The sequence below is a fragment of the Drosophila suzukii genome, chromosome 3 (assembly GCF_043229965.1).
Source record: "Drosophila suzukii chromosome 3, CBGP_Dsuzu_IsoJpt1.0, whole genome shotgun sequence".
NCBI classification, from domain to species: domain Eukaryota; kingdom Metazoa; phylum Arthropoda; class Insecta; order Diptera; family Drosophilidae; genus Drosophila; species Drosophila suzukii.
Genome location: NC_092082.1, coordinates 6,083,303 through 6,319,568, shown reverse-complemented (window position 1 = coordinate 6,319,568; position 236,266 = coordinate 6,083,303). Strand labels below are relative to the sequence as shown.

Sequence of the window (236,266 nt, the reverse complement as noted above, 5' to 3'; positions counted from 1 at the left end):
AGAATATCCATCTCTTGGGTATAATATCGTTTTGGATTATAAAAAAAATTTAGACCTCTTAAAATACTAAAAATATCTTTACTAAATTTAACAATATATTATAATATATCTCAATTTATTTAAACAAAGGCCGTTCAACTACATCTTAAGAATTGTTTTAGTTATGGATTTATATTTCGCAGTTCCGCTAGGTAATTACGGTTAATAATACCAACAAATTTTTTTTTATAAATACTCTCTTCAAAATGTTAAAAATTTTATCAACAATCACTTGAATCTTTAAACTGTTTACTTAAGAGCGCTACACAGATTTGGACACCTAGTTTTTCACCTTATCAACTCCGGACGAATTCCAAATATTTGTATTACTTTGCAAAAGAAATCCAGTTTACACCAAAAACGGTTAGCATGGAGAAGACCAATCACCAATTAATATCCTAAATAAACATGGAAGCGAATAAAATGCTAGCGAAGAAATTGAAATTTCCTGGCTGGATTACCTGGAACATTGGCAAACGAAAACAAACGTTGTCGATCGAACAGATGAGCTCATTATTGAATCTCAACCGAGTGCAACGAATCAATTCGAAACAAGAAAGATGCAGGCAGGACATAAATCCTATTAGAAACCCAATCAACCGTTTCAAATGGGATACATGTTCCTGCTTGATCCTGTCCTCGTTTCAGGATCCTTTCAATTTCGGGTCAGAGAATTTGAGAAGCGTTGCAAATTGAAAATCGGTACCCACATGTGCGAAGGATGAGACGAAGGATGAGGAGATAGTTTAACATACTAAAGTTAGTCTGGCCCTAGTTGGATTTTTTTAAATATTTAAAAATCACGATCTGCAATCGATGTTGGTGGCCCTCGGCCAAGCCCAATTTGTCGGCAATTTAAAAGCAAATTGAAAGTGTCTATGTAACAATTTTCGTAGCCCATCGAGAGAAAGGACCCCGGGAAACACGTAGGACTACCCACATAGATCACAAAAGGCGGGCCAAAGCGAGAAGCGGAGAAGAGGAAACTGCTACTTTTCGCACAATGCTCGGGCGCATGAAAAGAGACACCTCCGAACTATTCCCTTGTCACTACTATATATCCCCGATTTTTGGTACCCGACAAGCCGACGCATCCGTCACCTGGTGCGATTAGCAGTTACAATGGTGAGCGGCCACGGCAGGATCAAAGCGGAAAATTCATTTGGCTTGGTGGTCTTCGTCTCGGTTTCGCTTTTGATCTCCGCACAAGCGATCCTTTATATCGCTCAACACGAATTTACTAAAACACCCTCAATCGCCCAGTTCATTAGACACATAATTGTATCGAATAGCACGCCGAAGGCCGGTCAGGGCTCTTCAACAGATCCTTTAATTGGGTTAACAAGAGCTTGTTCCAGCAAGAGGTGTTGAGCGCCTCTTTATAAGTTCCAATATGCTTTAAGTCAAGCTTTGTGCAAATGTCTTGTACAATCTTAGTCTTAGAAGGAGCAGCAAACTAAATTAATAAGACCAACCAGTTTTCATTTGAGAAACTCGGAATCCTTTTATTAAGCCCCGAATCGCTGCATCTTTTATAAATAAAATATTTTAAGATTAATAATGTAAATTTAAATTTTCTTATATTGTTTTTTTTTTTAAGTAAGAAAAAAGAGAACTGACCAGTCGAACAATTAATGTCTTCTCTTTTCTCTTGAACTAAAACAGAAAACTCGTACTATAACTTGTTTTATTGTAAGCAATGTACTAAAGATCGCATGATAAATTGTAAACCCTATTTATTGTACCCTTAATCTCCTGAGAAATTGTAGTCTTTCCTAACTTGATCATCTTTTCTTAGATAGAGTGTAATTTAACTGGAAAAAACCTTTTTGCAGATCCTTACGAACAAATAAAAGATAGCTTTTAAGCCACTAAACTAAGCCATTAAAATATTTTTTTTGTAGATTACGGCTCTTCTTTTATGAAATGATATTGAAACTGAACATGAAAAATCAAAGAAATCATAAGAACCATTTTAAAATATTTTCGGCTTCGAATCAAACTAAAGAATTAATTTATCCAATTTTCAAAGACAGAACAATTTAAACTTTTAAGTACAAAAGAAGCATTGACAAAGGACAGACCCAAACGTATTTTACTTTTGTCCGCAGCATTACTTTCCCATTTTGTTGTTATTAGAATCCATTCTGGGTATTCTTAAAAAACAAAGTACTTCAATTGCCACCAAATTGACAAGCACATTATTTCCAAAAACGCGGAGTACATCTGGATTGATCCCAAGGATTGCTTTAGGGTACAGTCACTGCCACAATAGGACATTTTTTGGGTGGATATGGATATGTCCTTTAGAAATTGACTCGAAATTTATGGGCGTCCATTATACGATTATTAACAATAATTTGCCTTTTACCAAGAATCCGCAGCTGACTGGGTGCCTCAAAAGAGCAGCTCTTGAAAAAGAGTGTGTTAGACGATTGATAATTGCCAAACTATTGTTTGCTACTTAGCGACCAAAATTGCTTTCAAAGGACTGCTCTTTGTCCCCATTAATGGCAGCAGCACCTATGAGTAATTGAAGGTGGGAAGCAGAGAAATGAACAACAAAAAACCAACTTAACAATTAATTGCCTGGAAAATGCAGTGGATATGGCAACAAAATGGTGGAACAATCTTTTAGAAGGCAATGACGAAGGCGAAACTTCGGAAAGCCTGTGGAGCTATTGTCCATCTCAACACAGAAAAACATGTTTTCAAATCGAAAAAGAAACGATTAAGCATCAGAAATGAATAGTGTTTTCCTACACTGAAAGAAAAAAATTTATTGAAATTGTATCCTTAGGATACAAAATACAAAAGAGGAAATATTATACATGAAATGCATTTTGTAAGTTTTTGTATTGTTTAACTAATTTTCAGATTCGATTGAAAAACAATAATTGAAATAATAATGTTATTTAAAATATACTTGTAATTGTAATTGTAAAAAATATCAACGCACAACACATGTATATATGTAAATTGCGTTGGCGGATCCACAATTTGGTTTTGTGTTGAGAAGAAATAAATATTTGGAATAAAGTACGCATTACATATGTTTTTTAATCCAAGTGGGGAGTTCTATCCCCTATATCCCCCCGTGGATCCGCGCATGATACATTGTATATATTGTATATTTAACTCAAATATTTCTTCATAATTTGTAAAAAAATAAATCTATAAGTATTGTAACCTCTTTTTTTTGACTGCAGACACATCGATGCTGAGATCTGACGATGGGACTTATGGCCAACAGCAAGCAGGGACATGTTCGAGGCATGTTAGCCAGATCCATAGACCCTTTGGAAAAAAAACAATATAAGTAGACAATAAATGTATGTATAATTGGGAATGGATTTCGTTCAATGGACCAGCGGAGCATTCGTTGCGCATGTGCAGATAAATGTTGCATTGTCTGCGGGGAAACGAGTGCTGAATGAGTGTTGGCCTCTCAAAGGACAATGCTTTCTCACTCGACCGTCGAGTGTGAATGCTGGCGAGAGGTCCTGCCGGCGAAGAATGTCCGCATTGTCCTCTCCATTGAGAGGCACTCGTGCGTAGCTCCGCAGGACATCGCTGGCCCATTCAGACCATTAGAATTTGGAACCACACTACAAAATCGTCGCACTAAAATTGGTCACAATTGCACGCAAACACGGCGAGTGCATTTTACATGCCAATTCATTTCAGAAGAATGCAATTCAATGAATCCCCTCAAAGAACAGCCAGGATGTTCCTGCATAGCCTTGAGCAATTTCTGAGTCCTTTATAGCCTTTTAGCATTGAAATTGCCGGACAAGGCCAATAAAAAGAAGATGCGTTGCTAATACAATTTACATGCAATTGTTATGTATCGGGGCGACCGGAAGCCGATATTCAGTCACAACTTGGAATTCAAAACAAAAACTGTGTATTTCAAGGGAGTGCTAATGGCTCACAAAAGAAGCGGATCGAAACTTACTTCGATATGCTCAACTTGCTATATCATGGTGGTCCTTTATCTATTTCTCTTGAGCTGACTGTACTTTGTTCACTTTACTAACTATAGTTCATTCATTATTTATTGCTGCTTTAAGCTAATATAAGATTTCGAAAAGTTTTTGTAGTAGAACAAAATTATTCATAGGATCGATTCAATCCAGCCCTTTTCATTTTATGTGCTCATGAAAAAGAAAAAAGATTTTAAATTAATTAATTTTATTCAAAATTAAGATTTTATGTAACTTCGTCCCGATTATTCCAATGCGACTACCATAAAAAACGGTCTGATTTCAATATAAAATGGACCCTGCAGTATTTATAGAACTTGCCCCGACTAATTTAAAATGTTCATCGGACTAGCTAGGTTGGAAAGAATTAATTTATATTAAAGCGAACAAGAAACAAACTATAAGAAAGGAATGCTCCCATAGACTCGCCTATGAATTCTGATCGAAATAGGGATGTATGGAACTAAGTTAGGGTTTCAAAAAATCTGAAACTCTCTGTAAAATTAAACTAAAGATTATTACACGATGTTCTATGTTCTGTAAAAAATAATGGAAATAAGCAGGCACATATGCGTACAGTCATTATCGCTTTTTTCAATGATGCTGATATCAAGACTACAAGCACTATACGGTCAAAAGTCTGTGTTCTCCCTCCATTACACACATCGTGACTTTGAAAAATTCCCCCAGACCATCAAGTGTTTAAGAAGGTATCTAATGAGCTCTATGTCAATATAGCTGCCATCGTCGATTAACACAAGAGTTTCTCGCTGGGCAAATAGAAGTTTTCTTTGCACTTGTACGGCAAATATTGACAAAGGACTAAGCAAACGTAGAAGGAGACAAACAGAAAGCATTATTTTCGGGACGATAGCAAGTGTCTGAAGGTCCGCCAAGTCGATTGGAACAATATTTGACGTTCCTACTTAGTTGTATATATATTTTCTTAATTTTTGGCGGCACTGTCCGGAGACATTCTAAATCATTGGCAATGACGCGTCGGCAGACAGGGAAATATTTATTGAAAAAATACCTATGCATGAAATTTGAGGACCCGACGCATCGGGAGGGTTCCATTGTTGATCTTATCGCTGGCAATGGATCTTGAAGTGCAGTGAAAACAGAAGAAAATATTTTGTAAACCAAGTACCCAAACAAAATAGAGCCCAGCTAGTTTAGTGCCTTATCTACATCTCGTCTGGAGCTGGGATCACTGCTCAGCATAATCTCGGATGGAAGTGCAGTACTTCTAGATTGCACATCACAGATAAACACAAATCCCTAGCATGCATGTACTTATAGAACAATGAATAGAGCATAACGAATGTGAATGATTGAGATACTTTTGGGTGCCCTCACACTTCACTTTCGGGATATCTTGGCTAGAGATAGCCACTCTGATTAGTATCTGCTGTCAAGTAGAAGTGGCTATCTCTACCAGATCCCAGCCAGCCTGCTAATTGAGACTCTAAGATAGAAATTGTAACCTGGAATTGGTTAACCAGATTCCACTATCCAAGATCATGTGTGAACTTTGGTCTTAGTAGATGCCATCGAGGATTGCCATAATCAGTTCGTGGCGATTGGTTTCTTGAGGAATAGCTATATCTGCGGCTATCCCATTTCCACATGTGATTAATGATCTCAGTTTAACAAGGAGATCCTTTCGAAGCAGTAATTGAAACCCTACGATTGGAGCTCATTCATATGTGATTACTGCAGTGAATTTGTTTGAGCATGAGCTCGTCGTGTGCTATGCAAATCCATTAATTGTTTGAAATACAAGCATCTCAAAAATAATGAATAGATTATAGAATAATTCAACAAATTAATTTATAAGGTCATTCAAAGATTTATTTTTGGAAATTATTTAGCAATATTATTGACATTTTCAATGACGCTGGTATTCTTAATAGACTATAATAAATTGATAATTGTATTTTGCCAACCTTTGGCGATTTGCTTAATATTAATAAAAAAAATTTTGTGTTAGCTAAAGGGCAAATTACATTTAATGAATAATTTTAAATGACTTAAGTCGATTTGTGTCTAAAATCCATTTTATTATTTGAAATAATTAAAATATCAGTTGTTACGTATATTTGTAATTCAAATAAAATAGCTTTAGAGTTAAAACAAATACAATATCTCGACCAATGACATTAAAAAGTTACAAATAAAAGAAAAGGAAGATGGCATTATTTTGTAAATAAAATTTAAGAATGCTGACCAAAAATCGTATCTTTATTTAATTATAATTTCTTTGTTTAGCAACTCGAGGTAAATGTGTGTTACATATAATTACACAAAGAAGATTTAGCTTATTACACGTTTCAAAACAGTTCCTAACCAATAAAAATGTTTGTCTATCAAAATCAATACTTTGTCTTTTAATTTTTTTTAGCTAAATCATTATTTAAGCATTTTTATTTATTCCCAGAAAATAAATACATATCAAGCAAACAAATGGTTTTAGCATTTGCCAAGGAAAGCAATCAACTTCCCATTCTCTGCAGTAGCATTAAATACTTAGAATTGTTACATATATCCGTAAAGGTAGAGCATAGGGGACAATTCAGCAAGAAGATTGAAAGATAGAAGTTCTTGTTCGGATTGAAATGCTACTAGAGAAGGCAAGTATCTCGTACGGACATTGTCCACTTTTGTACCTCCATGTAGACATCAACAAAGCGGCGGAGGCAGAAGAGGTAGGATCGAGGGCGAGGAGGAAGACGATCCCAACAAAAGAGCTAATCACCGATGGCAAGAAGCCTTCAAGAAGATATCATCCCTGCACATATATATATGTCCTTGTTTACCTTCATGTCGCCTACCGAACGCCCAGAGGCCAAAAGGGAGACAAAGTGAAAAGAAGAAGTCGCTCCCTCGCACACCCTCACATCGAATCCGAAACGATCCTTGTAGATCCCATACACTTCGATCCGACTACCGTGGCGAGCCATCATAGCGGTTGACCATGGAAACCCAAGACCCACACCATATTTGTGGTCCAATGTATGGCCTCACATGCACTTCCATTTCCATTTCTTTTCCTATTGATCCCTCCCATTGTCATATATGTGTTTTTGTTCCGAGCGATTTTTCAGAGAAACAGGAAACATAATCCTACAATAACATTTTTACGCACTGAGCTCCTTTTAAGTAATCTTTACGTATGAATTTTGTTATCAATGGCTCTCAATCTCCATGTCGATGTTTTTTTAGGCAAAATTGAAATAACACAGCCGATAGGCGAGTATTCAACAAATTCCCGATAATATCCCCAGATAAGGTACATGGAAAGAGTAATTTGCCGAGGATCAAGATGAAATCTATTATTCTATGCATATATGGGATATGTAGATGCTTATGTGGATTTTAAGGGGAATATTCTGTCCTGAAAAGGAAAATGGACAAGAAAATTATGCACCAGACCGTTTCTCAAAGGTAAAATGGTCATCAATGCTCTTACTTAAATACCTTTGATTGGATGAATTATTCGAGCGTGAACTATATAATTATTTCACTCATCAAATTTTAATATTTTCATTAAAAAATATAGTTTAAAAACAAAAACCGAAAAATTAAATATATAAACATGCTGCATTCTTAGATTGTATTCTAATGTGAAACCAACATGCAATTCAAAGTTACCTATTAGTAAAAACCGAAATTAATCGGGTTTTTAAAAAGGTAATTTTGTTGTTAAGTTTTAAACTATTCACTTAGTTAATGCTTTGGAATTACTAACAATTTATATAAATTTTAAATTACATAAAATAGAAATTGTATATACTCTGTAAGACAATTTTCCGGAAAATAAATTGTTGGCTTATATCATTTTAAAAAGGCAAAAGACAATTCAACGAAAGTCAATTATTTGCTTACAATTTTATATAGTTTCAGTACCAAATTAAATTTGTATTGGGATGGGAGGTTTACTTATAGTAATTTATATTTCAATAATAATCATAACAGTTTGTTGTTATGTTCAGAATGTTTAAATTTTCTTAATAATCTTACATACAGTATATATGTATATTGTATGCGTATGCATTACTTATCATATTCTACGGGATCTGATCTTCAATTGATATCTTTTTCTTGTGATACCTTTCAGTTCACGTAAATATTTTCATGACATTTTCGCAAACAATAATATTTATATCCCAACAAAAGGCAACAAATCTCGGTTTATTTGCCAACCGACATTTGTTTGGAGCTCCAAGAACCCACATGTGAGACCGTCAATAGAGAAATCTATAAGAACATACCAATTTATAGATATTGCAACTACTCAATCATGGAGAATAATGAGCGTCGAAAAAAGTGAAACGAGAAAACCGAAGCAGCAAATAGACGCTTTGATGAGGATATATGGTACAGCAATAGCAACAGATATCTGAAAGGAAGCAACAATTTAAAAAAGAACAACAGCCAGCGAGGAGGGAATAGATAGATATTCATGGGATGGTTAAAGGAAAAGTCATGCAAAATGCACACAATAGGGCCACAGAGTCCCCCCGAGGCTGTCGCTTTGTTTGGGCCGCTTTTGAAAATATTTGTAAACACGTTTTTGGGAAATTTGCCGTGTTTGCCAAGGCTAACCATTGTCCCGGCGGAGGAGGGTTGGAGGTAGGTTGGCCCAACATCACAGTGAGACGTCATGGAGTTTCACGTGTTGTCACCAGCCACCAACCGCCAGGCTTATTAATAGGCCCCGACAACGGACCCGGGATGCTCCGCCCCTGCAGTAGAATCTGTTGAAACGTGATCTCTGCCCGACTCGCTCTCAGGCGGGGGTAATCCCCTGTCTCGACTCCGGGTCCTGAATCCGTCTCCTCTGATCCCGGCCCATACAAAAGTGTGCCTTTTAACGAGCTCTAATTTGGTGCTGGACCATTTCGAATAGACGACAACGGGGATCGGAGGGATTGAGCAGCAAAAAAGGTTTCCTTTCTTCGCAACTTATTTGCAGAGAATGGCAGAAATAATGATCGGTTGTCTACTCGACCGAATCCGAATCCCAATTGAAATGCGAATTCAGGACTAAACATGTAGCCAATCACACTGAAAAAAATGTTAGGCAGAATGCAATCTTATAAAGACATAAAAGGAAATCAATGGCATAAGAAACAGAAAGTATGAATTTATTAATAAATTAATTTAAACATTTTGTGTATTTGGTTCAAAATATTAATAACACTACAAAAACTAAAAAATGGTATATAAAATGTTCAAATACTTTCTTAAAATGTAGCATTTTTTTTCAATTGAGTATTATAAAAAAGAATACATTACATTCTATGCTTTATTGGTATTACTTAGAGTAAAGTGACCATGTATTTTTTCTCAGTGTATGTTTACACAATACCAGTCAAATAGCGTTCTGTTTTTGTTCTATTTTCGAGACAGATCCCTAACGTGATAATCTTTTAAATTGCTCAAATTTTTACCTATGACTCGACCTATTGCTCTCTCTTGTTGCTCACAGCCCTATTAGTTCGCTTCCCTTTTGGGAAATTGGAAAATGAGATCTTGTCGCTTATGTTATTTGGTATTTTGACAAAACAATGAGCAAATTTGAAGCGTTTTCTTTTTGATGTGTGTTCTGTGTCTTACCTCTAGTTTTTGGCCAGAAATGCGTGGCTTGCCAGGCAAAGTCTCTTCTTTTGTCCTCATATGTGTACAGTTTTTTGTTTGAAAAAGATTTTCTTTACTAGCATCTTAAGTAAAAGATGCTCTGCTGTAATCTTGAGCTGATTTGATGTTCATATGATGTTTACAGGGGCTTTTGTCTAAGAATTTAGGCGTTTAGGTGGGTTCTCCACAAGGCCTAATTCCTTCGTGGGTTCTTAACAAGATGGAGTTCGGAATGAGGTCTTAAGTATGTGGATCGATAAATATTTATTTTTGTCGTAGCAGCACCGAACAAGTCATTACAAGAATTTTTTTACTTATTACTACTACTTTAAAATTTATTATAAATTTAAAATCAAATGTGAAGTTTATGAACAAACTATTAACAACATTTATAAGAAAAAAGAAAATTTTTAATCCGTTACATTTTTTTATAATGTTTTGTATTATTAAGTAAAAAAATATAAAAAAATTATAAGCCTTTCAGGTTTTTAACATTATTTATTAGTTTTGTTGAGTCATTTATTCAAATCGATCTGATTTACTTCTAACCCCAAGCTGAACTCATTAATAACTCATTCGGATAAGGTTGACTCCTACAAATAATCTTGAAAGAGAGCCTAATTAATGATGTCCAAACCCGATTTCATATCTCATAGGTAGGTCCTTTAATCAGCTCAAACTACAGAAACTCCTTTTTATTTCAAAAGTCCCGACTCACTTCCTATCTGCCATCGTCGGGTTCATTAGTAAATTGCTGGGCTAAAAAGGCTGCTTAGGCATGATCATCTTAAGTATACATACTCAGGCAATCAAATAATGTTTTAGAACTCACTAGAAAACATTTTTTCAGGGAAACACAGAAAGGGGCGGAAGAGGGCGAGGTCCCCGCCCAGACCTCCCTAGGCTGCCATGCAAAGACCTCCAAAGTCAAAGGGAAAACAGTGTTAACAATTTACACCAGAAAGTCCCCCATTAATCTTCTAACAATATCGTTTGTAGCTGATTGTTGGGCAGCACTCCCATAACGCCGCCCCCCAAAAAAAAAACGTTAAAAATTTTCTAATCTTCATACATATATGGACTTCCTATGTACAGCTTCTACATGGACAATGCCCGAAAAACGCCCCTAAAAAGCGAAGAAACCAGAGGAGAAAAGATTGGAAACCCAAAATCAATAAAATTCAACGCCACAGGGGACACAGGCAAGTCATGTTAAGGGGCAGGGGCAGTGCCAAGGGCACTAAAGTAAAAAAGAAAATAAAATTAAACAAAAGAGACCCTTGCACACGTGTTCACAAAGGAAAACTGACCGCCACAACGACCGATCGACATTAGCCCGAAAACGTTCCACTAAAATTCGGTTTAAATTTGTATCTTTTTCTATCCCCTTTTTAACGACGCTAGACCGCATTTTGGCCTTAGATTGGATATCCATTTTAACAAATAGGTGTGTAAAATATTTCTTAACGTAGCAAAGCGTTTACCTCAAGGGATGCACCGAAAGCAAACAAATACTGTGAAATTGGTAATCGTTGGAGGCCTTTCCGCAACATTTAGTTTAATTTTCTAAATGAATAAGCTATCTTACTGTATAGGAAAATATCTACGAGTATGGGAAATATAAAAGAACAATAGATAAGACTCTTATGACTTTAACTTTATAAAAAACATATATGATAATTTGATTTTCGTACAAAATTTTATAAATTTATTAGATTTCCATATTATTGATTATATTTATTGACCTTATTATTGTTTTTTATCAAACCTATTCTCATCCCAAACCAAAGTCAAGACGGCATATGTCATACCCCCAAAATAAAATCGTATTTAATATAGATTTGGTTTTTAATGATTTATTCGAGTTCAAAAATTCTGAAAAATATTATTTAGGAAGATTTTTGTTTTATATAACGTACTTATATTGCTTAAATTTATTTTAAAAATCAAAATGAGAATAGAACGGCAAAAACCAAACTAAAAGAAATTTGTATAAATTGTAAACGGCGTTAAAAACAATAAATAAAAAATGAATCCTTTGCTCGGCACCATGTGGCTTTAGATTGGTTTTCGATATTAACAAATAGGTGTCTGAAATATTTCACAAATTGTCGGCTGCATATGGAAATCCATTAGTCCCAATGGAGCATGAATTGTAAATAATGATCCTCAACCCCGAAAAAACTCGAGACTCCACAGAGCGACTTTAGGGCGACGAGGGATCGAGTTTCAACGAGGGTCCTGGCACCAAATCCATGTCCTGATCCCTGTTATATTTGACGACACGGATTTCATCTGTTTTTTCTGTGAGTTTAATTGTCAAGTGCAGTTTCTGACACGAACCCAGGCGAGCTCCTGAAATTTAATGCCCCGATGTGCAAGACGATCTCGTGTTCGAAAATGCATTTCGGGCGTCACTCCACTATCGATATGGAAAACCCGCCCAAATCAGGTCCTTTAAGATTCCCTCAACCGTTTCAAGTGCCGCTTTTTGGGCGAGTAGGCGCAAGTGTTTACCATGCCACAATAATCTTTACTAATCAGCTATGAAAACTACCCCAATGGAATGTTATCTGCTGTAAAATGATATTTGTGTCTGGCAGTGAATCAAACTCAACCATGACCAAACCAACCAAACAAATGTGTTCGAGTGCGGAAAATTTTAATTTAATTTTCTTGGGGGTTGGGCCATAGCCACTTGAGGGGTTCATCCATAAAAGTAAACGATAACTAACGATCCCTAAACTGCTGATTGAGGCAAGCCGAATTGTCGACAAGATAATGCACTCTAACCGCTTGAATTTAAATATTTTTTTGGACCACTAATGACTTTGGCCTTGTCTCCAAAGTAATTGAAACGGTGACGCCATTTAAAATTATCAAAAAAATAAATGGTTTTTCCTAGCGACAGTTCTGTCGATAAGGTTTTAGGGGTACAGGTAACACTTTGGTTTTGGCTAAGGTTCAGGTAAGTGTTGCAAGGCGTCTAGCGTCGTTAGAAGGACAATGGACGACAGGACGCCGGCGCCAGGAAAATTATCCACTGTCTGGCATTTTTGTCATTCGCCTTGACATTCCTGGAATTGGCAGAACCTTACCAGAATTTATATGGATTTTTCTTTTGTCTCAAAGAGCGCGATTTTTCACACTTGACAGGATGGGAACAACTAAGGCACACAACAGGTTGATGTCAACCATCTTAGAGATTGTGAAAGTTGCAACAATCCTATAAACTCTGCTCTATTCACAGCAGGAATTTGTCCCTAAAATGTATAGGTTTAAGAATTCGTAAGTCCTGATCTAAAAATTTTCAAAATGCCAACGGAAAATTGCACAGAAGCGTTTTATTAATAAATTGTTCGTCAAATTAAAAGAATTTAAGAACTATTACTTGTTTTTTGGTTGCGACAAGGCGTTGTATATTATACCTTATTACTAAAATGTTATAAGTTTTATGAATTTTTTATAAGTTTTATAGAAACATCGGTAAAAAAAAATATATTGAAAATTTAACTTCATCCTCAAAACAATAAATTACGTATTTACTGTACAAATGAAAACTTCATCGAAGTAAATACATTTCTGTAAGTGAATTTCAAGTATTCATTTACATAGGTCAAGATTTTAATTTTATGAGCACTTCAAAACTCTTTTCTACAATATTAAAATAAATAAAACCAAGGCCACAAACATTCAATTACCCAACCATAAAATAAAACCCCCTACCACGTAGATGAAACCATCGAAGGACAAATTGCTCATCCCCAACAGCAATCTTTTAAGGGATCGTCTCATTTGATTTTATAATTCGAACCCAACTCATCAATCAATCAACGACGTTCACAAAAACATCACGTCCAAATTCAAATTCTATTCAAAAGATTATTTTGGGGAAACTTCTTTTTGCTTCGAATGATTTCTTTAAAATTCTAAAACATTTACATTTTGGGTACATTTTTTGTTAGATTGAAGTGAAACTGAACACGAAGAACTCTTTGCATTTGATAGGACCCTTTTACCATTATGTGGAAAGGAGAGTTTCTGATTTCAGGCCAAAAAAAACTAATGTTGGACAATGGCGGCATTTAATCCCCTTTTCCGGAAGGTCACAATTACGCTGGATTGGAGTGGCATTCGTCGGTCATATATGGTACCCTTCCACCCCCACCTCCATGGATTGTATATTGTTGCATTTTCGAAAAGGGTCCATCGCTGCACACGTGCAAGGGTCAAACGCACAGCATCGGCAGGTAAAAATTCGAAATACAAAAGAAGAAACCCCAAACTCATCAGAAATGCAAGATAAAAGAGGATTAAACGAGACGAAAACGAAACGAAACGAGCCGAACCCTAAAATGACCCAAAACTAATGCACCTCACGGAGGTTGTGTGTTAACGGCCTACTAGCCGGCCATCAACAGCCAGGAAAAAGCAATCATCGTCGCGAAGATCGCTGAGATCGGCCGATGATGTTTGCAGATAAGATTCTAGAAAACTCTTGCTCTAAAAAACCCTAGAACACTGAGCTCTTTGGCAAATAAGAGACCTAATTTCTAAAGAATGGAGCAAAAATTGTACCAAGTGATCATGTCTAGACTTGTTCAATATCTTCAGGACCGAGAAATGTTGCACGTGTGTAAACACTGTGACTGTGGGTTCGCCAGTCTTTCTTTATTTCATTGTATTTCACTTTTTCTTTGCTTTTCTAACAATAAAACATTTTTGTAAATGCTCCTATTTGAAAACAGAAAAAAGAGTACAGTATAAGTAACCAAAAGAATCGATTCTTTAAAATTCGACAACATTCTTAAGCTATTCAATTCCGTCAGCAAATGAAAAGTACCTTATAAGATCAAGCATCATTAAAATATTAATAAAAATATTTTGTACACCGGAAATATTTATTGATTTTTTTTCAGAAGAGTTGTAGTAAAATTAGTAATATAAATATAGTAAGTCCATCATGTCAGTACGCTGGAACTTTCTGAGTTTATATATCCCAATTAATTGTTGTTTGAATTTGTTTTACTTTAGCAAGTTAATAGTAGTAGCCGTACAATTCCAATTTTGAAAGAAAAAGAAAATATATCCTTGATATACTGAGATTTGAAGGGGAACTATAACACTTTAAGACTTTTGAAATGAGGAATTGTTAGGAAGGGAATATAATCAACAAAAATAGATCTAATGATACGAAGCACAAAACTTACAATAAATAACTCTCAATATTTAAGAAAATCTTCAAATTCTTTTAGCCAATTTAAAAACGAAATGAATTGTAATGTTTTGTAGTTATACGTTTGTATGCATAATAGGTCCGGATTTGACAGCCATCATTTAGTAATCTGGTGAACAGTATAATTTCAATAAATAATGTACCTCATTTGAATATTTTGCCCATTATTAATTAGTGCACCTGAGCCATGTCAACTTCATTTGTTGAACCATAATAAAATTTACATCAAATCCACCTGATACGCCCCTCATTAATAAACCAAAAGCGGAGACCAAAGGGTAAACGATACGTGTAACGTGTGGAGAGGGTCAAATCAGGTCACGTATTTTCGCCACCGACAGCCATAAAAGTACCGGCCCCAGATTAACCCCTCGACTTTTCTTCACTGCAAATGAAATTGATATATAAGTATATGTACATATGTACACCACCAAATTGAGCAAAAAATAAACTGGTTTCATACAAAAAAGGGGAGAACCTTAATCCAAAGAAGCTCTGCGTAATCAGGAGCAGAATAATCAGACATGGGGCCAATTAGGTACCCTCTTAATGATCTTGAGGATATCCAAGGGACGAAACGGCCGTTACAAGAAACTCGAGTCCTCGTAGCCGTTACAAAATTATGAAAGTAACCTTCGGGGGCAAGGGAAAAGGGCAAATAACAATTAGGAGGGCGACTCATAAACGAAGTGCCGACGAAATTCCAGTAAAATGCGTAAACCGAGCCAAAAACCAAAACTCTAAAGATTGTATCTGTACGTGCTTCCCCCGCGTCGTAAATTTTTCACGCATCAACAGAGCAGGTCCCTCGAACCGGGAAAGAACAACAATGACAAACAAATGCGATCGGAAGGAGCTGAAAAGGACCTGCCAAGATTTCCCAAAATGCGGCATTAATGCATATTGACTAACCTTGAGAGTCCGATCCCATCCCATTCCATCGCAATCGTAAGTACCCGAAAAATACGTTACTTTGCTCAACTACTACCTACAGGTTGGGAAAATGGGAAAGGGACGATCGGACGGAAGGACATGAAGGCACTTTCTGGGCTGTCTCAATGAAATAACGGACAAGTCCCTTGTTCGCTCGGGTATTTCCAGCGGCGAGATTGTATCTTCCAGATATGCCAATCCATTGTTTGTCCATATCCTCCGTCTTTTTTCGGGATAGTGTGTCGAATTTTAAAATCTTTCTCCCCTCACACTCGGGTTTGGAATTTTTCCAACAAGTTTCGACTTGTCCGCTCGGTTCTCCCTAGGAATTTTACGTTTGGGATTTAGGGATTTCTGCTTTTTTTGCACCAGAGTCGAGCAGGTAGAGGGAGGTGAGGGAGGGAGAATCTCAGAAATGTCGAGAACAGAGCCAGATCCGAAAAGTCCGTTAAAAACCTGCAGTGAATGAGCAACTCGAGTGGGTAATACCCAGCATTTAAGTCATGTGAGCTACATATGTTTGACTATTATGAATAAGATATATTGTGTTATTTTTAAATTAGCTAAAAATCTAAAAGAGACAAATTATGAACATAAAAAAAATGTTTATAATGATTGATTTGCTTGCACACATTTTTCACAGCAAATTACTTTAAAAAATATATTATATTTGCACTTTAATAAATAAAAAAAATTTAATTTTTTTTTATATTATAATTTTTTTTTTTGAAACTACATATATATAAATGTTTATATATTTGTGTATGTTAAGTTACCAATATATTATTATAAAACAAAATATTTTTACATTCCTTTTATGTACAATTTTAATTGCATTTTATTACGGATTTCTTATTTACAAAGAACAAATTTTTAAACTCACTAAGTTTTAAATGTTGTTTCAATAAAATAAATAGTAGTTATTATAGATATATTCAAAACAAGGATGTTTGAATACCTCTTATTTAATAAAACCAATTTTTAATTCGTAACTTCAAAAAAACCAGCATACCTTCTCCTACCAAGGGTAAGGATATTCTCCTGATCCCAGTACAACTTTCTCTTTTCTCTCTTTTGTCTCTCGAGCTCTCAGTTTGTGGAACCACCTGCCTGCAGTCTGTCTTCCCATTGGCCGAGCCTACCGATCGAGAGAACCTCTGCTCTTTGGGAGAATTCTCCCCCGCCGAGAGAAATCGGAGAGCGGATCGTATATAAGGAGCCGTTCGGGAGCAGGGAAACCAGAACACTACCAACTCTCAACCAAGTGCAACTATCTCAAGATCCCAAGTTTTATTACAATCTCAAAAACCTCATAACAATGTCGTTCATCACACGGGAATACAAGTTTGAGAGCAGCAACGCGATGCAGCAGAAATCAGATCAGCACACGATGGCCATGCGGAGTCTGAGGAAACTGGTCAAACCCCTTCTGCGACTGGTGAAGAAGAAGCAGCTACTCCGGAAGACACTGGCCGAGATCCAGAACCAAAATGCAGTCAACGCCTCGCTGGAGGACATGCGCAAAGATCCGGCGGCCAGTTGTGATAACATGGCCAACGAGGAGCTGGAGCAGCGACTGTACAGCGATCTCCGCCAGTGCCCCACCAACGTGGCCATGATCGTGCAGCAGGGTCAGCAGCAGAACATCGTGCCCGTCCATCCGGAGCAGACCTTCATCCCGGTCCACTTCGCCCGCACCACCAGCGGCACCTTCTTCTGGACCTCGGCCGAGGGAGCTCGCCAGCACCAGGAGCAGCAGTTGCGCCAGCAGTTCGACCGTTGGGTTCAGGCCTAAAAAATCCAATCCAAGATCGTTCCAATCCTTCAGGAATCCAGCAGGAAAATCTCCAATTGGCAGCTTTAAGTGCAAGTGTCTCCGTCCATTGGTCTTCGGATGGATGAGGGTTCAACTTCGCATGTTCGTAATCTCAGGGTGATATTAGGCATAGATTGGATTCTTTGGGCTAGCCTCTCAAAGGAAACACAACTCTAATTGATATTCAATTCTCACAATCAAGCGTTACTATCGTAAACTCATTGTGATTCCTCGTGTCTTATTAGCCTTAAGTTAGTCTTAGCCGAATCATTGTCTTCCATGTTTGTTTGTTAGGGTCTTCTTATAGGTACTAGGCTAAGAATCATTGTCTTCCATGTAAAATTTTTAGCTATAACAACATATATCTTATAAGAAATAAACAAAAACTAAAAAAAAGAAAATTCAAATGTGTCTTTACTTTGAAAATTGGTAACTTCCTTTCTCAGATCACTACAAAAAATACTGCTACGTTTGGTAAAGGAAAAAAGGTTCTTATGTTGCTCATTGGATGTCACGCTGAATATCTGAAAAGATTCAGTGCCCTATTCAATTCTGATTTGGAGAAATGGTTTTTAAATTGGACATGCTATGCTGGTAACCGCATTCCAATCAGTGACTCTATTCATTCCTATTTGAGTATCAATCCATGTCTAACGACGATACTGAATGCATTAAAAAATTTTTGCAGACAAAAAAAACTTAGGATAGTATTTATATGAAGCGGGGATATTTTTGTTACTAATAAATTTTATACCTAGCAAGCAAAGGAAAATAATATTAATATCACTTTACTTTTCAATCATTTGTTTATTTTTTCTTGAATTTTATTTAGCATGATAAAAATGTTCTCGTTGCCCTTTTACTAAGTCAAGCAGGGGATGCAATTTTTATATAGTATATTTTGTTGCTGACATTTATTTTTAACATTAGTTTTAATACTTAAAGAATAAAAGACGTCGACAATTGGATGTCTGGCTCCGAACTATATTTTTGGACCATCAGAAGTAGGACTAAAAAAATGCTTAAAATGCTTGAAATTATTTCTCAATTTCTAAAATAAATTTATGTTGGTCCCGTAAAAATCAAATATTGAAACCAAAAAAATTACCATAAGCTACATAAACTTTTCATTTTCTTAGAAATATGCATTGCTGATGCTCACATGGATTCCATTATTCAACGACTTGAAGAATTGTTTCATTTTTATACACATAATCCTACATAAAAAGTGCTATATAATTCAATGTTACAAAATCCGATACAAAATATTTTTTTACCTCCTCCATAGCTAATTATGCAGGCTTCATTCAGGCGCTTGAATTTCAGGAAACCTGACACTAACAACTAAACTTGAGACGCCACCAAAATAAAATTTGTAAGTGTTTATAAGGAATTATGCCTGTGGAATAGTTAAACGAGCCACAGACATTTAAGATTCCTGGTTGTTCACCCCCCAAGTGGATAACCCAGGGACCTACCTCACTCCACCCAATAGTACTCGATCCTACCCGACTAGAATACGAATGAATCCGAAATCACAAGTGGCAAGTATTTCAATAGGGGACGAAATCTGAATTTCGACACACAACGAAATTTTAATTTTCTCGGTGAAGAAATTGGAGAGAGAACCCGAAGAAACAAGTGTGGGGATAGTGAGGCCTGCGATACAAAAAGCATATTTCTGAAGTGGTTCCAGAAACCCAAGAAATCCAGAAAAATCTGTGTAGCCTTGGGCAGATTTTAAGGGAAGAATCCTGCTCCGCAATAAACAGTGAAATCAGAGTTTCGACACGATATGAAATTTAAATTCTGCTAACGAACAAAGACAATGCAAAAAGGATCAAGTGTGAGGACAGTAAACACTGCTAAAGAATAACCAGCATCACCATCTCGACTCAGAGGCAATCGAAATATCTAGAAAAATCATGAGGACCTCAAACTGATTGTTCACTGTATTCGAAAGGACCACAGTCTACCTGTACTGATCAAAAATGAAATGTTGACGTGTAAATATTTTTCGTTTGCCGACAACATGTGTTTAACGAGGGTCTGTCACTTTTATCCTCCACTGTCAGCCTATTAACAATTAATAGCCAAAAACTAATCAAGGCATAAATTCGAGCCGAGTCCTCCGCAAACAAACCACTCAAATTACTAACCCGAACCCATGAAAAAGGGATGATGGTTTTTTCTTCTCTTTTTTGGTTATTTGTGCATGCTTGCCGCATCGTCCGATAAGTATTCGACTGAAATTATACTCTCCCACGACGAAATCGAGGGAGAGATTTATTTAGGGCCTTCAAAAACTGGCCTTACTTCGCACACGTGCAAGGGTCGCTCGCAAAAGGGACCCGAAACGATCCTATCCGATCCGAACCGAAACTACCTGCAGAGAGTTGAGGAATGCGTGACTCTCATATTTGGAGAAACCGAAAAACACCTGCGCCAGGACTCGTCCTGATTGGTCGTTGCTAGGGGTTGATTTCACCAGGATCGGGTATAAGAACAGAGCGGCATTCCGAATAGGACATCATATTCAATCCCAACGTTGAACAGTCAAGATCAGTCTACCACAAATCGAAAAACTAAACTGCAAAAATGGCCTACGAAACTCTGATGAACACCACCTACAGTCCCGTCTGCCAGAAGAAGACCTACACCCCCGCCAAGGCCATGAAGAAGATCTTCAAGGTGGCCTGCAAAATCTTCAAGACTTCGGGTCACCAGCAACTCAAAAGCCAGACCATCCCGAAGGAACTCCCACTGCCAATGTCCGATGAGGAGCTCCAGAATGCCCAGAACGAGAAACTGGAAGCCGAGCTTGTACAACTGTGATTGAGGAAAATGGGAAATCTCTAAAAACCCAACATCCTAAACAGCTTTAAAGACTCCATCGGAATCGGTCTCTAAACATCCGCATCAGCTTTAACTCCGCAATCTGCAAGTGGACATTTTAAAATGCATAAATAATCAGCTTTAATCATTGTCTTCCATCTATGTTTAAGAGTATGAATAAATACATAATATTAATATTGAAACTTGTTGGCATTTCTGATTTCTTATTCGAACTTTCCCCTTTGTCATTTTAATTTCCTTGAAGGTTTTCCAAGAATTTGTAAACCAAAAACCGTTCTTACCCCTTCCCCATTCATGGAAGACAGCAAGACCCTAAGAACCTTAACTCGATAAAAAACCTTTACCTGTTCCCTTTTCATCAAAACCTGTTGTGGATTCGAAAAACTCGAAAAATCCAGCGGAGCGAGCTGGGGAAACCTGTTACCTTGAGGGGATTTCTGATTTTCGTTTTCTGCGCTCCTTCTTAGGGTTGGGCCCTGGACAAAATAAATCTCGAATTGCATCGGAACAGGTAGAGAGGGTCCCTAAGATGATAAACAAAAACAAGGGCCCTGCAGCAGCAACAAAGCCAATCCTATCTCAATAATAAATGCGAAAAGGCCGCACGGATCAGTTCGATCTTTCAGCCTTTTCAAAAAGGGGAATGTGCGTACATAAGGTTGTGTATGCGTTATGTAAATAGTTTTTACATATAGGTTGTCAGTGCAGATTCTTTAATGAAAGCATACATTTAGGTACAGTTCGGCATAACAGAACTGGTTGAAATTTAGAATGGTAGAGGCACAAGAAGATATTTATATGAATTTATGGAATTTATAAATACAAGAACATTTATGATAAAGCCCTAAAAAATTTTAATATTATTTACTTAGTATGTTTAAAGGTATAAAAATGTATAAAATGAAGGAAAAAATGGACTTAATCTATTCATGCTACAAAATAATACAATATTTTGCAAATAATACAGTACTTTAAAATTTGTTTTTGAAAAAATAATTGTGTACATTTTGTATGTCACCGAATTTTATAATTTACATATTTATTTGCATTTTATATTTAAACAAATTCCTATTGGGTATGGTTTAAGCAGTTGTAATAACCCTAATCACAAGTTTTCGTTATTTTGAATATTTCAGAAATTAATACAAATATTGGGCAAATATCAAGGATTAGGCAATAAAGATTTGAATCATCAAGTAAATTTGATGGGCTGTTTGCCATTAAATATTTCCGACATGAATTTTTAGCTGCACGCCAAGATCATAACAAACACCTTATCAACAATCTTATATTTCATTATAATCGAGTGCCATTAGAACACGGGATACCAATTCCCACAAGCTGTAAATATAAATGTGAGACCAACAATAATTTCATCCCACAATAAATGAGTTATAATACGATACATTCACAAAAAATAAACCCCCATTCAATTAATTGAGGGTATGAACCAAAAAAAAAAAAGGTCTAGAGATGATCAAAAAATCGAACCCCCTGTCGTGACACGAAAATAGATTGCAAGTACATAATTCAAATAATCAAAATACGTCGAGCTCCCCAACCGAACGTGAGAAATCTCAAGATCGTGCCTCAAAGGACTTTTTGCGATGCCATCACTAATCAGCCAAACAATAACCATAAGAATGAAAGTGCACGATTTGTATAAATTTGGCTTAGAATGTTACTGGTTTTCAGTTACAGGATCGACATATTTCTGACGAACTGGCACAACAAACCCAACCGAAATCCCAAACAATAACTGGGTCTCCGAGAGAAGGCCCGAAATGTGCTGTTCCCACGCCAAGGATTCCTCCGGAGGATAATTGTCTTGGAAGGAGAAATGGGCCCGAGATTCCCACGCTTCGCACAAGATCTCGGATCTCAGGTCCTGCAGGACCTACCTGCTGCCACTGACTAACGTGTGAAATTTCGGATCCTTGCACCTGCCTGCCTTTCGAGCGATGCGATTGGCCGAGATGCTGTAGGATCTCTCCTGGCTGCCGAGAAGGTATAAATAGCGCCTCTGATCTTAGAAACAGCATCACACAGCATTCGAACGTCGAAGCGAGCACATCTCAGCACACATTCTCCGAGAACTCACCACCAAAACATCTAAGAAAAACTATCTAATGTCCGCCATCAGCAAGCAGAAGAACCTCAACACCATGTACAAGTCGAAAGTGTCTCCGTCTCGTCGCCTGAAGAATCTGCTCAAGCCCCTTCTCGGACAATTCTTCAGCCTGAAGAAGGAGCAGGCCAAGAGGAGCTCCTACATAGCCTCCGAGGAGAAGGAGGCCGAGTTCGAGTGGCTCAACAACGATATGGACAACATGGCCAACGAGCATCTGGAGCACCGCCTGATCGAGGAAATTCGCCAGTGCGCCAAGGAAGATGCCGTCATCGTGTATAATGAAAACGGATCCGGCGAGCTGCACACCATCGATCAGGAGGACTACTACGTTCCCGTCCATTTCGCACGCACCAATGGCGGCACTTTCTTCTGGACCTCGGTGCAACCCAAAGCCTGCGAACCCTACGCCATCGAATGGAACTTCCTGGATCGCTGGGCTCAAGCTTGAACCAATCACCTGGAGCTGCAACTTCAACCTTGATCAACAGTGGTGTTTTTCAACTTTCAATTGGGATAACTTCAACTGGCCTGGAGCTCGGCTCTCCAGCGGGATGGGTACTCCAGAGTTTGGGCACTTCGACTTTGGGTTCATCGGTCTTGGGCAGTGCTTTTCGGATTTTCTGGCTCACTGAAAATTCCCAAAAAAGCGGTGGGGTCACCACATAAATACGTGGCGGGAGGTATACCAACAATTATCCCTTTTTTTGCTGGTCAAAAAAGGGTTCCAATTGTTTGGATTTTCAAAATAAAATTGTAAGCAAAAGCAAAAAACTTAAATAAACATTGAAACGAATTTAAATTTCTTATTATTTACTATGGCATTTACAACATGTGGCATTTACAGCTTGGGTAAACATGCAAAAAATCCTGTCTGCAGATCCTTTAAAGATGTAGGACATTCCCACGATACCAAACATGTGCTGGGTTTCTCTTTATTGTTTACTTAAAGATACGGCTGCGATTTTAGAAAATGTGTGGAAAGCGGTGGGGAAATCTACCATCAGCATAACATATGAGAGTTTAGATAATAGCTCAATGGTTTCTGTTTAGGGTTTTTTCTGAGATTTTTATGTATACTCAAATAAACTGATAGCTACACAAAGCGGCACCAAGAGAAAGTCGTTTATCTTCCTACCCATTAACGTAGTTTGGTACAAAACAAAAACATCTCAAAAAGGGTATATCATGGATAAGCAGGTAGCAAGACCAGAGTAATCAAACCTCGGTTACTAATCGTACAAATCGGTGGTTCCAAGTGTTGTTTCATTGACAATAATTAAATAATCACCAAATGTTATTCGGATTTTTTACAAAGAATTAAAATTTTATCAAAGCATTTATTGGCCTATAATTTCATTCGGTAACACTTACGTTTAACTTTAAAAATGGCCAGTGACCAATCATATATAATTTTTAATCGAAGACTTGAGTTGTTTAGTTTTGATAAGCAGGATTGGAAGGTTTTTTGGTAGATATTCAAAGATATGTTGAAGACGAAGTATATATACATTCTTTATTTCTTGATTACCTTTCCCGAAGTCTGTTTATTTTTATACCATCTGTAAAAAATATGATGCTGAAAATGTAAAATAAAAATGTAAATGAAGTATGTTTCTGTGAAGCCAACAAGGCTCAGAATCCATTGTATTTTTGGCAAAGTTTCAGAATAATTCATAAATTAAAAACACCCAAGAATTGTTTTTGTTAGCTTTCCCATGAAGAGCTGTTTTATTTCAACAAAGGAAAAACTAATTTTCTTACAAGCTACATTGCACTAAACGGTAATGGAAGACGTGACGCGACGCTGTTGCTTTCTTAAACATAACGCAGTCTACAGATTTTACAATAGTAAAATCTCGGTTTTCAAACATAACAAAGGCTTAACAATAAAATCTTAACTTTAGGGATTTAACAATCACAGTTAACGTTCCAGGAACGTGAAACCAACAACAAATTAGTTAATAACAAATCAGTTAATAGAAAATCAACTAATATTGCACATGATATTGTGGGGGTGTTGACCTTGCGGGAGACGCAGTCGAAACGGAGTCTTCTGTTCGAGTTTTTGTGTCCTGCCAAGTCACCATTGCACTTTCCTCCAGCCCGGTCCTGTTGGGTCCTCCAATCGTTCCTCGATCACCGTGACCATGTCCTTGTCCTCCAATTTCGAGTGGGTGGACTGATGGTTGGTAGTGGGAGTAGTGGGGGAGCCAAGCGGTCTTTAAAGCTTCTGTACCATCCAAGATTACGTAGGATTACGTAGGGGGTTGCGCTTGGAGCGCGTTTAAAGCTGCAGCAATCCTCGCTCGCCGCCCTCTCCCATTTCTCCCTCGGGAGAGGGGAGTGGGTGGTTCTTCACGAGATGAGGAGATGTGATCGTTAACGGTTTACATTGAGCACTGACTCTCCGATCGGCGGATCGCCGGATTTTATACAACTCGCGAGGTCCGACGACGTTGACGCCGCTGCCGCGTAAATAGAGATAAACAAAGCGCACTGGCACTCACACCAGCTCAGTACCCTGCACACTTACACACACAGGTCCATTTGCCCGGCTCTCTTTGGTTGTGTCTGTGTGTGTTTGCCCTTCGTTATCAACCATTTATTGTGGGCCCTTTTCGGTTATCTACAGTCGACGGGCTACTACCCATTTTATGTTTATCACTTTTTACTTTTTACCCTCCCCTCGCTCGATCTTCTGTTTACTTCAGGTCATTCGTTTCGTCTACACTGAGAGAATGTGTCATCCATTCCATAAACGGAATTCCTTAACGAAAAACTATATTGTTCATAAGAAAAAGTATCCTGCATTCCTTCGTTAAATTCAAAAAATGTTAGTATATTTAAGCTGTTAGTTAAGTTGCCCTTAGTCTATAATTACAAAAGTATTGCCTACTTTAAGGCGTTAAACGGCCTAAAATGAAAATTTCTCACAAAAACTAAGCACAATTTGTATATTAAAAAATAAGTATTGTTTTTCAATTTACATAGTTAAACCGCCATAGTGCATTTCTTAATTCTCGAATATTATGTTTCCAATTGTTTCCAATTGTATACAGGCGAAAATGAACCCTTCGAACTTAAGAGAATAGAGATTATAAGGTTAAAACCTTGTTTTGGGGTTCCAGGTTTACCAAACTCGACAAAACCCACAGTCTCTTCTTCTTTAATCAAAATATAGTATGTTATCAAAATGATGTACTTTCTTTAGCAGCCTTAAAACACAGCAGAAGTCAAATTTATTTTATTAAATAGTTAGTTTAGATTGAATTTATAGAAAGTTTTTTTTCGAACTGTACTGTACGTTGAAAACTCTTTTGACTTTGCTTCCTTTGTGCTGTTGGTGTGATTTGTTTTCGTTTAATCTTCTTCCACACGCACGTTCGGCAGCATCTCTAGGGTTCGCCGCACCTCTCACTCCAGACCCTCCAGTCCCTTCCTTTGACTTTGACTCGTTTTTAACGATCTCGCGGACGCGGACCCCAAAAACAAGAATCGTCCCTCGCCAGTGGGGCTTATGTGCATTCCGCATATAAAACACAGGCACTCACATGTGGATGCAGATACAGATACACATAGCGCGTATATGCATGTAGATATACAGAACACTTTACGCCCCTCTGGAAATGCAGTTTAATGACCGTTCATGACCAAGTCAATCAGATGCGGGACTATTTACGCATAGCAAAATCAGGGAATACGGTTCTACGTCGAATATATGTAGTAAGCATAGACACCCTGCAATGGGGGACCCTTCAAAGCGAATATAATAAGCTTTAGAAAGAAACAAGGGTATTTTAATATTTATTATAGTATGTACAATGAAGACAACTATCAACGTTACAGATTTATGCTGGTTAATTTGATATGCTTGTGAACATAATGCATTTTGTCATTAAGGGTTTAGATTAATGTTACCTTATATAAGTTTCATATTTGTAAAAATTAATCAAGATAAAATAAAAATTATTTATCCTGTGATCTGATTAATTTTGAAGACGTAAACAGTTTTTTGATATATAGAACTAAGTCAACTGAAGTTCAAAAGATTCCAAAAATGTAATGTTAAATAACTACTACTCACTTGTATGGGATTATTATCACTTTCATCAATGAAAAATAAACATTTTGAATAAATAAAAAGAAACGATAATAGTTAAAGTCTACAGACTTAATCAAATAAAGAAAAACCGAAAGAGTATCATATCTACACCATTTGGCATAAATCTTTTTCCTGTTAATGTTTACCCTGAATCTTATCAATAAAAACCCCTACAATTAAGCAGGTAGGAGGATTGCTAGAATTGCTTCCCCTAATCATTTCCTTTTTTCCGTGACTCCTTTTAAGAACCCTCCTTATAAAATCATGGGAACGTACGTTATGCGTGCGCTCCTCACGCGCAGGACACGTACGGAAGAAACCGTGGGAATGGAAACCGAAATGCACCTAAACAAAAATAAATGCACCGGACCCTAGAAGAGGGTAACAATAGACAGGTCCCTCCGCACCCGGGCCATTTCGAATTGAATTAGAAAAGGTTGCCCAGGTGGAGTTGGGGGTAGACCGTAATGGGTCCCAAAGAATGAAAGCAATCAGATGTAAATCAAGCAGCCAAGTTAGCAGACTAGTCATGGTAAATAGCCAACCCCTGAAAAAAATCAAAAGAATTTTGAAAAGAAATCATCCCCGAGATATTCTAAAAATATAACCGATGATGTTTAACAATTATAATTGTTTAATATTTGAGTTTTACCAATACAATGCGTCATGGAAATCTTTTTGGAGATCAAAAAAACGTTGTAACCACTGAGCTATTTTAGTCGGAAAGTGATACAAATATTTTAAATTTAGATACATCCCACTAACATAGAATTTGCTACCATTTATTGATTTATCAATAGGAAATACATAAAACAGTGGGTCATTAATATTTTCATTAGAATAAAAAAATATAAGTTTATATCTCAAAGGTAAAAAATACCTTACGTTTATGATAATTCGCGAAAGCTTCTTTATCCACCCTTTTTGTAAATGTTTCCTTTAATTTCTATGAATTGTTGTTGTACTAGCATTAACTTAGTTATTTCTTATGCAGGTTCGCTTAGGACTTCTGATCATTTACCTGGTTGTGGTGGCCGCCCAGAAAAAAAGCGATATTGCCTATCAAATATTTCGTGGCGATATCGAGAAGTATGAGCTTTGTGTAAAGTTAATAAGGGTTTGCCGCAACGTCTGGGACATAGCGCCCGACTACGCCGATGTAGACGAGGCAACTCCTGAGGAAAAACAGGTTAAAGATGACGAAAAAGCTGATTACAGAAAGGGAAACTGCGTACCGACGGGTCTCTCGACCTATGGAGAAAAACTGTTTTGGGAAATGGCCGCCAAATGGCAGAAATACATTGACGACAGGTTCCTAATCCAAAATCTTTTCCTGGTGATTAAGACGACCGAAAAAGGCCGGAATACCAAGGTGGCATTTGGGAAATGGCAAGGTTGGTGCAATAGAACCGATATTTCTGACGAAACGACCGAGACACCAGATGAAGATGGATCAAATGTATCGGAATTTAATGAAAGAGAGCATAGCGGAAAACACTGCGATGAAAAAAGTCCATTTGGCGAATGGATTTTTAGCGAAATCAAAGCAAGCCTGAGGTTAGGTCAAAATATGAAGAGATTTTCTGAGGTTTTAGCAGGACTTGGAAAGGATGCCAAGAATAAATGCTGTCCCTACGATTCAGTCAGAGATCGATTGGAAATCATACACGATGGCCTAGATTTTTTACGGGAACTGCAGGGCATAGAACCCACTGCCAAACCAGAGTACACTGATATAAGTTCAGATCTTTCCAGGCTCAAAAACAGATTCGCGAACTTAAACAGGGTAATGTACTTAAGAACCGGTGCCAATTATTCAACAGGGAAATGTTGCCCCAACATTTTGAATAAGCTGAACGATTTAAAAAACAATTTTGAAGGTAATATTAAAGATTTAGACTCACAGAAACCAAGCTTTGACTACCAGCCATTGCTTGATACGGAGAAAAGCTTAGAAGAAATTATTTTCAGTCAACTTAAGGCTATTCGTCAGCTAGAAAGTTCTCTTGGCAATCAGCAAAACAAGGATAATTGTTGTAACCATGAAAAAGAACAGATTGACAACATAGAAAAAATTTTAAGAGAACTAAACCTCGAAAATACCCTTAAAGATTTATCAAAACTAATAGATCCCTTAAAAGAAAGACTAGCTAGTACCAATAAAACACTTTCAGTAACGGAAAATCAGCTTACCTTGAAAAACGAAAATCTTCAGAAGCTAAGTTCCTTATACGAAAAAGGATGCCTTCAAAAAGGCGTATTTATTAAGAACCTCCATTCAAAAGTGGACAACTTGGAATACACAATCAATAATATGAGTTCAATAAAATCCGTAAATTGGCCCAAACTTAAAAAATCTTTGGATGCAATAAACGAAATGGTTAAACAAAATTCGTCGGTATTAACTAATATCACAATTGTTAAAACGACAATTAAAGAGACAATTAAGAGAGAAGGCAAGGCAGACTTTGATTTGGAACTCAAGAATTTAAGTTCAGTAAGATTTTGTTCAAATGATTCTATAAAATTAAAAGCGCGTTTGGAAAAAATTAATAAGGGTAAAAGTGATACCATAGCTTATTACGAGAAACAAGAAAACATGGTCAAAAAGCGTTTTAAGGAAATGCAAAATCACCAAAAAGATCTGGAACCTTATGACCCAAAACAAAACAAGGGTATATCTCAACCAAATGCTCTACAACTAGAGATCAACCAACTAGAAAGGGATATTGACAATTTAACTGAAAATGGCATAAACAAATTGGACAGGCAACTACAATACACCCATTTAAAATTTGAAATTGAAAAGGAACAATTCGATAAAAAAGTTCAAGAACAACTGAAAAATATAAATCTTTTCAGAGAAGAGATGAAAAGGGAACAAGATCGGATTGATGATCGCCTTGCCAAATTAGCTGCAGGTATTGAAACTCCTGAGGAATATGACGAGAAACTAAGTAAACTGGAGGCAAGTGCCCTGGAGTTTCCGAAGCAGATTCTGAGTTATGAAAGGGAACTTTTGGAACGCATCGATGCCATGGATCAGCAATTGAAGGACCTGGACAATGAGATGGAAAATACCGAGCACAGGGCAGACATATGCGACGCTGAATGTGACTTTGGTGCTCTGGATTCCGTGGACAAACTGATTGGAAGGGTCCAGACTGTCAGGGAAAAACTAAGTGCAAGGTCTACTTTTAAACGAACTGCAAAGGGAAAGGTTGTTTATAGACCTAAAGTAAAGAAAACTGGCTGATCTTATCTGATAAATAAAATAAAACCTAAATCCAGCTGTGAAAATTCTAAATTAAACGTTCAAAATTGTTGTATTCAAGACCTAATCAGAATTTTTGATATTTTTAAAAAATTGTACCTCTGTCAAATGATTTAAAAAAAAATTTGTATAATAATAATCAAAAAGGAAAAACTTTAACGTTATAATAAACGAACTATTCTTCCAACGTTCCAATTAAATTTTGGATACGTTACGTGGCCTCTTACGTGGCATAGCGAAGACACCCTCCTATCAGCCGAGACACCCTCCCGCCAATTAAGCATGACGGTTTATGGAATATTTTTGGGCGCTATAATCTATCGATAACTCCTGGGTTCTATCTCTATTAGCACGTGTGACGCTATATTGTTGTTTTTAGCCAATTTCCCTGATTTTTGGACAACTAAAACACTGAAGATGCGGGACAACACGCCGCCTCACCGGCCGGACTTCGACGATGGCGAGGATGAACTGCAGGAGATAATTGAGCTGGAGGAGCAGCCGCTCGACGAGGATGATGACGACTTGGAGGAGGTGACTTTGGAGCAGCTGGAGGCGCGACTTGCCATGGCCGGTGGCGACGATGACGACGACGACGAGGAGGATGAGGAGGAGCTGCGCGACCGGGAGAGGATAGCCAACATCAGGGACGAGGCGGAGATCACGTTTAAGAAGCACACGGCTCCCGTTTTTGCCTGCAGCCTGCATCCCTCCTACAATTGGGCTGTAACGGGCAGCGAGGACGACCACGCCTACGTTTGGGAGACCTCCACGGGCGACGTCCTCTACGAGATCACGGACCACAAGGACACCGTCACGGAAGCGCATTTCAGTCACGATGGTATCTATTTAGCCACCGGCGACCTGTCCGGCGAACTTTTCGCCTTCAAGGTCAGCGAACAGCGCGAGGAGCGGCCGGTACTGACCAAAATCTGGGAGTACTCCATGAGCGACATGTCCTGGCTCTTCTGGCACCGAGCTGCCCACATCCTCCTGGCGGGCAGTGATAGTGGAGAGATCTTTGTGTGGCGCATACCCAGCGGAGATTGTAAGATCCTGCCAGGACAGTCGTCGCGTTGCGAGTCTGGAGAGCTCAGTGGTGATGGCAAGAAGCTGTTCACCGCCTACATGAACGGATCCGTAAAACTGTGGGATCTGAAGAGCTGCCAGGTGCTCATGGAGGTCAACGAACAGCATCCCATGGGATTCGGCGAGATCACGCACGCAGTGGTGGCCTGCGAGAGGGACTCACCCTTTTACATCTGCGCTGAAGGGTCAGGTGAGAAATCCTAACGAATAAGATTCGGTTAAACGTAAAGGGGAAAGTAATCCATGCATTCTCCCAGCCATATACTAAAGGCCAATTAACCGAATCTTTATAATTTCTTTAAAAACAAACCACATTATAACTCTCTTTCCTTTTAGGCAAAATGCTGTTTTGCACTAACAATGGACCCGTAAGCACGATTCAATCGGAACACGGCATTGAATGCCTGGCTTTTTCTCCTTCTTCGGCTGATCTCAAGCTCTTTGCCTGCGGCTCACTGGACGGCCGAATATCCATCTGGGACTATGCGAAATACTCGCTACGTACGATATGTGAAAACCCAGTGCCCAACGATGGGGTTATAAGGCAAGACTAACTAGATTAACTAACCTTAAATATTAAATTAGCAAAGGCTAGCTTATAGCATTTATTCTTGGACAGTTAACTAATTCTGATCAATCATTCCAGGATCAAGTGGCTTAACGACAACACAATTTTGGCGGCCACTTCGCAGGGCAACCTGAATGCATTTGACGCTCGCACAGGATCGCTAAAATTCACGCTGACGGGACACTATTATCACATCTACGAGTTTGTCTATAAGGCGCAGGAAAACCTCCTGCTGACTGTTTCCGAGGACAACACGGCCAAGATATTCAAGGTGCCGGAGCTGGGCGATTAGTTAGAATTTAGTAATGTTGTACCGTGCTGTATATGTAAATAGTGAATACATATAAAAAATTACGTTTGTTCGTTCATCTCGGCAGCCAGGAGCAATGAACCCATGGCGCGGTCCTGTTTCACTTGTCCTATATATGTATACAACAAAATGGGAGAGGCATAAGCTGACTAAAGATAGAACAAACAAAGCAGAAAACAGACCTGGATAACTCAATAGCAACGCAGATGGAAGAACTTAGTGAAAAATTTTAAACAAGATACAAATTTCTTTCGTATAATTTTATATCTTGATAGTCTGTTAAAAATGTAATCTTAAAAAAATCAAATATTCAGTTTTGATTTAAAATTCAAAAGTTGGAATACAACTTTGTTGTTGGTAATGATAGCTGAGAAACGTATAAACTAGAGGCATATTTTGAAATAAGACCAAACTTTATTTTTTCGACCCCATGTGTATTTCAGAACTAAGTGCACTAAGAATGCAACTGCAGCGAGCTCTCTTCAATCCCTAGCTCTCTTAGAAATTGTGGAACATGCGTACTGGGTGCACTTTCGAAGAGGCAAAACACTTGTTTATGTTTTTGTCTGTTGTCGTTCACCTCCGACATCCACACACACACAATAACAAACAATTGTCTCTTAAAAACAAAAAACAAAATTCGGATTTACATATTTATATATCATTGTGATGTTTTATTTTATTAAAGCTTTTTGGAAGAGCGACCCGCGGATGGAAATCTCTGATTCAGTCTGTTTCGGGTTATCAGTGCGAATGGGTTACGGTTGCCCCCTCTCAAGGATATAAAGTTAAAACGTAATCCCCTAGGCAATTAAATGGCGTGAAAATATACCAAATAAATTGTAAATGCAAACAATGAATTAAACATATACTAACTAAAAAATACGTTTTTCCGTATCTAAAAATAAAAATGTACAATATTCATACGCAAATTTAAGTACATTTACATTACACTATGAATGGTGATCATGAAAACTCATGACTCGTGTCATGATATGATGGAAGCGACACCGGAATATTAACGAAAATTGCATATGGAAGTGATCCATCATATTTTCCTTCTAAAACGAATACATTATGAGCGGCGCGGCAAAGTTAAAAAATAACAAGAAAGAAAGGGTTAGCTCTGAGTTCGAAGATTGGAATACCCTAGCGGAAAGACAGTGATATCTGGGATTCTATTAGTAAAAACTATAATATCAATGAAAAACATAATATACTAAAACTTAATAGTGCTGAGGGGAAAAAGAATCCTTAAAATATTAATAAAAAAAAAAAAAAATCTCTTAAAATAAAAAGGCCTGATAAGAATTATACCAGAAACCCTACACATCTGTGGCAGTGGTTATCACTTAAGTAAAGTTAGAAATATAAATTACTAAGTTAAACCCAAAATCAGTATACCCCTCGAAGTGGTATATAAGCTGATATCCCGCAGCTACGAGGCGACAATAAAAGTCACACGGAATCACAGTTAATCAACCGCGAACGGGGGCCCGAACTGATCCCCCGAAACCACTGTAATTGTGGCTATGGAGACACCACCACACCGGCAAACCACCAGCGCCCTGTGTGTGTCTTTTACAATTAGATTACCAGAGGAGCTCCACGGACCCAAAATGATCTGATCCCGCGAGCTGAGCTACTAAAAAATGTGTGGAGGCGCTACACTTGTTTTGTTTATTATTTGTAGTACTTTTTTATGGCGGGCAAGAGGGGTCTGGAGTCGGATGGGTAGCTAATCCATATAGTCAGTCGGGTACTAAAGGTTCACGTTTCACAATTGAATTATCACAGTTTGAAATGTCAAATGCACGCGCCTGGCGATGTCCCCCTGCCCCATGAAACTACATTTCATGATAATCCGCTCAAGTGTTTAACAAAAGTCGCTCGATCCGGCGTGCTATACCCCCACATTAATGAGTATAAAAGCACATAAAAGACCGCCGAATCTAGTGGAGTAATCTTTGTCAAATGAGCAACAAAAGAAGCCATATATTATATGGTGCCTCGTTACACCTCAATCATAAATCCGTAAATCTCTTTAACCGCAGTTGGCTCACAAATCCAAATACGAAAGACTGTGGAGCTAATTGACATTTGATTCACTGATATCATAGCAGTTTTATAAACCCTATTAGATTTAGTGAAGGACGACTGAGGTTTCTTATCAGCCGCTTCCTCTTATTCGAAAATATAATGTTACCGGAAATCGGAAAGGAATACAGTAGAGATTGCTGCTCAGAATTCGAATTATTCATATTATGATATATGTACTTTAAAAAACATCCAATAACAAAAAAGTTCAATATTCTTAACTAAAATTATAATTGTTTTCTACAATTTTATCGATTGTACATTAGTACATAGGTATTCAAAATTTGAACTAAAAAATCACAGGCATTTTCAAAATTATTTATTAGCGAGCACTTATGTTTTTGTTGACTTCGTATACAGGCACTTTTAAAGATCACCTCGTAACATCACATTAACAATTTGTGGCAAGTTTCACTTGTGCGCAGTAATTGTCCCACAAAGCCGTTAAATCAGCTGCAATTAAAGATCTCTACAAATCAGCGGTCTAATATCTTTTGGCACTTGGCTTGCCCAGTGTTTGAATAGACTGACAATAAAATGGCTAACAGATTAGGGCCAAAATGTCCCCGTTCCGTTGATAAGTACCCCAAAGGTCGTTGACTAAGACGGAAGAGAACTGAACTTAAGAGATAACGAGAATGTCGGGGAGTTTCTCTTAGGCGGCCACACGTGCTTTATTTTTGGCACTGAAACTTCTCAAACTTCTTATATAGCGAAATGTTTGAGAGGTCTTGCATCATGCGTTTGCCAAATTGGCCGGCGGATGTTTCCGTGGAAAGTGTGAGCGCCTTTTACAGGTAACAGGTAAGATGTTTATGGCCCAAAAGAGCGCGAGAGAGCAGCTGCCACCTAAATAAAAAAACAAGGCAAATGCAAAGCCCAAGTTGAACCGGCAGCGATGCCGGCAGAGCAACACACAGTGCTCATATAGGGGGGTAAAATTATATTCCAAACTTAGTTTGAACTCAGAGCGTGCGGCGAGCGGTACGGTTCGGTCCATCCGGTATTTCGTAGTTTTTTTTCGCCTTTCTTAAAAAACCTAAGGCCAGACATTTGCTTTCTTGAATACCCGACCCAACCCATTCAATTCGAAAAGATGCCACTGCCGGGAACATAATAGAACCACGTGTGTTAAATACCTTATCGGTCTTGAATATACAGCCCCTGACAAATGTGTGCGTCTGTGTACTGAAGAGCACTGGAATAAGTGAAGCGCCGAACAAAACAGAACTGAAATCGAAAAACAACAGAAAAACCATGTGGACTGAAACGAACTGAACTGTATTTGAAGCTCCACGCTGGCACAAAGAGTGTGCTGATAAAAAAAAGTCGAGAAAAGTACAAGAAAACCCCGATAAAAGCAATGGACTTATGTACATAAAATCCAACCACAATAAATCGCTAAAGTTACCCTAAAAAATATATATCCTAAAGGGTTCTAAAAACAACCCATACCCACACAAAAAAACCTCATACATTCTGAAAAATGGCGCGAGTGCAGGCCAGCGACACCCTGATACCCCGCCAGGTGTTCGAGGTTCCTCCGGCGGAACCCAATAATTCCGCGGCGGACAGCGGGAGCCAGGGTTCCGGGGTGAAGCTGAAGAAACAGATCGGCCTGCTGGACGGAGTGGCCATCATCGTGGGCGTAATCGTGGGATCCGGCATCTTTGTGAGTCCCAAGGGAGTATTGAAGCACTCCGGCTCCATCGGACAGTCCCTCATCGTCTGGGTCCTTAGTGGTGTACTCAGCATGGTGGGAGCCCTGTGCTACGCGGAATTGGGTGAGTAATGATCCGTGGAAATGGAATTTTTGTTTGTCGCCTCCTATTTTCGATAACAAGCCCACGCCCAGTCAAACAATGTTCTGCCGGGCTGGCAGTTATTGCTTCCCGCTGATGACAGCACTTCATGGGTCAGCATATGGCATATCACTTGGGTGGGGGAGTTGTTTACATAGGTGTAAGACAAGCACCTGTGACAAGCTCAGCACAACCTAAAAACTGGAGCAAGGGCTCTTCTCAGCGAGAACGCTTGAGTCAGGGAAATCTGCTAAAGAGGTTAAGGCAAGAGGTTATCTGGAAATCTAGTACTTGTAATACACAGCGAAAAGTTAAGTTTAATATATTATATAAATATTTAAAAACAAGACTTTTTAAGAAAATTTAATAAAATTAAAATTTGATTGCTATGTCTTCTTTTGAGTTTAAACTGCAAAAATAAGTGGGTTCATTAAAAGTTCAAGCGACATCTGGTACCATTGTGAAAAAAAAACGTTTCGAGGAGAACAGGAATATTCATCTTAGTTTCAATTAAAAACGGCCCAGATCCAAGACACAAAAAAAACGGAAAATTACTATGACCTTTGAGTTAGCGCTCCCGCTGTGAGAATCTTTTGAGATTAGCTACTCCAACCAATTACCATGGAGACAAATTAAAGGCATGGAAAATAGCGCGGTCCCATCAAGACGACCTCTTCAAGGGGCCCACGACAAAGCAGTTCCAGTTCCCCATTATGAATTTGCTTTGAAGGAGGGAGAGGGACTGTCCCTAAAATAAGCCAGACAAAACATTCAGTTATCAACGAATAAGAATTGTAATCTTTAAATTAAGTAATTATTTTGTTGGTTCAATTTATTATACCTATTAAACATTAAGGATTTTGTCTGTCAAAACAAACAATAGTTTAAATTATATTTTTTACAAAGAGCAAGCTTGTGTGCTTTTGCGTCTTGGTTTCCTCAATTAAAAAGCGTCTGGTGCATAATGAAATTTACAACCCCTTTTACTCAACGTAAAAACGTATGAAAGCATAAATTTACCAACCTAGGATCCGCAATCTAATGAGAGCTTTGATTTTTACTCTTTTTCATACCTTTTACGAACCCCAAAAGATCTACCACATTTAAGAGAACCAAGAACTCTGCTCGTCTTTTCTCTTTTTTTACGTCATCTTATTAACGTATTCTTAGTCATTGAAACACGTTTTTTTTAACAACAAACCTGACAGACACCTATTACCATAAATTGTTCGGCAGACACAAATTAACATAACATTTTTGGAGTTTACTTAAGTCTGATAATAAAAATATAATAAGGTCTGATAATAACATGGTGTATAAATAGAAAATTTTCCATAATTTTAAAGCCCTAATTCAGTTCCGTATAACAAAATTTACAGTTTATATGGAACATTTTATAATTCACTAACTCGTTGAAGCGATCACTAACTTGAATAGCTAAATTAACTGCCTATCTAAAATTATCACTAGAACTGTGAAGCACCGAATTGTTAAATGTCAACAAATGCTACCGATACCTTTCAAAATGATATTTACCTGATTGTTTGAACAATCCTCGTTAGATAGACAAATACTTGTGTTTTTATGATGCCAAGCAAATTGACATTTTGATAATTAACAAATGCTACTGTTACTTTTTAAAATGATATTTACCTAGTTGTTTGAAGAACCCTTCTAGAAAGGCAAATAATTCTAAACATTAGAGGCAGTGTGCCATGCTTATCAGATCTGTTTGTTAATGTTCACGTTGTTCCCATGAGAAAACCATCTTAAGAATATGAGTATAGTATTTTATGATGACAAGCTTATTGCCATTTGGATAATTAACAAATGCTTCTGTTACTTTTTAAAATGAGATTAACCTAATTGTTTGAACAACCCTCGTTAGATAGCAAATTATTCTAAGCATTAGGGGACTATGTCATGCTTATCAGTTCACCCTATAAGGCAAGACACTCTTAAAATATTACTCTCTTCGGATGCTCCCTGTACATACATAGGTATGGTTGAGAACACGGTCTTAAGAGTATTAAGATAATATTTTATGATGCCAATCAAATTTTTTTCTAGACTAACGATTCTTTGTTTTTTGCAGGCACGATGATACCCAAATCGGGAGGAGATTACGCCTATATAGGGACTGCATTTGGCCCCCTGCCTGCGTTTCTTTATCTGTGGGTGGCCCTGCTGATTCTGGTGCCCACGGGTAATGCCATCACGGCATTAACCTTTGCCCAATATCTGCTGAAACCCTTCTGGCCGTCCTGCGAAGCACCCATCGAAGCTGTTCAGCTGCTGGCAGCTGCCATGATATGTAAGATCCGCCGATAGTTAATCAGTTTGAAAGCTATGGTATTGACTAATTGCTTGATCTTTGACCATAGGTGTGCTGACGCTTATCAACTGCTATAATGTAAAGTGGGTTACACGTGTTACGGACATTTTTACGGGCACCAAGGTGCTAGCCCTGCTGGTGATCGTCGGAGCCGGAGTCTGGTGGTTGGTCAGTGGAAATACAGAGCTTTGGGACAAACCGTTCTCTGGTGGCCATCAGAATCCCGGCTATATAGCCTTGGCCTTCTATAGCGGCCTCTTTTCATACTCCGGTTGGAACTACCTTAACTTCGTGACGGAGGAGCTAAAGGATCCCTACCGAAATCTGCCCAAAGCCATATGTATCTCCATGCCGGTGGTCACGATCATCTACATGATCACGAACATTGCATACTTTTCGGTGCTGTCTCCGGACGAGATTCTGTCGTCGGATGCAGTGGCGGTCACCTTCGGAGACAAGATGCTGGGCGTCTTTTCCTGGATTATGCCATTCGCAGTGGCCTGCTCTACTTTTGGATCTTTGAATGGAGCTATCTTTGCATCATCCCGACTCTTCTTTGTGGGAGCAAGAAATGGTCACCTGCCGGCAGCCATTTCGCTGATCAACGTTAATTGCCTGACGCCTGTGCCTTCACTGATATTCCTGGTAAGCTATAGATATAACCTATAATAAGTAAAATTTAAAAACCTTCTAAAATGTTGTATGAGATCATGTTACTTATGAGATCATATAAAAGCTTTACTTCTACTAATCGATTGTCTCTTTTGTTAATTTTTCAGGGTCTGCTAACCTTGCTACTTCTCTTCATCAAGGACATTTATGTGCTGATCAATTACGTTAGCTATGTGGAGGCGTTGTTCACGCTGATCTCGGTATCCGGACTGCTGTGGATGCGTTATAAACAACCCAAGACGGAGCGACCCATCAAAGTCAATTTAGTGCTGCCCATCATCTACCTGATCGTCTGCCTGTTCCTAGTGATCTCCTCGTGCAAACAGGAGCCCTTCGTTGTGGGGTTGGGAACAATCATTATACTGTCTGGTATTCCAGTCTACTATCTGACAATTCACAATCCGGTCAAATGGCTGGCGGACACCTCGCAGGCCATCAATCTGTGGTGCTCCAAATTCTTCATTTGTATGCCCAACCAGGAGAAGTTCGACTAGGAACGCAGGACTCTACGATTTAACGGAGGGAGTGCCTTTTGTCGATGTATCGATCAATCAACGCAACTATAGAAGGGAATATCTTGTAGTTAGCCTAAGTCTCAATTTACAATTAAGATAGGTTAGCAAACCGAAATTCGGAAACCTACGCACAACATTACGAAAGTGTTATTGTAAATAACTCAAATGCATTCTGGTAGGGAAGTCCCTGCTCAATTTATTATTATGAATAATTTGCTAATTTTATTATTATTGTATATTTCATCCCAAAAATGAGTTCCTCGTCAAATGCAGAAAGTAAGGACAGATATATTAAACATGTCTATTATACAAAATGCGTACCAATTTTTACATATTATACAAGTAATTAGGAGCTTATTTAGTAAGTAACAATTATTACTGAAGCATCTTTTGCGAAATGTAAAAATCGAATTTGTTTTGTATAAGAAAGTTAATAATAAAACATCTAAATATAGCAAATTAAGAGAGTAGATCATTTCATACGGATATTTCAGACAACCATTAATAGTAAGTATGAAGCACAAACCTCAATACAGAAAAATGTATAATTATATTTAAAGTAAGAGTAAAAATATAAACAATACATTTTTAGGCCAGTCTGCAAACGGAGATTTTCTTTTAGATATTCGTACATATGATCATTACGATCTACCGATGGATTACCGTCTTGTAGGTATGCAATATATCTTATAACAGACAGGACGCTGGAATATACAGCTCCTATCTTTTTAATTAATTAATCGTAGTAACGGCCAACTGATTTAAACTTTTTTCCCTGTCAAAACTAATGGCCCGGCGAAAGCTTTTCCAAAGCTTAGCCCGAATGCCAGTTAAGTTTGTAGCGAGTGCGCAGAGTGATGAGGAACCCCGCGAGAGAGAGAGGGAGAAAGGAGATCCCGCCTCTCGCCGAAAGTCGTATAAAAACGTTGCGTGGGCGCAACTGTCATTTCAAAAGACCGTCGAACGGGATCGGTAGTTGGCCGCAGCGTTACGGATCGCACGCGTCTGTGAAAACTCGAGAAAATCCCGGTAAAGCCCCGCGAAATGACGAGCGTCCACTAGAGTGGGAGTTCGAATAAAAGAATATAAATCATATACCACATTAGTGTTCAATTGATAAGATGGCCAAAAGGCAGGTGCTAGTTTTAACCCTATTGTGCCTGGGTTCCCTGTTGTTCGAAGCAGTGCAGACTTCCACGGAATATAATCGCTATTTGTCTCAGATATTCCAAAAATACGGCAATGGCGGGACAATCAACTTTGAGGTAATAACCAATAAACCATCGAACTAGCCTTGTAAACACACACAAAAGTAATTTGAGCACAGGTAAACATAGTCTGACACGAGCAAAGCTTTTGCGGTTAATATTATGGCAAAAAATTAGTGAGTTTGTGTATTTTTTTATATTTTTGGGTCAGCAACAAAAACAAAGAGAGTTGGGGAAAGGGGGGCTTATATAGATTAGAGCTCATCCAATATTTGGGGATTGTGAAAGTGAAACAATTGTGTACTGACAACTCCGTTCTGACCAAGTTGACAAACGCAAACAGAACACTCTCGACGGTTATAAACCTTAAAAGGTTGTAATCTTTATATACGCGGAGCAATTTTATAACACTGGGGGCACTTGCCTCGGTTGGAACGTATGTATGATACAAAACGTAGACTTTATTGCTGGCATTATCATAAATTTAATCAAAATCCAGACAAACGAACAGCACACAGTGTGATATATATTCCAAGACTTGAGCATCAACACGAGTGTCGTGGAACCGCCCCCGCCCCACCACATCCTCTATTATCCAAGTCAGAGATTAGGAGATTACCGCGATAAGACTGTTTCTCCTAATGAGGATGACAGGCCGGCACAGCTGACGAAATATGAATAGGCCCCCTCACCTATAACTTTCGCAACGCTATCGTTATGCTTATGGACTCCAAAGTTATGGACAGACAGTCAGTCCAAACAATCCAAGCCAATTGACATTACTCATGCGTATAGACTACGCAATACGCTCTGTCCATTTAAATGGCACGTTACAAAAATGTTTTTACTTTTTACGCACTCGGCATACTAACATCAAAGGTCCCACCCCCTGGCCACCCACCTTACATTCTATTATCATTCTAATATTCCAATTTCGATTACATAGTATACTTGGCACACAAGCAAATTTTCGTTGAATGAAAGTAAGATTGCCATTTGGTGGGCTCCTGAGCTCCATAACAAATAGTTTTTTTATGCAAGCGCGTGTTTGCCTAATGTGTTTGTTGATATGCAAATTCTGCAATCCTGATCTTGGTTAAAGAATTCTCTGGAGTCACTCATCATTAACCTGACACACGCCCCGGTCTACGGTGACAGGTGGCTGTCAAGGCAATTAGATGGAATTCCCCCTACCCCAGGTATCTCCTCCCACTTTTTCGACAGCAAAAATGCGACCGAGTTCAGGAATAACAATAAACAAATTAATTCTGATGTATGCAAATATCGTAGCCTGGCACGTTGACAAGTAAATCAAGTAATTATCTGTGATAGATAATACTTAGACAAATGATCGCAAAATTGCAAGTGCGAATTATGGACGAGAAAGTTTAAAAAAATTAATTTGGGTGAAAGAGCATTTTTTCATTGAGCTTCTAGGTCATACATTGAATCGAAACAGCTGTCAGTTGTTTATTTAACATATATGGGTTTAAAAAGTTCAAGGTTACAATAGTGCTGAAATATGAATAGTAGAAAAGAATATCGCAACTTTCTAAAACCTTTGTACAACACCTCGCATTCCCAAAGTTTGTAAATAACACATAGATAAGTTGAAGACCATAAATGCCAATTATCTTGAAAAAATTTTTAAATTCAATTATTTTCATGTGGTCGTAATCTTTTAGTGGATTTGATCGTTTTTGTTCAATAAAAAAGTTTTCCTTAATCAATAAAAAATCGTATCTTTCTTATCTTATCCTTATCTTTCTTTTTAGGTAAGTTATGAACAATGTTCAAGTTTAAGATTCTTAAGGCTTTTATGCTTTGCATGTGCCAACTTTGGAATCTTTTTAGATTGATTTAAAATTAACCAATATAATCATTTATACCATGTTTTTATGTTATTATATATTTAATAATTTTCCAGGGTCTTGAGCATTTGATGTTCAGCTTGAACTTGGGCCAAATCCAATTCGATCCCTCGCACACGATCGATCAGCATCGACCCCAAGGATACTCCCAGGAGGTAACAAACACCACAAGTGCCCCAAAATACTTCGAGCCGACACGAGTTAATGCCACCAATGAGGAAGTTTTGGAGGTGCAAATCTCTACGCCGACCACTAATCTCTCAAAGCCAGAGATAGGCCCTGAGGTTCCGGAGTTCCTGGAAATTCACGACCCCAAGCACCGGCACCCAAGGGAGAGCTCTGGTGAGTCTACAATAGTCCGTCAATATTTAATGTAGAAATGCCCCATGGCTATCTTTATGGTAAGGGATTTCGCACTTCACTTCTATCAGTAGTGTTTGCCGACCATCAACTATGACTGATAATACTTAAGATAGGGTAAGACAGACAACAAAGCAATAAACAGTAGGCTAGATTTTCTCACAGTTAGCCGGTGTCCAAAGAATCCAAACAAGATGAAAAATACATGGATTAAAGCATACTTGACTGGCAATTATAAACGAATGCAATAAAGCACTACCTGTGACACAATAGAAATTGAGGCCGGGAGAATGTCGCATTATAATGGAAGTATAAATAGATGAAGCCGGGCCTCGACTCTTTCCATCAATTGGCCGATTTCCAAGTGCAAGGCGACCGGCGACTGCGGTCTATCATCAATTCAATTATGCCATCCCATCCTCCCATCTCATTTGGTTGATAGGAAGTTCCGTCTGCGATCGCGGCCTTGTCGCATAAATTATAAGATATATGTGTAAATGAATTATCAGATGCGTATATCTTTCTCCTTTTGGGCTGTAAATGAAGCCTTAAATCAGCAGGTAGGAAGATCATTGTCAGCAGGTGACGAAAACAGGGCGATAACACGATAAACGAACGCATTATGGATGCGGAAATCCAAAACAAAACAACAATTGAAACAGATACAGATACAGAACGAGAAACAAACAGGCCTCAATCGTTTCGTTTGTTATTTTTGTTGGTTGGGCTTTACAGTTAATTGAAGTGCACACAATCGTTACAACGTTGTCCCATATAAAGTTAACACTAAACAGCCGACTGAATTTATGGCAAGTTCGCACATGCGAATTGGATAACAATCAACGGATGAGAAAGCAACCTGTTGGGATCGGAGAAATGTTATTGCTAGTTTCATAGAAAAATAGCAACAAACTTTGAGAAGTAAACATGATTTCTAACTTTATAAATAAAGCCCTTAAAAGTCTAAACACAGAACTAAAAGGTGCTTCCCAGAAAGTTTAAGATCTAGTATTATTTAGTCGTATGTGTATTTATAAATATTTACGATTTTTTCATGAGGCGGTACGTAGTTTTGGAAATTTCTCTACTCATTAAGCTTGTGTTTAAAAAAGATCTATATTTTTAAAATATAATAGCATAATAAATAGTTGCATCTACTTTCAGAACCGGTTGCAGCTTGTCTATCTCCAAAGTCCTTGCTTTCTTTGCTCGTGGACCACAATGATCTCCATAAAAACATTGCCTACCAAAAATTGTTAAAGAAGGATGGCTTCGGTTCAGACACCATTCACAACTCAGAAGAGGAGTATAACGAGTTCATCAACTCGGTGCGGATTACACCGCAGGCTTTTATGAAACTCTGCCCAGCTCTATTGGCTCAAATCGATAATGGAGTTTGCAAGCAACCAGCTCCTCGATCTGAGAATTTTAGCGACAAGAAGCAAAAGATTTGGAACGGTAGGTGCTTTAAAATATTTCCCTGTTAACAAAATATCTTACACACTTTCTTTTAGCTTGGATCTATGCCAGCATAACCATGCTGATTCTTTCTGCTTGCGGTTTGCTGGGAATTCTTCTGGTTCCTCTGATGAAGACAGCTGCCTACCAAGAAATCCTCAAGTTCCTTGTGTCCGTTGCCGTGGGCACTTTAGCCGGTGATGCCCTGATGCATTTGCTGCCCCACGCTCTTTTTAAGGAAGAGAAGCATGAGGAGGCGGTGACTGGCATCAATCCCTTGGAGTCGGATCACAAACATAGCAATGAGGCTGCTCTGCTTTGTGGTTGCTCCTTTCTGGCGGCTCTTTTCATGTACATGTTGGAAAATTTAATTCCCTTGCTAAAAGGAGGTAAGACAGGTCATGGACATAGCCACGGACATGGTCACAGTCACGGAAACAGCCATAGTCACATGGAGAAGCCAGCTCTACAGGACACTCCTGACCTCCCAGCTCCTCGAGAACTCAATGTAATGCTGCAGGAGGCCAAGTTAGATGAAAAGACTCCTGATCGTCCACTCACCCCTGTGGCTTTTATGGTAGTCATCGGTGATGGTCTGCATAATCTAACCGATGGCCTGGCCATTGGTGCAGCGTTTGCTAGTGATCCTGTCACTGGGTTCGCCACCGCTTTTGCAGTCCTCTGCCACGAGTTGCCCCACGAGCTAGGGGATTTCGCTCTCCTCCTCCAAACTGGTGTATCCATGCGAAGAGCCGTCTACATGAACATCGTAAGCTCAGTTCTTAGCTTTGTGGGCATGTCTGTGGGTCTTTTCATTGCCGGAATTGGTGATGGTATGACTCAATGGATTTATGCAGCCACTGCTGGTTCCTTCCTATACATTGCCTTTGCCGATTTGGTGCCCACGATGAGTGTGGCCCACAATCCAGAGATGGCCAAAGATCCAAAGGGAATTATTATACAAATATTTGGTATCCTCCTCGGTGGACTGATAATGTTGGCTATTGCCCTGAACGAGCACGATTTGGAGGGTCTGTTCAAGAGCTTTTAAAATAGACCTCTGAATCTCAAACAGATATGTTGATTTCCCGTTCTTACTGTAGATAGTAGCCTAAGCCCGTTTCCTTCGAATCTCCGATTCTCTGCCTTTTTTTAGCATGCCTTAAATGTTAAATGTTGAAATCGTTACCAAATGTTTATGTCTGTGGTCAGCAAAATGTATGCATGACTGAAACAGAACTTTTCCTAGAATATAAAACTCTGAAATATGATAAGGGTGTTTAAAAAGCCAATAAAAATGCTGCTCAAAGAAGATGTATCACAACACTAAAAGTTTAAAGTCTTCATAAATATTTTAAGCCGTGACCACAAGTGTTCTATAGAATAAATTCAGCTGTATTTCAACGCTAAATTTGCTTTTTTAAAATACTAAGAGCTTTACAGAATTTCATTCCATAAGATAATATAAGAACCAACAATTGTACAAAATCCAAACTTTGTTAGTATACTTGTTAAAGACGGTTATATTTTTGTAACAAATGGGGACGCTCTTTAATGATTTACCTGTTAACACTTATCGTATAGCTTTAAATATTAAAGAACGTTTTAAGATAATTGCAGTTGTTGTTGTTCCTCGAAGGGCTCATTGGGCAGACGTGCTGGGCTCTAAAATATAAGAACATAATTGTTTAAGCTTTCAAAGAAATTTGGGAAGGAGTACTCACAGGTTTCTTAGACCGCTCCTCCAGTACACCGTATGCCACGTGGTTCAGTTGGAAGCCAGAGGGCAGGGCAACACCTTGAATGCGATAGAAGGCGCCAGCTGGGCCTTCCTCTGCCACTTTGTGAGCAGCCGAGATGGTGCATTTGCCCAGGAAACTGGTAGATCCCACCATTGGACCGCGTGAGATGTCAATGTGGTCACCCAGGCGATACAGGGTTACTCTTCCTTGGGTTTGCTGTGCAATGCTGGGCAGTTGCTCGCTCTTGTACTTGGAATCCTTAAACATCTCCTGGGCAAGATCCTGCTGGACGTCCAGGCGCTCAATGCGCAGGTCCTGCGCGGCTAATTTGACCATCTCCGCCGAAATGGCGCGCATCTCCTCCTTCGAAGGCTGCCAATTCTGAGTCTGCAGCACAATGTCGTGCACAAAGCTGCCTGATTTGACTGTAAAAGAATAATGGAGATATAAGCTAACTAAGCTAATTAGGCGTGTTAGATAATTTAACTTACTGTTGGGTCCCGGGAAGCTGTGTAGCTGAAGATTGGCCTCTGGTTTGAAAGCCCGGTTCAAGGCGGCTCCCAACATAAAGCTGCAAGTGCGCCAAAAGGCTCTGCAAGAAAGTAACTTTAATTAGAATAATTCATATGATAAATACAATCGCACACCCACTTGTTGACCACGTGCGGCTCGGAGACATGGAAGTTGAGCAGCTGCAGGGTGCAGGACTCCTGCAAAGGTCTGTGCATATCCCAGGGCACACTGCCGTCGATCAGGGCCAGTGCCGATCGCTTACAGTGTCCCTCACTCAGGTGCTGGGCACAATTAAAGGGCGTGGAGATGTTGCTGTTCATCACGAGAGTGACATCTTCGGGAAGTCCCAGGTACCGGACCTCGATCTTATCGATGCGGCCCACGGCATCCCGTTGGCGGCGCTGCTCCTGGTTAAAAAGGTCATTTCGCTTGGCTATCGAAGCTGAACTTGGGCTGAAGCTGGCTGCAAAGGAAAGGTGAAAAGTTATGCTATATAATATGTAATATTTTTAGTAGGATATTTAACACTCTATTGATTTTCGGAAAATAGCCAGATTGATATAAAAATCTAGCTACTTTTTAAGCCGAGACACCGCCAAGCATGCCATCTCTGGCACTGGAGCTCCGCAGAACGTGAATGTTCACCGGCATTATGTAAACCGTTTCTTCGATCTTTGGTCAATAAAAGGGCTCTTTATTAGTCTTACTTACCCTTAGTTCTGTATTGTTGCATCTGCCCCAGGGCGCACCAGCTCGTTTTATGTAATTTTGTGGCCGCAGACATGGTAATTTACCAAAAAACTTTCCAGGGATGCGAAGCACAAAGACTATACCAGGGCTGCTAAAATTATATTAAGTTATCGATTTTTTGATAAAAATATTAGGGGCCTTCCGAAACACCTGTCGCGTGTACAGAGTCATATTTAATGACAATTACATTTTTATTTATATGTTATTTAGATGTAATACTTATATGAAAAGCATCACTTTAAATTTAAAAATAATATAAAATATTACGTAAAATACTTTTTCACTCGATATTATCGCGCCATCGATTGTGCCGGTTAATACTTAGCGATCGATACTATCGATGTTAGTCCCAGCTCTATCACGCCTTTAACAATTTTGTTTGTCATTCCGCTCGGCAGAAATTAAACATAGTTTCTTCCTGTGAATATAGTTGAAATAAAGAGCAAAGACAATGGATTTGGATAACGCACGCGATCTGCCACGCCCAGGCTTCAACTTCGATAACTGCAAGCGGTAAGACCTCCCGAGTTCCGAAGAAATCCTTCAGCGGCTTTTACAAACTACTCATTTGCTTTTAGCAATGCGACTCTTTTGAAGGGGGGCTTCAAGCCACCGACGACCACCAAAACCGGCACCACCATCGTCGGCATCATCTTCAAGGATGGCGTTATCCTCGGCGCCGATACGCGAGCCACCGAGGGACCCATCGTCTCAGACAAGAACTGCGCCAAGATCCATTACCTGGCCAAGAACATATAGTGAGTTCGAAGATGACATATGTATAAAATGTTTATGTCTGTAGCGGCTAGTGATCTAATTCCACTAACCGATATACCCTTTATTACTGTTTTGCATTGCTTTTCCTGTGATAGGAACAAGTAAAAAACCTCCATCCATCTTAGAGGCTTGTAAACCTAGATGAGATTCAGTACTTTCTTCTTAACGATCTATCCTTTCCTGTATACTTATCAAAAATTTTTCTACTTCAGTTGCTGTGGAGCTGGAACTGCTGCGGACACCGAGATGACCACGGATCTAATCTCTTCCCAGCTGGAGCTGCATCGCCTGCAAACTGAGCGCGAGGTGCGCGTGGTGGCCGCCAATGTGATGCTGAAGCAGATGCTCTTCCGTTACCAGGGTCACATCAGTGCCGCCTTAGTGCTCGGCGGAGTCGATAAGACCGGACCCCACATCTACTCCATTCACCCACATGGCAGCTCGGATAAACTGCCGTATGCCACCATGGGATCGGGTTCCCTGGCCGCCATGACCGTGTTCGAGAGTCGCTGGAAACCCGACATGACCGAGGAGGAGGGCAAGAAACTGGTGCGCGATGCCATCGCCTCCGGAGTGTTCAACGATTTGGGTTCGGGGTCCAACGTTGATCTGTGTGTGATCCGGAAGGGCAGCGTGGATTATCTGCGCAACTACGAGCTGGCCAACAAGAAGGGCGAGCGCCAGTTGGACTACCGCTTCAAGAAGGGAACCTCAGCCGTCCTGCACACCTCAGTCAAGGATCTGCTCATCACCGAACGCGTTCAGGTGGTGCCCATGGAGACTTCTTAAGGTGATTCCTTTTCTACCGTTTCGTACATTTAATCTAATAGAGCTTTTGGCTGGATCTACTTGGAGTGGTTCATAATAAAGGAAGCCATGCTTCAACTCAAGTTAATGTTTTATTCGGGGTATTTTATTAGACTAGCGATACTCCTAGATGGACGTTGCTTTGGTCATTAACGAACACTAGCCAGAGACCGAAAAAATGATTAAATTACTATGTTATAACTTATTTTGCGAATTTAAGTATGTGTCTTTATGGTAACAAACATTTTTTTTGGTCCAATAAATATCTTTGTACTATTTGCCTAATATAATATTACAACTTCCGATTAAAGTAAATGTTAATATTAAAATCGAAAGCGTTAAGGAGTTTGTAAATGAATTTCAACTATAAATTTAAAGTAGTTGACTTTGTATGAAAATTAAGCGTACTTAAGATTTACGGTCCCTGGCATAAACTAAAGAATAACTTTTAAAGGACATTTCTTGTTTGGGATATGTCACTTACATTAATTTAGCTAATATCACATGGTATAGAGGGTCAATTCCTAACATTTGAAGGCACTTTCCATCTCCTTAGATTAACAGATTAATTGGCACCAAGAATTCACTTGATTGAGTTAGATAATACACACTCCTTCTAGGACTAACTTAAGCTATGATTAACCTTAAAATTAACAGAAGTAGGGGGAGTATCCAAATGGTGTGGGAACCATATGATGTTGCTCCATTTGGCGTGGGTTCTAGTAGATGTGATACCGTCAAACAGGATAGAGCTAGATTGGTTGTGATTCTAGGTGATTGGGCGTTGATCAGGGAGGATATCTTCTCTGCTTCGCGGGAGCAGGCCTCCAATTGAAGGCGCGTGGGTCTTTTGATGCTGCTGGCGGGCACCACTGCCACAAAAATGCCCACTTCCATGGTGAGGAATCCAGTCAGCTGACACTCGCTGACCTGAACAAGTCCATCCAGTTGCTGGAGTACTCCATGGAGGGTCAAAAGAGTGCTGCTCTGGGCCCGCAGTCCATACATGGCGCGATCGAACTGTTTCCTGGAGTAAATGATCCTGAAGGCGCCACCAGCACACAGTGGACAACATGCCCCTGGGGGAACTATCAAGCGACAGTGCTTGGATGCGGGAGCTGGACACTGGACAGTTCGACAGCGCCTTCCCATATCGCTGGCCAGCAGTCCCACCTCCCGACACCGACCCACATAATCCACCAGCACGTACTCAGATCTGGCCGCATAACTACTCTTGTAGGTCACTCCATTGATTCCACAAACTGGTGACGGTGAGGCATACCGACTCGTTTGACATGCGGACCAATAGGCAACTTGACCTTGAGGATTGGCTCTTAGCAATTCACAGGCATTTTGATGAGTGCGACCTTGAGTATCGCACACCTCACCCTGGTGGAAGGACGAACAGTTCGAAGCTGTGGCGTTTACTGAAATGATGAAAAAAGTATTAAAAGAAAAATTCTCAAACTGAGAAGATTTTGAAATAGTCTTATACTTTTTGGGATTAAATAGGAGGGATGTACGTATTCCTGTAACTTACCACATACATATTGTAGACAAGGGCGTTGCATGCTGGCCAGGCACACTTTTCTATTATCCAGACACTGAGTTCCGGAAGGACAACTATTCGGAGGAGCTGCCTGGCAGGCATTCCGAGCATTGCAGGCTCCATAGACATAATCCCCCTCCGGCAAATGACACTTGGCCACACAAGCTGAGGGATAAGTATTCCCATTGGAGCCACAAACGGGAACATAGTGAGCTGGACAATTGCAAGGCAGACTAGTGTAACCGGAGTCCGCGAATCCTGGCAGACGACACTGCTGTTTGGTGCACGTAATCTCGCCGGCAAAGCAGCTGCAAAGATTGCACTCCAGGTAAAATGAGGATCCATGTCGGTAGCTCCTGGCACCGGGAAGGATGCAGTGGGAGTGCATATAGCTCGGCAAGGGCTGACATTGCTCCAGTCGACCCTCCAATCCACATGAGCAGACTATGTGCTCGGCCAGCGGAAGCTGACCCACTTCGGACTTCTTGTGGAGAGTGCTCTTTCCAAGTCGCACATACGAGCCGAAGGGGACAAACAGTTTGGAATCTTGTCCCAAATTGCAGCCTGGTATGCAGGAGTATCCTTGATTTCCTCCGCGCTGCAGAATGCAAACTTCGCTGCCATTGCAGGGTTTTTTGGCGCAGGGTGAGGTGATTCCCTGGGACTCCTCCGGACTGGCAGCTCCTGGCTTTAGATAGCTCTCCAGGGAAATGCAGGGCAGTGGGTCATCCTCGTCTTTTTCCTTCAACCTAGAACATATATCCTTTGGCCGCTGGCTCTGTAGCGTCCAGTCCAGACACTCATCTAAGAGTTCGTGACAATCCTCACTGCAAATGCCATTGAAGAGACCCACTCGAGTGCAGGGCTTCAACTGGAGGGCACAGACCAGAGCCTGCCACTTTTCCGGAGCACACCTACTGGTGTTCTTAATGAAGAGCTCCTGGCCCAGGACTCTCACGGTTCCCCGCTGCTGCAGGAGCTGCAAATCCTCACGAGCAGCTGCATCATGCTCTGGCGTACAGCTGCGAAAGAGTTCCGTGGGTCGATTGTTGAAGTTGGAGCAAAAACTCAGACCCTGACAGCCCAGTTCACAGGGTGCATCCACACTTTCTATACACCGTCGCAGTTCCCTTTCCCCCGGCTGATCCATACACTCGTTTTCGAAACTGGATCTCGCGTCCCACCAATTGCTGGTGAAGATCTGGTTACACAGTCGTCGGCACTTGTGACTGCCGGCTTGTTCGCAGCATTGCCTTTTGGCCGCATCCATTCCCAGGTGATTGGGTTCCCCCAAGGATCCTCCTTTGCCAGATACTCGTCCTTGGGCCAGGGATCCCCCAGCTCTGCCCGATCCTCCCGGAACATAAAGTTTCCCAGTCACCGTAAGAAAACACTGCCAGAAGGGAAGTTGGGGCAAGGGAGATCCACATCCTGCTGCCTCCAAGCGCGAGAAGATCACCTCACTGCGTTCCATGAGGGTGGCGTTCTGGTGGAGCAGGTTTCGGCAGGTGTGACGACAATGCTCCTTATTACTGTACTCACAGCAGGGGAGATCTATGAATGATGTTGGTTAATTAATTTATTATCAAAAGACCAATATATTTTTAAGATTTAACCACTTACACTGCTCGGCATTGGCCAGTGGAGTCATGTCCGTGTGATTGTTGATGCACTGAATCACATCTGCATTGCGGTCCCCACAGGACCCATTAATGTCCACATGATCATGGTTATCATTCGCGGGCTCAAATACAGCTCGACAGGCCTAAAAATAATAGGAAACGTTAAGAAAAAAAGTAATCTTTAAAAAAAAAATAGTTTTTATTCAAACTTTGGATATAAATTAAGAAAAAATATATATTTTATTTTTAATTTAATTTAAAATGTGTCAGTTTTGGATAGTACAGAAAATTTAAGGTACGGTATACACATATTTACCAAATTTTATTATATTCCTTTATTTTTTTTATTTGTTTTAAGAAAAAATCAATCATATTTAAAGTTTCACAGTTTGTACACCAAAGGTTTTAACGAAGGTTTGCCTTCCAAAATTATTTGTGTTCCAAATAAGTCCATCATGAAAAATTTTGCAATAAGTCTCGAGCATTAACTAATTAGTTTACAAATAAAGGCAACACGTTTGCATTTGTTTTCAACGTTTTGTAATTACAGCAAATGGTGTTGACAATAAAGTAGGACTTAAACTGTGAACAACAGTTTAATGGAACAATTTAAATTAATTTAAAAGTATTATTTAATTATTATTCATTATTTAAAATAACACTCGAGAACAACCTTAAAACTGTTTTTACCGAAACGTTTTTAGTTGATATTGCAAATGAGGGAAGCAAAAAAAAGGGTTATACTTTGTTAATTGTTTAAATTAATCGGCGACTGTTTTAAATGTTTAAAATCTCTGGTTAATTTCAGATTTAATTGGGTTATGGGTTCCGATACCTCTAGGCACTCGGAGGTTCGGGCCTGTCCGCAGCACTGATCCGCGGCCTCCTGGCGCTCCAGGCAATCGTACAGCATTTGCTCATCGCTGCGCCGGCAGTTTTGCACAGGTGAGCGATTCGAAGTGGCGCAGACATTGCGGCAATGGGGCAGAACTCCAAATTGGCAGCAACGTCTTCCCGACCAGTCCGCTCCACGGGTGACCGCTGCAAACGAGAGTCTATATTATTCAATGGATTTTATGGCGTTATTTTCCCCCCACTCACCATCGAATGTCTGGTTCACGCAGGTCCAGAATTCCACTTGGTGCAGTTGACAATACTTGCGCAGTTCCTCGCGATTATCGCCGCCAGCGCCAGTGGCAAACTCTACCAGAGATAACTGGAAAAAATATGCATAAATTGCCATAGACAACAAGTTATTAATCGCAATCAAACTTAATCGTCGGTCGAGAGCTTAACCCGCTCCTGACCCGCAACCTGTTGGTTTTCAGGTGCTCTGTGCGCAGTCTCACAACTTTCACACTCGGGAAAAATTTTAAATAAATTTGAAATAACTTATAAATGTTCATTAAATAAAATTAAAAAATTATGAACGATAAAAGTTGTTATATTTGTATAGGATTTATCGAAAGGGAAAGGAAAGTACGTCAAAAAATACCTAAACCTTTATAAGAAGGATGTTGTATTAGGAACATGTTTTACTCATAACAATGTAATAGATATTTTGAAAAGAATCAACATAAGCTCTTATAGTTCGAATTTTAGTTGTTATAGTTCCTTCTATCTTTTAAAGTTTTCAGAAAGCCTTCATGAGTTTGAGCTCATCTTTTTTGAGTGCATGGGGGTTACAGCCAGGGGTTGAGTTCAGAGACGGGGTTCAAAACATGCAGGTTGCAGTTTTATCCTGCTCTTGTTGTGGTATTTTTGGCGTATTATGTTACATTTCTGAATGCTGCGCTCTTCCTGACACCATCATAAATAACATTGGCCGCTCTCGCTCTTTTTCTATCGATAAAGAACAGGCCCAGGGAACTTCAATAACAAATTTTCAGGCTCATTTCCAGTCTGAGACTCACGTATCTGCCACAGTAATCTGAGTAAAGCGATGTCTATTCAAGATACTTCGTGTGCTTGTCCTCGGAACTTGTCTGGATCTTGAGCCTGGTGGCATTCCCATAAATACAAATTAACATAAACTGAGGTGGAGATGGTGTGGGATTAAAGGGGGTCTTTTTTTGGAAGGGTATATGGGGTAGAAGGGGAGATTATTTATTTTGGAAAAAAAGTAGGTATGTAATTTAACTTGATATACTCAATATACATACAATACATACATATAGCAGAGTTTAGTTGAATATTTCATATCCAATTAAATCCTGGTCACCTCCCTTTCATTCGTTTTTCTAAAAATATATATTTTAGGTATATTGAGAGGACATTAAAAAAGTGATAATTGTAGCATTCCGTCGATTTAATCACATGTTTATTTTAAGCTGAATAGTACCTTTTATCAACTACGCCCCTGGCTTATACGCACTCCTTCCACGTGTGTTCCTGGGTTGTTTCCCCTCTTTGAGGACCGGGCCTCGAGCATGTCTGTTGCAGTTTTGTTAATGAAGTGTCCGTGGCCATGTCACGCACTCCCACACACTGGGATAACTATGTACATGGCATCCAACCGGAACCTCCTCTCCGAGGACAACCTGCCCACCTGGGCACAAAATCCCATCAGATAGAGGCCCACGGACTTGTCCGTTCGCAATTATCAGACCTCGAGCCACAAAAGAGCATTTTGTCAATAATAGAATGTGCGTAAATTTTGCACTTATCTCGGCTAGGATCACTCGTCTCGGGTTCGACTTTTCACACATTCAGGAGACCGAACACAGAACAATTTGTGAGTGGGTTGTCGGATATCAAGGGGTCTCCTATTACCCGACACCCACTTGTAAGATCTAGCTCTCTAATCTATCGCTCGAGAGAGAAAAGCAATTGAAAAGTGGATTTGGGGGAACGCCCATGGGAACCGAACCGGTTGGCATTATCCTGTTTGTCAGTTTCAATTTGGCCAAAAGATTTAATGCCTTCATTTGCATTTCTAAATGAAAAGATTGCCAAAGCCCCAGCCCACTTTTGGCTGGGAAAACTAATTGGTTTTGGGTGGAAAATGGTTATGATTACAAAGTTAAATGATGTCAGTGATTTGATTGCCGGCATTGCCTCTAACTAAATCGGGCCTAGGAGCAGACAACTGCACACACGACACACTCGCTCTCAAAGACAACAAATTGATTTTCAGCCGGCTCGGGTTTTATGAATGACTTTGAGTGGCAAACTGGTTGGTCTGGCTCTCAATGCACAACGAAAAAAAATTATACCCAGCGGTTAATATCACTTAAAAGTCTGTTATAAATAATGACTACTAGAAATCCGTATAATTTTAACAACTACTATGTATATAATAACCCATATATTTTATTATATCATATTACATTTACATATGTTTTACATTATGACATTTCTTTCTCTGTAGGAGTCTGGGTCTTTTGTCTGGGTTCGGTCTTTGAGTTGCAATTACCTGTTTGCCAGTTTATGCTAATTAACAATGCAATTTGTGTGGATTTTTCAATCCTTTTTGGCACAAGGCTCTACAATCAGCTATCGGCATGCAGCGGATGTGGATAAAGCATTCAAAGTTCTATCGAAATCGAACGACCATTAAAACTTGTCATAATAATTTTCAATGGATTTTGTGCGTGTGACAGTCTGACGGATCAACGTTTATTGAATTCTAAATTTATAATGCTTAGTATGCACCGCTCGCACACCATTCATAAGGAGGGAAAGAGGATTCATGGGCACATAAAAATACCAGGAAATGCACTGTGGCTTGATCGGTAGTTTTTCCACCTTATCGGCTTGTACAATCTGTATCTGATCTGCTGTCCGAGGTGTTCATACTTATGGATAGTTGCCTTTGGCTGGCGTTTAATATTTATGACAGGCACATCATTTCCCTTCGAGTGGGTTTTGACTGTGGCCTAGGCGCCTTGTACACCGCATTTGGGTAAGATAGTTATGAAAGAATATAATCAGATGGAAAATTTATGCAAATTTTTATAAGGAAAATTTGAAATTTCAAGTTTTTAACTTTAATTTAGATAAGACCCTTATGATAAAATTATTCCCAAAAGTATTTAAATGCTTGAGCTCAATGTACTCCATTTTCGATATCTTCAATTTGGTTATTATAAGCTCTTTCATTTTTTTTTTGTATTTACCTTTTATTGTTCTTTTTTTACATCAACTTATCTGGGTGCTTAATTCTTTAAGATATGTATTTTGTTAGTCTTTTGATTTATTAATCCATTTAATTTTTACTTTTGCAAAACCAGCTTAAAAATTAACTTTAAAGCAATCAAACGTTTGCCCTTGGCTGTACCCCGCGTTGCATCCACTCAACCGTTCATACGCACTTTTGATATATGATCAATCCTACCCACTAAGACCCCCTTTCGCCCCGATCTGCGATACTTACATTTTCGCATGCTGTGCGACATGAGCCGAAGACCTGATTGCAACATGTGAAGATATCTGCAAGAGAAGCAAACAAACAAAAAATAAGCATGTTGCGAGAGGAAAACAAGAAGTTAAGTTGGCAAAGTGCAGCATATCAGGGTTTAATGGCTTGGCTCACGCATTTTGACACCACTCAGTAAATTAAAATTTAAATAAATGCCACGGGAAGCAGCGAGATATCTGCCAGAGGATCGTTAAAGGAGCGGGCTGCAGTCAGATTCGCTTGATGCCCGATTCCCGATCGTGGTCATGATCATGATCATGATCGCCACATGTTGGTCTGGATCTGTTCCAAGATACACTTCCTCTGGCACAAATCACGCTGTGACTTTGAGGGGGCGGGGTTTTACTTTTCGCACTAATTAGGTGGCTGGAATGGTATCCTGCTTATCTACGAGGCCTTGTGACTGATTACTTATTAAGCACTTACCGCTCGGTTTTTGCTTTTTCCCCCATCTTTTTTGGTTGCGGTTCATTTGGAAGATTGCTCATTGGGTGTTGAACTTTTCTTGCGAAAAGAAATGGGGAAGCAGTGTGAATGTGGGGTGTTTTGGGATCAGAGATGACAGTTTGATATTGTGGATATCAGTTTAATATTAAAAAAAATATAAAAAAATATTCCTGTACTCCTGTAACTTACAACGTATTGTGTTAATTTTTAATAAAAACGTTAACAAACTTATGGCCTAAACATAATTTTTTAAAAAGCTTTTCACATATTTTAAGAATATTTTTAAGGATACATGCCTTCTTAAATTATAAATTTAAAAGATTTGATCAATTTTATTTAGGATCATAAAATTTTTTTTTAAAAACGCCGATTGCTTGCAAAAAAAAAATCAACTAGGTGTCGATATTACTTCCTAGGAAGAAGAAACCTTTACCGTTTCTAAGATCTTGAAGAACTATTTATTTATTTTTTTAATCGCCAATGGATAAATTCACCTCCGGCTACAATTATTTAACTGTTTGCTGTCGATGGTAACAACTTGTCTCCCCTACCTATAATTGACATCGTTCTGATTGCGTTAAAGATTCAACAACCAGATAAGCTGCTTATCCCAACCAGATGAATATGAATGAGTTGGATCGAAGAGAACTGAAAGTCGTGACACGAATGCGAGATTATAATGTAGAGTGATCCCTAAAAACTTGATTTTTGCCTGTGATATCTTCACACTACGCATCACTAGTTGGAAGCGATTCCCATGTCTGACATCTGCGACACATGTCCCCGATCTCCGGACTCGAAACTCCGGATCCGGCGACTTGGACGTGTGACAGTCGGCTGGGCGAAAAGGGCGGGTTCAAAGAGTTTCGCTGAGTGCGTGAAAAATTTCAGTTTTTGTCACTTGCGGCAGGAATTGGGGGGCTACTGAACTTCAGAGAAGATCAAAAGCAGTGCCCATTAATTAAGTGTGCAATTGCCAAAGGAGGGCAGAGAACTATGGATGGGGATGGGTTAAGTGAAAACTGCTAAGATTTCCCCCATTTCTTGTTCCGAAGCTAACGTATTTTTGGACCAGCCATTTCATTTCGGCCAAGCGAGTCCGGACAGTCGGGTTGAGTGACTAATTTTAGCGGAAATTTACTTTGAAGTCCACCGAAATAAATTTGGCCGCGGCCTATGAGAACATTGATTTGGGGAATCAAATGTGAAAATGCGAAACTGTGACAAATCGCTTGGAAAATGCCTTTTTGATTTGCCGGGCGTTGTCTTCTACCCCATTTTGATGTTCTCCTTATTCTGATTCTCGTTCTGATTCAGTTTTTATTTGGCATTTATTTTTAAAACTGTTAATGTTTTCATTTGTGCTTGCTACTGTGCGTATAGTGTGTCGTTGAGTGCTATTTTTATTATGTATCTTAGTTTCAGTTTTAGTTGCAAAGTTGCGCAGTCTTGTGCCGGCGATGGTTCTTTTTTACTGTGGCCAATGATCTAAGTTGCCTGTCAACGCACCGCACCAAAAATAATACATTTGGTTTGAGGTTTACATGAGTTTTTATGTATGTTAATACATAACTTTTTATTTTTGGTTTCAAGTAATGCATTTAATATTTATTATAATGAAAATAAAAACATAAAAAACTTTAGTAGTAAACGAAGTTTAGTAAGTAGTAGTAACGAAGTTTCCTAATTTGAAAAAAAAAATTTTTTAATTTCTCTGTACTCCATATTTTTTCTGTGCTTATTGGAGCTGTGGAATGGGATGTCATCTAAAAATAAAGAAATCCACTCAATGGCAGTCTCCGATTCGCTGCCGCATGTCAAGTGTCACAGCTGATTTGTCACCAAGTTCTGCGACTTTTGCGCAGATAATTCCCATCAAAGGTAGTGGAATTATCCGACCACCCGTTTGATTATCGTAAGTGCAACAAAAATAATTGTTTAATAGCTTTTTTACGACCGCAGCGCATTCAGATGAATACTCAACGGTGGCCATTTGTATGCAAAACACTTCAAAAGCAGCACTATTCAAATCATTTCGGATGCACAACATCACGTCGAAGCCAAGCCGAAGAAATTCCTTTTGCAAAAGGAGAAAGACAATACAATCAGTTAAGCTCAAGGCGGCGACATATATGAGCAGGCCATAAAATTTCATTGGAAATCTAACACATTTATCATACACTGACACCACCAACCCCGAGCCATAATTCACTCGAGCTGCGAGTTAATAAAACAGCCAGTGGAGAAATGAATGAAGAAGGGGCTGAGGCTGAATCTGAAGTGGCTTCTTATATGCTGGCGCCATCAGACAAGCCAGCTTTGCAGCAATTTAAACTAATTTTTAACACAGTTTCAATTTAGATTCGAGCACAAACACGCATTCGCTCGGATACAGATAGTCAGGCGTACATATCTGAAAACAGTGGCATCATCATCATCCCCATCATCATCATCATCATCAGCAGCACTTTCAATTAAAACATTTCGTTCGCGCTCAAAAGGAAATTATTGCTTTTGATTAAGTGAGTGGAGTGAGTTCCATTTACATGCAAATCATAGGGGGAGGGGCCGCAAAAAGTTTATATATTTGTCGGTTCCTCCATCTGAGCTATCTGAGCTGAACTGACCAGCCCTAAAAATGCGGGCTAATTAAAGGAGAAGTGAATGAAAGTGACAACGTTATAATAAATAAATGAACCAGTTTTTCGAAATACCAATAAAGTCGAAAAATATGGAAGCTTAAGTAAATGTGTCGTAGAACTCAAATATTACCAATATTGATTTTGGTACATGAAAAAGTTATTCGCACTATGAAACTATCTGATTTTTCTCACCTCAAAGTGACATTAATTAAAAAAAAAACATTCTACCACTTAATAAATTAACCAATCCAAAATATAAATTTAATTCACAGGAGTAGTGAAATATATATATATATACACTCTGTAATATTATATGTATTATATCTGTTGGGTTAATATTTTTCATCACTTTGTTTATTTTCAATATTTTGAATAACCTTATCAATACCCCAGCAATTTGTCACCCATGAGTTTGTCTATTTTCAACTGATAGGCGGCTGCTTTTGAAGTGCCAGTAAGGGGTCGTAGGGTTCAATTGTCTTATCAACTTACCATGCGTTTCACCGGACGATTTCACAGGTTCCACAGCAGTGAATTCCGAGCTATCGATTGCCTCACTGGTATCCGCATCCAGCCAGTCGTAGTCATCTGAATCCAGGCTTACGGACTGACTTCGACCATTTTTCTTGGATCCACTGGATGGCGAATGACGTTGATGATCCACGGAGGCATTACTTTTATTATTGCGACGTCGCACCTGTCGTTCCCCAGAATGCAGGTGATCGCTCTTGGTGCTCTGATTCTCCTCCAACTGGCGGACAGCACTGACCAAACCAAAAGGCAGCAGGAGCAGCACAATTTCCCAGCCACTCAGGCGCATTTTTATCGCTGTTTTGTCTGGCTTTTTAAATTTATTCACTTGTTTGTTTGTATTTTTCACTCTGATTATGTCGAGTGCATTTTGTGCACTGCGATAAGTCGTTGCGGCCAAAGGAAATGAGTGTGTCACAAGTCAAAAGTCTCGATGGGTTCATCTACATGGCCAATTGGCATCCGTTCGATAAGCGACTGCTTACGCACTACTACACTATATACAAACTGATTTTTCCTGCACAGAAAAAAATTGGGTCTATAATTAAATGTAAGGGATTTTGTTTTATTTTTAGTGCAAATTGATTAAAATACAGATTTTATAAATAACAAGTCCAGGTATTCATTTACACATTTTAAAAGACTTTAGTAAGGACTACTTTAAAAATTGTCTCCAGCTTGTAAACTTTTAAGCTATTTACTTAAAAAAAATCCGTATGATTTTAATTAGTTAAAAATTAATTAATTTAGTATTTATTTAAAAAACGAAAACTTTTTAATTAACTTACACCTACAGCTCTCAGGGGATTCTAGTAGAATAAATGCCTCCTAACATATTCAAAAAAATTGATTTCTATTTTCTTTAGTGTATATGTTTATGGACATTGGGGCTGCGATGCTCGTTACTAGATAGTGATTGAAAAACGCAGACAAAAAATGAAAAACGATTAAATTTAATGGTCTCCCGCACAAGGGACTCTATTGATAGGGCTCTGAGCTATCTGTTGAAATATACATGAATAAATGTAAGACTGTTTACCCGGTGGCGAGTGTGGAAGTATTCCAAAGACGCCTCTGCCTTCGTTTTTGCCACTTGTCCACACGATGTCACACAGTAATTAAGCCAATTGACCTCGCTTGGCCGCCAGTTTGGCAAAGCGTTCCCAAACTCTTCACTCCCCATTTCCCCTCAAAGTGCTTCTCCTTTTCCTTGTCCACAAAGGCAAAGTAGCGATGGCGATGGCAATGGCAGCCGGCAACGGCGACAACATTTTATTAAAAGTGAAAAATATAAATAAATAATATCAAAAAGCGCCCAGTGGCAGAGTCAGAGGCCGACAAAGTGACACAAACGGCGGGGAGCGACGCACTAATGATGAGACTCGTTTCGGGTTGGGTTCTTCAAGAGCCTTCTTTTCCACCCTTTTCATTTTTTTCGCCTAGTGTCCTTGCACTTTTGCACTCAAAAAAAGAATAACTATTTTGAATTTCTTCAATATTTTATAAGGGAAGAGCGTGTACAGTTAAAAAAATATTATTTCATTGAAAAAATAACCAAAAATGATTTTTTATTTACCATCTAAGCATCATCCAATATTTAGATTGTAGGTCCAAATGTGTTTTTAATATATATAAGTTTAAATGGGACTTAAAATTTTCAAATTATTTTACCATTGTAATTAAATATATTGAATTAAATTAGGTAATGGTTTATTTATTTAAGATATAACTACCTTAGATTTCAAACGTCTTAAAAAAATATTTAAAAAGACAGTTTCGCTATTCACTCCAAAAAAACCTATGTAGTTATTATTTGATTATAATCAAAAAAATATTTAAAAACGAATTTCTTCCAGAAAAAAAATTTATTTTAATAACATCTTTTATTATTTGTATTTTTTATATTTTATTGTTATATTTTTCTAAGTGTTCGTCTGTGCTTGTGTCAAAGCGCATACCAAAGCAGAGGGCCACAGAGAAAGGGGGAGTGGCACCAAGAGGGGGCGGGAAAGTAAGTGGCGGGCGGTGGGCGTTGGGCGGTGGGCGGAGGGTGGTGCCGGGCTATCAGCGTTGAGTTGAGCGGTGACTGTGCTTTGATGTCTTTCTAATTGCATATTTTACAGCGCCAGGGAGTCGTCCCCGCACATCCACATCAACAGCGAGTGCAGCTATGTCTGCATATATCCTGCAAAAGGATAGCACTTTCAGCGAGAGTGGAAAGTAGAGCTATTTGCCGTGATGTGGAGGCTGGTAGCCCCTATGTCCCTTCACCCCAATGCTCCCCAACCACTTTACCCTTTTGGCCACCAGCTCAAAGACGCCGTCATCCAAAGTGGACCAGGACCTGGTTGGTTTGTCAACTTCAGCGTCAACGTCAGACGAATACGAGTAGGGACACAAAGGCTGAGACAAAAGCGGCATGTTCAAAAACTAGACAAATATTAACTCATATGCAGCTTGAGGTTGAGCGGAGTAGAAGAAGCCTTTGTCTTTGGCCCCACAGTTTTACTCCTCAAAGTCAAATAAGGCATTATATATATTATTCACGTTCTTAAAGACCCAAAAATATGGTTTAGCAAAGGACTTTCACAGTTTTTTTTTCGAAAATATTTAAATACACCGCTTAAAATTAGAAAAAAAGTTGTGGGAACATTTAAAGGTAACTGTTATTATTTTGTAATATTTAAGATATTTATTTTTAAGCTCGTCATAGAGAGTTTCCACTGTACTTGTGCGATTGTGGCTTCAACTCCGTTTTGATTGCAATGGGAGAACAATATGCATCAAACAGAAAATAGCGCCACTTTGCAAAAGGGATGCAAAAAGGAGCCGCAAAAGGACCTGCACAAATACATTCATCCCAAATGCTTCACACACAGATACGCACAAACACACACACACATTACACCCAAATGCATCCCATAATCACTTGTCGTTTGATTTGTTTACCGGGTTCACTGCGCTTTGCTTTCGAGACTCACACTTTGGTTTGGATTATGCTTAATTTAAATAATTTAATTTTATTTTTAGCTGATTGTCATATATTTTTTGATATCCAAGAAACACTTTCGATTATTATATTTGATTTATTTTGGTTCGCGATCGAAAGACTTGCGGCACTACATCTTTTACGTGCGCACGATCCGACGGTTGGAAACTGTGTGAGCAAAGTTGAGAGCGACATTGTGTTATAAGCGAGTCGGCACAGTGCACTGGGAGTTATTTTTTTGAAAGAGTAACTTCCCATTTAAAAAAAAAAATTGTTTTCTTACGTCATTTAACTTATCCTTTAAAATCTTAATGATAACATAAATTATGTATTTTTTTATTACTAACACTCATAATTATATTAACAAATTTTTTATATTTTTCTTCAATATTTTTTTAGTTAACATTTTAAAACATCTTTCATCTGAAAATTAAAGGTATGTAAGCTCAGTTTAAAATGTAAAAATTCGTCAATGGACATAATTTATTGGGAAAGTAAACTTACCTTACGTTTTTTCAAATAAAAACCCCTCTTAACTAGGTAAAAAATACGTGTCCTTGAACATAAAAATGATTTGATATTAACGTTTGTGACGAAATGTATTATACGATCTACTAAACTTTCTTATCATTTTGTAAAATGAAAATTGACTAAAAAGGAAAGTTTAAACACGAACTAAGCCATTATTATTAACAAGAGAAAAACTAAGGTCTTAATTTTAAAATTCTTTTGAATTTTTAAAGGAATAGCACCAATATTTACTAATTCAAGGATGAAATTAAAATCTAAAATTATTCAAAATTTTGAACGTTTTAAAAATTTTAAACGCCTGTCTGCGTTGCAAACTTCTTCCAAAAATTGTAATACTCTTTCTGAGGCTATAAGTATACCATGAATGTGTCTTTGCTTATGTTTAGCAGAGTCACTTACCTTTGAAATGCACTCGCGTTGCCAACGCACTTGAACTGCTTGATTGAACTGCTTTGTCCATTGAGCGCCAAATGGACTAATTTTCAAAAGGATTTTATTTATAATATGAAGCTTGTTTTGTTTTAAGTTATTTATTTACCGAATAATTTAAATTCACATACATTTAGGTTTACATTACATTATCATTCATATGAATATAGGTTGTCTTGTAGTTTGTATGTGTATATATTTATATTTTAGGTGGTGTTATCCCTCAATTATCGGGTTTATGTTTCAACAGCGTCCCCTTTGGGCTACAATAAATAAACACTAATTGTAGGAAATATATTTGTATATGCAGTTTTTGTACATTTCGCTTTGCTTCTATGCTGTTTTTTCATGTTTTGTTGAGTGGCCTTCCGAGTGCATATTTTATGTTCTTTGAATATTTGTATACTAATAATGTTTTGCCTAAATCGGAGGTATTTCAGCATTTATCCTGTTGTTCTGTTGTTTCGGTTTATTTTCTTCATGTCAGCAATGTTGTTCTTTGTGTTTCCTCTGGCATGGGACAAATTGTGTAGAAGGATGCGTTTAGAAAAACTTGTATAAGTATAGTGTATAATATATATATTTATATGCTGGCTCTCCTTAGAGTATGTACTTGTTTTGTCTAGTTAACACGTGCAGTGCTATGTATTTTTCAAGTCTTTGTTTAAATTTAAGTTACACACACATTCAGTTTTTGTATTCTGCAATATATTTACTGGGATTAAATAGCATATTTTACACACATTATAAGAACCGACTCCCCCAGTTAGTTCATGCGACAACACCAAAAGTACACTCATAGATTTATGGGAAAGAAATCATCGACCAACCCTCAATTCTTGTTATTCAGATGCATTCAGAATACTCGTTGTAAGTACATATAAAATAGGTTAAAGTGCTCGAGAAATGCTCTTTGGTGAGTTTCTTGATAGACGTACTCGGCTGGAAGGAATTATATGTATTTAACTTAACAATTAGCATAAGTTCTCTTCACTTCACTTCTCGCTCTTCTTTTTTTTGTGTCCTGTTTGTCAAACAGTCGACGAGAAAACGACAAACGCACACAGGATCGAATGGCAAAAGGACAACAGCGAATGGCGATGGCAATTTGTCAACTGTCGGCGGCACAAAAGGGCGACTTCCTGCATGATTGACGACCACTCACCTATAGGAATTATTATTATTCCCCGTGCGGTGTATTCATAATTATTTAAGAAATGCACACTTGAATGCCCTCCTTGCGAAAAGGAGGCGGCAGGCTCCTCAAGTGTCTGCTGAAGTCGATGGAAATGTCAACAAGTCTGGCTGACAGTTTTTGGTTTTGGTTTCTGCGATTACCGATTTCCTATTGTACCCTTCCTTCCCGGTTTTCTCTTCAGGTTGTGTGTGTTTTGTATTTTCTCAAGAGGTTGCACAAAATGCACAACAAAAAATATAAAGAAACAGAACCGTTAAACCAATTACCCACAAATATAATTTTCATGGACATTCATTTTTTTCGAAGTTTCTGTCGTTGCTTAGGAACTTTTGATTGAGCTTCTTGGAGGGCTAGTTAGCTGCAGCGTACATATATCATATATATATCTGTATATATAGAGATGAGATTTTGATTTCGTAGAACATTATAAGCTTTGGGGGCGGCGAACCGCCCAAAAATGCAATTGGAAAATTCACACAGACACGGTTACGTTATTAGTACACCTATATAGACGCAATGTGAGAGCAATTGAATGTTTTTCTTTTTTTTTTGTAGTGGAAAATCATAGTTGATAATAGGGCATAATGGCCTAGCGGATATAGTGCCACATGGCCGTGGGCTTGCGGGCATTGTTAATCATATCGTGCCAGTGCTGGCATCCAGTTCCACTTTCCTGGGGCCCCAAGCCGCAGCATCCGATTTCCGCGGCCTCGCTCCCAGCACCCACCACATAGATCTGCGAAGATATAATTTGGGTATATATACAGAAATGAAATATACAGGGTGGTACGGGGGGATTTCAATTAAAACACGGCCGGGCATTAAACCGGGGCTATTGCCCGGAATTAGCAGCCGAGCTGTTAAAAACGGCGGAGGCCACCGGTTTATGGCCCAATCCGGCCAAAAAGGAAAGGCAATGGCTAAGGCTAAAGGTTACCTCGATGGCTGCATTGTGGAGATAATTTGATTGCAAATTAAACGTGAACGCCTCGTTCCAAATGGGGTTGGTGGGATCGTCGGACTTCGTAATGCTCGTCTTTTTCTTCTTGATGCGCTTGCCGTTTTGAATCAGGTAAATCTGAAAAAATATTAGAGAGGATTATGAGGATTTTCTAAAATATTTTTAAATGATTTTTTATTGTCTTATTTTATAAAATGATGATTAATGATTTTGGACGTCTAGTTGTCATAATAACTATTATTGACGGTACCTTCACATATGGTTCCTGAAGAGTTTCCAAATTTCTGGCCTTCATAATGACAACTGTTAATCGCTCAGCCTGCGGTAAATAGTTCAAAGAGCAAAGGAGCTCCGGTCGATCCTCCTTGGGTTTCTTGGTGCGCAGCAAGTCTCCCCAGATCTGAAAGTACTTGGTATTAACACTCTAATTAATAAATTGCCAAAATATATACTCACCTCCACCGACTTGGAGAGGTCCAGACCATCCACAGAGATGCGAACCTCTCCAATAATGTCGTTGTGTGAATAGCGATCGTAGTCGAGCACTTGGAGGATCAGCTCCTTGCCTTGGAGCTGATCGCGGGAAACCGGGAACTTGAAGTGCTGGTCAAAGTAGGGATTTGATTCACCACGATGGATGTGGGTCTGCCGCTTCCTGCTGTCGACTTCCGGTTGCAACATCAGCCGGACATAGGGATCCCGGAAACCACCCTCCTCGATGGGACTAAGACTGTGAGCTAAGGTAGGAGGATGCGTTGTATTAGTGTAATTTAAACTCTTTTAGGTAGAGGGCTAAAGCAGATTTGCATATTGGAAAATGGCGTTTACTATGTAAGGGCTCTATATCTATAAATAATTTGTATATTCCTTTAGTATCTAATTGAAAGAAAACAAATAAAAACTGATTTCAACTTAGCAAACACACAAACATATATCAAGCATTAATAAGTTCGTATTCAGACATTTTCTCCGGGAATTACAAGTATTAGAATGTGCCGTGTTGAACTGAAGTTACGCTGTGTGGAAAGGAGGACTTTGGAGTTTAATATTTCCAACACTATGCCAATGCAGAGACTAATGGAGGCGTATGCCCAGTATTTCAAACTTGACCTACGGAACATTTACTTTAAGGCACAAGGCATTCGCATTGGAAACAACGACACGGCGCAATTTCTGGGTCTGCGCAATGGCTCTGTCGTAGAAGTCAGGTCAAACTTCTATCAATACATTTCGAACGAATAATTAATTTGATTTTTGATTGTATACTCTGAAAGTTGTGTTCATGTTTTATATTCGTTGCATTTTAAGCTGTTTTACTAAATAAAATTATAGGTTGTTCAATATTTGTTTAACAATGTTATAGATTGTAAGGAAAAAAGTGGACGTCGTTTATAAGAATAATTGCAATAGGTTAAAAAGTGGACCCTCGTTTAAAAGAACAATTTGAATGCACAATATTAAAGAATTGAACCACAAATTCATAGAGGTATCACACGTCTAAACCGGGATCCAGTTACTCAAGTTATGGAATCTAGAAGTGCAGCTTTGGGTACCAATTTTGGAAACCATTGGAAATACGGAAAAATCGAACATGAAAAGGGTTAAAATTTGGACACTCGATAAAAAGAAGAATTTTAATGTAGAGTATTGGAAAATTCAACCACAAATTCATAGAGGTATCACACGTCTAAATCGGGATCCAATTACTCAAGTTATGGAATCTAGAAGTGCAGTTTTGGGTACCAATTTTGGAAACCATTGGAAATACCGAAAAATCGAACATGAAAATGCGTTAAAATTTGGACCCTCGTTAAAAAAAAGTATTTTAATGTAGAGTATTAGAAAATTCAACCACAAATTCATAGAGGTGTCACACGTCTAAATCGGGATCCAATTACTCAAGTTATGGAATCTAGAAGTGCAGTTTTGGGTACCAATTTTGGAAACCATTGGAAATACCGAAAAATCGTACATGAAAATGGGTTAAAATTTGGACCCTCGTTAAAAAGAAGTATTTTAATGTAAAGTATTCAAAAATTTAACCACAAATTCATAGAGGTATCACACGTCCAAATCGGGATCCAATTACTCAAGTTATGGAATCTAGAAGTGCAGTTTTGGGTACCAATTTTGGAAACCATTGGAAATACCGAAAAATCGAACATGAAAATGCGTTAAAATTTGGACCCTCGTTAAAAACAAGTATTTTAATGTAGAGTATTAGAAAATTCAACCACAAATTCATAGAGGTGTCACACGTCTAAATCGGGATCCAATTACTCAAGTTATGGAATCTAGAAGTGCAGTTTTGGGTACCAATTTTGGAAACCATTGGAAATACCGAAAAATCGAACATGAAAATGCGTTAAAATTTGGACCCTCGTTAAAAAAAAGTATTTTAATGTAGAGTATTAGAAAATTCAACCACAAATTCATAGAGGTATCACACGTCCAAATCAAGATCCAATTATTCAAGTTATGGAATCTAGAAGTGCAGTTTTGGTTACCAATTTTGTAAACCATTGGAAATACCGAAAAACCATACATGAAAATGGGTTAAAATTTGGACCCTCGTTAAAAACAAGTATTTTAATGTAGAGTATTAGAAAATTCAACCACAAATTCATAGAGGTGTCACACGTCTAAATCGGGATCCAATTACTCAAGTTATGGAATCTAGAAGTGCAGTTTTGGGTACCAATTTTGGAAACCATTGGAAATACCGAAAAATCGTACATGAAAATGGGTTAAAATTTGGACCCTCGTTAAAAAGAAGTATTTTAATGTAAAGTATTCAAAAATTTAACCACAAATTCATAGAGGTATCACACGTCTAAATCGGGATCCAATTACTCAAGTTATGGAATCTAGAAGTGCAGTTTTGGGTACCAATTTTGGAAACCATTGGAAATACCGAAAAATCGAACATGAAAATGCGTTAAAATTTGGACCCTCGTTAAAAAGAAGTATTTTAATGTAGAGTATTAGAAAATTCAACCACAAGTTCATAGAGGTGTCACACGTCTAAATCGGGATCCAATTACTCAAGTTATGGAATCTAGAAGTGCAGTTTTGGGTACCAATTTTGGAAACCATTGGAAATACCGAAAAATCGTACATGAAAATGGGTTAAAATTTGGACCCTCGTTAAAAAGAAGTATTTTAATGTAAAGTATTCAAAAATTTAACCACAAATTCATAGAGGTATCACACGTCTAAATCGGGATCCAATTACTCAAGTTATGGAATCTAGAAGTGCAGTTTTGGGTACCAATTTTGGAAACCATTGGAAATACCGAAAAATCGAACATGAAAATGCGTTAAAATTTGGACCCTCGTTAAAAAGAAGTATTTTAATGTAGAGTATTAGAAAATTCAACCACAAATTCATAGAGGTGTCACACGTCTAAATCGGGATCCAATTACTCAAGTTATGGAATCTAGAAGTGCAGTTTTGGGTACCAATTTTGGAAACCATTGGAAATACCGAAAAATCGAACATGAAAAGGGTTAAAATTTGGACACTCGTTAAAAAGAAGAATTTTAATGTAAAGTATTGGAAAATTCAACCACAAATTCATAGAGGTATCACACGTCTAAATCGGGATCCAATTACTCAAGTTATGGAATCTAGAAGTGCAGTTTTGGGTACCAATTTTGGAAACCATTGGAAATACCGAAAAATCGTACATGAAAATGGGTTAAAATTTGGACCCTCGTTAAAAAGAAGTATTTTAATGTAAAGTATTCAAAAATTTAACCACAAATTCATAGAGGTATCACACGTCTAAATCGGGATCCAATTACTCAAGCTATGGAATCTAGAAGTGCAGTTTTGGGTACCAATTTTGGAAACCATTGGAAATACCGAAAAATCGAACATGAAAATGCGTTAAAATTTGGACCCTCGTTAAAAAGAAGTATTTTAATGTAGAGTATTAGAAAATTCAACCACAAATTCATAGAGGTGTCACACGTCTAAATCGGGATCCAATTACTCAAGTTATGGAATCTAGAAGTGCAGTTTTGGGTACCAATTTTGGAAACCATTGGAAATACCGAAAAATCGTACATGAAAATGGGTTAAAATTTGGACCCTCGTTAAAAAGAAGTATTTTAATGTAAAGTATTCAAAAATTTAACCACAAATTCATAGAGGTATCACACGTCTAAATCGGGATCCAATTACTCAAGTTATGGAATCTAGAAGTGCAGTTTTGGGTACCAATTTTGGAAACCATTGGAAATACCGAAAAATCGAACATGAAAATGCGTTAAAATTTGGACCCTCGTTAAAAAGAAGTATTTTAATGTAGAGTATTAGAAAATTCAACCACAAATTCATAGAGGTGTCACACGTCTAAATCGGGATCCAATTACTCAAGTTATGGAATCTAGAAGTGCAGTTTTGGGTACCAATTTTGGAAACCATTGGAAATACCGAAAAATCGAACATGAAAAGGGTTAAAATTTGGACACTCGTTAAAAAGAAGAATTTTAATGTAAAGTATTGGAAAATTCAACCACAAATTCATAGAGGTATCACACGTCTAAATCGGGATCCAATTACTCAAGTTATGGAATCTAGAAGTGCAGTTTTGGGTACCAATTTTGGAAACCATTGGAAATACCGAAAAATCGAACATGAAAATGGGTTAAAATTTGGACCCTCGTTAAAAAGAAGTATTTTAATGTAAAGTATTCAAAAATTTAACCACAAATTCATAGAGGTATCACACGTCTAAATCGGGATCCAATTACTCAAGTTATGGAATCTAGAAGTGCAGTTTTGGGTACCAATTTTGGAAACCATTGGAAATACCGAAAAATCGAACATGAAAATGCGTTAAAATTTGGACCCTCGTTAAAAAAAAGTATTTTAATGTAGAGTATTAGAAAATTCAACCACAAATTCATAGAGGTGTCACACGTCTAAATCGGGATCCAATTACTCAAGTTATGGAATCTAGAAGTGCAGTTTTGGGTACCAATTTTGGAAACCATTGGAAATACCGAAAAATCGTACATGAAAATGGGTTAAAATTTGGACCCTCGTTAAAAAGAAGTATTTTAATGTAAAGTATTCAAAAATTTAACCACAAATTCATAGAGGTATCACACGTCTAAATCGGGATCCAATTACTCAAGTTATGGAATCTAGAAGTGCAGTTTTGGGTACCAATTTTGGAAACCATTGGAAATACTGAAAAATCGAACATGAAAATGGGTTAAAATTTGGACCCTCGTTAAAAAGAAGTATTTTAATGTAGAGTATTGGAAAATTCAACCACAAATTCATAGAGGTGTCACACGTCTAAATCGGGATCCAATTATTCAAGTTATGGAATCTAGAAGTGCAGTTTTGGGTACCAATTTTGGAAACCATTGGAAATACCGAAAAATCGAACATGAAAATGGGTTAAAATTTGGACCCTAGTTAAAAAGAAGTATTTTAATGTAGAGTATTAGATAATTCAACCACAAATTCATAAATGTATAACACGTCTAAATCGGGATACAATTATCCAAGTAATGAAAATTAGAAATTCAGTTTTGGGCATTCTAAAGGGCAATGGAATTACGGAAAAATCGAACATGCGTAAAAAAATTACCTTCAATCAGATGCACTGTCAGATCGAACAGGTGATAGTCGTACTTCACACGCAGGTGCAATCGGCCCACGGCGTGACTGGATTCCGGAGCTGTGAGATAAACGGGTCCGTCGGGCAATCGGTAGAGATCGGGTTGAAGGGCTCCCAGCGGGGAGGCAGGACCCATGGCGGGATCCACTCCGGGCTGGGATCGTGGCGGTATCAGCAGCGGCGAAAGGCAACGACCTCCGGCCACGCCCTTTCCCGAGCTACCGCCCCCCATTCCCGATCCTCCGGCCAAAGATGCCAGGCTGCTCTGCGAAGGACTGGGTGTCCTGAGATCCCCAGGATCCGCCGAGTGTGCGGGACTGCCGCAGCGGGCATCCAATGAAATGGTTCGCATGGGACTGGGAGATCTGGCCAAATGGTGCGGAAATGCCGGCTCACTCGGCAGGGAGCTACGTCCGTCCGGTCCAAAGGTCCTTATCTGTGGCGAGGATCCACGATGACCCTGCGATGTTGAGAGTATAGTAGTACATATTATATTTACATTTGCATATTATATAACATTTGTTTTAAGCTAAATTTTTTTTTGATTGGTAAGGTGTTTGGTTTAATCCCACTTACCGAATGCCTGGATGGGGCGCTGTCCACGCTGCTCTGGCTGGAGATGGACGGCGTGCGCTGGAGGCGCGGCGGGAAGGAGCGACTCTGGTGGTGCAAGTGCAGCGGACTGTGGAACACCTCGGCGGGTCCGCGCAAGATGTCCGTTCCGGTGGCCGAAACCGTGCCCATGTGGTGATGGTTGAGGCCCATGCCACCGTGCATGCCATGCATTTGGCTGGCCGGCTGGATGGGCTGACATTCCTTGGCAATGGCCACCTCCTGTGGGAATTTAAGTTAATCAAATAGAATACATTAATAGGGTTGACTAAAAATAATCTCTGGATTTAGGAACCTCCGAGTCCGTAGGCAAATCACAGCTATCGCTGACACTACCGGCCGAAACACTGCCAATTCCGCTGGTGGTCGAGGTGACCGACGAGGCCGATGGCGGCGGGGTCATGGGTTGTGGCGGCGGTGTGGTGGAGCCCTCCCCCATCGGCAGGATGTGCACCACCGACGACCCGTTGCCACCAGAGCCACTGGCACCACCGGTGGTTGAGCTACTACCACTCCCACTCGGTGATCCCTCGTCCGCCGAATTCCGATCGAGGGTGACGCGACGCACTGCGCCCACTCGCTCCTTGGCCATCCGCGACCAGGACTCGATGCGCTTGTGGGCCAGCCAACAGGCCGCCGGACCCAGACCACTCATCTCTTCCCAAATTGCGAAACGAATGTGTCTACGGGAACTCCGCTTTTCTTCGCTGCGGAGAACAGAAGGATTTGTTGCTTGACTACCTCGAACATTTGAAAAAGGAACTGCTGCTTCACTTGCTTTCTCTCTCTCTTTCACTTTACACTCAAAGAAATAATTGAAAAGGTATTCAAGTCATTTTTAAAATATATTCATATTCTTTTTATGGCTAACATTATCTATGCGCTTTTTGCAAGGAACACTTATGGATTGAATTAAGAGATTTTGGGTCCAGGTCACCAGTAAGGTTAAAAGGCTAATTAACTGAGCTGAGGACTGATATAATTTTTTTCTAAAGTCCGTAATCACATTATGACTAATGAATACTGAATATGGAATGAATATATTAGTATACCAAGTATCACATTAAAATTAATAATAATAATATCAACTCTTAAAAAAAAGGGGCTAGTATTTTTTAAAATTACTCCCATGATTCTTGTCATTTTTCAAACTCATGGTAAATTTTTCCCAGTGCACCCACACACTTTTGGTCGCTGTTAATCGGCTTAGGCAAATGCAGTCGCGCGCCATTAGATTCCACCAACCACAAAAGAGGAAATGGAACTGGATGAGATGCCCGGCACGAGTGCGGTTTCAGGTTGGAAGCCCTGAACCGGCATTAATTAGGGCCAAGTAGGTCATGGTGCAACATTTTTGAATACACCCGCTATTAAAGCAAATTGCAACTTGGAGTCCTTTAGCTAAAACTTTGTGAATGTTACCAGTAAAAGATGCTTAAAGATTACAAAAACTTCAAGAAGCTTATTTTTTCACGCTCCCAAAAAAATACATCATTGTTGCATTCCAGGAAGACGTCGTAACCTTCCTATTTTTGACAGTCGGTCCCCTTTCGACTCCCGCTCAATATATTTTTTGTGAAAGGTTGTCTGAACTTCAGCAATCTCTGCTCAGCCATCGCTTTTATTGGGATTCTGAATGGCAGGTGGGAAATGGGTATTCTTAAAGCCAAAGCCATGGAAACTGCGCTAACGAACGAAGTGCGTCAGAATGGTGGCAGTTCCGCTAATAAGTCAGCTAACTAGTTTTGTCGTCATCACAATGTGTGCGAGGGTACCTAATTATCCGAGTATAAAAATGACGTACAAAAACCGAAAGGAACAATTTAGAAAAAGCTTTAAAAAGATTATAAAATATGTTTGTAACCAAGTCCTATAATACATTTTTATTTATTCAACATAAAGAGAAACATGGAAAAAATATGTCTTTTTTTTATATTCTGTTAAAGAAAGAATGTATAGTGAAAAAAATCAATCTATAAACGTTTTGGCCGGAATTATTCATAGATCAAATGATTATAATATTAATATCGGTGTAAAATCATATATAATTTTCAACATAAATGTCATAAGCCATATTTTGAGTTCAAAATTATGATTTTTATCCGTATTTTTCCATTTTTTATCAGTGTATTCCATGAAAGTGACAGCTGCTGATGCTAATGAAAGTAGTGTTTTAACTGCTTCCTGCTGGTCCTGCAAACTTCTGGTTAATATTGGACAGCCTTCAGCAGGCCCAAAAATATACAGAGGAGGCTCTTTCTCGGCTTCATCCCACCAACGATATCATCATGAATATGCAGACGAGGCATTTTCCGGCAAACCTCACAATTCCCCGGCGGGCGATTTATCTTGCAGTCCGCATTTCGATTTCGCCTTGTGCATTCCATTTCAATCCACTCCTAGAATTCTCAAGTTTTTTTTTTTCGTTACGCAGCGTGGCGAATGGCGAAATGCGAATTCATTGGCATTTGTACACGCCCAAGTGCCGTTAAATAGTTGGAGAATCGGGTAGAGATACATCCGTATCTCGGGAAAGCAAGAGGGGTGGCTCAATACAAAAGTAAACAAAAAACTTATTTTTCAAGTATTAAATAAATTAAATGAAATTAAGCACGTGTAGCGAATGACATCAAAACATGGCAACGACCCTAAAGAAAGAGGGAGAGGTACACGGATATAGAGTGCGACAGAGATGGAGGCGATATCAAGGACCAACCCTCAAATTAGTTTGGGATAATAAAACTGTGCTCGGCCAAAGAAAAATGTTGTCCAAGTCTTTGTCGCTCACCGACAGCCCTTAATGTCCTTAATGTGCATGTGTGCGGTGTGTCCTAGATCTTGTAAAAGGATTTTTATTGATTTCGTAACATTACTCTGAGTTATTCATCACTTTCATTGCTCTGCCTGTCGCCGATTTGGCTGCTGATTTTCGGGGGTACGAAACACAGCTGTTCTTATAATTTTCAGAAGGCTACGGGTTGGAACTACTCCTTAATATGAAGTTAAACTAAACAAATTTATATAACTAGGAGCTAAAAAGATACGCAGGAGAACCTCACTTAAAAAGGTTCTTGAAAAAATATTATTTAAATAAAAATATTAAAAAGAGAAAAAATTGGAGTGCTGAAGTTTCCTGCCTTAAGCCAAAAAGGAAACATTTTACGTGGAAATTAAACATGGCATTAATAGCTAAGTTCCACTTCCTTAAACGTATCCTACTATTAAATAAATAAGTATAGTGTTTGTGGAATTACTATTTCAGCTTTATACCTGCCATACGTTGAGGAATTCCCGCCACTAATAAGAGAGGATTACCAAGTATAAAATAAACAACTATTTTCCCCCATAAAAGGACAACATAAACCAGTAATTGGGGTGTCGATTTCAAAGCTCTAAAGTGTGCTCACTAATCCTCCGTTGATCCCCTCGAGTGTCAACCAAGAATGTTGCACATCGCCGGGAATTTAAGGGGGAGGACTGCGAAAACATCAACGATAATTCCATTGAAACGCAGCCAACCGCACCGTTGCTAATTGACACCTATGTAAACTGCAATCAAAGCGACAAACAGCCAAGCCCACACTTTTCAAATTGCTCACCCCATTATAAATAGAAAATGAGCGAAAAATCCTGGCAAAAATACCCAAAAAAAAAGCAAATAAAGGAAAACTAAAAACCCTAACTCAAAGGGAGCCGCACCCAGGACGAGAGTGAAAAAAAGGTGCTGCATGTGGCAACTGCAACACATCATCATCGTATCAAGGGTCCAGGTTCCAACCCCCTAGGATACTCGAGTAGATAAATATGAAATTGAAATTTTCCAGCTTGTTTGATATTGCTGAAGGATTGATTAATGGGATTACCATGGCTATACATTCCTCTATGCTAGAGCATTTCCACTTCGTTGTGTTAGACTGCGCTGAACTTTCAACTTTTCACTTTCGCATTTCCTCTTCGGGCTGCTATTTTCCCTTGAAGCTCTTGTTGGATTTTTCTGCTCTTGACTGTCAGTTATAAGCTTGCACACTAAGTGCTAAAACATTGGCTTCGAACGTGGAGGAAATGTGTGTACAAGTATGTGAGCAAGGGACCCTAAGTATATATAAACACGATAATACTCTCAGCCAGCTCAGCTCAAACAATTCTGACATACTTGAAAGATGTTTCTTTAAACTGAAGACGCACATCGCATCCATGAGATACTTCTAGATTTTTAAGAGTTGACGTGTACACATAGACATAGAGCAACTAAGCAATCAAAGAATATGGCTTTAATATTTAATTATTTCATTCCAAGAAAGTTTTTCAGACAAACAAAATTATAGTTAAATGTAATTATTTTATTTCGGGCAAGTTCTTAGGAAATCCCAAGTTTAAATTTAATATTACATTTTAATAATTGATATTACCAGCAATATTGCATTTTAAAAGATTATAACCTATTTTCTGTTTGATTTATTTTCATTTTAAGGGGCCTTTTAATACATGGGACTTTGTTCTTCGCTTAAATTAAAGGTATATATGAATTTAAATTAAATTCCAAGATAGTAATACTATACTAATTTGACTTTCGTTTCCCCCTCTATACATGCGAACATGTCAGGAGAAATTAATTTGAATTCTGCTGAACTTTTTCGATTAAAGTGTTTGCATTTTGGTGGGCGAGTGCATCGTAATCCTGCTGCATTCTAATTAGTTCCTCAAAGTCATTACAAACTTGTTGCCGCTGGGGGCAAAGATGGGAGTTTTATAGTGTTCTGGGCATTAGCATGTGGAAACTTTGATGGGAAACTTTCGATTAGCAGGCTGAGATAGTTTAAATCTCTATTTTTAACTTCCATTCCGTCAAAACTCATTTGGCAGTATTACTCTTTTGTCAGCAGTTCGAAATTTTGCAGTTAACTTTAGTCGTAATGGCTGGCCGTCTGCTTGGTATCCTGCATTTGGGCGAAAAAATCCTACCCAAGAGCAAGTTGCTCCATCAATCTTTATACTTTTCGAGGGGCATGGCCAAGAAGAAGGACGAAAGCCGGGGAACCGAAAAGGGCAAAAAAACCTGTGGGAAGAACCAGTTCTTTGGCGGCTGCTTTAAGAGTGGGTGGTAAACTTCCTACTAAACCAGTTTTATTTTTACCATTTGAGCTCTTTTTCAGAATCGGAACCATATAGAAAGGAGAACAAGAAGGAGAAAAGCAAACGCTGTCGGGATCCCTGCAAAGATGGACCTTGCCGTCCCGAGAAATAGATTACTTTCACTTCCCTAAAAACTGCAATTACTACTAAGGTCACTTCCTCCGTTTGGTTTACATTTCCATACGGTTTTCATTGCAATTTCCTCTTTGAAAAGAGTATACCAAGTCAGATTCCGTACACAGAAAATAAAAAAGTTTCCTCTAAGAACATTCCTTGCATTGATTCATTTTTATTTTATGGTATGAAACCTATTAACCAACTTTGATTTATTTTATTGGTTTAAAGTTATTGTAAAAAGTTCTGAAAACATTAAAAAAGGTAGATAGAATGTTTGAAGAAAAAATCCCTGTTGGATTTCATTCCTCGAATTTGTGTAAAATATGTTCAAAAAATATGGCTTAAAGATAAAAGCGTTTGCAAATTTTCTTTCAAACTTTTTGCCGCACTCGGCGCACACAAATTACACTTTACATATGTGTCCTATCTGGATTTGAAACCAACCTTTCGCAAACAAAAGATACGTGAGGTTTCCCGGTGAAAAACGCTCAGCATCTGTTGACACCTGTATGGAAAGAGGTGTTATTCAGTCCACTCCCCCTGTGGCCCCCCTTTTTGACTGTCAGCGGCAGACGACGCCCGTGGATGTGCACCCCGTATAAGCTGTCATTGTGCTGCATACATTTTAATCCTATTAGCACAATAGTTACTGTTATTCCATATTGCAGTAATTTCTCTAGATTGCTCTCCCTGCCGCAGACATGCCAGCAACAACGACGTTGTCCTGTCACTCCGCCCAGCCGACGTCCTTGAGCTTGACCACCCCACCCAAGCCGCCCACTTTTTAAACCAAGGTTAAGCCGTACCCACACCTCTGGGAAATAGAAAGGAGTGGGGTGGGGTTTCGGGAAATGGAAATGGAAATTGTCATCGCTGCCTTAGTTGTTGTTTCAGTTTCTGTTTAAGCCACAATGCTGCTGCTTTTTTTTATTGTATGCACAAATATCCTGCGGTGCTTTGGCCAGGACACTTAGGTGTGGTCCTGCAGTCTTCGAATTGCTGAGCGCTGAAAGCTATTCTGCGTGGCTCGAACAGGTGCAAAAGGCTTCGGCTGCTTAAATGTGGGCCAAAACGGGGCCAAAGTGGCAACGGTTGGTCAACTGCTGAACGGCTGAAAGGCGGTGACGTGATGCCACAGGCTTTGGCTACCAATGGAAAAGGTTTTCGCATTCCTGAGTGGAGATTTACTGGGGCTCATTTGAATTCCAAAGTGAAGTAAGAAGGAGCAGGTTAAGTGCTTCCATAAAGTTGAAATAAACCAACGGTGGAATATGAGTTTTGTTTGCAACAGCAGTTTTTAAACAGGCACGGAGAAAGATTTTCTTTATCATAGCTCTATTCAGCTTAAAACTTTTGATATAAAATGAAAGCACAGCGATTAAGCCAATAAATTCCAAAATATTTACTTTACTTAAGCTTAGTCTTCAGCCAAATTGTTTTTTTTGAGGGAAATAAGCATTTTTTTGTTTTTTTGTTCGCTAAACTCAAAAGCAAAGGGGAAATTAAACTTATAATGATTTACTATATATAATTGATTAACAAACATTAAATGATTGGTTCACCAAAAAGCATTGTAGTTATTACAAAAGAATTTACATTACCTTGGGCCAAAGCATCATCATCATGCCAAAAACTATGAGTTCTTTAAAAATTTAGGAGCAGCTAATTTCAGGAACTAATTTATATTTACTTTGGCCAGCAAACTCTTTTGGTTTAATATGCAGCCCCCAAAAAGCTATCACTCCATTAAAATGCTAATTTATGTAGTTTTTAGTTTGCCAACTATTACAGGTCCTTAGAGCTAACTTTATAAACTGACATGTGTCGGTTAGTGGAAACTACTGGCAAACTCATTAGAGCCTCAGACCCAGGACAAGGTCAGGCTAATCTTTTTGGCCAAAAAAGGACAATTATCAAACAAATTAGGTCTGCACATCGACTTCATTGTAGTTTCGACAAAAGCCAAACAAATGGACGGGATAACTTTTGACACACGTCGTCTAAGCCGTAATCTGAGCCGGGCTAAAAAGGAGGCAGTCGGGATATACGGGGATCGGGAATCGGGAGACCGGAATACGGAATCCGGAACAAGGATTCAGGAGCGGCAGACAAATGAACGGCAAACACACGCACACAATAAGATTTCCGCTGCATAAGTCTTTTGTAATCTCATTTAAATAATTGCGGCCAACAACAGTGGAAATGTGATGCGAGATGGCACAGAAAGCAAATCCGCAAATCTCTGCTTCTAGCCGGACGGACAGCCATTTGAACGTGGCCGGAAATTAAAATGTAAAACAGCAGCTCATTATACGCTCACCTACACACGAAAGAGATGGCAACGGATGATGGAAAAGAGACGGCAACAGAAGGTCTCACTTACACTGTCAAAACGGTAATTCATCTTGCACTTTTTGTGGCTTAAAGGAAATTGGGTTGCTCGGTTTTACTCCTTCCGTGCGTGCACTTTATGATCCTGCCACACAATTTGTGCTGCCTGTTATTGCCCGACATTTATGGGGTTTATTTTGTGGAAGGGAAGTAACATGCCAACTTTGTACCCCGGCCTTGGGATGCACTTTATTGGAACCACCCCCCTGCCATCGCCATTGCCATCACAATCCCCATCCTCATGCCACTTGGCATAAAACTAGTCTTTATTGCAACAGCTAAAAAGCGGGCGGCACGATATTAATGCGGGCTTTTATTTGGATCCGCTCCAGTGAGGCAGTTTTACACAATTTTAAAATGTGTTAAGGAAGCAGAATGGCTTAAATTGGTGTAGTTCATGGATAATGGTCAATTATAAGTAAATGGGAAAAGGTATTTTATACAGTATACATAAATTACAGCGTAAAATTGTAGTATAGTAAAATTTTTAACCACACTAATAAAATATACTTAATTTTAAATTCAATAATGTAATATTTTAATTCCGAAAATGAATTTAAAAATAAGTTTACTCTTTAAGACTTTAGTAAAAGTTGTGAAACGTGGTCACTACTTTTAAGCTAAAGTATTTATAAGATAGCCATTTCAGTCCTTAAACTGTAGTGATTTTATAAAATGTTGTTTACCTTATTGTTTAAAAAATATATTTATAATTTTCCATTTAATTTAAAAATTATTCATTTTATTTATTTATATGGCTGTCTCTTTTTGTCTGTCTCTTGATGTTTTAAAATTTTTAGGGATAAGGAAATTTTTGTTTTTAAATTTCGAGAGCCGCCCACAGCGCTCGCTTCACAGCCGAATTAAAACTTTATCTCGGTTCACATATTTCGCTATTAAAAGGCCAAAGTTATGCATCACCAGCCAGCTCATAAACCGATATAGTGGCCCATAAAAGCTAAACGGAGAATAAAATAGTTTAGCAATTGCCGGCGGGTTGCAACAAGTGCTGCAAGCATTAAAGAACAATCTGGGATGGATTTTCAACAGTTTGGCGCACATATTGTTGAGGAAAATCGGTGGGAAATGGCGCAGTTATTGTGTGGCGAGAAAACCCCCGATGCCGAACCAACCAACACTTGTCCCGGTTCTGGGGAAACTCCGGCCGATGATAATCCGCTCATCAAACGTCAATACAGCTCGCATCGCTCCTCGAGGAAGGGATGCCGTTGCCGGATGCCTGTCTGTCAACTTGTTTACAAAGGCGAGATGCGACGAGCGAGTCCTTGCGGGTATGGGGATAGGATACCAGGACCTCATCGTCTGAAGCCACCCGGAGGCAAGAAATTAATCACCAATACAATGGAAATCGTGCGGCTGCAGTGCATCGATTGCATTTAGCGGTGGCTTTAGCTTTTCCCGGCCTCTTCCCCAGCCATTCAATCTACTTGGGTCTCTGGTAAATGCCCTGCGGCCACACGCAGTGGCTTACGAATGGGTTTGCCGGAATGTGTTTAATGCTATTTGCCCTATTCTCGGGTAAAGTTCTTATTGTTATGGTATTATCTTGTTGGAGGTAGTGGCATTTTGGGGGATAATTTCTACAAACGCGATTTAACTATGGTTAATTCAATAAGATGTGAATTATAGATTTTCGGAAGGGAGTATCTTGCTGGGGTTCCTTTTTTTAAACATTTTCAGAAACAGGTTTTTCAGAATTGAATACCTTACTCAATTAAAATTAGGTATCTGCATTGTCTTTTACTATTTAAATCCGAAATTACCTTAAACTGTTAGTAAACTTTCGAATAATAAAGCCTAATAATACTACTTTTTTATCAATTTTAAAATGAATCTACTACTAAAGACCATTTTCTTAAAACAAGTACATTTTCTAAATGTCAAAAATCATCCCCAATATTTTTGTCAGAAGTCTTGTATATTTAAATACACAAAAATTTTCATTTATCAGACTTCTATTATATTTCCTAGGTTTTAAGCCAATTAAGATACCTAAAAATAGCTGTCCCCCACTCCTACAAAAGTGTTGCAAATTTTCTCAGTCCAGTTAGTTGTCAAAATCTGTTAGCAAACTCCCTCTATTGACAACACCCATGTGCTACCTTAACAATTCCGACAATGGCAGCCTTCTCTGCGGTTTCAATCAAAACAAAATCAGACTCAATATTGCCATAAACAAATACAATGCAAGACGGGAAATGGGGAAATGCATGAAAATCTGGCAAATGTTTTTGCAAATCGCTGCAAATCGAAAGAAAAGGATCAAAGCGAATCGTCCGCCTTTCGTCAATTTGGCCATTTAACCCTTCGCAAATCAAAGGACTATTGTTTGGGGGCCTGGCAGCAGAAATTGCACTGCGATGCATTGACATGATCCGATTTGCCAGCCATTCAGGAGAGGGAAAATGCAGCTACTTATTTGCCATCAATCTTGTTAGGGACTACCAAGAGATTTTCTTTCCCAAAGAGCATTCGTCAGTGGCACAAACACAAATCAAGGACACATTCAGCGTCTAGAATCCAACATCTTTTATGTAAGTAGCTCGTAAGGACTCATTTCATTTCTCGCAAATTCCCCCGTGGCACAAACTTTTCCAAGTCCCTTTAAATGATGTGACGTCAATGGCCTCTGTGTCTCCGTTCAGCTGTTTATCTGTTGACTTTGCCCCAAAAGAGTTTCAATTAGGCGCAACATTTTCTGTTCCAAAAGTTTTAAATATAAACAAAGCCCATCTAAATTTCGGATGTGATTTTTCCCTTCCGGCGGCGATCTCCCATCGCAGGCGATAATTTCATTTGGCTGAGCCAACTTAAGTTTTTGTTGGACAGTTTATTTTTGACAAGGGAATGAGGATGGGCGAAAATAAGTTGGTTGATTTTAAAGGGAAAATTAATTTTCTTAATATGATATTAAATTAAATGATCAAAAATAATAATAGAGTCATTTAAGTGGATGTGTTTGTAAGTTGATTCTCCTTTTATTTATTTATTGTACACTGTTGCCAAAAGCTTAAAACTTAAGGTACAGGGAGGAATCGGCCATAGTTGCTAAGACTTTCGGCCGGACTAACCATTCCTTTTATATAAAATGTTATAAGAAGTTTTTTGCATTGTAAAAAGTTTTAAATAAGTTTTGTTGGAATAAACGCAAACAAAATAATAGCTCGGGGTAAAAAGTACCTATACTCAACAAATTTTTTGTGTATCCCCCTTACAATTAAAATTCTGCATCCGTCACTGCTTTAAATAATCGAATAGCCACAATACCAACTGTTAGAGGATAATCATGTGGCCAATGTTTGTTTTTAATTTGAATAGTTGCACAACCAGCGAAACAGCGAAAAGCAGTTAATTAAATGTTTAGAAAATGCCAGCGGAATACAGAGTTTTGCAATTAGTTTTTCATATTTCGGTGCAACTGATGGACATTTCAATTGTCAGTTTGTGATGGACAAATTAATTATTGGGTGAAATTTGATTGCCATTTGCCAGGGCAACAGGGCCCCAACTTTTTGGTCCCCCCAAACTTCCTGCATACCCCACCCCCTCTACATTTATTTTCCCTGTGCAAAAAGGTTCTGACAAATCGATGATTTGGGTTGTATGCGTGAACGTGTACGTGTGAGCCCAGAATCGTTATCAGGGCATCATTTTTGGCTTTCATCTCTCTGTCGCTGGGTTTTTCCCACCCCCACGGTTTTCCCCCCCTCGCTTTTCCACCCTCCCTGTCAACCGGCTATAAAAAATATTTTGAAAACTTTCTGCTTGCATAAGCCTGAGTGCTCACTGTTCGTGGTTATATGGATTTCGCCCGTTGGCCATGGCTCAAACCTGGAATCAGGTTTCAATATCTCGAATGGCTCCGCAAATTGCCTGCGAAAATCTATTGCAAAATTGTACGTGATTTCTCCTTCTCAGAACACAGATCACAAAGACCAAGGCCGTTTTATGGGAAAATCCGTTTTGTGGAAATATGAAATAGGAAATGCCTTCCACGTTTATTGCATTCGAACTTTTGTGTTATTCTTTAATTTGATTTCACTTCCTCTTTGTTAATAAAAACGACGGTGGTTTTCTACTTATTGCTGTCAGGAAAATGGAAATATTTCTGTTAAGCTTTTGTGGAACAGTTTGTGTGATGGAAAAGTTGAAAACTCTTTGAGTTTCGGATTTCCTCGAAAGCAGACGAATGCCTCTTTTGAGGGACATACATATATTTCCTTCTTGGTGTTGGCAACCCATATTGATTTTGGTCAACTGAAATCCCTGCTCTACGTGATTCCATTTCGAATTCAGCTTTCACTCCGCGCCCTCATGCATCTTAATTGCATTTGCATATTGCACCGACCATAAGTGCATTAAGCCTGGCCAGAACTCCCAGCTGATGCTGCCACATATCCGCATCCCCATCCGCATCCGCACCCACATCCGCCGCCTCGTCATGGCCATTGTTTATTGTTTATTTATTGCGCTTTTAATTAACTGCAGACTGTATCTGTGTCAGTTTTTTCTTCCCATCCGCCCACTTCACCTTTTCCCTTGCCAGTTTATGTGTACTTGCCCTTTTTTTATGGATGACTTGAGGCCTGGTAAACAACACATGCAAATTGGCACAGTGGTTTAAGAAAGTCTGCGCATGAAAGTTAATTACATCAGAGGTACGGAAACTTCAAAAAAGTAAACTGTAACACCCACTAAAAACAGGATGAACATCAGTAAATGTTTGTAAAAAATTATTTAGACATGGGAAATCTATTAATGTACCATTTAAAATAAAGCAAATGAATTCAAGATCACTTATTGATCAAATATTGATTAAATCTTAAGCTAATATTAAAGTTCATACAACAACTTTATATGACAAAAAGTAATAAATAATAAAATAGAAGAATACCGATAAAAAGTAACCTTATTTAAATAAAAAAACGAAAACTGCCAGCTTTAAAAAGCAAATCGCATTACGACCTTTCAATATTCATTGAATGCCCTGCGAACTTTTTTTTTTGCATCTCTGTAAGCCTTGAATAAGCGGCTTATGACTAAAACAGCTAGGTTTCACTTTTAAAGTTTTTTTCAGGAAGTCTTATTTGCACCCAGTGAATGTCCGTATTTGTATCTTCATTTATATCATTTTTCATAATTTTTTAGAATTTGATTTTTCATAGCTGACGGCAATCAAATGAAAACCAACCAACCAAATGTCCAACGGAAATCAAGTAAACTAATTTAAGTGCGCATACAAATGCAGATAACACACATACAAGAACATATGCATACGTGTACACATGTACGTGCAATCATTTGAATAAATCATATTTCAAGCCCTCTTCTCCACCTAACTTTTGCTAATGCACTACGAAAATTAAACTTTGTATTGGATAAGTTCGAAAAATTAACAATCTTATCGATTTTTGTTCTTATATATTGAGATCGTGAATTCCCATATACCTATCCACTTTAAATATTCAAAAATATTTAAATTTATAAGACTTAGTTCCATTTTTGATTAAAAATTGAGTTTTATAATGTTAGCACATGATTTTGGCGAAGTTTTAGTAGTTATTTTATAATTTTTAAGATCATTTCTATGATTTCAGACCTGAATTTATTAATCATCACGAATTTCTGTTCTATATTGATATAGATATAATTATTTTCTCAGTGTAGTTATGACCAGTTCCAGCTTGTTGAGCTTTTGGACGGAAATGCATTGGCTAACCATGGGGGAAATGGGGACGAATGGGCTGGGGCTGGGATGAATATCCTGGAGGGTGGTGGGGGCTAATGCAATCAACTCATACATATGCAATTTGTATGCACGAGAACGAACTCCCTTCTATGAAGGCGCGAGGGCGTCTATGTGTATGTATTTGCGTTTGCGGGTAAATTTTGTATCTGAGTAATTGCCAAGGCTGAAAGATATTTGGCTTAGATGCAGCCAGAGAGCAACTCGCATGCCAAATTAAGATTTACGACTTGGTTGCGAGCAGTCAACTGGAAAGACAGTAAGCCAAAGAAAATTCGGGAAAAATAGGAAAAACAAGGAAAAACCAAATGCAGCTGAAGATCCCACTTGAATATCCCCATTCCCCGGTTTTTGTTTGGCCATATCCTCTTATGTTTTCTTGGCCCGTGACTCGTTGCAGACTCCATTTTCGTCCTTCTAATTGTGACAAATTGTGTGGCACATGCAACATGTTCTACGTGAGTGTGTGTGTGTGTGTCTGCCAACGCGTGTCATAGGGCCTCTCTGTCGCACTCTCTCCTATCTCTTTCCCTCAGGCTGCCATTTATTGTTATCCACAAAATGCTGACATATTTTTCTATTATACGCTGCCTCATTGATATAATTTATGGACTCCCTTCTTGGCATCTGTAGATGTGCGTCCTTATATAGGGACTCCCAGAAGCCTTTCGTGTGCGTTTTTAATGGGTGATGAAGGGGGATAAGGATGCTGCTGAAGCACGTGAGCAACAGCAGGGGCAACAATAACATTTAATAGGCGCACGGGGGCAGAGATGACTGCCTAAACATGCCCTGATTTGACTCCTCTTTGACACACGAAAAAATTCTATATAAATTATTGAAAAACGAAAAAAAAAGAAGAGTATTAAAAAGTGGTTCCCATTATAAATTTTAATCAAAAGATCAGATAAAAGGTTACGAAATTGTAACTGACCCTAACAGTTAAAGAAATATAATCTTATATAGTGTGCTTCATCCAAGAAAATATTAGGTCTTATACAAAAAAACGTCGATTTCGATCATCTCTCTGTATTTCTTGACATTTTGATAGGACATCAAAATGTTATGAATAATATAAGCCCCCGTTTATTGCTAAAATTAAGTGTAAATGTAAGGGCGTACACCTTTTAAACGATAAAGTATTTGTTCCTTTGAAAATTTCATTTTATTTTTAATAAAAAAACTTATTATAACATCAACATTCTTTATAGTGAAGGAGCCTGCCATCATCTCTGGTTAATAGGGGAGTTCCCCTACCACAAAACCAGGGAGATGCTCCATTAACGCTCCCTAGTAGAATAGGAAACAACCACCCTACGAATTTGTGCACTCGCCTGATTCGTTATCTATAAATAATTATATTAACTTTGCTTTTTGCTCTTGACTAGGCCTAAACACAAGAGGATGGGGGAGGGGGTAGGTCTCGAGAAGGACTCATCAGTCAGCGAGCTGCAGTTTGGGAAGGGGACTGGGTTTGGAACAGAGTTTTGGGGACCGCGCCTAGAACTCAGCAAGGAGCACAGGGCGCATACGAAATTTTTGTGGCAATCCCTCGAAGAACAGCGAAACAGAGAAGGAGAAAGAGAAACGCAAAAACAGGGGAGAAGGGCCAAAAAGCATTTGCTAATATCCAACATGAGCACACTGACAGAAAAATATAGCTCTTCTCAACAAAGAACTGTCATGAAAATATTTTATGGGGGATTTTTCCGATCATCTTTTCACTAAGAACTAGTCTCTAGCATTTTTTCCAGATACACCCAGTTCCTTAAGGGGAAATATTTCTGTTTTTATTGAGTTTGGGTGTAATATTTTCCATTTCTAACATTCCAGTGTAATGGGACTTCCGTTAGGTAAATAAAATCTTGAAACATCTATTTGAATAATTAAAGATATAATCATTCTTGGCATCAACTTGATTTCATTATTTAGTAGGAACCACTTCTTAAATAACATTCTCCATTATTAATAAGCCTAAGATTTTTCCTTGTGCACAAATATTTTCATTTTTCTTTGGGACAAAATTTTCAAGTTTTTTTTTTCTCCGCTTTGACGTGGGGACTTTAATCGAAATTCCAAAGATATTCCAATTGCAATTTGGCCAACGGGCACGAACCCTACCTTGGGATATGCTCAAGACAAGGGTTTTGTGCCCAGGAAAACCGAACTAATTAATGCACAATTAATTTTCCAACGCCGCGGGTTCAATTAACTTTCCAATTAGCCAAAAGCAAACAAGATGCATGGACCTCATGAATATGTAGCGATATATATCTAGGATAAAGCCTTTCCCAGCTGCTGACACATTTGATTTGCTATGGAAATGAACTGGTAAATAATAGATGGGACGGTATAAGTTTTGGCTGCGTGAAAGTTTTGAGGAGAAAGTGGGTACCAGAGAGCGAAAACAGCGAAGCAACAGTTCCAAAAGTTCCTTTACCTACTTGATATTTCTCTTCTTTTTATTTTCTTTTTTCTTTTTTTGTTGGCAACAAGCCGAACTGAAGGGATTAGAGAGCGCTCGGCCTAAACTTGGTTAACATTTTTGAGCACAAAACTCTTGGCCATATTGCAGAGTCACACAGACACAAACACCGCCGCAAAATATCAAAAGCAATATGTGGCAGCAACAACGACTGTGGCACGAAACTCAATTGAAAGTTGGCTCTTGGCGTCCATTAATTGCCGTTCAGCGATTTCATTTGCTGCCTTTGGGTTTGTATTGACCCGCTGGGAAAATCCGGATGCCGCGAGATGTTCTTCACTTGGGTGCTGTACGCGTGCTACTGATTTTCCATTTTCACGCAGAGCCAACAAGTTGCAAAAAAAGGGAACTTCATTCGAAAGCACTTCGTCTTCGGCCTTGCCAACTGCCGACAGAAACGGAAAGAGCGAGTGTTCTACTGCCCCGAAATTGATGACAAAACACTCGGGAAAATTTGGGAAATTCAATACTTTGTATTAGAGAATGTTAAACCTAACGATACTCGAAAAAATTTTGGATGCTCCATATTTTTTATAGTTAAGAAAGTAAGCACTTATAATGGTCTATGTACATAAGTCAACCCTAAACTTCGGGTACAATTAATTTAGAATCAAATCTTTAATACGATTTTAAAAAATGTCTGATTTTTATACTTTAGAGAACGTATATTTTCTGGCCCAATAAAATTTGTATACAATGCAAGCCCACCTTAATCTAGAGAAATAGAAATTCCTTCTAGCATTCGAAAAGATACTGAAATAAGTATAGAGTTTAATACATGAAATTAAAAAAATGTTGGCCTAATCTTTTTTAAGAATATATATTTTAGCAGACTTTAAGAAAAAATTTCTTACCTATAAACATTTCTTGAAATTAAGAATGATTTCTAAAATTTTCAGAATAATTTTTCAAAGTGCCAGCAGCAACAACAAAGCAAATGAGAGAGAGAAAGTATCAATCGTGTAAAGCTCATTTGGCATTGAATTATACTTCGAAAGCTTTTTCGCAACTTGTTGCCTTGTGCGTTGCTCAATCAGCTGTTGCTCTCTCCATTTACCCCCTCCTTTTCTTTCTTTACTTTCTATTTTGTCATAATTCTGGGGAGTGGCTACCATAACCGATTAAGTAGACTATAGTTTTTGCTGGAGAGAATAGGACCCATAGGATCCTAAGTTCCCATCATTTTCTGGACCATTGAACTTGGAGCAAAGGACACTCCAGGACCCAAGTGATTAGTTCGAAAAAGCTCTCGCGCCAGCTTTATAATGGCATGCGTGTGTATGCGACTTCACCTTGAAAGCTCGGAGAAGTGAATTTAGAGAGCCAGAGATAAGAAATGTATATATCTGCACCTACATCGGTGTGGGTGCGACTATGCGAGTGTGTGTGCCAGTGATTCAATTTGTTGAATACTTTTCGGCGTTTTTTCCCTCTTAATGACCGCCCATAACTGCGGCTCGAGTTACCCATAAGCGACCTTAATTGACGCACACAAGTACATTTTTTGTTTTTCCCTCTGCCATTGCACGGTAACCTCTCCCTGTCCTTCCACTCCCCTCTTCCACCCAACCACCTTATTTACCTGTTGTCATCTTTGCCCCTGAAAAAAGGAACACAAAAACACGAAGCTACGGCGAGAGCAAGACCAACAACGGCTGACATTGAGCAAGCTGCAAAGTAAGTTTACCCATGGCAATGGCATCGTGCTGCTTCTTCCCCTAAGGTTTTTCATACCCTTCCCTAGGGTAATACCCATTTTCAAATTTTTTTCAGTTCAAAAAAATCATTGCCTACTTTCTGGCGTAGAGTACTTAAATACACCTGTAGCGAAATAATACTCTTGTGACCTATCCAATAAAAACTAAACAGACTTGTGGGGAATATTTTCTTTCATTTAAAGTAAGTGTTCTATTAAAAGAAAAGAACCTACAATAAATTTTGTCTTATCCCAGTTCGTGTCTAATAGATACCACTTCTTAGTCAAGAATTAGACAACGCGACTTCTTGAGATCCTTGAAACTATTGAAATAGTAGCATTACATTTGGGATATCTAATGAAACATGTCTTGAGTGACATAATTTTTGGAATATAGTATGTATCGTCGAATTATTTCCGAAAGATTTCTATGTCAAAATTTAATTTCAATATAATCTTGTATCAAAAAGGGTATTCCCTTCATCGGTCTGAAAACCGTTGTCATCCCTCTAGTTTTGCATTGTGTTTGCAACAGACAAACAGACCGCACAGCATAGTGTAAGGACACCCCCAAATGGCGTATCTGTGTGTCTGTCCATAACCTAAATGTGTGCATATATTTATGTTTGTAAGTCGGTGTGTCTGTGGATACTTTATGTGGACAGGAAACTTTTCAGGCAGACTACTTCCAGTTAAGCAGGGCGGGACGGACAAAGGGAAAGGACACCGGACTCAGACTTGTACAGACAACTCATCGTAGGCTTCTCCTTAGCGCAGGATATTCACACAGACAGGCAAACAGGGGCGTGGCAAAAGAGGCTTCCTTTGAAGAGAGGTGGGCCGAAAATATAAATGCGATTGCCAAACTTTTAAAGATATTTATAAATCGCTATAACAAAAAAATTAAATGAGATTTGAACGTATTGTATGCGCGACGGCTTATCCGGGCTAACTTTACAAACCAATTGCTTGCAATTCCAGAAATCAATTCCAAATGTTAATATTATTACAAATAAACAATCTAAAATGTATATACAAAAGTTATCAACTTTGATTTAAATATCCGTTTGATTTGGAAATTATTAAAAATAAATATTTTAAAAATGGTCAATAACATTTTCATTTAAACAGCTATCATTGTAGAATAATTATTCAAATGAAAATGATAAATCATTTAGTATTTCTGTATACCACAGTTTTCAAATTGACTCGAGTATTAAGATATTAAAGCAAACTCAATATAATATGTAAAATGAAAAGTCATCATATTATTAATACGCAGCAGTTACATATGGCTTTGAATGATGATTATAATGAGTATATAATCACTACTAATCTCAAATGTGAAATAATGCATTAAATTTACAACGCAGTAATGGGAAAAATTATAAAACGATTAAAATAATCATCTTAATTATAACGATTAGTGGATATACAAATATAGGCAATTGCATTCAGCCGTATATTGGTTTCTTGTTTCTATTCAGATTTTCAAGCTTGCGGTTCCATTTAGTCATTTTTGCTCTTCTGGGAGTGGTTTTAACTAAATTTAGCGTAAGTTTGCGATAATTATATTTTGAATAAACTAAATAATTTGTGCTCTCCTGGTGCTGTTTTGATCCAAGTTAAGTGTGAGTTCCAAAGACAATTGTAATTTTATTTTAAATCTTAAAAAAGTTTATTAGGTTGCGGTTATTTTCAAGATGACAAACGTTGTGTGTGAGACCTATAACAAAACCTGGTTCGAATTCCATGACTGTCGTCTCAAGGCCGTAAGTCGAGACCGGATTTTATTTAATATGAACGGAACTATTTGGCATCCTGCTTTCAACATTCAAACCCATATTAAACTTTATAAAAGAGAAAATGGGTATAAACCTTGGCTCATTGACACCAAAATGGAAACTTGCCGTTTTTTCCGAACCAATTATGATCCTATTGGAAGAATAGTCTTTGGTCTCTTTCAAGAATTTAGCAATATTAACCATACGTGTCCTTATGTGGTAAGCTATTTAAATGTTTTTACTTAAGCGACTAAACATATAATTTTGAATATATTAACAGGGTCCTCAGATACTGAAGGGATTTTACTTGAAGCCTGAACTATTGCATCTACCATTTCCGACTGGCCAATATTTGTTAGCACTAAGGTGGTTCTTTGATAGAAAACTTCAATTCGATACCAACGTCAGTTTTTTGTTCGAAATGAATACATAAAAACATTTTTAAAAACGTCAGTTCAAAAATATATTTGTTTTTAGTTCCCAAATATGAAAAAATATGTAAGCTATATAAAATATATAATATTAATATATTTTTAAATATGATTGTTAAGTCTTTATGGAAAAATTTGCAAGTCATATATAATTGTGGCTTTACTGTTTGTCGGTAAACACAAAAATGAACTTTTAGGCAACTTGTTGTTATATTTAATTAATGTTTAATACTGTAATTATATTTTAAAATGTTATATTATTAAAGATATACCTACTACAAAATTGTTGGCATATTTGTAGACAAACAAAAACAAGCGGTTTACTTTTAAACGTTTCATATTCCCTCACTTAATTTTTCTCTAAGTACACTGCAAGTTTAACATTTTTAAATTATTCAGACCCCTTTTACAGCCAGAGTGCTCATGAAAAAAGTTTTGGCCCAAACCATCGACAGGGGGCTTAGCTTGTTGCTCACTGCACATTGGCCCCTATCTGTTTTTTTCTCTGCGTTTCTCACTTTCCCCGCTTTTCCCATTTTTCCTGGGGCTCTTGTTTCCTTTACTCTTCATTTTTCCTGGCCGTCTTTTTTGATTCTGTTTCAGCAACAAGTTGCTTACATTTCGTAAGCCCGCCAGGCCACCTGTGCCAACGACTATAACCCATTTGCGTGGTGGAAAGGTGGGTGGTTTGGGTGGAAAACTGGGTGGTATAGTGGGGGGCTGGCATTCGGGAAAATTGTCAACGTACTCGTCGCCTTTGCCCTGCAGATATGCTGGCATATTTATTTATGTGCTCTGCCAGTTTGCTGTTCTCGACTTGATTTCATTTCATCTCTGGCTGCTTTCTTTTTTTCTCCTTTTTTTGGCTCTTTTAATAACAAAGCCATGGCTGTTGTTTTCTCGTCTTCGTTATTTTTGTCGTATATTTTGACTGAATTTAGGCTTTTTGTTGTATTTCGGCAGATGTTTTTCTCCAAGGGTTTCGCATTCATTCGCCATAAACTCCACCCCATCCCCTCGACATAAAATACCCACTTATCCTGACTTTAATCTTAAAGATTAGTCAGCATAGAGAGGCGTTTTTGGTTTAGCACCTCGTTTTTTCGGCTTGCTAGGCTTAGACAACCCATTTTTTATTTTTCCCACACAAGTTCATTCACTTTTAGGCCACTTTTTTATTGCGGGTGTTTGAACTTTTGTCCTTTGTTTTGATTTTGTTGGGGCGAAAGTTTTGTCTAGCTTTCTCTGGCATATAAATCTCAAATACTTTAATGTTTACTCCCTGCCTTTTTCATGGCATATAAATATAGGTATCACTGCGTGAGCCATATGCCATACGATTGTGCGTGTGTTTTAAGCTTTTTATATAATTGAAATCCGGACACGTGCCACTCAATGCGTATGCTGGCAATAAATTCAGTTTTACTTGTAATCTATAAGCACATAAAAAGATCCACATATATTAAATGTGTTTCTCTGGATTACCCTCCATATGTAAATTCACTTGGCCATCAGGATCCTTAGGGGACGAGAGACAGGACATTGTCCTCACAGTGTGTAGGCGCCTCCTGGCATATGCTACAATCATAATTACATCGTCCTGAGCAGATAGTCCTTTGCGTATGTTTATCTTTTTCTTCTGGCTTCGGTGTCTTTGACACTGAGAGAAATGTGTTTTTATAATAAAGAAAGAAGGAACTAAAAATTTTTAGATGCTGATCATCAATTTTCTAAAATTATTGGAGTAGTTTTTTCAATGAAAATAAAATGTTTTCCAAAGCTGTGGATTCCAACTTCTTCTGATGAACTTTTCTGATCTAATTGTATACATAGCAAAAAAATCTTAATACTTGACAATTCTCAAATCGGAAGTTGTAAATGTAAGCTGTATTTTAAATAGTATATCTATTTGCCGTTTAATATTTTTTTTTTATTTACTTTTAGTTTTTGCAGCATTTTTCCTTTCTAGTGTTGTCGTCAGTTGCATAACGAAGCGACAAAACTCATTTTAAACAGGCGCCACTCGGCGACTGTGGGGCGCCACAGAAATTGCTCCATCGTTCCGCTCCTGACCCCCGGATCGGGGATCCCAGGTCGGATTCCCGGCCAAGTCAACGTGCTGATGATGAGCCCACTACGGTTACCAACACGTTTATTAAGTACAATGCACAGTGTGGCCAAGGACGATGACGTGCTGGCTCCAGATATCCTTCGAGGCCCAGCGATTACGGGGAGGTGAAATGCTGACCCGATAGGAAAACTGTTTTGCCTGATAAAAGCAGCGGGATGCTTAGCAAATTGGAATCTTTTATGGAGGTATAATTATAGAAACCTGTCATTCTTGGTTATAATTGAAAAAGTACACACTTAGTTCCGAAACAATTGGGCAACTTAAATTAAATTCGGGAATAAATGGTCGCACTTTGTGTACCATGAAAAGGTAAAATTTCTGCGAACTAGATTGTTTTATTTTCAAGCACTCGCACGTGTTATTGATTATTTTGCAAAGGTTTGCAAGGATGAGAAGAATGGTATTGTATGTTTTGAAGACTGCTACTTGTTTGCTTTTTTAATAAAATTCATGGAAGCTATAAACATTTATTTATTATTTTAATGAAGATATTATTTGTTATATTTAAATTGATTTGTGGTGTCCCTTTTCTTACACTTTTAGTAATAAAGTATTTCGGCAATCTCAAATTATAATCTTAATGAATGTTTTTCCAGTTACATGACCAAGCCAAAAAAGAAAAAAACATCGAAAAAACCGCTTTAAGTGCGAACAACTTTATGGCTTCACACATCCTATGACCCAAAAAGCACTCCAAGGAGCAACAATGTTTAGAGGCCGCTTTAATGGGTCAATTAGCTGGTTCCACATATCGCGGCATAGGGGAAAAATCCCCGATTGCGTGACCCAGGAACATCCACATTTTCCACTACGATTCTAAGGGTAATTTTGCCATAAATATGTGCTTAATCTAGGTCAAAGCAAGGATACCGGAAGCAGTTTCGTCGGAACTAATTATTAAAAACAAGAAAATAAAAACTTGATTTTGTGGAAAAGTGAAAACTCATTTCGACTCACATGTTTACCTTTGCTTGACCCCCCAGACTACGTACATACAAACACACACCCACACAAGCAACTACGGTTAATTTATTTATTTTGTGTGCAGGCTTGTATTTGCATAAGCTTAAAGGATTTCGGACTGCGAGCTTAGATTTACCTCAGTCTGTAGTTGTTTTATTGCCCTCCGCATGACCACCCAATGGCCCCCAAAAGTTTACCCTTGAAATTGAGTTAAAAGGAGTCCCCCATTAGCTGGAAAAGCTTGAAAGCTTTGGAGAACGTTCTGAAACAATACAAACTTTATGTCCTGAAAGCTTTCCTAATGGTCAGTACTAAAAGTTGGACAGGGAAAGTCTTCAAAGCTTTTTGGGATTTCCCTGGTTTGGAATTTGGATTTCAGAATTCCCTCATGGCCGAAATTGAAAAATATTTAAATTAAACACTTGAGACCACAACCGTTGCACCCCGGGGAATTTAAGGACTTTCTACGGCTTGGCGACAGACTGTCTAGACAAGAATACCGAGTTGAACACCTGACAAATGCCATCTCCTTTCAGGTAGGCGGGCAATTTTCAACGGAATTTCATTTGTTCTAGCCAGAAGCGTTGGCCTAATGATCTTTTAACAGGCCCAACGAACCTAGGGGAATTTCCCAACCTTGATGCAGGCAGTGCAGCGCATTCATTCATGAGAGCGATTCAAAAACTAAAGATTCCACTTTAAACTGAAGAGGTTCTGCACTTGAGGCTGTATTCATTCATGAAGTGTCTGCTAGGCGGGAGATCGACACAGCGAGGAATTTTAGAATCAGCGGGATATTCGAAAGTTGGCAAGACATCTGGCTAAAGGAACTCGAAAAGTAGAACCTTCAGAGAAGAGGTGTATGCAAATTTGTTTACGGAAACAATTTTGGGATGTATAACTATGGTTAGAAAACATTTTAGAAGGCTTTAGCCACCGTTTAGTGTGATAAAGAAAATATTAAGATAAGGTTATATCTAAAGAAAGTTACGCCCAAGCATTTACAGCTTTAGAAAGTCGTTACTATGGTTACTTTAATCTACTAAAAAAATTATTAAAATTAGATAGTTAGATAATAATTTGAAAAAGTCCAATATATATTAGAAACCTGATATAAAACATAGTGTTTGGCCATAGGTAGCATTTAAAATTATAAAAAAATACTCAAAACAATGAAAAATATTTTGAAAATGGGTTATGAGCAGGGTTAAACACTTTACATTTTTTTATTAGTATTATTGTTTAAAAGAAGTTATAATTTTTGTTTTAAATTGAACCCATTTAGTAATGTCGTAACTTTCTTTCGTTCGCTTTTTGGGTAACGTTATTGCCCAATTAAATTAGTTCCCATGCAATTTCCCACATACAGTACTAACATCCACTTGACTAGTTTTAAATGCTATCTGTGATTTTTTGAAAATCAAATCAAGTCCATCCGATAACGATCGAGAAACCCACGCAACACATTTTGGCACAACAATTTTCGCTACGCTCCTTAAATGAATTTGCGAAAAAGAGAAGATCCTGAAAGGAGTCAAGGAGTCTTACCTGCTTATCCAGCACTTGAATCTCAAGAGCCGAGCTCTTCAACTCAAGTGTTCCACTTGAGCAAAGACACCGAAAACTCCAGTTGATAACGATCGGGGCCTGCGATCAGGTAGAGTGAGTCCAAAATTTTCGGGAATAGCAAAGAGAATGGAATACAGAAATTCCGTTTAAAACCGCCGACTGGGCTATTTTGCCCATCGGCATTCCGATTTCCATTTTCGGACCGAAGGCCCAGAGGGGCGTAGGTGCAATTGCGTTTATTAGCACCGCACCCCTTGGGATCGGACAAAGGGATGAGTTAGTCCTCGTTTCGGTTCCAAGTTAGAGGACCCATTGAGGAATTGTCCGCCGTTCAATGAATGCTGAATGAGTCGGCTCGGGCAGGTTTTGTTGCGCTTGATTCGTTTTGGGTTTGTCAACTATAGCCAATTCTAGATTTTGGACAAATCGCTGCCATATCTCTAAGATGATAAGGATCACTCGAGTTGGCATCATCAATTTGTGCAATTTGAAGTGTCGTGGGAAATGCCTAAAAACTCACCCCACTCCCTGGCAAAATGTGTCCTTGATTAATTCGAATTTTCAATGATTCGGCAAAAATGAATCGCTGTCATCATTTGCGGTTACATTTAGGTGGCAAACCACACATTTCGATCAGGAAGATTTTTTTTAGTCTTGCAGAACGAATTTGTTACCGGATCTTTTAAAAATCTTTAAAAAATATATTACAATAGGGAGCAAAAAAATCGCAGTCTCACAAATAGATATATTATTTTATATTAAACTAAAACAAGTTCATATTTCATATATAAAATATTTTCTATAGATTACAGATCCAACGTTTTAAGGACTAACTACCTTCTTATGAATCGTATCTTTATTTCCTAACAACCATCCTATAACGACTGCCATTCACTAAGCTCCTCTAACAATCATCCTATGACAGATTTGCAAACGAGATTTCGCCAGAAACATTTTCTATCCCATAATTTGTCAGGCCTGTCGACTTATCGGCCCTCCGAGCAACTCAATTTTTGCACATTTTATGCCAAAAAAAAAAACGAGTGAAGCCGTTGAGATGTGTGAAAAATTTAATCTGACAAATTTCCGGTTCGGTATTTACTGAGTTTCAGTCGAATGTATAATTTCTGGACATTATTTTCTGGTTGACAGGATTAAGAACAAGAATCGAACTAATGAAAATTTTTAAACAATTTTCTCCAGCTCCTGGGCATAGGTGAGATTATGGGTGGCAATGTCCTTGGCAGGAACCCTCTCCGATGGTCTGGTATGGAGACTGGCGTAGTCGTAGTTCCCCTCCTCATCGAGCTGCCATTGACGACTTTTGGCCAGATCTAAAAGCTCCTTGGAACCAGGACGAAGTCCCAAACGCTGGGCAGCCTGTTTGGGTGCCATCTTGAGGTAGGACTTCTCCATACAGGATGCTATCTCCTCGCGAGCCGTATTCACCAGCATGTCCATAAAATTCGAATAGATCTCCGAGGGCATGGACTTCTTGGCTTGCAGTATCTTGTTGTATCTACCCTCCATATAGTAGTTCTCCAGGGCCAAAACGGGGTTGATAAAGTTATCGTGGAGCAGCAGAGCCGACGGTAAACGCTCTAGTTCGATGTGAAAGTCAGCAATGCGATTGGTGGCCAGCATATAGAGCAGATTCAGACCCATAAACTTGTGCATGTGCTTGGAAGACTCCAAATACTTATCGTAATCATAGTAGTAAGTATTCAACTGGGCCATGTATCTCTCGAAGGCGGCATAATCCCTGATGGTAATGCTGTGTTCCACGGCAATCTCCAGCATCTCTCTGGATTTGATAAGTTGGTCCTTCTGCTTCGAACTCGATTGGACTTGGATTGTTCCAAAGTTGGACCGCACCAGCTCCAGCTTGAAACCATCTAGAAGATGGGAGCAATGCGCCAAGTTGGGGGCATGTTTGCTCCACTCGTTCTTCAACTCGTTGTACAAATTCGACATGATTACAGCAAAGGCTCGGCGACGACTAAATTTTCAGGCAGTCCAATTTTTCTTGATTATAACAGATCCATTTGGGAAAGAAATTTCATGGCCTGCTTGTATTAAAAATAGCATTCGTAGTGTTCCAAAAGGTATAGGGTTGCCAAGTTATTCTGTATTCGATTGGAAGGTTTGAAATTCATAAATTCCATAAAAAATCATAAAAACAAGAATTTTCATTTTGATTAAAATTTATTTACTTAAAAACATACTTATATCTAACAACAGACCTATGTTTACTGTACAATTTATTAATTATTTTCTTAAGTGTTTCTACGCTTCCACTTTGAGCTCGTGAACCTTGACTTGGGTCGGAGATACTGGAGAACCCTGGGGACTTCCATTGGAGTTGGTGGACAGATTGAATGTGGGACTTTCGGAGCCGCCCTTCTTCTGCTTGACACGTCGATTCTGGAACCAGATCTTCACCTGCTTCTCGGAGAGACGCAATCTATTGGCGATTTCGATGCGACGAAGGCGGGATAGATAGGCATTATGTGAGAACTCCCGCTCGAGTTCCAGCAATTGAGTGCTGGTGAAGGCAGTGCGAATCCTTTTGCTGGAGTCGGCATAATCGTTGATCAGTGGAGTGATTTCCGCAGGAACTCCCGAAGAGGGAACCTTCAAAGGTGAGCTGTTGGGTGAGCAGGAGGACTCGTGCTTGAACCGCTTTCCCTGGGGCTCATCGAAGTTGTTGGTGAAATCCAGCGAGGCTGATGAGGAAGCTGATGGCGAAGTGCAGAAGCTACCAGGTTCGGGTATAGGTAATCCTCCCACAACTGGGGATCCATAGATATTATGCAAAGGCAATTGCTGAGAGTTAGGATTGGCTGAGAGCGGTGGCGAAGGATAGCATCCCTCGTAGTTTACGAAACCGCTGGACTTCCTCTTGGTGGCGAAGAGCTGGGCATATGGATGATATAGGGAACCAGGACTGGAGCTGACATGTGGATGTTGCTGCAGTGCAGCTGCTGCGGCTGCTGCTGCTGCTGCAGCTGCCTGTTGTTGTTGCTGCTGCTGCTGTTGCTGAATTCCCAGGGAGAAAAGATAGCTGCCCACATAGCTGGCTGGATAGGGCAACATGGGTATCGATGGCAACATGGCAGCTGCGGCCACTGCTGCCGCGGATGAGGCACTTCCTCCTGGCGATCCCAGCTTCTCCTTCTTCTGGCTTAAGTTGGGCCTATCGCTGAGCAGGGAATCCATCAGAAAAGAACGTGACATTTTCGGTTTTTAGGTTTTTGACTTCGAGATGAGCTGACTGAACACGATCGCTGGCTGTGCGAGACTGTCTGGTTGCTGGGCCCTCACCCGGGTCTTATATACCTCGAGACTGTGTTCCAGGGGTTGGTATTGCACTTACCCACCCCTGAGGGCCAATTCGAGGGTTGTTCGGCCATTTAGTCACCATTTAGCGGCAACTGTTGCCATTTACGCTCCGCCCTTGTTCGATCACTCACAATGGCACAAATGGCAGGTAAGCGATGAGGCTTCACTGTATCTGTGTGAAAGGACAATGGCGAACCCTCTGGCACGCTGCCTGTATGCGTGATTTGTATCTGTGTCTGTGTCCTGGCGGAACGAATCCTCCTTTCCATTTCGTATTATCACTCGAGTTTAATTGAAAGTTGAAGAGAGTGCGTAAAAGCTTTTTAAACGAAACTGAATTAGTTCAGCCTAAGCAAGATCAAATTAGTCTGTGCCCTTTGGTATAAATTTAATTTAAGCTTTAAGAAACTATTAATATAATCAGTTAAAAAAAACTGATCACTATTAAGCTGACTAGCCATAATAGTTTTGTTAGTTCGTTAAGTTATTAAAACTATCTAGAAATTGAAGCAAGGATCACAAAATGTTAGGAAAGTTTGTTAGCTAATTTCTAATAATATGGAAGAGATATAAGTAGTTGCTCTACGTAATACATATATTATTTAAAATATTCTGAAATTTATTTTCTTTAAAAATGTTTAAGATATTTCAAATTTTTAGTATTCTTGTGTGAAATTTGGATACAATATTATTAATCACCGAAGATTTAACACAGAATCTACTTAAACAAAAATTTTAAGTGTAAGTCAGTTTTTACTTTTTGATTTGTAAAACCATTTTGAATTAAAATATCAGAACTATCTTTGTTTTAATTTTAAGCTAAGTATATATATTTTGTTGCCAATGGATTTTATATTTTGTACAAAATGTTAGTTTCTACGAATCGATTAATGGGACTGGATTTGGCTATAGGACTACTGCATTCAGGCATTTAAAATTGTTTTAATAATTTGTTTATAAATATTTAAAGAAATCTTTTTATGGATACACAGTTGCATTTAAATTATCATAATTATCAGAGATATTATAATCCCATGATTTATTTTAAAGTTTGCAGCAATGATCTCTGTACGTATGCATTCAAGGAACCATCTTCTAAAGAGCTAATGGTATTTATGGCATTTCTTGCTATTAATTTATTGCATAAAAAGAAAACCTCTTCAGTGACCCTCCACAATCGAATCGATTAATTTTACAACCATTGAAAAATGCAAGCCCTCCAGCCGTTTAATGCCAATTTCATGGCAACTTATGGCCCAAGTGGTCGCTGCCGAAATCTCGGATCGTACCCCTACTTCTACAACTCCCGATTGCCACATGGACCCGCCAGCGCATTGAGGAATATCTCTCCTTTGAGTCCTCGCCTTAACGTAATTTTATTGATGCATTCTTCGGCTTGTGCAACTACGGGGAACAATGGGTCGAGGATCATCCATTCAGGACGATCCCATTCATGGATGCAGTCCTTTGGACCTTTGACAAATCCCAGACACGACACACGTTGCGCCTTTGTTTGTGTGTGTTGTCTGGGCCAGGTCAGGACATCTAAGCCAGACAGAACGTCGCCGAATGTTGTTTTTGGGCTATACTACACAGAATTATGGCGGCAGTTTTATCATTTGTTAACTGACTTTAAGGATTTACCTATAATTGTCCTTTTCATGGCCTTTGTGCGGAGGTGCGGCATTGTCGTCGTAGTCCTGGTGATCGTATGTTAAGTGGCTATAAAACCGATCACAATTGCTGACGTTAATTGTGGATTGTGAACCCGACTTCTTCGTAGGCGATCCGAATGTTCGCCCACTTTTTAAGGTTTTTGGCTTCTGCTTAATTGGCGGGCAGTGCAAAAAAAAAAGGACGCAATGAATATAAAAGGAGCAGGACTCCTGGTCAATATCGAAATCGGGAGCAGCTGCTGTTGTGTTAATATTTTTGCTAGAATTTCATCTATTTGGGCGGTGCGTTGGTCTCGTGCGAGAGGTCCTTTTGACCGCCTTTTACCAATTGTTTTGGGCCACTTGAGAGTTTCTCCATTGACCACTTCCGTTTTTTGTCTGCGATTATGTTACGCTCGATTGAGTCGGGTTTCCTTTTTTCCAGAATTGGATCGTGCTATTGACTTAGACTTTGTCTTTGGCCTATATAGAAAACAAATGTTGCGGATTGGGATTTATGGAAATTTTGAAGATAACAGAAGATAGCATCGGCTTCATTCAAGCGAACAATTTCAATTTAATTGTGAACAAAAGTCGCCTAAACGCTGAACAAATGAAAGCATATCGAAATGTGTACTTCCCCTTACATTTTTGATATGGATACAACGCAAAACTAACTGAGCCGGGTAAAAACTTCAAACCGGATTTGTCCATTAAAGGGGTGTTTCAAAAAAAAATTACTAAACCACCACCATTGAGGGTATTCAAAACCCTTATAACTGGGTATTGGGTTAATCATTTATTGACATTAATTGGTTGTGACATTTGCATTTTGACTGATTGTTGTAGTTGCCATTGTTGCTACTTAGCCAAGGGTTTGTTTATCCACTCTCTCGTTTTGTATATTTGTTGATTTAACAAATATGACTTCATTATAGCTGAAGCAGTTTTATATAGGCTCATGCATGTACTCTCGGATAAATTATTATTTACCCCTGAATAATTTACGAATGAGCTTTGAGGTTGAGTCTGGCTTCTCTGCGTGTTACTGAGTCAATAGGCCTCAGGAATTGCCTAAGGATATTCGATATAGGATGGGATTTCCATAGATATTATTCTAGGACTGTGAGAAATGCTGTTCGAAATTAAAAGCGAATAAACAAGTCTTGAAACCAGAAATACGTTACGATTATTTTGTATTCCATTTTTTTTAGAACTTAAACAACTACTAGAGTTTTAAAATGCAAAATGAAGAAAAAATAGCTTATAATGTTATTATTTTTAAATATTAAATTAGAATAATATATTTGACAACTATAGGCCAGATAAAGTATATTTTTGATAGTTATTCTTAACTGTTTTTTAACTATAGAAAACAAATATCAAAGTATCGCACCGCCAAATGTCCAAAAATACCAACCAAAACAAAGGAAACTTTTTCATTCTATTTTCGAGTATTATTTTCATGAATGAAAAGTCAGTGGCTGGACAAAGGATACTACACAAAGGACCCAAACACGATCCGCACTTGTAGTGATCTGCAGTTTAGTTCTTTTTTCTTTGTCCCAAAAGAGCGATCCTTGTAAAGGAAAAAAAAATGCAGGTAAGGCGAAATTCCATTCTGCTCACTCTTAAAAAAGAAAGACAAGGCCCGCCGTTTAGATGGAGGTTTATAGGTTTCTTTTTTAGCTGTGGTCAAGGCCGTTGGACAATGCTATTAATCAGGTCCTATTTATTGTGGTCAATGTTGTGGCTATTTCGAAGGGCCTGTGTTGGGTGTGTATTGTAAATCCAAACGGCGAAGATCTGGATTGGAGAACGGTGACAGAGCCACCCCAACAAACCAAAAAAGAAACACTTAAACACTTAACGTCTAATCAAATTATATAATAAATAGCAAACAAAACGAAACCAGAAACGCTTAGCACCCTTAAGTCCACCACTTACCCCCGCTGTCAACGAGCAAAGCCAGTTAGTTAATAAAAACAGCATTTGCAATCATAAAACGCTTCACCGATCCTCCCCTTCCGCCAGCACGCGTTGGGTTAGGTCACCATCCGTATCCATGGAAACAAGGTAAGGTTCCGAATCGGAACAACCCTCGAGATCCGGCGGATGACTGAGGGGTATATCAAATGCATAATGAAACAGATTTTGATACGGCCTTAGAGACATCGCGGTGGTATTCATTCGATTGCAGCCGCTCGCAGATACATTTGTATCTTTTGTGGTTGTCTGCGATCCCTTCGATTTCCCACGGAAACAAAATGGCTGCCAGACGCAGTTGTCTGGACTTTGATTAATAGATAGTATCTATTAGATATGTAGAAGAGACTATACGAAATTTAACAAAAACTCAAAAACCCAATCATAGGAAGTTGCTGCCTCTGGCAAAGAATATTTAAAATTTAATGTAAAATAAATTAAATTACTAACAGTGAATTATTTTAACATCTGCTACAATAATCAAAAACGTTATTGAAAGATATAAATTTTTTAACATAATATGAGGAATTCTTCTTATCAATCCTAAATCAATAAATTTCAATTTTTTATAATTTTAAGGAGGTTTTAAGGGTAACAAAAATGTGGAGTACGTTCATTTGCATTTACCATCTTCTTAGTTCAGGTTGCTTTCAATAGTCAAACTATTTTTAAGAACAAATATACGAAGAAATTCAACCCAATTCCAACCTAAGAGATTTCGGTATCTTACATTCAGAGAACCCAGTATTTTACACAAATGTAAAATGTTACTGTGTAGAGTATTGCAGTTTCAAAGACAACCGCTATATATTCTTAAAAAAGTGGCGCCACCCAATGTAGAATGTATTCTACTTACATTTTTTAACCCCTGCAAATACTTTCAGCTCATTTAAAAAAAGAAACGCCCCCATAAAGTGCATTTAATCCATCTGACCTATGTCATTTACATCGGCCTGTCCTCCCACGCGATTCGCAAACTTCTTGCTCCATTGCATTTAGGCCTGGTAGTGTCAGCTTTGCGTCTACAACTCCGCGGGGTGTCCTTCTGCGTTTTGGCCGCAATGACATTAACGTCAGCCACCTACCTTCATCTGCAGCTTTCGCATTATGCGGGTCTCCTCCCATCGGTCCAGTTCGTCCCACTCCTTTCCTCGCTTGCGCAGAAGGTAGTAGCGGTACATCACGATTGTCACGGCCAGGATCAGAGCCAGTCCGGTGCCGGCTGCGGCTCCCAGGACCGCTGAACTAACCATAACCATCTTGACGATGAGTTCAATTCACTGGAAATAAATATTTATAAAAAGGATTTAAGTACAAATATATTAGCTTAGAATTACATTAACAAAGGGACCCAAAAAACACATACATAAAGGAAAATTCTCCCGAAAAATGATGTAATTTACATATTTTAAAAAATACTAAAAACCTTTCCGTTTTTGTAAATTAATATAATAATTTTAATAGCTTGTTTTCTTCAGAATAATCTAAAGTTTGGAATATATATTAGAGATATATAAATATTTTTTGTATAACACCAGACTACATATAACATTTTTCAAGGGTCTTATCCCAAATTGGAGAACAAAAGGTCTAGGTACCATTTCCCAGCTTTAGCTCCTTTATAACCAACCAATTTAAGCCAGAAATCATCAAAAATCAAAAACAAACGGAACTATTTTTTTTTAAGTTAAAAAACTTTAAGGTCCATTTATTGTATAAAATACAGTTTTATTTAGTAGTGTTCCACTATAACCACTAACATCATTCTCAAAGTGCAAAGTAAAAAGTCTTTCGCTTCGGGTACTCCGTTTTCCTCTGCCGGCAGCTATAGTTTTCCGCACTGTCTGCTCTTTCACATGACGCCATAAGTTCGTCGATCTCCCTACTTTCAATACTCTCGTTCTCCAGATCAAAACGATCTTCTCGATTCCGGGACTTTCCAGATGATTCAGCTCTAGTGATAAACGCAAACATCAACGTAAGACCAAAAATGGATAACAATCCGAAGAAGAGACGCATTTTTAAAGATCAAAAACAAAACTATCTAAATTCGTGGTCGGGAGCACACTGTTTATAGATATAGCTATAGGAAAATAAACTCGTACTCAAGTAGCCCAACTCAAACTCTTTGGAGTTTTGTTATAGACGTTTCAGCTGTGCACACTTTATTGCCGATGGAATTTCCCCATCTAGCAAAATAAACTGACATTGTGCTTAGGAACACGTCAATATCATTTATTTTGTGATGAAATCCGAGGGTACACTAAAAATCTAAGTTCATGCGATGCACATAACTATTTCTGAGGATGGCAAACCTTGGATAGGGCTTAAAATCGGGTTCGTGTTCGGGGTATTTGAGGAAATTCCCAGTTGGAGCTTCAGTCGGTTTATCCATAGTAGCAAAATCGGTATCTTCTTTTTCTTCCTCTTTTTCTTCCTCTACAATATAGAACTCTCCATCTTCTCCTTGTATAATAATTGGTTCTTTCGCCTCCTCCCCAGTTGGTTCTTCAGTTTCCTCCCCAGTTGGATCTTCTGTATCATCTTCAGTTGGTTCTTTGGTTTCCTCCGCCGTTGGATCCTGTCTATTTGAATTTGGTAAATACAATGTTTCATTGGCTAATTTTTCAAGCAGCTGCAAGTTTTTGATCATTTTATCTATTTTGGTTTTATTTATCTCCGATTCCTTTGGGTTGCCTGTTTCATTTAATGGCTTTGTAGATATCAATGCTATACCCAAACAAGCGATCAGACTTAGAACACACAAGGCACGCATTTCTTCAACGTTCCGAACAATACTGAGTGCTGCGGCATTGGAAACAACTGTTTTAAAAGTTTTTTATTATCGAAATTGTCTTTTATTTACTTAGAGAAGGTAAAGAAGAATAGAACCGGTTGATAGGAAGTTTTGAAAAAGTGTTGCTTAAGTTTAAAGATTTAAAATCCTTTGTTTAGGAAAAAAGAAGACTATAAAACTGGTAGGATGGTTTCAAAACCAGGATGATGCCTGATCACAACTGGGCCGTGACCTCCGAACCTGGGCCAGAAGGGACGAATGTGCTTTTCGGCCGAGGCACCAGTGGTAGACTCATTCTCAACGGCAGAAGCTTCGGAAGTGGTGCTCTCTTGATCGGTAGATCCCTCGACATTGCTGGTCGAATCCAAAGCAGGAATATCCACCACAGCTAAAGAGTAGGATTCCTCATCCCCAGCAGGACGGGCAGCCACAAAGGCAACAGCCAAGAAGGCCAACAGAGCGAAGACAATCAGGGAACGCATTTTAAACTTGAGACTTAGAAGTTTCTACGAAAACTACTTTCCAATCACACAAATCATTTCGCTATTTATAGGAAAAGTCTTGCTAATTTTGGCCGATTCGTTGATTTAACAAGAAATTTTTATTTACGCTTTTAGTATTTGAACAATTGTCTCAGTGGAAAGTTTTACAGGCAAGTATTTTTGGGACTTTTTTTTAGACTATTAATAAACTTTATTTGTGGTTCACAGCGATATGTCTTTCCATAGGATTTAACCAGGTCATTCCAATTGAGTGCGTGGTGTATTCAAAATTACAGGACCGATTCCTCCCCATTTTGGCCATCGGAATGGACGAGTAGTTGATTGATTATTAGAGCTACCTTGACCACTATTACTGTTTGCCGATGGAAATGCTGTCACAACCGAAATGGCCAGAAAAGCCACCAGGGCAAACATTAGCGAAACGCGCATCTTAATCCTCTTGAAACTGTGTAGTAACTACATCGATCTGCTATAAAATTATCTTTTTATATACAAAACGAAACATCTTACACTTATTTAGAGAAGTTTTACCTGCCAAGCTGTGTAATCTTTTATTCCGAAATAAACACTGCAGTTTAATCTGTAAACACTTCCGTCAACTGACGATGTAACTAAACGGGCAGTAAAGTATTTTATATATAGGTGCAAATGAAATATATAATGAGCAGCTTGCTTACTCCTAGCCGCTTTTCATAGATAATGTTACAAAAACTGCCATAAAAGTTAGTTAAGCATTTTTGAACGAATAATAATTTTATAAATATAAAATAACATATTAATTTTATTTCAAATACTATTAATTTGCTATTAAAAAAAAATCATGAAGAAATATTAAGAATTAGAAAACACTAGACAAGCCCCTCGGCATTAGTTGGAGCTTATAATGTGCAACATACTTTAAGGCGTTTCTTTTAATAGAAAAACAAACATTGTTATCTGTACAATTTTTATGAATAATATTTATTTTTTGCACTGGGCACCTAATTATGGTTAAGTGTATAAGAACACAGTTTTTTATAATTAAAAAAGTTTGACAAGGTTTTAATCAATAATCATTTTATTTTCAACAAATTCATAACAAATAAGCTTAAGCTTGGTTAACGAAAAGGGGCCTGGCGAGGATTATAAGTGGACCATGCCTTCCGAACCTGGGCCTAAATGGACGAATCGACTTCTTAGGTGGGGCATTCTCCTCCTGATCGCCCTCGTTGTTATGCTCCGAATCGGTTTTATCGCCAGACTCGTTGTTGCATCCAGACTCGTTGTTGTTTCCAGACTCGTTGTTGTCTCCAGACTCGTTGTTAACTCCGGACTCGTTGTTGTCTCCAGAGTCGTTGTTGTCTCCAGACTCGTTGTTGTTGCCAGACTCGCTGTTGTCTCCAGACTCGTTGTTATCACCAGACTCGTTTTTGTCTCCAGACTCGTTGTTAACTTCGGACTCGTTGTTGGCTCCAGACTCGTTGTTATTATCTCCGCTCGATTCGGAATTGGCCTCATCTCCATTGCTCTCCTTATTGTCATCATTATTGGTTACTTCTCCATTGTCAGAGTCCTGACTCTGTCCTTCCGATTCACCAGCCTGGTTTCCCTCATTTTCAGAATCCTGACTCTGCCCATCAGTTCCAGCAGCTTGGTTTTCCTCATTTTCAGAATCCTGACTCTGTCCATCAGATTCACCAGCATTGTTTACCTCATTTTCAGAATCCTGACTCTGTCTATCAGATTCACCAGCATTGTTTACCTCATTTTCTGAATCCTGACTCTGTCCATCAGATCCAGCAGCTTGGTTTTCCTCATTTTCAGAATCCTGACTCTGTCCATTAGATTCACCAGCCTGGTTTTCCAGATTGTCAGAATCTCCACTCTGTCCATCAGATCCAGCAGCTTGGTTTTCCTCATTTTCAGAATCCTGACTCTGTCCATCAGATCCAGCAGCTTGGTTTCCCTCATTTTCAGAATCCTGACTCTGTCCATTAGATTCACCAGCCTGGTTTTCCAGATTGTCAGTATCTCCACTCTGTCCATCAGATTCACCACCCTGGTTTTCCTCGTTTTCAGAATCCTGACCTTGTCCATTACCAGAATTTCCAGAGTCCTGGCTTTCTTCATTTGCAGATCCTTCTTCAGAAGCATTTGTGTTTTCTTCACTACTGTTGTTGGAAGAATCCTCACCAGAGTTCTCCTGAATAGAGGACTCCTGCTCATCCTCAGCAGGACGGGCATTTGCGAGCCCAACAGCCACGAAGGCCAAAAGAGCAACGACGATTAAGAAACGCATTTTTGGTGTTTAGGCTCGAAGAAGTTCCAAACTGTTTATAAATTTCACCTGATCATTCGGCTTTTATACCAAAAGTCTGTACAATTTTTGGAGAAACGTTTGTTATTATTTAAATCGTCGTATACGCATTTTATATTTGAACAATTGCTTATCGTGTTATTGTTCTATGACGCATTTGGTCCATTGATAATTCTGAGAATTTGGAATCTTTATTTTTTTAACACTGCTAGCTCGTTATGATTCACCATCCTTTCTTGTTATTCAATTAACAATAACAAATTTTAAAAAATGTGCGTTTTTAATATAAATTCTTTTATATCACTAACTAAATGAAACTGAAGGACGACATAAATTGCACTACAACTAGGCTAAAAAAAATATTTCTGCAAAAACTTACAAACTCCTGTGAATGGAAAATAAATGACAATTTGAAATCTATTGGAGATAATATCGAAGCCAGAATCAAATCAAAAGTGATTCCTAGAGCTCGCCTTTTGTTTAGTTTATTTTTGTTCTTGATCAGCGTCAACAGACGAGGCAATATTTTTTTTTTTGGTAAAATGGGTTTTTATTATTCAAGTTGTTATTGGAGTTTACAAAAATTTCACTTCATGACGCACAATTTTTGTTATATTGATATATTAGCCTGCCAATGTTGTTCCAGTTGCAGTCCAATCTGGGAGGTTTTGGTTGACTATGACTTGGTTGACTAAAAATCGGAACAAATAAATTGCAGGTACTACCTATATTTGTTTTATTTCTGTTACAAAGTTCAGTAAATATTTATTTACCCGTTAACCGTCATTAAATTGATTTATTATACAATTTTGCAAAAACCCTTTGTTGGATACAATTTATTAAGGGTTTACCAAGCCGTAGTTGAAGTGAGACAATCTTCTGGGACTTTTTGGTTGACGATGACGAGCACTTCTCCGTTCGGATCCGGAACTGGGCTTGCATTCACGAAGGCCATGGCCAAAAGTGCAATCAGGACTAGTACCATCAAATAGTGCATCTCTATGAAGTTATGTTATATCTTCTGTACACAATTTTTCTCAATGCACTAGCTTTTATATGCTAATCTTGTTTGCTTTAAAATTTTCTATTTCGAACTGCGCAATGGCTGCACTTTACCCACCAAACCAATATTTATACTACAATAAGCAAATATTTGATAGATACATCAGGAAATGTTCTAAAAAAAATACCCTAAGAGCAAAAAATAAATTAGTTACTTCAACATTTAATATTTTCTGTTAAATAGTAAATTAGTAAACATTTTAATACATTCAATATTAACTTAATATTTCAAAACTTTATTTAGTACCCAATAGTTACTACCATGTTCATTGGTTATTTTGGACGAAATTAAGTAAAAAATCTTAGGTAAAAAAATATTTAAGACCGAGGTAAAATAAATAAATAAAAAAAACTCCAATTATGATCACGGGCATTCCCAAAATTTTATACATTTGCTAAGAAAATATAAAAACATATGCATTTTAGGGTATCGCCGATATAGATGTTTTCTTTGTGTGAACAGTTGCTTGAAAGTCTAACAAGCGGTAAAAACGTGGTAATTAAAACAATAAATGAATAGAATCCGTCAACTCCCATTGAATCTATTGTTCATCTTCGTTTTTTTGGTGGCTCTGGTCGATTTCTTCATCATCATCATCCTGAGAATCATCCTGGGAATCGGAGTCATCTAGTCCATCCTGTGTATCCTCGTCGTCTTCCTCATCATCCTTTACATCATCCTCCCCATTCTCGTCTGCAACGTTGTTCTTCTCATCCGCAATCCTTTTCTCCTCCTCGGGGTCCTCCAACTCATCGATATCGAGGGGATTGGCGGATACTGTGGCCAAAAGCACAAATCCAAAGAGGACAAGCAGCAAAAAGGCACGCATTATATTGTCTAATTTAGTTTTTAACTAAGTTTAAGTCCACTCCTAAAATACGCTTTTATAGCAAATTACTGATTGGCAGAAAAATAAAAGCTGGCATGGGTGACAATTTATATGGCTCATTTTATGTTTACCCGGCGACAGCTGTTGCCTTGGTTTGTGGCTCAAAAAATGAGGCAAAGTTGTGCGTAAACATTTGGCTGAGGGAACTAAGAGACCTTATAAGAATACAGTGGAACTTGACTAAGACGAAATTTAAAGCCCTACCTAATAAAAAACATTAAAGAAGCCATGACTTTAAAGTCAAAGGGTCAACTTCAAGTTAAAAAAACCATGAAGAGTCTATTAGCAAATAATAAAGTTAAAAAGCTTTTTAAAAACACCTCAAATACTTATGGATTAAAAAAAAATGTAGTAATAGGGATGACATCTCTTCAGTTAAAATTTTGAAATTCTTAAGTCATCAGATAAGTCCAAACAAAGTTCAAAAAATAGAGTTCAGTGTCACTCTACAAATATATTTGTAGAGTGCTTTGTTCCGATTCCTTGAATTAACTTAATATTTAAACATGTGTTTGGTCTAATTTTTGGGGTTCACCAAAGAAAACATGTTAATACACCAAAAAACTTGAAAAACATAGCAGACCATGGACCTTGATGATTGTTAGTACAATGTAATCATGTCACAAGTCATCGATCGATTTGTACCAGTTATCAAAGATATAAAAACAATGGCACGCGAGTTGAAAATCATAGTTTCAATTGCAATCAGTCAGCCTAGTTTTGGTAAATCATGCGCTCCATAGCCTTTGCCGTAGTAATCTTTGCCGGAATCCTGGCCTACAGCAGTGCAGCTCCTCAGCTGAATTTGTCTTCATTGCTGCAGGCGCTCCTGGCACAGGCTAGTACTACGAATTCGACGTTTAGCTTTGGGAACGACACGGTGATTGTTGCGGGAGTAGCAAATGCTAATGCCAATGCCAATGAGGCATCTATTAGTCCATCTCCGCAACCAGCCCAAACTATTTACAATGGAGGTTATAATTATGGAGCCTATAATAACGGAGGTTATTACTACGGATATCCCTACTACTACTACTACAATGGATACTATCGCATGGTTCCCAACGCCAAGGGAGAGATCGTCGAGGGATCACAGAGCAGCGAAGAGGAGTCACAAGAGGCCTCCCACGAGATTTCCCATGAGCTAAGTGACGAGGAATCTGGCGAGGATCATGATGCTGAAGCGGATCTCTCAGAGGATCAGCTCGATGACGAAGAGCAGGACCGGCTCGATGCCGAGGAATACAGTGAGGAAGACGATGAATCTGAGGGTCAATCTGAAGAGGCTAATGAGGAGGAGGATGAGGAGAACGATCCCGAGGAGGATGCAGCAGACCAGGCTTTGGATGCCCTCGAGAAGGAAATAGAGGCTGAAGAAGCCAAGCAAGCACAATCATCTTCATAAAAATATAGCAAAATTCGACAACTGTTTATAGGCAACAGGTTGTAACAGCAACCTGTAACATTCATTTCATTTCATTACTATGGGATCATCAAAAATAAAAAAGTTTATACAAAAAACCATGTAAATTTTACTCATTTAAAGCCTATTTTTGGATGTCAGGTTTAAATGAATGAAGGTAAATCTTTTTAATTATACTTTAATGCTGAGCTAAAATTGGATTTTAGGTTTCTGGGCCAAGCAGACGAGAAAACGGTGCCCAAATAATATTATTTACATTTTTTATGTTTACTGCCTTGTATTATAAAATGTCTTGAATTTCCAAAGACTTTTCTGTACCCAGAATTTAAATCTTGTTGAGGTAAACATGAAACTTCGACTTAAGTTGCTTATTTGCGTGCGGCCACTAGCAAAGCGTAATTATGTTTATTTGAATGCACAATCTTGGGAAAATCTAGGAAAAAGTGAAAGCAGTTCCTGTTGGGTCCTGGCCCCCCCAAGATTCCTTTTGAGTTCGCCCAAGGACAAGGACACGGCCCATTGACGACTTGTGCGCAATTGTAAACAGTTGTCGGAGGTGGCTAAAAGGAAAGAAGTGTGGCCAACGAAGAAGTCGACAGGATGGCAAAGGCAGTCAGGTGCTTGACGAACAAAAGCGAATTGCATTATAATGCGGCGCGTGTTTATAATTTTTAATACCGACAATGGGATTAGTTGGTCGGCGTTGGCGGTTGGACGTTGGCTTAAACGGCATCCACATGCGCTTAACTCAATTGTCGTTGATGGTCGAGAGTGTTTTGGCCATGTTTCGAATTTCGCATTTGCCTATGCCACCAAAGTACCACCCACACCCCACCACCCACCTCGCAGGCTCAATGCCAATCAATGTCACGCACATAGATACGCACCCACACTGCCACACTCACCACAGGCCCATTGCGAAGGGACATTCACGCACGCATTCCCCTGACAGGCGTCCGTAAGGACTTAATCATAATTTGATTCGAGTTTGAGTTCGACTCGGCCTCGTGCCACTGAAGGAAACTGTAGCATACATTTCAGCTCGCTAAAAATAGTCACCCCAAGAATTCGCTCCCCCTGGGGTAGCTTAGGAATTTAAGCCAAACCAGCCATAATTGGCATTCCTTTTCAATTATGTGGCATCGAGTTTGCTTAATTGAAGAATTTTCATTGGCCTAAAAGAGATTAGTGGCACAAATTTAATTTCAAGGTGCCTAAATATGGGCCAGTATAGAATTTGGCTCTGGAACATTCACATTTTCTAAAAAAGATATTTAACATTTCACAACAGGGTGATAAAACAAATTTTTTAGATTAAAAAAAGTTATGAAACAATTATGTTTATATATATAATTTTAAATTAAAGCGAGTACAATGGTTTAAGTGTTGTTGTTTTACACAAAATTAATTGTTATGTTTAGTATACTAAACGAGTTTTAAGACGTACTATAAGCAATAATTAATTTTTAAATGTTTTCAGACTTTCATAATTAAACTTTATAGTTAAATACATACAATGAAAAACCAATGTTTATGTTTCCATTTAAACCTATCCTAATGTAATTAATTTGAAGAGCCTTCTATTATAAATTCTCTATCATTCACGTCGAATGAATGGACTCCCACGATTTGTTTTCAATTGAACTAAGCAAACACAAGTGAATGGAATTCAATGCGATTCCATTAATATTATTAATATTACTCGGATGATATTTAATTAAAATGGCAACCTTTTTAAGCTTAGACCACAATATGAATCGGAGACAAAGGAACACAAGCCACGGGAAGCGTCCATTTCCTTTGCTGACTCAGTGACCCAACCTAGGAGACAATTGCTCCATTTCTCTATGGCTTGGTCAACAGTCCGCGCATCACATGTTCATGTCCATTACACTTGACCCCATCGCAACCCCTCTAACCCACCCACAACCCCATTTAGCCCCTTGTGAACCGAAGGCATTCTTGCAGCCTGTGCGATTCGGGTTCAAAGCAATTCGCTTTATAGCTGTGATTGCAATCGATTCCTTAGCCCCAGTTAACGTTCGTCCATATCCACTGACCCCGTTAGATTGGCGGCGACCTTGTCCCAACTGTTGCCAATTAAATTAATTCTCTTGCCAGTCATGCAATTTTAGCCAATTACCAAAAATTTAACAAACGAACATTGATTATTTTTGAAGCGCTTGAAAGAACATCACATTTTAGTACCAAAATGGCAAGTAAATATAATTAAACTAGAAAATGTCATAAAAGGTAAATTTGCTGCACAAGTTTGTATGCCACTAGTAAAAACACAAATTCAATAACCCATTATTGAAAACACTGCAGAAATGTCAGGTACCTAGGTTTATCCTAATCATTATTGGCTATTGGAAAGCAGTAACCAAAAATAAATTCGCAAGTAAAAGAACTCTTCAGACTTTTTTTCCAAGAAATTTGTATGGTGACCTTTGCCAGGTCAAATTATTGCAATCGACTTTCATGGAGCGAAATTGCTATAATTCTTGTTGACACAGTTGACATGTTTTGGTCAATTTGCCACTGCCTGGGCCCCATGCGCGGTAATTTGCATACAAAAAATTACGAAACTTTGTCTAGTCCCATGGGGAGTCGGGCACCCTCAGGGGTCGGAATATATTCTACATGGCATGTGTGTGTTTTGGCTTTAAACTATTATTTGTTGATTTCGAGGGTTCACTGTTTTTGACGGGATGAAAGTCACAAAGGAAGCGATAGAAACAATCTTTGCATTTTGACGGTGTCAACAGGTAAATTTATACAACTGAAATATCTTAATTCAATAGCATGAATATAAAAAGGGTAAACAAAGTTTCTTATTGCTTAAATAATATTTAAAGCTTGAAATACAAATTCCTTTAGGCTATATCCTCCCATAACTCTTACTTAGCTTTCCATTTATCAAACAGACATCCCATAACTACGTTCATCTCCTTTGACGTTAAACGATAATTTCTGTTTGCTTATAGACCACATTTCCTGGATCCCACAGGACAATCAGGACTCAACCCGAAAAAAGGGAGGACGTATCTGCTCATGTGTAAACAAAATAAAACATCATTGTTTGGTTGATAGTTTGGTGTAAAAACTTCTTTGCAATAAAACTGTCCCATTCTCTTAGAAACAAAAAAAACAACATAAATGTAAATCAATATTTGAGTGTGGGATATCTTTTGTCTGCTGTCAATTTTTAATATTCGCATTATATATACACACATTTTTGACAGGGCTTGTGTATATTTATAGGTATTTTTCAGCTTATTTCAGGACCAGGATAACAAAATACCTTGACGAAAGGTGTCTGACAGCTATAATATTATTCAATTGAGCAGTAGGCTTATTCAACAAGTAAAGCTGGGAAAACATTGACATTGGGTGTTCCAATTGTTATGCCAATAATGGTGATGGCTTAGCTCTCATCAAGTCGGCCGAATGTCAGGATGTCACTTCAGCATGTGCCGGGGAAAAGAAAAAGCGATGTATTTAATGGCAGGATGCGGAAGGAGAGCAATAAACCATTGTGCCCAGTGTTCACATATGCTGTCATGAGCAGGGGATTATTAGGAGCTTGCTCCCATATCTGATGTTTATCCATTACTTTCAGCTTATTAGGCCCGACATTGTGATTCGAATAAAGAAATAACACTTAGCCAACTATTGATTAACAAGAGCATCTTCATTTATCCTAGTTTTGTGTTTTATATATTTAACGATTGTGGGATTTTACGATTATGAGTGATAGTTTCTCATAGCTTTAACACTATTCATTCTTTTACAGCTGCTGTTTATAAAATTAAAAATGTATTTTAAGGGCTAGGGGCTTAGTTTTATATGATAGACTCTATATAATATATTTTTAAAATGTTTGCTTAGCGTAGACGAAGTTTCTACTATTTTAGATGTTTTCAGCTAATAATGACATACAATAATAATAATAACAATTTGTAATAATTATATTGTTTTTCACTTTGTAAATAGACAAAAGTTCTTAAGCAAATAGGTGCTTCTTCTTTGAAGTCAACATTTAAACCTATTTTTTAATATTTGCATAAATGGCAAAGTTTACAAGTTGACAATATTGAGCAGGTCAAGTACTTAAGTTAGGTCCAGAAATAGAAAGAGCATTTGTAGTTCAACTTTTGGCATTTACATGTCTAATTAATGCAATTAAGCGAAACTGCACAATAACGTACTCACTTCATTCAACGCGAACTTTCATGGGCATTAATTCATTTGCATAGCCCAAAGCTCTATGAAAGCGCGTAGAGAAAATTGGGGGCGGGGATTTTAGGGGTGGTTTTCGGAGGGGGGTCCTGGAGAGGGAGTGGTCCGATGGCGCCAGAACCTAAGTCCCGGCCAAAACCCTAAAAATAAACATGGAGCAGAAAGCACGTCACTGCCATCCCAACTCCCACATTTCCAGCGAGCATAGAAAGTCCCTCAATATGCTCCGGTTACATAGGCAAAAACAAAACAAATTTTTGTATACAAACAAGTTGAGAGCAAAAATAACAATAAACCCCTTCGTTTTATGTATTTTCCCATTCAGCCCCGCCGTTTAATGAATCAACAAGTGTGAAAGGGTTTTTTATTTTTGTTGAAATCCATCTCGCGCCCAAATTGTATCGTAAATTTACATAAAAACCCATCAAATTTCGATTGAAAATTGCACCTGAAGTGAGTCGATCCTGGGATCCAGGATCCGTAAAAACAATACCAGGACCTAGGCGAAAAAAAAACGGTCCTTTGATTTCCACTTCTTCTATCTGCTTCTATCCTCGAATTAACATTTTGATTGGATATTTCAATATTGCGCCATATGGCAGGCTGTTTGCCGGCCGGTTACATCTGGGTTTGGGGCTGGTCAGAACTGGTTGTCCACATGCCAGTGGATTTCGCACCTTTAATGCCCCACTGAGCCCTGTGTTTGCACTCTACTCAATGCCACAAACAGCGTATAGAATACAATCTGTGATAAGATAGCCCGGGTACTCGTTCTGGTTCGGGATATGAAGTGGTCCTAAATTAATATTTAACTACGGAAAAATACCTAAATCAAAGGGAGTTTAAAAATATCTAAGGTCTAATTACTTTTATTTCTATTATTTCTTTTTTATAAGAACCAAAATATACCTGGTTTGATTACAAATTGGTTTTCATAACCAAAAATGCTACTGTTTTTAAAACCTTTTCTTCAAAATATAACAGTTTTTCTAATCCCTTTTAAAATCATATAATGAAAATGTTAGGAACTGTTAATAAAATGTTATAAAGTGATTTTGATGCCCCTGTCAAAAATAAATAAAGTTAACAAATTTTTGAAAATTTAGAAAAATTGCTTTTCGAAAATATTAAATACTTGTGTTGATCAAAAACTGTTTATATAACTACTTTTTAGATCCAACAATTTTGGATTAAAGATCCAAAAGTAACTAAAATTAAAAAACCACAATCCTAAAATAAAGTCTTGTAAGTCAAAATAAATTTTTTCATTTGCTCAATGTGTACATAACTTTATTACTATCTCATCCAGCTGGCTCATTAGATCAGCTGTTCAACATACTTTTTATATCCAATAATGACTTCCATAATAATTATAAAGTGATTTTTGAAGATAAAAGGTTAGTAATAAGAAACCATCCCAAACTAAAATCTAATAAATTAAAATATATCGTAGTATTTGCTCAATATGTACATAACTTTATTACTATCCCATCCCTCTGGCTCCTTAGATCACCTGGGTGGAGTACACGGGCTCAGCCTGCTCGGGAACAGCCTGCTCGGGAACAGCCTGCTCGGGAACAGCCTGCTCGGGCTCAGCCTGCTCGGGCACAGCCTGCTCGGAAACAGCGGCGGCAGCTTCAGTGGAGGAGTCGTCACTGGAGCTATTACCAGACTCAGTGATGGCTGTGGTGGTGGTGGTGGAGGAGGATGAGGACGAAGCCGAGGGGATCAAGGAGGAGGTCACGGCGGGGATCACGGCGGGGAGCACTGCGGGGAGCACGGCGGGGGCCACGGCGGAGGTCACCACGGGCTTGACAAAACGAGGCCTGGCCAGGTAGGGAGTTCCGTAGTCGTAGTAGCCATTGTAGCCACTGTAGCCATTGTAGCCGTTGTAGTTGTTGTAGCCGTTGTAGTTGTTGTTCCAGCTGGGATAGCTGGGAGCGTTCCAGGCACCGGGATACCAGCCTGCATTGGAAGATCCGTAATCGGGCCAGTAGCCAGGATAGTAGGGCAAGATGTTGGCACTGGCAACCTGGGGCAAGATGCTTGGGGCTGCGACATCGGCAGCCACATCCACAGCCGGAACAATTGCGGCGGTATTCTTAACCAGCACGGAAGGAACAATTCCGGCATTCTTCACCAGCACAGAGGGAACAATTCCCGCAGTCTTGGCCAGCAAAGTTGGCTGCTCCACCGCCAGATTGGCGGAGCGAGCCAATCTTCCCCGAAGGGACAGCTGGCCCGAGGAAACGGCTACCAAACTGACACAAACCAAAGCCACAAACAGACGCATTTCTCTAAATGAACAACCTCTTTCAACTGGTCTTCAGTGTCTCAAGTTCTCCGTTTTATAGAGCTTCTCTTTTTCGGCTTTAATTTACTTTTCTTTTTAATTGGTCCAAATATTGATTCAACTAAATTTTTGTGTCTGAGAATCCCTGCAAATTATTTAACCATGTTTTGCGTAGTTTCATATTTGCTTAGTTGGGTTCTCGGCGGTCGGGGTATATGAAAACAGATTTGGTTGAATAGTTGTCATTAGCGGTTTGCCAACTTCTTTGTGTGTTTGGCGTCCCCATCTGTTCTATTGTCTATACAATTCGGCAATTAAAAAGTCTTGAATGTGAGTTCCAATTCCGGGTTTCAATTTCGACAAAAGTCGAGTAATTACATCTATCGGATTCCTAAATCTCCCGTTTTTGGAGAGACATCCTACGGATATAATTAATATTTGTCTTATCAGCTTACTATTGGGTACTTTATGTAATTTACCTCAATCAGAAAATTGTGTTATAGAACTTTCCTTAAATTCTGACCGAAATACATTTAAGTTCTTAAATGCTTTAAAATATTCTTTATATATATAGAAAGAAACTTAGAAGCCACTACTTTGCACACACGTCTGTAGGCGACAGTTTGAAAGTTTCGGCAAAACTTTCAGATAAACATGAAAATGGGTTAAAAAAAATAAAAGATCAGTTTTTGTGTAGATTATTAAAGAATTTAACCACAAGTTCATAGAGATAACCCACGTCGAAATCGGCATCTGATAACTCAAGTTATCGAATTTACAAGTGCCGTTTTTGGCTCCCCTTCTGAAGCCATTGCAAAAATGGAAATATCGAACATGAAAATGTGTTAAAACTCTGACCCTCGTTAAAAAGAATAATTTAAGTGCAGATTATTAGATAATTCAAACACAAATCCAAAGAGGTATCCCACGTCTAAATCGGAATACAAAACCTCAAGTTATGGAATCTAGAAGTTCAGTTTTGGGGTCCCATTCTGAAAGCCATTGGAAAAACGGGAATATCGAACATGGAAATGGGTCAAAATTTTGACCCTCAGTAAAAATAAATATTTAAATGCAGATTATTAGATATTTCAAACACGAATCCATAGAGGTATACCACGTCTAAATCGGAATACAATAACTCAAGTTATGGAATCTAGAAGTTCAGTTTTGGGGTCCCATTCTGAAAGCCATTGGAAATACGAAAAAATCGATCATGAAAATGGGTCAAAATTTGGACCCTTAGTAAAAAAAAATATTTAAATGCAGATTATTAGATAATTCAAACACAAATCCATAGAGGTATCCCACGTCTAAATCGGACAACAATAACTCAAGTTATGGAATTTAGAAGTTCAATTTTTGGGTCCAATTCTGAATGCCATTGGAAATACAAAAAAATTGAACATGAAAATGTGTTAAAACTCTGACCCTCGTCAAAAAGAATAATTTAAATGCAGATTATTAGACAATTCAAACACAAATCCATAGAGGTATCCCATGTCTAAATCGGATTACAATAACTCAAGTTATGGAATCTAGAAGTGCAGTTTTGGGGTCATATTCTAAAAGCTATTGGAAAAACGGAAATATCGAACATGAAAATGGGTTAAAATTCTGACCCTCGTTAAAAGGAAAAATTTAAATGCAGATTATTAGATAATTCAAACACAAATCCATAGAGGTATCCCACGTTTTAATTGGACAACAATAACTGAAGTTATGAAGTTTAGAAGTTTCGTTTTGGGGTCCTATTCTTAAAGCTATTGGAAGAACGGAAATATCAAACATGAAAATGGGCTAAAATTTTGACCCTCGTTAAAAAGAATATTTTAAATGCAGATTATTAAATAATTCAAACACAAATCCATAGAGGTATCCCATGTTTGAAACGGACAACAATTACTCAAGTTATGAATTTTGGAAATTCAGTTTTGGGGTCCCATTCTTCAACCATTGGAAATACGAAAAAATCGAACATGAAAATGGGTCAAAACTCTGACTCTCGTTAAAAAGAATAATTTAAATGCAGATTATTAGATAATTCAAACACAAATCCGTAGAGGTATCCCACTTCTAAATCGGACAACAATAACTCAAGTTATGGAATCTAGAATTCCAGTTTTGGGGTCTTATTTCGAACACCATTGGAAATACGTCAAAATTGAACATGAAAACGGGTGAAATTTCTGACCCTCGTTAAAAAGAATAATTTAAATTCAGATTATTAGATAATTCAACCACAAACTCATAGAGGTATCCAACGTCTAAATCGGAATACAATAACTCAAGTTATGGAATCTAGAAGTTCAGTTTTGGGGTCCCATTCTGAAAGTCATTGGATATACGAAAAAATCGAACATGAAAATGGGTTAAAATTTTGACCCTCAGTAAAAAGAAAGATTTAAATGTAGAATTATGACAATTCCAACACAAATTCATAGAGGTATGACACTTTGAAATCGGGACCCAAAAGACCAAGTTATGGAATCAAGAAGTGCAGTTTTGGGTGGGCTAAAAATTTTAAATTTGCAGATCAACCATACGCAGTGTAGGCCCGCGTTACATTCATTACTGAAATACAAAGCCTTAATAAATTAAAAAATAGAAATCCATAAAATCTAAAGATAACTTAAATCCAATTGTCTGACCATGTCGTAAAGTTGCAGTGTATTTTATCCTTCGCTTTGCCAGACAGCAAGGAAATCACAATATTCCCCATCGCGCATACGCCATGCATGCCCGCCCGCCTTTAAAACGGATTAAGCCCGGCACTCAAGCAGGCGGCATAATTAAAAAACTTAAAGCGAGTGCACTGCCTTTCGGGGCAGTGGAATTAACAATAATGAACTTGGGTGTTGCTGGCAGGGAAGCGTGAAGGATGAAATTTAAGCCCTGGACATGCCAGTGACAAGCTGTCTCGCCATCGACTGGCTGTCTTCACTCCTGCTCCACTCTCAACCTCTTGGTTTCCCAGCTCCTTCTCGCTTTCATGTCCTTTTCAACGCCTGGTGACAGCGAAGCCATCCAAGCATGCAACCCCACATCCTGGGCACAGGCATCAGCAAAACTTTGTTGCCTCGGTTAAGTTTTGGCCACAGGACTAGGACACAATAATTAACAACTTATAAATTCGAAAATTGCCACAGCAACATTAACCTTACCTGTTGATCACACACCCTAATTATGAGCCAATGTTTGACGTCATTAGATAGACAAAAAAAAAAGAAAAAACCATAACAACATTTAGGTCTACAATTCTATGTAACGCCTACTAACCGAGGCAGAAAAAAAAAATCTGCAGAGGCGTAACGAATATGGAGCAGGATTGTACATTGAATACCCGTATATTATCCCTAGATAAGGAACAACTATCTTATCAACAAATAACAGATACATATGTGCGATAGGGAAGCGAAACGAAAAGCAAACTTTCACTCTCAGGAAATGCAAAAAAATATGTGTAACAGCAGAGGACCCCAATCAAAGGACTCTTAAACTACTTTGGCCTTTGACCTGGCCAGCTTTTTTGGTGCTTTCCACCCACCAGGCAAACAATCACAGATTTAATAAGCCAAATCCCAGACCATTGACAAAAAATATTGAACGAGAAAATAACAACTTGAATGGTAAATATTCAACAGGCAAAGGGCCTTTTGCGAAACATAAAAAAATGCTGGCTTTGGTCGCTTTAGTGTTTAAATGGCTGGGATTAGGGGCTCGAATTCGCTTTAACTGCGAATTTCAAGGCTTTTGGCTGATGCGATTACTTATCAAATTGGATTTCTTCATCGACGTCCCCATCCCACCATGTTCACTTCTTCTGAGTTGTTTGGCGATGGCTTAAAGTGACAGAGCCATCTTAAACTTGAAACACTTTCAGTTGGAAAATTGGGAAAATAAATTTGAGAGAAGAATAGAAGAACATTTATTTGAACTTCTAATTGGTTTCAGCATGAACATTTTATTTGTCTGGAATTTAAGACTTTGCTTAAATGGCAGGTGACAAAATATAAATATTCCCGAGTTGTTTGAATTTTAAACCATACTTTATAATAAAATATACTTGTCGGATAAATATTTCCTCAATTTTTCAATGCTTGCTTTTGTCTTTTAATTTTGTATACACTTCTATAAAGAAATTCAAATAATTAAATATAAGTATACATTTTGAATGCTTAAAATATCATAGGATTGCTCTAAATGCTTGATTTTTGTATCTACCTTTTTAAATAAAATAAGTTAAAGGTTCCTTACCTTTTTATACTGTTTTCTTGCAACTTTCGCAGCTCTTTTTTCACAACAATTAATTGTTTACAAAATGATTTTTATTGTTTATTTTGCCCAAAATCTGGATAATTAATCATCTCCTTTGGCACAGATCGTTAATATTCAAAAGAAAAAGCCCTTGGCATATGCAAATCGAGGAAAATCGCAGAACCGAAACCGCAATAATCGTATTCACTGAGTTTATTTTCCAAATATTTGTTATATCTATTCAAGCGGCAGGCGAATGAATCTCATTTTAACCTGGCACGCACCGCGTCGAGGGAAAACCAAAAACAAGACCCGAATCCAAATCGAAACCGTTCGCAACCGCGGTGACCAAAGTGACAGGACCAGAGAGGCAGGATGCTAGAGAAAGGACCGCTTGCCACAACGACAGGATAGCCAATGCTAGACGATGCGCCATTCAACGCTACCATATGTTAGCGATTTCTGCCTGTCCAACGCCGATTCCACGGTTGTTGCAGGAAAAGCTCTGCTTTTCCGGCCGTAAGCCCTCGGCCATCTTCGGCTCCGGCCGAGTGGAAAGCTCCGCGACTCCTTATCAGTGGGCGGCCTGCTGCTGCGGCTGATAACGAGCTGGCCAGCAATTATCAAGGGTATCGTAAAGGATATCTTAACTTTCTTAGCGAGCTGTAGAGCTTTCGGATAAACAAAATAAAGGGAATAGCATAAATAAAATCAATTCAGTTTAATAAGAATAAAATATTGGGGTTCCTATAAACATGGGTTCCACCTAAAATATAAAAGTATTCAAATCAGTTTGTGTTCACTGTACACATAAATTGTAATAAAATATGGCTACTTCCATTTTTAAACATGAAAATTGGAAAAAGCCTTATCCTTAATACAAGCTTTAAGCTAAATTTTTAGCTACAAAAAATATTAAAAAATCCTTTTATATCTTTGTAAATCTAATTTTTATTTTTTAGGTAATAAGAATTTAAGGTTGTCTTTCAAAAATTAAATTATTACTAAACCTATTTATAACTTATCAAATTTAATAGAAATAAGAAGATAAATATAAAAAAATAGTTAGTTATTAACAAAATATTGATAGCCAACTAAATGTAATAGCAAGGCTACACACTTTCCCCTTTAATATAAGAAAAGGGCATTTTCAATTTCGCAGCTTACACACGCCTTGGCCTAAAGAGGGTTAAGGGAGGGTGGTTTTAGACCGAATCCCTGCTGGACGTGCAAAAACATTGCAGCTTTTGCGTTCATTTGACGAAGAGCCGCCCTGAGGCGCGGTACTTTACTTTATGTCCGGCTTAGGTGGCCTTGCAGCACTTGACATTTGCCCGATCAACCCCTCAACCTGTTGAGCTCAACCGGCATTGCGAAATTGGAACAGCTGCATCAATTTTGCCCCTTGGCATATTGTTGAGTAGTCTTTTTGTTTATGTCCCTAAGCTGGAAGTGCTTATTTACCTTTCTTCTAATTTGGGCAAGTCAAGTATAAGGAGTGGGCTTTTACCTTGTTATTGAGATTTCTTTATCACTCGGTATCTTAAATTTCGTTTTGGCTGTATCTATATATCTATAAATAAACGCTTCCTTATTATGGAACTAATTTGCTTTCCGCTTTCTTTAAATAAAATGTCATTCAATACTCATTTACAAATTAATTCATTTTTTGCATACTCACTTCCCCTGTTCATTTCGGCATATCAAGTATACGCAAAGCATTTTTACATCATTAACGTTTTAACCTTTATTTGAATGAGGTGGTGAATCGAATTCTTAATTGTCCAGTGAATCCTCACACTTAAGGCACATTCCATGTATGTACAGAAAATAATAAAGAGAAACCTTTTCAATATGAAATCAATTTTGGTTTAATCAACTTATCAGAAACTTATACAGTCAAAACCCAAAAAAATAAAATTAAACATAAATGACTTTGGGATTTGTCAGCCAATAGTCAGTCGAACCAATCAAAATACTGGGACAGGGATTAGGTTTATGCTTATGGCTACACTTGGGCGGTAAATACAAATAACACTTACAGACGATTACATGTCTAAGTTTGGTGTGCTTGCGCGTACGCTTAAAGTAGGTTTACAACAGCTTAAGACTAGGTTTTGGGGGACAAATGGTACAGGTAATTAACACTAAAATGGATCGCTTGTCCTGGCATCCTTGATGCTTGCTTGATGCTGCAGAGTGTCTTCGATATGGCTTCACTTAGAGTTGGGGCCTCAGTTGAGCTTTCCTAGAAGGCTATATGGTATACTCTCTGGCTTCAGTGATGCCGCGCATGAGCTCTTTTCGGTTTTTGCATAGTTGGCCAGTCCAATCTCGCCAGCGATGGCAAGCTGTTCTCACCATTATTGTTGGCAATGGTGCTCTGCAACGAAGATGTTGGCGCTTGGAGGGTAAAATCCGATGGCAGCATTATTGGCTGCACGGTGCTGTAATTAACCATCGGCGGTGAGAGGGGCGCATAGCTTAGACGGCCCATGAGGTTGTTATTATTGGTGGGTAGGTTTGAGTTGGGTCCAGGCAGCGGGGACTGGGGCGGCGCCACGTTCAGGTTGAGTCCCGGACTTCTAAAAAGATAACTCAAATTAGTTTTCATTCGTACAAAATTAAAGTGAGTGGGTGATTGTTTTTTAGTTTAAAGTGAATTTGAATAAGTTGAATTTACGCTTCAGTGATCCCTGGTTAAATTACGATTTAATTCAAATAAAAAAAGTTTCCTGATCCGCAAGTTTGTATAATTGATGATCTGTACAAAACAAAAGTTGTATTACTTATTGGCATCTAAAATAATATTTGTAAATATCTAAAAAATTATATGTGCGCCTTATTTTAATTATGTGAAAGCCATAATTCGCAAAAGGTTATAAAGTGAACCCTTTTCCATTCCCAAAGTGAATTAATTAACTAAATTAAAGTTAAATAAATTGAACTACTTCTATTTTATACTCTAATATATGCTCTAGTTTAGGTGAACCAAAATCATGTGCTTTCACTTAGGAACCCAGACCTTGAGGCCTCTATTTCTTGGCTGAATCGCCCTGTCTTAGTTTAACTTTCATATTGACGGTCACTAGGGGCATCTTAGAGCTTAAAGGGACGAGAGAATGAGGATTATGGCAAGGCTTCTATGTACAGCAAGTCGTTTGATAGGTAAACCTAGATGAATCTCACCTCTGCTGGGTTATTGTGAAGACCGACTTGCTCACAATCCGCTTGCCTGTGTGCCAAATGCGTCCAATGTATTTGATTCGCTGGATGGCAATGATCGCCAGGGCCACAGTCCTAAAAAAAAAAAGAAAACATTAAAATCCATATCTACATTTCCAATAAATCCAAACACCTACTTGAACTTCTTTTTAATATTTCGCTGGGTGGGTTGCGCACCTCGAAGGTTCTGCAGTGCCAACTGCTCACTGGCCTGGTAGCCCTCCAAAGTGAGCTTCAGATACCTCTTCTGGTAGACCAGCGCCTTGCGATGCGACTCCACCCGCAAATATCGACCGATCAGCTGCCGGCAGCGCTCCTCCAGCTCAGTAACGTTGGTGTTGCCAGCGCCACCCAACTCATCGCACTTCTTTTGCAGGGCAATTCGCTCGCCCACCAAAAACTGGACGGTCTCGGCCATCTGCCGGTTCTCCTGGGTATTCTCCGCCAGCAGCGTATTGATCTCCTTCATCTTCTGCAGAAACTGTGCCGGAACATTGTCATCGGTGCTGTGGGCCAATCGATCATTGGCATGCGCCAAGGCTTCAGCTAGCTTAGCTTCCCTCTGACCGGAGCGACTCACATCGAAGCGGAGCTGGGTGACCTTTTGTTCGAGGCAATCCCTAGCTGCCTCAGCGTTTAACAGTTTGGACTTAAGTTCATGGATCTCGGCCTGGAGTTTCACGTTCTCCTGGTGCTGGCGGGTGCGTGTGTTGGCTCTTCGCGTCTCCGCCTCCTGGAGAGTGACTAGCCTGGCCTCCAAGCTCTCAATCTCGCCGGCTTGCAGGGTAAGGCGTTCGTTGAAGTGCTCCAGCTCCGATTCAGCGGAGTCCTTGTCGCGGGATAACTTCTCCATCTCCTGTTTAAGACGTTCGCAGTAGGCCACTCTCTCCTGCAGCTCTTTTTCATATCGCTGACGTTCCCGCTCACTGCTCCGCTGAGCATCCGCTGACCTCTCCCGTTCCCGCTCATTCTGAGCAGCCAACAGTTTGATTTCACTGCGCAGACGATCTCCGAGTTCAGATTCGAAATCAGCTCTTGGGGATTTTCTGGGTGAGTCACCAGGTGACTTGAGCAGAAGAGAACTATTCCTTCGACTTTCCGCTCGCTGAAGGGAAGTCAACTGGGTTTGTAGACGCTCGCAGCGTTCCCGTTCCTGATCCAACTGCTTGTGGAGCTCATCTTCTGCGTCCAGAGCAGTTTCCAGGCGTTTCCTCATAGCCTCTATGATGATTACATCCTGCTCTTGAATGTCCTGCGAGTGCTGTTTCTCACCAAGAAGCTCCTTGGTCATTGCCTCGCATTGCTCACGTTCCACTGCCAACTGAGCACGAAGGGCTTCCAATTGATTGAGCAGTTCCCGCTCGCCGGTGAAGTTCTCGTCGTCGGTTCCATTTCCCGTTCCTGGCAAGGTCTCCTCCTCTGTCTGTACTCCCTTCTGCTGCTTCTTGTCGAGATTATTCTCCTCTTCGCTTTCGATAGCTTTCAGGATATTGGAATCCAGCTGGGCGGAGTAGTTTAATTCCTTTTCCACCTGCTGGGCAATCTCGTCCACCGAATACTGCTTCGAACTGTTCTCACTATTCTTCAAGCGCTCCAATTCCCGCTCTAATGTTAGAACCTGCAGCTCCAGATCTCCAATACGCCTGAGAGCAGCTTGTAGCTGATCAGCCTTAATCTTGACTTCGCTATTGAGGATTTCCAGCTCCCTCTTTCGAGCAGCTGCCGCATCTTCACATTGTTCATGGGCAGCACTAACGCAATTCAGTTCCTTGCGGAGATTCTCTCGATCGCTAGCTGCCTGGGCAGCTGTATCCAGGATCTTGGACTCTAGGGACTCAATACGTAGCCTATACTTGACTTCACTCTCCTCATGGCTTTGCAGACTTTGGGCCTGACGGCTCAGCTTCTCCTTCTCCTGCTGCAATTCCTTTTGCAGAGCCTGCAACTTGATCGCCAATTCACTTTGCTGTGTCTGCTTTTCCGTTTCCAAATTAGAGAGCTTAAGGCGCAATTGCTGGACTTCGGGAGGTGTCATGGGTCTTGGCATTTCCGGTGTACGCATCAGCAAACTGGACGCCTTCACCTTTGAATCCTCTGTAAGATTGGAGAAGTTAATCTGCCTGGGCACCAGACCAGGTGTGAGGCCATCGCTGCTCTGGGCAGTAACTCCCAGGGCCTGGAAGTAGTGAGGATGCTCGAAGGTGTTGACCGGATAAGGAGCCATGAAACCGCTCAGGTCGTCGGTGCGCTTGTGCGTTAAATTGGCCACCGCCTCTTTGGAGGTTTCCTGTAACCAAAAAATAAATATTAAAAGTGGTTCTATAGGTACAAATACAAAGTCAGCCACTTATATAAAGGGTAATCCTTATATCCTTAATAAAAGTGGCCGGCACTCACCATTGTCTGGTGCAGGAAGACGCCCGCACCATCGCTCATCTGGAGGGGAGCGTTGATACTTCGCATGGCTGCTCGGCGATCCACATCCGGCTCGGGGAACTCGGTAATCGATCCGATATCGCTGAGCGTACGGGCACTCAACTTGCCACCGCTACCTTCCTGCTTGCTTGCTGCTCCTGCCGGGGATGAGATGAGGCTGCCATCCTGATGCGCCGCCTGTAGTTCCTTCTCCTTGGCCTCCAGTTGATCGCGCAGGTGATCAATCTCATCGTTCTTGTCCGCCAGCATGGTCTCCATTAGATCCGGAACGGCCAGACGGTTGATCATCTCCGTGCGTATCTTATCCTTCAGTTTGGCAATCTCTGCTCCCCTCTGCTGCACTTCGGCCTGCAGTTTGTCCACCAGACTGCGATCGGGTTGGGTGCGCACTGTGACTTCCGCCTCCAGTCGCATTATCTCCTCTTTGCTGCGCTGCAATTGCTGCCGCAGGGTGGCCATCTGTTTGTCCCGCGCAGACAGTTGCTCGCTGAGATTCTGGACTTCACCCTGGAGTTCATGGACTCGGGTATTCAAATCGGAGGTGCCGGCACGATGCAGTTGCTCCGCCCGCTGGCGCTGCTCCTCCAGGCGATTTTGGAGTGTCGATATCCGCTGGGTCTGCTCATCCATTCGACCCTGCAGGGAGTCCCGTTCATGTTGAAGTTCCTGTTAAAAAATAAAATCAATTTAGTTTAATATTTTAATAAAATGGAACTATATTTAATTTGGGAAGTTTCTATAATTCCTCTTAATAATAATAATTAAAGAAAATCACATTTTTCTATAGATATAGTTGTAGGATTCTACTTGATCAAGTGGTTATTTCTGGTTGTCAGTTTGTTTTTCCTGATGATCGTGGGTGAGTCAATGGCCGACCATTTGACCGTTGGCTTCATCTGCATTTAACCCTTTCCAACTTCAATTAAAGTGAATATATGTATCTTATCTCTCCGCACCGTGGTTGTTATAGGAGAAAATTTAAAACAATAAAAGTGAATTTTTAATAAAGCTTGAAGCGGAAAGTGTTATAAATATATTTCGCAACTTTCTTATCAAACCTTAAACAAATTTGCTTTTATTTGAATGACAGTTTTGTTTGTTTAATGAATCATAATAGCAGAAAATGATATCTTTTTGGAAATTTTAATTAAACAAAAAAAAGAAATATAAGAAATTCAACTCGATTTATTAATTTTAATTTTTGTTTTGAAGTTTATTCTTCTTGAATTTAATAAGTGTTATTTAAAAACATTTTATGCAGATTGAATGTCGATAGATACGCACTTTAAAATGCATCTGGCTAGTTAGAAATTCCCCCACTGTTCTCGGTATCTTTCCCTTTGTACTTGCATCTCTTTGCAGTTGTTTACTCGGTTTGATCCATTTATATTCATGCGGGTATGAATGCAGCTTCGCCAGCAATCTGCAGCCCCTTTTCAGCCATTCAATCTCCCCTTTTTCCAAACAACTCAGCGGGATGCGTGCCATAGCATAAAGATATTTATGGAGGCATTACCGCATATTAGTGCATCAATTGGGCCTCAGTGCGAGAATGCATATTGTAAACAAGCTGGGTTTGTGTTTTCCTTTTTTTTTTTGTTATGGCAAAAGATTCCGGAGTGACAAAAAGTGGATGATGGAAATGTGGCAGGTGCCAGAGGCGCCAAACGATTTGTTTTACATTCGATTTTTTAAGTGGAATAAAAAAGAGGGCGGGGCACAGAATATGCATCTATTTTTGAAGTGGAACAAACCGGGCATTTGAAAAAAAGGAACAGGGAGCGATATATTTATGTGACAGCGTGTGCCAAATTCCCAAAACTTTTTGCCATAAATCACATATCTCAACCAGAACAATCGCACTCAATGGCCACAATGAATGCATTATGACAACTGGTGGCACAACAAATTAAATTATATATTTATTTATATTATGATTGCCTTCAGCGGAATTCATCAAAATAAATAAACATTCGCTGCGGCACATCAATTGTGGCACTCAGAAACCTTGATCGGATATTAAAAGCTCCAACTGAAAAACTCACTCGCAGCGGAATCTTTGGACCCTGAAACATTTCAGTAACTTCCGCAACTTGCAACCAAATTATTAGATCAATTTGAACCAAACTATATATAAATATATCTGGTTAATATTGAGTTTGTGATCCAAAATTATTTATATAGATGCGAACATTTCTCCCGATTCAACCGTTCACAGTGCCATTCAGAAGGCAACTAAGAGATGCTTTCGATCGAGAAAACTAAGAGGGCATATCATACGAAAATTCTTCTGGATGCTCAGTTGCGTGAGTGTGGAAAAACAAGAGAGAAAGCATCTAAATATACTTTGCGACCAACCGTTGAATTTTAAATTTAAACGATTTAGCAAAGACGCGCGCATAAGCGATTCGAGTTCGAAAGTGGTGGGTGCACGGGATGATTCGCGCCAAAGCAGGTACACGAACCAGTTCAAACTAAATATTGCAAGTACGTTAAAATTAAAAAAAAATCAAATTAAAGATTTCTGAAGAGGAGAGATGAAACTTTAGCCGGAAAACAGAATGTAAAGTAAGCTGGTCGAATTGTTTCATACTAGCAATATTACTAAAACAGTTAGAGCATACAAAACATCAACTTCAATTATATATTTTAGCTAACAAAAATTTTGGTAAGTATTTTTTCATTTACTATTAGTTTTTTAGTCATTTAACTTTATCAGCTCTCACAAAGAACTGAACGCTGCCGTCAAGATGAATCCGCAGTTCGAGACTATTGCAAAGACTTTCGTTGAACAATATTATAGTGCATATGATAATGAAATTAATCATAAGAATTTGCCAACGTTCTATAGCGATACCGATTCGCTAATGACATTGGACGGACTACAGATAAAGGGAGCGAAAAAGATTCTAGAAAAATTAGACAGCCTGTGCATTAAGAAGATCGAACGGCAGATAACTTCTGTGGATGCACAGCCAACCCTTGATGGCTCAGTGCTGGTCCATGTTATTGGATCTATGTTGTGGGAAGGTATTATGCCCATCAACTTCTCACAAGTGTTTATCCTGAAGGCCTCTGGAAATCAGTTCTACATTGGTCATGACATTTTTCGAATTGTTATAACAAACAAAGAGTAATGGTTGTAAATGTATTTTAAATTTATCTATATATGCTAACATTATATTTTACAAAATTCTGAAGCCGTCGAAAATCAAAAACGTCATTGGTGGTTTTTAATTATATAGGGTGGAATTCATTCAATCTCAAAAGCATTAATAAAATTTCAAATGTCTTACATTTTTCATCTTTATAAGATTTTTTTATACTTTTTTCGATGTACTTACCACGCAGCCGGCTCGCAATTGATGGACCTGCATCTCCAGGTCGCGAATCCGCTTGATGGCCGCCTCCTCCACGCGAGTGTGCCGGTCCAGCTTCTCGGTGACCCGCTGGACACCTTCCACCGTGAGTGATGTATGCGAGGGTGAACCCGCTGCCGTGGGCTCCTTACTGCCATGTATGGAAACATCTTCGGTGACACTTAAGCTGCCCGAATTGGAGACCGTGTTGGAGTTGTGCAGGGATTCCAGAATCTTGGTCTTCTGATCCAATGTGGTCTCAATATCTCGCAGCTTCTCCGCCACCTGACTCAAAACCGAGCCTTGTTCTGCGGATGGTCTACCCTGCTGCAGCTTTTCCTCCAGCAATCGTATACGGGACTGATAGCCCTCTCCAATGTCTGTCTTCAAGCTGTGCACTTCCTGCTGCAGGGCATCATTGTCCCTCATCTGCAGACTCACATACTCCTCCAACTGCTTGGCCTTCTCGCCCAGAACTTGTTCGTTGAGAGCCTTGGTTTGGACTTGGGTCTCCAGTTCCGAGATGATCTCGCGCAGCACAAAGATCTTGTCAATCGAGGCCTTCAGCTCCACCTCGAACTTATCCCGCTTGGCATTCGACTCGCTGAGTTGATGATTAACCTCTCTAAACTGTGCTTCCAGCTGTGCATACTGTATAAAAATATAAAATATATGAGTATGGTTTTTGAAAAATGAGTATGCATTTATGGAGCAATGTGATGAAAAGTGTGCGGGTGCGGATTTCCGGATTAGTGACAAACTTACATGCTTTCGCTTCGCTAACTTCAACTATTTTTTTGAGGGTGCACGCAGTGGGGAAAGGAAACAGGTGCAATTACAGGATTTTAATTTTAATTGCGGTTTGGTTTATTGGGTGCATGCAAAGAGTTACAAATATATTATTCAGTTTGGTTAACACAAATAACATTGAGGATTTTTGGCTATTAGATATAATTATTAATAAAATAAAGAAAACAAGGATGAGATATGTATTATTTAAAACCTTTGACCAAAAAATCTTGCGGTTAAATACAAAATAATATAATTAGGCATATATTAAATAAATCAGAAATACAACTTATTATTAAAAGACTTAAGAATTGTGACCAAAAACCCATAAATGAAATAAGAAATAACACAGTTGCAAAGTTCTCAATTATGCATACATAATTTTTAAACGATAATATAACTTAATTTTCAGAACTATTTGGAAACAATTGAAGGCTAATTTACATGCTTATAAATCACATTCAATATTTTGAAATAATCCAAACCAGAACAAAGAAATCAATCTTAATTTTCCACTTATTAATTACTCACAGCATGTTGTAACAACACCTCATAGATCATTTTGAAACAAAGTGCATATATCAGGGCGACATTGAAATAATTCCCAACCCCCTTGAGATCTTCAACTTGAGGTGGATTGGCTAAATGGAATCGTATTGAAAGACTCCGCCTCGCACACTCTTAAGTGGCTATATCTTGGGATCTATAAATATGTCGGCAACATGCTTACAAAAGCTTTGGCATATATAGGTATACATGAATGGATGCTGCCCTTGACTCCGTTGAAAAGCCCCTCAGGGGATTTACAATTGAATTACGCCGAACAGGTGCCCCATGCGAATTGGTAAACTCTTCGAGGAAATGACTTTAATGGCTTCCAGAATTTTGTGTTAATATTTGGTAAATGTGCGGAATTGTGTCAGTTAATAAAAAGGAAGGCCACATGCTGGGTATACTTAAATATGTATATGCCTATAACCAAACTTATAACCAAAACTAATGCTATGGAAAAATAATATAACCAAATTATAGAAAGAATACAAATAGAGAGACATGAAGAGATAGAGGAAAAGACTTTGTGAACCCAGGCAAAAACGCAAAACGAAAGTCAAACCAAGACCAAAATCAAGATCAAGATCCCAGAGATCAGAGATCATAGATAGGAACCGTGGAAGGGACTCACCTCCTCGGAGGCATTGGCATAGGAGCTGTGCTCCTTCTCTTTGTCGCGCAACTGAGCCTTCAGCCGCTCGATTTCGCGCTGGAACTCGTCGCGCTCTTGTTCGCGCTCGGCGGCCTGATCCTCCAGGAATCGCCTGGTATCCTTCAGCTGCTTGTCAGCGGTATCGATCTGTGTTTGTGTGTGGTGTTTGTGGTTATAGGTCAAAGGAGAGGGTATCGAAAGGGTGGTAATTTCGTAAATAACCTGGCTTACAGACTACTCGAATTTATTTTGGGTCATGCGTTTAGCACTCAAAGTAAAAAGGTGGGAAAACTCAAAAAGGGAAGATGATCTTTTGGAAGATCTTTGCTGAACTCACCTGGGATTGCAAATCCTCGCGATCCTTCTTGCCACACTCCACCACTTTGTCGCCCTCGCGGCAAAAGTCTTCGATCATTTGCAGCAAGTTGACTGTGGAATTCGCCTGATCCCTTGAAGGTGGCTCCTTTACAGGAGACGATGAGAGCAAATGGCGCGCCCGCTCCTGGAGGGCTAGAAAACTGGCTGATGATTGATCCAATCCCTGTTCCTGCAGGCTCTTCATGGGCCCCAGGCCATAGCCCTCATTGTAGTCCGTGTGGTTAAGGGAATTCAGCTGGGAAAGCTGATCCCTGAGGGCCTGCAGCTCCTGCCCCAATTCTGCATTGCGATCAATAGTGTGACTCAATTGCTGCTGTAAATTCTGGCGATCCGCCTCCGATTTAATCAAGCGGTTCTTGAGCTGCACTAGCTGGAAGGATAGCTCCGAGGCATTGCCCGCATGCTGCTGAAGATCTGGAGGCAGTGAGGTATGTGTTTTTCCCGCCTCCGGATTGCTGTTCTTCCGCTGACTGGCCACGCCCATTTGCTGATCATTAAGGGAGTTTGTGCGCAGGAATTTGGTCAGGACTGGCTGCTGCACAGCCGCTGTGGTCTTCAGACCATCCTCCGCCTCGCAGCAGAGCTCATGCTCTTGCTTTTCCGGCTCGTCCAGGTGCTCCGAGGACTCATCGTGTGGTCGCTGTTTATTCAAGTCCTCTGACAAATGCAACAGATAGGAGGCTTCCGACTTCAAGCGCTCCAGGCAATCATTCAAATCGAAATCCTCACTTGGCTCTTCGTTGCTCTTGCTGTCGATGAACTGCACCAAACTGGGATCCTCCACAACTTCCAGCAGACTGTGCACATCCGGCACTCGGAGCATTTGCTTTGTGTTGTTCAGGGAGCCGCTGAGGGTGATCTCCAGATCGTCACCCGCATCTTGGCTGCGACTGTGGAACAGCAGGCGTTGCACCTCCTCGGAGAGGGTGTTATTCAGGTCCTCCTCACAGTTGGCAACACATTTGGCCAGCCGGCAGATCACGCTGCGGAAACTCTTAGACAGCTCCCTCAATCCATCCCGTTCGCAGATCGCCTGCTCCAGGTCACGAGTCGCGTCGAAGGTCAGGTGACGCTTGTTCTTCCGATTCAGCTGCTTTTCGTATTCCAGTTTCATGCGCGACATCTGCGGGGGAGGACAAACATTGAGGTTATTATGTATAACATTGATTTTAAAAAGTAATTAAGTTTTTAGAGGTAAAAACCTAATTTAAATGTAATTCCTAACAATTAAGTATTAAGTTTTTACTGCACAAGATAATTTAAGTATTATCCATTTGGTAATATATACAATCAATATATTTTTGATACGTAATAAAATCCACATCTATCGAGTATTGAACAAAATTTGAATGTTTAATACCATTGGGTAATAAATACAATCGAACGAATACAATCTTTTGGATACTAGATACAATCCCTATCCATTGGATACTCACCTCGTCGGCATGTTTAATATTCAGCTGAGTGATCTCCAGTTGACTCTTGGCCGTAAACTTCTCGCGCAGCAAGATCAGCTCCTTGGGCCAATGTTGATCATCCACAGTATTCTCCGACAACAAATTCTGAAAATGCAAATTGTTTACATGGATTAAAAAACTTTTGTTTATGAACAATGTGTGAAAAGCTGTTGCAACATTCGGCTGCATATTGCATGGAAAATTCGGAGACAGATCAAGCTTTCGAAAGAAACTTTTTCCCGCCTTTCACCAGAGTATAAATATTAATGGTTTCGAGTCAAAATATTTACATGATATAGATGGGAAATGATGTGGATCATCCAAAGTCGGAGATACATCCGAGTGTGTCGAGTCCCTTGAGGGTGGCAAAGACGGAAACCGAACCAGATACATAAATCTTAATAAAAATCTTCCCCACCCAAACGGAGAAAAAAAGAAGAGAAAAAGGGAGTGGATGGAGTTGGGGTTTATTTTTGGATGAGCCTACACACCCTCACTCATGGAATAAACATAAAATCGCACTAAATACAATTAAATATAGCTTAAAGATGACGATTTAAAAGCAATTCAATGAGCTATCATCATCGAGCTGTCTTATCTCTGTGGTTTTGCTCTACCTCTCCCAATCGTTCTCTCGATTTCTTACTAAAGGGTCATGATCCCGGCAGATTGTGAGTTTTCTTTGTTTTCAATATTTTCCAATATTTACTTGGGGCTTTTGCGTAGGCAAACAGTGAGGTACAGATTTTGATAATCATGATTAAATTGGATTGGAAAAATATAATAAAAGCATTGAGGCATTTAATTTGTAAGATGTCCTAAGATTTTCTAGAAATCATAAGTAAGATTGGTCTTAAAGTCCCAAAACGCAGTTTAAATTACTTCCTGGATACATTCCCTTGTTTATTTGGAAATAACACGTATTGCCAGAGCTTTTCCCCACAATCATTGTGTAAGTAAAATTTTAATTTTATTTTCGTCACTTGCAATTCTACATTTCATGTGCACTCAACATATAGTATATAAAGGAATACGTGTATTTTGTGCAATGCTACAATATATTTTTAGATCTTTGCATAACAAGACGCGGCAATAAATCTCCAAACGAGCTGCGAAATCTTTTGACTAATCCAAAATAGAAAGCAGAGTGTTTTATAGAGTACGACTTCTTTCCTATTGGTTCATGTTGAGTAGCAAGGCTAGCAGGCTATAGGCTTGATTCATGGTCTAAAAAATAAAGATGTCTTATAAAAAAATCTCTGGATAAAACTTTACAACCTTGGTAAAAAGAGGCAAGCCAACATGAAAAAAGCCACCGGCTTTCAAGGCCATGGGACGATTTAAGTAGACCATAAACATAAGAATGAGTCGACGGATTCGGGGATTCATATCCGGCCAATCAGAATTATACATACAATCGGTCAACATATGTGCAGAATCGATGACGGCATTACCATAAATGCTGGGTAGCATAATTTGCATGATCATAGCTAATAAATACTGGATCATGGCAGCAAATCCCGGCAGATCCTGGGTGACGGGTCTCTATATAAGAATTATCACAGTTATAACCGGAAAACAAATTCACATCTTTATACTGACCATCTGCATACTGTATATGGTGAAGCAAATTATCAAGGAACTGACCAGAATTTGGGTGAAAGTACTCTTCGAAATAAAGTTCTCAATGTCCAAAGACTGTAGTTTAAGTCGATGATGCACATGCACCAATTCCAAGAACTTCTCCTTTAGTTTTTTATCATCATGCCGAAGGCTACTCAATCGCTGACCCAACATTCGCAAACAGAGCGATAGATGCAACATCATATACCAATTAATACCATCCATGGTAATATTGCAAATGCAGACAATCGGAATGGTTATGGCCTCATAAATAAATGGATACCAAAACAGATTCGGCTGATGCCAATTGAAGGGTGTCCACATCCAAAAGGGCAACCGATTAGGAATATCAAACAGAGGTTGGATCACAATTAAAGGAATAACACCACCACTACATAAACCATAGAAAATGAAGACGCGTCTGTATCTTCGGTGCTCGAATTTCCACATTTCCACTTCCTGTTTGCTTCTTAACTCAAAAAGATCCGAGGTGCTCCATTCGTTTAAAATCTTTTGGGCCACATGGGCATATTTCCAGTTATTCAGCATTTTAGCCCCCAAAGCAGTTGTGGTCAAGCAGATCAGAAGCACATCGGCTGTATGTTCTATATCCCTGCTCATCATGGCCTCCACCCACAAAAGGACCATAAAGAGCAAGGTAAAGGGAATGTGCAGAAGATATCCTCGCCAATTAGTCCAATCCGGCCTAGAAATCGAGCCTCTCTTTGGCCAAAGACGCCACCATTCCAGAATTCCTGTCAAGTGTCGCACTGGTCGAATTCGGTCGTAATCCATGTTGCAAGTTCAAACTGTTATTAATATAATCCCTTTTCGAAATTTCTTTATATAGGGCTATCCTAATTGATTTTCTTAATTGCTTAATTTTAGGGGCGGTTCTGGTTCCTCGACTTTTCAATTAAAATTCACTTAGTCAAGCCAGTTGGTTGGTTTTACATGTATCTTTATTGCACTTTAGAGACCCAGAAGTGACGTTGGGAAACCTTTCAATATTGGATATTAAATCTATTAGTATTAAGGGTGATATCTGTAGATTTTTTTGATTTCTAAAGAAAGTTCCTTTTGGAAAGGTAAGTGTATGCGATATTTTTAATAAACTGGTCATCAATAAAAATGCTATCAGGAATCTGAATTTTATAAGCCTTAAGAATGCTAATTCCCAAAGCTGACTGTTAAGGACTATAAAAACTGGATAGATTACAAATAATGTTCATCAAATTCAATCCAATTAACAATCATCTCAATCAAACCTATTCCAAGTACCAATCTATAATCTTTATTTAGAGACCCTCAATCAATTCCTGTGTTTTAGGATATAACCCAAAGTGAAAATCGATACTAGGACTTCAACAAGCATTTTCTTGGGGCCCGGGAAGTTGACTAAATATAACCCAAATAAAGATTCCAAGAGAAGCCGAAAATTTTGCGCCTTGAACAAAAATAAACTCCTCATGGACCGATTGCGACTGGAAATGGGAATTCTTCGGTTTTAATTTCCTTTTTTTGGGGAGAAAGGGCAACGACTTTTCAAGTCAATTGGGAGAAAGACAAGTCTTTGACAAAGTGCAGACTGTTTGTTTATTTAGTCTGTGTGTTTTTTGGGAGTCTTTTTGAGTGATGGACTCTTAAAAAGTGTAGTTTGTTTAGTCATTTCCTTTTGCTTACTTTTGAAGTTCCTTTTTTAGATTCGTAGTTTCCTTTCATCAATATCTCAACACACCAAAAACCGTTAGATTTGAATCTACGCACGAACACAAATTTCCAATTAATGGACACAATAAAACCACTTAATTTAGTTGTTTGTATGTATAATTATTTTCCACTTTTTGGCAATGATTTGCCTATTTTGCTCTTCACAAGAACCACTTGAAGATCGCGAAGATCTGTAGAATCTATAGCTAGAATTCTCTCTCACTCTCAGATAGTGAGATTGTATTTTATTTGGATGAATGAATTGTCTGGTACACATAGACGTACGCACGCATTGAAGTAACGGGAAAGACTGAACGCCACCCAAAACAGGCAGCCCATTATAAATGAAAGTCGGCGGAGAGTGCCAGAGATCGGGAGAGAAAGCATCAAGCAGTTTACTGCTTGCTTCCCCTCTCATTCTGTGCGTGTTGGAATAATTTTAAATTTATAGTATGAGCGTTATTTTTGAAAATATAGGTAGTCGAACCACTCTCTCTTTTGTGTGGGGGTGTTTCCGCTCCACTTTTCTCCTCGCATTGCCAGAGATCGGGAGAAATCCATAGAGATCGCCGCAAGCAGTTCGGCGCACTGCTTACTTTCCCTCTCTTTTTCCGTGCGTGTTGGAATTAATTCAAATTTATGAGCGTTAATTTTGAAGTTAGGTAGACAGAACCACTCTTTCGAGTGTGGGGGTGTTTATGCTCCCCTTTTCCCCTTTCGTTAATCCCCATCTGAGCCACACTTCCTGCTTTGACTTTATGAGCTCCATATCATGACTTCATTAGATTGGTGTGAAGTAAATAAAATATTATGCTTTGACAACAGGACGAGCACATGTTTGTCTTTCAATGAGAATTTGGCGCGCTCTTTTCTTGTCTTGTTTATATATATTGTATATTGTCATACAGTCCACAGAATGTCTGCGAAATTTGCTGTTGGCAAACAGAACGATCGGCATAAAGACCCCACATGATACATATAAAAAACTATTTTCTGACAGCATAAGTGGGGCGGCAAATTTTTGGTGAACAGTTGTAGGGTTTTGTACCAGAATGATTTGAGTTCGGTATTTGAATAATGCGTAAAAAAAAAACACAAGATACTATTGTAGTTGAATAAGATCTTCTAGATTGGATATAATATTCATATATGATATTACATAAATGCAGTTGGAAACTTCAAAATATTTTTTGTTAATCAATCTATTATCCCTATTCTATCTTTTAGTTGAAAAAACCTTAGTGATCTTTTCACAGAATATATTTTCCCCATCGATGTGACCTTTAACCAATGTTCACTGTCAACTCAATAGCAAATCCAGCAGTCTTTGACCTTCGATGGATTTATTTTGGTGTCGTACAGAAGAACAATAAAAAGTGTCTCGGTAAGGCGCCATCAAAGGGGAGGTCTTCTCTATTTATCCCATCCATCAGATGACACGTGGCCACCATATTTGGTGAGGTTGTGAGGAACGATGCGGCTGCTGGAAAGGATTGAGGCATCTGTCAACGACTCGAGGGGATCATTGACTGGCGGGTATAAATAGAGGCATGCCCAGGTATCAAAGTGCACACTGATTTAATGCTACATAATTCGAAGTGAGTTGAAAGTTCTTTTGGCACACGTTTGTGGCAGCATGATTTTCATGTTGCTCTGTTTTTAGCCCCTTTTTATTTTTCCTCTTGCTTTCATTTGCAAATTTGGCTGCTTGACAAATTTCGCACGTTTTTTTCATGTGAGCTTCGTGCAGCGCGTTTAAAAATAATTTATGCTCGCCGAGAGATTTGTAGAAGGGAGATACTTTAAGATTATACTAATCATTAAAGTGAATCACCAAACTACGTTTACTTTGGTCATTTTTAGAATTCCTAATTACCTATAGAAGGTTTTAATTAAATCTGTTTGTATAAAATTCACGCAAAAAAAAGTCATGTATACAATTTCAAATCTCTATGGTTACTATGGTTCCAAATAGGTATGTTTTCTAATATAAAAACAAAATTAAAGAAAGACTGCTGCTGAAAATTATACCTATCAATGTTGGTTTAAAGTAAATTTCGGTTAAATGACATGGTATGTCTTATGATTTGAGTAACAAAAAACATGCGATGAGTTTGAACAATAAAAGCCATGCCACATGATGCACCTATCCTTTTATTTAGCTCACCTGAATCTGCTGCTCCAACTCGGTGGCGATATCCTGACGAGCCAAAGCCAATTGCTCCTGCAACCTCCTTTCATACTCCTCGATAATCCGCTGGATCACCTGGGATTCGTTATTAAAGTTCAACTCGTCCTCATCAATGATGATCAGGGAGGTATTCGCGAGTCCCTCCTCGGGACCCTTTTCCGGGCAGGTAGGAGTGGGCGATTCGGTTGCAGGCTGGGTTAGTTTTTACATTCGGGTGTTGATTGCAGGTAGTTACAATTGGTTTAGTTTATTTTATTGGGTTATAAAATTCGGAGAGAAAAACAAGAATGGACATGCAGTTAGCTCAGTTAGTCAAAACAAGCTTGGAATGTATGTATGAGATTTAAAAAGGTTGATACACACCTTATAGTCATCGTCACCCTGGCGGCGTTCATAGAACTTTATGCGATCGCTCAGCTTGCGCACCTGATCCTCGTGAGCGCGTTTTAGCTCCTTAATATGAGATTGGTAAAATACCTTCAGGTCGGATATGTCCGGAGAGTTCTACAAAAGAGAAATAGAAACATATTATTATTAAAAATATAAACATTTTAAAATAATATTTATAACAAAATTTACGACACATTAATATTTTTTGGAGTGATGTTCTAATACTTTAGTCAAAAAGCTGGTTAAAATGTAACTTAGTTATTTAGAAAAAAACAGAAAAACGCATAATAAGGCTAAGATTCCCACTCACATCTTTGCCAGCCTGTCCAGTGGTTTCTCCCAGCGAGTCCAATCCACAAGGAGTCATCTGCCTGTGACTAGGACTCAGAAGCAGCTCAGCTCTCTTCCGTTTGCGAGGCGAAGGTTCCTTGGAGGCCAGCGCGGATGCCGACTCCTCGGGCAGCTGATCCACCTCAGAGCACTCCGAGGAGCTGTCCCCAGCCTGGTGCTGCGACTTGTGCGAGAAGACGTCATCCGAGAACTGCTTCTCCAGATCAGCGCACTTGTGCTCGAAGTACTTGCGCAGCTCCTCCATTTGCTTGGCATGAGCTGCCTGCTGGATCTGTTCGCTGCTCTGCTTCTCGCTCTCCCACTGATCGCGGGCAATCTTCAGCTCCTGGGCGCCCAGATCCCGACATAGGGCAATCTGCTGGTTTAGATAGTCATCGAACTTGCGCTGAACCATCAGAAAGATGCGTTGCTCCGTGGGTAGCAAGTAGGTGTGGAACTGCTCGATTTGCTTGCTAAATGCCGGTGTCCACTCCGGATTTGTGGCCTGCAGGCCCAGTTCTTCGTTTGCTTGGAACTGAGGCAATTGTCTCTCCTTGGAGCTGCGTGATCCGCGCTCCTCGTTGTCCGTGAGAAAATGACGATCCAAATCATCATCGCTTTCGCTGATCAGATCCATGGAGATCTCCGAAAGACGCTGGCCGGGATTGCATTCCTGATCCGGCCAAACGGCACTGGAACGTTTCACTGCCTCAATTGTTTCCTGAAGCTGACGGCGTAAGTTCTGCACTTCGCCGCCCATACGATCCGAATCCGCTTGTAGTTTCTCACGCACACTCAGCGATTGTTGCAGAGAATCGGTTAGTTTGGCAATCATCTCATCCCTTCGCGACATCTCCATATAAATATCCAAAGTCTGTGGGTCAAAACAGTACTGTATAAGATATTCACAGAAGGATTATATAATAGATTTACTTACCGGTCCGCCAAGTTCGTCCTGAAGTGTGCGATACTCCGTGGAGTTAGTCATCAGCGAACTGGAATCCCTGGCCGAAGCTGGACCCGCACTGGATTCCCTCCTGGCCGCCTCAAGTTGTAGATTCAGCGATGCCAGGCAGTTGTCCTTGGTCTCCAGTTGGGTATGTAGCTCCTGTACTTTGGCCTCCAATTGCTTAAGCATGTTCAGGCTCACCAAACTGGAACTACTGCCTGCTGCCTTACTTGCACCTGCATGTAGCAGAGTTTTGGATTCATCTAGGGACAAGGAAGGTGGATCTTGTTCTTCTTCGATGGTTGTGCTCATGGACAGTAGTCTCTCGCTTTCCTCGGTGATATCCTCGAGAACATCCTTGGAGAATTCTGTGAGAGGCACTCGCTCCATTTGTTTGAGCTCCAAATTGTTAGAGTTGCTGGTTACTTGTGTTTGCTCTCCTTCCGTGGGCGAAAGTTTAGGAGCATTGTCCGTAATCATTTGCTGATTCATGGCCATTAACCGCAGCTTCATCAGTTGCAGGGAACTCTCTTCATCATCGTCATCATCTTCATCGTCATCCATTTCCAGAATGGTTAGCTCTAAAGGTTCGAGAGCCTCCGGTTTCAGGCGTAAAGTGTGCAGAGCTGTAGCTCTTTTACGTTCCATGATCTGAGGTTCTTGTAGCGGAGGTAGCTTTAGGGTTTCAACCGTAGACGTAGGCCTAATAGCCTCTTCTACCCGATCCTCCTGCTCCTCATCCAAGTCCGTAATTAAGTCCTGCTTGTGTGAAGTATTTGCTGTTTCCTCAGCTTCGTATGTCACTTCGATAGATTCATTTGTAGCCACTATTTCCTCCATTGAATGATCCTGCTCTTCTGTTATTTGGCTTTCATCCACCTGAGTTTCTTGAGGAGCACTGGCACTGATGGCCTCACTTTCCTCGGTTTTATCTTCCTTTTCCAGAACTGGCTCCTCAACCAATTCGGAAACATCATCCGTAGTGCTTTGGTTGCTCAAACTTTGGTCCACAGACTCCTCATCCTCGTGCAGGGAATGCACAGGTTTCCTCTGCTCCAATGGCAAACTAATGTCAAAGTCATCGTCTTCGGAGGAGTGACTCACCTCCACTTTGGAGGCAGCTGGAAGATCCGAGCCCTCCTCGCTCTCATCCTCGTCGGCGACCAGGAAGTGCTGAGCCAATTGACCGCCGGATAGCTGGGCATCATCGATACGAAACTCATCCGCATCCTCATCCTCTTCCCCATCCGGATTGCTGCTCAAACTTTTGGCACTTGATTGCTTATCCTTTGGCCGGGCAAAGGCAGCCGCCTCCGATAGAGATTCCAGTGGAGAGTTCAGCTGCTCTTCCACCTCACTGATCTCGATGGCCTCCTCGATCTCCTCCTCTATGCTACTGCTAGTTGTGGTTGTTGTCGTGGCGGTTGTGGCCATAACATCGGCACTACTCGTCGTTGTCGTCCCCGTCGTTGTGGTTCTTGTTGTCTGTTGCTCGGCCATGTCAATGGTCATGGAACTGGTGGGTTGTTCAATGCTAAACGACGACACCGACTGATCCTCCTCCGTGAGACTGAGATTGTTCTGTCGCCTCAATAGTTCGGCGGTGTCCGTGGACGTGACCGCATATGGTGTGCTACTCGATGTGACCTCTGTCCAGCTGCTCCGCGAGATTATGTAAGTGTGTGTGGAGTCATTGTCGGAGTCGCAATCATCTGCAGGTTCCTTATCGGACGCACCAGGGGCCACATGTTCCGAATTCTCCGGAGACTGTTGCTCACTCGACGAAGTTGGCTTCTCAAATATAAAATTTAGCGTGGGTATGAACTCAACTTCCACACAAGTTGCTGCTGCTCCAGTGGCGCGCAATGTTGCTACTGGCACTGATGTTGCTGCTGTGGATGTTGCTGTTGCCGATGATGATGTTGCTGGCAACTCTTCGAGAGCCGATGCCTCGATCGCCTTGTAGCTTACACTGGCGCTGGGCGGACGGAGCAATGATGTGATCTGTAATGTAAATAAAGTAATATTAATGGCCATTGTATTTATGTTTCTCCAAAATCTATTGCAAACGTATTTCTTTGATGAATAGTTATTCAAAATTTTGCAATAAAAAGAAAATAAATAATCTAAAAATAATGACAAGATCCCAAAAATAATCAACACAATAGCTTTTCAGGAATATTTTAAAAACATTTTAGAGATACAAAAATGGTTCATGAGGATCATTATGGTGCTTTTCTCTAGTTTGTCTGTCGATCCCAAGTATTCAAAAACAATAACCAGTATTTGCAGTACCTTGAAACTAGAAGATAATTCATAAACTCATAATAATTTCATAAAACCAATACGATATAACCAATAAGTTATATAGTTGTTGGCAACATGATTAGTGAGAGCTTGACGGAAAAAACAATTTATCAATCAAGATTTTATACCATTTAAAAAAGTCATTCGTCTTATAACATTTTACCGCCCTCAGAATCATAGAACATTAGGATTTGTTTGAACAACAAATGAAAACAAGAGCAAGTCTTAATTTTTCGTTGGCCCACTTGTTGTGCCACCAGGCCGTGCCACTTGAGTTTGAGGCAACACGCGTCTGCCGCCATAAATTTATTTTCTAGATTTTGATTCGATTTAATGATGTCACCCAGTTGTCAACGTCTGAGACGCATTGTGAGGATTCTTTTCGGGGTCTGCAGTCGCAGTCGAAGTCTTTGTGGCCCACTAAACTTGGACAAATGGTATTAAAAAGCGACTTTATTACGTAAACAAATGCGATTGGAAAACTAGAGAAGATATGGATGGTTTCTGTTTGGCAACATTTAATTTCAAATTGACCTGCATCTCAAGTGTGGATCGGTGGCTATCTTTTGGAGAAAGGAAAACTATTCCCCCACCACAACCATTCTTTGATGGATTGCAGCTGTGTGTCAGTTGTAGGTTTCCCTTTAAATTATAATTAGAAGCATTTGAGGCATCTTTATGTTTGGTAATAAAGTTCGCTTCGCGGAGGAGTTGCATATGCCTGAGTTATTTATTTTTGGACTTGCCCACATTAATTAAGAAATACGACTCTGTCCACTCGGGTGATGTATGCGTTTGAAGGTGTTCGAAACGTGTGCCACACATGCATCCGTTCCCCAATCGAGTGGGGAATTTTTAAGGCATTTTCCAATTACATTTTTCACAGCTGGAGATCTAATTAGATCGGATGCATTCTATTATATATAGACATGTGCCAAGGCAATGCATTCGACGGTAGAATAATCAAATTTATTGAACTTATTGCGTGGATCATACGGTAGATGTAGGTTATATGCAATTATTATTTGATTTATAATACTTAAAAACCCAATATTTATAAATATCAAGTAATATCAGTCAAATTATAAACCTCATATATCCTCTTTTTCTTGTTTTCAAATATAATAATATACCATATGTATATCAACCAATCCTAGTAACTACTGTATTTGAACATATGCAAAAGACATCATATTTTCCACATTCCTCATACGACATGTAGGTCAGGCCGTAACGCTTGACAAAGTTTTCCGAATATTAGCGAAAAATATTTGTGAAAAACTTTTCCAATTCCTAGCCACATGGTAATTTGAACGTCCTTGAACTTGTCAGGTTAAAGACAACCCAGGCTGGAAGTCCCAGCCCAGCGATAAGGATATCGGGATAACAAGTTTGCCACCATAACCATGACAACGGATTTTCTTCGAGTGTGCGTGCCTTGTTGTACGGAAAAGCGAAAGCGAAAGTTTTTCCCACCTTCTTGCAAAAATTTCAATTTGTTGCTATAGTTTGGTCCTCTTTTGGGGGCCGTTGTTTGGGTGTGACACACATTTCAGGTGGATCGTCGGAGGTTTTTGCACTTCGACGACTAATAACAACAATGCCACTCCCCCCCAAAAAGGAAAAGGGGCGCAGGACCTAGGCCAACGTCTCTGTTAATGGCGCTGCCGCATTTCCTTTGATTTTCCATAAGATATTGTCGATAAACCCTCAATAATGGCACGCATATTGGCGAAAATGATTAAATTAATAGCTTTGCCCGGCGAAAAATTGACAGTGAAATATGTCGAACAAAGGTAAAATGGGTTTAGGAAAAGGATTTGCTTTTGCGTTGTTACTGAAAAGGTTATATCATTTTACAGGCGTCATTTTAGTCCATATTCTTGAAAGCATTTGCAGTTAATTTATTGAGAAAATAAAAAAATATTATTACAAGACATTTAAATAGACCCCAAAAGCCAGAAAGGGAATATAATCCATTCGGTATAAAATAAAAAAATGATGCATATTTCAAAAAATACTTAAACATTTCTTAAATAGTCCAACAGTATCAAATGTTTTTAAAGATTTTGAACCACTAAAAAATGGGATTGTAGAAAATATAATACCTTGTGGTAGTATTTAAAAAAAACCTATTTTTCGATCTTTATGTTACTAGAAAATTCATAGATGTCTCCACACTACAAAAACGATCACTAATGTGCTTCATTATCAGGCTGTTTCGAATGATATTAGCACACTTTGGGTGTCGAGTGATGCAAATGTCACCGGGGGATGTTAAAGATCACATTGCCGACCAAAACTCACATGCAATTTCCCCATTTCGCTGACCGCCTCTCATTCGATTCAATTCAGCGTTGAAGTTATCTCAATTAAATGCAATTTACAGTCACTTAAAAAGTCCATATATCGACAATCGCTATTATGAGTTACATTGTGCAAAGTTTTACGTATATGTAAATGCCTGGTGGATTTCGTTTAAACAACTTTATAGGCACTGGCACTGCACTTTTATCTTTTTAGAGCTATAAATGTGCGGGAAACCGAAAGGCGAGCGACGCGACCGCCTGCAGTGCAAGTTCTTTTATAAATAAAACGCCAGAAGAGACATTCAATTGAAATCAGTCACTCAATCCGAGGAAAATCAAAAGAAAAGCGTTGGAAAAGAGCAGCCCCGGAGAGACCGAGCGGTTGAGAGCGAGTGCCGCGGAAATTTGCAACGCGGTTCCAAGCGGTTCCGTGCACCGAATGTTCGACGCTCCCATTTTTTATTTATAAACAAAATTTATATGTGGAACATAAAACGCGCCAGTGTGTTTTGTGGGCAACATTTGTTGCCAGAATGTTGATGGCGAGATTTTGATAAGGCGAAGTATATTCCCATACAGTTGATAAAACTTAAGGTCACAGCCCAAATTTTGTATTAGGTTTTTCTGAAATTATAGGAATCATCTTACGGCAGTTTCTTGAAAGAACTAAAAATGCTCTAACTTGCCTTATACTTTATTTAGTATAAATTTGTTATAAAGTTGTTATTACTAACAAGTTATTTCTAACATTGACTTTATTACTTGTAGAAAACATTTTTTTTAATACCAGCAACATTGTAAAAATACCAGAAAAAATGTATACTTTGGAAAATTCTTACAAAAAAGTCAATTTTCATAGAAATTTTCAAGCAAATAGAAGTTTAAGTTGTTAAGTATTCAACCGGAATAAAAAAACATAGAAAAACTATGTTAAGGAACATAAAATACCATATACCTTCTGAGTAAAAGGTGTTGCATACTTTGTAGAGCAAATATTAAAAAAAGTTGATAAAATATATATCAATAAATTTTGAATATGTAGTTACTAAGTGGTTCCCACTGTAGTTTGTTGAAAATTTTCTGAAGGGCCTGGTGGTCGTCTAATCGAAAGTTCAAAGGCGCATTCAATTTCGATTTCATTTGTAAACACACTTGAAAAACAACTCGCTCTGTTTGTGGATCGTATGTTTAGAAAAATAAATACATTTCAAGGCGTACTCCTCCTACATTTTGTGGACCGTATAAAAAACATTCCGCGAGCGAAAATGATGGATGTTCTATGCTTTCCAACAGGTTAATACTTTAATGGATTCCCGTGCTTATTTCGGCTTACCCAATCGTATAGAGTGTACAGATTCATGGTGGCTGCACTTGAACCAAATAATTTATGGCCTATTCCCTGGCTTCTTGGCCGCCTTTGTTGACACTTGCGCCTGTCAGTTGTGCATATTTCTCTACGTTTTAGATGCGGCCCATATGCGATCCATTTTCTTGTTGATGTTTACGGTGGGATTTTGGTGACACGATATTTCTTAATTTTCTTTCGGGTTGATTTGCTTACAAACACAGACGCACTCACAACAACGAATAATTTTGTAGGTTATGTTGGATACTTTACGTAAAATTTGAAATATTCTCGAATTTTTAAGTTCTACACTAAGACAACACAATAAGGGGAAAACTAGCTACTAAAATTGCGACTTTTAATCGAACATTATACGATTTTGTAGTACTCCTCGAGGGAGAAAATTAACGTTAAATCAAAAAATAAAAGAAATATTTAGTGCAACCGATCTGAAACAGTTGCACGTAAACGCGAGCGCGATGCAACTGAGAACCAAATCCATTGCGAAGAGTCTTTTATTTTTGGGTCTCGGGGGAAAAACCCTCTCTGTTTCTCCACTCCCCAATACTGTAACGCTCAGTGAAGCACAACACAAAATTGTTTAAAAATAATCAATCGTAAACAAAAATTGTTGCAGTGCCATCGAAATGGGGAGAGTTAAACAGAGAAAAAGAGAATCCATTATAGTAATCCTCATATCGAGGGAGAAACAAAGAGAAATCTATGAGAAGAATAGGGGAGGACAGTAATTAAGTTTTATCAGCTGTTCTATAAATACGTTTCAAGCAAAGATTTAACATTTACAAGAAATATGTGATAAGGGATAATTTAAGGAAGTGTGAAAACATTTATGTGACGTTTGTTTGTAGGCGTAGAAGAGATACAACTTCCTTCCTAATTGGTAATAACCCCAATTTATAGTATCATAAAATATCTACTACAAGAGTAATTATGGCAGATACCCTCAAGAATGTCTTGAATGCAATAAAAACTAATTTATATACATGTTAATATCAAAAATTTATTTACATCTATTTGTTATTGCTTGTCAATAGTTAGTCTTAAAGAACTGAATATACCAGTATCCAATCTGTATATTCATACAAAAATATCATTCGATTAGTGTAAATATATTCTTTAATACACTGTTTAACAATTGCTAGTCAGTTTTTGTTTTGAAAATGCGTTTAATTCTATTAAATATTTCCGTATTTTCTAGGCATCCAGTCGTAAGGCGGTTTTCTGTTCCCCGCGGGGCTTATATTGTCCTGTTTCCTTTTTTGTATTTAAAAAATGCAATACAAATTGTAAATGTCACTCGATAAATTGCTCTTCATAAGTCTGTGTTCAGTTTGGCAGAGCATTTTTGTGCTTAATGAATATTCAGTTAGTCCTTTGTCCTAAATAATTTGGCTAACGAACTTTAAATTCGAAAGGCGTCCAACAATTTGAGCTTTGTACAAAATTAGTTTAGTTAATCACATAAAAAGGGAGAAATTTATGTAAATCCCGTATAACCTTATAGGTCAATTGGGATTGCCGCCCTCCTTTTGTTTGAACTTGGTGGAGTATTTGTAGAAATCGGACATCTCAAAGGGTTTGGTCACTTCTTTGTATGGCTGGAAAGTGGCCTGCTGCACTACGGTCATGTTCTTTGGCGACTCGATGCGAATTTCGGGCGATAAACTGGCCGTGGCCACGGTTAAAGGCGGTGATACCAAAGCTGTTTGTACAGCATTGCCATGTCCATGCCCGGATGCAATACCACTCCCACTGTGATTCAGATTCTGGTTTTGACCCTGATTTGCAGGTGGTGGTCTCGGTGGCGGTGTGGGCTGCTGCATTTGACTTGGTTTCGGTGGTAGGTTTCGAAGCGCCGGTATGTCCAGTGGTTCCAGTGGATACGACACAGAAATTCCCAAAGTCTGCTCCATAGCGTTGAGGTACGATGTCGACTGACTGAGCAAAGCTTTCGAACTGGTATTCACCGCATAGCTGGCACTTGGATAGTTCGGTGTTGGCCGCTGGTTAGACATGGAATAGTGACGACCCGCTACCGACATCGACTGAGAGGAGAGTTTGGCGCGGGGTTTACTCATTACCATGGCTGTTGCTCCGGGGTTACTACTGCCATTACTGCTTCCGGCTGGACTGTGCGGTTGCGAATCCATCTGCCTTATAACAGCCGGTCCGTCTAGCGATGATTCCATCCACTGCTTCGACTTGGGTTTCTTTTCAATGGTCGTGGATGAAGAAGATAAAGAGATCTCATCATGCGGCGGATAGCGGCTGGGTGGCATGGGCACCGCCAGCATATCGCTGGAATGCGATTTAACTTCGATTATACCCAATTGCGGAGGTGTTAATGGTGCTATGTGTGACTGAGAACGCCAGCGGTATTGCTGCTGATGCTGGGCTGCCTCCATATCAACAGAGACGTAGCTGGGAGCCAAGGATATTGCATCCAGTTGTCGCTGATGATGCATAGGATTACGCTGCTGCTGCTGCTGATGCTCATAGCTATGATTGCTGGGCGATGCCAGAGGGGAAACATATTTCTTGATGTTCTGACTTGATTTGATGAAGCCACCCTCATTGTAACTTTGATGGGTGGGCGATAAGTAATACTTATCGCACTGCACTATAATTGGCTGCTGTTGGGGAGCCACTTGCGGCGGTTGCCTCAAAGTGGCCACATTCGAGGAGTTTGCCGAGTACATGGATATCACATCCGGCTGTGATCTCTGGTAGTTCATGTTCATTGCCAGATGCGCTTGCTGCTGATGCTGCTGACGCATATATTGCATTTGACTGGGCGTGGGTGTGGGTCGCTTCTTCAGGGCGCTCTTCACCAGCGGCGGTTGTTGTTGCACCTGCTGCTGGGCCACGCCTATTACCAGCATATCGCCCGCCCCCGCCGACGAGGAGGGCTGGTAATTGTCGTATTCTGAACTGCGATTCGATAGCGTTTCCGACTGGCGATTGTTATTGTTGTTGGTCATTTGGCTTTCCCTACTTTCTCGGCTCGTCGTGCTTTGTTTCCTTCTGAGAATCGAGTTGTTTTCCCTGGCCAAGGCCTGGTGCTGCTGTTCATGTTTGTACTGTTGGGCTAGTTGAACGAAAAACTCATTGATTGTCATCTGTTCATAATTGCCATTGATAATGGCTGTCTCCTGTTTCTGAATTTGTTGCAGCAGCCAGCTCTTTTCGCTCAGACGCTGCTCCAAAGCCTGTTTCCTGGCCTCCAGGTTTTCCCTCCTAACCTTTGGATCATCCTCGTTTTTGTTGTTGTTGTTGTTATGGTGGTGGCTACTGCTGCTGTGGTTATTGTTTATATTATTCGTGTTATTGTTGTTGTTGTTGAGGTGGTTCGTGGAGTTGCTTGTAGTTGCCGCCTGTTCTTCATCTTTAAGACTGGCCATATTTCTGCTCTTGGGCGCTTTCAATTGCATCGCCAGTGGTTGCTTGGGTTCGTCGGCTTCGTTGGTGGGTTGTAGGTGCGGATTTTGATATATCGGGGGATCCTAGAAAAGACAAGCAGTCTTTGATCAGTCGCCTCCTAAGCTGTATTTTTTATGTAATTTATGAAGGGTTTTAGTTTGGGGTATTCAACTAGATCTGATACTATTTATTTTATAATGATGTAGTTAGTCTAGTACCTAAATATTTTTACCATCATTATTTTTGTTATTTGATCTTATAAGAAATTGCACAGCTTTTGGCTCATTTTAAGACCCTTTTAATAAGAGTTTTGAATATTTTTTTTGGACTTCATAGAAGTATAAATGTTTTTACATAAAAATAATATTAGAAATGCTTCATTTAATTATTTTAGAAATTTCTAGACTAGTATTATAGGTAGATCTATGATTTTTTGGGATTCGATAAAGATGATTTTGATAATTATTATAGAGATTTCCACAGAATGTTGTAATATAATATAACATTACTCAGTATCAGATCTGGTGAGTACCCCAAAATGATTTAGTTCAGAGTTAGCTTTTTGCATTAGAGACGTGCACTAGATTATTAGGATGCTCTTTGTTGTATGTACAGACTTAGTTTTTGTTTGTTTTCGATTCAAACCCGTTTCATCACGCACCACAACCACTGTAAACCTTGAAGCGAACCCTCTCCAAAAAATGGCCAGAACATTAACCCAAACATAGAGAAGCTCGATGAGGTGTTATTTGTTTGTTGTGTTGTGTGTTTTTCTTATAACTTTTTTGTACAGTCTTGTTATTGTTGCTGTTGTTGTGACCTTCATAGCCGGCGATGACTTAATATAAAACGTGCAAAAGTCGTTGAATTAAGTGCGCCTACAGTGGATGCTCGCTGAGAGGAACCAAACTGGTTTTTCTCCGCATCTCCAATAGTTTTCACTGTGGGGGTTGGTTTCTAATTAAAGAACCTCCACTGTGCATGTTTTTTTAGTGGTGCACGCATACATGTACAGACAACTACGCTTATGACTAACAAATATATAAATTATAATGCATAATTTAAACAGATCGATTGGCCCACACACACACGCATAAAAACAAGAACAACAACAAAAAACAGGTCAAGAACGGAAAACGGTAAAAACAAAAACAACTTTTAACTCACCAAACGAAGACCTTTGTTGCTGTTGTTGCCGCTGCTGCTGCTTCTTCTTCTTCTGATGTCGTAAAAACAAACAAGAACCGTTATGCTGGGCAGCGCCTGTGAATGAGTTAATTTTTAATTGTTTGCAATTACAATTTCGGCAAATTGGCTGGTTTATTAGTAGTTGTAGTTACTCAGGTGAGAGAAAATGGGAGAGAGGAGCACACCTTTCCGTTTTATCGCTCGAAATGCGGTCGCATAGCGTCGCTGTTGTTGCAACGCCGCGTCCTCTCACAGGAAAACCAAGAAAACTGCTGTTATTTTCCACTTTAGCTGCGTGCTTTTCAATTTGTGCGCTGCGCGATTGAGCAATTGGGGTGTGGGACACTTGAGCTCGGCTTAACTAAATCATAAATTGAGCAAATTATACGGAAAAACTCGCAAGAAATCAGATTGCAATGCTGCGCCTACATAATTAAACAAAAACTGCACGCACACATACGCACAGCGGGCAGTGTTGGAAAGCAGCCGGGCACCTTGCGTGCTGTTAGGGGCAAGTGATCGCTATGTTAGGGAAGAAAATCACTGAAACGGGAACCGTGATCACAGTATGACTAAATTTTAAACTAGTTAAATTACGACCAACAATTTTAAGCATTTTAATTTATATCTTTGTTTGCATATCCTTATGGTTTCTAAGTTTTATCACTATTTTTAGTAGATATCGTATTATTTATAAAACAGAATCCAATAAAACTTTGGTCTAGTACTATTTATAAAAAAACCATCACTTGCTTGGGCTTAAATCTTATAATTAAGCAGATTTATTAATTTAGTTTAATTTCTTGTCCTTTGACAATTACTTTTAGTCACTATTTAGGACCTGTCACGAGCCTTAACATTGCTCATCTCTGGACCGCGCTGTTAACCGAAAACAGTGTTGAGTAGCGACTGCCAATGCAGTGTTGTACGCCGGCTGACGGAATACTCATCCAACGAACGAAATTGCATCCGCAAGTGAAGGTATTTCGGCAGTTGCCAATTGGACGGTTTATTACATAAATTCGCGTTTTCCGGCTAGAAAAATAAAACCGTCTTTATGTCATTGCAGTTGTTGAAAGCGCTACCCCATCTGCGCAGCGCCACCTCAGCCGTGAGAAGTCCGATAGCGAGAAAAACGTGGAACGAGCACATTGCCACGAAAGTGTTTTTTGGCACCACCACCACAAAAGGTACTCCCGCTGCCGCACCGCCACCCACACACCCGCAATCTTCACCACCACCCACAACTTGGGGCGCCAAGAAGCAGAATAGAAAGGTCAAGCTAAGATCCGCAGCCGCCGAGTTCATCATGTCGAATCCAGAGATCGAGGCCCAGCTGGCTCCTCTGCGGGAGCGCGTCCAGGAGCAGGGCAACCTGGTGCGCGACCTTAAGGCCAAGGGAGCCGCCGAATTGGATGTGAAGAAGGCCGTGGCCGAGCTAAAGGCCCGCAAGAAGCTGCTGGAGGACAAGGAGCTCGCCCTGACCCCCAGTGTAGTGAGCTTCGATCGCGCCAAGATGGAGGATCTGCTCAAGCGCCGCTTCTTCTACGACCAGAGTTTCGCCATCTACGGTGGCATCACCGGCCAATACGACTTTGGTCCCATGGGCTGTGCCCTCAAGTCCAACATCCTTGCCCTTTGGCGTCAGTATTTCGCTCTCGAAGAGCAAATGCTGGAGGTGGACTGTTCCATCCTGACCCCTGAACCTGTGCTGAAGGCCTCTGGTCATGTGGAGCGATTTGCCGACCTGATGGTCAAGGATGTCAAGACCGGCGAGTGCTTCCGCCTGGATCATCTCATCAAGCAGGCTCTGGAGAAGCTGTCCAAGGCCAAGGAGGCCACTCCCGCCCTGCAGGCTGAGTGCGAGGACATCATCATCAAGCTGGATGGTCTGAACAAGCAGGAACTGGCTGATGTGCTGGCCAAGTACAACATCAAATCTCCCTTAACCGGCAACGATTTGACCGAGCCCATTGAATTCAACCTGATGTTTGCCACACAAATTGGACCCACTGGCTTGGTGAAGGGTTTCCTGCGACCGGAAACTGCCCAGGGCATCTTTGTGAACTTCAAGCGACTTTTGGAATTCAATCAGGGCAAGCTTCCCTTTGCGGTGGCCCAAATTGGCAACTCCTTCCGCAATGAAATCTCACCCAGATCGGGATTGATTCGCGTGCGCGAGTTCACCATGGCCGAGATTGAACACTTCTGCGATCCCGTGCTGAAGGATCATCCCAAATTCGGTAATATCAAGTCGGAGAAGATGACCCTTTACTCGGCCTGCAACCAGATGGATGGAAAGTCTGCTTCCCAGGTGGAAATTGGCGAGGCTGTGGCCACTAAACTGGTGGCCAACGAGACCCTCGGCTATTACATGGCCCGCATCCAGCAGTTCCTCTTAGCCATCGGCATCAAGGCGGAGTGCTTGCGTTTCCGCCAGCACATGTCCAACGAGATGGCTCACTATGCCTGCGATTGCTGGGATGCCGAGATCCTCACTTCCTACGGTTGGGTGGAGTGCGTGGGCTGTGCCGATCGCAGTGCCTACGATTTGGGCCAACATACGGCGGCCACTGGAGTGCGTTTGGTGGCCGAGAAGCGGTTGCCGGCTCCTAAAACGGTGGAGGTCAGCGAAATCGTGCCCAACAAGCAGGCTTTGGGCAAGACCTTCAAGAAGGAGGCCAAGAACATTACGGATGCGCTGGCCAAGCTGTCGCTGGAGGAGATTACCAAGGTGGAGGAACAGTTGGCTGGCGATGGTCAGTACAAGCTGACCACAGCCGATGGCCAGAGCCACGAGCTGGGCAAGGACACCATTAGTGTGAAGCACTCTTCGAAAACGGTCCATGTGGAGGAGTTCATCCCCAGTGTGGTAGAACCATCCTTCGGCATTGGTCGTATTATGTACTCCCTGCTGGAGCATAGCTTCCAGTGTCGCGATGGCGACGAGCAGAGATGCTACTTCACCCTGCCTCCCTTGGTGGCGCCCATCAAATGCTCCATCCTCCCGCTGTCCAACAATGCCGACTTCCAGCCTTATACCCAAAAACTTTCCTCGGCCCTGACCAAGGCGGAACTTTCGCACAAAGTGGACGATTCCAGTGGCTCCATTGGCAGGCGGTACGCCCGCACGGATGAGATTGCCATTCCCTACGGCATCACCGTCGATTTTGACACTCTGAAGGAACCGCACACGGTGACGCTGCGGGATCGGAACACCATGAAGCAAGTGCGCGTCGGTCTGGAGGAGGTGGTGGGCGTGGTCAAGAACCTGTCCACGGCGCGAACCTCCTGGGAGAAGGTCACCGAGCAGTATCCTCTGTTCGAGCAGCAGGAGGCCAGCAGCAAGTAACCGGTTGATCGACTAGTTTCTCACGCTTGATACGCATTTACGGAGTCGAAAAGTTTTCTATTTCTTTTATACCTACGCTTAAAGTTCAATAAACATGCAACATTTAATGCTTCGCAGGCTGAAATTAAAGTTTGTCTTAACTTTATTGGGAGAATTACATTTTCTTTTTAAAAACATTACATTTATTTTAATAATACCAATATCAGACAGAAGTAAATTTATGATCATTCTTTAAAAAAATAAATATTTATGCAACAAGGCATTATTAGGCATTTAAACTCTTTACTCATTTCTTAAACATCATTTTGCTCTTTTACTTAAGATAAAGTTTCTCACTAAGAACTAAAGGAATTTAAAAGCTTCAAAACTTTATGGATGTGGTATATATAAATAAATATTATTGATTCCAATAAAGTTACAAAATGAAATTTTATGAAGAAAACAAACAAACAATCCAAAAGTCAAACAAGATAAATATATTAATAATTCTAATTTTAAAGCTTGATTTATTTGACATAAAATAAAGTAAGTGTATATTAAAATTAATAAAAGACATTAATGGAATTATAGCTTTGATAGTTACAACTAAGCTATAAAAGCTATAATACCTTTTCCTGGTGTTGTTATTTTCATTGAATGTTGTTTCTAGATAGGTAAACAAGAATTTGATCCCTGTTTACTTCGTTTCGATTCCAATTCAAACGCAACGGAATTTGAGGACTTTGACTTTGCGCTGTTTACCAACACAGGGTGAATCACTGGTATTTACGATGACTAAGTGGAATGGTCATACCGCCGGCGCCTCGCAGAAACGATACGTATTAAATAAACCAAATCTCGAATTCCAGGCACCACGTGCAGCAAAAGGCAAATAAACGGCGCAATTGTTGCTCGGAGTGGCTCAGATAACGCTAGATTGAGTGGCCATCGCGAATCAATTAGGGCCCAACGTTAATCCGCGAGATTTTGTGATCCCAAAGTTCGAGATTCGAGACGAAAAAGATGAAATACATCCTGGTCACTGGCGGCGTCATCAGCGGCGTGGGCAAAGGTGTGATAGCCTCCTCGTTCGGAACCCTTTTGAAGTCCTGTGGTCTGGATGTCACCTCCATAAAGATCGATCCCTACATCAATATTGATGCTGGAACCTTTTCGCCTTATGAGCATGGTGAGTTCCCAAGTACTTTTCCCATTATATATGGTGTATATAATATGTATGCTCGCTACATTAGGGAAATGCCTGTCTTTTATTTTGGCAAATTTTCAATATTTCGCGCATCTGTGTGAGAGTTAGTGATAGTGTGTGTATTGTATTTGCTAGTATGTACATTTGTTGTTGTAAGATGCAAGATGTTGTTGTTGCCAAAGGTCACGCGGATTGTTGTAACCACATGGCGTGAGCGGGAGAGCGAAGTGGCAGTGTTACCAAGCGGGGGCAAAAGCGCTCTCCCGCCAAAAAGGCCTATGCAAAAGAAAGTGCAATAACAAATTATATGAAAGAACTGTAGAAACAGAAACACAGAAACAGTTTATTATGACTGCGGAAAAACAAATCTGAGCCAATTCTTTAAACATACTCAGCAATAAATTGAATTTTTTATTTATAAATAGTTTAAAATCGAAAAAAAAATTTAAAGTGTTTCTATTATATGATATACGTATGTAATTGAAATTCGCTTGTGTTTCTGTGGCACCTTCGAAATTTAATATTTTAAACCACTTATTAAAGTAGTGCCAGTAATTTTCTTACAGTGCTTAGAAATCGAAGACAATGTGGCGTGTTTACCGTTTTTCATGTGGGCGTGTGAAAGAGATAACTAGACAGCCCAGCCTGTCAGCTGTTTTTCATGCCCACTCCCTCGCTCTCTCTTATTTACTCTCTCTGAAAACCAACAACAAGTAATCGCACGTGTTTTCCATTGTTGAACTTAAACAATTAACTTTTGTTTATAAACAAATCAACTGGTTAATGAAAATAAATCTCAAAGTGCATGGCAACAACGAAAACAAGCCATTAATGCAACATTTATGTACTTTTCTTTAGCGGAATACGAATTCGGAACTCTCTTTTCTTATTTTGCTCTCTGTTTTGGCTCTCTTTTCGTTCACGAAATTTTCCTCCCTCAACCGGCAGACTTTGTTTTTGTTGTTATTGCTTGACATTGAAAATGAAAGTTTTTTTTTCACAGTTTCACTTGTTCTGCTTTCACGTTTCCTTCTTATTTTTGTTTTGGTTTTCTTTTGGGCCGTTTGTTTAGTGTTTTTATTTCTTCGAGTCAAGAAAAGGGAAACTGTTAACAATTGCACTTAGAAAAAAGTTTAAACTGATCCGATCGATGTGGCGATTCAATTAGTACTAAAACTGAAAATTGTGAAATTAAAAATTGTCCCTAATCTCAAACGAAATTTAAAGGCTCTCTCACCGTGATAACAGATTTGTGTTTGAGTGGTTTTTAGGTGAAATTGAGAAAAAACTGTTGAGTATTTTGTATCTTGTTACCAGTTGCAGCAGTTTACTGTACTTTTGTGCATGTTTCGGTTTTTTCTCATTCACTTTTTCACTCTCACCCACTCTCCCTCCCCCTTTCTCTTCCCCCAAATAAGAACTTCCTCCACCAAAATGGCGCCAGCAACAAAAACAACAACGATAAATGAATAAACGGCACACACAAATTTATTTATGCAACGTGCGAATGCAATTACGATGCGTTTGTTTGCATGAGTGTGTGTGCTTGGTTTTGGGTGGTGGGCGTCGCCGCCTATGTGTTGTGTATCTGTGTGACATGTGACGCAGCGTTGACCTGCACGATTTGCGAGGCCGCTCTACACGTGCGATTAAATACATAAATTAAAGTGAAAACAAGAAACGTGATTTCTAGTTGAGAAACGATAACGCAATATGTATCTGCTGATTTGAAACTACAAAGCTTATCTGCGGGCAAATCACTTTGATAATCTGATAGTTACATAGGCACAATGCACATTTGTGATTTGATAACTCATATGTAAGGGAAATGAGTAATTATGATTCATAGTTAGCGATCAGAAAATTTTTAATTTTGTTAGAAGATAAGATTTTTTAAATTACTTTAAATTTAATGCTTTTATAACTAATTTCTCAAACTGGTTTTTGGGAAAAATGACAAAATAATCAATTTTTAGCTTTTTTCAAGCGAATTTTTTTTAAGTTTTTGAAGAAAGTTAGGGTTGTTTGAACTTTATGTCTTTGTCTGAAATTTGTTTATACATATTATTGGTTAATGGTTATTATATTTACACAAAAAACTATGATATTAAAAAAAAATTTTTTTAACTGGACTGATGAAGAAATCTGTTAAAAAAAAGTCGGTTGAAGTTTGTATCAAGGTCACGATTTCTTTTGTCTCATTTACCTAATCTAAAAGGAAAAAATAAATATATATTTTTACATTCATTTAGTAAATTAAACAAATTTTGCTCGCCTGATCAATTATGTTGCACTTTACGTAGTGTAAATAGGCCCGTGCAACTTCGATGAGTTGAAAGAGTGGACAATCCACCTCCCTCCCACAACCCACAAACCACCTTCACACCCCAACCCCCCTCTGCCACCCTCTAGAGGGGATTACTGTCTGTCGCCTGTCATTTGCATTTTTGCGCCCAGCTTCACTTTTTGGGGGTCGAATTGCACAAAATGCAATTCTGCTCATTTGTTGTTCTCGTTGTTGTTGTTGTGAGTTTGAGTTCGCTGCCGGCGTCGACGTCTGCGTCAGCGTCTGCGTCGACTGCGACTGCGACAGCGGCACATGCGTGTGCTTCATTTGTTTTGCGTTAATTTCAGTAGTGTGAGTGTGAGTGCGAGTGGGTGTGATTGGAGGAGGGGGGAAGGGGGAGGGAAAATGGCAAGGGTCGCCATATTGGCCGCTGCGGCGTTCCATCTTTCGAGGGTGTCTTCTTCTAGCTGCCGAGTGCTTTGTTGCCTTGTTGTTGCCTGGGCTTTTTGCGTGTGCTTTGCGCTCCGTCATGCTCCCCGCTGCCCCGCCTACCCCCCTCCCCTCTGCCCTCTGCCCACATCCCGCTCCATCGGTCACATTAGCGTTTTTAGCCATAAAAGAGCCAAGCTCCCCTTCTCCCCCTCCCCCTCCTCTCTTTCGCTCTTCTGTCTGCCCGTTTGGTTGTGTGGCCGTCATCGGCGCGTCAACATCGTTAGCAGCTGTTGCTCTTTGCCTGTGCGCCATTAACTGCCTCCTCCTGTCGTTCCCTCACTCCCCCCCACCCCTCCCCTTTCCCCTACACAGCCCCCCTTCTTTTCCACCTCCTTTTGGCCTGCATTTGCTTTGTTGCTGCCTTTCTGCTTGCGCATTCGTTACGCTCACGTTTCGCGACGACAATAATGCTTGGGCCTCTGCTGCCGCCGCCGCTGCTCCTCTTCCTCTTCCTCTTTTTTCACTCCAGCTCCTGCTCCGCCTTGTGCGTGTGCTGCCACATACAGTGGTAACTCACTAAGGAGACCAGAACAACAACGGCCATCATACAAGTTCTTCAATAAACTCCTAGCAGTAAAAAAAAAATTGATAAGAAATGATAATCGTTTGGATAAAATTGTTTACCAAATGTGTATTGATAAGTAAATTTTTTTTTAACATTTGAAAATGCATAACAATGTGATACTAGAGAATAATGTTTGAATTTGAACATGTTTTTCTCAAACACACTTCGTTTAATTTTAGTCGTCTTCTGCCTCTTTCACTCCTTTTCAAAAGTAGAGCATTTTTGAAGAGACAGAAAATTAAAAATCCAATTTTCTATATCTATTTTAAATTATTCAAAGGAAAAAATTTGAGCTTATGTAAGTATATGCTAAAACTATATATGGTTTCGCTGACATACTTATATAGAGTAGTACGATTCTACTAGTAAAATGCATAAAAGTTACTACTAGGAACTTACTAAGAAGTTTTAAAACTAAACTTTTAGGCTAAACTTTTTTTTAGTGTCAAATAGTAGCATTATAGTTGGAAATACTTCATTAAAAAATGTTAGGTGACCCATACCTGTATGGTTGATTTCTCTATAAATCATTAACACTAAAGGCCTTTACGGTGAAAAAACTGAATTAATACACTTTAAGAAATGAATATTTTCGAAGCTCTACTGTACTCATATACATATGGTCCGCGTGTTCGAGCTTTTGTGCGTGTGTGTTGGTGTGCAAAAATTAAATGGAAAATACCATTTCGCTGTGGCGGCTCTCCAACTCTCCATCTCGCCAGCTCGCCAGCAGGATGTGACCGTTGCTACGCGTTTCTGGCGTCTGAGGTTGAGTGGCTGCCTCCCAGCGCCGCCCTCTTGCCGCCCCTCCCGCCCTGCCACGCCCCACACCGTTTCGCCCCCTCATTTGCTGCCACACGCACACAATACAGTTTACTGATGGGTCCGCACGTGTCGGTGTGTGCGTGAGTGTTCTATGGCTTCATAAGCTTCAATCTTCCGTCTGGTCAAAAGTTTGCCCACTTGCCATAACTTTAAGCATGGCTCACGGATCGCTTTAAGTAATTACATTGGCAACAGTAAGGAATACAGTAGCCTTTTGCTAAATTAGCCTTCTCTTTAGTTAGTTAGAGAACCTTGGTTCTGTCTTAATTAAGGAATCTTAGTAAATATAGTATGTAACTATAATATGTGTTCCTTTTTCCATCGATTTTTGTAAGGAAAAGATTTCTGGACATCTTATGAACACTTGTTAAAACGCCTTATTAATACTACTAATTCTGCTACTATTATTGCTACTTCTACTAATACTGTTATTATTTATCTCCTACTACTTTTACTACTACTACAAATAACCTATATTTTGATGATAAAACCAAAAGATCAAAAACTTAGAAGAAATCTTTTAGAGTTATGAAGCTATTTTCAAAAGATATTTCTTGGCTTGGCTCCTAAATCAGCAGAAAAATCTTTGTAACCTACAATATCTCAAGAGTTTTGGGTTAAAAAAAACTTTTGTGACTACAGAATCTTTGAAGGTTAAAATGTTCTATTTAAAGTTCTGAAGTTGTGAGATCGACAAAGATTTCTGAGATAATCTCTTGATTTTTGGTACTTCAAGTGAAACTATTTTTTAGTTTTAATACTAATATGTACCTTCTTTAAGATATAAAAGTATAAACTTACGTATACTTCATTAAATCAACGATAAACTTATCTATAACTATGAATCAAATTTTAAACAATTATAAGGATGGGGGATATGAAAGTGAAGAAAACAAAAATGTATAATTATACAATTATGTGCATAGATTAAACTAGTGATAAGAAGGGCTTTATGTTCTGATGTTCTTATGATTGTGCAACTGGCGCCTCTTGCTTAATTGTGAAAAATGAAATTGGGGGAAATTCGGAAATTCAGAGCGGCTGTCCAATCGCACTTGCCCCTTATTATATAGCGTTATATTACGACCTCGCTGCTGCCTTCCACCTTCGCTCTCGCCACCCAACGCCACCCACCTCACACTTACGGTGTCTGAGCGACAGGCGCCAGAAGAAGAGGAAGAGTGATGAGCGGGGAGCAGAAGAGAGGAGGAGAGGAGCGCCGAAGAGGAAGTGGGAAGAGGAGAGCGAGGAGTGAAGAGGAAGAGCGGTAGCCGTGGAGCCACAGCCAAATTCACATCGATTCGCTTTGCCCGGCGTTTGTTGCACCGCCCCCGTTGGTTCTTCCTCTTCTTCTTCTGCCGCTGCTGCCTCCTGTCGCGTGATTTTAACGAGCCTCCACTCTCCCCCGCCCCACTCCTCTCTTCATGGTTTATGCTTTTCGCTCGCTCGCTTCCGCGCGTTGATTGTTGTTGGCTGAGCATGCAGTAGGCAGGAAGAGCGAAGAAGAAGAAGAAGGAGGAGGAGGAGGGGGCGGTTGGGGGGCAAAGAGGAGCTCTCGAGGAGAGCAGCAGGCCACCGGCTCCACCTCACACAGACAGCACGGCTGGCTCTCTCAGTCGCATGTGTTTGTGTGTGGCCATGTGGCCACGGGTGAGTGTTGGTGCCAGTGTGAGTGTGTGTGTGTGCGTGTGCTGAATAGCCGGCAATAATATGCCCAAAAGCAGCGAAAGCAAAAGCAACAACACCGGGTGCCAGCGAGCAGAGCGAAGCAAATGGCGGCGGCCGTTTTTAGCGTTTGTGCGCGCTTCTCCACCACCTCCCCCTCTTTCGCACTCCCCTCGCAATCCCCCTCCCCCAATGCACACACACACACTCTGTATATATGTATATGTCGCGCCGGCAAAAGCAAAAGCAAAAGCTTGTGGCGTGGCTTTGGCTCTCGCCTGAAACTGAACTTAACTGCCAGCCTGCTGACTGCTCTGCTCTGCCCCCCTGCCCCCTCGCGCCATCACGCCCCCCGCACTCTCCTCCTCTCTCCGGATAGCCTGCGCCTCCTCGCTGGCGTTTTTTGCGTTTCACTGTGCGCTTCTCATGCCCTCTCTTTTTGAAGGGTATTACGGTTTTCAGGGGAGTTTGGATATTTAAGCGTGACTTTGAAGAGATATGCGTCTTATAAGACCTGACCTATGATAAAATTGTGGGGATTTAAGTATTTTGAAGCCGTGATCACGAAGTTTGTGCAAGGATTACTAAAGATTTCTATATAAAATATACTTTTTAGGTTAAGTAATCTTTCACTAGAAAAATACAAGGATCTTTAGGGTTCTTACAGCCTTGAAGGAAGTTAAAACTAACAAATTAGTTACGAAGTTTGTTTAAAGATTTCTTGGAGGTCTAGATAAAATAGACTTTTTAGGTTAAGTGATCTTATACCAAAAAAAAAAAAAGGATCTTTGGGATCTTCGTACAGCCTTAAGGGAAGTTAAAACGGAGGTTATTATAATCCCTTAAAGAATTAGACATGTATGTCCAACTTAACGGTGAAAAGTTCTACTGGTTTTCCACTACGACGCTATAATTCCCAACTGGTTCTAGCTTTTAAGGACTTTTGATTTTGACTTTTTTGGCCAAATAATGTATCTATACAATTTTCCAACCTAAAGTGAAAAGTTCTTATTGTTTTCCACTATGATCTTATAATTCCCAACTGGTTCTAGCTTTATACAACTTTTGATTTTGTAGTTTTTTGCCAAATGATGTATCTCTAAACTATTTTCGCTGCTCTTCTGTGCTATACTTCATTTTGTAGTCTATAGTTTAAGAACTTAACCCTCTGATAACCATCTTATATCGCAAGTGTATCACAATTTTCGTTCTTTCGTGTCGGCCTTCCTTTAGTGTTTTTTTTATACATATTATTTTGCCTGCCTGCTGCTGCTTCTGGTGGCTGTTTGGCTGGCGTCGTTTCAGCTGCCGCCGCTAGTTGGCACGTTTTGTTGGCTGGCTGGCTGGCTCTGGCTCGCTTGGCTTTTGGGGGGCTTGTGGACCTGGCCGGGGACTGGGATTTGGAGTGGGAATGGCAATGGGAATGGGACTACTACGACTGCGACTGGGCCTGGGTCTGAAACACGGCCTGCTGGCTGGCTGGCTGGCTCATGGCTCATGGCTTTTGGGCCTGATGGCGGATGGCTGCAGCCTGTCGCAGTGGCAAATAGCCGATGGGGCAGGGGCATGGCCAGGGGGCGGTGGGGCAGAGCGGTCTGTGTGCGGCAGCGGTGGCGGCGCGTCAACGGCAGCAGGCTGGCAGCAAAGGCAAAAGCAACAACAACTCCGCGACAGCAGCAGCGGCGCTTCGCACTTTGCTCTGCTGAATTTTCAATTTCAGTTGTAAGCTGACTGCAATCAGCAGTGGTTCGCATTTTGGTTCGGGAATTCGCAATTCCGCAATTCGGTTTTCCCACCGCCCAACGCCCCATCCCCCCGCGCTTTTCTCGGTGGCATTCTCGCATTCTCGGCGCTCGTGAAAACGCTCTCGGGACATAACGGAATATACGGGCCGGTGCGGCAGTTTGCTGGCTGTCCGAGCGCACAAAAAACTTTTCGATTATTATAAACTTTGGCGGTAACCAACGAACCAACCAACACACACACACACTCACGAGGACCACCCACTGAAAACCACCCACATGTCCCGTTAGTTGCGACTCCTGGCGCGCTAATTTTTGCATACATATGTAGAGTCATATGTGTGTGAGCGAGTGAGGCACGCACATGTGTGCGTGTGTTTTATTGATTTTATAGAGCCACTATATAGTTTATAAACTCATCCCCCCTTTGAGCCTATCGGTAATCTTCCTTTGCTCTTCATTCCTGGGGGCAGTGATTAAAATTAAAGTTTTGAGGGTGGAATGGAGAAACAATAGTTATGAGTAAGAGTAAGCTGGGGGCTTAAAGATAAGGCTAGAAACTAGGGGGCCTAAAGCTGATAAGGGTAGGATTTTTAAAGCAAGATTATAGAACTCTTAAGTCTTAAAAAAATCAAAGGGATTAACATTTTGAAGACAAAGACTTAAAGGTGCGTGAGAGAATAAAGTAATCCTTTAGATATATTGGGTTGGTAGGTTTTATATGGTGATATTCTTAAAGTTAGATAACCAGGAAATCTTCAAATTAGATAACCAGAAATATTTTAGTAGGTTTAACTAGTTGTACTGAACCTAGATTTCCACTTAAAGTAACCATTTAAGTAGTCTTAAGTAGTTGTACTAAGCCTAGATTTACACTTAGTTTATTCTTTGCGAAAAGTTAATTGGTTTTGGACACCGCATAATTAGTTTCCCAATTTATTGACGCTGAAAACAAATTACTTTTGAGGATGGTTGGCTATAAAGACTATTGAATGATAGTTAACATTAAAGGTAGATTTTTCTCGATCTTGATAAAAAGAACAAAAGCTTTTGAAATTATAATAAGGATAAGATAATAATATAAACTATCACAAACTATATAAACTATCTAAGTTTTAGACTATTGAATTATAGTTAACTTTAAAGGTGGATTTTGTATCTTGATTAAAAGAACACAAGCTTTTTAAATTTAAACAAAAATTAAATATTAACATAAACTATCACAAGCATGATCAAATCCATCGTTTTTGATTCTGAACCCCCAAGAGAGACTTCCAGTGTTCTCCCTCCATACCCACTCGATCAATACATTGCCTTTATGCAAGATCTGACCTATAAATAGTTGCCCAGCTCCAGAAACAGTATTATCTCGTTTCCCCTAACACGCTGATAAGCAGCGGGAAATCAAAGTTAAGGAAATGATTTCCCAAACCCCAGTGTTGGTCCACTTAGCTGCCAATTTCCTAGCCAAACAGCTTCCAGCTCAGAGTGACTATGTGTATGTAGATAGATGTGTGTGTGTGAGAGGCCTCATAACTTTCCACGGCGGGTCGAAACTTGTGAAATTCTTGGCTACCAGCAGAGGAGCAGTTGCTACCCAGCCAGCTCCCCAATCACCTCGACAGCAGCTGGGCCAGCTTTTCAGGCACCCCCAAACCCCCTCCCCTCTTAGTGGCCCTACCCTCACCTAACAACAACAACAACACACTGTCGCCGGCAGTTTTTGCCCATAAAAACGGCAACGGCAACGGGCAACGACGAAAACGAAAATTTAACGACTGCGCAACGTGACGCATTATTTGTCTGGCTTGGCTTGGCTTGGTCTCTGGTCTCTGGTCTCTTGTCTGCTGCCTGCTGCCTGCAGCAAAGCAATAGCTGCCGCCAGAAATTGCTTTTGCTCGCTGGAATATACCTACATACATAGATACTTATACATATACATATGTATTGCGGCCTGTGCCTCCTCAGTCACTGCCCCATGCCCCCGCCCCTGCCCCTCCCACAATCTCGAGACTCCACACTCCACGCTGCCGTTTTTAGTATTTCGCACTCTGTGCACGGCAAACATTTTTGCATGACTGACTGAATGCCGCCGCCTGCGCCTGACTCACTCACACACATCCAGAAGCGCAGAGGAACACACAATCACACATACACAACGATGCACTGGTGCCAGACGATGCACTCGGAGAAAGTTGGTGCTGGTTTGGGGTTAGTGATGGAAATACTTCGGGGGAAGATGTCCTAGATTATTTTATATAGTGTTTTATAATGAGGAGACTTAAAAAGTAATCTATAAACTCTGAACATCATTTTTGGGGTATTTTTAGGGGTTCGAAGTTAGGATCAACATTTTTTTATATGATGGCTTAAGTAGCCTTAAGTTGTAAAACTGTTGATTTGAAAAGGTCGTTGGAGACTTTTAAGGTTATTTCTAGAGCTTTTTGGTGTTCAGAGCAACACTCTGATGGAATGCTTTAGATTTATTCTATGTTTCTTGACCAATCACATTGGATTACAGTGACACCAACCTACATCATACTTGAGATCATAATAAGAATAAATTACCAGAGTTATTTAGAAGATGTAGAGAAAAAGTATCTTTGATTAGAAAGGATATTTCTTCAAATATTATATTTTTAATACGGATATCAGATAGCTTATTATAAAAAGAAGACCCTATTTTGTATTACATACTTTAGGAAACTTTTTTTTTTAAATATTTTTAATCCTAAGTGATTTTGGTTTCTTGCACATGTTAAAAGTTCAATTTTATTTTATGTAAAGTTATGGAGTACCAAACAAGTTCCAAAGATTAATGTTTTTAAATTCGTCTTTTAAAGAACTCTTAAAAAATATAATATCCCCAAATCAATTTTAACTAGATTGGGACGCTAACTTTTTCCGAGTGTATCCAGCGCAGTGCTGATAGGAGGGGGTGTGGGGAGAGTCACAGGCAGCGGAACCGGGAGCGTGAGCGGTGGGATAGGGAGCGGGAGCAGGAAGCAGGGAGCAGGCAGCAGGCAGGCTCGTGGAGTAACCGTTGGCTGGTCTTGGTCTCTCGGTCGTCGGTCGACGCCGTCTGTCTCTGTCTTTCTGTCCCTCTCTGTCGCTCTGGCCTGGCGTGTTTATAATTTGATTTCGCTGCTTCTTTCCTGCCTCGTCTGCTGCTTCTTCTTCCTCAAGCTTTGGAGCAGACGTGAGATGTGGCGCGGGGGAGTGAGGCAGATGGACGTTGGGGAGCAGAGCAGAGCAGAGCGGAGCGGAGCGGCATTTCCTGTCGCCCAGCTCTTTTTGGGCCTATGCCTAAGCAGGGAATCTTAATGAAGTTATTGTGTTAACAGTTTGAGGAGCACTGGTGCTCCCCATTGATGGTCACGGATCGCAGCTAACTGGCGGGTGGGAGAGGGATGGCCTCAGTGAGTGACCAAAAAGCCTAATGCTCTTTATTGCTCTCATTCCTCTCATTGAGTTAGAGAGATTAGTGGTGTGTGTGTGTGTCTGCCTTTGGAGCATGCATTTGGCATTCACCGTTAGCTGGGCGGACAAGTGAAACAGCAAGAGCTGCCCATTAAACAAAGTGCGCGAGTGGAACAAGGACAAAAGAACAAAAAAAAAGGGAGCCCAAAAAGATGGCGCCAAAAAAATCAACCATTGTGCTCAATGTGGAGCAGTTTATTCACGACATCGAGGAGCGTCCGGCCATCTGGAACCGCAACTTCCACTGCAACAAGGCCTTCCTCGAGCAGATGTGGGACGAGCTGAGCGGAGCGCACAAGCTGCCGAGTAAGTAGTGCCTTTGTTTTGGCCATGGCCAAAAAGGAGTTCCCACACAGTGTTGCCAACCAAAAGATTAGCTTAAACTATTTTACAGAAAAAGAGGTTTAAAAATTGTTTAACTCGCGAAAAAAATATGTATTTTTTTTAGCTTAAAAGTTAAAACTATATTGAAACAAATTAGTTGTCCTTGGTCAGATTTACAGAAAATTATCCAATATAAAAAACATTCTTTAAAGATTAGATTAAAGTAAATTTTGTTACCTTAAATATACTACTGGTACTCGAACCTTTTTTGAGACAGATTGTAGTTCCAAATACACAATTTTTATAAAATATTTCTTAATTTTCATGTACAAAGGCAAATATTTTCTCTATATTAACAAAAGTTTGTTAGAAACTTATAAAATTTATTTGCAATTTTTTTATAACTCACAAGTAAACACAACCGAATCACTGACCTTTTTTTTAATATTTATTGTAAACAAAAAATAGTTGTTTCCTTAATTTTATCAAGCTAAATAAAATAGTTTCCTGTTCCAATCAGATTTGGCGAATAAGTAGCCAAGTTGGCAACACTGACAATGACTCCAAACGTGAACAAAGAGGTTTCTATCGTTATACCACTACTCTCTCTCCCAGAGATCGTGCTCAAGGCCAAGTGGAAGGGACTGCGGGACAATTTCCGGGTGGAGTACAAGCGGATACCTCGTGCAGATAACGGTGATTTTATGGTGGATCCAGCCACCTTTGAGTCCAAGTGGTTGCACTATTACGCTTTGTTGTTTCTAAGTGAGTTATAAAAGGGGTTTTCAATAGAAGCGTATCTATAATATAGTATTTCCCATCTATTAGCTGATCACATGCGTCATCGTTTGCCCAAGAACGAACAGGATCAGTCCTTCTACTTCAACCAGCAGAGCGAGGATTGCGAAAAGACGGTGGTGGAACCGGATTTAACCAATGGTTTAATTCGACGTCTGCAGGACAGCGACGAGGATTACGACGAGGAGGACATGGAGGCGGAGGCAGACGGAGAGGCCAGTGAGGCAACCATGGAGGAGACCATGCCCACGCCACCGGCTGCCCACCAAATGAACCAAGTGAGCACCACACCACTAGCAACAGGTGCTTTGAGAGCCCAAGAGGAGGCCCATCAGCATGCGTTGATCAAGGCGGGATTACTGCGAGCCCAGTTGATGGAGCTGGAAAAGGAGGCCGAGGATCTGAGCAAGAAACCACCGCCGGCACAAGCGCAGCAGCAGCGGCAGCCATCTCCAGTGGCTCCTTTGCTGCAAATGCTGGTGGAACCACCGGCTGCCCATTGCTCTCCACCGCCAGTGGTGACCACCACATCCGCACAAGTACAACAACCGGGATCAGCAGCTGTTTTGGCGCCTGCAACAACCACATCCGCATCATCTGTATCCTCCAATGGTGCGCCAATGGGGGGCAAGAGATCTGTGTCGCCACCGCCACTCTATAACAAAGCACACCATCCGCTGGCCACTCTGGCAGCAGCTCATCATGCGTCCAAAGACAGGAATGAAGATTTTGGTGCCTCCTCCGCTGTGGGAGGAAACGGTGATCATCTCAGCTTCACCCAGCACTCCTATGCCAATGGACTAATACCCGCCCTCAAGCTGAAGCGACCACGTCTCTCCGAGGATAGCAACTTCAATGGTTCCTCCACCATGGATGCTCCGCTCGTGCCCGAGGACGATGACTATCACTACTTGCTGAGCCTGCATCCGTACATGAAGCAGTTGACCGCAGCTCAGAAGCTACGCATACGCACCAAGATACAAAAGCTCATCTTCAAGGAGCTCTACAAGGAGGATCTCGAGGAGTCCAAGTAGTGGGACAGCCCAGAAAGCCCCTAGACTAAGTCCAAGACTGTACATACGCCCTGTATCCCCTAGATCATAAGCATTACACTTAGTTTGTCTCCATGCCATGCTACTTGATTGATTTCTAGTTGAGCGCCACTCCAAGGAAAGCTGGGAGTGCGCCATTTATGCCTAAGCACAAATACCTTGGAAATAAAAATGTAACTCTAAAAGGTTTCCAGTCTTAAATTATTTGTAACAAAAATGGGAGGGCTGAGATTGTTTAAACATTTAATAATATATACTTTTTCTTCTTAGGTGAGGTTTACGTTTTGGATGATGGCGCTGAGGTGGATCTGGATCTGGGAAACTATGAACGATTTCTGGATGTCACCCTGCATCGGGATAATAACATAACCACGGGCAAGATTTACAAGTTGGTTATCGAGAAGGAGCGTACTGGCGAGTACTTGGGCAAAACCGTTCAAGGTGAGTACTAATCTATGATGTTATGGGTTGTAAGAACAAAGTTTTCTATTGAGGGGATCGTAGTTCTTTTTCCTATTTCTATGACTTTAAAGGCTATTAATTCTTCCTTTTTTCCCACAGTTGTCCCTCACATCACGGATGCCATTCAGGAATGGGTGGAGCGTGTGGCCCAAACACCTGTCCAGGGCTCCTCGAAGCCACAGGTGTGCATTGTGGAATTGGGAGGAACCATTGGCGATATCGAGGGCATGCCCTTCGTGGAAGCCTTCCGTCAGTTTCAGTTCCGCGTAAAGAGGGAGAACTTCTGTTTGGCCCACGTATCGTTGGTTCCATTGCCCAAGGCCACTGGTGAACCCAAGACAAAGCCTACTCAAAGTTCGGTTAGGGAACTTAGGGGTTGTGGCCTGAGTCCCGATTTGATTGTCTGCCGATCGGAGAAACCCATTGGACTGGAGGTCAAGGAGAAGATCAGCAATTTCTGTCACGTGGGTCCGGATCAGGTTATATGCATCCATGATCTGAACTCCATTTATCATGTCCCATTGCTTATGGAGCAGAATGGAGTCATTGAGTATCTTAACGAGCGACTCCAGCTTAATATTGACATGAGCAAGAGGACCAAGTAAGTATAATTGTTCTTTAAATCCCCAAATTATATATACTAGATCGACTAATCCCTGTTTTCTTTCAGATGTCTCCAGCAATGGCGTGATTTGGCCCGTCGCACGGAAACCGTTCGTCGCGAGGTTACCATTGCCGTTGTGGGCAAGTACACCAAGTTTGCGGACTCGTACGCCTCTGTGGTGAAGGCTCTGCAACATGCTGCCCTGGCTGCAAACCGCAAACTGGAACTAGTCTTTATTGAATCGTGCCAGCTGGAGGAGGAAACTCTGCAGTCGGAGCCGAGCAAATACCACAAGGAGTGGCAGAAGCTGTGCGAGAGCGATGGCATCCTGGTGCCCGGTGGTTTCGGTTCCCGTGGCATGGAGGGCAAAATCCGGGCATGCCAATGGGCGCGGGAGAATCGAAAGCCTTTGCTAGGCATCTGTTTGGGTCTGCAGGCGGCTGTGATTGAATTTGCCCGCAGCAAGCTGGGTCTTAAGGATGCCAACACCACGGAAATCGATCCGAATACAGCCAACGCCTTGGTCATCGACATGCCGGAGCATCACACGGGTCAATTGGGCGGCACCATGCGTCTGGGCAAACGAACTACGGTCTTCGCTGAAGGCCCCAGCGTCATCCGTCAGTTGTATGGTAATCCCAAGACGGTGGAGGAGCGACATCGGCATCGTTACGAGGTGAATCCCAAATATGTACCGCGGCTTGAGGAGCAGGGCATGCGATTTGTGGGCACCGATGAGGACAAAACCAGGATGGAAATCATTGAGCTGAGTGGACATCCGTATTTCGTTGCCACGCAATATCATCCGGAGTACTTGTCACGACCCCTGAAGCCCTCGCCTCCTTTCCTTGGCCTGATCCTGGCCTCCGTGGATCGATTGTCTCAATATATTCAGCGCGGTTGCCGGCTTTCGCCCCGCCAGCTTTCCGATGCCTCTTCGGATGAGGAGGACAGTGTTGTCGGCTTGGCCGGCGCAACGAAATCCCTAAGGTCCTTGAAACTTCCCGGCACACCCAAAAATGGAATTTCAAATGGCTGCAATGGTAGCTCCAGCACTTCCGACGGCGAAGGCGCTTGCGGAGGTGTTGATCTTACCAACGGCCATTAGTAAAGTTGTAAACGGTATCCTAAGCCTGGAAGAGTTTAAGATCCGCTTATCAGCTGTGCTCCTGTTGTTGCAATCTCCAAAAGATTGCGCCAACAGGAGCAATTCTGGATGTGTATAATAGGGTGTTGTCGATTTAAACATTTTTATGTTTTATTGAAGTGGCATAAAGTAATCCAATATATTTTCCTTTAGTTAGCATAAGTTAAATATAATTTTAATTTCTTTTGGGATAGAAAATAAACAAATTGGTATGACTCTCAAGCTTCAAACTTTTTATTTTCGTATATTTTATAATATTTTCATTATTATGTCTCTTAACAATAAAAAGCTGTATTCTACAAGAGTGAAATGAACAGTACATTACGTTTTTAGTTAAATTAACGGTTTTATCGAAAAGTTTTTAAATATTTTATGAATTTGAAACAGTTTTGGAAAAAAAAAAAACCCCGATTTTGTAGATTATGTCACTGCGATTTGTCAATTAGTTTAAATCTTTTAAAATCGACACACCCTGGTGTGAATAGCCTCGCGTGTGTCTTCTTGATCAAAAATGGATATAGGTTATAATCCCTTCAACTTCTAACTTAAATTACAATAAAATGTCATGCTTATATTTAATTTAAACCATACTTAAAGCATACTAAACGAAATGTAAGCAATTACCTTATCTATATATATATTTTTAGATAAACAATGAAATAATTAAATCTCTGTGTATTGTTTGAATTTAGTGGGCAGCTGGAGCAGTGTTGGAAACTAAAAGATTTTTTGATACTACAACTATCCCTTTTTCTCTTTTTTCAAAAGGAGAATTCGTTTACTTGGCGGGAATTTTTAAATTTGAATTCAAAAGTCACTGATTAGTACGAACTTTTTCTTTGAATAAATTGCTAAATTGTTTTTGCAATGTCGAATTCCGTCAAGTAAAAGTGTTTCGCATGGTCTAAAACAATTGCTTTAAAAATAAACTAAAGCTGTTTGTCCCCACAGAAGAGTGTCAACTAAATTTTGGAAACTTCAAGACGTCGGAAACAAGTAGTGCTTTCTATTTATAAGGTCAGGCAAGTTGAAACGGAAATGGGATTAACGTTTAGCGACCGATTTAAACCTTTAGTGATAGTTCTTTTTTTATGTTATTAGGTTCCAATCTATTGTGAAAATGTTTCTTTAATATTTATAAAATTTTATGTTTTTATGTGGATCATTGATTGTTTAAATTAAATAAAAGTCGACAAAAAATGTATCAACTTTATAAACTTTATATTGGTTCTAAAAATGTTATATATTTAAGAAAACTTGAATTTTTTTACAACGTCGTAGAATTGGAGATATAAAAATTGTATTTTTACAACAAAATTCGTTAAAAACAAATTTATAAAGGGTTTTTACTCTAATTTATTTTATCTGTGGGTCCGCATTGACATCTAAATTTCGAAAGAGCACCGGAGAGTGAGCTTTTTTAGTGCAATTTTCTGCTTGTTGACGCAATTAGTAAGGCGGAGAATTAATCAAACGCTGGTACTCGAGAATAATAATGGACGCTAACCCATACGGATTCAGATGCGGATTCAGATACCGGCTGGCGTTGTCAGACATCGGCCCGTGCTCAACAAAAATAGACAGGGCATACATTTGGGCTTGCGTCCGCGATGAGAAGCGATGGCTGGTGGCCAATTGAATCGAGGCAGATCGCGAATCTCAGACCAAGAACAATGCGCATTCTTCATTGTTCGTTCAATTGGGTAACATACTCTAGCTAATTTCGCATTCGGAACATAACATAAACCCAGAAAATATGAATCAGTCGAGTGTCCACAAAAAGAAGCCAAGGATTCGGAATCGCCAGAAAAACAAAATCAACCAGTTGCATCAGGACCAAGAGGAAGTTCTAGAGGAAACTACGGTTCAGTTGAAAACAACTCCCAAAAGTGATGGTTCCCGGGAGGCAACTCCTCTTGAAAGTGTCCCCCCTCAGGTGAAAAGTTCTACAAAAAGTGGAGTCTCCCTGGTTGAGACATTATTTAATAATAGTCAGGTGGAAATTCCGCAAGAGAATGATACCATAAGGCTAATACAGGAACTGTTGCGTAGGAAATTATTAGCCAAAAATAGTGCAGCTCCCATTAGCAAATCAGAGCCAGTCACCGTTCAGGCCAAATTAGTTAGCCCACCTAAAGAAATCAAAATAGAAAAAGAAAAACCAAAGATTTCAAGTGCTTTAGAATCTACCAAAGTTCCAGCAGAACTGAAGACATCCGGAAAAGCATTAAAAGATGTGAAAGCCGATGAAATGGATGAGCTGCTTAAATGCCTGGGTACCAAATTACAAAAGGGTTAGTGGAGATTATATATTAAAGAATTATTGAGATGTTTTATTAATTTTACCATACTAATAAAGGTACAGGAGAATCTCCAGCTGCGGCGCTCTTTAGCAATCTTGGCAAGCTTTTCAGCCAAGCTCCACCAAGCGATGTGGAGTCTTCCGATGAAGAGGCGGAGGAGTATGTGGAGTACATCTATAAGCCTAGGCAATACTTTATGGCCTCGTTGTGCAATGTAGGTAGTACTACCGACTAACTTTGATAGTGTGATTAGGACTTTAACCAATATTTCCAAAGCATTTTATAGAGTTTTGAACTATTAAAAGTTAAGATCAAAAGCTTTTAAATAGATGTTCATAGATGATACCTTATAATACCTCGAAATAGCCTTCATTATCTTAATTCTTTATCTTAATTCATTGATGTATAACAAAAACTATCGATAAAAGTAAAAGTGCATTTAAATTGCTTATGAGATTTTGGTAGTTTTTAAGTTTGTTGTTAATGATTCTAATAAATTCTTTAATCACTCTACCAAACAGTTCTGCAAGGCGGATCTGTGTGGCCAAAATCGGATTCCATGCTCCCGCTGCGGACTGAGCTACTACTGCAGTGGTGGCCACATGAAAGACGACCAGGAGCACCGGCAACTGTGCAACGCCATTCGCCAAACGGTGGACCGGAATGGTGAGAGCCTGTCAGCGAGCCATAAATCACACTAATTGCCAATTTTCGGTGGCCAAATGCAGGTCACGACATGTTCTACAAGTGCGGCGACTTCAGTGGCGAGCAATTCCGTTCCTACCGGATCGTGTGCATCCGCCAGGTGGAGAAGGAGATGAATCGCCAGCTTTCGGCCACCGAACAGGAGTTGCTCCTGTTCCCAATGATTTGTGGCGAGTTCAAGTGCCGGGAGCACCGCTTCAAGCGTTTGTCCCTCTGCGGAGGATGTGGCGAGGTGGCCTTCTGCAACGATAAACCGGGGCATCGCAGGAAGGAGGAGCATGCCAAGTGGTGTGGAGCCTACCAACTGTTCAAGGCCTTCATCATGTTCCAGGCGAACTTTGGCCGGTTGGATCCTTCACTGCCCAATAAGGTGCTCAGGGAGCTGCCCATGACTTGCTCTAACACCAAACACATAATGAAGAAGCTTAATTTCAGTAAGTAATTGCATTAACAATAATATACATATTCTAGTTTTTAAGAAGAGACTATGTTATCCAAAGGGCCTTTGATCCTTTTCTGATAGTCCTAAATCTGAGCTCTTAAAATAGTTATCATTTATCTTTTTAAAAGCTTTTTTGAACTTTCTGTATGGATTAAAAAAACTGATAATCATGTTTTAATGAATTATAAGCCCGCATCCAACTTATTTCTTTCTTCTATAATAAAAAAAAAAAATTATAACTTTCTTCAACTTCCTATAGATGTGACAAATGAGTGCGAGTACGCAGCGCTTACTCAGGTATCTACAGGACCTTTAACCGCCTGGTTTGCCCTAAAACTCTGTGAACGTCTAAGGAATTGTGAGGAGTTGACTCTTCATTTAATTGGAGCTGAGATTGAATTTGAAGTGGACATGCTACAGAAATGGGAACTGTTCCTTCTTCACATAATGCCAACGGTCAAAATCCTAAATGTGGTTTTTATAGGACCTGAGCTTAATCCTAATAATATATCCTTTGAACAGCTAAAGAAAATCAAGTAAGAGAAGAATTTTGTACTATTCTTAAGATATATTTTAAATTTTAGTATTAAAATGTTATTATTAATTTATAGGTGTTGTCGTTTGTGCAGAAAAGCTCAGAGAAACGTAAACTATTATTTCGAAAATGCTTTGTACCACGATTACTGCAAGGAACCGCATTTTCTTCAGCCCAACTTGGGTAAGTTCATCTGTTGTTTTATAGTAAACTTTGGTATTACCTACCCCTCTTTATACGCAGTTTGCTTCTTTAACTCTGGCCTATACCGATCAACTGGATTCGCCCTGGAGGATACTTGGCCTGATACCATTCAAGCTGCACTTAATCTGAAATGTCCCATTGTAGTAACCTCATATACAAAGTATGAGGCACCTTTGGATATGGCGCACTTTATCAATCAATCGAATCGACATATAAATCTCATATTGCCACCGACCACAAATCCATTTTCTTCTGAGAAGCCAGAACGTAACTTTATATCAGATAACGAAGCTCCATTTATGTTTAAAAATTTCTATTGTTTTGTTGTTGAGTGAGTAGTCGGAAATGAAAAGACTGTTTATAAAGAAAGTAACCCGTTCAAAATTACTTTTTGAATAAATCTCTTAAGCTGTATTACACAACTTGAAATGAAAAACATTTGTGATTTGTGATTTCCTGATTTACAGATTAAAGATTGCTTCATTGCTAATGAATCATTAGTCTTTGGGCTTTTTTTTTATGGCGGTATGACGAATTGTTAGCAGCGACAGGAAACCACTTTGTTATCACCTCACCAATCTGTACAGTGAATACTGAATAAAGAACCAGAAAATATTTACCATATGTTTTTATTATAAAATGGAATTATTAATGATTACGAAATTCATGAAATGGTGTCCATTTAAGGTTGAGAGTATTTCTAAAAAATTGGATAGTCTAGGGAGTTTTTACTGTACAAACTCAAGTGACATATGTACAATAAGAGTGAAGCGGTCCGCAAGTGGGCGGTTTTTGGGTGGGAGTGATGACCGTTTCCCGTGCTCGTGCCACAAAGAAGCCCCAATTACAATGAAACCGCTAGGTTGTTAATTTCGCGGTGAGCTTTTGGGGAGGAGAAGGGGAAAGAGTCGTGCCACCGATCTTTGTATTCCCATGAGGCATGTATCGTATGTAGCTGCTGCTTTTTTTTTGCGCGATAACTGTGATACAACCGGCGATGAGAGAATCTCAGTGCATTTTACAACCGCAAGAAGAGAACAAAAGTTCTTGGGCTCTAAGTGTGAGCGATTGTTCGAGTCGACACTCGTCATTACAAATCGGTTCAACAAAATAATACGAAATACAAAATAATAACAATAGAAAACTATAAAGTGTAAGATTTTTTGAGCTCTGTTTATAAATTTTATGTATAAATAATATCATTTAAATTTTGTAATCACAATGCACAAGAGGTTTGCTATGTTGTTGCGGACTATACTTTCGGAAAAGGAATTGAATTTCAGAAAAAATTGCATTGTTAAATGGGTTACAATATATTACTTTTATCTCCATATTGCGTAGCCGACTAGTTGAAATTAGTCAATATCACGTAGCCGACTAGTTGAACAGCCTTTTTAAAAGTCAGTTATGAATCTTAAAATTTGTTCTTCAATTTTCTATTATTTTTCCATTGAATATTAATTCTTTACAGCTAATATAATCTAAACTATAAAATATATACGTTCTTAACAGTAGTTAAATAATCAATATATTTTTGAGAGTAAGAAATGTTATCGTTCTGTAATACATATATCAAAAAAGACTCAATAATCTTTTTTTAATTTCCATGCTAGATGCTATAATTTTACCCTCTGCTGTGGGTGTGAGCGCGCGAATGTGTGTCGGCATTATGATTGTACGCTTATTATTATGGCCGCATACGAAGTAATTTCCAAGTTAACTTTTCAGTTGAAGAACGCGAGCGTCCAGATCGGATCGCCGTCCGATTCTCGTTCTTATTCTCGATTCAAGTCGCTAATTGTCGCGCTAAGTGCTCCGTTTTGTGTTTTGAGTTCAAACACTTGTTGACATCTCAACATCGCGAGTTGATACTGTGAAATTCATCAGCTTAGATGATCTAGTTCTTGTTTTTTGGTCTGGAAGTGTAGTTTATGAATTGCATCTTTGTTTTTAGAGAGTGATCTCAAGATAGTAAGCGATACTTACAGACTTTTACAGACATTTATAAGATTGCCGCTGTCGAGTATCTAATTCCAACGGTCACGATTACTTATTGGGAGCGTGGAAGAGTGAGCTTTCCAGAGCTGAAAGTTTCCAGTCGAACAGCTGTTTGGGGAGCTTTGGGGTTTATTTTTCCATCTCCGAGAGCACTGCACTTTGCAGAGTGAGATACAGATAGAGAGTGAGAGCGAAATACAGCGGGAGTGGGGCAGGTTTTATCAGCCTGAAGTACGATTCATAGATAAGAAAAAGTCGGCGGCGGGTGTTAAGTCATTTTCACAATTTATCGCTTCTTCGCTGCTTTGCGCAATCGAATGGAAAAACGGAGTGCATTGTATTCCGTGTTGGAGTAGAAACCGGATCACACGGATAGATCATCATGAACAAACTACGGGCCCTATTGCCCGGTCAACATTCGACCAATGGAGCATCTCGACATTCCGCAACGCTGGAACCCGAGATCGGTTTCCAGATCACAATCGACAATCCGAAAAACAGTGATCCCAGCAAGGGTTCTACGGCAGTTCCAGAGCTCAACGTCCACCTCATCGCCGCCCGACATCTGCCCTCTCTGTTCGGCTTCAAGATCGTCCAGGGCTATTTGATAAAGGTAAATTAGTGCTAATTGGTCATGATATGAAGCCAACTTATGACTGAAAAGTGATATTTGCTTGTTGTCCCAGTAACCTGACATACTTCAAAGTACATTATTCATTAGAACATTTTGGTATTACTATCAGGCATTTTATATAAAACTTGGGCACTTTTAGTTACTTTTTTTCATCTGAACCTGCATAAATATGAATACTTTATATTATAACAAGAAAACAGTCTATTGCAGAGGTAAAACATTTAGGGACGAGCCCTATATTCTGAATAGATTATTCACTATGCAAGATTAATAAGAAATCATTCATGAATGGACTAATTTTATATAGAGTAAATTATTTAAAGTTTTGTCTTATACGATATATATGTATAAACATTATATGAACGATAAGTATACAAGTCAATATACAAAATGATTAACCAAATTAAAAAAACAATACCTTTTTTCAATATACCACAAGCATTTTTAAAGCATTATCGTCCGAAAAAAATAATCAATCAAGATCGAATGTATCAAGACAAATATTTGTACAATCATTTTCAGTTTATTTATTAAACACATCAAGATGTAGCGCTTTAAACATAAATATTCCCTAAGGCCCTGGAAACATACTACAATTTATTTATTAGTTCTATTTATTTCTGGCTTCTTCCCACCCCCATTAAAGGTGAAGCTATTTCCCGGAACGAAACGCTTGGACAGCAGTATTCAGACAAACACGTGGCCAAAGTTCAATGAAAATTTCAAATTCCCCCTGGTGCCAGATATAAAGTATGTGTGATATACGAGGAGTTGACAGAGTTTCACTATTATTGTTCGATATGGTATTTGAATAGATCCTCCATGAAGCATGTAACGCGACGACCTGCAAATGGTCAGACAACTAACACAGATCCGGAGCCAGAAGAACTCTTCTCCGGACAGTTTGTGGTCTTTACGGTCTACGCTCTATTGGAACTTCCGGCAACGGTAAGTTGGTCACGCAAACCTCTCAAACGTGGGTTAAATTCCTTTCTTACCAGAATTTCAATCGCTTTAATAAGACATACCGATCGCTGAGGGACAGGAGTACCAGCTTTGTTCAACGCTTCGTGGATCCTACATCAGGTGCTCCAAATGAGGCCAAAACCGAAGCCGGAGGAAAGCCAAGTGATCAGGGCAAGGGAAGGAAAAAGTCGGACAGCTCTGCACGGGATGCAATGCCACCGCTGACTATAAGTGAATCGCGAAGGAATATAGGTAATATGATCTTAGATACAATAGTTTTATAACAACCTCTTAAGGATAAAAATAACATTTAAGTTGCATTTAAGATTAATATTAAGATTAAATAGACTGAAACTATCCTTTACCCACCTCAACAGATTACGATTGTTTATATAGTATGCTTTTTATCTGATTATTTAAATGATCTATCCAAAATATACTATCGTTGTTAAGTTATTAATGCTATGATCTACAAATAAATAAAAAGAGTTACAGGTTTTGATCTGAAAACTGTTAACAGTTTAACAATTATAAGATGTGATTTGTATCTTAAATTATTCACTTTTGAGATAAACTATACAAAACTTACAATCGTTAGTAGGTATAGTATCATATATCGACCTAAAAATACAAAACATCTGTAAGTTTACACTTAACACTTAAATTATGATAATATAATTCCTCAGTTTTGTTTTTAACACTTTAAGATAATCTTTTTTTGATGTACTTTATCTTTTCACCTAGGTTCCGTCACCTGCTACCTGCAATCCAAGCTCTTCCAACGCAACAGCCGAACGGGGTGTTATTCGACGGAAGAGTTGTGGCTGCCTATAAAAGATATCACCACAACGGTGGCCAAGTCTTCGCCCAGCAACAACAATGTGAGTAGAAAAGACATGTGTTCGTATGTTTCCTGACCCAGAGCATTGCTAAACAAGTTCATCCGAACTTAGTGTTACAAAACAATGCGACATGGGGCTCCGAGTGTTTTTCAAATGTAATGGAGATGTGTTCGCTTTAATTGTGCAAAGTGAAAGCTTCCCGCCTGGGCGGGAAAACACAACAACACCAAGCACTATAATTTTAAATGAAAGCAAATTTTTTAATTGCAACCAAAAAAAAAAAAATAATGTGCAAGTTGAGTCAATATTATTCCGGAAAAAATGAATTAAAAGTCAACCCTCTGGCATTTTGCCCTTACCTAACGTCACTAAAAAAGGGTTGCGATATCTTTAGGACTTTTAAGTTTGAACTATTTTTCAGTGTGGGTCAATCTAACATTTATCTTATCACGCCAATGCGATTTCAATTTGTTTACTTACCTTATGAAGGAATAGCTTTTTAAGCCGAAATGGGAATCATATCGATACCTAACCGACAGCATAAAGTAAACAATATAGATTTTACGAAATCCAATAGTGATAAAAATAACTTGTAATAAAATAAGCAATTGGAAGTTGGAGAGTTATGATCTACAAGGAGTTTATAATAGATTCTTAAAATTTTTATCGTTACTTCTCTGGACCTCTGAAAGTATGCAATAGTTTAGGAATTTCCTAATAAGACTATTTCATATCATAGTGACAAAAACATACAGATTTGAAATCGTTTATCTGCAATTATACATATATAATATTTATAATTTCAGTTAAATATAAATTTTTATATTTTTTTTAGCTTGTTAACTCATCTAAGGGCGTGGTTGAGCTGGCTCTTGAGGTCCGAGATTTGCTGGAATGTGTGTCACCTGAAGATACCACGATGGCTCCTCCAACGCCCGCGAATACGCCCACTACGCCGACAGCCACTTTCGCCCCTTCATCCAACAATTGGCAACGGATGACCGCCGAGGTGAAGCGAAAGATGGGCATCAGCAATGCCGGAAGCTCCGACTCCGGAAGATACCTGCTCCGGGTGACCACCACGCGAATGCGCTGCTCCAACAAGGTCAAGGACGAACTGGAGGCCACTGCGAGCTCCGGAGTGTATGTGAAGACCACGGCCTTCGAGCATGGTATCTACATAGATGCATGGAAGTCGCCCATCTTCTTTCCCTCACTCTCCACCAAATGGGACGATGGCAGCGGCGAGGGAACGATAGATATTCCCCTCCAGAGACTCGACCAGCTGGAGGACATAGTGCTTCGAATCACATTGGCCACCAAGAAGATGGGCAAGAAAGTGGTCCTCGGCACGGTTATAATCGGCGGAGATCAGGCGGGAGATACGGGTTCTGAACAGATGCGTCTTATCCGGGAATCCCCGCCAGGTCAACGGGTCGCCGCCTGGCACTGCTACCACTAAATTGAACTGAAAGCTGTACTCCAAATAACTTTAGTTAATTCATATCAAAATTCCTTTGTGCTTCTGCGCGTAGACATAATGTATGTATTTGCTTTTCGATCGTTAAAAATATTAAATTTAATTGCGAATTGTAAAATGCTTCTTTGGGAAAGTTTGGCTCATTTCAACGTCCACGGCGTGTAACACTTGGTTTACTGCCCACTCTGTGATGGGAGTAGTCATTCACAGGAAAAAATTGGGTATATCTTGGAACTTATGTTAATCCCTTTGGAAAATTTAAAAAAAATTTGTTAAGTTTTCGATCTTTTAAATTTTTTACAGCATTATTTTTTTTTTTTAATAATTATATATTATATTATAGTTAAAATTATATTATCGCTAGTATCTTAACGTGTAAAGTTTAAGGGCTTGTTTCCAACATACTTATGATAGGTATTTATTGATATGACATCCCTAAAATAAATCTTAATAGTGAAAAGATATAATAACTTCTGAATGTTCTAACTATTTAACTCTTATAAAACATGTTAACCGGGAGTTTTTGATTCTTAAAATTTTCATTAGATTAGTATCTTAATGGTTAAAATTGTGAAATCTTTTTCGAACTTATTTCTTTTGTTCGGGTTTCATTTTAACGATATGTGTTTTGTAATCTTGGCTTCTCTAGACCCTTTTTTCCCCTGTGTATTAGTACCTTTGGTTTATTGGCATTTCGCAGAAATAATGCGAACATTTGTCCGTCTGCCTGGGATTTTCGCACCCATCCGTGCGTTTTTCACCCGGTTCCAGTCCACTGTGCACGGCCAACATGTGTGTGGAAAAGTCAACGGCAAACGCGACGTTTTTCAGCTCGCCGCGGAGCGTTGGCGTTTTGTTTCGCTCGCAGTCTCAGTTCTCGAGAAGACGTCGGTTGGATCGGATCGGATTGGATCGGAACGGAACGGAAAAGATAGTACCGACCGGATTGTATGTTTACGTTGCCAGTGGAGTTTGCGAGGCGACATCCGACTTGGTTTATGCTTCTGTGCGTCGCGTTCTCCAATGTAAAAATAAAATTTCTCCAATATGTGTGTGCAAAACGGCTTTTGAAACATTTTCGAATAGATGCCAATAGTGTCAAAAGTGCGAACCAGGTAATCGTTGAGTAAATTTACGCTAAACGGTTGACAGTTCAATATTGAAGTCATAAAAGCTAACGAATGTGGGCCTGTTAATCCCTGTTTATATGCAAAGTGCGTCGGCTGATGTGTGGATCGGTTCTCCTCAAATGCTCACAAGTCGCTAATCGAAGTGCAGCTGAAGGAGACATGGTGCCAAGTGATAAATGGAATAAAAAAATGTTTCATTCATGAAAACAATCCGCGTTCACATAGGCACCCAAGAACGCAGATGTATTTGGATCTGCACGCATGCTATTCTACAGATGCAGTCAAAATAATAGCAGTGTGGTGCAGAAAAGACACCTACATTTTTAAAGACAAATTTCCAATGAATTGATAAAGTATCTTTCGAAATATAAGTGTTCGTTCCGTTTGCTTCCTAACTAATTATGTTTTGGTTAAAATTTATCACTTTGAGACCTTTAAGATCCCAAAATGAAATGTTGTGGTTGAAATATTTGTGTTGTCTTGGATATAAATTATTTTTATGAGATTTTTGGAACTTGACAAAAAATAGAGGAGACGAATATTTTAAAATTTCTGATGCAGATATTCAAGACATGTTTCAAAAATAGGAATTATATATAATACTATACATTTTAATGTCTAAGTTGCCTCTAATAGTGGAATACAATTTTTTTTTGATTAAATAAGGTGTATTATTTTTAGGTATTTACCCCTGTGGGATTTTCTGAACCCAAATCTATTATTTTTACCCCATCTGTTTGGTGCATATGTGTTTAAAATGCATTTAATTCATCTGTGGAAAATTGGGTGTTCTGGTGGTGCGGTGGGGAAGTGGATCCATATCCATGGAGGCGTGGATGTGGATGCGTTGCCCGGATGATCGGATGCTGGGTGTCTAGGGATGCTCGGGATGTGGGGTGTTGGAGGAGGAGGCAGTTCGTCGGCATCTTTGCGATGCCATCGAAGTCGATGAATTCTACATTTTGTGGCCCAGTGTGCGTGGATGCGAAGCATGATTTATTTCCAACACTTCCGCTAATACTCATGTGGCCGATGTCGCACAGCGAATTTAATGCGTAGCCGATTACAAAAGGCTGACTAATAAATTAAGCCAGTCCGAATCCGTAGACAATAACCAAATGCCCAAATGCCCGATACTGCCCACGAGCTGCCCACTTAGTCGGCAGATAAATAGGAAAAACAAAAGCCAGCGACAGCCAACCCAAAGGCAGCGATTTGGTTTTTTAGTAGCTGGTCACGTCATTAAAATTGCATTTGGTTAAACGGGCCCGCGGACATGCAACACGGCACTCACACAACCAGAGTTGATTGGCCATACCAGACATTGTGGCTAGCCGGCCAAGAAGCCGACAAAAAATCAAAATAAATCAGGCAATTGCACTGAAAAAAAACAACATTTATTTTGGTCGCTAAGAAGTTATTAATGGGAATTCAAAACATTTTTATCTCGCCTTATCATAACCTTTCGGTTATTTAAATATATAATTTTATCATGTTTTCTGATAAAGTAACCTTTAAAATGTTTTTTAAACTAACTATAAATATAAAACCTAGGAAATGCTGACCTTAATCATGTTGCTACTCAAGCACATATCATCAATGATGTCATTTGACTTAAGCTTAATATTTTTATGATATTACTTACTTACTTCAAAAGATACACCACCTTTAAGCATTTTTGATAATTTTTCCTCTTAATTTTTCCCAACTACTTATCAGTTCTTGTAATTATATTTTAAAGTATTCTGTAAGCTAAGCATACTTATGATTTTTTTCTGTGTAGGGAACTCTAGTCTCGATAAGCGGCTGGCCAAATCCAAATTTGTACATTTTCATTCATAAAATAACGCGGCGCACTACGTAGCGGCAATTTAGGAACAAATAAAAAGTGGAAAAAATAGATAGACCACATGCAGAGCGTTGGTGGGCAGTGGGCGGTGGGTGGGCGTTCCACCTTATTTGCGGAACTGGTAAATACATCTATATCTATGAGTGCCCCTTACTCACCTGATTTTAATACACTGGTCACTGGATACTCTGGCATCTGGAAAATATTATGATATTTAGGATTTTTGTATTTATTTTAATGGGATGAGTACTTATGATCTTATTTGCGTAGCTGGTAAACATGTCTATAACTTACTCACCTGAAGGATTTCAATAAACTGGTCACCTGATACTCTGGCATCTGGGAAATATTATGATCTTTATGATTCGTTTTGATATTTATTTCAAGCGATTACTATTTATGAGATGCGTACTTATGACGTTGACTTCTCGACCCCGTCATAGTTGATTTTTAATCGCACTTTGTCAAGGTAAAGCGATTGGGGGGCGTGGGAGGTAGACGGTGGGCGGTTGTTTTTTGGGGCGGGGCAACTACTGCGGATTGTTTTTGTTTACACGGAATGGAACGGATTGGAGCGGAGCGGTACGGATCACGAGGCGGAGGTTGAGATTGTTGCTGCTCTGTTTGCCATGCGGACGCATCGCATTCTAAATAAAGAAGCAGCGTCGCTCGAAGTACACACAAATGTATATAAACATTATGTTTAAACGCTGGGGTGGACATTTTAGTGGTTTCCCAAACTGATCATCAGCGAAAATATTAAAAAAAAACCGGGGATAAAGTCAAAACAAAATCTTTAATATTAATGTTTGTTTGGGATTATATTACCAGAACGTGCAGAATTTGAGGAAATGGGAAACTTTAAATAAATTTATTATCAGACAGAAAGAATTTAAAAATGCGTAAGCAAACAAATCGTAAGAAATATTATGTTTTTTTTTGGCAATAAAGGAAGCAAAAGTCTTTAGAAAGGAATTATAAATATAAGCTTAACAAAATTTGACAAATGAAAAAAAAAACTTTTAAAATTTGTTATAAAAATACTTTATAAAGGAGCATAAACATTTTTGAAAGTTTTTTAAATATAGTTCTAGAAATCAAGTTAGGTGATCTTTATTTTGTTCTATTCAGTATTTCCGTATTAATGACACCTAAAGATCACTTTTCAGACTATAACATATTTTAAGTTCCATAAATATTTTTAGAAGTAATGTGCATCTAAACCCCCATGGGTATCATCTCAGGAACTCCCTTTAAACCATTGTTTTAAGAAATCTTGCATAAATCATTTTTGTTTATGTCAAAGTTATTTGGTGGGGAAACGTTCGACTCAATGTATAAATCATGTGTCATCAGGTGTGTTAAAATAGTTTCTAGTGGTTTGTTTGTTGTGGAATTTTATTTCCATCAAACCGGCGAAAACGTTCTTCACGCATCGCGAGTTACTCAATATTGGATGCTTATAAAATTGAATATATATCCGTATGTTTGTTTAGTGGGCGCTGTATTCACATTGTAAATAAATCACAATGACTGAATGATTGGTATAACCGGGAATTGGGTTCAGTGTTTGGTTTCGCCAAGTTTATTGGAATTTAGCGCGGAATATAAATGGCCAATTTGCGGAGACCTGGTCAGGATGGCAGTATCGAATTTGGTCATTTGGAATAACCAGAATGCCGACTGTGGGAGAGAGGATCGCATCGGGCGTTGCATTCAACTGGTAGCTGGTTCCGGCGCATCTGACCTTATATGTAGGATCGGTAGTTGGGGTATATGTACTTGGGTGACTGGGTAATCTGGGTATCTGGATGTGGCCAAGATTCAGTGTTGACGCAAGTCCGAAGTACACGTACTTGTGTTCCATTGCCCGGTCTCTTCTGGGTCTACTTAAAATTCCGCGGTGCAGTTCGAGAAAATAAGAATGAGACCAGACCTTTCATCCATAACCACTTATGCAGAGGCATAGCATCAAAAGCACTCGGCATCCCGACAAAAACCACATACATAGTTTATCTTTATGTTTCCAATTTTCATTCTCCCAGTGGGCTCCTCTGTTTGTAATTACATGTACGGGTATGTAGCTAATTAATTTCACTTTTTTCAGATTTTTTTTTGAGTTCTTTTTTTTTTTGCCCACGCTTTTGATCGCTTTGGGCTAAGGTCTCAGACAAGTTCAAATATTTGCTTTGTAGTTGGCAAAAGGCGGCCGCCGAGATAGGGAGTCGGGAGAACGATCCACCAGATTCACTAGACCATCGGCATTGGCATCGTTTAATTGTGCAGTGCGTGGGGGGCACTCTTTATGTTTTTGGGTGATTTTACTTTGACGCAAATGAGTCGCTTAGTCAGGGTAAATTAGGCACTTAAAAGCATAATATGAGTACAGGTTCAAGTACGCCTGCTGTGCTTGTAGGTGTATTATATAATTTAATTGGGTTATACGAGGGTGAAGAGGAATTTTTATGACTGCGATGTTGGGTAATCCTTTCGGGTTAGCATAATCGGGGTAATGGGATACTTTTTAGCATAAGCATTTCTGAAATATGAGAAATTATAAAATATTGTTGTTGTTGTTATCCTGATAAGAAGAGTCTAAATATTCTTTTATGTAAGCACAATATTTTAAGAAAGTATAAACATCTTAAAATGATAATGATATTTTTTAGAGGATTTAAAGAAAATACGTTCCTTACTTTTAAAAATTTTAATGTTACCAAAGAAATTTGGTAAATTCAAAATTAATCTTTGATAAACAAATAGCAAAATATTAACTGGCAAATGTCAAGATAAGAAACTGTATAACTCTGAATCATAGAGAACTTTATAAATATGGCGATGTAAAACTCTTTTGGCATTTCCGAAATTTAACCGAATTCAAGGTTAAGTTCAAATGACTTTATGTCTTGTGTTTCAATTTGTTTTGGCTACTGGAACACCCAAATACATACCAAATCCGATCATTCCACTTACCCCACATTTTATTTCTATTTACAGTGCATTTGTCAGGGTCTTTGGACTCACGGATTCGTTACGGTGGTATTACCGATTCGATCGGTTTTCGAACGACAACGATACCATAAGCAATTGAGCATGAAAGTGGTGTGCTTGATTTTCGAATTCCTGACGGTGGTACAACTGCTGGTCGAAGCTCAGGTGAGTGTATGGATCCATAGCCCACCCACTTGTCGAAACCGCATTACGTCAACCCGAAGCAATTCGATTGGGAACTGCGAACTATTTACGATTGCAAGGTCAATTACCGCAACCAAATTAGTCGCACTCTCGTTTTTCATTGTTGGCGGGGGTTCGGGTTCTCCATAGGTTGGCACGAAATCGCCTCCGGAACGATATAGTTCTCCTTGAGCTTGAGGTGCAGAGCCGTTCGTATTTCCGCATGATTTGATGGGAATGTTTCGGTTTTCCATTCTGGGATTTTCCGATTTGTCCATGACCTACGTCCGATTTCAAGTGGGGCATTTATTGGCACCTCATTATGCGAAGCTTGTGCGCCAAAACGCTTTAAATCATCGATTGTGTTATTTCCACTAATTTCCTCTGTAAACATGATCATTAAAATAAATCAGTCGTTCAATTTATTCACTAATAGGTTGAAATACAAATCTCTTGATTACCCAAAATGTTAATAGTTTCCTGTTTTGGCAAAAACATAGCAAAAAAAATCATTTGATTAGGTGAAAGATTTTAGTCGCCGAATAAATGAACTATTTTGTTGTTGGATTACTATAGAAAAGTTCAGGTTATGGTGATGCCGGCAAGAATTTTAGAGCCAGTCATTGAACTAATAAAACTTTTGGAGCTGTCGTTAATTTCGAGTCTAAGGTCAGATGGGTTTTAAAAACTGACACCAGGAAAACGGGTACTAAAATGGACTCAATATATTTTATGTTACAAGTTCAAAACATCCATTCAAACTTTTTTTATAGGGGTAAAACGTAACAACATTGATAGAACATACATACATTATAAAGTGACGCTTAAATCTTTTTAGATTAAATATCGAATATATTTTGACATACTGTTTTAAAATGTATATGCTTAACTAAGGATTTCGTAATATTACTATTTCTAAGTGATAAAGATTTTTAGGACGTCGGATCGTTAACATGAAGTTTGGAGTGATATTTTATAGGTTCAAATTCTTTTTATAAATTATTTTTAACCATTGGATTTTACATGTAAGCCGGTGTCTAGTTATAAATATTATTTTTTAGTTCCCAGTTAATTAAGAAAATGTTCATATACTTTAATGCATTAAACGTTATTTTTGTAAATCTTGGCCTGGTCTGGGTTCTGGATAACACAGTAGTGCACCAGAGAACGTCCAGTTTTATGGACTCTCGCAGCTGCAGGGCGTTGGTGAAGAGGTTATGGCAATTGGTCGGTCCTCGACAGACGTCGAAGCCTATTTTAGACTGGGACGGATGCAGGGATCCGCCGGATCGGTCGGCGAAAAGCGTGAGTTATTTATAGAGCGGCGTCGCGTCGCCTGGCGTCGCCGTCTACGCATTTGGAACTGGAGCTGGGACCGAAGTGTATATAATGGTATACCAATGGTACTTTCCTCGGGGATCACAATGCGAGCGCAGACACCAAACTGTCGAGAGCAATGACACTTCAAATAAAAAGCGGCGACATGTCTGATTTATGGTGGTTGGATGAGGGGCAGGAAAACAGGGAAGCTGGGAAGCAGGGCAGCGAATGGTGGGCTCCTTGAGGCCGAGATGTCGTAGGGCGCGCTCAGATCGCATTTCACACTCTCGACCCCATACAAAAAAGGGAAATTCAAAACCCGATCTCATACGTTTTTCCATTCCATCTTTCAGTGTGGGCACGTGCAGGAGGCGAAGAGGGAGATATGGGACGCAATGGGTCACCATAGGCACCGTCACCATTCGTATCACGGATCACATTGGGTGGACGGTCGACGGGTGCACCGCCTACGGATGCCCCACCCACAACGCTGGAGTGGGCGGCGTCGATCCCTCAATCACCACCAGCCCTTCAGCCGGTGGTCACAGTGGTCGCCATGCGACGAGGAGTGCGTCAAGCGACGGGAGCGATTCTGCAAGGTGAAGCGGAAGTGTGGCCACACCAAGCACATGGAGCAAAGCAAGTGCCGGCAGTGAGTATGATTAATAATTGAATTTTTAAAAAATATTTTCTTTCTAAATATCAAGATCAATAAATAAATCATATGGGTGATATGTTGGAAACAAAATTTTATAAAAAATTGTAAATGACGGAATTTTCAATATTCAGAAACTTTTTTGATGTATGATCCTTCAGTACTTTAATCACGGCTTTATCAAAATCACGATTTTACTAGGCTGAACCCCAACTCACCGATCAATATAAAATTTTGACAGTACATACCAAAAACTTTTATCACTGACTTATTACTGTCTTATCCCCCCTAATATTTTTAAGACCTAGCATTTTCATTTTGTTTTTATTTGTCTTGAATCTATTTAGACCTTAGTTTTTATACCCGTTACTCGTAGAGTAAAAGGGTATACTAGATTCGTCGGAAAGTATGTAACAGGCAGAAGGAAGCGTTTCCGACCCCATAAAGTATATATATTCTTGATCAGGATCACTAGCCGAGTCGATCTAGCCATGTCCGTCTGTCCGTCTGTCCGTCTGTCCGTCTGTCCGTCTGACCGTCTGTCCGTCTGTCCGTCTGTCCGTCTGTCCGGATGAACGCTGAGATCTCGGAAACTATGAGAGCTAGGCTATTGAGATTTGGCGTGCAGATTCCTGAGCTTCTTACGCAGCGCAAGTTTGTTTCAGTAGACTGCCACGCCCACTCTAACGCCCACAAACCGCCCAAAACTGTGGCTCCTACAGTTTTGATGCTAGATAGAAAATTTTAACTGAAATGTAATGTTCTCATCAATACCTATCGATTGACCCAAAAAAAGTTTGCCACGCCCACTTTAACGCCCACAAACCGCAAAAGCCTGTGACGCCCACAATTTTCATGCTAGATAAAAAATTTTAACTGAAATGTATTGGTCTCGTCAATACCTATCGATTGATCCAAAAAAAATTTTGCCACGCCCACTCTAACGCCCATAACGCTTAAATCTGTATACCGCCGGTAGGTGGCGCATTTTAATCTCGCTTTGCTGCTTGCATATCTCCATTTAGCTGAGTAACGGGTATCTGATAGTCGAGGTACTCGACTATAGCGTTCTCCCTTGTTTTTGTGTACCTTTATAGGTGGGTAATATTTTTTTAAATGAACATACAAAAATATAAAAGAATTAAGAATATAAAATCAGATTATACAATAAACATTTTCCATTAATGATTAATTTTTTTGGCTGCCTGAAAAATTGGGTCTTTTTCGACTGAACTTTGGAAAGAAAATTTGATGTATGAAAAAAAATGTTCATTCATTAAGAATGATTTTAAGTATATTTTAAATTTCATTGTCAGCTTGGCAAATTGCATACTTATCATATATGTACGAAAAACATGGCACATCGTTCATTCCGCCGTTTAAAAGTTCAACGCAGCGCTCAACACCACCTACGTTATTGGGTTCTCCGCTACGCCACTTAAAAAATTTAGGTTTTTTGCCGGAAGCCTCGGATACGTAGGTTCCCTTACTGACCAGGTCGTTGATACCAAGCCAGTAGTGTTTGTCATCCAGTTTTTCTGCGAGGGCGGTAAGTTCATCTTGGTCTTTGATGTAAGCTATATATCCACCCAGTCCACGACAAGTTTCTACGGCTTGACTCCAGTCGCCTGGTGTTTCACTTATATGAAAAAGTCTAGAACCGATTCGTTCAAACTTCTCCCTGTTTAGTTTTCTACCAACTCCGGTAAAAGCGTATGTTGGTGCGGACTGTTGATTCTCCATTTTGCTCTGCACTTCCTTCTGGAAAGCTTCTATCCTTTCCAATATCTTCTGGAAGTCATCTGTATGTTTTAGAGATTCTTGTTGATTTTCCATCTTGCTTTGCACATTCTTTTCGAACGCTTCTATCCTTTCCAATATCTTCTGGAAGTCCTCTGAACGTTTTAGAGAGTCCTGTATCTGATGTTCTTCTATTTTTGCCAGCCTTTCCTCGAAGTTTTTGGGGATGCTATTACTAAAAGATTCCATTAGCTGAGCCTTCATATCGCTTAGGTTCTCCATATGATCTCCTAGAAAGATATTATTGTTTGATATCTAAATGGATACCTTTTGGATTTCTAACTTACTCTGTAGCCCAGTCAGTTGATCTTTAATTGTAACTACCATCGTCTGTGTTTCAGTCACAACATCAGAAACATTGGATTTGCACTGCTGAGCAATGTGATCCAGCAAGGGAAGCATTGCGATCAAAAATTTATTTTCCGGTACGTTCCGTGGACTTCTTGATAGTTCACCGTCCCAAGAATATCCTTGGGATACACATAGATTCCAAACAATAAACGCGATGGTTAAATAAGTGCCGAGCTTAATCATATTGACCGCGATCAACCACAAACGTTGGACTTTTGGTGTACAACTGATACTAAAGTAAGGTTTCGGATGGCCTTTATAGAGCTGCATAGAGATAAGAACAAATTCAGATTCACAGTGCTAATATTCGGGTATTTCTGATTTTAATGGTAAATTCCATTAAAGATTAATGATTAAAAGGAAATCGTTATTTTTTTTCTAATTAATTTTAGTTAATTGCTTAATGTTATGGAAACAATGTCATGCCTATTTCATGAAATCTATACTACTTGCAATAGAATAAATAATTTTGGAACAGTTTCGTCCAAGTAGCTTTACAACTGACAAATAAGTTTGCGTTAAAACGGACGGACAGACATGCGGACGAACTCGGCTGTTAATGCAGATCAAGAATATATGTATATACGCAACATATGTAGAGTTATTTTAAAATATATTTAGCACAAAGTATAGTACAAAAGTACATATGCACTTAAGAGTACATCTATTTTTAGCATTAGTACACACAAATATTAGGAATATATTTTTTTTAGGCCATACGTTTTTAGTTTTTTTATTCCCAAAGAGTTCTAAATTGAGCACGGTATCTCCTTACATTGACCGACATTTACTTGAAGTTACAAAATCCTTATTTCAAATTCCTTGTTATTCTAATACATAACTATTTTTATGTTTTTTTATTTATGATCTGTCCAAAAACAATAACTGAATTTTATCTAAATACATAACATGATCATATTTTATTTTATACAGCTGTCTTCCTGCACCTCCTATAAAGTGGCAACAACCGTTAATTTTAGACGATAGTAACTTCCGCGAGAGGAACCACCCGCTTCCGCAACCACAACCACAACCTCAACCGCAGCCACAGCCTCATCCGCCACCTCCACCGCCTCCGTCAATAATCATAAACGCTGCAGCTGCTGCATCAAGTGGTCCGACCGTGGATTATAGATATACCGAGTACAGGCCCCCACCAATTCCTGCACCAACTTATCCAGCAGTATATGCACCAAGTTATCCCCCAACTCATCCACCAACCCACCCTCCAACTCACCCTCCAACTCATCCACCAACTCATCCTCCAACTCATCCTCCAACTCATCCACCAATTCCACCTCCTACTTCTCCCTCAAAATCGAGAGATGTGGTTCGTTATCCACCGAAATACCCCGGCAAAGATATATATAGCGTGGAGGATGTGGAAGATGATCATGAACTTGAACCTGAAGAAGATTTGATAAGCTCCGACGAACAGGGTGACTTCTTTGTGCTAAAACATCATCGCCACAGGAGACGGCAGAACCATGGAAAGCTATCCCATAGAAAACCACCAAAGGAGGATTACGACGAAGACGACTTTGTGGACTTTGGCGAAAGAAGGTCTGTTAGAACCAGAAATATTGGCGAGGATAGTAGTGTGGAGGGAGATGTTTTTCAATACGAAGACTTCGATATGCCTGACCCTAACTATTTGGATTCTGAGGAATCTGATACCGAATTTCGCAACATCAGCTGGGTACAGCCACCCAAGGATGGGATTGCTCTTAGAAGAAGAAGGGTCTATTCCAAGTGGAGTCGATGGACCAAGTGTTCGCCAAAGTGTACAACAAGGAGATATAAGTAAGTTTTAGTACGAAAAATATCTAAAACTCATATAAAATAGTATTGCATTTTTGAATTAAAAATCACATTTAAAATTTCAAATAACTTTGATCTATTAATTTGAGACTACACTTTTGAACCCTCCATTAATGTGATCAATCATTTTAATTTCATTTGAAATGTCAGTTCTGAAAAATTTTTTAATTCTTAAAAAATGCAATTGATGATTTTTTGATGTGCAAATAAGTAGGTAAATTTTCTGAGAAATCAAAAAGCTATAAAGATCAAAGAAATTAAATGGTTTTAACAATACCACCGAAAAAGAATTAAAACTCCTCATGCTTTCTTTTTACACAATAAAGGCCTTAATAAAATCTTGTATACCTCCAGAAAATGCAGAATCACCGATCAGTGTGGACGGGAGGTTCTTCGGGAGATGGCTTACTGCTATACGGAGGGCAGCTTCTGCCAGCAGTGGCTGCAGACGCAGTTCCAAAAAACCCCGGCCTTCGAGACGAGACCTGCATCCGGGTCACCAGCCAACGCCATGAGAAGGATGCAATCCGAGCAACCGGAAGTGTCCATAAATGACCTTAACTATATAATGACTGGAAAGGGTTATCGGGGACCAGAATACACACCTCTGAAACTCAACTGCGGAATCGTTCGCAGCGGAACTGGACGAAGGAGCATGTCCAACATGCTGAAGATCATCGGTGGACGGGCGGCGAGGAAGGGGGAGTGGCCATGGCAGGTGGCCATCCTAAATCGCTTCAAGGAAGCCTTTTGCGGGGGCACTCTTATAGCTCCACGGTGGATTCTAACCGCCGCCCATTGTGTAAGGAAGGTGCTCTACGTTCGAATAGGTGAGAATTTTATATAATCTTATCATTAGGAAGAGAAAGTAATATACATTTTCTGGTTGTCAGGTGAACATAACCTGAACTATGAGGATGGTACGGAGGTGCAACTCAGGGTAATGAAGAGTTTTACACATCCTAACTTTGATAAGCGTACAGTGGATAGTGATGTGGCACTGCTCAGGTGGGTCTAATTATACAATACGGGAGTTCAATATCATATAGAAAACATAAAAAATATTATAACCATACAGGTTACCCAAGGCGGTTAATGCCACGACCTGGATAGGATACTCCTGCCTGCCGCAGCCTTTCCAGGCTCTACCCAAGAATGTGGATTGCACGATAATTGGATGGGGAAAGCGTCGCAATCGGGATGCTACTGGAACCAGCGTGCTCCACAAGGCCACTGTTCCCATCATACCCATGCAGAATTGCCGCAAGGTTTACTATGACTATACTATCACTAAGGTACTGGTTAAGGTATATTAATATTATCACAGTGAACTAGAACTGAGTTATATTTTGCAGAACATGTTTTGTGCTGGCCATCAGAAGGGTCACATAGACACTTGTGCCGGAGATTCGGGAGGTCCTCTATTATGTAGGGATACCACCAAACCCAACCATCCGTGGACCATCTTTGGCATAACATCATTCGGCGATGGTTGCGCTCAGCGAAATAAATTTGGCATCTACGCCAAGGTGCCCAATTACGTGGACTGGGTGTGGTCGGTTGTTAACTGCAATGGCAACTGCAAGATGCAGTAGCATCTCGATGGGTACTTAGATGTCGCGGACTTAGGTCCGTCAATTTGCAGAGGCTGTGAAAAACTAATTTACACTTTAAGTGTACGATCCGTGGGAGAAATCTTCGCTTGATCACCATGTCACAATTCATCATGTGCTCATCTTACGATCCTAAAACTAGTTAACTAGAAGTTAAACGGAACAAAGTCGATTGTAAATGTAGGCAACCAAATATTTATGTAATTAAACCCTTAAAAAAATACCTACTAATTGAATTAGAATTTTCCCTAAATATAATTTTAATTCTAATGTACATAACTAAACTCCTTGTTTTATGTTAAAAAGCTATTAACTATATCTATCATTAAATTTTCTCCTATGACAAATATTATTAAGTGCAAACAAAAATCAGAGATGGCGGATTGAAGAATAATCTAAATAGTCATATAAACTGTAAATAATAAAGTCTTAATCTATTAAAAAGTATATCTGAAAAAATATTATATTAAATGAGAATTCATTCATCAATTGCAAACCAACTAAATCCTTAAAAAAATGGGTATCTCGAATAAAAAGTTAGCAAAGAATTCTTTCCTTATAGGCATACCAAAGAATCAGAGACATATATATTACTTATTAGTTTATTATATTGGTGTTAAATGCTGCACAGTTTTGCTTCCACAATAAAACTATTTAACGTGATCCCTATACACATTCTTTTTTACTACTACGAGTACACAATGGATTATAAAAACAAACGATCACAATAGAGAGGTGAGTGCGTATGCACACATGCAAATAATATATCTGTATAAAAACATTTCGTATAAAGTGGTTTGGACATAAAAGCCTACCGATCGGCTAGGACATAGTGAAGGGCTACGGATGCCAGAAGAACCAGCAGGGCCACTGCAATTCCCACCATGTACAGGCTGCGCGAAAGTTCTGGCTTTGGCATCGAGCTGGACAAAATTCTGGAATCGTCTGTGCGATCGGCGCCTGCGTTTGCGTTTGTGAAGTTTGCGTCATCGGGCAGTCCTTCGGCCTCTACGGAAATGGTCTCTGGGTCCAGTTCCACGTCCAGGATCTGTTTGGCCTGGGCCACCACCACAGTGGGCGCTTCGCCACGGAAAAGGTATTCGGAGAACTGAACCACAGCTCCAATCGATGTGCTGGGCCCCTCTGAAGGCAGACTGAAGAACACCCTCCTCGGTGGCTCACTGATGTACAATGCTTCATTGGTCACATAGGGATCGGTGAGTCCATCGCAGTAGACTTGAATACGTGTGATCAGGGAACGCAGCACATCATCGCGCAGAAAGCGCTTCACATCTGCTATACTGTTCCGCGGACTGCAGAAAACCTTTGTGGCAATTATGCCGCTCATGTGCAGAGTTCCATTAAACTCGCGCACCTTGATGTCCGTCGGTTTGCTCAGCTGGCACTTCACCGGCAGCACTATGCTCGCCCGGATGGGGTCACCGCTACCGATGACTCCCTCCGACGCAAGCTGGGGCAGGGAGTCAGTGGTGTTGCTGGCGGCTGTGGCAGTACCTCCACTCGCAGATGTGGGCTTCAGCTTATCTACTTTGGCCTTTTTCTTTTTAATATAGGCCTGGAGATCGATGGTATCCTCGACCACTTCGTTCTGCAGGAACACCTCACTGGCCAGCAGGTTCTTGCGTACCGACACTATAATATGCTGGAATTGATCTTCGATGTTGACGCGTCGTGTTGAATCCAAAATGGGTAGCACGTCATCCAAATCGTAGCTGCACTCCAGCTGAATCCACTCGAAGGGCTTGTCCACAAACCTGTACTCCATGTTGGAGAAAGTGCCGCCGCTGTCGAAAAGAATACACAACTTAAATTGATGCTAAATCAGGCTTAGTACAATCAAACTACCATATAAACATTAACAATCCTAAAGGTTTACTAACACATAAAATGCATTCCGAGAAATAAGAAAAGTAGGGCAACAAGGAAAGCAAAGGAAGTGATTACTTAACATCAAACAGATAAAGTTATGAAAGTACATAGTTCTCAACATGTTAGTTACCATATGATGCATTTTATGTTTGCCGTAAAATACGTTTTTTTGCAATGTCTATTTTAAAATTGTAAGCGATTGGTTTGGTGAAAGAAAGAATACACAGTGAGACCCGTATCTGTGATTAGCGATAGCTACTTTAATACTCACTTTCCATAGCTGTAGTTTTTGCAAAGCACTTTCTTGTCGGCCAGCGAATACGAGAGGAATACGAAATCAGTCTGTGCAATATCGGTGGTGTAGACGCCAAAGGCGCTGTTGCTTTTCAAGAGCAAGCTAAAAAGGTAAGAAAAATGGTCAATAAGGACTAATTTTCGGCTTATAAGCAAAGGACTCACTCGTAGATGTCTGAAAAAAGCTTTTTGGCGTTCTTAAATTCGGGACTCTGCTCATTGACCACTTCGGATCTAACTGAAGACACAAAAATACCTGTAAAGAAAACAAATTATTATTAGTAGTCAGTAGAACCGATAATTATACATATATGGACGTGACAAAAAAACATATAACAGATTTCAATGTCACACAGTTTCAATTAGTGGGGTTTATGAATATATATAAACAAAAAATCTACTTAAATAAATTCAAATAATGAAGTTGAACTATGAGAAAGTTGATTAAATTTAAATTTTTTTAAAATTAAATAATTGTTCTAGTGTTCATGGACCTATCTTATTTGGGGTTTTAGGTTGAATATTGTTAATTTGATATTAATGTTGTATTATATCTAACGAGTTTTATAACTTTCTATTACGGGAACCTGTTAAAGCTATTCCATGAGATTCTTTGATAGTTAATTTAAAATATACCTACATTTTTAGACTAAAAGCAACTATTTCAGGTGCAACGAATGTCTAGTGAGTAAGCTAATTAAAATCAATGGGTTGGGCAACAGCTCCTACTCCTTATGGCATGCATATCTTCCCATTAATATTATTTTCTAGCATTCTATGCGTTTTGGGTAGGGCATATAAAACTCCGGGGGCCGCAAGCAAACCCACCGATGACGTCAAAGGATCCGGGACACATTTTGCTGGCGCTCAGCCATTGGGAAGCCAACGCCTGTGAGTTGATATCCGATATGGTCAGTCGAACGTCCGTGAGGTCCTCCAGGTCGGCATCCTCCTCGTTGTTCCTGGCCAGATGGACCACCACGCTCTTGGTGAGGTCCGCTTGCTATTTTTGAAACCGGAATCGGAAATTCCAGGGGGAAATGGAGATTCAGTTCAGTGGGGGAACGGAACCAAACAAAAATCTACGTGGCGGATTGCACTTACATGGCCCACAATTATTCCATATGAGAACTGGTTCTCCTGTGCGCATTTCTCCAGGTACAGCTCATCGTGTTTGCTCAACAGCACTGTGCGCATCTTAGTATAGGGGTTTTTCGTTAAATTTAATGTTAACTAAATTCGTTCCAAAATATGACCAATTTATCAATGGTATGGGCTGGTGTGACCGTTTTGTTGGCAGGCTATATTTAGGTGAAAGTCAAGGGTGTATCGATGGGGAAAACATTGCTATCGATACTTAACAGAGATTCTTTCGTTAGTTACCATCTCTATGAAAACCGTTACATTGCAAAACCATTTTTTAAATATTTAAACCATAAAAAATTATTGTTAAGTCAGATCTGATAAATAAAAATGTGTAAAGTACCAACATGTTTTTTAATTCACCTAACTGTTAATAAAAATGAGAAATAAACACTCTTTTAGAAGTCTTCGGATGTTTTACGAACTTTTAACAGATTTTAAAAAACTGAAAACAAAGTAACTAAGAAAGGTTTTTTTAAATTAGATATTTTATTATATTTAGAAAAACTTCTACTTTAGAAAGCACGCGCCAAAAAGTTGTATATGATAGATCCAAGTATTATTTAAAAAAAATAAGATTACTTTTTCTATTTGTTTGATTTATCTATTCACTATTAAACCTATTTATTTAACTAAATGGGCATTTGATTTGATAAAAAGCTTAAGTGCTTACTTTTCCTAATCTTCAAGTTATTAAAACTTAATTTACCTCCGTGGCTCGGAGTCGATGAAAGTATGTACCCTCTTGGCACGATCTTCAATTAAGCCTCCAGCTCCATTTCCATAACCATTACCATTTCAATCTCAATCTCCAAGTCCAGCTGCAGTGCATCTGCTGCCGTGGGGCGATTACGCACGAAATCTGGCCAAAGAGTGGATCGGGATGGGACCCCATAAGTGCGGCTCTGTGCCACCCAAATGGTCAAGTGATCGCCGGACTATGGCGCGAACGGACGCGATCAGTAATCGAATTAGGTAAACAAACACTCAATAAGGCGGGCGTACGTTGATAATGTGTGCATAAGCAAATAGGAGACGGGACCCCTGGACCTGATATATGGGATGGAGGGATTTCGATTGCGATTGCGGCGGCGATGACCGGCGAAATCTAAATGAAATTTCATTTAGGTGGTCGCCAACGGCTGCGGACCATCTGCTTGTGTGAATGCTTGATTGTTGAAGTGCCACTCGATGGGGCGAGGGCGCACGCTACTCGCAGGGATCACACTGGGAAAAATTATAGGTGTCATAGTTTCGAACTCGGATTTTATCAGGGGTAACACCGAAATCTTTTTCCAAGAAATTCGGGTAAAATATAAGTAAATATCATAAGAAGTTCCACAAACATTCAGCATAGAGTGATATCTTTGCACCCCCATATATGTCATTGTCAGAATAGAATTCTTAAACCTAAGTTTTTGATAATAATATCATTTTGGAGTACTGACTTGTATATTATTTTTGGGTACTTCTCCATAACTGATTTCTAATTAATTAAATAAATATTATATTGGGTAGTTACATAATGTATGGATTTGGTTTAGAATGATGTTACAATATTTTTCTGTAAATATGTAGAATCCGGATAGAGAAAAAATCTTCTGGGAATGGAAATCGCACATCGAAAAATATATAGAAAAATTACAATATTTTCTCTTAATAGAAAAAATATGGAAAGTGGAATTTTTTTACCTCACCTTTGTTTTAAAATGCGTTATAATATGGGCAATGACTGACACTCTTTCTCACCGTGCAGCGATCGGTATCCAGATATTATTTACTTAGTAAATTATTCCTGTTCGATTGTTTGCGTTTGCTCTGGATCTCTGGCATGAGGGCACTCGAACGTCATCGTCAGCAACGTTCATTCATGATTTGCCTTTCACAAATCGGAGAAACATATATGTGCGAGTGTCTGCCGCATTGTGCACTTTGCATTCGAACAGACAAATAAATACAAAGGCAGTTCTGATCAGCTTAGTGAGACATCTCATTATCGCCAGGTGGGGCTGTTCCATGCCGTACCGTTTCACATCCAGATTTCTGGAACTCAACTTACCATCCCGGAATCGGGTAATTGCTTTTTAACTCGGCTTTCAGCTTTCAGCTTCCAATCCTGGCAGCGCCGGGAGCCACTCAATTCCGTGGGCTTTGATGCAATTCGGCTTCTGTGCAGGCCACTCTGCCATTGGGACCCTGTTCTGTGTGGCTGGCCGATCACGCCATGTGTAGTTTAGTTGCAGTTTCGATTCACATCGGATTGCCTTGCCCAGGCAGCGCATCAATCATCCATCACGCACGAAAGGCCGTAAGACAACGACCTAACCTAGCAGAATAAACCTGAATGGCAAACGCCCCAATGCCACGCATGCGATGGTATATTGCATCCAAGGTTCTGGTTCGATCGGGATGGATGGGGATACGAATTGAGCACAATTTGGCAACCTCACTGCACCCGGGGCCGTTTAAAATACCTTCCTATGAATCTATAAGCCTTCAAGTAACAGGTTAATTGGGCTCCCTTGTAAACAAATAAACAAATTTAAATCCAAAAAATATTTTATATTTTGGTCAAACAGGTGTCTATTATAAACCTTCTTTGATCTCACTGTACATTTGGGCTTTTGTTAGAATCGTTTTTTTATTAAAAGCGATAAGACTTTGTAAATTCAAAATACATTGCTCAGTAAACGGATCCAGAATTTGGTTGTGGGGGGATAAAAAAAATTTTGAGTAGAGATTTGGATAAAATAAGTATTACATACTTTTTAACCCAAGTGGTAGATGTATCCCATATTTTTATTCTGTATCATTACTACATTATGTAACCAAGTGGAAGAATTAACAACAAATGTATTAAAACTGACAACTCTCAAGACCGAAAGGCACAACATTTTTTAATTGAAATTTTCAAATTAGAAAATGAATCTGATTAAACCTTGAAATTTATTTGATGACGCTTTAAAAACCCGCAGCAAATATTAAAATATCCTTAATACGTCGTTATGGCCTTTTTATCGAAGCCATTTGCTGGGTCTAGTACGAAAATGTGAGCCAAGGCAACCCCAAAGTCCTACAAAAAATAAATTATTATCATCGTATTATTATCATAATATTAAAAATAATAATACATTATAAATTAAATTGACCTCAATAAATTTTGGAAAAAATGTTTTTCCTCTTTTTAAATATCTTAAATTAAAAAAAAATTTTTGAAACCTACTTTTAGACATTTGAAATATTTATGCTTCTTTAAACTAAAGCGAATTTTAATTGTAAATTGTTAATAACAAAATGGTATTAGACTTGGTATTTGAAAGTGCCTACTTATTGGGGCCAGGGTCTCGACTTTAATGCAAACAAAAATTGAATCCATCAATCAGCTGAGAACATAAAGAACTAAAAGGTTTTCAATGGATCCATTCCAAATCCGATTCGGTTTTCCAACAATAAGAATGGTATATTAGGAGTTTAATGCGTCAAAAGGTTGACTTCTAACGCCCGATGTCCGAAGTTGATTTGTTGTAATGAAAAACGGAGGGTTCCCCAACTCTTCTTCTTTTCGGGCCTCTTCTTCTTGCTTCTCCCCAACTCTCTTCCTGTCTCCCTCTCACACTCACTCTTCTTCTTGCCAGTGTTTATACTTAGCGCTTCGCCAACGAGTTTATAATTGTTTGATTTGTGTACGCACAGAGTGCGTCTATATGGTTGTCCCGCTCTGCCATGGAAGAGCGAGAGGGAGAGCGTTTCCCTCAACGGGCGCCATTATGAAAGTGCGGTACTCGCAAACCGGTTGGGCGTTTCGAAAACCACTCAAAAACCGAGTGAAACGGTTCGAGTGGAGTGGAGTGACCCGGGTGACCAGGTGAAATTCAAGCGCTCATTGTGCTGAGAGCAGCTTTCGCGTGAACAACGTTTCAACGGAGCGCAGTGTTCGGAAGAAATTCTTGAAAAAAAAAGAATTGAAAAAAGAAAACCAGGAACATTTTCTAACTGTTTCTGCCGGGATCGGCTTTCGTATGTGTGCGTGTGTATATACCAAAGTGTGTGTGTGAGTGAGCAGCACGCTATGAATCCAATTGACCGCATTGCGTTTTCATTTCCGTTTCCGGTTGCATTCGCTATAATCGATACTTCTGCCTTGGATGTACTACGTTTGTGACTGTGAATGTGACTGTTTTGTGTTCCACTTGCTGGAAAAGTTATAACCACTATAAATAAAGAATATAACAACAATAAATAAGGGAAAATTGATTAGAGCGATTCTTAGACATGTTGATTGAGCCGACTTTAAACCGTGACCTTGGCTCGCTTACTGTCGCAAATTCTGGCCTCTCGGCCGCGCACTGGAAAATGGAGCCCCATCCCCAACGCATCACATCGCTGGCCCCTCACGCCTCCAGTGGTAAGTGCCCCAAGTGGTCGGGTTTTAATTAGCCGTCGGCAAAGTCAGACTTTGCGATTCCGAAAAAAAAGTATTCAGTGTTGTGATACCAATTTAAACGTTATAAAAGAAATTAGGTCAAAAGTGTAGTATGTTGTTGCCTAAGGATCCCCTAATTTTGAATTAACATTAAAGTTAAAGGGACTTTATCCTTTTAACTCAAAATAATTGAAGTGATATTTTAATATTTTCGTAAAACAATATATTTATTTAGGGAGCTTATTCCAGAGCTTATTCCAGCGAGCTTATTCCTGATCATATTAGCAAATTATAACAAATTGAGTTTAGGGAACTTTCTATTCGAAATATATGATACATTCTAAAAACATATAAATTAATGATAGCAAATGAAGCTGGTAGTTTCATCATGTACTCGTTTCTGTAAGAAACAAGGTATTCAATGAATTTTAATTTAAAAAAAATGTAAATTGTAAATATTATTTTATATCAGTCTTTCATTTTGATATAGTTTTTAAATAGTTAGTTGAAATCAAAAAAAAAACTTACAAAATGAGAAGTTCGCTTTAAGAAAACAGTTTTGAAAATGTGTTACTTTCGGAGTAGGTAATCTATAATTCCAATAAGTACAAACCGTTACGCATGTCACAATACCAAGTGCGTGGCTCATTTGCAAGTCCCATTTCCTTAGCTTTTCACCTTTCTGGCCCCATAGACTAAAGATAAACAAAACTGGTTCTCATTTGATGAGCGGCACAATTGATTATGGGCCCATTTATATATTCAGTTAGGAACGACTGGGAGGTGCGCGTATGTATTTTTTAAAAAATATTTACTCGACAAACAACAAAAGTGAAACGCGCATTTAAAACGCTAATTGACAATTTGAGCGACGAGTTGCTCAAGCCGAATGATATATGTATGTTTTTTAAGCGAAGGCAAATACAATATTCTGTCGAATTAACGTAATACACAGTCGTTTTTTTTAAGCCAGCTGAGTAAATATTTTAATTTTCGCCTTTTGTACTGGCAGCCCGTCGTTTCAATTAGCTTGATAAATCTGCCCGTGATGGCAGGAGATTCGTTTTGCGTGTCACCGCGTAATCGCCATTTTGGCGATCGTATTGGATCGTCATTGGATATTTATTTTGCTAGGGGAATAGAAATGAATAACGAATAACAAATACTAAAACATCGTAAACCCATCAGTCATTTCGGTTCAGTCAACACAATTAACGGTTAATTTATCATAATTAACCATTGTGGCCGGGACAGCTAAAGCCACAATAATGACAATGGCCAATTATCATTCAATTCGTTCAATTGCAGTAGCGGCGGCATCCGTGGCAGCAGCAGCAGCAGCAGCGGCGGCGGCAGCGGCGTCGGGAGGGGGATCCGGAGCGGTACAGGGGGTCTCTGGTGCCTCCACATCGCCCACATCTGTGCAAATACCGCCCGGCTTTGGCGGCGCCTCTGGAATGCCACCGGGAGCAGCCGGAGCCGCGGGGAACACCACCCTCAACACCCTGATGTCGCAGCATCGCCTCCTGGAATTCTCTCGATTCGGCGGTCTGCGGGGCTACGATATCGCCCAGCACATGCTAACGCAGCAGGGCGCTGTCTCCAAGTTGCTAGGTGAGTTAAGAACCTCAGGAACCCTAAGAGCCCAAATAAATGTGTAAAATGTACCCCCTAGTTCCGCCATCAGATAACTAATAGGCACTTTGTTTTCGATTTGTTTGCTAATTTTTATGATAAACATGTTATTATCCTGCGAGTTCCCTTCCTCACATCCCAGTTGTATCCCTCGTGTGCGCAGCCGTGTAATTTAGCCACTTAAAATTGCATAAACTCCTGGCTGGCGGTGGCCAAAACGCGGCTGGCTCATTAATCAAAATGCGGCCTGGTGGTTGGTGCGTGCTGTCCTGGCACTGAGAAAAATAATGTTTAATTCAATATGTGTGCTATATAACAAATAGTAAAAGGACACAGAAAAAAGCGATGTTATAAAAGTCTTAAATATTTGGAATGACCGAGAATATATATTCACATTTAAAATAACCATCAGTTTGGATAAAATTTGATTATAAATAATTTCTTCAACTAATTTTTGGTAATATTTATCCGTTTACTCATGGTATAAAAATAAATAGGAACAGTTAGACTTCTTAATCTCGAATTTCACCAGTATATTTAGGTTCGGGTATATACAAACTCGTTAGAGAACTATGCCATGCTTAATTAAGCATTGATACTCAAGAATACTTCCTCAAATGCAATAAAAAAATATTTTGGTAAAACCAACATCTTAGCAATATAGATTGTTGTTTGAATAGCTAAACCTTAGAATGTAGTATCTTACAAGAAAAATTATCATATCCCAAATGAATATTTTTTTTAAGACGTGTCCATCAAGTAATTTTAGTTATTCTTCTGAAATGTAGTTGCTCTTTTTTCTCAGTGCCTGTACCGAGTCAGGTAGTTCTTCTCCCCTTGTTTATCCAAATCGCTTCATGTTGATGAGGCCGACAGATAAAGATATTAAAAACAAGGGATAAGCCAGTCGGCCAGATGGGTTGCCAAAATCGGGCTTGCATAGTCATAAATCGATTGTCTCATAATTTTCTCGGATGTGCTCTGATTTTTGCAGGCTCGCTGCGACCACCGGGCTTAATTGGTGGCTCAAAGCCCAAGGTGGCCACGCCGACGGTCGTCTCCAAGATCGAGCAGTACAAGCGGGAGAACCCAACGATCTTCGCTTGGGAGATACGCGAACGCCTGATCTCGGAGGGTGAGTGTGCCAGATAATTGCAGCTAATCCGGTGAGGGTTATGGACCCAGACCCAGATTGATCGCCGATTGATCGACGGCCGCATTTAGCTTTTAATCTCGATCTGGATTGGTTGGTAATTGCGTAATCCCGCCTTGCAGGTGTCTGCACGAATGCCACCGCTCCATCGGTGAGCAGCATCAATCGCATCCTGCGCAATCGAGCCGCCGAGCGGGTGGCCACTGAGTTTGCCCGGACCGCCGCCTACGGGCTCTATCCTCCGCCCCCTCATCCCTATGGCAGCTTCACCTGGCATCCGGCTGGAAATGTCCCAGGTGGCCAGGGGGTTCCCCCGCCACCGCCTCCATCCGCCCTGTGGTCCGTGGCCGCTCCCACGCTCGCAAATCTGCCGCCAAGTGCCTCCAGTGCGGTTCCAGCTCCCACTTGTGGTTCCCTGAGTTCGGCGCACCTAATGGCCGGCGGTGCAGGTGGTGCACCCAGCAGTAGGGCCATCTCACCCGGTTCTGGCAGTCATGATACCCTGGAATCGGCTGACGAAAACAGACACATAGACTCAGACTATCTGGATGACGACGATGAGCCCAAGTTCAGGCGGAACAGGACCACCTTTAGTCCGGAGCAGCTGGAGGAGCTGGAGAAGGAGTTCGACAAGAGCCATTATCCCTGTGTGAGCACGAGGGAAAGGCTTTCCAGTCGTACTAGCTTGAGTGAGGCCCGTGTTCAGGTGAGTCAGCCAAATATACATCCTTTAGATATTTAAAAGAAGGGCTCTAGATTTGCTAAACAACTTTCGTCTGGAACAGCAAAATCAAGACAACTTTCATCTCTTTCTCAAGATCGCTTTATCTTCAAAATAAAACTCAAGAGTAATTTCGTCTTGATATCAAGAACGTTCCTTTGAGAAACTTTGATCTTGACTTGTTTTCTTTTTACATTTTCTTTTTGATGTTAAAATATCTCTTAAAAATATTTAATTGGTCTGTAGATTACATGTAATAATTACCCATCTGTTTACTTACCCGTTCACTATTTAACCCCTTTCCATTTCTCCTCCACAGGTCTGGTTTTCCAATCGGCGGGCTAAATGGCGTCGCCACCAGCGCATGAATCTCCTCAAGCGACAGCGCTCCAGTCCCGCCAATCCCTTGCACTCACAGCAGTCGAACGATGCGCCGGCCAGTTCGCCCACGCCCAGTAACCACAGCAGTGCCTCCACCTCCGCTCCAGTGGCTCCGGTGGTTCCGCCTCCTCAGCAGCCGTTGCCCCTGTGCGGCGATCACTCGCCCCAGGCTCCGCCGCCCTCGGTGATGTTGCACCCCCTCCATGGACCTCCCGGTGGCCATGGCCACCATCACCATCATCCTCTGCACCTGCCCACGCATCCGGCGGCCCTGCAGCTCCTCAGTCACTACCACCAACAGCAACAGCAACAGCAACAGCAGCAACAGCAACAGCAACAGCAGCAACATCAGCAGCAACAGCAGCAACTTTCACCCACTGGATGCAATCCTGGAGCAGGTCATCTTTCCATGGGCGGGGAGCGGAGTGCCTTTAGGAGCCTGGTGAGCTCGCCCTCGGCTGCCGCCTTCCTGGGATTGGCCAGGCAATATGCAGTGGCTGCCTCCTTGACGGTGGCCGAGGAGCAGCGCTCCAGATTGCATTACTCCTCATCCTCGGCTGGGGGACTACCAACAGCCGGCGGCGGAGGTGGAGATGGAGGAGCAGGCTCAACCATGACGGTGGACAACTCGTCGTCCGACTCGGATGAGGAGATCAACGTACACGACGATTCGGATGGTGAAACTGAGTCGCCGGCGGCAAAAGTGACCCGCCTGTCATCCTCCGATGCGCCGGCCACGTTGCAATTCCTAAAGCATGACCGCTAGAAAATATAGGCGGCGGCAAAGTCTAATTGAAAACTTGAGTTGTGCGCGCCTCTGTGATTGACAGCGGCAACAATAGCAACAGCAACAAGAGCCACAGCAACTACCGATGGAATTGCAATTGCAACTTGGTGGACTGAAACACGAGACGAGCAAACAAATCGAAAACCAAAGTTAAAATGCTGCTCACCTACTTGCCTGCGGTTCGGGGTCGCTGGAAAAAAAAAACTAGATACAAAAAAAAAATAAGCAGAAAAAAAACCAGCATCAACAATATAATGGGCGGCTTAAGATTAGCTGAAATTGTAACTTATACTACGTAGCGAACACGCTTGTCCCATTTTAAAATGCACACACATCTATTGTACGATGAATACCCCCCAGTTATGCATAATTACTATACTTGTTCATTCGCCGGCTGCCGACTTACCTCATCACCATTTAAGGCTATAGCATATGCAATATAACTCTATTTAGCCCTTACTTTAAGTAGTCCTAAGACATCTTATTTATGAATGCGCATTGTGTAAGTATAGTTTTTGGTTGCGTTTGAACTGATATCTTCTTATAGACTAAGTGTTTTGGCTCAAATCAAAAGGCAACCCGTACTCCCATGAGTGAGAAACCAATAAAAAGTGCAAGAAATAATTGAAAATCGATTTGTTTTAATCGGGAAAATAAGGAAATCGGCTGACAACAAATACAATTTATTCGTTCAATTTAACGCATAATGCTCCATTCCAACACAATGGGGGAACTCAGAAACACACAAAACACGCGGCCGATGAGCATAAATAAGCATTTAACACTCGAAAGCTTCTTAAAACGTTATTAAATATTAATACAATCAATATTCATTGTGTGACCGAACGAAGACAGAAGAAATGCCAACGAAATCGAAATCGAAGACCAAAATACGCGCATAGAAATCGCTTAAATTTCGAACGTAATGGCCAATATGTCCAAATCTGGTAGATAACATCGACATTTTAATTATAACCAAATGAAGCCGCGCACAAACACACATTGGAGACAAACTATAAGAGATATATGCGATGGTATGGCATAGGATGGTATATGGGAGGGGTACTCCGCTGACCGATTAAAAATGCCGAGCCAACTAAGCACATAAATCAATGTAAATTATGGTGTTAACAAAAGGCGAGCTTGCAGGCTTGGATTGGATCGGATCGTTGACTTTTTTAGGTTGGAAACCGGGTGGATGCGCGTCTTTATATCTGGCCTGGCCGAGATTTAAATGAGCTGGGGGCCTCTTCTTCGGGGCCTTCGCATCTGATAAGCGAGCGTGGAGCGGAGCTCTTTCGTGTCGATACTTACAGCTCTGATCGGGATTGGGTTTGGGTTTGGGGATCGGGGATTTGGGGATCGGAACAGCATCGGGTGTCCACAAATTCAATTTGCTTGGGTTTTTATGAGCAAATGGCCGCCCCATCCCATCCAACCGACTTATTCTAATTTAGTGCGGAGCTGCTCGTGAGCATTCCTTTAATAAATTTAAATCACCTTCTATTGAAAATATTTTCACCTCGCGCCCATAAATTATACATTATACGATATTTATACAGTCTGCGCCACCTCTGTCTGTGGGTCAGCAAAAACAAAACCCAATATATTGTATACATATATGTTTTCGGCGTTTTTTTTGGCTGGCCTGGGGTTAACGCTGATTCAATGGTTTCGTTTAGTGTACTAAATTTTTGATTTGGAGGCCTGGGGTTTCCATCAACATATTTTTTTTTTCGAAAACGGTTCGGTTTGGAGGAGTGTTTCCTTGATGGTTTGATGGACCAGGGCAAATGTGGCGCTCTCATGAGCGCCATATAATCGCAGTCAAACATTTTTACGATCCACCATCTCAAGCTCGTATATCCACCGTCCTCGGCGAGCTGATCAGTTGGCCACTTGATGAGTCCCGGGTCCTCGAGATTGTCCTGCAACTTTGTTGCCAAATGTTTGTGGCCCGCTGTTGGCTCTGAGCAGTTTTTATTGTTTGGGTTGGCGGAAATCGATGAACTTTACCAAGGATCCATGGTCAGCTACATTTTACACAGGGAAAAATGGGGATATTAATAAACATTAATAATGCCAGCTTAAACTTAAACAGTAAGGTAAAAACTGGTACTAATAGTCAAGAATATTTCCTTAAACAGGACCATTAAAATAATATTTTTGGTCCCCATTAAACCTAATATAAATAAACTGTAATGGGACTTAAGACAACTTTTTGGAACCAGATGTACAAGATATAAAGCCTCTGATCTCGTCTCCATTTCAGTAAATTTTTTCTGTTTGTTCTATTACTCCGAAAGTTAAGATATCAATAAAAGTATATCCAGTAGGAACTAAAAATCGTATCGGATGAAAATTTTATTCTTAATAATTATAATTATATAATTATATTATTATGTATTTCATTTAAATATTTGGATATTTGAATTTTTCGTTTTTTCTCAGTGCATTTTAGATCTCCAGGCCTCCCCGGGCAAGAAGCCGGTGATAAATCTGTTGGCGAGCCAGCGCAACATTGCCATTGCATACTTCTAAATGGACCATAAACGTGCGAAGTCGCAACACCAGCAATAACTAAAGTTAGTTACGTTTACTAATATGACAACAATGTTGTCCGGGGCCCTTCCACTTCTTAACCCACCGATGCAAATGCGAGTTAACCAGTGCCAGACGCATGCGAATATCGTTCCCAGATTGTGAATGGGAATGGGTGTCGTTATTCCGCCATTATGTTTACGGCTTACAAAAACAAATACCTCAAATGCAAGGGTCTCTTACTGGGCACCAAAGTTCCCTCCCCCTCCCCGATAATCAAACACGCAAAAGCAATTAAGTCGCACGGGCCCATGGGTTAAAGGATCTGCAATTACATATGGTATGGTTTTCATAAAGTCACGAACTTTAATTAAATAGGAAAACAAGTTCTACAAATTTGGATAAAAATCAACTTAATTCTGTAGTTTTGATGTGGCATAATATATATATAATGTTTTTATAAAGATTTGGTAAGATAGAATTCCTTTATAAGGATAATGGATAATCATTTTAATTTATTTTTTAAAACTGCTGTACTATACAAATGCTGCTAGAAAACATATAACTTGTTTGGTAAAACTTAAGTGGTTTTGTTCTATAAACTCCTGTCTTAACAAATTGAGATAAGTTTTTATATATACGGTGGATATATCCCAAGGTATGCCTGTGAAACATGTTGGGGTATTAAAATGCGTGAGAGTGTCGCCATCCAGTCGACTGATTTATGCCCAAACTTAAATGGCCACAATGGCGATTCAGATGACCCGACCCAGGTATTCCCCCTCCAAGCCCCCCAAATCCACCTTTCAGCTCCCCGATTCCAAGGGTTCGACGTCAGGGCCTCTGTTAATGAGCCGAGCGATTAAAAAATGTGCATTTGTGTTTGTCCGCTCCTTAAATGAGCTCGAGCTTTTAACGCGCAACCCTAGGAGTTTTTATAAGGGGGATTCGGAGGCGGGGACGGAGTGATTTTGTCTCGTTGTCATCTCATTTGGAATTGGGCGATAAGACAAATTTGTTTTCTTTGTTTATAACTTTATGCAGATACAGGTTTCGGTTTCGGATGCGCTGCTCCAACGGGCATCTTCGACTTTTTCCATATTCCCAGCCTGAATACTGGGTAGAGCATACGAACTTCGGTCGATCCAGCTCATAGAGTTGGTGTATATTTAATCTTTGTCGCCTCGCAAGACAGAGTCTCAAGTTCCGAGCCGAAAGGCAACAACAAAAGTGGAATTCTGAACATTGATTTGAATTTTGAATTCAAATGTCTTCGTTGTCGCTGTGTTTTTATTCGGGGTTTTATTTTATTTGGCTGCGGCGGCAGCTGCCGGTGACATCTTCATTAACGAGGAGTGTGATCAAAAGAGTAATGAGGTGTTGATAGTGCCCAAAAGCGAAGGGGCTTTATGCATTCCCCCATGGATTAATTAGGAACAATGCCACTACCCACGGTCCCCAGAAGTTGTTCTAGTATGCCCCCACCGGTAATTGTGGGTCTCTTGTTTCCCCAATCGATTCGAAGTCTTTGAAGTCTTTTAAATCTTTCTGATCTTTTTCGATCTTTCGAAATCTTTTCAGATCTTGTGATCCTAAGTCTGGCTCTGATTCCGATTCTTGTTCGTGCTCGAACCCGTATTCAACGCAGCTGGGGCTTTTGTTATGCCTGAGCAATTTGCATATGATAAATCTGCTTCCATATTTTGTTAAATTGCTGTGCGGGTTTTCTCTTATTGGGTTGGCCAAAACCATTGGCGCGTGGTAAATTGGTTGTATTGTAAAGCATCTAATTAGTGGCCGGCTACCGAATTATGACCAATTATAACTATTGATTGATTGTGGGCTATAATCAGTGGGCTCCTCAACTCCCGTTGCTGCGGATTTTGGTTTCAAAACAGTTGCTCGTTTCGCATTATTGTGAAAGTTTATCGGTCAAACCAGAAAGTTTAGGAACGAAAAGGCCGAAAGGTTAAGAGCTCCACACCTATGATAGCAGTTTTATTGGTTTGTTGAAATATGTGGTTTATGAAGAATATTGTCGTATGAACCTAATTTAATAATGAATATAAAAATTTTCGTACTCAAAATCTAGAACACTAAAAATATATATTAACAATGTAAATGTTTTGAAAACTACATGTTTAATTTATGTGTTGAGTTTAAAAATTAATCTTGTATGTGCTTGAGATTTTTAAAATTACATAAGTTTATGGTATGTTGGTATGTTTAAAATTTATTCCCTTAAAAATGTATTCTTTATTAACCTAAGAGTTATTTTAATTAGATTCCAGAAGTTGTTTAGTAAATATACTTACAATGGATATTTATAGATGTTCTTATCAGTTGTGTTACTAAGTAAAGTACTAATTATTTTATTTCAGTTTGTTTTGAGTGCAGGGCGCGGTGTTTACCATAAAAAAGCACACTTCTATGGTAATAGTGTCCAGCCAAACAATGTCTAATTAAAGGCGGTAATCGCCTCAAGTCGGACCACTTAGTCCGCACATAAATTTTGAACCTCTAATGGGAATGTGCCCCGGCTTCAAAATAAGGGGCTGCCACAATTAACCGAGACTTATGACGCTGCACCTGATTAAGATGCAGCATCGGTCCAGTCCTGGCCATCAAACGAGCTCTAAACTACGCCTATTGTTCGGAAAAGAGATGTTCGATGCCGATGCCGCAGACGACTACTACAAAAATGTTAAACGGCTTGGCGGCCAAGATTTATTGCCTGTCCCAAAATCACAGAAGACCCGTTGCTGCCGACCGAGAAATCGATCGGAGCAGCCCCAAAGCGATCCAATCCCATAGCCCTGTTTTGATGCGGTTCGGTGGATCGCATTCCGGCGAATCACGCATAAACGAAGTCACCATATGTCGTATGCATTAACCCCGGCATTAACGTATTAATGCGCCTACATCGCCCACTAATTGAGCCAGCGACACCGAACCCGCCTGATAAGTTGGCTCCGATCTGAGAATATCCACTTAAACGCCGGTATTGGGGTTGCGACCGCTCCACTAGATGATGCCCCATAATGCAAACAATATGTCTCTATAGGATTTCAGTGGCTTCATTGATTCTTATCACCCTATAAAATACATTTCGTTTGATTATTTGTATTTCTCTCGCTTTTTATAAGCCTTCTTCATGTGTACACGGAGAAAATTGTAAGTAGTGATCATGTTTTCTAAAGATAATTTTTGCTAACTTTTTTAAATTATTGGTATAATATGTGTACCTTAAATACGTTAAGACCGAGGGTTAAGACATCCTTTTATATTTAAATTAACTTATACTTAGATTTTTTTAAAGAATCTTTTTTACAATTTTTGACATGTTTTAATGATCTCTAACTGATAAAATGATTATATATTTTATAACATATCTTAACAAACTTAAATTAAATATTTTTCGTACTTAAAATTATCTACCATCTTACCATAAAATGTTAAAAAAAGGAGGAAAAATCATATATTTTTGTAAATCATTTTATAATTCCAAGTATCTCAACGATTATTTTCAGTGCATTTAGTGGGTTGTTGCCGTTGTGGTTGTCGTTGTCATGCCGCTTGTGTTGTTGTCACCATTGTGGCTCATCGCTGGCTTTTGTGCGCCAACATTTTATTTTCATTCAACATAGATGGCTGCTTTTTATTTGAAGCCGATTTCGGATCGGATCGGTTGGGATCGGGCCGGATCGGTCTCCATGCCCATAGAGCGATTCAGAGTGTAATTTATGTCTTTATTTAGTAAAGATTTCGTTTCCTAATTTATTGTGATATCTCTTTGGGCAACGGCAGCAGAAGCCCCACTTCCACAGTTCCAATCCCAGGCCCATCCTCCGTCGAGTGTTGTTTTTGTTTTGTCCGCTTGTCGACACCTTGGCCAACTCTTCAGATCTTCGGATCTCCATCTCCATCCCTTCAGCCCCTCCTCTTGCTCTCATTTGGGCCTGGCTTAGAGATTGTGGCCAGGCGATGATGTTGTTTGTGCTCACCTCTTTGACCGCTCGTTCGTTCCCGTGATTCCCTTGACAGTTGGACTCTCGGCTGACCATCACCTGTGGCTACTCCTGCTTCTGTCAGGCCCTTTTCGAACTTTTCGAACCCCTCCCCATGACCCGATTTCAGTCCACAGTTCCCATTAGGAGCGTGAAGTGATCCCAATTTATCTGCTATCTGCTGATAATGCTCACCGAACAAAGTGAATTAAATTGAATTTGAAAATAGCCGCAAATGAGACGAACAAGCGAACGGAAAAGGCCGAGACAAATTTAAAGTTCTCAACTCTATTAGTTAACCCTAATGTGCCTATATAACACCGCTTGTTAAAACATAGAGATTCTTTTTTTCAAACTATCTTAATTGTTTTTTATATTATTATTCTCAAAATATACATTTAAGCCAGGTGTTTTATTTCCCATTTTGTTTCCGTAGTTTTATAAAATAAAAAGTTATATATTGGAACTAAGGATCTTACATCAAAAAGCGGAGGAAATATTTTATTCTTAAAATGATTTTAAAGTGATTAATCATCAGAATTGCTTGTATTTTAAACTTATCTAAAAAATCAGGGGTTATAAAAGCAATTTTAGGCTTAACCCTTGGTTAAAAGTTCTTTAAAAGATCGGTTGTATAGGGTTAGTGTAACCTGAGAACGCCGAATGAAATTGGCGGGCTGAACACTCGTGTGTTTCCCTTCGGAAACGGTGTGAAGTCCTTTATTTATGTCCTCGTAATTTATAGATTTTTTATTGCCCGCTGCTCCGGCAGCCAGTGACGTCAGCGTTAAGTTAACCCGAATGAGATTGGCCGCAGGGCAATCGAAGACATCTTCATTAGGAAATGCTGCGCGTCCGGATTGAAATTCGCACCGATCGGGAGTGGAGAGAGTCGGCGACAAGTGCTTTTCCTTGTACCGAATGTCTGCTGGGCTAATTGGATTACTCTGGCCATTGGCCATTGGCCAAGACCGCGAGTCTGTCAATTAAACCCGCGAACGAAATGCTTACATAAATTCCGAAATTGCTTGCGGTGCTCATCGATTTAAATGGAAGCGCGGCGTTGGAGGCTGCGACGTCGGCAATTTATATGCAAATTTATTTCAGCTGCGTGCCCACTGTCCAGCGATCCGAGATTCAGACGCTTTAGAGGCGACCAGGTTTAGGCCAGGTGATAACGATAGCGCCCCGTAACTATATGACGGCGATTATGATTGCACCTAAGCGATGGCAAACTTGGCAGCTGGGCGGAGGAGGCGGAGGTGGAGGTGGATGGTGTCAGAAGACTGTAGCTCGGGGGACTGAAGACTGAAGAGCGGAGAATTGCTGGCCGAAGACCGGAGCAATTTGCATACAAATGTTGAATGCTCGTGGTCGCCTGCGCTTCGTGATTCCGGCGAGATTTCGCTGAATTGGCGATCACCGATGCACTGGGGGAAAAAAGTCTCTAAGCTTCCAAATAAAGGGATATCTTAAAAGTTATTGTATAATACAATTTGTATCTCCAATTTAAAGACAAATAAAGACATATTTTAAAAGTTATTGTACAATATAATTGGTATCTCCGATTTAAAGAACAACGATTACAAAGATTTCAAAACTTCATATTATTTAAAACCATTTAAAATGTTTAGAGTTACTTTTTATCTGAATGGCATTTAGTTCAAGACCGTTTGTATATTTTGGGTAAAATTCATCAAACGGCTTTCTAATTTGTAATATGTGGATCAAATTTTTTTTGGATATGGCATATTTTATTATTTATCTGTCTTTTGGAGTCCATTGTCTTAACTAAAGCTTTGAAATTGGTCTTAAATGGACTTATGGGACTTATTTAATTTAAAGTTGTAGAGTAACTTTCTCTCTGTGTATCGTTGCAATTAGATGGCTAATTTATGCGATCAGCTTTTGCAGAGTCACACATGTAGAACGAACTTAACGGTGAGGAGTGCGATCTTCCGGCGACAGCTGCAACTCTCTCTTGGATCTGGGATCTTGAATCGATGATCTCGGCTGTTGGCTCATGGTTCTTGGCCAAGTTAAACTTTACGATTCGAGTCCAAATCCAGATCCAATTCCAATGGCCCGACCCATCCCGATGATTTATCGCGGTGACGGTGCGTTTTATGTTTTATTTGCACGGTGACAATGCGGCGACACGGATAACGTGACATTTGCATGGGTCGCCACTTGCGACATTAAAGGGCATTCTGCTGTCAGCACCGACTGTCGACTTTTCCTGACACCTGTGAGCGGGATGATAGTCGCACTACCCCTGCCCATACCACATTTAACATCTCTATTAGCGGCTCTATCAAAGCGAAGGCGCCAATACTGATTATGTACAGAGGTAATTGCAAAATACCCACCTTCCCTTCATCCACTAATTGCCGGCAATTAATTTACTCGTCGCTATTTTACACATTTGGGTTATGTGCTAATTTCTACACAATGTGCATGACGGATGGCGATAAACATGATGCAATGACATAATAAAGCCGACTCCGACAACGGCAACAATGCAGATGATGATGCACCAAGGAGTGGGGTTCGGTGCGACTGCGGAATATGCAAATACCATACGGCAGGCGATAAAGATCATCATGGTAACTAAATGGAAACAGCGACAGCAGCAACATCACAGGCCCAGCAGCAATATCGCAGGTTGCTAGTTGCCGCTGTCATGTTGACAATTGGTTGGCCGCTTTGTTTTGCGGCTGTTGTCATTATTGTTGCCACAATTAACACACAATGTTGGGCAGTCAACCCCGCTTTACATACACATGTGTCCTTTGGAGCGCAGGTGGTCCTCCGGCTTCCTCTTCTTGTGCTCGGTGCTCCTTGGACTAGTCCCCTCCAGTCACTTATGCAAAACGAATTCAATTAACACCTCGGCACAAAACATTCGACCGATCTGGCCACGAATGCTGAGCACGGTAGCCACGACACGCAGGACTCGTAACCTTTCTTTCGACACCCCTGTCGGGAAAGATATGGCCTATACGTAGGGGACCACAGAGAGAGTTTACACTGGGAAATATAAGGAACTCTTTTAGGATTCAAATCGCAATTAACTCAGCTTTTTCTATTACCTTAATAATGATCAGTGCAGATCTTCCAAAGCCATTATTATTTTTACCCACTAAAATCTCATGTAATTTAGGTTTTAACAATTTTCTGATGGTGACTAAATCTAGAATATTTTGAAATTTGGCCTTGTAACACTAGCTTAATTTGGGAATTATTTTAAAAAGTCATGGTACCCTAATCAGAAAACATTTTATGAATTAATATATATTTATTTTAACATACTTATGGTTAAGAAACATTATATTTTTCTAAAATTGATATATCTTTCATATTCATATATGATATGATATATGATACGCAAAGATTTTATTTCCAGAACCCGAACAACAATCTAGAAAATTTTATTTGAAATTTTACAAGATTGTATCATATGGAATCTAGAAATATCATAATATAGGGAATATTTTTAAGAGTGTATAGGAAAAGATCACCCCTCGCAGCGGGTGTTCTGTGGTAATCGGCACGCGGGAGCAACTTCCGCGACTACCGATCGCAATTGTTAGGGGAAAGAGCGGTTACCATCAGAACCACCAAGCCGGCACCACCACCGCGAATCGAGAACCACCGCGTAGTGGTTCGGCGGTTGCGATCCTACGACAGGTGATACGCGAAAGGAAATGCTCGCTCTGTTCCCCGAGATCGCCTAGTTATTTATGTGACAAAATTTTGCAAATAATTGGATTGCCTGTTCAAAGCGATAGTTGGCAGAGAACGGCGAACGGAATTGGAATTTAATTCAATTAAATGCGTACTGCGGTGCAATTCCTCAAGTGACCTGGCAGTTGTCGTTGCCACAGTTTTATCTTCGACTCGCGAGTCGAGTGAACCAGTTAGGTGGAGTATAAGTAGAAGGCAGCTGACCCAGCTGACCCCAAGTTTTGTCCGCTGATGTCTTCATGCGACTGATATACGATCGAGTCCAAGCTGAATGATGAGGGGACGCTTATTAAATATGTTATTTGTGCGCCAGCAGACGGCGGCTCTCTTCTTTTTTTCTCTTGTTTTTATTATTATATTTTGGTTGGGGACAAAAGCTTTCCCATAATTTGGGAATTATTAGGGCTTTATCCAGCGAAGCACCCATCGGAATGGCTGGCTATCCTAATTGGATTAGGTGGAATCGCATCGAATCGAATCGAAAACAAAATCAAAGTCAAAATCGAATTTAAAAATCTCCACAGCGATATGCGAATCATGTTTGTCATTTGCCAGGGGCTCGCTGGATTTTACCTGGAAGCATTCCCGAAATTGTGAAATTGTTCAGTTGAGCGGATCAGCCGTGTCGCAATCTATGAGATCCGCGTAATGCTGATATCCATGGGAAAATGCCCACTATATGGAAATGGTATACTCGATATTTTTCGGGCACTCTGAGAACGTCCCAAGGTGGGACCACAAAGACCAACCTGTGAGTCACCTATTAGGGTTTGTTGAGACAGCTTAACGTTAATGATCGTGCGGTGGAGTCAGTCAACCCATTCTTAAGACCAGTTGAGTGTGTCCCTCTGGAGAAGTAACCCGCAATTTAAGGCCACGACTTCTCCACCACATTTAAATTGAACCTATTATTTGGTCTTGTCCAAAAACCGACTGGTTCATTGTACCCCCAACCAAAAAAAAATACCATTCATATAGGGGCAGTACCTCTGAATGTTTAATGCACCCTATACATTTCTGATTTCCAGAATGCAAATTATTAAATTCGAAATGCAAATTATTGTTACGTTTAAACTGTGGCCACTTCCCTAGAATTACCATTAATCGAATTCGTATAGTATATTCGGACATGTGACTTGTGGTTGCTCCCGGACTCCATTTCTTACCTCAGTGCCTCATTGACATTGCCTCAATTATACGCATGGATGGTAATGGGAATGGGGATGGTATCAAGGATGGGGCAAGCGTTGGGAGTCCGAGTCCGGAACTCGGTCAGATGTTGGTTTACCCTTTCGGTCATGGGTTACACCTCCTGGAACTCTCTCATTACTAATGCAGAGTAGTAATTAAAATAACAAATATTACTTGCAGATGCCCTACGAAATGAGGGACTGCGGTACCACTCTTTGGGGGCTATATTTTAATAATTTTATAGACTTTAATTATTACCATATGGTTATTGAGTCTTGGAGTGGGGAAATAATTTGAAGGTTATTTATAAGATTCCGTCTAAGCTTTGGGATTTTGTTGACCAAGCTTAGAGAATAAAACATATATTATAGATATTCTCTTTCCTAAGGGAACTATTTATAGAGACTTTTGTGATGAGCCAGCGGTTAGTTAAAAATAAGAATGCTCATTGTTATTCTAATAAATTTTGTTTTGAGGGCTTAGTTTTGTATTAAGAGATTTAATCACAGTAGATTTAATCACTGATAATATTTAAGGAGTGGACCATGATAATGAAATACAGACCCCCTAGTCCTTTATTGTCTTATTTTGGTCCTAGTCTCAAGACTCATTAAAGTTTTATAAGTTTACCTACCCCTTCCAACTTTTTCATACAAATTTAGCAAATGACAAACTTAAGTACTGGTTATTCGTCTTGGTGGCGGGCTGTAGGTATTATCGTTTGAATATAATTATTTTCGTGGCCATTTTCCCGTACCCATCAGTACATCCCTTGGCTGCGGCCCAACTTTATGGACAGTCAGACAGCACAATAAATAAAGATAGTCCAGCCAAGCCAAGTCGAGGCGAGCTGTCTGTCTATAAGGCTGTCTGTCTGGCGCATGATTATAATGGCATGGCTACTGCAGTGGCAATACTGGGGCCAAAGCTCCATTCCTTTGGAAGCCGACTCCGGATGGTTATGGCCGTAAGCAGCGTTGGTAAGTGCGCTGATCGCCATCGCGAGTGCTTCCTGTGCACATGAGGGGTTGGGGGCGAACATATATGGATAACCCGGGGGTTTTCCAAGCCAGGAGGAGGGTTCGCGTTCGAGTTCTGGGACAACTTTGCCATGGCGGACCATGAAAAGCGAGTCGCGCTTTCGAATGCTATTCGTCTACGAAGGCGTTGTGCGGCGGTTAGTGGTTGCTTGGTGCTCGAATTTGGACCAGATAATGACCATATTTACCATTTGCATTCGCTCCGTCTATATGAAATGCATATATATACATATATATATAGAGTACTTGTGCGTGTGTGTGACTGGGTAATTACGAGCAATTTTCACTCCTTTTTCATGAGCCACAGGCTGACTGACTGACTTGTCCAGCGCCAGATGGCCCGGTACTGTGCCACGCCCCTTATACCGCCTTGAGTGGCCGCATTACACAACCTCCATTGTTTCCGTTTTCCGCACAATTATTACTTATACAAAATGTATAAATTAATAAAAAGAAAAGGCCATTGCAGTTGGCTTTGCCTTTTGCCATTGCCGTTGCCGTGACCGCTTTTACGGCCACTTAACAAATAAATAAATGGGCCGCAAATTGCCAGGCAAAAAAACAGAAAACCGAGCAGGACGTTATGTCTAACCACACTGCAAGGACCGAAACTGGCCGACCAGCCCAGCCGTTTGGGCCAAGATTAATAGCTGTAATTGTTATTCATTGAGCGCCGTGAACTGCCATTGTCTCAACACTTGGACCTTTGAGCCGAGGGCCCAAAACAGCTGCCTTCCTTCGGAGTACTTTGACTTTTCACTAATATCTCCAACCACAAGATCCGGGATCGTGAAATTGCCCATACTTTTGCACCTACCTCTTTCTGATCTCCGTTTTGCGATCCCAAATTAATATGTTCCGCTTCTGCACCAAAATGTTTATTTAATTTGCCCTAATTTCCATAATCTTCAACACAAGATGATATAAATGAAGACGTCAGTGACACATCTGCGACTTAATTGATTGGGATGAGACTAAATTATAGAGTAGACACTATTTTGATCTTTGGAGTCTGCAATAAACCACATGGAAGAGATATCTGTATTTTTCTTAATCGTAATTTTCGTAAGATATTTGTGTGCCATATTTGGCTATACTTAGGTTATCAAATTGTATATTATACATTTAAATATTCTTTCATTCTTTTCTAGTACGTTTTGTTTTACTTTTAAGAATATATATTTAACTTTTTTTTGAGTTTCACTTCCATTAAATGTCAGAAGGTTTTAAGAAATACAAAAGGAGCAAGCGGGCGCTAGAACTGGTTGGAAATTATAGCGTTGTACGAGCGATATAGCGTAAAAAGTTGAGTAAACCCATTGGTTATTGTTGAACGTAGTTTTGCTTGGATCTCTATCAGAGTTCCCGTGACAGACTATCCAAACTAATGCATATTTTTGGGCTTGCATTGAGTTAATTCTTAATTCTTTTTCTTATCTTGTATTTATTATTTCGAATTTAAGAATTCATAGTTTTTACCAGAAGTCCTTCATGGCATGGGCTTCCGGTCAAGTACCAGCCGCAAGAAGATGTGACAGAAACATATTGCGGATTCAGTGAGGGCGACAAATGTGGCAATAGCTGTGACATGGGGGCCGAATGGAGGCAGAAAAAACGCCGAGAGCCCAAACAACTTGGGGCGGATTTGGCCAGGTTACCAGGTGGCCGCAGGTGGAATGGGAAGCGGTGACCAGAGGTTTTGCTGAATCGCGGCCGTGTCCAAGTAGAAGCCGCTGGCAAAACCCGGGCGCAGAGCCAGCGAACAATGTGCAAGTGAAGCCCCATAAATATTGTTTAATCGATGTTTGCTCTACGTTTTATTGCATTTATGGCGTTTTTAATGAGCGCGCCGGGTCGTCGAAGACCCAAAGACTCGGACTCGGATTCGGATTCGTACCCGGATGGCGAGCGTGCAACATTTTAATTTTATGTCTCGTCCGGCGGACGAATGGGGCGACTTGTAAGCCCCCAATAGCAACAGCAACGGCCCAAGAAATTGCAACTGCAACAACGACGAGACAACGGCAACATCGACCGCGGGCGGAGGCATTAAAAAATCGCACAAAAGTCGGATGGTTAAGAGCGGCTTACAACATTTTTGTCAGTGACTTGGTGACTTTGAACCAGAGCTCCAGATGGGGTATTACGTCTATGGGCTTTCTGGTCGGTGTCGACTTTTACCGGTAATGCACAGAAGAAATTATATATTGAAAACAAAAAATTTCTGTAACTTATCTAAAATTATTATTCAATTCATATAATTAATGAATAATATTTGAGGATAAAATGCATGCAAAAAAGTTCCAAATAATACAAGAATGCAATTGTTTTAAGCACAAAACAAAATATTAAGAAAGTATTTTTTCAAGAAAATATTTATACAATACATTTTAGACCAACAAAAGCGTCCAAATATTATATCACTGATTTTAGTCACGAAAGGATCGATTGCTTTTATTATTTGGAAGAAATATTTTTACAGATTTTGGAATTCGTTGAAATTTTTTTGATTTCTTCCAAAATGCTAAATTGCTTTAAAGTATTTGTTTCCAGAACAATGTTTATAAAATTTTATATTCATTTTTAAAATTGTAGAAAATTTCTAGTAACATAGGGCTTTCATTTTTGACAGTGCCCGCCACCGCCAACATTCATCAGCAGTTAATTTTGTGCGCCTCGGCAACAAAGTAAGTGGGGAACCAGGACTGCAAACCGAGATTGGAGGTGGAATGGCATTGGAACTGGGATTTCGCTGGCAATTGGCTCGTAAAATGCGCATTTCGACGGACTATGCGTATTGTTTGTATTGGCTGGCATAGTGCGTTATCGCATTAACGGTGATTTAGCGATCCTCAAGCGATCGCCTCGGCGTGCCATTAAAGTTTCTCATCAAGTTTTATCGGCCATTAAAGCGAAATCCGTATTTAATTAACCAGCCCAAAATGTGAGCTTGAATTGGCCAGCGGCGATTACTCCGGACTCCTATTTAGTTTGTTGCTGATTATGGGCCATAAAATGGCTGCTCAGCCCAACGGGATCCACATCCACATCCACTACATCCATCTCCGGGTACCCGATCCCATTGCGCAGGCGTGCCAAATTGGTTAACAAGCGCCGAGCCCAGACTTAATAGCAATCTCAATCCAGGACCCCGGACGACCGGACGACCTGGCAGGGTGTTGAGTGGCAGATTACATGCATTAGGCTGCCCAGGCTGTCTGGAAACCCCTCCTCGAGCCCCATCCAGCCCCACACATCCAATTTATCGCGCCATGACAAATTTACGGCTTGTAATTGCAGTCAGCTCGAAAATTAAACCGGCGAAAAATCCACAACTTCATAAACACAAAAAGCTGCAGACTCACTTCCATTCCCTGATCCCTGATCCCAGATCCAATTCCCGGTCCAATCCAATCGTCAGACAATTGTCGGTAGTAGTCCGTAGTCCGAAGTCCCCATCCACCCGTTGATCTTTCGCCTGAAATGCCGCTACCCTGCAATTTGCGTCTTCGGTTTCCTGCAAGCTCTCGAACCCTGAGCCCAGCATTATTCCATTTCGATCTATACACAGCAAATAAAAAAGCATTTAAGATTTTCAAATTTTTAACCCATTTTCATGTTTGATTAATCCGTACTTCCAATGGTTTTCAAAATGAGAACCAAAAACTGCACTTCTAAATTTCATAACTTGAGTTATCGGATTCCAAATTTGACGTGGGATACTTCTCTGAACTTGTAGTGGAATTCTCTAATATTCTACATTAAAAGTTTTCAATTTAACAAGGGTCCAAATTTTAACCCATTTTCATGTTAGATTTTTCCGTAATTCCAATGGCTGTCAGAATGGGGACCCAAAACTGCACTTCTAGATTCCATAACTTGAGTAATTTGATTCCGATTTCGATGTGGGATACCTCTATGAAATTTTGGTTGAATTCTCTAAAAATCCACATTCAAATTTTTATTTTTAACGAGGGTCCAAATTTTAACCCATTTTCATGTTCGATTTTTCCGTAATTTCAATGGCTGTCAGAATGGGGATCCAAAACTGCACTTCTAGATTCCATAACTTGAGTAATTTGATTCCGATTTCGACGTGAGATACCTCTATGAATTTGTGGTTGGATTCTCTAAAAATCCACATTCAAATTTTTATTTTTAACGAGGGTCCAAATTTTAACCCATTTTCATGTTCGATTTTTCCGTAATTTTAATGGCTGTCAGAATGGGGATCCAAAACTGCACTCTAGATTCCATAACTTAAGTGATTTGATTCCGATTTCGACGTGAGATACCTCTATGAATTTGTAGTCGAAGTCCCTAATAATCCACATTCAAATTATTATTTTTAACGAGGGTCCAAATTTTAACCCTTTTTCATGTTCTATTTTTCCGTAATTCCAATGGCTGTCAGAATGGGGACCCAAAACTGCACTCTAGATTCCATAACTTAAGTGATTTGATTCCGATCTTGACGTGGGATACCTCTATGAATTTGTAGTCGAATTCTCTAATAATCCACATTCAAATTATTATTTTTAACGAGGGTCCAAATTTTAACCCATTTTCATGTTCGATTTTTCCGTAATTAGAATGGTGACCCAAAACTGCACTTCTAGATTCCATAACTTGAGTAATTTGATTCCGATTTCGATGTGGGATACCTCTATGAATTTGTGGTTGAATTCTCTAATAATCCACATTCAAATTATTATTTTTAACGAGGTTCAAAATTTTGACCCATTTTCATGTTCGATTTTTCCGTAACTCCAATGGCTGTCAGAATGGGGACCCAAAACTGCACTTCTAGATTCCATAACTTGAGTAATTTGATTCCGATTCCGATGTAGGGTACCTCTATGAATTTGTGATGCAATTCTCTATTGTTTTACATTAAGTTTTATCTTTTTACTGAGGGTCAAAATTATTATCCATTTTCATGTTCGATTTATCCGTATTTCCAATGGCTTTCAGAATGGCAACCGAAAACTATTGTTATAATAATAATTCAATCCTCATTTTTTCCCAGTGCATATCGGTTTTCGACGATGCTCACCCGCCGCCTTTCACTGCAACACCGATTGCGAGCTCAAATAGCCGGTATTGACTACCGGTGATTGGCGATTTTAATGGCCGTCGAATTGCAGCCACTCCGCCCGCATAGTGTCACATAATTTATTCGTAAATTAGCCTGGCCAGCTGGCCTGCCAGCCACGTCAAAATAGCAGACCATAGACACCCCCACTGGATGGATGTGGATGTGGATGAATGAGTGGATGGATGGCTGGCTGGCTGACTGGCTGCCCGGCCAGTAGCCACTTAGCACCCACTCACCCCACTGTATTTTATATTTGAGGGGTGTACTGTATATACGAGGTCGGGGAGTACGAAGTGGGTTTTGGGTGAGTAAGGAGCGGATTCGGGTGCCGCCCATTGGCGTGCGTCCGTCGGCCATGTTCATGTTGCTACTGCAATGTCCACTGGAATTTCTGCTGCCATGCTGATGGGGCTGAAAGTATTCGATAATTATGTTGGCTTTATTTTTGCCACCCCCATAGGTTGTTTTCATTAATGGGAAATGTTCAATCTGCCCACGTTCTGGGACCATGGATTATTAATCTGCCAATTTAAACTTGTATAACTGCTGTTTATATATTTGCTTGCACTGCCAATTTAGCCACCTATCATATTTAATGATATCAACTAATTTTAGAAATTAGTTAATCTACTACTTAATAAATAAGTAAAGGCCTTTTGAAAGGGGATAATAGCCGGAAGAAAAATGTTTTGACAATGAAATCTACAGAATCCCACAAATCTTTAAACGCGGATCATAATGCATCTATAAACAAATGCTTAACTTAACTATTCAATTTTAAAATTTCAAAAAGAATGGTGTTTGATGAAGCTGTTGAGAGATTGTCATCCGTGGCTAGTCTTGCACATTCTTCGCACTCAAATCTTCCGAGAGGACGGAGTGAAGACTAGTGGTATGTATGTGCAGGATGAGGGGCTTGGGCTTCTTCTCCAACCTCGTATCTTCAGCTGTCCATCCGCAAGGGGCTGGGTAAAAAATGAAGCCAACGTGATCGACAAAAACGCAAATAAATTATGAATTGCCGGCCGAGAAATGCGCGGCTGTGCGAGAATTGTGTCCGGTGTCCATTTGCGGCGCTATCTGCACGGTCTGATTGATGGTTCCGCGCCTACGCCGCACAACGGGGAATTAAATGGTATTATTAAAAGGTAACAAGCTAAACGCCTTTTAAAATTTTCGGTGAGTGGCCGCTGTAATGGCAGGAGCTCCGCATCGGTAGAAAAAAAAAGGGCTGAGAAGCAAACGTGTTATTTATGCATTAGTGGCGGTGCAGAAGGGTCATCGTGATGCTACCGATCGGGGGATCTGGAGCTGCAACTGGAACTGCACCTGCCAAAATGGAACGGGGGCGACGAACCACCTCTGATGTGACTGACTGACTGACTGAGTGACTGCACCCTTTCCATCCCCATCCATAGACCTTTGTGGATTTAAATAAATTCCAAATTAAGAAAAACCTAAAGGGTTCGCCGTTCGCTAGGCGTTTTTCCAGCAGACCAGACCCCATCATCAATTCATCAAAACATGGCAAGGTGAAAAAGGGTCCAGGTTCCAGGTTCCAGGCACTCGGTGATTAAAACAAAAAGGACGATAAGCAGCGGAAAAAATTAGAGCAATGTGGGCAAGGACTCGGTGAATATGGAATAAATTTTGGAAAAAAATGTTTTCGATAATGACGCAACATTCGAGGTTTTTGTGCGTTAGGCTTCTTGTGTTTTTGTTGCATAGCCGGCGGAAATGCCAATAAACAGACAGGTGAGTTTCAGCTTTTGACGCACGACAAGCCACCAGGAGCCAGATACCATATAGATGGGATGTCGGAACCCAAAAGATCCCAGATACGCATCATGCGCGTGTCCAGCGTGCGCTGTCTATGAAAATTAGCCCACACTTCAAAACTCGAGCTCCGCGGTGGTTTTTTAATCAATCGCGTGCGCGCTCAGCAAGTTCGATCTTCGGGATCGGGATGGCAAGATCCCCAATTCAACGGATCTCTGTGTGGGGATCTCTGTTCTCATCGATATATGTATGGATGCTCTAATGCGGTATCTATAAGACGGGGCTCGCATGACGGCTCATCACCTGCCTGTCGGATGAAGCAATCGCAATCGACCTTTCGCAGTTCGTGCTCCTTCAGCTGCCGCTGCATTTAGCTCACTCGGAGTTGCGTGATTTTAGCATTTGTTTCCTGATCGACTTTAATTACGGACTCGCTCTCTGCGATCTCGCAGCATCTGGAGTATGCCATCCGAATCGAGCCCAATCAATTGGAGCACCTCGATAAGCAGGTACATCATAAGTATTCAAATGTGCGTGCATTTGGGGTACACTTAACAAGGCGGATATTGAAGTATTTTCTAGCCTAGGTCGTACTTTTAGAGAAATATTATTTAACATTAATTGATTTTTAAATTTCTGCAGCATATACAACGTTGATTTTATCTAGTTCTCCCAACATATAAGAATCTAAAAATGTTAAAAAAATAATAGTTTTGACCAAATATACATTTATATTTTAAATAAGTTTTCATTTGCAAAGAGAAACTACTAAACTTCACTTTCAGTGCAATTGCATACCTGCTCGTAAAAAATGTATAATTATTGTTTCACAATAAAAACAGATTTCCATGTATTTATCACCTGTTTATGTCAATGTTTTCAATGGTTTAATTTTTTTATTTAACCATCATTATCGAAGGATGACGATGAATCGGTTCACATGTGTCTCATCTTGTTTGCCTGAGGACTTGTCTTCTAGGCAAACATTTTTAATGCTGCATTTTATTGACTCGAGAATCGGTTAATTGGTCACGTCCCGCGTTATTGATAAATGTTTGGCAATTTATATGGCTGATCGCCCAGAGGGGAAGCCGAAGATGAGGCAGTCAGAGTCGCGCGACTTCAATCGGTTAGCTATCATACCAATTTACAGCCGGATAGTTAGCGCTGACGTTAACCCCCTGTGAGTGTCACGTTGCTCATTATTAAGATTGATACGAGGTCTAATCACGTGTTAACACAAATGAACAGTCATTACAAAATACGTGTGTGTGCGAGGCTTTCCCATACTCATAATTTTCACCTCTATAGACAGGCGACAAAAGCGACACAGGCATTCGGGAGCTTCCAATTTTATATTCACACTGAGGAAATAGTGGTTCTTAATTTGGGTAAGTTTTCGTTTGAAAAATATTATAAAACAATCAGATGTGTTAAACAAAGACTTGATACCATAATTACGTCTATATTGTGATTATAGAAATCTTACTTTGTAAACTGAAAAATCGTATATGATTATATCCTAAGGAATAAATCATTAAATAACATTTTGAAGTCATTTTTGGTACTGGTAATACAATAAAAATATGATTATGAAGTATCATACAATTAATTTATTAAAAAAAAAAATTTTAGATCTCTGAAGCTCGAAGTTCTGTCATATAAATTCAAAACTTAAGAAGATTTAAAAGGGGGTATCTATTAATATATATCTTTATTATAAGTTTTAAAAAAGTTAAAGTTCTATAAATTTAGATATTTTTTTTTATTTTTCTTGAGATTTTACCCTCAGTGCACTCACCCCAGCGGGCTATCTTTCATAACCTTTTATCGGCTTCGACGGAAATCTCTTGTTCAACCCACACAGGCACTGCCGGCTCGTCCTTTATGCGCTCTGATACCTCAATACAAAACATCGATCCCTTTCCGATGATGATTTTTGATTAAGTGGCCTGCGATTTGTCAAAATATTTCACGCTGCCGCCAGAGGACTAAAAAAGTATAAGAGCGATGGTAAGGGGCGCACGTGAGCGGTTGTGCGAGACTCGGTGTCATCGGGAATCTGTCTCTATATCTCGACCGCCTGTCACACGGCGGCAATATCCAATATCCCATATCCATGGTGACAGCGACACCGACAATGACAATTGCCGGCCACTCGGTTACCTGCAACTGTGCGACTTCCAGCCAAATACAGGTGAGTACTACTTCGAGACACCAGATCCATATCCAATCCCCCAGACTGACATTTAAAAATGCCCATAATGCGTTATACGCTTTATGTTTCAATAAATGGCCGGCAAGACAATGCCGAAATAGTAAACAGCAAAAAAGCAAAAAAGCCCGAGGTACTGGTTGAGAATTCTGATTCCTATTCCGATTCCGTGATTCCGATGCAGTGTGTCACGGTGACAAAGAGTGACTAATTGACGGCAGGTCGTTATTGATCTGTATTATCAATGATTTGTGCCACTTTGCTCTGTGCTGCCGGCGGTTTTTGAGATTCGTATCCGATGCGAACACCCGCCTGAATGCCAGCTAATTGATGTGCACCAATAAATCTCAAAATCTGAAATTCGGCAAGTGAGAGAGTGAGTGCGTTCCGTTCCCAGGGGCCATCTTTTAGGAACTCAAGCGATATTTTGGCAGTGCAGGAAAGCCAACTCAATCCAATTACCCGCAACGCCCCAAGAGCCCGGTTAAGTGGGGCTAAGCCGCTGCCCCGGAACGGAATGGAGCGGATCGGAACCAATGCCAATGTCCAACTCGATCGAGGATCTTGCCAATGCCAATGCAAAGTGGCAGGAGGATCCAAGGGGGGCGCCGAGCCGGGTGACACATGCGAGCTATCTGCTGCCATAAAAGCAGCAACAGCAACCTGGATAAAAGCGGCTTTCACAGCTCCGTGGACAGTGGGTGATATTGGTAGAGAAGTTGAGAAAAAATAGTCAGATTGGTGTGCTTTATTAAAGCCGCAGTTTAAAATAATCGCAGTAAAATAATGCAGGCGTCCCTCAGGAAAACCAGTATTCGATTATCGTACTTTGTGTCCAGTGTTCGAGACCCACTTACGACATATTTTTATTTATGTTTTTTTTTTGTAAGGATCTTTAAAAAGCCCCTGCATAAACATTGGACCTACTTCCAACTGGGGTTCCTTTTTAAATATATATACAAATTAAAATAATATAAATATTTAAAACCAAAATTTGTTGGTAGGAACAACAACTTCAATGGTATTACAAGCTTAAGACTAAGTACTTGAAAGCGACGTCCATTCCCCATAAGATATGAGGCTGGGACCTATTGGAAGTTAGTCAGATGGTATCAAATCGAGGACGTTATCCTGCAATTTTTCTGTCGGGAACTCAATCGAAAAGTCAACGATGAGTTTGCCGCGGCGTGAGCTGTCCCTCCGATAGGGCAGTCCCTGGCCCAGAAAGATCCGCTTGGAGTTCGGATTAAGCACCTCATCTTGGATGCAGAGTAGCACCGGCTTACCCAGAAGCGAGGGAATTTCCACGTTGCCACCGCACAGCGCATTCTTCAGCGAGATACGGGCAGTGTATCGTAGATGCCTTCCCTCTCGGCGGAAGTACTGGTGTGGTTTTTCCCGAAGGACGAACACCACGTCGCCGGGTGCACGGTTGAGCACCTTGTCGCCCTGGTCGGGAAAGGTGATCCTGGTGCCGGCCCTCCAGCCCGGAAGGATCTCGACGTTGAATGCCTTCTCATATTGAACTGCCCGGCCGCTGGCCGCGATCTTCTGTTGCGAGATCTTAATGCGCTTAGTACACCCCTTGGCTATTTCCTCCAGTGACACAAGAAGCTCTTGTTCTATCGCCTGATTCTTTGGGCGACGGGCACTCCCTGATCCTGATCCAATCGCAAAGACGTCGTTGGTGCCGAAGAACTGAGCGAAGGTGGCGTGCGGATCACCGTGGAACCGGTATCCGGAGACGCCTTCGAGCCGGAGACCCCTCTCGCCCAGGTCGTTGTACTGGTTGCGCTTCATCCTGTCCGAGAGGACCTCGAAGGCCTCGGCCACCTGCTGGAAGCGCTTCGCCGCATGGGAGTGCTTGTTCTTGTGCGGATGGTAGCGCTGCGCAAGCTTACGGTACGCCTTACAGATCTCATAGACAGTGGCTCCACGATGGACCCGCAGTATCTTGTAGAAGTCTTTACCCATGGTCTTGAAGAGTTTTTTTATTAGTGGCTTGGAAAAAAAATTCTTAACTTTTATAAAATACCTTGAAAATATTTTGTACAATATGATCCGAAGGGTCGAACTTATTGAACAGAAATGTCTACGGTTTCTTTGACATGGCAAAACGACAGCCTCGAAGGTTGTTGAACTGCTGAAAACTAGAGTTGCCACCTTATTTCAAAAGCCATGGTAACACTGTAATTTTAGTATCACCAGTAAGCATTATTTATTTTAAATTTACTTTAGAAAGTACATTCCAAGTTTTTCTTACTTAATTATAAATTTAGACTTTAACTTACGATGAAAAATGAAATATTATTTGTTTTTATTACCGAAAAATTATACAACTGATAACAGCTGTGTAAAAATTCTACAGGAACCATTTAGGGTTGTTTCACCAATAGTTGAAATTGTCTATTGAACTGGAATACCCAGTGTTTACTTATCTAAAACCACAGATTTGTCTTTAAATTTAATTTTAAAGAAGTCCCTAGAGGGCAATTGATTACCAATCGAATCCCGATCTCACCCACTGTTCGAGGGACGACCGGCTTGGCCGGGCAGCGGCGACAAAGGCTGACGCTGAAGTGATGACCGGACAACAAACTACATTCAGCAGATAAATACTGAATTTATGACTTAATTTAACTGCGAGCCAACGACAATTTTGATGATACGGAGGGGCGGGACGCGATCGGCGGACTGAGTGGGCAGTGGCAGCCACGGAGCGGGCACAGCCACATCGACATCCACATCCACAGCCACAGCCCCAGCCCGAATCCAGTACATTAGCCAATCCTGGTCGCACATCGCTTCATTCACAGCCCGAGACACACATAATTCAAGTGGTCCCGGGAGTGGGTAAAGGGAGCCAGGCTGGGGACAGGGGTCTGCGATGGGTTAACGCCGTTGGTGATGTCTCTATTGGCCGCAGAATCAGAATCAGGGAAGCTGGTCAGAGTTTTCCCCGAAGCCTAAATGCACGGGGAATGGGAATGCGATCTTGGAACAGGATCTGGACCAAAGGGAGTGGGTTCGGGGCGGAAGGCGATGGTTATCACTCAGCTAGTTGGCCAGGGCATCAATTAATTTATGGCTATGCGCAGGGCACAAATTGAGGCTGAATTAGAGCAAGACCAGCTAAAAAGGGGGGAGATTCTTAGTTTACACAGACAAAAAATTACAATAAAACACGCTTTCTCTTGAATATTTTTTCGTACAGTATACCATAGAAATTTGAAAACTTGAGTGGCAATGTTCATCCATAAAATAAAATGGACTAAAAGCAAGGTTTACCAAATTTATACCATGATAACATTAAAAAGAACTAGTTGAGAAAAAAAATATACTTCAATTATTAATCAAACTAGAATAAAAATAAAAAAACATGTTACATGATTTCATTTAATTTTAAGATGATTTCTGGGTCTTTTAGAAAATATTATGTAAACTCATATTACAAAAATTTAGAAAAAAATGTTGAGTCCTAACAAAATATGAATATTATATAAAGACCGTGGATTTGATATAATCAGCTAAAGTATTCAATAGATTTTCTTAGGCCAAGACCGGATGTGGACACAACATCTCAAAAAACCACATACAACTGTAATGTGTGATACTATGAAACCAATTGTCCATTTCTATGTGTGACTTAAACTGTTGTAATTAAATGGCAATACGGATTTTATATTTCAAATGTGTTTTTCCAGACAGCAACAGATGACGGAGCAGGAGCATCGAAATCTGGCCAAGAAGGAAATCCCTCAGATTCGATGTCAGCCAACTGACGGATGAATCAACCATGTCGGGTGGTGGATCATGAAGATGGGGTTCCACGACAGGAAGGAAACGCAGCTCGCACACAAAATGTGTTCTGCACCTCTGACTGGCCTTGCGTGTTTCTCCAGGTGGGTCTACGCCTTTGTCTTGGCCACAAAAGATTTTCACCTGCAGTTCACCTCCAATTCCGATTCCAAATTCACAGCCAACTCCACTTCCAATTCCGATTCCGAACTCCATCTCGACCTCGTCTTTTGTGACAGCAATTAACCGTCTCAGTCAGCCGGATTGTTACGTCTGGAGGCGGGTCAGGTCGCCTTTCCTTGTGGCTTCTTTC

General features: G+C 39.8%; 35 protein-coding genes and 2 long non-coding RNA genes across 59 annotated transcripts; 17 read left to right on the top strand and 20 right to left on the bottom strand.

The window, feature by feature from the left end:
* Positions 1–17,072: 17,072 nt before the first annotated feature.
* Positions 17,073–18,054, top strand: Tom (Twin of m4). Its single transcript, XM_017078086.4, has one exon. It carries the CDS (start codon positions 17,156–17,158, stop codon positions 17,630–17,632), a length of 477 nt encoding a protein of 158 aa, XP_016933575.2. The 5' UTR covers positions 17,073–17,155; the 3' UTR covers positions 17,633–18,054.
* A 2,126-nt stretch (positions 18,055–20,180) lies between these two features.
* Positions 20,181–20,691, top strand: Brd (Bearded). The gene has a single exon (XM_017078222.4). It carries the CDS (start codon positions 20,252–20,254, stop codon positions 20,486–20,488), a length of 237 nt encoding a protein of 78 aa, XP_016933711.1. The 5' UTR covers positions 20,181–20,251; the 3' UTR covers positions 20,489–20,691.
* Positions 20,692–22,539: 1,848 nt separating this feature from the next.
* On the top strand, positions 22,540–23,433 carry Ocho (ocho). Its single transcript, XM_017078164.4, has one exon. It carries the CDS (start codon positions 22,639–22,641, stop codon positions 23,086–23,088), a length of 450 nt encoding a protein of 149 aa, XP_016933653.2. The 5' UTR covers positions 22,540–22,638; the 3' UTR covers positions 23,089–23,433.
* A 3,510-nt stretch (positions 23,434–26,943) lies between these two features.
* LOC108012705 (putative leucine-rich repeat-containing protein DDB_G0290503) lies at positions 26,944–29,998 on the top strand. The gene is made up of 2 exons (XM_017078132.3): positions 26,944–27,274; positions 27,737–29,998. Exons 1-2 carry the CDS (start codon positions 27,224–27,226, stop codon positions 29,996–29,998), a joined length of 2,313 nt encoding a protein of 770 aa, XP_016933621.3. The 5' UTR covers positions 26,944–27,223.
* Positions 29,999–30,345: 347 nt separating this feature from the next.
* LOC108012477 (angio-associated migratory cell protein) lies at positions 30,346–32,027 on the top strand. The gene is made up of 3 exons (XM_017077874.4): positions 30,346–31,295; positions 31,442–31,649; positions 31,752–32,027. The coding sequence occupies exons 1-3, from the start codon at positions 30,434–30,436 to the stop codon at positions 31,963–31,965; spliced, it is 1,284 nt and encodes a 427-aa protein (XP_016933363.3). The 5' UTR covers positions 30,346–30,433; the 3' UTR covers positions 31,966–32,027.
* Positions 32,028–35,032: 3,005 nt separating this feature from the next.
* On the top strand, positions 35,033–39,867 carry mnd (L-type amino acid transporter minidiscs). Its single transcript, XM_017079523.4, has 4 exons — positions 35,033–35,864; positions 37,978–38,196; positions 38,267–38,862; positions 38,997–39,867. Exons 1-4 carry the CDS (start codon positions 35,567–35,569, stop codon positions 39,381–39,383), a joined length of 1,500 nt encoding a protein of 499 aa, XP_016935012.3. The 5' UTR covers positions 35,033–35,566; the 3' UTR covers positions 39,384–39,867.
* Positions 39,868–40,346: 479 nt separating this feature from the next.
* Positions 40,347–45,915, top strand: Zip71B (Zinc/iron regulated transporter-related protein 71B). Its single transcript, XM_017079337.4, has 4 exons — positions 40,347–40,669; positions 42,540–42,825; positions 44,008–44,301; positions 44,358–45,915. The coding sequence occupies exons 1-4, from the start codon at positions 40,526–40,528 to the stop codon at positions 45,350–45,352; spliced, it is 1,719 nt and encodes a 572-aa protein (XP_016934826.3). The 5' UTR covers positions 40,347–40,525; the 3' UTR covers positions 45,353–45,915.
* mRpL39 (mitochondrial ribosomal protein L39) lies at positions 45,805–47,404 on the bottom strand. The gene is made up of 5 exons (XM_017079338.4): positions 47,268–47,404; positions 46,695–47,019; positions 46,535–46,635; positions 46,026–46,468; positions 45,805–45,966 (listed from the first exon to the last, which is right to left on the bottom strand). Exons 1-5 carry the CDS (start codon positions 47,338–47,340, stop codon positions 45,907–45,909), a joined length of 1,002 nt encoding a protein of 333 aa, XP_016934827.3. The 5' UTR covers positions 47,341–47,404; the 3' UTR covers positions 45,805–45,906.
* Positions 47,405–47,639: 235 nt separating this feature from the next.
* Positions 47,640–48,973, top strand: Prosbeta2 (Proteasome beta2 subunit). The gene is made up of 3 exons (XM_017079299.4): positions 47,640–47,819; positions 47,885–48,064; positions 48,296–48,973. Exons 1-3 carry the CDS (start codon positions 47,758–47,760, stop codon positions 48,870–48,872), a joined length of 819 nt encoding a protein of 272 aa, XP_016934788.1. The 5' UTR covers positions 47,640–47,757; the 3' UTR covers positions 48,873–48,973.
* Positions 48,964–63,262, bottom strand: Reck (Reversion-inducing-cysteine-rich protein with kazal motifs). 3 transcript variants are annotated; one of them, XM_017079296.4, is made up of 8 exons: positions 63,051–63,262; positions 60,063–60,618; positions 56,437–56,492; positions 53,163–53,277; positions 52,897–53,102; positions 52,063–52,204; positions 50,431–51,993; positions 48,964–50,317 (listed from the first exon to the last, which is right to left on the bottom strand). In XM_017079296.4, the coding sequence occupies exons 2-8, from the start codon at positions 60,388–60,390 to the stop codon at positions 49,518–49,520; spliced, it is 3,210 nt and encodes a 1,069-aa protein (XP_016934785.3). In that variant the 5' UTR covers positions 60,391–60,618; positions 63,051–63,262; the 3' UTR covers positions 48,964–49,517. The 3 variants fall into 3 exon arrangements, with proteins under 3 accessions (XP_016934785.3, XP_016934787.3, XP_070851739.1); XM_017079298.4 differs by having other exon boundaries at positions 63,083–63,262; XM_070995638.1 differs by lacking the exon at positions 63,051–63,262 and adding an exon at positions 61,141–61,555.
* Positions 63,263–64,132: 870 nt separating this feature from the next.
* Sytbeta (Synaptotagmin beta) lies at positions 64,133–123,913 on the bottom strand. 3 transcript variants are annotated; one of them, XM_036815315.3, is made up of 8 exons: positions 123,677–123,913; positions 104,999–105,193; positions 72,428–72,685; positions 71,822–72,311; positions 66,666–66,946; positions 66,460–66,609; positions 66,186–66,326; positions 64,133–65,984 (listed from the first exon to the last, which is right to left on the bottom strand). In XM_036815315.3, exons 2-8 carry the CDS (start codon positions 105,170–105,172, stop codon positions 65,838–65,840), a joined length of 1,641 nt encoding a protein of 546 aa, XP_036671210.1. In that variant the 5' UTR covers positions 105,173–105,193; positions 123,677–123,913; the 3' UTR covers positions 64,133–65,837. The 3 variants fall into 3 exon arrangements, with proteins under 3 accessions (XP_036671210.1, XP_065720471.2, XP_036671209.3); XM_065864399.2 differs by lacking the exons at positions 104,999–105,193; positions 123,677–123,913 and adding exons at positions 72,759–73,170; positions 88,312–88,663; XM_036815314.3 differs by lacking the exons at positions 104,999–105,193; positions 123,677–123,913 and adding exons at positions 72,759–73,170; positions 88,316–88,662.
* LOC108010911 (uncharacterized) lies at positions 77,303–77,857 on the top strand. The gene is made up of 2 exons (XM_017075911.4): positions 77,303–77,557; positions 77,617–77,857. Exons 1-2 carry the CDS (start codon positions 77,377–77,379, stop codon positions 77,706–77,708), a joined length of 273 nt encoding a protein of 90 aa, XP_016931400.2. The 5' UTR covers positions 77,303–77,376; the 3' UTR covers positions 77,709–77,857.
* Rpn12R (Regulatory particle non-ATPase 12-related) lies at positions 98,013–98,961 on the bottom strand. Its single transcript, XM_017079187.4, has one exon. The coding sequence runs from the start codon at positions 98,902–98,904 to the stop codon at positions 98,116–98,118; it is 789 nt and encodes a 262-aa protein (XP_016934676.3). The 5' UTR covers positions 98,905–98,961; the 3' UTR covers positions 98,013–98,115.
* On the bottom strand, positions 99,212–100,592 carry ind (intermediate neuroblasts defective). The gene has a single exon (XM_017079186.4). The coding sequence runs from the start codon at positions 100,165–100,167 to the stop codon at positions 99,217–99,219; it is 951 nt and encodes a 316-aa protein (XP_016934675.3). The 5' UTR covers positions 100,168–100,592; the 3' UTR covers positions 99,212–99,216.
* On the bottom strand, positions 105,620–105,932 carry LOC108013373 (uncharacterized). Its single transcript, XM_017079193.4, has one exon. It carries the CDS (start codon positions 105,930–105,932, stop codon positions 105,681–105,683), a length of 252 nt encoding a protein of 83 aa, XP_016934682.2. The 3' UTR covers positions 105,620–105,680.
* On the bottom strand, positions 106,048–106,689 carry LOC108013370 (uncharacterized). The gene has a single exon (XM_017079190.4). It carries the CDS (start codon positions 106,687–106,689, stop codon positions 106,177–106,179), a length of 513 nt encoding a protein of 170 aa, XP_016934679.3. The 3' UTR covers positions 106,048–106,176.
* On the bottom strand, positions 106,727–107,241 carry LOC108013371 (uncharacterized). Its single transcript, XM_017079191.4, has one exon. It carries the CDS (start codon positions 107,190–107,192, stop codon positions 106,881–106,883), a length of 312 nt encoding a protein of 103 aa, XP_016934680.3. The 5' UTR covers positions 107,193–107,241; the 3' UTR covers positions 106,727–106,880.
* LOC108013374 (uncharacterized) lies at positions 107,289–107,682 on the bottom strand. Its single transcript, XM_017079194.4, has one exon. The coding sequence runs from the start codon at positions 107,640–107,642 to the stop codon at positions 107,451–107,453; it is 192 nt and encodes a 63-aa protein (XP_016934683.3). The 5' UTR covers positions 107,643–107,682; the 3' UTR covers positions 107,289–107,450.
* Positions 108,253–109,543, bottom strand: LOC108012281 (uncharacterized protein DDB_G0290685). Its single transcript, XM_070995728.1, has 2 exons — positions 108,955–109,543; positions 108,253–108,801 (listed from the first exon to the last, which is right to left on the bottom strand). The coding sequence occupies exons 1-2, from the start codon at positions 109,489–109,491 to the stop codon at positions 108,301–108,303; spliced, it is 1,038 nt and encodes a 345-aa protein (XP_070851829.1). The 5' UTR covers positions 109,492–109,543; the 3' UTR covers positions 108,253–108,300.
* LOC108013376 (uncharacterized) lies at positions 110,218–110,547 on the bottom strand. Its single transcript, XM_017079196.4, has one exon. The coding sequence runs from the start codon at positions 110,504–110,506 to the stop codon at positions 110,357–110,359; it is 150 nt and encodes a 49-aa protein (XP_016934685.3). The 5' UTR covers positions 110,507–110,547; the 3' UTR covers positions 110,218–110,356.
* On the bottom strand, positions 110,930–111,477 carry LOC108013372 (prothymosin alpha-B). Its single transcript, XM_017079192.4, has one exon. It carries the CDS (start codon positions 111,399–111,401, stop codon positions 111,114–111,116), a length of 288 nt encoding a protein of 95 aa, XP_016934681.3. The 5' UTR covers positions 111,402–111,477; the 3' UTR covers positions 110,930–111,113.
* On the top strand, positions 112,152–112,959 carry EAChm (Enhancer of Acetyltransferase Chameau). The gene has a single exon (XM_017077584.4). It carries the CDS (start codon positions 112,192–112,194, stop codon positions 112,864–112,866), a length of 675 nt encoding a protein of 224 aa, XP_016933073.3. The 5' UTR covers positions 112,152–112,191; the 3' UTR covers positions 112,867–112,959.
* On the bottom strand, positions 118,580–119,455 carry LOC108013369 (uncharacterized). Of its 2 annotated transcripts, XM_070996308.1 has the most exons (2): positions 118,739–119,455; positions 118,580–118,678 (listed from the first exon to the last, which is right to left on the bottom strand). In XM_070996308.1, exons 1-2 carry the CDS (start codon positions 119,417–119,419, stop codon positions 118,631–118,633), a joined length of 729 nt encoding a protein of 242 aa, XP_070852409.1. In that variant the 5' UTR covers positions 119,420–119,455; the 3' UTR covers positions 118,580–118,630. The 2 variants fall into 2 exon arrangements, with proteins under 2 accessions (XP_070852409.1, XP_016934677.3); XM_017079188.4 differs by having other exon boundaries at positions 118,580–119,455.
* A 1,609-nt stretch (positions 123,914–125,522) lies between the features above and the next one.
* Plp (Pericentrin-like protein) lies at positions 125,523–154,378 on the bottom strand. 13 transcript variants are annotated; one of them, XM_065865061.2, is made up of 15 exons: positions 149,667–150,065; positions 143,706–145,721; positions 142,749–143,642; positions 142,412–142,552; positions 142,025–142,240; positions 136,504–136,629; positions 135,027–136,190; positions 134,669–134,836; positions 133,462–133,485; positions 132,682–133,347; positions 129,299–130,003; positions 127,039–129,188; positions 126,866–126,976; positions 126,702–126,781; positions 126,066–126,261 (listed from the first exon to the last, which is right to left on the bottom strand). In XM_065865061.2, the coding sequence occupies exons 1-14, from the start codon at positions 149,691–149,693 to the stop codon at positions 126,712–126,714; spliced, it is 8,478 nt and encodes a 2,825-aa protein (XP_065721133.2). In that variant the 5' UTR covers positions 149,694–150,065; the 3' UTR covers positions 126,066–126,261; positions 126,702–126,711. The 13 variants fall into 13 exon arrangements, with proteins under 13 accessions (XP_065721136.2, XP_065721126.2, XP_065721125.2 ...); XM_065865064.2 differs by lacking the exons at positions 126,702–126,781; positions 149,667–150,065 and adding an exon at positions 154,287–154,378 and having other exon boundaries at positions 125,523–126,261; XM_065865054.2 differs by lacking the exon at positions 126,702–126,781 and having other exon boundaries at positions 125,523–126,258; positions 149,667–150,062.
* On the top strand, positions 131,837–132,537 carry LOC108012959 (uncharacterized). Its single transcript, XR_010654132.2, has 2 exons — positions 131,837–132,005; positions 132,068–132,537. It is a non-coding gene; the product is annotated as an uncharacterized lncRNA (long non-coding RNA).
* On the bottom strand, positions 137,698–138,942 carry Or71a (Odorant receptor 71a). Its single transcript, NM_001328602.1, is given in 3 exon segments — positions 137,698–137,751; positions 137,803–138,069; positions 138,127–138,942. Coding segments are annotated over 3 exon segments (1,137 nt in total).
* On the bottom strand, positions 150,674–154,619 carry sstn (stepping stone). The gene is made up of 3 exons (XM_017078507.4): positions 154,493–154,619; positions 154,287–154,382; positions 150,674–153,202 (listed from the first exon to the last, which is right to left on the bottom strand). Exon 3 carries the CDS (start codon positions 153,128–153,130, stop codon positions 151,205–151,207), a length of 1,926 nt encoding a protein of 641 aa, XP_016933996.3. The 5' UTR covers positions 153,131–153,202; positions 154,287–154,382; positions 154,493–154,619; the 3' UTR covers positions 150,674–151,204.
* A 515-nt stretch (positions 154,620–155,134) lies between these two features.
* Positions 155,135–157,788, top strand: GlyRS (glycine--tRNA ligase). The gene is made up of 2 exons (XM_017077730.4): positions 155,135–155,288; positions 155,377–157,788. The coding sequence occupies exons 1-2, from the start codon at positions 155,223–155,225 to the stop codon at positions 157,657–157,659; spliced, it is 2,349 nt and encodes a 782-aa protein (XP_016933219.3). The 5' UTR covers positions 155,135–155,222; the 3' UTR covers positions 157,660–157,788.
* A 635-nt stretch (positions 157,789–158,423) lies between these two features.
* LOC139353296 (uncharacterized) lies at positions 158,424–160,092 on the bottom strand. The gene is made up of 2 exons (XR_011604502.1): positions 159,446–160,092; positions 158,424–158,938 (listed from the first exon to the last, which is right to left on the bottom strand). It is a non-coding gene; the product is annotated as an uncharacterized lncRNA (long non-coding RNA).
* Ctps (CTP synthase) lies at positions 158,441–174,510 on the top strand. Of its 3 annotated transcripts, none has more exons than XM_017079182.4 (4): positions 158,441–158,827; positions 172,346–172,516; positions 172,637–173,138; positions 173,208–174,510. In XM_017079182.4, exons 1-4 carry the CDS (start codon positions 158,662–158,664, stop codon positions 174,247–174,249), a joined length of 1,881 nt encoding a protein of 626 aa, XP_016934671.3. In that variant the 5' UTR covers positions 158,441–158,661; the 3' UTR covers positions 174,250–174,510. The 3 variants fall into 3 exon arrangements, with proteins under 3 accessions (XP_016934671.3, XP_016934672.3, XP_016934673.3); XM_017079183.4 differs by lacking the exons at positions 158,441–158,827; positions 172,346–172,516; positions 172,637–173,138; positions 173,208–174,510 and adding exons at positions 166,395–166,636; positions 169,898–170,207; positions 170,841–170,990; positions 171,054–172,264; XM_017079184.4 differs by lacking the exon at positions 158,441–158,827 and adding an exon at positions 169,913–170,207.
* A 1,346-nt stretch (positions 174,511–175,856) lies between these two features.
* Positions 175,857–178,977, top strand: LOC108012559 (uncharacterized). Its single transcript, XM_017077972.4, has 7 exons — positions 175,857–176,582; positions 176,648–176,805; positions 177,113–177,257; positions 177,320–177,730; positions 177,998–178,274; positions 178,350–178,456; positions 178,517–178,977. Exons 1-7 carry the CDS (start codon positions 176,045–176,047, stop codon positions 178,810–178,812), a joined length of 1,932 nt encoding a protein of 643 aa, XP_016933461.3. The 5' UTR covers positions 175,857–176,044; the 3' UTR covers positions 178,813–178,977.
* A 1,194-nt stretch (positions 178,978–180,171) lies between these two features.
* On the top strand, positions 180,172–184,515 carry LOC108012432 (uncharacterized). Of its 2 annotated transcripts, none has more exons than XM_017077797.4 (6): positions 180,172–181,088; positions 181,756–181,859; positions 181,925–182,057; positions 182,132–182,327; positions 182,820–182,956; positions 183,753–184,515. In XM_017077797.4, exons 1-6 carry the CDS (start codon positions 180,858–180,860, stop codon positions 184,377–184,379), a joined length of 1,428 nt encoding a protein of 475 aa, XP_016933286.4. In that variant the 5' UTR covers positions 180,172–180,857; the 3' UTR covers positions 184,380–184,515. The 2 variants fall into 2 exon arrangements, with proteins under 2 accessions (XP_016933286.4, XP_065720551.2); XM_065864479.2 differs by having other exon boundaries at positions 180,180–181,088; positions 182,111–182,327.
* Positions 184,516–185,276: 761 nt separating this feature from the next.
* On the top strand, positions 185,277–198,781 carry LOC108013423 (uncharacterized). Its single transcript, XM_017079287.4, has 8 exons — positions 185,277–185,512; positions 190,374–190,532; positions 192,224–192,522; positions 195,610–196,479; positions 196,852–197,327; positions 197,391–197,505; positions 197,576–197,792; positions 197,853–198,781. Exons 1-8 carry the CDS (start codon positions 185,348–185,350, stop codon positions 198,090–198,092), a joined length of 2,541 nt encoding a protein of 846 aa, XP_016934776.3. The 5' UTR covers positions 185,277–185,347; the 3' UTR covers positions 198,093–198,781.
* LOC108013425 (accessory gland protein Acp29AB-like) lies at positions 193,715–194,910 on the bottom strand. The gene is made up of 2 exons (XM_017079290.4): positions 194,613–194,910; positions 193,715–194,555 (listed from the first exon to the last, which is right to left on the bottom strand). The coding sequence occupies exons 1-2, from the start codon at positions 194,857–194,859 to the stop codon at positions 193,825–193,827; spliced, it is 978 nt and encodes a 325-aa protein (XP_016934779.3). The 5' UTR covers positions 194,860–194,910; the 3' UTR covers positions 193,715–193,824.
* Positions 198,695–201,583, bottom strand: LOC108013424 (protein odr-4 homolog). 2 transcript variants are annotated; one of them, XM_017079288.4, is made up of 6 exons: positions 201,399–201,583; positions 201,123–201,297; positions 200,460–200,550; positions 200,272–200,397; positions 200,131–200,178; positions 198,695–199,915 (listed from the first exon to the last, which is right to left on the bottom strand). In XM_017079288.4, exons 1-6 carry the CDS (start codon positions 201,489–201,491, stop codon positions 198,922–198,924), a joined length of 1,527 nt encoding a protein of 508 aa, XP_016934777.2. In that variant the 5' UTR covers positions 201,492–201,583; the 3' UTR covers positions 198,695–198,921. The 2 variants fall into 2 exon arrangements, with proteins under 2 accessions (XP_016934777.2, XP_016934778.2); XM_017079289.4 differs by lacking the exon at positions 200,131–200,178 and having other exon boundaries at positions 201,399–201,581.
* A 3,735-nt stretch (positions 201,584–205,318) lies between these two features.
* Positions 205,319–211,168, top strand: eyg (eyegone). Of its 2 annotated transcripts, none has more exons than XM_036815943.3 (5): positions 205,319–205,842; positions 207,172–207,474; positions 208,490–208,630; positions 208,771–209,354; positions 209,689–211,168. In XM_036815943.3, exons 1-5 carry the CDS (start codon positions 205,710–205,712, stop codon positions 210,514–210,516), a joined length of 1,989 nt encoding a protein of 662 aa, XP_036671838.3. In that variant the 5' UTR covers positions 205,319–205,709; the 3' UTR covers positions 210,517–211,168. The 2 variants fall into 2 exon arrangements, with proteins under 2 accessions (XP_036671838.3, XP_016935060.3); XM_017079571.4 differs by having other exon boundaries at positions 205,320–205,842; positions 207,169–207,474.
* Positions 211,169–233,186: 22,018 nt separating this feature from the next.
* LOC108012743 (dnaJ protein homolog 1-like) lies at positions 233,187–234,326 on the bottom strand. The gene is made up of 2 exons (XM_070996094.1): positions 234,191–234,326; positions 233,187–234,132 (listed from the first exon to the last, which is right to left on the bottom strand). Exon 2 carries the CDS (start codon positions 234,127–234,129, stop codon positions 233,254–233,256), a length of 876 nt encoding a protein of 291 aa, XP_070852195.1. The 5' UTR covers positions 234,130–234,132; positions 234,191–234,326; the 3' UTR covers positions 233,187–233,253.
* Between the last annotated feature and the right edge of the window lie 1,940 nt (positions 234,327–236,266).

What these genes read in the sequence shown, in the direction of transcription:
- Tom (XM_017078086.4), top strand. Translation starts at nt 17,156, where the DNA reads ATGTCGTTCATCACACGGGAATACAAGTTTGAGAGCAGCAACGCGATG.
- LOC108013376 (XM_017079196.4), bottom strand. Translation starts at nt 110,506, where the DNA reads ATGCACTATTTGATGGTACTAGTCCTGATTGCACTTTTGGCCATGGCC.
- LOC108013371 (XM_017079191.4), bottom strand. Translation starts at nt 107,192, where the DNA reads ATGCGTTCCCTGATTGTCTTCGCTCTGTTGGCCTTCTTGGCTGTTGCC.
- eyg (XM_017079571.4), top strand. Translation starts at nt 205,710, where the DNA reads ATGTTGATTGAGCCGACTTTAAACCGTGACCTTGGCTCGCTTACTGTC. An exon ending in GGCCCCTCACGCCTCCAGTG is followed by an intron (nt 205,843 to 207,168) that starts GTAAGTGCCCCA and finishes GTTCAATTGCAG; the next exon opens with TAGCGGCGGCATCCGTGGCA. An exon ending in TGAGTGAGGCCCGTGTTCAG is followed by an intron (nt 209,355 to 209,688) that starts GTGAGTCAGCCA and finishes TCTCCTCCACAG; the next exon opens with GTCTGGTTTTCCAATCGGCG.
- LOC108013374 (XM_017079194.4), bottom strand. Translation starts at nt 107,642, where the DNA reads ATGCGCGTTTCGCTAATGTTTGCCCTGGTGGCTTTTCTGGCCATTTCG.
- ind (XM_017079186.4), bottom strand. Translation starts at nt 100,167, where the DNA reads ATGTCACGTTCTTTTCTGATGGATTCCCTGCTCAGCGATAGGCCCAAC.
- LOC108013369 (XM_017079188.4), bottom strand. Translation starts at nt 119,419, where the DNA reads ATGCGTCTGTTTGTGGCTTTGGTTTGTGTCAGTTTGGTAGCCGTTTCC.
- LOC108013425 (XM_017079290.4), bottom strand. Translation starts at nt 194,859, where the DNA reads ATGATTAAGCTCGGCACTTATTTAACCATCGCGTTTATTGTTTGGAAT. An exon ending in TCAACTGACTGGGCTACAGA is followed by an intron (nt 194,556 to 194,612) that starts GTAAGTTAGAAA and finishes ATATCTTTCTAG; the next exon opens with GAGATCATATGGAGAACCTA.
- mnd (XM_017079523.4), top strand. Translation starts at nt 35,567, where the DNA reads ATGGCGCGAGTGCAGGCCAGCGACACCCTGATACCCCGCCAGGTGTTC. An exon ending in CCTGTGCTACGCGGAATTGG is followed by an intron (nt 35,865 to 37,977) that starts GTGAGTAATGAT and finishes TGTTTTTTGCAG; the next exon opens with GCACGATGATACCCAAATCG. An exon ending in TGCCTTCACTGATATTCCTG is followed by an intron (nt 38,863 to 38,996) that starts GTAAGCTATAGA and finishes TTAATTTTTCAG; the next exon opens with GGTCTGCTAACCTTGCTACT.
- LOC108012705 (XM_017078132.3), top strand. Translation starts at nt 27,224, where the DNA reads ATGAAAGCAATCAGATGTAAATCAAGCAGCCAAGTTAGCAGACTAGTC. An exon ending in AAGTTAGCAGACTAGTCATG is followed by an intron (nt 27,275 to 27,736) that starts GTAAATAGCCAA and finishes TTTCTTATGCAG; the next exon opens with GTTCGCTTAGGACTTCTGAT.
- Rpn12R (XM_017079187.4), bottom strand. Translation starts at nt 98,904, where the DNA reads ATGTCGAATTTGTACAACGAGTTGAAGAACGAGTGGAGCAAACATGCC.
- LOC108010911 (XM_017075911.4), top strand. Translation starts at nt 77,377, where the DNA reads ATGGCTGGCCGTCTGCTTGGTATCCTGCATTTGGGCGAAAAAATCCTA. An exon ending in CTTTGGCGGCTGCTTTAAGA is followed by an intron (nt 77,558 to 77,616) that starts GTGGGTGGTAAA and finishes GCTCTTTTTCAG; the next exon opens with AATCGGAACCATATAGAAAG.
- LOC108013372 (XM_017079192.4), bottom strand. Translation starts at nt 111,401, where the DNA reads ATGCGTGCCTTTTTGCTGCTTGTCCTCTTTGGATTTGTGCTTTTGGCC.
- Brd (XM_017078222.4), top strand. Translation starts at nt 20,252, where the DNA reads ATGGCCTACGAAACTCTGATGAACACCACCTACAGTCCCGTCTGCCAG.
- LOC108013424 (XM_017079288.4), bottom strand. Translation starts at nt 201,491, where the DNA reads ATGCGCACAGTGCTGTTGAGCAAACACGATGAGCTGTACCTGGAGAAA. An exon ending in AAAAACTACAGCTATGGAAA is followed by an intron (nt 200,179 to 200,271) that starts GTGAGTATTAAA and finishes ATTTTAAAATAG; the next exon opens with ACATTGCAAAAAAACGTATT. An exon ending in AACATAAAATGCATCATATG is followed by an intron (nt 199,916 to 200,130) that starts GTAACTAACATG and finishes TCTTTTCGACAG; the next exon opens with CGGCGGCACTTTCTCCAACA.
- Ctps (XM_017079182.4), top strand. Translation starts at nt 158,662, where the DNA reads ATGAAATACATCCTGGTCACTGGCGGCGTCATCAGCGGCGTGGGCAAA. An exon ending in CTTTTCGCCTTATGAGCATG is followed by an intron (nt 158,828 to 172,345) that starts GTGAGTTCCCAA and finishes TTTTCTTCTTAG; the next exon opens with GTGAGGTTTACGTTTTGGAT. An exon ending in GACATGAGCAAGAGGACCAA is followed by an intron (nt 173,139 to 173,207) that starts GTAAGTATAATT and finishes GTTTTCTTTCAG; the next exon opens with ATGTCTCCAGCAATGGCGTG.
- EAChm (XM_017077584.4), top strand. Translation starts at nt 112,192, where the DNA reads ATGCGCTCCATAGCCTTTGCCGTAGTAATCTTTGCCGGAATCCTGGCC.
- Zip71B (XM_017079337.4), top strand. Translation starts at nt 40,526, where the DNA reads ATGGCCAAAAGGCAGGTGCTAGTTTTAACCCTATTGTGCCTGGGTTCC. An exon ending in GCGGGACAATCAACTTTGAG is followed by an intron (nt 40,670 to 42,539) that starts GTAATAACCAAT and finishes ATAATTTTCCAG; the next exon opens with GGTCTTGAGCATTTGATGTT. An exon ending in GCACCCAAGGGAGAGCTCTG is followed by an intron (nt 42,826 to 44,007) that starts GTGAGTCTACAA and finishes ATCTACTTTCAG; the next exon opens with AACCGGTTGCAGCTTGTCTA.
- LOC108012559 (XM_017077972.4), top strand. Translation starts at nt 176,045, where the DNA reads ATGAATCAGTCGAGTGTCCACAAAAAGAAGCCAAGGATTCGGAATCGC. An exon ending in TTATGGCCTCGTTGTGCAAT is followed by an intron (nt 176,806 to 177,112) that starts GTAGGTAGTACT and finishes TCTACCAAACAG; the next exon opens with TTCTGCAAGGCGGATCTGTG. An exon ending in AATGAAGAAGCTTAATTTCA is followed by an intron (nt 177,731 to 177,997) that starts GTAAGTAATTGC and finishes AACTTCCTATAG; the next exon opens with ATGTGACAAATGAGTGCGAG.
- Plp (XM_065865053.2), bottom strand. Translation starts at nt 149,693, where the DNA reads ATGAATCTGTACACTCTATACGATTGG. An exon ending in AGTTGGAGCAGCAGATTCAG is followed by an intron (nt 136,630 to 142,024) that starts GTGAGCTAAATA and finishes TTGCATTTTCAG; the next exon opens with AATTTGTTGTCGGAGAATAC. An exon ending in ATATTAAACATGCCGACGAG is followed by an intron (nt 136,191 to 136,503) that starts GTGAGTATCCAA and finishes CCTCCCCCGCAG; the next exon opens with ATGTCGCGCATGAAACTGGA.
- LOC108012743 (XM_070996094.1), bottom strand. Translation starts at nt 234,129, where the DNA reads ATGGGTAAAGACTTCTACAAGATACTGCGGGTCCATCGTGGAGCCACT.
- LOC108012477 (XM_017077874.4), top strand. Translation starts at nt 30,434, where the DNA reads ATGCGGGACAACACGCCGCCTCACCGGCCGGACTTCGACGATGGCGAG. An exon ending in CATCTGCGCTGAAGGGTCAG is followed by an intron (nt 31,296 to 31,441) that starts GTGAGAAATCCT and finishes CTTTCCTTTTAG; the next exon opens with GCAAAATGCTGTTTTGCACT. An exon ending in CCCAACGATGGGGTTATAAG is followed by an intron (nt 31,650 to 31,751) that starts GCAAGACTAACT and finishes CAATCATTCCAG; the next exon opens with GATCAAGTGGCTTAACGACA.
- LOC108013370 (XM_017079190.4), bottom strand. Translation starts at nt 106,689, where the DNA reads ATGCGTGCCTTGTGTGTTCTAAGTCTGATCGCTTGTTTGGGTATAGCA.
- Prosbeta2 (XM_017079299.4), top strand. Translation starts at nt 47,758, where the DNA reads ATGGATTTGGATAACGCACGCGATCTGCCACGCCCAGGCTTCAACTTC. An exon ending in AACTTCGATAACTGCAAGCG is followed by an intron (nt 47,820 to 47,884) that starts GTAAGACCTCCC and finishes ATTTGCTTTTAG; the next exon opens with CAATGCGACTCTTTTGAAGG. An exon ending in TACCTGGCCAAGAACATATA is followed by an intron (nt 48,065 to 48,295) that starts GTGAGTTCGAAG and finishes TTTCTACTTCAG; the next exon opens with TTGCTGTGGAGCTGGAACTG.
- LOC108012432 (XM_065864479.2), top strand. Translation starts at nt 180,858, where the DNA reads ATGAACAAACTACGGGCCCTATTGCCCGGTCAACATTCGACCAATGGA. An exon ending in CCCCTGGTGCCAGATATAAA is followed by an intron (nt 181,860 to 181,924) that starts GTATGTGTGATA and finishes GTATTTGAATAG; the next exon opens with ATCCTCCATGAAGCATGTAA. An exon ending in TGAATCGCGAAGGAATATAG is followed by an intron (nt 182,328 to 182,819) that starts GTAATATGATCT and finishes CTTTTCACCTAG; the next exon opens with GTTCCGTCACCTGCTACCTG.
- GlyRS (XM_017077730.4), top strand. Translation starts at nt 155,223, where the DNA reads ATGCAGTGTTGTACGCCGGCTGACGGAATACTCATCCAACGAACGAAA. An exon ending in AATTGCATCCGCAAGTGAAG is followed by an intron (nt 155,289 to 155,376) that starts GTATTTCGGCAG and finishes ATGTCATTGCAG; the next exon opens with TTGTTGAAAGCGCTACCCCA.
- LOC108013373 (XM_017079193.4), bottom strand. Translation starts at nt 105,932, where the DNA reads ATGCGTCTCTTCTTCGGATTGTTATCCATTTTTGGTCTTACGTTGATG.
- Sytbeta (XM_065864399.2), bottom strand. Translation starts at nt 73,118, where the DNA reads ATGAGTGGTCTGGGTCCGGCGGCCTGTTGGCTGGCCCACAAGCGCATC. An exon ending in TTCAGGAACCATATGTGAAG is followed by an intron (nt 66,327 to 66,459) that starts GTACCGTCAATA and finishes ATATTTTTTCAG; the next exon opens with ATTTACCTGATTCAAAACGG. An exon ending in TCCACAATGCAGCCATCGAG is followed by an intron (nt 65,985 to 66,185) that starts GTAACCTTTAGC and finishes ATATCTTCGCAG; the next exon opens with ATCTATGTGGTGGGTGCTGG.
- mRpL39 (XM_017079338.4), bottom strand. Translation starts at nt 47,340, where the DNA reads ATGTCTGCGGCCACAAAATTACATAAAACGAGCTGGTGCGCCCTGGGG. An exon ending in GCAACAATACAGAACTAAGG is followed by an intron (nt 47,020 to 47,267) that starts GTAAGTAAGACT and finishes TTTCCTTTGCAG; the next exon opens with CCAGCTTCAGCCCAAGTTCA. An exon ending in AGGAGCGGTCTAAGAAACCT is followed by an intron (nt 45,967 to 46,025) that starts GTGAGTACTCCT and finishes CTTATATTTTAG; the next exon opens with AGCCCAGCACGTCTGCCCAA.
- LOC108012281 (XM_070995728.1), bottom strand. Translation starts at nt 109,491, where the DNA reads ATGCGTTTCTTAATCGTCGTTGCTCTTTTGGCCTTCGTGGCTGTTGGG. An exon ending in GTCAGGATTCAGAAAATGAG is followed by an intron (nt 108,802 to 108,954) that starts GTAAACAATGCT and finishes TCTGAAAATGAG; the next exon opens with GGAAACCAGGCTGGTGAATC.
- sstn (XM_017078507.4), bottom strand. Translation starts at nt 153,130, where the DNA reads ATGCAATTGAAAGCGCCCAAGAGCAGAAATATGGCCAGTCTTAAAGAT.
- Reck (XM_017079296.4), bottom strand. Translation starts at nt 60,390, where the DNA reads ATGCGCCTGAGTGGCTGGGAAATTGTGCTGCTCCTGCTGCCTTTTGGT. An exon ending in GTCGCACAGCATGCGAAAAT is followed by an intron (nt 53,278 to 56,436) that starts GTAAGTATCGCA and finishes TATTTTTTCCAG; the next exon opens with TTATCTCTGGTAGAGTTTGC. An exon ending in ACTGGCCAATGCCGAGCAGT is followed by an intron (nt 51,994 to 52,062) that starts GTAAGTGGTTAA and finishes CATCATTCATAG; the next exon opens with ATCTCCCCTGCTGTGAGTAC.
- LOC108013423 (XM_017079287.4), top strand. Translation starts at nt 185,348, where the DNA reads ATGTTTACGTTGCCAGTGGAGTTTGCGAGGCGACATCCGACTTGGTTT. An exon ending in GGTGCTCTACGTTCGAATAG is followed by an intron (nt 197,328 to 197,390) that starts GTGAGAATTTTA and finishes TCTGGTTGTCAG; the next exon opens with GTGAACATAACCTGAACTAT. An exon ending in AGTGATGTGGCACTGCTCAG is followed by an intron (nt 197,506 to 197,575) that starts GTGGGTCTAATT and finishes ATAACCATACAG; the next exon opens with GTTACCCAAGGCGGTTAATG.
- Ocho (XM_017078164.4), top strand. Translation starts at nt 22,639, where the DNA reads ATGTCCGCCATCAGCAAGCAGAAGAACCTCAACACCATGTACAAGTCG.